General features: G+C 40.5%; 2 protein-coding genes and 2 long non-coding RNA genes across 6 annotated transcripts; 2 read left to right on the top strand and 2 right to left on the bottom strand.

The window, feature by feature from the left end:
- Window positions 1-31756: 31756 nt before the first annotated feature.
- Window positions 31757-110607, bottom strand: LOC144585776 (uncharacterized). The gene is made up of 2 exons (XR_013540321.1): window positions 110348-110607; window positions 31757-32332 (listed from the first exon to the last, which is right to left on the bottom strand). It is a non-coding gene; the product is annotated as an uncharacterized LOC144585776 (long non-coding RNA).
- Window positions 42171-132888, top strand: LPGAT1 (lysophosphatidylglycerol acyltransferase 1). 3 transcript variants are annotated; one of them, XM_020794662.3, is made up of 9 exons: window positions 42171-42741; window positions 44804-45033; window positions 46215-46482; window positions 91980-92098; window positions 94377-94472; window positions 99513-99786; window positions 115703-115829; window positions 122187-122293; window positions 125371-132888. In XM_020794662.3, the coding sequence occupies exons 3-9, from the start codon at window positions 46245-46247 to the stop codon at window positions 125520-125522; spliced, it is 1113 nt and encodes a 370-aa protein (XP_020650321.1). In that variant the 5' UTR covers window positions 42171-42741; window positions 44804-45033; window positions 46215-46244; the 3' UTR covers window positions 125523-132888. The 3 variants fall into 3 exon arrangements, with proteins under 3 accessions (XP_020650321.1, XP_072846135.2, XP_078239064.1); XM_078382938.1 differs by lacking the exon at window positions 42171-42741 and adding an exon at window positions 44380-44397; XM_072990034.2 differs by lacking the exon at window positions 44804-45033 and having other exon boundaries at window positions 42494-42741.
- LOC144585779 (uncharacterized) lies at window positions 132377-146825 on the bottom strand. Its single transcript, XR_013540325.1, has 2 exons — window positions 146699-146825; window positions 132377-141953 (listed from the first exon to the last, which is right to left on the bottom strand). It is a non-coding gene; the product is annotated as an uncharacterized LOC144585779 (long non-coding RNA).
- A 2286-nt stretch (window positions 146826-149111) lies between these two features.
- NEK2 (NIMA related kinase 2) lies at window positions 149112-164751 on the top strand. The gene is made up of 9 exons (XM_020794660.3): window positions 149112-149393; window positions 151175-151392; window positions 153333-153573; window positions 155606-155688; window positions 155885-156011; window positions 156446-156656; window positions 157200-157254; window positions 157674-157744; window positions 163088-164751. The coding sequence occupies exons 1-9, from the start codon at window positions 149298-149300 to the stop codon at window positions 163315-163317; spliced, it is 1332 nt and encodes a 443-aa protein (XP_020650319.2). The 5' UTR covers window positions 149112-149297; the 3' UTR covers window positions 163318-164751.
- Window positions 164752-205535: the final 40784 nt, after the last annotated feature.

Raw genomic sequence — 205535 nt, 5'->3', positions numbered from 1 at the left:
CAGGAGCAAAAGGCGGACGCCACTCTCCAAAAGTGTTTTGAACAGGTGACTGACGCCCAGCTAACACCTGAAACCCCAGTGAAATTTCTGGAGAAAAAGGGGATTTTATATAGAGAAACCCTGAGGAATATCTCAAAAGGGGGAGATGGGATCAGAAGTCAGCTGGTGGTACCTGAAAAGTATCGCCCCATGATCTTACAAAGGGGGCACTCTGACATGTTTGCTGCACACTTAGGAGTGAACAAAACACAGCAGAGAATCACACAGAATTTCTACTGGCCTGACATAGGGAAGCAGATCAGGGAGTTCTGTAAACACTGTGATGTATGTCAAAGGCAGGGGAATAACCGCGACAGGACCAAAGCAAAGTTGTGCCCTTTGCCTGTGATTGACACTCCGTTCAAATGCATAGGGGTGGATATTGTGGGACCTTTGCCCAAGGCCACAAAGAGGGGGAACAGGTTCATTCTAACCATTGTGGACCATGCCACAAGGTATCCTGAAGCCATACCCTTGACTAACATTGAAACTAACACAGTGGCCGATGCTTTGGTGGGGTATATGTCCAGGATGGGATTTGCCTCAGAGATAATCACAGATTTGGGCGCATCGTTCACGTCAAAGCTCATGAAACGCTTATGGCAAATCTGTGGAATTAAGCACAAGGAAACCACTGCCTATCATCCGGAAAGTAATGGGTTAACTGAGAAGTTCAATGGGACTCTAATGCGCATGATTAGGGCTTACTTGGCAGAGAATCCAAACAATTGGGACCAGAAGCTGCAATCCCTTTTGTTTGCTTATCGATCAGTGCCACCAGCCAGCACTGGGTTTAGTCCATTTGAACTTTTATTTGGGAGGAGGGTGAAAGGGCCCCTTGATTTGATCAAACAAAATTGGGAGCAGATCACCCAGGATGACCCACAAGACGTTGTGACTTATATAGACACCTTGATGAATGACCTAAGGAGAAATCTAGAGCTGGCAGCAGAAAACCTGCAAGCTCAGAAGGTCAGACAGAAAACATGGTATGACCACAAAGCTAGAGAGAGGCACTTTGACCCAGGGGAGGAAGTGCTTTGGCTTAGGCCCTGCAGAGAGAATAAACTGCAGCTCAAATGGGCAGGACCATATAGGGTCATTTCCAAGATGTCAGACCTGAACTACCTTATAGAGCAGGAGGAGAACCAAGCAAGGAGGGTGGTTCATGTGAATGCCCTAAAACCCTACTACAGAGGGGAACAGAGGGTTCTATTTGCTATAAAAGCAGCTGAGAGTGAGGAAGCTGAATTACCTTTCTGGGAGGGTAGAGGGGAAGTAAAATACAACCCAGAGGAGGTAAAGATCAGTCCTGCACTCACCCAAGACCAGCAGCAAGAACTAAAAATGCTGCTTAGTAAATATCAACAGGTGTTTTCCAACAAGCCAGGGATAGTGAAGGGATTGATGCATCGGATCCACACAGGGGATGCACCCCCGCAGGCAGTATCCCCATACCGAGTAACGGGACCCTATAGGGACAAGGTGCGGAAGGAGCTGGACGAAATGCTGAGGGAGAACATAATCGTCCCCTCTTCTAGTCCTTGGTCCTCTCCGATAGTCCTTGTGGACAAGCCTGATGGGAGCATTAGGTTTTGTGTCGATTACAGGAAATTAAACCGTGTAACCACTCCTGATGCCTACCCAATGCCCAGGCTAGACAACCTGATTGAAACCATAGGGGGTTGTCGGTTCATCTCATCATTGGACCTGGTAAAGGGATATTGGCAATTAAGAATTGATCCCAGGGATCAAGAAAAGACTGCCTTTTGCAGCCCTTTTGGTCTCTATGAGTTTCGAGTCCTGAGCTTTGGTCTCAGAAATGCACCAGCCACATTCCAAAGGCTGATGGACCAGACCTTGGCAGGGCTCAGTGACTTTACAGTGGCCTACATTGACGACATAGGGATCTTCAGTAATACCTGGGAAGATCACCTGATACACCTGGAGTTAGTGCTGCAGAGGTTAAGTGCAGCAGGGCTAACAGTAAAGGCCAGCAAGTGTCAGCTGGGTAGCCCAGAAATAAAATACTTGGGTCACATGGTAGGGGGAGGAATGATAAAACCCCTGGAGGCCAAAATAGAAGCTGTTCGTGATTGGCCTAGACCCAACACCAAGAAAAAGGTCAAATCATTTCTTGGGTTGGTGGGCTACTACAGAAAGTTCATCCCGAGGTTTAGCGAGATTGCGGCTCCGCTGACCGATCTGACGAGGAAGAAGACTGATGACCGCATCCCGTGGACCAGCGACTGTGAGGAGGCGTTCCAGAGGTTGAAGCAGGCGCTAATCAACTATCCTGTGCTGCGTGCTCCAGACTTCGACCGGGAGTTCATCATCTACACCGATGCGTCTAACAGCGGGGTAGGAGCAGTTCTGTGCCAGGAGGATGAGAATGGTGACCAGCATCCAGTGTCCTACCTGAGTAGGAAACTCCAAAAAGGTGAGAGACATTTGGCAACCGTGGAGAAGGAGTGTTTGGCCATAGTCTACGCGATCCAGAAGGCCAAGCCTTACATCTGGGGAAGACATTTTATTCTGTGTACTGACCATTCACCATTGCAATGGTTAAAGACAATGAAAACCCACAATAGCAAACTTATGAGGTGGGCTTTAAACCTACAGGACTATGACTTTGAAGTGAAGGTGGTCAGAGGGTCAGTGAACTGTGTTGCTGACGCCTTATCAAGAAGACCTGAAGAATGAAGACGGCGAAAGAACATGGACTATATGTGTATATAATGATGACAAAAAGTAAATGTACCTGGTTTTGAATTTGGTTTGTATGAATAAAGGTAAATTGATGTAATATATATGGTAAATGTTTAAATGCCTATTTGCTATGGTTTAACTTAGAATGTAAGTATATGTAAGTATTATATGGTATGTATAAATGTTGTTGTGTGTTTTATTCAGGTTGTTTTTTGGTGAAAAGCACTTTTAGCTTTCCCCCTACAAAACAACTTTTAAAGAGGGGAGGTGTTACATACAGCACTGATGTTACCTGTCTGTCATGGGTTTGGAGGGAAAGTTCCATCCTATGGGGAGTGGAAGGCGGGACATCAGGAGGAGGGGCTGTACTGTATAAATATGTGAAGCGGGTGTGGAGAGTTAGGGGAGATGCTGAGAGACACTGGGTTGTGACGAAGCAGCAGCTGGGAAGAAGAAGCTGTTGTGGGAGTCTGTGTGTCAGACAGGGTACTACTGTGTGTCAGAGTACCAACCTGATAGGTTCAGGTGTCTGTTGGTTAGCCAGAACTGATGGGTTCAGGGTCTGTGCTTTAAGTTAAGGTTCTGTGTGAACCAAACTGTATGCTTGTATGAGTGAGAATAAGCCACGTTACTTTATTTTATTCACCTGATTGTTTATTTTTCCCTGTGTGCATTTAAAATAAACCTTATTCTTTTTATTGTTTAAAAATCCATCCCTGGTCTGTGTGACTTATTAGAGGGAATGGTTGGTGGCAGCTTAGTGTAACTGTGTGACAGATCCCAGTAGGTCTGGGTTTGTCACAGCATCATCTCAGGAGTGATGGCTAGAACCTCCTGATTGGTGTTCCATTCCCATCCTTGCATAACATAATATTTTGGAACACAGACCATGAATGCAAGTTTCTTTTTCCTCAAAGGTGATCCTAAAAGATCACAGAGTAAAAGGAAGTCAGGTCATTGTGCACGGCAGAACTTGTGTATGCTAGGATTCCTTTACTGCCAACTAAATAAATGATTCCTTGATGACTCAGGAACTTATTTGCTTGTTTCTTAGCTGTGTGTGAGTTGCAGCTGTGTGTGAGTTGGCTAGATGGTTCTGGTTTACAGGAAAAGTATTTCCACGCTTGCTAAAGTTTTAAAAAAGAAACCATCTGATGCATCCAAAATAAAAAGCTTGAGGCGGTCAAGCTACAGATATTGTTATCGTGTGTCTTTGTGTCAGTTGGCAATTTCTAGAGCACGGAAGAGTTGCTCTTGCTACATCTGTGAATCCAGACCAGCCTTTTTGAGTTGGCACTTCTTCATATTTTTATTTTTACAAATCAGCTTAGTTCAAGAACTGTGTCTGTAAGAAGCTTGGCTTTTTTTTCTACTGGTAGGCTCACTTCCAAGCCTTCTGATCCCAGGGCATAGCTTGGCACAGTTTCTGGGAGATGACAGCTCCCGGAACTCCTTGGCCAGTATAGCCACTAAGCATGCTGACTGCAACATTTTGGGAGTTGTAGTACCGAGAAGAAAGTGTTCCAAGCTCTGTTCCAGAAAATCATCTGGGTTAGCCCATCTGGCAAGGAAACTTTACAGATTTGCCAATTGAGATATCCTCATACAGTGCAGAACCGAAGAACATGTTGTAGTTTGGGCCAATGGTTGTTGCTTTGGCTTGATCACTGTACCAGATGGCGACTTACACACTGCCAAACAAAAGGATAAAAGAAGGATGCAGATTTGCAGGCATCTATTCATCTGTATAGTTGCAAATGCAGAAATAAGTAATCGAGGCAGAAATGGAATACATCTCATTGTAATAGGCAAGACTGAGATTAGGTGATCCACCAAATAGTAGTTCAATTTGCTGTGCAAGAGCAAGCAAGGATTCAATTAAATGTTAGAAACATTACTTTTTTGCAGTACTGGGAGCTGGTCTGCCCCACCAAAAGATGTAACATTTCCAAACTCTAGATTCAACCTTGATTGGATGTGATCACTCTCCCGTTGAAGACACAAGCCTGCACCTTGGATCCACTCCTGAATCCAGTCCTCAGTCTGGATGCCCAATTTTAGTAATGGCCTGGAGTGTATTTGTACTATTAAGGAGAGTGTGCTACTGTCACCTGTGTCCACTAGATCAAGTGTTTACTAGTTTGAATCTGTTGGTCTAGGTCCTACTCTTTGAAGCAGCAGAAACCAAGCTTGCTCCACCCTCCATATAAAAGCCCTTCAAGTATCTGCATATAGCTCTTGTATCACTGAGAGCCAGTGTGATGTAATGGATACAGTGATGGACTACCAGACAAGGATGTGACAGGACAGCTTATAGCTACCACATGGTATTCTAAACTACTTCAGGATGTTGCTCAAATTAGAAGTAGTATTGGTATTTTCCAAATAAATACATTAGTAGTCATGCTGTAAGGAAGCCTATGTTCTTCAGAGCACAGTTGGAAAACTAACATACTAAAATAAAGCTGAAGATGTCTAGCAGCAACAGAACCAGTCAGCCTAATGAATGGGGAATACTTTATTAGCAGATCATGCTGATCATTCTATCTGTGATGCTTTTCATGTGTTTATTGAAGTAAGGGTTAGCCGGGTGGTCCAAACAAAATAAAATACAAATGCAAAAATAGGCAACACCTTTACAGACTACTAAAAAATCATCATATAATTCCATGTATTTATTTATTTTTATCCCCCACCTTTTTTTTTTTGTCTGTGATAGTTCTAGACTTCAGCTCTGAAGGAATGAGAGGGTGAGGGAAGAGGAGAGAGAGAAGTGAAGTTAGAATAGACTCAAATCCTGAAATCAGCAAGTTGATTTACTTAAATCCTAAGCTTAGCGGGGAACAATGAACACTGATTGAGCAAGTAAGTCCTTTGGATGCGCTTTTGGAAGGGAGATGAATGCACAGATAGATACTCAGTTTGATTGCAAATAAGTAGAAGGGACAAATACATTTTGGGAATTTTTAATTTCTTTGTAGTAAATTTCTCTGACTCGTTTATTTTAGTGTCCCCTTACGACCTCTGCTTGGATCCAGTATTAGGTCTGAAATATGTGTTCCTCGAGGCATAAACTGCTGCAAACAATTTCCTGTTTGAGAAAAGCTGCTCTGGAATCATAAGGAGAGCAGGCTGACCTGGCCCTTCAATCCTACTTTCAATTCTGCTGTCAAATGCTAAGCTAGCAAGTGTGCAAGGGAGTCAACAGCAAGCCCAGATCAAACCCGGAGTAGCTTGAGCCAAGTTTCAAGGAATGTGTAAGATTCTGAGAGAAGAGCCAGCAGTCAAACCCTAATGCAAAGGCCAGCCCAACAGGGCCAAGAAGAGGGAACAAAGAGGAAGAGAGCTGCAACAGACAAATTGACAGGCAGGAATTCAGGCCAACACAACACAAAGAAGACTGGGGCAGGATGCAAGTTTGCCCTGAGACCCTTCCCTTTGTCACCTGATTAGTTATTTACTGCAAATGCCTGACCTTGCGAGTGCCCAGGCTACCTTGATTGTCTTCTCTGTTTTAACACCTTAATACAGAACCTCCAGGGTGAGGAGGTTCTGTATTCATCAAGCTGTCATCATCTCCTGGAGGAACTGGGCCCACACCTTCTCCAACTCCTGTGTTCCTTGGAGAGGGTGGCTAGCGGGGAGGCCTTGAGATGCTCCCTAGCTCTAGTGTCCTCCTCCTAAGGCCACACATCCTCTGAAGAGGACTCAGCTAAAGTGGTCCAGCTTGATGTTTGGTGTCTGCGCACCAGCGTTATGTGTAGTTCCCCCCGCCCCCGCCTGAGGCACCCACCCCATTCTTCCTCATCATTCATTTGGCTTAGTTTTCACTTTCTCAACAACCGGTTGGCATAATTTATTTTTAGTTTAGGACAGGATACGTGGCTGTGCCAGGGACCATGGAAAAACTTATTTAGTCATTTCCTTGATTGTGTAAGTGTTCAAAAGGAAAGTTGAAATACACATTAATGACACACACATTCAAGCATATATTTGCATGCCAAAGGCCTAGGAGTCAGGTTAAAAAAAAAAGAGGCCACTATCCACAGGAGAGTCCTCAGTTCGGTGATGTCCCCAACTTGATTAGTTGTCCAGCCAACATCTGGTTTAGAGATAAGGCATGATAAAATGGAAGAGCAGGGGCCTTGGTTTTGCCTGTCAACAGGTAGTGTCTGGACAGCAGATTAGGGAGGCACACAGATCACCAGATCAGAGAATTCCTCAATCTGAAGAGACTGTGGGTTCTTCTAGGCAGGAGAAAAGTTCAATATCCCTTCCTCCCAGTTTCTCTAGGTTTGCTCAGAAAATGACAAAGTTTATCAGCACCCATGTGCAGACTCTACCTTAGAAGTAACTTCTTAGAAGACTTCTTCTCTTTGGGAAATCTTAGCAATCCTTTAATATCTGCATAAGAAATTCATTTCCTCGTTAGAGCTTCTCTTCTGGAACTATTTGTGTGTTTGCATTCTAAATTGGATGCAAATTATAAACTTCTGATCTCAAAGTTTAGTAGTTTCTAGGTACTGTATTAACCACGCAGAACAGGCTAATTATTCCTTTCTTCTGGTCATCCTCCAGGACTTTACAGCATGCCCAAGGCTACATAGGCTGGCACTCTTCTCAGGAGGCACATGGAGAATTAAGCTTCCAACCTCCGGCTCTGCAGCCAGATGAGTTTATTCACTGATATATCCAGCCAAGCAAACAGCCAACTTGCCTGCACACAAACAATAACATACATGTAGGAGCTGAAATGGCCACAAGAACTATCATAAATACACGAGAGGGTGCAAATCTTCTGAGACTACAAACAAATTCCTTGCCAGTTGTATATAAAACACAAATCTATAAGTCTCTCATAGGGAGTCAGTATAAGACGGGAGCCCTGTGAAGACATTCAGATATTCCTCTGTGAAATTTGACTCCTTGCCAGAACAAATCAAAACACAGCCAAACCATACCATGCAGGAGGGACACACACAAAAAGCATAGAATATCAATCTAAATGTTTTTCTACTAAGACTTCTGTTAAAACTATAGTAATTTTCTAAATTGACATTTATACAAATAAGTTAGCCTATGCCCTGTCTGCATCATCTATCCTCTTTCTTTCTCTTCCCCTCTCTTTTTGGAAAAGAGGCCTTTATTTTTTATTTTATTTTTTACTATGTGCAATTGCATGTCTTATCTGTGGAGGAAGACCCCCTAAAGGTCCCTCTCTTTCCTGTACCTGTGCTGTGGATAAAGGAATTATATGTTAACTCTGACCTCCATTGTTGCACTTAGGCCAGGAACAGCAGGCCTCAGGTTTCTACATTTGGCTCTTTTCTTCCGACAGAGTTTATGTACTCAGCTCAGTTGCTAGTACATTCTCTCTTACTGACAGGTAATTTGTCAAACCCAGCAGCTAGAGCAGATACAAAAGATTGGGAATAGTGTCACATTTCCAGGTGATCAATTCCCTCTTGCAGAGTTCATATCAGGGAAAAGGATATGTCTGTTCCTCTGTTTGTGCTATGATGACAAAACAGTGGGATGATGAATGCCAAAACCCAGTTCCTTTGTTTTGCTTCATAATTCCTCCCAGTCAAGTACATAATTCATGCCCTAAGGACAGACATAGGACTCAGAGTCATGACTCATTTGTACCACTATGCAATATTAAAGCCTCCAAAAGACATCAGTGACAAACCTGGTGTACAGGTTACAGGAATCTGAGATGCTCAACAGCAACACAAGCAGTGCTAAAGGAAACCAGAGGAACTAGTTGATTGTATACACTGGTCATATAACAGCAGTATCATCTAAGGCTAAAGAGACAACTGTTCTGATGTATAGTCAGTCACACTTCTGGATCTCATGCAGAGCTTGGAAATGTTACTGTCTCTTTTTACTATAATACTCATAGTTCTCCAGTCACTATGGCCTCATTCCTAATAAATAGCATAAGTTAGACTGAATAAAGAGCAGCAAGCTATGTAAAAAAAATTGTGTGTCATTTAAAAAAATGTAATGAGTAATGGTAACAAATTCCTTCTGATAAGTAATATTTAAGGTGTTGGCTTTTGGTAGGATTCGCCAAGATTTAGCTCATTTTCCTATATTTACAGATAAAAGTAGAGTTCCTCTCACTATTGCTACCATGTTGCCACCACTACAATGGCCTTTGCTGCAGCAGATATTCCAAGACATGTGCAAAGGACATAAGCACCTTGTGAAAGGTGTCTGTTGAGGTTGTCACAATGATACCACTGCAGCAGTGGTATAACACAATTACCCCTGGAGCAGTGATTCCCAGCTTTGGGTCTTGAGATTTCTTGGACTGAAACTCCCAGAAACATTTGCTACTAGCTGTGCTGATGAGGACCTCTGGGAGGTGCAGTCCCAAAACATCAGGAGACCCAGGGTTGGGAACCACTGCCCTAGAGAAATCTGGCAGAATCCAGTATTCTTGTGTGCATGCAGTGTGGGATCTAACACACTTACAGACTCCTTGTTGGCTGATTTTCCATTGGTAATAAGATCAACTGATCTGCAGAGACCAAGTCAATATTATTTATTTATTTATTAATATACTCATATCCCGCCCATCTAGTCGTTGACTACTCTGGGCGGCTTACAACAAGTAGAATAAAACAGTTAAAACTTAACAACAGTTTACAGCAATAAACAATCATTCAAGATGGAAGGAAAAAAGAAAACATAGATCAAGTGATGCTCAGAGCGAAGGCCTGCCTAAATAGCCAGGCCTTCTCTCCAAGGAAAAATATCCAATGAAGGGGCCATGCGGATCTCTAAGGGGAGGTTATTCCAAAGACAAGGAGCCACTGCTGAGAAGGCCCGGTTTCTTGTTTATTCCTTCCGGGCCTCCCTCGCCATTAGGCTCCTCAACCGCACCTCCTGGCTAGATCAAGTGATACAGGCAGATCTAGGTGGGAGGAGGCATTCCGCCAGATGTCAAGGTCCTAAACTGTTTAGGGCTTTATATGTAATCATTAAGACTTTTAAATAAATGTGGAAATGAATGGGCAAACAATGCAATGCAGCCAGGGTGCCCCACTAAGAAGTCTGGCCGCCACGTTCTGCACCATTTGAAGCTTCCGCATCAATCTCAAAGGTAGCCCCACATAAAGTGCATTACAGTGGTCTAATCTCGAGATTACAAGTGCATGTACCAAAGTGGTGAGCGCCCCAACGTCAAGACAGGGATGCAGCTGGGCAATCTGCCAAAGATGGAAGTAGGCAGGGCGGACCACTGACGCCACCTGGGTTTCCATGGTGAATGCTGGGTTGAGATGGATCTGCAAGTTGCAAACCTCACTCTTCACAGTGAGAGTTACCCCCCTCCCAAATGAGAGGGAGTTTCCCAAACCGCTGATGGTGGGGCCACCCACCCTCAGGACCGTCTTGTCCGGGTTCAGCCTCAGCCTATTTTCCTGCATCCATTGCACTACAGTCTCCAAACAGCGCTGAAGGGACAGAATGGCATCCACTGTGGTTGGAGAAAAGGAGATGTAGAGCTGAGTGTCATCAGCATACTGATGGTACGATGCCCCACACCTCCTGTGTCAATCCATTTCATGTGCAGTCTTCCTCTTTTCCTACTGCTTTGCACTTTTTCTTGCATTGCTGCCGTTTCCAGTGAGCTTGTCTTCTTATGATGGTAGTACAGCACCCTTTGTTTGGTTATTTTAGCTTGTAGTGAAAGTCCACACTTAATTTGCTTTACTTATCTTTCTGACAAGTCATGCTATCTGTAAAACTCTTTTCCAACACTACATTTCAAATAAGTGAAATGTATGTATATACTTTGTGTAGTGTATAAAATGTGTATTTAAAGTCTGCACTCCTATATATAGCTGCTTTCTGAGGGTGGTTTATTTTGGAGGTAACAAGTCCAGAATTTCAATGTACTTAATAAGCTTTATAAATGTTTTTGTTTAGTCGTTAAGTCATGTCCGACTCTTTGTGACCCCATGGATCAGAGCACGCCAGGCCCTCCTATCTTCCACCGCCTCCCGGAATTGTGTCAAATTCATGTTGGTCGCTTCGATGACACTGTCCAACCATCTCATCCTCGGTCGTCCCCTTCTCCTCTTGCCTTCACACTTTCCCAACATCAAGGTCTTTTCCAAGGAGTCTTCTCTTCTCATGAGATGGCCAAAGTACTGGAGCCTCAGCTTCAGGATCTGTCCTTCCAATGAGCACTCGCGGTTGAGTTCCTTTAGAATTGATAGGTTTGTTCTCTTTGCAGTCCAGGGAACTGTCAAGAGTCTCCTTCAGCACCACAATTCAAAGGCATCAATTCCTCGGTGGTCAGCCGCCTTTCACTTCCATACATCTCTACTGGAAAAGCCATAGCTTTGACTATGTGTACCTTTGTCGGCAAGGTGATGTCTCTGCTTTTGAAGATGCTGTCTAGGTTTGTCATCGCTTTCCTCCCAAGAAGCAGGCGTTTTTTAATTTCGTGGCTGCTGTCACCATCTGCAGTGATCATGGAGCCCAAGAAAGTGAAATCTGTCACTGCCTCCATATCTTCCCCTTCGATTTGGCAGGAGGTGATGGGACCAGTGGCCATGATCTTAGTTTTTTTGATGTTGAGCTTTAGACCATTTTTGGTGCTCTCCTCTTTCACCCTCATTAAGAGGTTCTTTAATTCCTCCTCATCAGACTGGTATCATCTGCATATCGGAGGTTGTTGATATTTCTTCCGGCAATCTTAATTCCTGCTTGGGATTCATCCAGTCCTGCCTTTCACATGATGTATTCTGCATATAATGTTAAATAAGGTGGGGGATAATATACAGCCTTGTCGTACTCCTTTCCCAATTTTGAACCAATCAGTTGTTCCATCTCCAGTTCTAACTATTGCTTCCTGTCCCATGTATAGATTTCTCAGGCGATAGATAAGGTGGTCAGGCATTCCCATTTGTTTAAGAACTTGCCATACTTTGCTGTAGTCGATATAGTCAAAGGCTTTTGCATAGTCAATGAAGCAGAAGTAGATGTTTTTCTGGAACTCTCTGGCTTTCTCCATAATCCAGCGCATGTTCGCAATTTGGTATCTAGTTCCTTTGCCCGTTCAAAATCCAGCTTGTACTTCTGGGAGTTCTCAGTCCACGTTCTCAGTCTGAAGCCTACGTTGTAGGATTTTGAGCATAACCTTGCTAGAGTGTGAAATGAGTGGAATTGTAGTTGGAGCATTCTTTGGCACTGCCTTTCTTTGGGATTGGGATGTAGATTGATCTTTTCCAGTCCTCTGGCCACGGCTGAGTTTTCCAAACTTGCTTGCATATTGAGTGTAGCACCCTAACAGCGTCATCTTCTAAGATTTTAAATAGTTCAACTGGAATTCCATCACCTCCACTGGCCTTGTTTTAGCCAAGCTTTCTAAGGCCCACTTGACTTCACTCTCCAGGGTGTCTGGCTCAAGGTCAGCAGCCACATTATCTGGGTTGTCTGGGTGCTGCATGTGTTGCTCTCAAACTAGCAGCGTATGGGCCAAGGTTTGACAAATTATCAGCATGCATACAACATAAAAAAATCACGTTGTGCAAAAGCATGCCAACTTGAGTATCCCTTATCAAAAATCCATGCATATAATTATTTTAAAAGTTTGTATAAATTACCAGGCTTGTATTACTTTAATATTTGTTTCCATTTACTAGAGTTAATGGTTATTTTTGAATAAAAAAGAGTTTGTATCCTTGAAACTTTTGTTAGATTTTGAAGACAAAAGGTGATGATTAATTCAGACAACTGTACTGACTAAAACATTAGTATTCAGATTTAATTGCAGTGTTGGCACTTCAAAAGAAATAATTTGGTTTTTTGTGTTGCTGTTTGGGCACTCGGGCTCAAAAAGGTTAGCCATCACTGACCTAGGCCAATTCCGAATAGGTCACGGACTATACGGAAAAGTTCCGCCTGCTGATCTGAAGCTTCGCTTATCCGGTCAGTGAAGTGTGCTTGGCTAGCAGCCTTTGCCTTAGCACAGCTTTGTGGAACTGAATGTATTTAGTGGAAATCCCTGATGAACAAATAACATTTACATTTCATTTTTGCTGCAGGATGGAACCAGAGGCTGGATTTCTGAATAAGAGGTTTCATGTTTGCAACCAATGTATCTGGTGGTGAGTAATGATGACTTCACTGGGAACAGCCAACATTAAAGTGACTTTTTAAGTTCCAATTAGTTCAATGAAGAGTTGAACACATCATTAACATTCTCTTGTTGAAACCAATGGAGCTTACATGTGCTTAACTTTGACCAGACTGTGCCCAATGTCATTGCGACTCTCAAATAATCCACTATCAAGTTCTAAGATGAGCAATTATCACGCTGAGGAGAAAGCAGTAATTTATATTGATAGCTACTGCACTTGGATATATGTAATTAAGTCCCTGATTAGCTTGGACATGTGCCTCCAGCTTGAACATCTACCAAATGAAGGTTATATTTTCAACAATGTTTCTGTCTCTTTTTTTGGTTGTTATCTTACTTGTTTCTCAGCAGGAATATAATATCCCACGAAGAGTGTCACACACTGAGTTATTTCATATGGGGCAAAAATTCTGTCAAAATTGGCCATGGTTTATTTTGAAAGAGAACAGGGCTTACAGGGATCCATCGCCAAATTGCACTATAAAAATCCACATCTCTTAAAATAATTTCACTTCAGCTGTGCTTTGGTAACTCCCCCACAACACACCCGCAAACACACATCTTTGGCAAGATTCAGCCCCTGAGCTGCTGGACAAACTGGGATTTGTCCAATAGGTCCCCTTGCTATCGACCAACATAGACCCAGAGGTTGTCCATGTATGGTCAGCAACAGGCAGACATGCCACCTGTTTATAGTCTGCCCCACAAGAGTGTGATGCATCCTAATTCTGTTTAAATTATTAAAATAATTTCTAATTTTGCCCTTTGCATATAAATTAACATAAGCCATTTTATGCAAATAATTCCTCTCTTTTGTCCTTCTATTTGTGGGGAGGAGGAGATGTCATCCTTTTGGTGATATCTGTCGTGCTCTGCCTCTAATCCTTCAGGCTGCTCTTCCTACATATACTAGGACCGAAGGATGATTCCCTCCCCGAGTGAACCTGTTCCTTTGGGGGGCTGACGGCACATGTTTCAAAATGAAGCAGAAGGTCTCAACTGCTCAGTGTTTTCTAAGGGTGACTCTGGGGCACCATGTTAGGGACACCAGGGAGGCCTACAGGAAGGTTCAGGAATGGAGCAAACCTCTGGTTCAAAATGAGCTCTCGTAGCTGTAAACCTCCAGCAACAGTTGCCCCAAGGGACGTCATTACAGATCATCACTGCCTCTTATCATCTCCCAGGGCACTTGCTTGAGATTCTCAGGAAAGGAAAGTGACTGTATGGACCTTAGGGTATTTTAGGTTCAATATCCCTGAGGGATTTTGACTTTGAAGTCAGCTGTACATAATTAAGTAAAACTTAACATAAGAGGCTTTTCAGCATAAATTATATGCTAAACAATTCATTTCTAAAGTAAAGCAAGTCTTGCTAACCGCATAGAAGAGATCAGATCAATAATCCTTCTAGTACAGACCTCCACAGCCATTCAGATTACAACTCCCATAAGCCCCAGTTAGTATGGCTAACATCCATGCTGGCTTGGGCTGACGAGAGTTGTTGCTTCACATCTGGATGGCAGCAGGTTAAAAGGACGTTACCTTAATATTATGCCTTATACTATAAAAACCAAATCTTCCCTTTTCCCACCGAAAATGTTCAGTGGTTGAGACAGAATGCATAAAGCCTGAAGTGACTGGGGGTATGACTATACAACAATATGCTATGCTGTTTGTGTTGGGGTTGGCATGATTAAATTGGACTCCACCCCCCCCACACACACACACACTAAGTGCATGTAAAGGTAACCACAAGTATTTCTGATCCTTTTTCATAGTCCTCATCAGAAGGGGAGAAAAGAAGGGTAAGGGTCAGGAACAGAGCAGAAATGCTACCGTGGGAGGCTGTGATCCTGGTGAAAATGTTGTGCAGTGTGGGCTCTTGCAATGGTATAATTTCCTGTGTAGACAACTACAGACATTTTCAGCAGCAGATAATAATAACAATAATCGTAATAGTAATCATCATTATCATGTCCTGTGAAGTCAATTCTGACTTATGGGAACTCTTGAAGGTTTTTTTTAATGCATAAAATACCCATAGATGGTTTAGCAGTCCCACTCCGGGACTCTGCAGCTTGTCCAGGAACACGCAGGTGGCAGGGCACCACACATGGTCTCAATGATCTTGGCAGGCTACCCTAATAGTTACTGCTGAATGAGGAGTCAGAAAATTCAGTTTGTAGCAACAAGAGAACTCCTGCCTAAAACTAGCCTAAGTTAAAAGGGAAATGAAAAAGAAGGAGAATAACAACTAACACATAAGAGATAAAAAGTGTGCAACACAAAGGATGTGCTACATTGCTTACCAGACTGTCCATGTTCTAGGATTTTCATCCTTCTCAGGTAGTGCTACACTGAGTCTTCATTACAAGAAGAATTAAGTATGTGTGAGAACGTGGGATGGATCACTGATTCTCTTGTGAAGGTATTGATGATTCAAGAGGTCAAAGCAGGGCTAGAGATTTTTTTTCTCTTACCTATTTTCTTTCGCTTATCTATTCTCCTTCACTCCTATTGTTTTCCTTTTCCTTTTTTCTTTCTTTCTTTTTTTTAATTTAGCACCTGCTGCTGGCTTTTATTTACTTAACCATATTTGTCCTCACTGTGGGTAACTGAGTTTTATGTTCCTGATTTGGGCTAGGCAGTGGACATACTTGGCCAAGCCAGAACATTAGAGACACTAAAAGATATCTTCCATACATCCAAATGCATTTTTCTGCTGTCCTTCTCCTCGCTTGCCCTTTACGGTTCGGTTGACTGCAAGAGTGTCACAGAAGACACCTCTGCCTGAGTGGAAAGGAGTAATACAGTAGGACCCCCATATCCACTGGAGATTGGTTTCAAGACACACCACTGATACTGAAAAACACAGATAACAGCAAAACTAACTGTGTGGCCCAAAAACACCATTTCCCATAGGAATGCATTGGAAACCGGTTAATCCGTTCCAATTGGAACGGATTGCCGTTGTTAAGTGAAAAAACCCATAGGAAACATCGCTAAGCGAAACAATGTATCCTCCATTGGAATGTATTGAAGCTGACTCAATACATTTTAATGGCTTTGCGAAGTCAATTTTTGCAAAATTAAGTGTGTCATAAAAGGGTCAAAAATGGTTTTAAATGCTTGGATTAGCTTCTGCACCCTCTAAAACGGATGCAAAAGTTAATTTGGCTTTGATCTGACTTTTCATTAATTTATGGTGATTTTTTCCCCCCCAACTTTTGACAGCTGTCAAAATCTGACAGCTCCATTATTTCCTATGGGGGAAGAAAAAAATCACAAAAAATTAGTGAAGACTCAGCAACTGTTCTAAATTCTTGGGTTCGTTAGAGGACCCCCTAAGTTGTGTGCAAACCTGATTTGGCTTTCATCTGAACTTTCGTTAATTTTTTGTAAATTGTTTTCTCCCCCATAGGAAAGCATGGAGCTGTCAGATTTTGACAGGTCCATTGGTTCCTATGGGCCAAAAAAAAAATTCACAAAAATTAACGAAAAGTCAGATCAAAGCCAAATCAGGTTTGCACATGACTTAAGGGGTCCTCTAACGAATCCAAGCATTTAGAACTGTTTTTGACCCTTCTAAGACACTTTTTTAATTGGAACAAAAACATCGTTAAGTGAAGCAGGGGACCTAAAATAGCATTCGTTATGCGAAGCATGGTCCCAAACTTCGCTAAGCAAAAATCGCCCATAGGAAACATCGTTATGCGATGCATATTATTTTCTAAAAAAACACATCGTTATGCGAATTCATTGCTAAACGAGGCAATCGTTAAGCGAGGCACCACTGTGTGTGTGTGTATATATATATATATATATATATATATATATATATATATATATATATATATATATATATATATATATATATATATATATATATGTATATATGTATATATGTATATATGTATGTATATACTGTATATACTGTATATACTCTGTGTGTGTGTGTGTGTATGTGTGTGTATATATATATATAGCAATGGTAAAAGGGGTGGAGGAACAGAAAAATTATTTTCACATGTATTACCAGAACTGGCCACTAGAGGGTTTCTTCATTAACAAGTATTAATAACACGGTCTCTGGCTCTTAATGTTTTCAGACGGTGGACAAGTGAAATCGCAGATACTGATCCCACAAATACAGGCGTCATACTGGCCTTTTTTCTCTGTGCCACGGAACAGCCTTTCCAAATGCCTTCTTATCAGAAGCTTTCCTTTCAGAGGATCAAGCGATGAGTACCAGTGGGGCCATGGTGCCCAAATGATGATGAGGGAATACGTGAAAAGGACAAGGAATAAATTCCATGGTTACTGGGAGAGGTAAGGAGGAAGGAAGGAAACTGATAGCATTACCTAAATAATGCTCCTGAAGGTCCATCAAGTTCAAAAAATATGTGTGGCTGCGTAGTCTCCTCAACCCGGGTCATAACCCCCCTCCCATTCATGGTCTCCCCTGAGTCTGGAAATATACAAATACTTTCATGCATCAAATTTAAAAGATGTTCAGGCCACCTTCAAACCAGTTCCGGATGGGTTGGCTGCAATTTGCATAGCAAATATAGATACAGATCAAATCAGCTGTCATTCACACACCCCTACTCACTTGTATACAAAAAATATCCTTCAGATACAAGTTGTTACATGTTTATTTTCATCAGAACAAAAAATATATATACAATATTTTGTCCTTTCTCAGAATAACAAAACATTTTAAAAAATGTCATTGTAGCTAAGATTGGTCACAATCCCGCTGGTTGTCTCTCAAAAGAATCTAGGTCGGCCCTTCGCCCATCACGCCTGTGTTTTGCAATTGTTTAAAAACAGGCCTACAAATTAATAACAGCCACAGGCCTCTTAATCTGTACAGGAACAGGTACTCTTTTTGTGCAGCTGCAGGGACACATCCAGAAGCCCCTACCCCAGCCTGGGAATGTTACCTAAGGTGCCTGTTCGAACAGGTGACTTGGAGAAGAGAAAGGAGAAGGAAGGATGACTACATCCTGTGCTTAATGACTGCAGCATAGCAGGCCAAAAATAAAAATAAGGAAGACGAAAACATTGTGACACCTTAAAAACTAACTGCTGTTTTTCAATACAAGCTTTCATGGATTAAGTCCACTTCCTTAGACATAAGTGGGACTACATGGCAAATATTTTTACTTTCATTGTTGTTTGTTGTTTAGTCATTAAGTCATGTCCAACTCTTTGTGACCCCATTGACCAGAGCATGCCAGGCCCTCCTGTCTTCCACTGCCTCCCGGCGTCGTCCTCTGTCATCCCCTTCTCCTCTTGCCTTCACACTTTCCCAACATCAGAGTCTTTTCCAGGGAGTCTTCTCTTCTCATGAGATGGCCAAAGTATTGGAGCCTCAGCTTCAGGATCTGTCCTTCCAGTGAGCACTCAGGGTTGATTTCCTTTAGAATGGATAGGTTTGTTCTCCTTGTAGTCCAGGGGACTCTCAAGAGCCTCCTCCAGCACCACAATTCAAAGGCATCAATTCTTCGGTGGTCAGCTTTCTTTATGGTCCAGCTATCACTTCCACTTTACTTTCATGCGTGGCCCAAAAACAAAGAGACAGTTTATTTCCTGGGTGCAAATTGTTTGTTCAGAGTGCAGCATTTCACACCTGGCAAGTATGCAGATCCTTGTTGATATTTGTTTCCCTTCCCAGGAAGCATTGTTCTGTAAACAATGACAATGATTGGTGGCTAAATTAATTCCAGGCTATAGACAGCCAACAGGAACAACATGGTAATGAATATCTCAAATCACCAGTCGGGCTTCTGAGTAGCTCTGGTAAGTTAGGAATGCTATACAGCTTGGATATACAGCAGAGACAACATAATTAATGACTGCAGGCATGCCGAAGTATTTCCCTTTTTAATGCCAAGGGTATTACAACTTGTCATAGCAATATAGATTACATACAGTTCACATTCCACGTGGGATGCTTACATGCAAATTTGAAATTCCTTATACTATATGTGGTGAACTGTTCTCATCAAAATGGAGGCTCATCAGAGACAGACAGCACCAGTTGTACACCTGTTTGCCTGTGGCTACTTTTCTCCTTATGCTCGGCCTATTGCGGTTTCTACCTGGACCTTGACTTTCAAATTAAACTAAGTATTTGGATTCCTTTGTTTGGTAGCCTGCCTGGTGAAATAATCTCCACAGATTGTAAAAGTTACTCTTTTGGAATACAACTCCTAAAATCCCCTCACCAGCATGCTGGCTAGGAGATCCTGGGGGCTGTTGTTCAAAAAAGTAACTTTCCTCAGCCATACACCCAAATATGGTGTGTGGAAGAATAGTCCTTGATATTATTTGTAGGCTCTGGCTCGAGGGCCAGATGTTATGGATGGGCTAACTCTTTTTTTAGAAGGTAAGACCAGAGGTTTGTTTCTTGAAACATACCAACATTAATAAGCGATGCAGGCCATTTTGGATTCCTTGCGATCGGTAGCTGCATGAAGAATATGCCTTGGCTATCCATAAAATAATTTTCTTCTTTCTGCATCCCACAACCACTACTATTATCAAATTCTACTTAACCATTGCACATAATGGTTTAGTAATAACCATATATATGCACATAATAAGCTGGGGAAAACAAAACTAAACATGGCAAAAGTACATTTACCATTCAGCTATCTAGCCAATGAACTGAGGAATGAGTCATCATCCAGAGGAATCCAGCTACATTTATCCAAACGGTTGTGGTGAGTGAGTCCTTGCAACAATATGCTGCAATGTGATAAGCATATGCTCAGAATCCTAGCCACTCTCTTTTCCCCCCTTCCTCACAGTATGAATCAAGACATGATCTATGCAAACAATGTGAAGGCTCTGTCAGCTTAGATCTCTGGGAGTTTTCATTCCCTCCCTTGTCCACTTGCTGTGTTCTAGTCTCTCTCCCATACAATTTCATGGTTTTTTCCAGCCACTTCAATCTCTACTCTCCCCCATCTAGCTATTTATGGGATTTTTTCCCTTGTCTATGCTGTTGAGTTATAATTAGCTGCTTTTCATGGTGTGTATGTTAGTTCAGGCTTTTTAAAAAAATCTTGTTTTGTACTTATGCTGTCCTCAGGGCTCTTCCCACATCAGTCTTGTCAGATATACTTTTCTCCTTGTGCATAATGTTTTGGCCCAGCAATCAGGCATGGTGAAGTGGTTGCCGCAGGCACCACTGTATTAGAGATGTGTGGAGGTGGCATAGCTACCACGGCTTCCAGTCTCTGTTGCCTGAGCTAACCACTGCCTCTTCTCTAACTGCCACCGCCTGCCCTTCTCCACAGCATGGCTGTGCCTCAGCTAGCCAGGCACACAGGGCCTGTGCCATGTGGCTCCTTTAGCTATCCCTTCCCATAATGCCTTGGACCCTCAAGGCCGCAGAGATTAGCGCATTTGTGATGTGCCACTCCGTGTCCCCAGGTTATTCCATGAGCCTGAGGCCCACGAGCTGCTACCAGTTGACCTCTGTCAACAACCTTTAATTAGAAAGAGTGAGGTCCATGCTGAGACTAACATTGAACAAAACAGGTTTATTGGTTACAGATCACATAAACAGGTTCTTCAAAGACTTAAAGTATTCGGTAGTTTAATAATAACTTATTTCACTCTTAACCCTCTTTAACGCTTAACTCTGCCCCTCTCTCTAACTCTCACAGACAAACTTCTACTTCAGACTCTCATCTCTGACTCTAACTAGCTGACTTATCATGTCAGATTCTCTCACAATCTTTCTCTAACTGTCCCCCTGACTAACTCCTTACTGCTCTTCTCTGACTCACCCCTCCCTTCTGGTTTCTCTGGCTCCACCTCCCAACAGCTCTCATTGGTATATGAAAATAACCGACTACTTGAGCCAAAGCAGGGTGATCGCCACAGCATTGTTGGTGAGAAGTGGCTGCACTGCAGAGGCAGGGGGGCAGCTGGGAGAAAGGAAGTGTCAATAAAACTGCCACTCACCTCCTTGTCATTGTCTATTGACAAGGAGTGTGTAGGTGTGGCACCATGACAGCATGTAAGGGTGTGAGCAGCAGCGATGCTTTGCTTCCCATCTCAGATAGCTAGAGTGCTTGCTCCAGCATTGTTAATATTAGAAGCAGTGATGCCAGTGAGAGTGACTAATGGCTAGGAAGCAAACGATCCTCAAAACCACCTATCCACTACTGAATAGTCAGCCTTGGAATGTTTAAATTTGAAGTCTGTGAGAGTGGGCAGAACAGCCAGACGAAAGGAACCACTGCAGCCACGGCTCAGTGTGGGAAATTCAGGGAAGCACCGGATATTGTTGTTGCTGGAATCCCTGTGAACAAATTGGTTTGGTCCAATAGGTGGGGAATACTTAAGGAAGGTTGTTTGCTCTTTTAGAAAGAAAAAAAAAGAGTTCCAGGAATGAGGCCTGGACCTTAGAGAGAGGTTTGAGAGATCCTTCAAGCAGCTCCTGAACTTGGGCTTTTTTGGTGTATTGTACTCAAGGGACATGTTCTTAAAAATACAAACCCTTGCAAACTAATTGCATTTGCAGTATTCACTTTGAAGTTAGCGATATAGAATGCGAGACAATCAAGCCTTCCAAACTTCCCAGACCGTACTGTGGTGAGGATCAGCAGGGGATCCACAGAATGCACCAGCCAATTTACCAGGAAGACCTTTGTTATGCCTGCAATTGCATTTTCACATTTTATAATCTTGTAAACCACCATGTGGGGATAGCATGCCCTGGAAGGCTGGTTTTAAAATATGTTTAAACAAATCAATAGAAAGTAGGCTGTATCTTGAGGTGGTGGAAGATCACTCTGGTTCAGTTTTTAGATCCATAAGTTTTTCTTGAAGATGAACATAAATGAGAGGGGTTAGACGCAGGGGTTATTGAAAGACAGCAGACTGAACATGGAGATTAAAGAGCTCACTGATATTTTAAAAGCATTATTAAGCACCTAGCAGGATAACCATATTCAGGTGTGTTGCTCCAGATGGTATTGTTTTGGATAAGGATCGTGCCCTCAGGCTTCTTCCAAGTAGTTGTTATTACTGTGTCAGAGGAGGAAAAGCCACTGAGAAACTTACAATACATTGCATAGGATCACTCATTTGTCCTTTGCTTTTAAGATCTTGCCTGATGAACAGATGCAGTAATATTCTCAAAAGCAAGATATAAAATCTCTACACATTTTTTGTGCTTTTTGGTTAATCTATAAAGATATCATCTCAGCACTGACTTTGGAACTACTCACTTTTTGCCAAGACAGCTACCACTGTTTTTATTGGCAAAAACAACACTTAATGCATCCTGTTTCACATAGATTATGATGATTACTTAATGTGCTTCCTGGCCTGAAGGCACGTAGTGCAGCAACCATGACTGAGGCTAAGTACTCTGGTGATTATCTGGATGGGGCACCTCATAGGGATACAATGGATGCCACTTACCTGAAAGAAGTTCTTACCTGAAAGTTCTTACCTGAAAGAAAAGAACATAGACAAGGAATCACATAATAAATTAATCAAAGAAGGCGGCAGAATATTCTGGCTTCTGCAATCTTCAGCAGTTTTTCCTTAAATTTCAACAGGATTTCCTTGGTGTCTAGGCAAGGGTAAGCAATGAGTTTGTCAGGAGATTAAACAAATCTATGGTCTATAAAAATCTGCAACAATATTCCTTAAACCAAATTCTTTTATACTTCCAATAACAACGGTGAGTGCTTGAAAGCTTTCTTGTTCACTTGACTGGAAGGGATCTCCAAAGAGCCTGCCTGAAGCCTGTAGAACTGCCCTTTCCCGCAGAGTAAGGGCATGCAGAGCAGTTGGCAGGTGGCAGGGAGTCACAGAGTAGCAGCCACAGCGTTGATGCAGGTGGCCGACGCCTCTATTCAAACATCATGACAATGACTGAAACCCAGTAGTAAGTCTCAACTAGAGTAGGCCCATTGAATCAATTGAGGTTATGAAGGAGCTGACTCACCAAATCCCTGTTGATTCAATGGATCTACTCTAGTTGGAACTTGCTACTAGGTTTCAGCCAATGTGTATCTTATTCAGGCTGCCATTTCTTAAAGGTTTTTTCTATTTTTTATTCTTTGCATACCTATTTTAATCAGAATATTGAGGTGCTTCCCTCTATGTTAGATTCTGCCAAGGAAGAGCTTATTAGTGTTTTACCAAGCAAACGTACAAGGTGGTGTAAGCAAGCAGTGGCAGGAAAAACAACAACAGGGCTGTGCTATCACCCAGCCTGTAACCTTTTCTTTCAATCTTAAGTCTTTGGAAGAAAAAAGGAATCTCACTCTGGCTGGCACATTCCACCCCCCACCCCCACTGCCTTTCAAGGATCTAGTCCTGAAAGGAGAAATACTGGATTGCACAGCTTTAAATTAGCTATACTGTACTTTCCTTTCTCCCATATGCTTCTGACCCTTGACACACCACAGTCCTATTACCATCAGGGCCTGAAGGCATTAGGTGAGGGAAGATGCATTCAGTGCAGCTGTCTGCACTGGCACTGCTTTGTTCAAACATAATTTTAAAAAGTGCCTGGCATCAGCATGAAAGGATCCAGACAATTGCTGGGTGCTGCTGCTGTTGCTGCCAGACATACAGTATTTGCCATTTTGGCAGAGGTAAAAGGGAAGCAGGATCATAGCAACTCTATACCCTCACGAAACAATTGACTTTAAAAAGAAGTCCAAAGGAGACTTCATCTCTAAAGTTTGCCAGGATTCTGCAAATTAATTATAATTTTTGTTTGTTTGTTTTTATTTTGCATCAAGTAGCTCTGAACCCTTGGTGCTTAGGCATCCTGCTGACTAATCTTCTCTATTAATTACAGTGTCTGCTTGAAACAGAAGATGTGGAACCCCTATAAATTTAAGAGCTGCATAGAAATGAATTGCAATGTCACGCCATGATTTATTTTTAAATTATACACTGGTTTTATTTTTAACTTTGATATATTTTAATTGTAACATACTTTCCATTTTTAAAGAAAAGTGTAAGTATATAAATGATTATGATAACGAACAATAATCTGTTTTAATAGATGAACTGATTTTGTATTTTGATTGTGTTCTTTTAAAATTTCTACTTTGAGCCACTGCAGTACATGAACAGTAGCTTACTGTTCATGTACTGCATGTTTCCCTCCTCTGTGTGGACACTTGGCACGGCTTCCCTCTCAGAGAAGGTATAGAAAGAGAGTGATTAATTTGTAATCCCAAGCATTACAATATTGATGGTTGTTGTAGGTCTTTTGGTCTGTTTGGTCATGTTCTTCAGGTTTTTCTTCCTAACGTTTTGCCAGTCTCTAGCATCTTCAGAGGACAGGAGTTAGAACTCTGTCTGTGTTCTGGTGTAGTATGTGAGATAGTAGAGAATTTATAGCTGTGGGATCAGCTTTTTGTCCTTTTCAGAAGATTGAGTGATTATGGTGATCAGGGTCTTTTTTGTTATAGGTGTATTGTTGTGATAAGGGGGGGGGAGATGATCTGTCACTGTGATTGATGGGTGTCGTTAGTCTTTTGTGTGCTTTCTGGTTGTTTCTAAAAACAGACCCTGACCCTTTGCACCCACAGTCTGGTTCCAATATGTGGATGACACCTTTGTGGTTCACGGTGAAGAAGAACTGCAAGAATTTCTAAACCATCTCAATAGTATCCACCCAATTATACAATTCAACATGGAAAAGAAATAAGAGGGCCAAATCCCTTTCTTAGATGTCATGGTGATATGCAAAGCTGACCTCCTATTGGGACACAAGGTCTACAGAAAACTCACGCACACAGACCAGTATCTACACATAAACTCCAACCAACACCCATGACAAAAAGGAAGCATAATCAAAACACTGGTAGACCGTGTCAATTGGAGCTGTGAAGCTCAATTTCTCAGCACCAAATTCAACCATCTGAATTGTCCCCTACAGGCAAATGGCTATTCTAAGAATGAAACCACAAGAGCCATCAAACCAAGAAAACAACACCAAACTGAAGAGGAAAAACAGCCACCCACAAATAAAGCATTTCTGCCATACATCAAAGGGGTCACTGACCACATGGGGAAACTTTTGAAAAAACACAACCTACAAACAGTATTCAGGTCAACCACAAAAATACAACAAATGTTACGGTCAGCAAAGGACAAAAGGGACCCCCTCACCACTGCTGGAGTATACTGGATGCCTTGCAGTTGTGGCCAGGTATACATTGGGACCACAAAATGCAGCATCCACACCAGAATCAAAGAACATGAGAGACACTGCAGACTAAAACAACTGGAAAAATCTGCAGTAGCCGAACATGCCCTGAAACAAGCTGGACATGAAATTCTATTTCAAAATACTGAAGTACTGGAACTGGACAACACCAGTAATCATTATGTTAGACTACACAGGGAAGCCACTGAAATCCACAAACACCAGCAGAGCTTCAAGAAGAAAGTCCAAAACTCAACAAAGCCTGGCTCCCAGCAATGGAAAATACAGCTTGCAAAAGGTCAACAAACTAACCAGCCACAAGGACAGTGATCACTGCACACAAAAGACTAGCTAACAACACCCATCAATCACAGTGACAGATCATCTCCCCCCCCTTATCACAACAATACACCTATAACAAAAAAGACCCTGATCACCATAATCACTCAATCTTCTGAAAAGGACAAAAAGCTGATCCCACAGCTATAAATTCTCTACTATCTCACATACTACACCAGAACACAGACAGAGTTCTAACTCCTGTCCTCTGAAGATGCCAGAGACTGGCAAAATGTTAGGAAGAAAAACCTGAAGAACATGACCAAACAGACCAAAAGACCTACAACAACCATCAATATTCAACTATCTCACACACTACACCAGAACACAAACAGAGTTCTAACTCCTGTCCTCTGAAGATGCCAGCCACAGAGACTGGCAAAACGTTAGGAAGAAAAACCTTCAGAACATAGCCAGACAGTCCAAAGCACCTATAACAACCATCGGATCCCAGCTATGAAAGCCTTAGAGAATACATTACAATATTCTTTTGTTCTTCCAAAGAATGTGTTCCAACTTTGCATAGTTTGTTTCTTTTTGTTGTGGAAGGGCTCGCACTCAGGGGTGCAGAGAGTATAAGGCCAGCGGTTCTGATGCTCCACCAAGGGCACCACTTCTTAAGGTGGCTCAAAGGTCAGTTCATGTTTTTTTTCTAGGTGGTGGTGCTCTCTGTGCTCATTCAGAGTATCCTCCACAGTTAAGAGTTGGGAGGAGAAATCCACCAATTGCTACCTGGAGTGGAGTTCGAAATCACAATTCACAAAATCCACAATTCACAAAATCTTGGTGCACAGATTGAAGAAGATAGATTAATATAAAAAGCTAGCTGTTTGTTTCATTTTTTTTTACAGGTCTAATAAAAGTATACCCTGTTCTTACATTTGAATAGTCCACACAGTCATATTTATATTGTTTCCAAGGAAATAGCCTATATATTTCACTGAAAACAAGCCTAAGAATATGGTCATCCCATCTAGCAAAAAACCTGGATATGGTCCTGTTCCTGGGTAGCTTGTGGAGCAAGCAGGGTTGGCATTTCTTCTTCTTCTTTTAATTTATTTTTTATTTTTAACAACTTCAGATAAGGTAAGGAGTATAAAATATAGAGGGGGATATGGGGGAACAAAAGAGGGGGAAGGAGAACACAAAATGTACTGTCATCCAATCTCTTCATGTTGCGATATCAAGTCGACTTTTTGCCTTTCTACAATTTGATTGCCCTCCAGGTTTCAACTTACAGTTATATCTTTGTTTAATGATATGTTATTCAAGCACTATCTGGTGCTTATTTAAAAATTATTATGAGTTAAGATCCAAAGAAGAGTTAGAAACACAAAACATATATCTAGACTGGTGGTCCAGAGCACAAGTAGAATCTGGGTATAGAAAAGATAAAATAGACGGCTTTTACACAGAACAAACGATATTCGATAAACTTCTGCTGGGCTCAAATGATAAAGTAATTAAGAAAATGTATGATTATTTGCTTGAAACTAAAATGCAAGATGAGATGGTAAAATAATGTATGATTAGGTGGGCACAAAATATAGGACATAATATTGATATTGATCAATGGTTGCAAATACTGTACGGAAAAATAACATAAAGCTCACAAAATCAGTAAATTTTAAGGAAAACATATATAAGATGTTTTATAGGTGGCATATGACTCCGAAAAAATGATTTATACAGAGGTGTCAAATGTTTGTTGGAAGTGCGAAGCACAAGAGGGAAACTTTTACTATATGTAGTGGACTTGTAGAATAGCAGTTCTGGGGTTAGTGGAACATTGCAAAGCAGTACATACTCTGTTGCAAAAAAATAAAAAAATACTGCTTTGCAATGTTCCACTAACCCCAGAATTGTTTTTACTGAGCATTATACCAAGACAATATAGATAAGACAAAGAACTACCTAGTTATATATATAGTCACTACAGCCAGTATTCTTTATGCTAAGAACTGGAAGAAATTGTAGATACTGAAACAAGATGAACTCATTGAGAAGATATGGGAAGCAGCAGAAACGGATATTCTATCAGAAGTGTTGAAAGACTGTCCAATACAAAAAGCAACTGAACGCTGGGATTTATTATATAAATGGCTTGAGTCACCAGATAAAGCAGGGGTGGCACTTCAACACAAAATTAGGGGGCATCTCCCTGTTCGGGTCATAAGGTACCCGTGGCCCTGCTTCTGGAAATCTTGGGACTATCATAAACAGCCAGCAGGTTTATTCACAACCTTATTATGATTTCAGATGAATAATCTTGGTATCAATACTGCACACATCTTGCCATTGCTGTGCTACGGATGATGAGAGTTGCAGTTCAAATATACCTGAATGACTTCTTTGCAAAAGCCTTTGACGCTGCAGGTTTTCAGTACCCTGACCTTGGTCTGACTTTGATGTTATTTTACTCATGGAAGTTCACATTGTTTTCAGTAGTAGATATTGATTTTACTGTATGCTGCTTTGGGACTAAACTGAAAGGAGGGGGGGGACAACATGGCAGTACATAAATAATAATCTAACAATTATCTCCAGATCAATATTTTTCACATGATAACACTGGATAATAATTAACAGACTTGTGATAAATCCTGATGCCTTTTTCTTAATCTCTAACAGGCCTCCACTACCCAGCAGATAGCCATGATTATGAGTCTTCCATAAGATGCATATGAGGTTTGGATTTAATCTGCATACAAAAGAGCGCTGTTTCATCATGCTCTGTTCTCTCTCTCTCTCTCTCTTGCTTTCTTTTTTAAATAGATTAGCGAGCTGGAGCTTGTACTTCAGCAGCTGTACAATTAACTGGCAGTAAACACATCTGATAATTGTTTTGTACTTGTGTCTTGGTAACCGCAGAAAATTGATTGTCTCCTGAATGCTTAGTGCAGGCTTTGAGCCAAATTTCATTGATATCAGTGAGTATCTTTCATATTATTTCATAGTCGTTCATTGGTGAGTTGAGACACACACATCTGATGCATCTGATTGTGACCTTCTAACTATCGATTGACTGATGCATGCATTCATATACTAAAAGGCTTTTAAGTGCTTCCTTATCTTTCCTTTGTTTCCATAGCCAACTAAAGATGTATACATTTAATACAAATTTACTACTGTTTATGTCTCATATCGCTTTCCCCTAATCTCTCCTGTACTGTGCAGTCACCAAATTCTTGCCCTATCATCCTCACATCATGCATTTCCTCCTCAGACACACTTCACGGCCAAAGATCTGCAACTGGGGCAGAGAAACAAACACTGTGATATTATGAGCTTTCATTTTATTTTTTATATTGCCAGGCAAAGGTGTGATGCCATGAATGAAGGACTTTGAGATCAGAAGTCCAAAGGTCTACTCATCAGAATAAACCAAAGAGCTGCAGTTATGACACAGTTCAGATTAATACATACTAAAATTCAAAGAGGTTCCCTCTGTAAAACATAAACTCCAGAGTCTTGAATTGCCTAATTGCACCACTAGACAGAAAAGGGGGAACTTGACAAATGTTTAACTCCTTTTTTGCAGATAGAGATCTGGGACTGATAGAAAGAAGAGCTTGATCAAGGTCCCACAGGAGTTCGTAACAGCATCTGGACTTTGCACTTTCACAGTCTAATTTTCATTCGCTGCCCGATATTGGTCATGCATTCACAGCAAAACAAAGTACTGGTTCTTCAGTATCACTGAAGAAAATCAGTGCTTTACAGCAGTGGTCCCCAACCTTGGGCCTCCAGATATTCTTGGACTACAACTCCCAGAAGCCTTCACCACCACTTCTGCTGGCCAGGATTTCTGGGACTTGAAGTCCAAGAACATCTGGAGGCCCAAGGTTGAGGATCACTGCTTTACAGGAAAGTTCTTAGAAAGTATGCTATAATGTATTTTTTTAAAAATGTGGTCAGGGTGATATGGGAAGAATGGAAAGAACTGTCTAACTGTCTTGTGAGAATGAACAGGTACGTATTTAGACAAAGATGGAAACACATTTGTGATCACGGTGCTTCTAGTACATTTGTTAAAAGTTCTGGGCAAGAAAGACAGAGAGTTCCAGCCATTTCTTTACCCCCATGCCGGCCATCTGTCAGGTCAGTACCAACACAATTAATATAGGACATATTTGGATATATTAATATAAAGGATTTTTTTTTCCTGGAGTGGGCCGCAAGAGAGAAGAGAAAGGATTAAATATTTCTCTCCCAAGTCATTAATTTCACACACAATATTTAGTCTGGCTCTGAGACACAAACAAAACACCAGGTAAAAGGTAAGTTAAACATTAATGGACAAATACTGACCCAAAATAGAATTAACAGACAAATATTTAGAGAGGAGGTAGCAATCTGATGCTGGAACAGATCTTAGAAGTAGAGGTCCTTCTTTATCATATTTCATGAAACACAAAAAGAACTAACAGGACACCTTGTAAGATAGGAACCAGGAAGTTTTTGCCTTGGAATCCAGAACGTACCAGTTGTGTGAAAATCTTGGCTGCAACTTAAAAACGGGACTGAATATAAGCACACATACATTAAGTACACAAGCTTTATTAAAAAATTGGTGTTGTGTGACTTAATGATGAAGCCTAAGTCTCTAATCCAAAATAGTTATTTATGTAAGCTAACCACATTATTAATCTGCAGTTAAAAGTTTATTTCAAGTCTTACCTGCAGTATTTTCCACTGCTGAACCAAGCCTCTTTTTAATACAGTAGTAGCTTGTCCCTTAGAAAGCTGTCATATAACAAAGTCAAGATCACTGGGCTATCTAGGTCAGTACGTATTCCCTGGCTGTGATTCTCTAGGGTTGCAGTCAAGAAACTTCCTTGACTGAGTCCTACTTACTAAGTAAGCCACATAAATACGACCAAGAAAGAGGAAACATATCACAGAAGAAACAGGTGTCAATTTGCACAAAATCGGCACATTCTGATTTATGCTTATAAATGCAAATCGAGATACCTAGTGTAATAAGAATTAAATATATCTCACATGAGATCTAATGATTCTGTGTGCCTTTCTCCTGTCTTATTTTGTCCTTCCTTCCTCTTTCTTCATGACAGATGCACCACAGTAAAATGTATAAACATATCAAATTATTATTATTCTTTTGCCCCAGTAACAGGCAACACCAAGAACATTTGAGGCAACTGATGCCAAATCTTCTGTGGTATATACTGAGGGGTGTAGAGTGTGCTGTCATATGTGTGAAATTGCTTGTTCTTCTCCGCATGCACAATGAACTGTCTTAGTGAAAGAAAAAGAAAAAAACACCACCAACAACCTCACCCTATTTTCTTAGGTTCATTTTAGCTCTGTTAGCCCTGGTCTCTACCCCATCGACTTCCAGATAACTCCGTTCTCTCGGTAACTGAGGGCTTGACTTTCCTGAGGCTCAATCCATTTTAAGCAAGAGGTAATTCTTTCTCTCCATATTACGATAGTCCTGGCATTCTCTGCTGTTTCTTCAAGATTCACAAAGGTTCTGCAAAGGCTTTTCCATGATTTTAACCTTGGATGGGTGGGATAGTAGATGAACAGTGGATGTGCATTGGATGTAGATACTTTGACTCTTTCACTGTGGGCTGCTACCCATCTTTACCCATCTCTAGCCTCCTAGAGTGGTCTGGTAGTTCAGATAGGTGGGGTATATAAATAAATAACAAATAAAATAAATAAATCTCTGTACGTCACTGGTTACAATGCCTGATAGGTAACAGCTTTTATCAGTAAGAGCTGCCGTCAGGCATCCAGTAATGATTCTACAACTTTCACTGAGTGTTATACCTACCTGTTTTGCATGGGCTGAACTGTGCCACATGAGGCAGGTGTATTTGTCTGTGGAGCAGCATAGGAGCAAGTTATAGTTTTGTGGTTGTGTGCCTCAAGTAGTTCCTGGCAGCTCTGAAAGAGTATTGTTCCTCCTGGAGACCTTTTGCTTTGTGTTTTGGCAATGTTTCCTATAGGTCAGCACATGATCCAAATTACGTAACACATAACTATTTGGGGGCAAAATACTAATCTCATTCAATCCAGGTAACCTGAAATTTCCAAGATGAGTACTTGTTTCTCAGATGAAAGAGGGATTGGTTGTTCTGAGTTTTTCAGGCTCTTTGGCCGTGTTCTGAAGTTTGTTCTTCCTAACATTTCGCCAGTCTCTGTGGCCGGCATCTTCAGAGGACAGCAACCTGTGCTCTGGTGTAGTTGGCTTGGGACTGCAGTATTTATGGCTGTGAGATAGGCTTTTGTCTTTTTTTGTAGATGGGTGATTCGTGTCTATTGTTCTGGGTGTATTGAAGTGGAGAGAGTTGATAGTTTTAAATTTCTGGGCACTTACATCTCAGAGGACCTCTCATGGACTATAAATGCCAACATGCTAATAAAGAAGGCACAGAAGAGGCTGTATTTCCTGAGAATGCTCGGAAAGTTAAATTTATCACAGCATTTACTTCTGTCCTACTATCGTAGCACCATTGAGAGTGTCCTAACCCAGTGGTTCTTAACCTTTTTGAAAGAAACGCCCCCTTGAGCCATTGAGGAAGTTATCATCGCCCCCCCTCCCTGCGGTGATGATTTATTTATTTATTTATTTATTTATTTATTTATTTATTTATTTATTTATTTATTTATTTATTTATTTATTTACGACACTTAAATCCAATGACCCCTGAAAACAAAATTAAATTCCAAGAAAATGAAATGCCCCCCAAAAAGTAACATTTAATGATGTAGTGGCAACTTACTTTTAAGACGCAAAAAGAAATATAAAAAGGGCATAAAAACAAATGCAGGAACTAAAAGTTTCAAGACAAAAAGTCTGAAACTAAATTAAAATGGGAGGAAAATATATATTCATGCACACTGTAAAAAGGCTGCAGTCATCTTCACAGGTTTGGCTTGCTCCAGCGCCCCCCTACCGCCCCCTTCTGCTCCAGTGCCTCCACACCGCCCCTTTTCGTTCTACCACCCCTCTGAAAAATGAAATCGCCCCCTGGGGGGCATTATCGCCCACGTTAAGAACCACTGTCCTAACCTATGGCATTCTGGCATGGTTTGGGAGTAGCTCTGTAGCGGACAAAAAAGCTCTACAGAGAACCATTAAAATTGCCCAGAATATCATCGGGCTCCAGCTACCAACCCTGGATGACATCTTCACATCCCGCTGTCTGAGGAAGTCACATAGCATCCTGAGAGACTCTTCCCATCCTGCTTATAACTTTTTTGAACTGTTACCGTCTGGCAGAAGATATAGAACAATTAAGACTCGGACCACACGTTTTCTAAATAGTTTTTATCCTAGAGCTATAATTGCAATTAATAAAGAGCTTAAAGACCACCAGTAGTGAATAATTAGTTGGACTGTGTTACTTGGCCTGAGGTGTAGAAGTTTGTATTTTTAGTGGGGGACTTCTAGTGGGTGGGGAGTGTTTGGGGAATGTTATGTGTGTGCATGTGTCTGGTCTCTGGGTGTCTGTGAATTTCGTTGTATGGGTATATATACTTACAATGACAATACATTATTATTATTATTATTATTATTATTGTTGTTGTTGTTGTTGTTGTTGTTGTTGTTGTTGTTGTTGTTGTTGTTGTTGTTGTTGTTGTGCTAAGGAGAAGAGATTATCTGTTCCTGTGGTTGATGGGTGTCATTAGCTGGTCTTTTGTGTGTAGTGATCCCCTGTCCTTGTGGCTGGGTAGAGTTCGTTGGCCTTTTGCACGTTGTATTTTTGAGAGCTGGGAGGGATTATTTGAGTCATAGTAGGGGTGAGCATAAATTGGTTTTTATCACAACATGCACCAAGTTCTTCTAATGCAGGGGTCTCAAACATGTGGCCTGGGGGCCATTTGTGGCCCGTCAGACGATAGTTTGTGGCCCCCGCCTTCCCTGCCCCCCTGAAGCGCCCATACATCCTCTGCTGTCAAGAGTAAAAAAAAAAGCCTCGCCTCGCTCGCCGGCTCTCTCCCAAGACAGTGCCTCCTGCACCCTCCATCTGGAACTGCAGCCTGCCAGCCAGCCCGCCTGTCTGCCAGCTGGTAGGCTGCAGTTCTGGATGGAGGGTGCAAGAGGCACTGTCTTGGGGGAGAGCCGGCGAGCGAGGCATGGTGCTGGCCCTTTTCCCCAAGCACCCGACCTGCCGCTGAGTGATGCCTGAGAGTGGAGCTCGCTCCTGGCCCGTCCTCAGAGAGCGCCTCCGAGCCGCCAACAGCAGCTGCCACCACCACTTCTTCCAGGGAAGCGGCTCTCTGGCTCTCTTTCTCTCTCGGCACCCCCAGCACCAGCCCAGCCAGCAGTTGCCTCAGCGCCCTGCGGCGCTTCCTCCTCCTCCTCTTTGTCCTGCTTCAGCCATCTCGGCTCTGGAGGCTGCCTGGGCTTGCCTTGCAAAGTTTACTCCTCTGTCATGGTGGAGGTAGCTGCTGCTGCTGAGTGTGCCTTTTTTTGAGGGGGGCCCTCAGAGGAAAGTTGCTGCATCTCCATGTGTGTGTGTGTTTGTGTGTGTGCATGCGCGCGCACCTGTAGGGGCCCCTGCCCCATTCTGTTTAATTTTGCAGGTACTGGTGGGGGCTTTTCTCCTTTGGCAAGGCGAATTCTGTGAGGGTTTTTTTTAATTTTATGTCGTGTCCTCCTCCTCCTGGCTAGGCGGTCACTGGCGCTCCCTCCTCTGCTTCTTCGTCCTGCTGCTGCTGGTAGTAGTGAAGGAGCTGGAGGGGGTCAGGGCCGGCGACAAGGGCTTGCGCCCCCCTCCTCCTTGGAGCCCCAGCTGGGCTAAGGAAACTCCTGGGTGGCTTCCTCAGGCTCTTGCTCTGCTTGGCGGAAAATCTGATGCGGCCCAGCTTCATCCAGACTCTGCCTCCAGCGGCCCCCAGGTAAATTGAGTTTGAGACCCCTGTTCTAATGCATCTGTTACAAAATGTTCTACCATCCCAAAGCTGTTAACTGAACAGCAACTGCAAGATTCTCAGCATAAATAGAACTTCTGGTGCATTGAGGAAGTAGTTGGTTATTGGTGTAGAAAGTAAACAAAAAGGAGCCAGTACAGTGTGCTTGGGTAGACCATTTTTTAGAGCTCCCATTGTCAGCTATCTTCAATATGTTATGTTAAATTTAGGATTTGAGTTGTATAATTCCTCTGAAGTCTAAATGCAGTCTAGATGAAGCTGGGCGATCCGCCGAAGATGTAAATGGGCAGAGTGAACCATGGACGTTACCTGGGTCTCCATGGTAAGCGCCGGGTCACGATGGACCCCCAGACTGCGAACCGAATTCTTTGTGGTGAGAGTCACCCACCCAAAAGAGAGGGAGTTCCCCAAACCACTGACATCAGGGCCACCCACCCGCAGGACCTCCATCTTGTCCAGGTTCAACCTTAGTCTGTATGATTCCATCCATTGCAGAATGGCCTCCAGGCAGCGCTCAAGGGACGGAATCGCTTCCAGGGCAGATGGAAAAAAGGAGATGTAGAGCTGGGTGTCATCAGCATATTGGTGACATGAAGGTCCACATCCCCGGATGACCTCCCAAATGGCCTCATATAGATGTTAAACAGCATTGGGAGATGATCAAACCCTGCGGAACCCTACAACTGAAGGGACCACAGGGCCGATACATTCTTCCCAAGCTGCACTCTCTGAGAATGGCCCTCCAAAAAGGACCGGAGTCAAGTGAGAGCAAGGCCACCAATCCCCAACTCAGAGAGCCTCTCCAGGAGGATACCGTGGTCGACGGTATCAAAGGCGGCTGAGATATCAAAGAGTACAAGCAAGGACATTCAGTTCCTGCCAGCCTCCCTAGGTAGGTCATCCAGCAGGGCAAGCAATGCTGTTTCCATGCCGTGGTGTGACCTAAAGCCCAAATTAAATGGATCCAGGCCATTGGATTCATCCAAGAGAGCCAGAAGCTGGTCCGTCACCACCCTCTCAACTACGACAAAGTAGTGAGATCAGCCTGAAGTTCTTTTTTAGATTTGTGGGTTCTGTACCAGGTTTCAAAGTACCAGTCATTCTTGCTTTTGCCCACATTTTTGGACTATTAAGGAGAGTCAAATGATTATTAAAGACATTAAGGAGCTACTTTTTAGTTATTGTGCCAAAATGTTTTATCTGATCTATGCAGATGTTATCTACAATTGCTGCCTTGCGAATTCTGCAGGTACGAATAACTTTTTCCAGTTCGTTTAAGCTGAACTGTCTTGTAAGGTGTTTGGTCACCAGTTGCTGGTTTCTTTCAAATGTAGGTTCTGATTTCATATAGTGATGTACAGGCCTGAGAAATTATTTGGCTATTTGATTTGCTGAAACGTTTATGTGACTAAGGCCTTTAGTTGGGACATTGTTAAACTACTTTAATCTCCAGGCCTTTTAACTTTTTTTAAAAAGTACTTATTTTTTCTATGAATTTTGTCAATAATCCCGTTTTAACTTATTGAGACAGAATAATTATTTCTTCCCATAAGTGATTTTGTTCAAATAGCAAAAATAAAACATTATTCATGTTGGCCACTATTTCTGGAGTTAGTTGGTTCTGCATCCTTGGGACGTGGACAATCAGGATGATCTTTCATTCCCCTGGACAAACTGGTCACTGGCCTCTAAGACAATGGATGGTACAGTTTAGGGTTGAAGTGCTGCCATAAGTTGGCACATTATGAGCTGATGCTGTTTGTTCAGAACTGGGGTACAGACTGACTTTTCATACCATTAGGCTTTAAGCTCACTAGCAGAAATCAAGCACTAACTGCTGATGAGCATTCTCCAGGACCCCTCTTTCCTTTTCATTACATGCCATCAAGGTATTTCTGATTTATCATAATAACCCTAATAGGATTACTGAGGGGCCTTACGCTGAGAGAGGCCAGGAAAGAAAGAACAAGAAACCGGGCCTTCTCGGCAGTGGCCCCTTGGCTGTGGAATACTATACCAACTGAAATCTGCCTGGCTCCTTCGCTGGGTGTTTTTAAAAGCCATTTAAAAACTTGGCTCTTTAGGCAGGCCTTCCCTCCAGGTAATTAACTGTTTCGTTTCTTTAATTTCCCATCTTGATAATGTATATATCTACTAGTTAGTTGTTGTATTATTAGGTTTTAGTAACTATATTATTCTATTGTATTTTATCATTTTTCTAACCCGCCCCAAGTAGACTTTGGCAGGGTATAAGTCTAAATAAAGTAAAAAGTAAAGTACTGAAGTATGTAAAATCTTCAAGGAAGTTTCCCATTGCCAAGTGAGGATTAGCATGCAGGTCTCCTGAGATCTATGCCAACACTCTAAACACTACTTCACACTGGTGCTCCTCTGCTTTCTTAGGGTTTTTAGAATCTTTAGACCAAAACTTAGACTGGGCATATCTCAAACAGAGGAAGATTTCAAATAGGTGACTCTGTCCTCTGCAGAGAAAGGCAACTACCACCCTATCTGGAAATGCCAAGAATTGGCTTTTGCATCCAACACAGTGCACTGAGCTGTGGTGGCTAAGCTGTACATGGTTCCATTTTGGTAATTAATTTGTCTTATGGTTGATATTTCTAGCTTCCTAAAACTAATTAGGAAAAAAGAGGAATAATCATAGGCTGATAGACTTGGTGCAGTTAGTTTTCTTCCCTTCAATCACTCTCTGCCATTCTTTCCCTTTTGTCATTTCTCCCCCAAAACTTCTATATTACAAGCTGTGTACTGAGCTATATTTCCCCCAATTTCAAAGCCAGTCTACAATCTCCAGGACCTCATTTTCTGCTTTGCAACGGTAAAGTTCCTCTTATGATACCCTCTTCTGAACGGCAACCACAAGTAAAATCACAATTGTAGGGCTCAGGAGCCACTGTTCACACTACCCATTCTTTAGATAGATTGAGACCCAAAAAAACCATCTATAGCCCAGCAGCTGTATGTTGTGCTCTACCTGTTATTTGATGCTTTTTCACCTACTTTTGCATGTCAGATAGGTAGCAATCTTCAAGCCTGTGGCAGGCTGTATTTCATCTGGTTGGCTAAGGTAAATTTGATCTAGATTTCACTATAAACCATCTCTCCCCCTCCCCCATTTTTTTATTTTATCCAAAGTGTAGCAGTCCACCTTATGTATGGTGTTTCTTCTTTGCATTGTGACTACAGGAGGATTTTTTTTCTTTAAGTGACAGGAGTGCTTGATCCTTTATTATAATCAATTGCTCCACTTAATGTTTTGGCAAGCGTTGTGTGCTAATAAACACTTCAATGTCATGTCTGTTTTAATGCATCTGTAACTGACCATCTGGCTTGTGTAGTGGTATAGCCATCAGTTTGCAGCAGACAGAGCATAACAAAGTATGCAATTGTTAGTTCTAATGAGAAATTTAATATCTTGTTATCCTAAATAATTCAGCTACCACCACTGGTATATGAAAAACCTTCACATCAGATACAATGGATTGCTTTTGGAAATGATGGGTGGATGCTCTATATACCTCTCCTGCTGCTATTCTAACAATGAAGTAGAAGAAAAAAGCTGAAAGATACTTTAAATGTCTCTCATCTGAGTTATATGGTATAAAATAAACTGTTGTTTACTTCGGCTATAACCATACTGATCCTGAAATTGGGATTATAAAGCTACACATGGATTAAAAATAATCCATAAAAACAGCTCTCTGAAGTGTGTGTACATACTATGATGCTTTTGATGCTGGTAACTTTAAAGGAACATTAAACAAATCCATAGGACACAAAGCTATCAATGGGCACTAATCCTGATGGCTAGATGTTATCTTCAAAAATGCCTCTGCATGTTATTTTCTGGGGAACTACCGGAGGAGGAGACTACCTCCTTTGTGTCACTTGTGGGCTTTCTGTGGACACCTAATTGGCCACTGAGGCATCAGCACTTGGAATTTTGTGTTTATAAAGTGTTAAAATGATTAAAGGGGGAGTGCATGCAGGGGTGGGTGGGAGATTTGTCTCTGTGGCCCAGGCCGGCCCAGGCCATAGACTGACACCAGGCTGCGGGTTGGAGACCCCAATATAGAGAACAAAGCAGTTTTGGAGGTATGCAAGGCCCTAGTTTTTTTTAAAGCTTCACATGCTGAACCATAAATTATGTCTTGGATACTGTGAAAAACTACTATAGAGGTTGAAGTGGTTACCATGGTCACTTTCAAGAGGCAGACAATAAACTTTTGCCTTACCTAAATTTTATTTTGTTACATCGGTGTCTCACCTTTTCTTCAAGAAGCTTGAGGCAGTTCACATAGTCCTTCTCTCTTTTTTATTGGAACAGCCCTGTGACATGATGAGATAGTGACTCGTTCAAGACCACTCCGAGGCCAAGTGGGATTTGAGCCCAGGCCTTTTCAATCCTGATCACTACAAGCAAATCACGACAAGGAAACCACATGAGTCAACACTTGAGGCTACCAGGTCATAGCAGTTTATGGTACTGCCCAAATCACAACTGCCGTGAATATGAAAATGCAGTTTGTAGAAAGCAGACCTGGCAAGCAGTTGCAGAACCCATGCTTATCATATTGAACTCACTGACAGTAGCGGTTGGATCAGTTTTCAGGTTTTCTACATTAACTGAACACTTTCCATTTTCACTTGTCTTGAGATTCTGGGATATGTTCTAGGCACACACCACTGTACCTTAAATGTGGCAAAACCTATTGAATCTCTTTTGTCCCATTCAAACTGAGTAATAACCTACAGTCCCAACTGAACAGGCCCACACTGAAAGGTCAAAATCAAACTCTTAAGCATGGTTGTTGTTGTTTAGTCATGTCCGACTCTTCATGACCCCATGGACCAGAGACACGCCAGGCCCTCCTGTCTTCCACTGCCTCCTGGAGTCGGGTCAAATTCATGTTGGTAGCTTCAATGACACTGTCCAACCATCTCATCCTCTGTAGTCCCCTTCTCCTCCTGCCTTAAGCACAGTAGATAATGCTAATAATTTTTAGTGTAGCTTTATTAGACACAAATTAAATCTAGACAAATTCATCCAACACAGCTTATCTAAAACCGGTCTACTTGTAATAATTTTTCCACAGTACATACCTATGTCACACACAGAATAATAAGTGTATTCTAGGTCTCAGTATTATGCCATCAAAGATGTTGCTTAACTGTTGCTCCTTTATGTGATGCTTCTTCAGCACTAGTTGTATTTATCTCTGACTTCACTATTTCCATCTCCAAAGCAGAAATGGGGAACATATGGCTCTCCGGGTATTTCTGGGAGTGTTTCAGCATTGCCCAAAGTGAGGGATGAGGAGAAGGTGTAATTTTCTACCACTGCTACAAAAGAAAAATACAAATGCAAATCCATGTATTAAAAATGCTTATTTCCATCTATTTAAGATTTCTAGACATGTTTTCTCAGGAAAAAGTTCCACTGAACTCAGTGAGCTTATTCTTAGTACTGTAAGTGTATTTATTATTGTACCTGTAATCAAGGAACAAGTGTCTAGAACTAGACAGGACAAAACAGCAGTAGCTTCTGGCCTGTATCAATGCACTTGTCTAAGTGAACAACTGATCCTTATTTAGTCTATATTTCTTGAATATAATAATAAATCTCTTTTATCACTCTTCTGTTTCATAATGACCTGATTCCATGCTTTTTAACCCTTGGAGTCTATATTCTGATATTACTGTGGTATATAAGGCGAGAACAAATGAATTACACAAGACAATTCAGACTGATTCCTATATAGCTCTTTTACTCAGAAGTACCGGTAATTTCTATTAAGTTTGGTGCACCTTACTCTTTGTTAAGAAGGTATAGGATTGGAATTGTAGTTTTTTTCTCTGTTGTCTACTTTTTAGATCTTTGTTTTAAAGGTAGGAATGAGAAAAGCTCACATCTTTGCTACAGAGTGAAAGTATTAATTAAGAATAGGAATTCAGCAATACCAACTTTAAAGAGACATTCCTATATGTATTCGCGAAGGCTTTCACAGCCGGGATCTAATGGTTGTTGTGGGTTTTTCGGGCTCTTTGGCTGCATGGCCAGAGTTCATACTCCAGTCCTCTGAAGATGCCAGCCACAGAGACTGGCGAACGTCAGGAAGAACAACCTTCAGAACACGGCCAAAGAGCCCGAAAAACCCACAACAACCATTAAACATTCCTATAATTATTCTTAGTGTTGGCAGACAAGGCAACATGCAATTAAAAATCTCTCATTTTACCAAAGGTTTGTATAAACATAGCATATTCATCTCTGTAAACTTAACAATAATTATAAACCTTTTAGACAAGAGAATCTCATGTGTTATTTGCCATCAATATATAAAACCAAAGGCACCTACATAAGATTCCTTAGAGAAAGTGGAACCTGTAACTGCCAGTTAGCATTCAAAGGCCACTAGCCATGCTCAGTCCTAAATTAATTGCTTTAGGACCCCGTTACACCTTTCCTAAGATTTTTTAAAAAACGTTTTGAATTTTTGAGATTCCTCCATGCCTGCTAATATTTCACTTTTGTGCATGGATATGTGTCTGATTACATAAGAACTAGCAGTTCAAGACCTGAGATTGTTTTTAGCATGAATGTCTACAGACCGAGAAGAGTGCTCTCTCCAACAAGTTTTGGGTGAGATCCTGTTTGCTTAATGATGGGCTGTAGTACCCATATATGTGACTCAGAACAACAGAAGGATAACTTATCTAAAGAGCTTGTTCATCACTGTAAGTAGTATACAGTATACTGTAATGTTGTTCTGTGCTGTCAAGTCAGAACTGACTTACAGCAACCCTAATAGGTTTTTTCAAAGTAAAGTGAGGTATTTAAGGAGCGGTTTCACTAGTTCCACCTCCTTGTAAGTTTCCATGGCGGTGTTATGGAAATGAACCCATGTCTCCTGAATCCTGGTCCACGATTCTACCCACTACACCACACTGGGTACCCCACTAGTATATATTAATACATTATATAATTATTACATAATGTACTCTAATTCCTGAAGATTCAGGCAGGGTATGTCCATGATTTGCGGTGGAGAGGGCTCCTGAGAGGGTGAGTGGAGGCAACTCCCACATTAGATTAGTTTAGGAGCAAAGGGCAAGAAAACAGTCTTGAGTTCTTACAGGTGGTACCCTACACATACATATACAGTACTGAAAATATGAAAATCAGTTTAAATACATTTCACACGTCTACAGAGGCTCCAGATGGCTTTTACGTGACAATGAGATCCACTGTACGTATTTTCTTGGACCCAGCGGTGCCCTCAAGTGACTTCTATCCATTATTTCCCTTAAATAGGTTTTCTCCCCAGCCTCCCCACCTTGTTGGGCCTACTTCCCTTCCCTCAAAAGCCTGCTTCCACACTCCTCTCCTGCCTTTCGCATTTCCTTCACGCATCTGCCTTCTGCGAGATCCTGGCTCTCCTTCGCCACAGTTTCCCAACCCTCAGCCTTCTTCGCCGCCTGCACGCCTCAGCTTCTTCCCCCTTCTCCTTGCCCCCAAAGTACAACTGGTTGCTCTCTGCAGGCCGCAGGTGAGGTTTCGGCTTCAGTTTTCCCCGGGCTCCTGTCTCCTGCCCCCGGCGTGTCCTTCCTCCCATTCCCGGAAGATTAGGGAGCGCACCCAAGAGGAACGGCGAGCCCCTTGGAGCGCCCTTAGGTGCCGCTTCGTGCAAAGGGCGGCGCTCCTCGCACCACACCCCGCCTCAGGCACATGTGTCGCGGTCTGCTTTTATATTCAGCCAAGGCTGGGAGGGGGAGGAGGAGGGGGGAGCCTGCCAACTCTCATTACAGTTTTCAGGGCCTCTGTTCCTCCCCTGGCATTTCCTTTGCAAGAAAAAGAGCGTGCATTCTCCCGACATTTGAGCCATTCTAATTTGCTCTTTAGAGGAAAGGACGACTCCAGCCCTCCTTGCCCCTTCCGGGAGGGGAGCGCATGAGACAAGGAGGCGGCCTGGTGAAGCCCTGCCCGCCGGGGGTTTGGCTTACTGGCGGGCGGAGTGACGGACGACGCCTGCCTTTGCCTCGGCTCGTTAGAGGGAGCTGTGGGCCGGAGGGAGCGGCGCTTGCTGCAGTAGGGGGACCCGCTCCTGTTTCTCGCCGCCTCCGCCGCCGCGTCCCCCCCCCCACTCCTCGGGAGCAGGAGAGACTCGCCGAGGGAGCAGCCCGAGAAAGAGGCGGCGACGAGGAGCGGTCACGGCGCAACCTCTTCCCGTCACTGGGAGAGGGTGGGCGAAGGCTCGCAGGGCCCTGGGAGCCCCGGTCGCCACTGCTGCCGCCATGAATCCTGCACACGCCTTAGGACCGGCCCGAGAAAGCAAGCCGGCCGGCCGGAGGTACGGAATATGCCTGCTTGTCCTTCCTGCCCGGGTAGCGCGCACCGGGGAGAAAGGGCGCGCGGGGGAATCCGGAGAGGGAGGAAAGCGGGAGGCAGGCGCCTTTTGGCCACCGCGGGCGACGCTCTCTCCGGCTCTTTGGAGAAGCAGCGAGCTCCCTTCCTTTGGAGGGGAAAAGGAAGGCAGGCAGCTTCTCGCTCTCTTTGGCGCCCTTGAGAGGATCCCCCCCCTCGCAGCCTGCGAGGAGGTCGGGGCGCCTCGTTCCCATTGGCGCTTCCTTGAGGTCCTCCCCCTTCTGCTGGTGATGGTGATTATGATGATGGAGGACGGAGAGAAACGCGTTTTAGGGTCTCCCCACTCGCCCTTGAGAAGGTTTGCTGTGTAGCCCGAGGCTGAAAGGGAACCAGAGTCTCCCTTCTCCCCGCTGCTTCCCTGTATCCAGTTGAGGCGAAAAGATGGGGGGTTGTTAATGCCCTCTCCTGCCCTGATTGAAGATGGACACCGGTCCTAAAGGGTTTCACTCCGAATCGAATTGGGAATGGGGGAGACGTCACCCCATTAGTGCCCTTGAGAATCCAGTCCTTGTAGGCGCTAGTGCTGTTTTTGAAAGCCCCCCCCCCCAGGTTCGGACTTCAGAAGCACGCCGCGGTATTCCTTAAGAGAAGCCCCGAATTGGAAGGTGGGAGTTAGAAGGACGGATATGCGTTTCTCGGAAGTACTTTGATGTATCGTTATCAGGGGCGGATCTACTATGAAACTAATGAAGCTTAAGCTTCAGGGCCCCTGACTCTCGTGAGACCCCGGAGGCGACTTTCGTCCACGTTTAAAAAAAAGTGATATGTCGTGGAACAGATTGAAGATAACAGTGGGTTACCCCAGACCTCGTTGCTGGTTGTGAAGGGCTTCTCATAACAATTAGTGCTCCAGGGGCCCCCAAAACTGCAGGTCCGCTACTATATCGTCTATATATTTACCATTGTATAGGATCAAAGATGAATTGAGCCCTTGGTCCAGAGAAAGTCCGTTTTGCGTTTGAATGCATTCGCCCCTTTTTAATGCTGTCGAGGTGACCGGGGTACTTGTGGAGGCGCTAGTCGCCTCTTCCCAGACAGCCGTAGGTGAAAAGTGGACATTGGAGTGGCACACCTTGAATCAAGGGTGTCCCCCTCTTGCTGTCTTGGCGAAGAAATGCCCCTCTCCTTGACCTGTTCCCAGGAAGATTATCCTCTCCCCCCCCCCCCACTTTGAAAACTACGGCTTGGCCGTTCCTCCTCCTCCTCCTCCTCCTCCCAAGGGCGCTTCTTTGCTCCAGTGCCCTCAAATGGGGGGAAGAGATGCGAAAGAGAAGCAAATGGCGAACTCTTGTCGGTGTGTTTTCTCCCTCTGAGTGGGGGAGCCGGCGAAGCTTCCCCTTTTCGTAGCTGCCTTTGCAGGCTTCTCGGTGCCTTTTTCAGGAAGGCAGAGGCTGCCTTGTGTAGCGGGGAAAGAGAAAGAAAGAGAACCAGAGCGCCCTCCCCCTCTTTATTACCCCTGTTCCCGAAATAGGCTGCCGGGCGGAGAGGAAGGCTGGCTAGCGTGACTGTGGCGCTGAGGCGACTGACTTCCCCCCCGCCTCCTGCTTTTCTCCCAGTCGCGGGCTTCGGGACCCCCCAACAGGTGCGGGAGTCTCCGTCGCGCTGGCGGGGTTGGAGGGGCGGGCTGGCCGGCACGCTCTCGGGGCAGCCCAGCGGGCTCGCCTCCCTCCCTCCCTCGCCCACCTTACAGAAGGGCGTGAGGGGAAGGGCGCGCACCCGCGGAGCCGGAGAAGGGCCGCGGGGGGGGGGGGTAGAGCCTGGCGGCCGAGTTCAGCCCCTCTTTTCCTGGGGGCCAAAGCGAAGGAAAGGGCGCGATAGGCCCTGAAAGCCGGGATTGGAGGCGGCGGCGAGTGGTTTTCGTCGCAGCCCCGGGGATATAAATCCTCGTGACGGCGCCTTCGGCTCGTAGCCCTGGAATGCGTGGCGGCAGCGGTGGCTTCTCTTCCCATTCAGTCGCTTCACCTCGCCGCGGGTCTTTCTTCCCTCAGGGAGCTGCTGAGGGAATAGGGAGCGGGCGCTGAGTGCTCCCAGCCCGTTACGTTGGAGTCAGGCCAGCCACCTCCGTGTCCATGAGCCCGCCGCCTTCCCGTCAGAGCTGCCGCCCCCGCCGCCGCCTTCACCTGCAGCCACCAGCCGGGGCGCACGCTTCTCCTGTTGCCGCCGCCGGCGGGTTCAGGTCCCTGGGCCCCCCTGCGTCCTTTCCTCTGCGTAGCAGAAGGTGAGTGATCCAGTGAGCCTTAGCCTTCTGAGCTAAGCTTTCTGAGTTGTCAGCAGCCCTATCTATCTATCTATCTATCTATCTATCTATCTATCTATCTATCTATCTATCTATCTATCTATCTATCTATCTATCTATCTATCTATCTATCTATCTATCTATCTATCTATCTATCTATCTAATCTGATTTATATAGGGCCCCATTCGTGCAATGCTCCTGGTGACTTTTCCTTCCACAGGCTTTTCATATTTGATATCCCTTTTCCCATCATCTCTTATAGAGCAATTAGATATGTAGAATACATGTTTACTGAAAAACAAGTGACGCTGAGCTCAGTGTGACTTCCTTCCAAGTATGTGTGGCACAGTAGTCTGTCTTTCTCTTTTGCTTTGCATTTGCTGCCAAGAAATGTAAATGTACCACATTTCTTCCCCTCCCTCATTTATCCCTACTTTTCTTGCTGCTGATTATTACCTAATATATTTTATTTCAATCTTTACCCCTTATTATTTGAAGGTTAGACAGACAGTTTCAGTTATTCTGATGCTTAGTTTTCCATCACCTTTTGTCATAAGCACAGTTCTGTCAGTACAACTGGCTCCCATTATTTACTGAAGAAAAGTTAAACATCTATCTGCATTTAGTGTGTAAGCTAAAATACTCTTCCTCAAACATCTTTCAATGTACTGTAATTACGTTCATTTGTCTTCTTATAACACAAAAGGTTATTTTATTTGCATGCCTGCAGTGACCTTACAAGAATGAATGATGATTTATTCAGGATATTGTTAACAGAATATAATTAAAATATGTTTTTTGTGATAATGAGGGAGGATTTTATGAGGTTCTTTCTAGCCCTCATAAATACATACTACCATTTAGTTAATACCTATGTTTGTTGTGTATAGTTTTTAGAAGTAAGATTAGCACTTACACAGTCTGTATAGCAGATCCAGACCTTCTACAACTCATCTATGTTGTACAGTATCTGGATTGAAAAGATATATGATTTCATGGAGGGATATACATGAAAGGAGGCCATATAGATAGAAATTGTAAGCTAAAATGACCCAACAGTTGCTAAGTGTGGAGTTGTTTATTTGAGGTATTTGTCAACAGCTGTTAAAATAAGAAGTTGTGTTTTATGTGTTGAATACTGTTTCTCTTTCTTATTCCGTAGGAAAAGACAACAGACTGCAGTGTGAAGAGAATGGCTGTGACCATAGAACAGGCCCAAAGGGCGGGCTATATATTTCTGAAAGCACTCTTAAGATTTGGCTTCATGGTTGCTAATAACCTTGTTGCTATTCCGTCCTACGTTCTATATTTAATAGTACTGCAACCTCTCCGATTGTTGGATAGTAAAAGATTCTGGTATATTGAAGGAGTATTATTTAAATGGCTTCTGGCGATGGTAGCATCCTGGGGCTGGTGGGCAGGATATACAGGTAAGAACAATTTACAATTTCTTATCAAACATACATTTGTGAAAGAATAAAGCTGTGTGTTGAAAATTCAAAGTTAGACAATACCATTATTATCAGGTAAATTACACAAAATGTACAAGCTTTCCAGTTCTCCAGAACAGTCTGTCGAAACATCGATATGAGACATGTCACTTGTGTTTGTGACATAACACAACTATCTAAGCCCACATATCTGCTCATGTATTTGAACATTATTTAAAATAACTCTGAAAACATTTCAGAGCAGTCAACACAATCAGCTCCAAAGAACAAGCTTTCAAAATAATGAAAAATATGGAAAAAAAAGATAGCCAATACTGTATATTTTAAATATTTAACGTAGGAATTTACATTTATGTAGCACTCCAGTTGCAAAAGCTGCCTTGTCAATCTGAAATCAGAGAATCGGAGGAATTGGTCAGGTTTCCTTCACATCTATACTGTCTCTAAGTTCAGTGATTTGCTTTTCTCTGTGAGATTAAATTGTATTCCATACATACAGAGGAAAAAAAAGGATGTGCCTGCTGTTTGATATTTTTAGTCTCTGTTAGTAGAGCTAGGACCCTGTTCAGATCAAACAGTTTGTACATCAATTATAGTGCAAGCGGTTTGGCAATTACAGAATGTACACAAAGAAATATCCAGAACCTCCTTATATGAATGGAACTTGGCTGTTCAGAATGGGAATCACTGCTTGTGCAAGGGCATCTTTCATGTAAGAAGAAAAACCCACGTTACTGGCTGGCTGGATTTTATGATATGCTGGCACTGAACAGGATACCAGACCAGCTTGTGTTCTGAGTTGCAGCCAACTGTTTGTTTGTTTGCAGTTAACTCTGGTAGAATATGGGACCCAGTTCTTTGGTGTGTGTTATAGTGAATGCCTATGAGCTTTGGCAGATGCAGATATATTTTATAAATAGCAGTATATGAATTTCTGCAGATCTTCCATTCCAGATTTCAGATACTGACTAAAAGTCCCTTCAGACAGTGGCTGAAATCCTGTTTGCAGAAGGATAGTAATGTAACTGGCAGGGGATGTTTTCCCTTCTCTATTATGGCTTATCTGACTTGTGAGTAATGGTCCCCACATGGAAGCAGTGGGAGTCATGGGGACAGAAGAAGGAAATATTTAATTACCAAAAGTCTATTGCTGGTAATGTTGTCTGACTGTGTCAATTTTTGGTAATTTGAGACGTCCTCCTTTTGTCCTACATAAAAATTTGAAGATATACTAGTCAGTGTTGACAGTTAGCAGTTACCTGTGTATATCTGTAAAATGGGAACGTATTTTCTCAACGTAGTTCATAAATGCATCAGTTGCATAGTTGCTAATTGAAATGTAACCATGGCAAGTATATAAATACTTTTATGGAGCAGCTCACTTCTATTTGTAGTGGTTTCAGCACGCTGTTGCAACAGGCTTGATTCAAAAACTGCAGTTCCTTGTAACTTATTTTGTTCTTGGGCAATAAATAAGGTTTGTTTAGAGGCATACACTAAAGAGCAAGACTTTCCTTACAGCTCCTTTGTATGCTGAAATATTCATTGTTTTTATGATGAAGACTTGTTTTTCCTAGTCCTAGTTTCTTCTTAATAATAGTAGTTTGTTGAATTGTTCATTTTCCAAGCTGCGGATTTGTATGGATGTTAAAATTCCCATCTTAGGTGTTTTGGGGGTGGAAGGTATATGTGAGGAGGAGGTAACATAGTTACTATACATGTCAGAAGTTTATATAAACCTAAACGGTTTAGGGCCTCGATACTTGGCGGAACGCTTACTCCCACCAAGATCTACCCATGTCACTCGTGCGAGCCAGGAGGTGAGGCTGAGGAGCCTAACGCTGAGGGAGGCCCGCAGGAAAAGACAAGAAATCGGGCCTTCTCGGCGGTGGCTCCTCGCCTCTGGAATAACCTACCCCCTGGCATTCGCGCGGCTCCCTCGCTGGGTATTTTAAAAAATCAACTAAAAACATTGATGTTTCGGCAGGCCTTCCCTTCAGCCAACTCCTGATCCTCCCTTTCTTTCCTTTCCCTAGTGTTTGTCCCATCTTGCTGTAAGTTTCTCCCTTATGTAAATTGTTTTTTTTTTATGATAATCGTTGTATTTCTTGTTGTAAGCCGCCTAGAGTGGTCTTAACCGACTAGATAGGCGGGATATAAATAAAATAAATAAATAAATATATAAGAATCTGGAATGAGAGAGAGTCAGTGCTTGGGTCTGGAAAAGGTACTTTGTAGAATGTGGTGTGATAGTATTCTGCATCAAACCATGTTTATCTATACCAGGGGTCTCCAAACTTTTCAGTATGAGGGCCACATCATATATTTTACACATTTTTGAGGGCCAGAGAGGGGGAAGACAGTTTTATAATGAATGAATAAGTTTTATTTGGGTCAACAAGCTTTTACTTGTATACTGCAATATTAATGGCGCAGTGGTTAAAACGCTGTACTGCAGCTAAAACTGTGCTCACGACCTAGGGTTCAAATCCCAGGTAGCCGGCTCAAGGTTGACTCAGCCTTCCATCCTTCCGAGGTCGGTAAAATGAGTACCCAGCTTGCTGGGGGGGGCAATGTGTAGCCTTTATAATTAAAATTGTAAACCGCCCGGAGAGTGCTTGTAGCGCTATGGGGCGGTATATAAGTCCAATAAATAAATAAATAAATAAATAAATAAATAAATAAATAAATAAATAAATAAATAAATAAATAATTAATTAATTAATTAATTAATTAATTAATTAATTAATTAATTAATTAATGGGAATGATGGAACTGCTTACTTAATTTCAGAACATTGCTAAACTGAGGTTTCAAGCTTGAGGAGCCAATTATTAGAATGGATTGAAGATGCTCATCAGATAAACTTGCCTGATAGTTGGACGTGACATACTTCAATGGATTTGTGCTGACCAAAACATTCCTAACGGAAGAAATGGCCAGAGGTAGTGGTAGTCTGCTCTAGCAAAAACAATTCAGGTTCCTGTAGTATCTACCTTTGAGCCTAGTCATTTTTATCTGGCATGAACTTTCCTCAGCTGTGGCACATGCACAGAACACAGTCTCGGGAGTGGGACATTTATACCCAGGCGGACGTGGGAAAGAAATGTGAAAAGTACAGGAACAGAAAGACAAAAATGTCCCGCATGATCTGAAGGGTGGTCATTACAGGGTCAACGACATTCATAATGTCTGCTAGAGTGCAAGAAAAACAATAGGTTTAAGAAGACAGGCATGATTGATGAGTCAGAGTGGGGACATTGTAGACAGCAGTTGGGCTCATTAAACATTTACCTTGCAAAAAGAAATCACTAGAAAGGAAAGCCTACAAATTAATAGAGGAAAAGCAAACAGGTCGCTGAATGGCCATGGAGCAGCTAACGCACTGCATGGAGGGTAGTTAACCCTCAGTGCACATGTATGCCGCACATCCTGCGACTATTGGGAGCCTGGTTTTGTTGCTGTTTTTGCTGATTGGCGTGTGATGCCTCTCACCCTCCTTCCTCCCATTGCCATGTCTTTGCAAGCACTTAATGTGACACATCTGCCCACCATTGCCGTGCCTTCCCAGTGACTTGACATCCTGCCTACCTGGTGCTCAAGCCCTCTAATTTCCCTCCTCAGCTTCTGATTGGAAGCCACTCTCCTGGTTGGCCATTAGCTGCGGCCTGATGATAATCATAAGGTGCCATGGGGGTTGCTGGTGTGAGGAACCACCACCACTGCCTGCAGTCACCTGTTCCCCTTCTCCTCCTGCCGGTCGCCCGCTCACTGGCGGAGCTGCCAAGCCAGTGCCCCCCAAGCAGTTGGGGAAAGAGGGGAGGCTGCCAGTGCATGCAGGGATTTTCTCTGGGGCAAGAGGGGGAGTAGAGTTTGTCACTTCTGCCCAGAAGGAGACGCAGAAAGGCTGTGGGATGGAGCAGATGGATGAGAAGAGAGTGCAATGGGACAAGATGTTCACTGATTCTGGGAGCAAGGGAGGGTGGGATGGGAATGCCCGTTGCCCTGAAGGAGGGAAAAGAAGGGCCCAGGAGGGGCTTCGAAACCCGTCAGGCCCCCGGGGCCATGGAGCAAATGACTGGGAAGGGTCAATCGTGGCATCCTTCACTTCCCCGTCTGCTCTGACCTGCCTTGGTAGCCATCTGAGGGGTGGCCCCTCTTGAGCTATGACACTTCCCACTCCCACTGCAGATTTGATGGTTATGCCTGGGGAAGGCCGGGAGCTTCGTTGTTTTCCCTCAGCAGATAGGCTGAAACACACACAGAGAGACTGTTAGAGCAGGGGACAAGTGTGAAACCAATCCTGTTGCCAGGCTCTGTTAAGGAAGGCAGGGAGGTGGGGGTATGATGGGAAAGGTCCTAGAATCTGGACCAGGCTGGATAAAAAGGCAAGGCGGGCCGGATGTGGCCCGTAGGCTGTAGTTTGGAGACCCCTGATCTGTAGATCTAACACATGATACAGGCATGCATTGGTGAAACTAAAAGAAAGAGTCATGCTGGTCCTTGAGGAGAAGGCAAATCCCAGATTCACAACTGGGGAGTATCCTTATTAAGACCAACCAAAAGATTGTACAAGATACCGTGTCCAAGGGGTATTGGAGAGGATGGGAGTAGAGACCAATAAAAAATTCCAAAATTAGGCCACATGTTGTAGCTACATGGTTTCAAGACGAGATTGCATACTGAATGCATTAGTGACTGGTAGGTATGGCAGGTATCAGATGATACCTGGCATTGTGGAACAGAGAAATGATGAGTGAGTCAGATTAATGATGATGGGAAGGTCAGTTTTATTTCAGATTTGTATGTTGCTGCTTCTTAAACATACTGGTTCTTGGGTAAGCAGAGGGCAAAATTAAAGAGAAACACAATCATACGTCTGTATTAGCAAAGCTGTATATTAATGTCAGGTGGTGTGCTATAAGTTCAAGATGGAATGAAACAACAGCGCATAGTTTTACATAACAGGTGGGGATCATGGAACCTTCTTTGGGTGGCAGAGAAATATCCCTGTGGTGGTAGAATCAGCCCTAAATGGTTCCCCTTGAGCTGGGGGAAACTGCTAAAGATAATAAGATTCTACAGAAGCATTCCCCTCCATGGCTGTAAAAGACTTTGTCGTTGTCATTGAGTCGTTTAGTCATGTCCGACTCTTCGTGGCCCCATGGACCAGAGGACGCCAGGCCCTCCTATCTTCCACTGCTTCCCGTAGTTGTGTCAATTTCATGTTGGTAGCTTCAATGACACTGTCCAGCCATCTCCTCCTCTGTCGTCCCCTTCTCCTCTTGCCGTCACACTTTCCTAACATCAAGGTCTTTTCCAGGGAGTCTTCTCACCAGATGGCCAAAGTGTTGGAGCCTCAGCTTCAGGATCTGTCCTTCCAGTGAGCACTCAGGGTTGATTTCCTTTAGAAATGATAGGTTTGTTCTCCTTGCAGTCCAGGGGACTCTCAAGAGACTTACTTGACACTTATCCAGCACTTACCTGTTCTTCTACTTATTCATTCCCTCAAGCCAACAGCCAACTTAATAATAATCATGTACTATCAAATGGATTCCAACTTCTGGCAACTTTTTTCAGGGTTTTCTAGGTAGAGAGTGCTCAGAAGTAGTTTACCATTCCCTTCTACTTTTGGGGGCATCCTGGGACTGCAGCTTGCCCAAGGCCACGCAACTTGGCGCTTCTCTACTTCACAGTGGGGAATTGGAAGTCTCAACCTCTGACTTTGCAGCCAGGTACTTAACTCACTGAGCTATCCAGCTAGCTTAGTATCTTTATCAGGAAACACACACAGACCCAAATGCTGTAAAAGAATATGCAAATTTTGGAGTTTTTCAGAAATTTTTGTCAGGCTGAATGATTAAAAAAAAACACAACAAGGAACCTGTTATAAGTACTGTATGTTTACAAGGAAATGTTGCATTAAGTTTGGTGAGTCTTGCTTCCTCTCCTGTATGCTCTGAGTTTTAGTTCTTCTCAATTCAGCTCCAGAAGCCTCGTAGAACTCAATAATTCCTCAGCAAATCAGATTTCACAAGTAGTTGTGCTTCTAAATAATGTGTCATTTTGTACATTATTTGCTTTTGTAAAAATAACCACTTTTTAAGTGGATGCTTTTAAGATTATATTCTAGTGAGACAGTTCTTATTCCTATCTGTCCTCTGTGATGTTTTCGTGCAAAACTTTAATGAGTCTGTGAAGTGAAGTTAAAATATAAATTGTCACGTGACTTTACTTTTTCTTTGACCCTTTGTTCCACATGAGCAAGAAGTCACAAAATAGCTTGAGAGTGCTCAAATGTGCACTGAACAACTCTAGTCCATTTGGCTTCCGTAGGAATGAAATGTTTTAGAAATGTCCTCCCTCTTACCATTGAGCTTATTCAGATACACCTATTTCTTGAATTGAGCAGCATGGTTCTGGTTTACACAGACTTTTTTCAATAAATAAATAAAAATTTCAACACATAAATATGTATGAGCCCTGTGGCGCAGTGGTTAAAACGCTGTACTGCAGCTAAAACTGTGCTCACGACCTGGGGTTCAAGTCCCAGGTAGCCGGCTCAAGGTTGACTCAGCCTTCCATCCTTCCGAGGTCGATAAAATGAGTACCCAGCTTGCTGGGGGGGCAATGTGTAGCCTGTATAATTAAAAAATTGTAAACCGCCCGGAGAGTGCTTGTAGCGCTATGGGGCGGTATATAAGTCCAATAAATAAATAAATAAATATAAAATAAATACTATGCTGCTGTTTGTCTCCAAGATGTCTGGAGGGGTCCTAGATTTTCTGAGGCCCCTGTTGTAAGCAGTGTAGTAGTTCTTGGTTGGATGGCAGTGGCCTACCTGGTTCCATCTCCTGCCATGGAGGCTCCACATGGCAACTGGGAAGGGTACTGGGGCATATCGGGAGGTTGATGCAGGTCGAGAGAGGTCTCTTTCTTTCTATGTGTTAATCAGTTGTTTATGCTTTGTAGTTACATTTTGGAGGGCATAAGAGTTAGGCATGGATTTTGAACTACACAGGGCTCCAGCGGCCCTAACCCCAGTGTTGTTGAAGGGAAAAGCATATTCTTATTTCTCTTCAAGTTGTAATTTTGAATATGTCAATTTGAAAATGGTCCACATAGTATTTACAAGGTGCGTGTCCATTTGAAGTCACACATAATAAGTGGGACATTATTCCAGCAAAGAAAGAAGATTTTTTATGCTCTATTCTGTAAGATATATCTGTAAAATAACTTTACTGGAAGAATATTGAAGTTAATGCTCCTATTCGTGACACTGGGGATCTAATGTGCTGATAAAAAAATGCTACTTAAAATTCAAACCTACTGTTCCATGATGAAGTATAGTTGCTAATGGTTTATTTGGAGTTCATTTCTTCTGACTGCAATACAGTGCTGTTTCTCTTGCCTATTATTTGAAATTTGTCCTTCTCTTGAGCTGTATTGATAGAATGTCTTTAAAATTGCTACAGACCAGTGAGCATTGCATTGCAGCTATCCTGTTTGTTTTATAGTTTACGAATTCTTCATGATGTGCATATAGATCAGTTGATCTAACAGTAGAACTCATGCAGAATATTCACAGAAAAATGCTAGCATCCTGTTTATACAATGAGTAGAAACATGTAATGCGAAAGAAGGTGTAATAGGTATCACAGCAACAAATATAATACTTTTAATTCAGTTCTTTGGCCAAAGAAAGCTAAAAGTACAGGTTTGCTTCTCTTCTGTTGTTAATCACTATAGTACTGTGGGGATTTTGTATACTAAATGGTTTTTTCATGTTGAGAAGACAATTAATTATTTGATTAAGATTATGTATTCCAGAAATCAAGCATTGGTTCTCTGAAGCACAATGCTGTTTCTGTTATTTTAGAAAGAATCCCCCAAATGTAAATTGATCCATAATTTCCCCCTTTACATTTGTATGATATGTGTCACAGTCATGTCATTGATAATTTATGAAGCATTTGACTACTTCCACAGGTGTCAATATTTATTTGGAATCAAGTGCTAAAACACATTGGGACTATGATACAGTACAGTATAGAGTTTAGGTATTTTCTCTCTCACCTCAGTTTTCCATCTATAGTGACAAAATGGTTTTGCCACATGTGAGTGAGGCCCTAGGGATAACTGCATGACCTAATACTTAGCAGATTTCTGTCTTAGTGGAAATCTGTTTTTAAAAGTTGTTGTCCTTTCAGACTTATAGAGACACTAGAAACTAATGACCTCCAAAAGATCCTATTACTTTATCTTCTAAGCTAAAGGCTTATGGCTTCCATTGTTGAGTTCACGGTCCTCTTCTTCTACTGCCTTCAACTTTTCTTATCATTATTGTCTTTACCAGTGAGTTTTATCTTTCCATGATATGTAAAAAGTACAATAGCATCATTTTAGTAATTTTCATAGCATTCATTATGAAAGTTCAGGCTTGATTTGATCAGTTGTTACTAGGTGTCAGGTTTATGGCTGAGTCTGAGGAGCCCCACAAACCACTCAACTACCCTGCCCCAAATTTTCTGGGTGTGGGTGATTTTCAGAGAGGCCAGATCTGCTGATGCGTGGGGAAAATCTTCCTGCCTGGTACCCTTCCCAGCACTTTGAGTCATTTTAACTGCTCATTGCTCTGGGAAGTGCCAACATTTCACAAGATATAGTACTTTAGTTTCTATGCCAGTCCTACCAACTAGGGATAACAAAATAAACACAAAATGTGAAGTATCCAGTTGCTGATTGAGTCAGGGCCTTTCTTTAGTACCATTAACCCTCTTTTCTCCCTAAATAACCAAATTGGTGTAAAAAATTATTTTATTGAAGACGTTGAAAAAGACATCAAAAAGAATAAAGTTATAAACAGTTTTTAAAAAATACCAAAAGCAGTCAAAAAGTTGTGGAGCACATAAGCATTCAAAAGATCTTGAGGCAAGGGCAATTCTAGAACAGGCCCCACAAGAAAATAAGATATAGTGGTGCCTCGCTTAGCGATTGCCTCGTTTAACGATATATTCGCTTAGCGATGAGGTTTTTGGAGCGATTTTGTGCTCCATTTAGTGATGTTTCCTATGGGGAAATTTCGCATAGTGATGTTTGGGACCTTGCCTCGCTTAGCGATGACAGTTTAGGTCCCCCTGTTTCGCTTAGCGATGTCGTTTTCACTATTTTAAGTGTGTCTTAAAATGTACAAAAACTGTTTTAAATGCTTGGGATTGTTAGTGCACCTTGTAAAACCTTTGCAAACTTAATTTGGCTTTGTTCTGACTCTTTGTTAATTTTTGGTGATTTCCGCCCCCCCCCATTGGAATGCATTGAACTGTAGGTTTGACAGCCTTCTTCATTTGAATCTAATCCAGCTTTCCATATGAAATGTTTTGCATAAAAATTGAATAGACAGGGAAATAAAATGCATCCTTATCTGACTGTTCGCCAGTTGGAAACCATTCTTTTCCTCTATATTCTGTACTAACAGGAAATTCTTGTCCTGATTACACTTCAGTACAAACAAACATTGCAGATCACCAATTATTTTAGAATGTTCTATAGCTTTTCAAGATCCACACAGTCAAAGATCAGCATAGACTGATCTTCTGAAATTCTTTGGTACATAATGTTCTAGTAGCAAATATTTATTTACACTTTGTTCTTCTGTTTTTTTTCTTCTTCTTTTCTGAATTCATCTTGAATATCTGGCATTTTTCGCTCTGTATATGGTAAGAGTTTCTGTTGTAGAATGTTGACTGGCAGTTTGCTTGCATGGGAGATTAATGCAGTGGCCCCTATAGTTCTTGCAGTACTTGGCATCTACTTTTATTTGCAGTTGGAACTAATATTTGACCACTGTTTTGTCTCCATATTTGTTGGCATATTTCTGGTTAGAACTGTGATAGATTGAGTTTCTGCAGCTTGAAATTAGGGTTCTGTATAGTCTTTGGATAAATATGTAAATATGGATCTAATAGAGGTATTTTTTAGAGCAACTGCAGGTGGGAGCAGAGAGCCTAGATTCATCAACAGAGCAGATAAGCTCCCCCATAGGTCCCTTGTGTTAACTCTTGGATTCACAGGTTGTGATAAGCCATGGGGAAGCAGAAATTAAAGGAAAGTGGAATGGTGGCAAAGGAGAAGTAGAACCTCAAAAATGATATTTTCTTGCCTTTTCTGTTACAAAGTCATTGATTAAATTACTGAAATCTGTGACCATTGATTTCACATCTAGGGAACTAGAAAACAGGAGGAAGAAAGGATAAAAGATGTAGAACCTGTGTCACAGTTTTACGAGAGAATCAGAGACAGCTGTATCCATTATATTATCAAAAGTCCATATTCTCTTTCTGGGGCTTTCTTAGGGCAGCTAGAAAAAAAGGGAGAAAATAAAAATGAAATAGAGTGCCCAGCTTGGCAGACTTCCAAACTGCCTGGGCCATCTAATCTGTGAACTAGCCTTACTGTTTGAATTTTCCAATTCATAGGAGTGGGGTCTTAAGAAAACCTGAAATGCACAAATGCATAAAACTGGACAAGGATTCGGTCAGAGCATCACCAAAAGGGCAGAGGATGGGTCAAACTCAAGATGTCCTTTATTTGGGCACAGACTGGATGTCAGGACTGTGTACTTTCCTACTTGAAATAATGTTTTGGCAGCTATTTACTTCTGATGATTTTTCTCCAAGTGCTGTGACAGCAGCACTTGCTTCTCTTTCTAAAATTGCATATGGTTTGTCGAAAGATTCTTCTTTGAGAGAACCTATCACCCTTGCCTCTTTTTTATATACTGTATATACTCGAGTATAAGCCTAGTTTTTCAGCACATTTTTTTTTGCTGAAAAAGCCCCCCCTCGGCTTTTACTCGAGTCAGTATCAAAATTACATGTTCTCACCTGCATTGCGGGTGTTCTTCTGACTCCCCTGCTCATCTACGGGCACCTGCAGCCTCTGTGGTTGGTCCGATGACCCAGGTTAAGTACACTGCATTTCCACTTCCAGGACACTCCCATCCGCCTCCTTCCTCATATTCTATGTACCCATCTTACACCTCCCTCCATCTTGTTATGCAGCAGTAGAGCTGTAGATAAACGCATCATCCGGTATGAGTCCTCCCTCCACAGGCAGTGAAGTGTGTCTCGGAGCTCAGAAGGTCTTCAAAAACATTTAACCTACTGATGCCTCAATGTAATTTTATTGGTATCTATTTTTATTTTTGAAATTTACTAGTAGCTGCTGCATTTTCCTCCCTCGGCTTATACTTGAGTCAATAGGTTCTCCCAGTTTTTTGTGGTAAAATTGGGTGCCTCGGCTTATATTTGGGTTGGCTTGTACTCAAGTATATACAGTAGTTCTCTGGTATATAGTTTGATCTTTTCTCTATTTTACCCTGGTCCATTAATACAGACTTTTGCTGACCTTTCACCATCCTTAATCTAGATATAAAATTACATTTGATTTCTTGCATCTTATAGAAGAGACCTCTTGTTTTTGCTTTTTATTGTTCTTTTTGCAATGATTATTATCATAATTGTTCCCATGTGCAAGTTGCTGAAAAATTACATTTAGGATTCTGCCCCTATTTCATCAATATTAAAATGTTATTTCTTTTTTGTTGTTAACAGTTTTATGCATTTCTTTAGTTACTCATCTCTACTTATTGAGGACCTTCTAACCCTTCTCCATTTGCATTGCTTTATCATGTTATGTCCTGTATTGTTTCATCATAAGAGTTTTTGAGGTTTAAATATTAGAAGCTTGCCATTTGGATTTTTTGAACTTCAGAATGGAACATTCTGGGAATTCCACCCAACCGACCCAGACTTACAGGCCCCTATATGTGGCTCACCTAGAGAAAGTTCTAGCTGGAATCTCCCAGTAAAGCACCTGGGCAGCTTTCTTTTTGAACAGGAAGCTAGGCCCTGAAACCTTCTCATATTGTATCTTAATATCTTAGAATAATATTGTCTTAGAACTCCAGAGCTGGAAGGAACCATATGGATCCTGGAGTCCAGCCCTGAACAACGAGGCACAGTGGAGAATTGAACTCCCGACCTCTGGCTCCGGAGCCAAATAGCTAAACCACCGAGCAGTCTTAGCTTTGGCCATTTTAACCTAGGGTGACATGAATCTCAACATGAAGTTGAGAGTCTTCATGGTGCCCTTCTGACAGTATTGCTTTCAGTTTCCCTAACATAGTTGAACCTATCATATTAAGATGTGGATCCAGAGGCTGGGAAGGGGGAGGAGAATTTATAATTGTCGGTTAATATGTTTAGTCTTTCATACCTCTGCCATTAACTGATTCTAAATATGTACTCTTGAATACTGTATTACCTTTATGAAAATACATATGTTATTATTAGGGAGAGGATTTCTATGACATTTTACATTTTCTCTGCAACCTACATTTGAACTCATAAGTAAGTTCAAACATGTTGATGAGTAAACTGGCCTTTCACAACGATTGCTCATAAACATGTTCAAACGGCCACCCATAAACTCAAACATAAGTAGCAGAAAAAATATGACATGTCATAGAAATCCTTCCCCTAGTAATTATCAACAGATGATTTATTTTATGGATTTTTTTTAAAAAAAATACAAACACAAAAGGTGGCAGACTTGGGTCCATTCCTTTTCTTATCTCTCATTTGCCATAGGTGTTTTTCTCCCAGCATTGGTTACTTCTGGTGCTGGATGAGGGCAAAAGGGAGGTATGGGCATAAGCTCATGTGTAGGGAAAGAAAACGGAGATTTGGCTCAACTGTCTTGTTTTTATCTGACATTTTTATGGGAAAACACACATATGTTGAAATTTGACTCTTGCATTTATGTTGAAATATTTCATTAATTGGTTGATGTAATTTAACTTGTATGCATGGGAGTGGAAAAAGATTTTGATCTGGGATCCTCGCCTATCTTTCCTCTCCTAAGGTTGTTGGCGCTTTTTGAGCTATAATTTATTTATCTATGTATATGTATACAGGCAGGCGTATGTATATGTATACTTTCTGAAACTTATCGTTTCTTACATACAAATAGTGATCACAATTATCAGAATTCATATGCTGAATGGAGTTATTAGCATACTTAGCAGAAGCTTTAAGAACGCTTTCATAGAAAACCTTCACCTTAAATTGGAAAAAGCCAAAATGGTCACTTCCTTATAGCCCAGTGAGGAATGAGCATTTTATGTGGATACAAAATGCTGACTGGCTGTTTGTGCATGATTAAAAACCACTCGAAATACGTATTGAAGAGAAGCTAACCCTATTAGTTGCAACTAAACCAGATATAGTTGCATGTGTAGAGGGGAATGGTCCAGCCCTGCTTCTCTCTTTTGGGTTTCTTGCTGTCCTATATGTGAAGAATGACAGGTCTAGCAATATTCAGTCATTACCTAATCCAGGGTCATCAGCACAGATTAGCAGTTAGGTTCCCCCATTATATTCTTCATGCAAGTAGGTATGAATCTGAAGAAAAAAGTTTCTACCCGCAAACCCTGTTTATTTTTATGCACCTGAAGAACTAGGCTACAGTCCATGAAAGCTAATGCCAAATAAAATGTGTTAGCTTTCAAGGTGCCACAGGACTCCTTGTTGTTTCTGCTGTAATAGATTGACACAGCTGCCTTCCTGAACATTTATTTTTAGTAGAGAAACAAAAACAAAAGTATTTTGTCAGCTTTATCACATTTATTTCGGTGTAAGAGTTTGTTATAATCTTTTTGTTCAGACTTATTTATCTGAAGAAGTCTGAAGAAAAAGATTATAACCCACAAAAACTTACACTTTTCTTTATCTGAAGTACATGGTAATCCACATTAACTTTCTAGTATTGAAGGTATCATACAAGGGTTTTTTAATTTTGATTTTGTTTAAACATACTTATATGGCATTCAGCCTGGAGGCAGGCGGTGCATCATGGCCTCTCGCATTTTGAAGAGACCCTTGTCCAGCAGACCAAGGCAAAGAGGCAGTCCCGAAACCAGCAAAATCAGGGAGCTAGACAGGGGGCAGACTGTATTTGTCTTCAGTATGGAAGGAATTGTCACTCTCAAATTGGCCTTCTCGGCCACACTAGGCGCTGTTCCAAGTCCTCTATTCTGAGCACGCTACCATAGTCTCTCGAGACTGAATGATGCCTAGTCTAACTTATATGGCTGCCTGTCTAAAAACTTCAATGTGATTGCCTTTAGTAAAAATTTCATTCTTTAAAAAAAGAACACGGAGATACATGATGCTGTTTTGTGAATATTCATCCGGTTAAGGACAGTACATTGAGGGAAAGGACAAAAGCTAAATCTGAAGTATTGGGTGGTCGTTTAGTCGTTTCCGACTCTTCGTGACCCCACGGACCAGAGCATGCCAGGCCCTCCTATCTTCCACTGCCTCCCTGAGATGCGTCGAATTCATTCTGGTAGCTTCGATGACACTGTCCAACCATCTCATTCTCCGTCGTCCCCTTCTCCTCTTGCCTTCACACTTTCCTAACATCAAGGTCTTTTCCAAGGAGTCTTCTCATGAGATGGCCAAAGTATTGGAGCCTCAGCTTCACGATCTGTCCTTCCAATGAGCACTCAGGGTTGATTTCCTTTAGAATGGATTGGTTTGTTCTCCTTGCAGTCCAAGGGACTCTCAAGAGCCTCCTCCAGCACCACAATTCAAAAGCATCAATTCTTTGGCGGTCAGCTTTCTTTATGGTCCAGCTCTCGCTTCCATACATCACTGCAGGGAAAACCATAGCTTTGACTATGCGGACTTTTGTTGGCAAGGTGATGTCTCTGCTTTTTAGGATGCTGTCAAGGTTTGTCATAGCTTTCCTCCCAAGAAGCAAGCGTCTTTTAATTTCGTGGCTGCTGTCTCCATCTGCAGTGATCATGGAGCCCAAGAAAGTGAAATCTGTCACTGCCTCCATATCTTCCCCTTCTATTTCCCAGGAGGTCATGGGACCAGTGGCCGTGATCTTAGTTTTTTTGATGTTCAGCTTCAGACCGTTTTTTGCACTCTCCTCTTTCACCCTCATTACAAGGTTCCTTAATTCCTCCTCAATTTCTGCCATCAGAGTGGTATCATCTGCATATTGGAGGTTGTTGATAATTCTTCCGGCAATCTTAATTCCGGCTTGGGATTCCTCTAGTCCAGCCTTTTGCATGATGTATTCTGCATATAAGTTGAATAAGCAGGGGGACAATATACAGCCTTGTCGTACTCCTTTCCCAATTTTGAACCAATCAGTTGTTCCATATCCAGTTCTAACTGTTGCTTCCTGTCCCACGTATAGGTTTCTCAGGAGATAGATAAGATGGTGATGCACTCCCATTTCTTTAAGGACTTGCCATAATTTGCTGTGGTCCACACCTTCAAAGGCTTTTGCATAGTCAATGAAGCAGAGGTAGATGTTTTTCTGGAACTCTCTGGCTTTCTCTATAATCCATCGCATGTTTGCAATTTGGTCTCTAGTTCCTCTGCCCCTTCGGAATCCAGCTTGTACTTCTGGGAGTTCACGGTCCACATACTGCTGAAGCCTACCTTGTAAGATTTTGAGCATAACCTTGCTAGCATGTGAAATGAGTGCAATTGTATGGTAGTTGGAGCATTCTTTGGCACTGCCCTTCTTGGGACTGGGATGAAGACTGATCTTTTCCAGTCCTCTGGCCACTGTTGAGTTTTCCAAACTTGCTGGCATATTGAGTGTAGCACCTTAACAGTGTCATCTTTTAAGATTTTAAATAGTTCAACTGGAATGCCATCACCTCCATTGGCCTTGTTGTTAGCCAAGCTTTCTAAGGCCCACTTGACTTCACTCTCCAGGATGTCTGGCTGTAGGTCAGCAACCACATTATCTGGGTTGTCCGGGATATCCAAATCTTTCTGGTATAATTCCTCTGTGTATTCTTGTCACCTCTTCTTGATGTCTTCTGCTTCTGTTAGGTCCCTCCCATTTTTGTCTTTTATCATGTCCATCTTTGCACAAAATGTTCCTCTAATACCTCCAATTTTCCTGAACAGATCTCTGGTTTTTCCTTTTCTATTATTTTCCTCTATTTCTTTGCATTGTTCATTTAAAAAGGCCCTCTTATCTCTCCTTGCTATTCTTTGGAAGTCTGCATTCAATTTTCTGTAACTTTCCCTATCTCCCTTGCATTTTGTTTCCCTTCTCCTCTCTGCTATTTCTAAGGCCTCGTTGGACAGCCACTTTGCTTTCTTGCATTTCCTTTTCTTTGGGATGGTTTTTGTTGCTGCCTCCTGTACAATGTTACGAGCCTCTATCCAAAGTTCTTCAGGCACTCTGTCCACCAAATCTAGTTCCTTAAATCTGTTATTCACTTCCACTGTGTATTCATAAGGGATGTGGTTTAGATTATACCTGACTAGCCCCATGGTTTTTCCTACTTTCTTCAGTTTAAGCTTGAATTTTGCTATGAGAAGCTGATGATCAGAGCCACAATCAGCTCCAGGTCTTGTTTTTGCTGACTGTATTGAGCTTCTCCATCTTTGACTGCAGATAATATAATCAATCTGATTTCGGTATTGCCCATCTGGTGATTTCCATGTGTAGAGTCGCCTTTTGTCTTGCTGGAAGAGAGTGTTTGTGATGACCAGCTTGTTCTCTTGGCAAAACTCTATTAGCCTTTGCCCTGCTTCATTTTGAACTCCAAGGCCAAACTTCCCTGTTGTTCCTTTTATCTCTTGACTCCCTACCTTAGCATTCCTATCCCCTAGAATGAGAAGAACATCTTTCTTTGGTGACAGTTCTAGAAGGTGTTGTAAGTCTTTATAAAATTGGTCAATTTCAGTCTCCTCAGCATTGGTGGTTGATGCATAAACTTGGATTACTGTGATATTGAAAGGTCTGCCTTGGATTCGTATTGACATCATTCTATCATTTTTGAGATTATATCCCATTACAGCTTTTCCCACTCTTTTGTTGACTATGAGGGCTACTCCATTCCTTCTGCGGGATTCTTGCCCACAATAGTAGATATGATAATCATCTGAATGGAATTCGCCCATTCCCATCCATTTGAGTTCACTGACACCCAGGATATCAATGTTTATTCTTGCCATATCCTGTTTGACCACATCCAGCTTCCCAAGGTTCATAAATCTTACATTCCAGGTTCCTATGCAGTATTTTTCTTTGCAGCATCGGACTTTCCTTTCACTTCCAGGCACGTCCACAGCTGATCATCCTTTCAGCTTTGGCCCAACCACTTCATTAGCTCTGGAGCTACTTGTACATGTTCTCCGCTCTTCTTCAGTAGAATGTTGGACGCCTTTTGACCTGAGGGTCCCATCTTCCAGCGTCATATCTTTCAGCCTTTTGTTTCTGTTCATGGGGTATTCTTGGCAAAGATACTGGAGTGGCATTGCCAATTCCTACTCCAGGTGGATTGCGTTTAGTCGGAACTCTCCATTATGACCTGTCCATCTTGGGTGTCCCTGCACAGCATAGCCCTTTGCTTCCCTCAGTTACTAAAGCCCCTTCGCCAAGGCAGCAATCCGTGAAGGTATTGGGTACTATCAGTCATTGTCACAGTGCTCAGATTTGTGATACCAATGGGTGTTGCTAATTTGTTAATATGATTACTTGGGACAGATCTTTCTGAAAGGATATGAAACATAAGATTGGTCTACAGAACAATTGAGATAAGGTACTCAGGAAGTGAGATCGGAGCTTTTTCAGAAAAGAGGTTTGTTGATTATGCCAAGTTAAAAGCTGTATCTGAGTGGGTGGAAGGTGAAAGAAGCAGTGGCAAGCCAAAGACAGCTGCATGGTGATTCTTCAATTGAGAGAAAATTCAGCTGTAAGCGGGAGAAGGGTAAAGATGTAATTGGGACAAGAAAAAAGGTGGGAGTTACAGAGGGAAAAAAGAGACAACCTGTTCTTGCATTGTGATCCTTCAGAAGCATATTATAGGGACAGGTAGCAGAGAACCTCAATAGCAGAGTGAATCCAGAAGGGTGGAACTCATATTCCTAGCTCATGGCAAAGCTTTACTGGGTAGGATCGCAGGATGAGATGTCAGTAGGCACTGAATTAGAGCTTCGAGAAGTGACCTGTGCACTTTGTTGCCTGCAGGATCACTTCCTTTGAAACACTCGGTCTAAAAATAAAGATGCAGTAGATGAGTGAGTTCAGGGGCTTCAATGTCCACAAATTGACATCAAGCTGGAACCAGTCGGACAGAATATTTCGTAGCAAGATCGCTAAAATCAAATGGAGGTCAGGGTTCCTGACTACTTAAAGTCTCAGGAGGAAAACTCCAGGATAGTGACAGAATGGAATTTCTTGGTGAACAAAAAGTTAGGGTGACTCTCAGAGTTCATGGTGTTTGATGCTAGATGTGTTTTGATACTTAAAACCTGTGGCTTTGGTTGTTAGCTAATCCTCAATGTATTAAGATATAGTGACAGGACAGAGCTAATCAAAAGGGCACCTCTTTGGATGGATGTTAACTTCTGCCATTCTTCACCATTGGCTATGCTGGCTAGAGCTGATGGAAGTTGCATTCCGACAACATCTGGAGGGCTGCACTTTTCCCATCTCTTAACGTATGCTATTTTATACCCAGGAGGCCCTTGGTGTTTTGAAAGACCCTTTTCTGTGTCACTAGAGAGTGGCTGTTGAGTTTGCAGACACACTGTCCTGGATGGTAACCAAGAGTTCAAGAGTTAGAAAATGTTCTGGAATCATCACTTCTTCACCTGTCTGCCACAAATGTCTAATAGGGGCATTTGGGAGTAGAGCAAGTTGTTTCTGTCCTTTTCATTGGCAGTTTCTCAGCCTTCTTATTGCCTCAAACAAAGGAAAAGTTCTTCCATTTCCTCTCTCTCTTAGCCAATCTTCTTTTTCAGCCTGTTAATATCTTTCTTGAGAGTGCATATGTTCCTCCCTGTGTCTTCCTCATACCATGTGCTCCAGTCTTAACAGATAACCAGCTATCTAAATTGGGAATCAGGCTTTCCTAACAATGTGGTTTTTTAAACATTAATTTTGGTAATTACCTTTAGTTTAAGCTTAGCCTCAGCCTGGCTTTGCTGTTCAGAGAAGAGAGATGTAGAGTGGGTTCAAATGCTTGGAGGAAACACAACTGCAGCTACTCTGCTAACTCAAAGGGATTCCTAACTGGGGTCTCCTACAAATCAAGCTAATACAAGTGAGCGTGGATATGAAATAAAATGAACAGCTGCTCTTTTGTTAGCAGATGTTATTGGGTAGAATAACCTGACCAGTTTGCAGCCTTTTTAAAATCTAAAGTAGAGGCCATCCGACGGGACCTCTCTCCTTTTTTGAACACAGTGAGTCGAGCAGAGATGTCCAGCGCTCCGTCTTGCCCGGTAACCCTTGACTCCTTTCAGCCTGTCACGCCTGATTCTGTGGCCAGAGTGCTTGACCGCTGTCGAGCCACCACCTCCTCTTTGGACCCTTGCCCGGCCTGGCTAATCAAAGCAGCCAGGCCGATAACAACAGAATGGGCCACTGCAATAATAAATGGGTCTTTCCTTGAGGGCAGGTTTCCCTCTGCCCTCAAGGAGACACTCATTAGGCCCATAAGAAAGAAACCTAATTTGGGCGGCGGACGAAATTGGCAATTATAGGCCCGTCGCCAATATTTCTTTCATGAGCAAAGTGGTCGAGAGGGTAGTGGCTGACCAGCTTCAGGCACATATGGATGAAACAGATGCCCTGGATCCTTTTCAGTCGGGCTTCAGACCATGCCACGGTACAGAGATGGCATTGGTCGTCCTGTACGATGACTTGTTGAGGGAGGCGGACAGCGGTAAAATATCTTTGTTGGTCCTCCTTGACATCTCGGCGGCCTTCGATACCGTCGACCACGGTATCCTCCTGGGGAGGCTCTCTGAGTTGGGTATCGGTGGTTTGGCTCTGGCCTGGTTCCGTTCCTTCTTGGAGGACCGCCCACAGAGAGTGCAGCTTGGGGAGAGTATTTCGGCCCCGTGGAGTCTCAGTTGTGGGGTTCCACAGGGGTCGATCATTTCCCCAATGTTGTTTAACATCTATATGAGGCCGCTGGGTGGGGTCATCAGGGGGTGTGGAGCATCATGTCATCAATATGCTGATGACACCCAGCTCTACATTTCCTTTTCACCAACTGCAGGTGATGCCATCCTGTCCCTCCAGCGCTGCCTGGGGGCCATACAGAAATGGATGCAGGAGAACGGACTGAAGCTGAACCCGGACAAGACGGAAGTTCTGAGGGTGGGTGACCCTGTGGATGGTGGTGGCTTGGGAAACTCCCTCATGTTTGGGGGGGTGACCCTTGCCGTGAAGAGTGGGGTCCGCAGCCTGGGGGTACACCTGGACCCAATGCTCATCATGGAAACGCAGGTGGCATCGGTAGTCCGCATCGCCTTTTTCCACCTTTGGCGGATTGCCCGGCTGCGACCTTACCTAGACACGGGGGCGTTCACTACCTTAGTACATGCTCTCGAAATGTTTCTAGATTAGACTATTGTAACGCGCTCTACGTGGGGCTTCCTTTGAAGCTGATGCGGAAACTTCAAGTGGTGCAGAATGTGGCGGCCAGACTCCTTACTGGAATGAGAAAATATCAACATATCTCTCCTACTCTGGCCATGCTGCACTGGCTGCCCATCCGTTTCCGCATTGACTTCAAAGTGTTAATGCTTACATATAAAGCCCTAAACAGTTTAGGACCTCGATACTTGGCGGAACGCTTACTCCCAACTAGCTCTACCCATGTCACCCGCGCGAGCCAGGAGGTGAGGCTGAGGAGCCTGACGCCGAGGGAGGCCCGGAAGGAAAGAACTAGAAACCGGGCCTTCTCGGCGGTGGCTCCTCGCCTCTGGAATAACCTACCTCCGGAGATTCGCGCTGCACCCTTGCTGGGTACTTTTAAGAACCAACTAAAAACGTGGATGTATAGGCAGGCCTTCCCTTCCAGTTAATTCGTGTCCTCTTTCCTTTTTTTCTCTTTATTTGATTTATTTTGTATTTTTTCAATTGCAAAATCATTTAATTAATTAATTGTTATAAATTTTTCTTGAACTTATGTTTTATGTTGTAAGCCGCCTAGAGTGGTTGAAATGACTAGATAGGCGAGGTATAAATACAAATAATAATAATAATAATAATAATAATAATAATAATAATAATAATAATAATAATAATAATAATAATAATAATAATAATAATAATAATAATAATAATAATAATAATAATAGTTTAGCGCAGTCTGGAGTAGTAGTATAATTTTCTATCATTTTGGTTTGAGTAGAAAGGGCCTTAGAGTGAATGGACCCCTGATCAATTTTGAAATGGCGAAGGAAGAATGCAGTTTGAGAAATTGAATTTATTTGTACAGTACTTATTTTTCATTTCAGAGCCCTCTGTGCATTTTTGAACCAGAGCTGTTGACATGGAATGAAAAGAACATTTTTTTTCATTAATAAAATTATCAGATTCTCAGAATTCTTAAAATAACCTGTGTAGCATAGCTTGTAAAAGTGCCTTGGGAGAACATGCTGATTGCCTACACTGTTGAAGAGCCTTCAAGGGAACTTTCCATTACTGACATCATGGGTAGCAGGTGGGCCTCAAGAACTAATGGGAAATGGTGCAATTGTATACGCAAGGTTCTCTGTGTTTCATTCTACAGGTCTTTCATTGTTATCTAAATAGCTTCTGATTAATTATTGTGGGTGGGAAATGTTACAGTTGGAAAAAGTATAAATTATGTGTGGCTTTCTTCTGTCTCTTAGAACAATTCATACAAGAAAAGATATTGCTGTGGTTGTGGTCTGTTCAGAATATGTCATCATGGTAATCTGGGCCTTTTCTCAGAATTTCACCTACAGTTAACATCCTACACACTACAAGGTAAAGTTTATTACAGAGTAGTTGGAAAGGAAAAGAGCAGAGAGAGAAGTGCAGAAATGTATTTATGATTTATTTACAGTATTGTAGTCCTGGCTGCAACACTGTGATCTGAAAATGGAATGTTGCTATCTTCAGATTGCCTGTTTCTGAAGACAGACTGTTTCTTTTACTAAACTTATTTAAAGGGAGCCAGTGTGGTACAGTGGATAGAGTGATGGACTAGAATTCAGGATACCTGGGTTCAAATCCCTGCTTGGCCATGGAAGCTCACTGGGGAGGTGGAAATGGTACTGCCACTCCTTAAACATGTCACATACCTGAAGGTTTGCCTAAATGGAATTGGATGCTACTTGATGGCACATAACACATTTAATAATAAACTACCTAAGGGTTTTTCCTTGTGTGTTGTAATTATTATAGCATTGAATGGAGTTATAGATAACATAATAGCTGTTATACTTGTCATGGGAAAGAAGGCCTAAATGAGGGCAGGGTTTGAAAATGGCTGAAATGACCAGACACACAGCCTGGAAAGGCATTCTTGGGTCATTTTGGGTCAAAAATATTTGGGACGTGATGGGAAGGTACTTAATGGAGGAGGCCCTGTGGAGCATATTTGCCTCCTTGACGGGCTGGACGCGATGACCGATAGGGTCCCTTCCAGCTCTGCAGTTTTAAGATGAAGATGACGGTATTATTTAAAGCATTTGTTTATTAGAAATATAACTACAAGCTAGAACTTGAAAAACCTCCATTAAAAATTTAATTCCAGAAGTTATATAATTCTTAACAGTATGCTGTGATAATATAAATGTGTGCAAACTGTCATTTTTGTAATTTACATTTTTCTCTTTAATAATGCTTGAATCATTGGATGTAATGATGCAATTCCTGTTTCTCAGTTTTTCTTGCACAGTGAGAATGACGTCATTGGTGACAACAGATTGCAGTTGATTAAAAGTGTCCTTTTGTAATTTGGTAGTGTGCACATTAACAATGTGAAGAAATTGCAAGCACCTTGAAATCACAAGAAGACATTAATCAGTAGCAGTCTGCTGCTATCAGTGAGTGTCATTCCCTTTGGAAGGTAGAGCCTGCCCAACAGAATTTGGCCACTAGAATAAATAATTTAATTATTGGTGTTTTGAATATTTTATAGTTTGACTGTTCAGATCAGCTTTTGTTTTCTTTGAAGCAGTCTTGTCTTTGTGGAATATCGCAGCTTCATGGGCCACTGATTGTTGCCTGAACATCCTTGCATAAAATATATTTATGAAAGAAGTCCCAAGTTTTAGTTACATGTTATAGACTTTGGGTTGCATCAATTAAAGGAGTAAACATTTTGTTTGGCAAGAAAAAGAACATAAGTTCTTACATTGATTTTGGATGTGCATGACATTAAATAATGTTGGCTGTCAACAATCATTCTTCTTTTAAATTTGTTGCAAAAGTTAATATAAATAAGGGTATGAAAATAGGTCAAATTCTATTTGAGACAGGCATAGCAAGGCAGTCTATATGGAAATCAGAGCCATCTGCCCAGATATCTCAGAAGGATTGCAAAATCTGTACACCAAGCGCATTATAGGTTTTTAGAACCCAGCCCAATGTGATCCCTCAGGACTGTGGCTGGTAAGAGAAAGAGGCCTGCAGGTAAGGTGTGAGTGAAACAGAAGAAGGAAGAAATGGTAATGTTAGTTGCATTATCCTACTCTCTGTACTGAGCAGCAGCCAAGGGGGGCTTTCCCCTTTTGAGCTGAGGAGATAGAGGGAACAGGATGCAGTAGAGGGAGATGTTACCTGGTTGGAGCATGGAGTTGTGAGGGGAAGGAGTAGAGAGAACGGTGCCACTGCTGAACTCAACTCTTTTCCAGGTATTCTAATACAGCTTTGAAAATGGCACATATTCTTTGCAGTCAATTATTTAATTACTTACATAATTCTACCACCTCATATTGAGGAGAAAAAAACTGAGCAGTTTTGTTGTCATGCAAGGACAAATCAAGCCAGGATTTACAGTTGTTATGTGCTATCAAGTCACCTCCAACTTATGATGACCTTATGAATGAGTGGCCTCCAGTACTATGTCCTGTTCTCAGCAGCCCTGCACGCCGCTCACGCCTGTGGCTCCTTTAGGGAGTAATTCATATAATATTTGGTCTTCCTCTTCTCCTGGTGTCTTCAGCTTTTCCCACTATTACTGTCTTTTTCCAGTAAATCTTGCCTTCTCATGATGTGCCTAAAATATGAGAGCTTCGGTTTTGTCATTTTTTACCTCCAGAGATAGTTCAGACTTGATTTGCTCTGGGACCACTTGTTCATCTTTCTGGCAATCTTAATGATATACTCCTAATAAAGAAAATATTTTTAAAACTATAAGGCCGAGAGAGGTATTATGTTCGCCATCAGTGTGTTGTTGCAGGGTTCCTTTATAATTGTTTGTGCTATTCTTTGAATCCTGTACACCAGGATTCTCAGAAGAACACGAGAAGAGACCTGCTGAATCATACCAAAGCCCTCTGTAATTCAACGTTTAGTTCCCAGAACAGCTTCTACCATTGGAAATCTACAAGCTGAACAAGAGTATAACAGCAACCACCTGTTTCTCTTCCCCAACAGTTGATTCTGAGAGGTATCATGCCTCTAATACTGGAGGTAATATATAGGCAATCAAGGCTATTAGCTATTAATAACCTTATCCTCCATGAATTCATTTAATCTCCTTTTTTGTTGACTCATTTAATCTCCTTTTATGTCCTGTGGAAATCATAGTTTAATTGCACACTGTCTGAAGTATTTATTTTTTATCTTTCCTAAATCTTCCATTATTCAGTTCCATTGATTAGAGTTTCCCTTCCTAATATTATGAGAGGAGGAGAAAAACTGTCACTGTCTTCTTTCATACTTTTATACTTTTTTACAACTTTATCATGCCCTCCTTGCTGTGTTCTTTCTACGCCAGAAAGCTTCTAACATTGCAACTGCTGTCCAGGATTGAATACTAATTTCTCACTGGTTAGTGCAGTATGGTTATATGCTTGGTCTTTGGTAAGATACTTAGATGCAAGTGATTCATATTGATATTTGTATGGCAGTTCCCTGTTTTGAAGGGCCCTCGTGTAAACGCATGTACTGCAGCTTGTTGATCCAGAGCCACCTTGAGTTCAGTAATGTTTGCAGTTCCTCCCACATTTGGGCAGTGTAATTTTCCCTTTCTGCTGTTAATGAATTAAATTGGATGACACATTCCTTTCAGTTTGGTAAAGGTTCAGTCATTTATCCTTATGAAGTTCCCATTCATCATTGCATATTGAACTGGGTTCTGGTAAAAATTTAAGTTTTTTTAATGTTACAGAACTAAGTTTCTGAAATAGCCATTGCTCCTGGGAAATACAATCAGCAGGCAGAGAATATGAGGAGTATTATATACAAAAAGCCATAGAACTTAAACAAAAACAAATGGAGACTGTAAAGCCTTCTTTTTAGTTGAGCTGTTGCTGCGGAGGCTTATGATTAACTGTTATTATTATTAATGTTGGCTAATAAAGTAAAATAGAATTTTAAATACAGGCATTCCAAAACCCTCATTCAAGTGAAATACCAATACTCTGATTTCCAGCTCCAAAGTCTGTGCACTGAAATTTAAATCAATATGAAAACCTGAGGTTCTCTAGTAGTCTTGAAGGGATATGCTATGTTGGTTAGTAAGTGCCTAGAACAGCCTTTGTTTATGTATGTGATGCATGTCTTTTTCTTCATTTTTTACTTATTCTCTGTGCACGGTAAACACTGCGCCTTTGATTATAGGGATCCACAGAATTAAATGTATGTAACCTAGGGGGATCTTTGCTTGATCTCTCAGTGTCAATTTTTTTCAAAGGAAGATGTAGCTCAGGGACTGCAAATTGGATTTTAGCTGTGAATAAAGAAATGCTTAGTGTTTTCTTGGAAGCTGTTTTCATGATCAAAGTTGTATCTCCAAATCACATCATGTGTTTTCATACGTCTGTTGGAAAGCATCCTGGGAGCATTTTGAATACAACATAATTTATAGGGAGAGTTTCCCCCACTCCATCAGCAGCAGTTCAAAATTTTTTTTCCTCCATGAAAAACATAAAACCTAACCTAAACAGATAGCTATGTAGTTTTATCTACGTCATGCAGACTGTGCACTGAAAAACTGCATTCCAGTCTCATTGCAATTACAGTGTTTTCAGATGTGCATCACCATGTGTATGGTCCATGTGCCTTTTCCTACCCTGTGCTTCCTGTTGTGAAATCATGTTTCACTTGCTTCACACTAGGGAGCTAAATACTGGCACAGTATGTTTCTCCCACTCCAGAGAGCACATTTTAGTTATCCAGAGGTATGTTTTAATACTGAATGAGTAGTATATCCCTGAATGTCTCCTTGGGCTGTGTGTTACTCGTTTTGCTGTACTTTCAAAGTTCTGGTGGGTACCTTTTTCTTTAAATATTTGTGAAGAAGAATGTTTAAACTGTAGTTCCATCTACAGTTTACGTGCTTTACTGTCTATTTCACTGGACATTCCTTTGTCTTGCATCCACGTTGTAGTTAATATATTTGTCCTGTCACAGTGTTGATTTTTAATGAATAGAATGCATATCTCTTCCTCGTTATTGTAGGAGAAGGAGCAGGCACTATCTCCATCAGTGCCTTGGAGAAAATATGTAAAGATACTTCTCAGAGCAGTGACTTTAGTTCTCAACTCAACTTGCTCTTCACTTCCATGTATCTTTGTGTTACATTGGTTACAGCAGTGACTAGAGATGGGGGCTTCGTATTTATATACTAATACGAAGACCCCCAACACAGGTGGCCATCCTGATTGTATCCCACCCCCAGACCCCACCGGACCACTTACCACACAGTGCATTGCACATTGCCAGCGTCGTCATCACCATGCCAATTGGGGCAGTAGCCCAGCTCCTGCATCCTTCTCACCCAGACACTAGCAAGAGGGCGAGAAGACTACTCTTCCCTGCTCAGCTGTGGAGTGGCTAGGCAAGCAGGAAGGCAGGGTCTGGGCTGCCGCTGCAATTGGTGCTGTAATGATGATGCCGGCGACACACGCTGCACAGTAAGTGGTCTGACGGGGTCTGGGGTGGGAAATAAACGAATACAAAGCCTCCATCTCTAGCAGTGACCATTAGAAAATGGAGGAGATAGCAGTGGGGAAAAATGTATGTTTAAGGTCCATTTTTGTATCTTTAAAAATACAAGTACAAGAAATAGAACCAGGTGAGCAGAACAAATATTTGAAAATGGCACTGGGAACTGGATTATGGATTAGAATATGAAAGTAGGGGTAGGAAATTTTGCTAGGCAGCAAACTCTGGGTGCTTGGGTGGAGATAAGGATCTGGACATTGCAAGTTGTAAGTCAGTGGTTCTTAACGTGGGCAATAATGCCCCCCAGGGGGCGATTTCATTTTTCAGGGGGGCGATAGAACAAAAAGGGGCGGTGTGGGGGGGGGCTGGAGCAGAAGGGGGGCGGTAGGGGGGCGCTGGAGCAAGCCAAACCTGTGAAGATGGCTGCAGCCTTTTTACAGTGTGCATGTATATTTTCCTCCAATCTTAATTTAGTTTCAGAGTTTTTGTCTTGAAATTTTTAGTTCCTGCATTGTGGTTTGTTTTTATGCCCTTTTTATATTTCTTTTTGCGTCTTAAAATTTGCTTGCAACTAAATCATTAAATGTTTTGGGGGCATTTCATTTTCTTAGAATTGAATTTTGTTTTCAGGGGTCATTGGATTTAAGTGTCATAAATAAATAAATAAATAAATAAATAAATAAATAAATAAATAAATAAATAAGATATCATCCCCGCGGGGAGGGGGGCGGTGATAACTTCCTCAATGGCTCAAGGGGGCGTTTCTTTCAAAAAGGTTAAAAACCACTGTTGTAAGTAATGATAGGGAAATTACGTGATACCAAAGTAAAACTGGAAATTTGCTTCCATGAATGTTGTACCTCTATAGAGAAAGGCATTGTATGTTTAAAGATGATTGTGTGCCATTTCCTGTCTCAATAATATGTCCTCTTTGTTTGTGGAGATATTTATAGGTTTTTATAAAAATCATCTGCTTTTAATAGGCAGGCTTAAAAAGTACAGTAAGTTGATGTATTCCAAGTTGAAAAATCAGTATCTGTTTTAATGGAAACTTTTTTTTTCTTTAAGGATATGTAGAATATGTAAGGGACGTGGTGGTGCTGCAGGCTAAACCGCAGAAGCCTGTGCTGCAGGGTCAGAAAACCAAGCAGTCATAAGATCGAATCCACGGGACGGAGTGAGCTCCCGTTGCTTGTCCCAGCTCCCGCCAACCTAGCGGTTCGAAAGCATGCAAATGCAAGTAGATAAATAGGGACCACTTCGGTGGGAAGGTAACAGCATTCCGTGTCTAAGTCGCACTGGCCACGTGACCACGGAAGATTGTCTTCGGACAAATACTGGCTCTACGGCTTGGAAACGGGGATGAGCACCGCCCCCTAGAGTCGAACACGACTGGACAAAAAAAAATTGTCAAGGGGAACCTTTACCTTTTATGTAGAATATACAGTATTGCCATCCATTTATTTAGTTACTGTACACAGAGAACACTTTTTCAACAAGTTGACCCATAGGAAGAACAGTGATGCCTTGACTTACGACCATAATCCATTCCATAAGATGGACGTAACTCAAAATGGTTGTAAGTTGAAGCATTCCCATAGGAATGCATTTAAATGCAATTAATCCGTTCCGGCCAAAGGAAAAAAAATCCCCCCCAAAAAATCACTGCAAGACTCATTGGAAACGCGATTAATCCCTTCCAGCCGAAGGGGGGGGGGGAGAAAAGCAATAAAGCGCGCAAGACCCATTGGAAATGCACAGAAAACAAATGGAGCACATTGGAAATGCACAGAGAACAAGGGGGCAGGTCAGAAATGCAAAGAAAACAAAGGGAAAAGCTAGGGAAGCATACAGGACCCATCAGAAATGGGGGAAACCCCCCAAAAAGCAATCAAACTCCCAAGACCCATCGGAAATGAGGGGGAGCCAAAAAACAAACAACCTCCCCATACCCATCAGAAATGGGAAAACCCCCCAAAAGCAACCAAACCAAAGACCCATCGGAAATGGGGAAAAAAACAACCAACAAAGAAACCCCCCAAGACCCATCGGAAATGGGGAAAGAACACTCCAAAAAGCAACAACTCCCCAAGACCCATCGGAAATGGGGGGGACAAACAACTCCCCAAGACCCATCACAGCACAGAAACATAACCTCTCCAGCCCAAAACCACGTTGCAAAAACACCCAGAACAGTTTTTAAAAAGCAGAAAACAGCACCTTACCTTACCAGGCAGCCCAAAGCCTCCCTGCAAACACACACACACACACTCTCAGAAGCAGAAGGAGACAGTCCCAAGTTTCCTCAGATGCACACACTCTTAACTGCTGGGGCGAAAGAACTACAAAGAAGCAGCCTGGTCGCCACCTACACTTAGCAATTTGAATTTCCCGCCTTTTTTCCCTGCCTTTTTCTGTTCCTAAATGGAAGCTCCAGTCGCAAGTAGGAGCAAAACTTTGCGCCCGGAGCTGGTCGTAACTTGAGGGACATTCATAAGTCGAGGCATCACTGAATATCAGAATTTCAGCTATTGATTTTGGTTTTTGCTGGCAGGAGCCAGCAACTTAAATTTGCTAGAATGCTTTTCTGTTTTTGTGTATGGATTGCAGCCTGAAGAAATGATAATTGAGTTCATGGTGACAGTTCAAAAGTGTAGCCTCACAAAGATAAAGAAGATATATTTCAAAATGATTTAGATTGTACAGAATGGGCACCTGACTACAAAAGGTTTGGGAGAGGTGTCAGGGAAGCTGTGTTTGATGAGTTAAAGATCTATATTGAGACAAGTGGCAATTTCAAAGATATGCTGATATTCTACGCCTATACTTGGTCTTACTTAAAATATGTTCTTTTTAGAATTAGATGTAGCAAAGAAGTGGGCAACTTCATTGCATCTCTGGCAACTGCCAAGAGCCACTACTTAGTAGTTCATCTCTAAAATTCAGCAGTAATCGAGTACTAAATTCAGCAGTAAAGCAGTAAAACCTGTACAAATTTATTTTTATTGTTTCACCAGCTTTTGTTATGGCTCTAAAGGAAAAAAATTAGTGATCTTAATTTTTGCTAATGTCATAGAATTTAGAATTGCATTAAGAATATCTGAAGTAATATCTCTGGAATAATACAACACCTGTGTCTTCATGTATATTTCTATATTACATAGTTTCAGTGCTACACTAGTTGTACTCATTCATATTCACTTGATTAGGAGGGCATGACTATTTTTTTTGTTCAGCAGTATTATGGAACACTTATTTGTGATAGGACTATTCAGCCCAGGATAAAAAATAGTTTAGGTAGTATTTATGTGACGGCATTCCGTGTCTAGTCGCACTGACCATGTGACCATGGAAACTGTCTTCGGACAAACACTAGCTGAATGGTTTGGAAACGGGGATGAGCACCGCGCCCTAGAGTCGGACACGACTGGACTAAATGTCAAGGGGAACCTTTACCTTTACCTAGGTGCTTAAAAGGCTTAAAAAGCTGCTTTAATCAGTGTAAATTCTGAAATTAGTCTGATACCAGCAGTTTTTCAAATGGAGGAATTGTTAGCATTGCTTTTAACTTCCACTGGTAGGCAGATGATGTGGATTTTTCTGTACTTTATTTTTGTGGCTGCACAAAAATGAAGTACATTGTCATTTTCCAAGAACGAGATATTTTGAGTATCTCTGGAGATTCAAAGTGCCTTGCTTCAAAGCTAGTTTACAGAAGATATTAATGTTCTTTCAACACAGCTGCCTTTGAGATCACAGAACTGTTAATAATATAACTCTTAATGAATTTTAACAATAAATCAATTACATGAGTATTTAGTGATAAATGTGGTAGTTTTGAGAAAGTCAAATATAACTTTGGTTTGATTTTGAGGGCATTGATGAAAGCATTTTTTGAGCACAGTTCTACTCAGAATGCACTCAGTAGGGGAGTGATGGTATTAACTGATGCCTGTTCCCTTTGCTTTCTAGTGTTACCTTCTCCATTTTCTTTCATTGCATCAGTAGAAATTCTCCACTGGATTGAAATCTCCTCCTTCTTGTCTCTGTTACACGCTGTCAATACAGTATTCTTCTGATTTACATTGGCCTTGTATAATAATAATCTCTGAAAAATCCAATAGTTGACAACCCTCCTTAGGTTTAGATAGTTAAAGGCTGTAGCTTTATCATGTCAGTCCATCTAATTTTCCTAGCACTGATGTGTGTGTGTGAATGCACATGCTTGCACACTATAAATCTTGTCTTTTTACAATGTGTCTAAAGTACAACACTCTCCATTTAGTCATTTTAGCTTCCAAAAGAGTTCAGGCTGGATTTGATTTACAACCCACTTTCTTGGTTTTCTCACAGTCTGTGCTATTTGTAATATAGATAATTTGTCTTTCCAGTGGCATCCATAAAGTCAGCCTCTAATCCAAAGTACTATAGTCTTGAGCATGAGACAAAACATATCATTGTTATATCTTTGTTGTTGTGTGCCTTTAGGTTGCTTCTAACTTATAGCTTGATCCCACTGACAAAAAAAACCCTTTTTAAAACCAGATTTGGCTAAAAATCTTTGTCTTTCTCACAGTACATGGTTTTGATAAAACTTTTTCAATGCCACATTTCAAACAAGTCAGTTTTTTTCTGTCAGCTGTCTTCATTGCTCAGCTTTCACATCTATAACAGTAATTGAAAACGGCATGGAAAGGATTATTGTTGGTTTTGATGTCCAGCAATTTATCTTTATACTTGAGAATGTTTCTAGTTCTTTCATAGCTGCCTTTCTGAACATCAGTCTTCCAATTTTTTGGCTGCAGCCTGCACGTGAACTGATGATTGAAATAAGTTTCACAGAAAATCATTTTAAAAATTCAATTTCTTCATTGTCGACATGAAACTTATTTACTGTGTAGTTCTTTTGTAGTCAGAGTGGATCTTTTTAAAATCACTGCAGTGTGGATAAAATCAATGATTTTTTTTTAAAAAGATTAGAATATCAGACTAAATAAAATAATCTAATTTAAATGTCAAAAACTCAGTTTTAAAAATATAATTGAGTTTTATCAAACCTCCAGCGATTTAAAGTGAGATTTAAATCAATTTGCCTTAAATCAAATTCAGTCTGCTTGCAATAATAATTTGTTCTTAATGTTCACTGCAATTCTGCTTTTTATATTTTCTTTTAACATTCATCAACAGTCATTTTGAATAAATGCTGTTTTTTGGCAATAATGTGATGTCACCTGATGTTCCGTCTACCATTTTTTTGCTCCTCCTTCATCAGAATCTAATCCACTTTTCTGTATGATCTGTTTATAAATCAAACCGATCTCTAGGCTTCAATTACGATAAGAAATAAAGCTTAGGACCTTAGCTTACTGATATAATTGTTATGCTGTAGATTGACTTTTAAATATCTGATCAGTATTTCTGTGCAGCTGGGCAGGTTCACCATAAGAGAACTTAGGAAAGTTTTGTCTCGTTACTTTATATAAAAGAGGCATTTTTGACCGTTAGTGTAATCTTCATTGGGGGCATCTTGTAAATGTCATGTTGTAAGCCACCCAGAGTGGTAGAATATACCAGATGGGCGGTATATAAATCGAATAAATAAATAAATAAATAAAATAAATGTTGTAAAGAAGCAGAAAACCATTTTATGCTAAGGTAACCAATTCACATGTCTTTCCTTGATATGAGATTCATGGAGAGTCTTCATTATATATGTTTTTGCAGCTGTTCACAATAATTCAGATTCAGAGAGGATACAAATTAAGTGACAGGAATGGATGCAGCGAGAACCACAACCCCAGGATTCTCATTTCCAAGGTTCTTGATACGTGAGACATAAGATTTTTCACCTGTCATCTGGTTTGAGGCATGCTTTACTTTTAGGGTACAGGTAGATCAAAGGCCAGGAATCCCTGGTCCACCAGATGTTGCTTAGTAACAATTTCCATCAGCCTCAACAAAATCCACACTTACCCTGTACTTATCATCTCTTCTGGCATGTTCAGAGAAAACTTCATTCTTCTGAAAGAGTTGGGGCACAGTGCTCATTAGCTAGAGCTTGTTATCCTAATGGAGCCACTGCCCCCTGCTTTGTTATTTTTGAATTCAAAGATAGTTTTAAAAAAAGAGCTGAATGAATATTCAAACAAGCTCACATGGTGCCTTGGAAAGAAGAAAGAGGCAAAACATGTTAGGGAAGGAACTGAAAATGTTAAGTCAGCTTTAGTGACAAGTATGTTCATTATATCTCATGAGAAGAGAAGACTCCCTGGAAAAGCCCCTGATGTTGGGAAAGTGTGAAGGCAGGAGGAGAGGGGGGAGACAGAGGACGAGATGGATGGACAGTGTCATCGAATCGACCAACATGAATTTGACCCAACTCTGGGAGGCAGTGGAAGGCAGAAGGGCCTGGTCCATGGGGTCACGAAGAGTTGGACACGACTTAACAACTAAACAACAACAACAATGTTCATTATATGAGGAGTGAAAGTTTAAGGAAAGTTTAAGTCATCAAGGGAGGACTACCATACCCGGTTTTAGGTACTGTACTGTATGTGTGTAAAATTTTGTATTTCTTCTTCATTAGCTCACACAGTATTGGTCCAGTAATGAAGGGACTCCAGGTTGGTCTTATCTCTTAATACCTTATCTTCAACTTTCCCCAGTTAGTCAGGACTCAAGAATTAAGTTGTACTTTCTAGGTGGAAAAATGATACTTTTGGGATCCTCCCGCATGTGTCATTTACAGCAAAGATTGTGCAGTACGTAAGTCAGGGAAAGGAAGTCCCCAGAAGACTGTAGATTGTCCACTGTGTTTGTTGGGCCTTGGAGATAATCTGTTTTTGTAAACCTGCACTCCCATCTACCCACAATTTTTATTCTCACAGAAATGTTCTTTTATCTGGAAAAGCCTGCCATCCCCTCTGGTGATCAATTAAAAATAGGATTGACAGTGTCAGGGATCTTCTCAAAACATGGCAAAATTGCCCTCAAAAGGCACAACATTTGGAACACAAAATTCGAAACATTAAATTGGAGGTGTGGGGAATTTTTGGAGAATCCATTGGGTACAGAAGGTGTGCATGCGGCTTGTGGGCTGTGTGTGAAGATCCTGACTTTGGCTAGTGGTTCCTTCTGTTAGGGGGCTGCTCTGGGTCATTCCCATGGTGGAACGAGAAGAAGCATGTTGCTGCATTAATGCTTGCAGTCCTGTGGTACAGTATTTTGAAAATGGAGATTTAACTTTTCAGGCCACATGACTTTATCTATTTCAGCATGTTTGGGAAAACTTTAGAAGTCACTTTTTCATAGTACTGTAGTCTTCCCTGTATTACAGTACTGTAAGTTGAAATATGCCTTTTAGTACAGAGACACTTCCAGTTGATGATATTGGATGAGAAGAGTTTATCCCAATGCAAACAATATTTCAGGCTTGCACATTTTTGAGCTGGGTTTTGCGTAATGACTGAAAAAACTAGTTGCCAGGGATATGAGAAGTTTAGAGGTTTTTTTTCCCCTTGCTTTATTTACATCAAGGAGTTACTGCAGTCCTTCATTATACCTTAAAATATTTTGTTCCTCAGGAAACCCCACACTCTTGAACCTGCACAGAACCATGCTTGGCACAGTTTAGAGCTAAGAAGCTTTTGCTCTCACGCCCATATGTTCGGTGGCATTTCCCATAGCTTCTCCTCAGTCCCCAGCCAAGGAAAATGCTCACAGATGGGAACGTGGTTTCAAATTAATTGAGATTGAAGGATGGTTATGCATATAGGGACAAACTAAACAAAATAATATTTTCCCTCTTTTATCCAGCTCCTGCCAAAGAGGTACAGTGAGGAATTGAACTCCCAACTTCTAGCTCCACAGCTAGATACCTAAACCACTGAGCTAGCCATATATGTTGACATAGGTTGCTGTAGTTAGAAGAAAGTGCTTTGATTCTGGATTGTCTGGAACTGAAATGTACTGTGTTTCATTATTTTTCTGCCTTTTATTTTTCATCCCTTTACTATTTCTCACCAAGTTTTGAGTCTCAGAATGTCAGATGAACTGTATGCATATTGTCATCTGTGGTTTCTTTATTTCATTTATTGAGAAAATACTTGAGATGTTTTGCAGCAGTTCAGTAAAAATATAGTTCAGACTTAGAAGCTTCTTCTCTATGTTAGTGAATATTTGAGTAATTTAATTCTAAATAACATATTGTATTTGGAGGCTGACACAGGTAGTAACTTGAATAAATTTCCTAATCCTTCCGATCAGTTGGTTTTTTTATAGATAAATAAATCAGTTTGTCTGGGTTCTTCTTCATTATGGAGTTCTTAGCAATCTCAGCACACTAGGTATTGAATTCAGCAGCTTTCTCATTTCCTTTTATCACCAGCTCTTGGTTATTTTTATAATAGTTTATTGTGGAGCAGTACTATGTGCAGCACTTGTTATCTTCTGTTGTTGTCTTCATTGACAAAAAGATAATTTCTTGGACTCTGCTTCTTAAGCCCTGTCATACAGAACAAAAATTACTCAACAGCGTTATATTGAAAATCTGAAAATAGCTTCTAAAGGCAATGTTTGGTAACCGGACTAAACATGACAGTGGCAGAAACTTTTGTTTAAAGCAGTTCTGCTGTGATCTCATGTAAAGCGGGAGATGGAGGAAGATTAATGGAAGAAAACAGCCACAGCTGAGCAGAACTGAATCCTCCTTGTGCTCTCCAATTACCACTACCAACCCCTGAATAGCTAAGGATTTTTTACTTAGTCAGGATTGCTTCCAGGTGGGAAGTTTGGCTGAGAGGTATCTTAGTCCAGTAGACTGATTATGATGAGTCAAGCCACAGGTGAAGCCAGGGTATAGTCCTCTGCTCTGAAAATGAAACCTGCTGGTCCTGCTTTGCATGTTATTAGGGGTAAAAAAAAAGGTCAGACAAACTTCTCTGCTTCTGTTGGTTTGCATGTTGTTGAACTGCCTGACATATAGGATACCTACAGTCTGTTAGAGAGGAATTTTTAAGGGTAGATTCTTATTTTTTATGTTTCATGTTGTAATTAGGTTTGTCCATTTATGTTACTTTTTTGTAGCTGCCCATAGTAATGGCTTGCCGCTAGATAAGCAGGGTATAAATCCAATCAAACAAAAAATCAGTTAATTGACTTAACATAATCCATCCCACCCTTTTTTTTAGACAAATGGACCTTCCCACATCATTTGGAGTTTAGGACCAGCACTTGCTCCCCCACATTGAAATCATGGTGCCTTGTTTTGCAACATAAGTTTTTTGTTTGTGTTGTGTATTTCCCAGGTTCTTTCTAGCCACTTCTTGGGCATATTTCAATTTCTGCTGTTGTTGATTCACAAACTGACCCATGGCGATGGAACTTTTAGCAATCTTTCCCTCCCTTTATTTACTGCAAAAAAGAGGAAAGTTGCTGCAGTCCACTGAATGATGGCCAGGAGAAAAGGTTAGGAAAGGGAGTGTCATTAACTGAAAGGAGGGAAATTGGGTTGATCTAAATACCTGTCTGGACTAGGGATGGGCACGACTTAAGTTGTGTTGCATCGTACAACTCATGCCATGTGGTGCCACAGCTGTCACATGTTCCGTCCAACCACCCCTGTCTGACTGCCCCACTCACAACCCTCCGTGTGCCAGCTGGGTCAACTTCTGTCTCCAGCTGCCAACTCAGGGAAGGAGTTTGGGCTGCCCTTCCCTGCCTCCTCGGAAGCGAACCACTCTGGCAAGGAGGCAGGATGGGGAGTCTCTCTGCAAAGCCGTTGAGTGGTCGGCTGTCAGAGGAGGCAGGGAAAGGCAGTCTGAGTACCTTCCTGGACTGGGCAATGGAGGACAACCTGGCTGACGCATGAAGGTTTGCGAGTGGGGCAGCCAGCCAGGGTATGGTTGGAGGAAATACATGGCAGCTGTGGTACCATGTGGCACAAACTATGATGTGGCACAACTTAAGTCTTGCCCTTCTCTAGTCTGGACTCTTTTCAGAGGAGAAAAAATGTCAATCAGAGTGAACAGAAGGATCACTCAAGTGAGAGATAAAATAGATCACACTGAAGAGATGAACCTTTTAAGCATGAAACAGACCTCTGTAGCTCTTTGTTTGGATGCACCTTCAGTCATACATCACATAAGTTGAGAGAGTAATATTCACACATCTCTCTGAATGTTTTGGGACTTTCAAAGCACAGAAATCCCTTTCAATATGTCCAGTTGTAGGGATTTTGAGGGGAAGTCAAAAGTGTCTGGAAAGCGAATGCTTGAAAGCTGTTGAGTTGAAATGATCACATTATTGAAAAGAAATCATAATCAGTGAATGATATAAGGTTTATAGTCGGTTCATTTCATTTCAAATATACTGTATGTACACTTCCGCATGTGTAAAATAATCGTTCTGAAGTTGAAGTATATGTTGTTGTTGAAGGATCTTTTTTATGGTGTATGTATGTATCACCTTAGAAGAGCCATTCCCTCCTACCTTAATGAAAAAAGGCAAGATCATCGTAAACAATACTTATAAAAGACGGATATAGTATTTTACAGAGAAAACAAGCTCTCTGATTAATTGGGGTAATATTTTAAGAGGATTTAAGTAGGATTGATTGATTGATTGACTGATTAAACATTGAAGTCCTGTTCTAAAGTTATTTGAGAAACAAGAACCACAAAATTTGTGCTTTTTCTAGGGATGTAGTGGCCACCTATATCCACACAACAGAGGAAGCGCCTTGTATGGTTTCTTTTGGTGAGGAAAAATCATTCCAAACAAGAAGGTGATTCTTAAGAGATTATTTACTATATACATTAAGAGTGTACTGTAGACATGGTTGTAAAGATTGCATTGGTGGCTCACACAGAAGCTGGGTTAAAGTAAATGACAAGTTGGTGGTTGAGCCAGCAAGGAAGATTATGAATTGTGCAACACCTGAGTACAATTCTGGTGGCAAAACGGTGTGAAATGCAGTAGAACTGGACAGGTGAAAAGCAAGAATAGGATATGCTGGAGGGGATTAGACCCTGAAATAAGAAGATATACAGCGGGCCTAAATTTTTGAAGGAGAAATGGTCAAAGTTGAAAGCTTAGTGGTCAATAAGAAAATGATTATCCTTTTGGTTGGATATTGTTATTTGTGAATTTGAGCACCTTGGGTTTAAGGCCCAGACCCCCTGAAAAGATTATATGTACAGTATTTTCTTGATAGATTGTGGTATGTAAAGAACTTTTCTTTTTGAGTGATATGTTTGTGTCTTATGGCTGGTGCCTTCAGGCTTTTTAGCTGTATGTTAAATACTTTTCTGCCTGTCTGTATTTTATGGTTGCCATATGTAAGATCTGTATATATCGGACTATTTTACGTAGTTGGTAAAATAAAAATGTATTTGAGCGAGAGTCCTTTTTCCTACTTTTAATGTAACTATTTACTTAGATTTTTATTCTTTGTATCTGTAAAGTCTAGATTTGCTGTTCTGTTAAAGGGCTTAAAGAGCACTTAGATCTTTAGTTTATTTAAGCCATAATTTTGGCTGGTTGACATGTCTTCAATTTCACAAGTGTAGTTTTCTGAGTAGGCTTTTTTTAAAGAAGAATTCTAATAAAACTTTACAACATTATTCAGATAGTGTTGTACAAATTATAGTATCTTTAGCTCACTAGATGATTAGGCCTTCTGATCTCCTTTGCTGTTGTATTTCCCAAAATAGAGTACAGAAGGATGGAACAGTCAATGCAACATCATAGCTAGCATGTAATCAGCTTTTGGGCCAGTGTGTAATCTACTCTCTTGTTATCTCTTCTAGCAAAATGGTCATTCCCACAAACATCTACATATCTACTGCCTCCTAGGCTAGGGCAAATCTGTGTCCATGTTTTGACTGCAGTCATCTCAGACCATTCTGTACTTGTGCTGTAACAGTAGTACAGTATATGTCTTTTGAAGAAGTAATAAAATACTGTATTGTACTGTACTTTTAAGTATTTTAGTATCATGTTTTCAGGCAAGTGCTAATATAATTGCACATGTATGTTTCTTAGCTAGCATGAAGTCATCAAAAAATCTCCATTGTACAAATTAAGAGATGCAGATATGTAGATATGTAGACGGGCAGATGAGTCCTTTACACATGAGGTAGGTAACATGCAGCAGTTGACATGTCCTTCAGTCTATGGAAACCAGTATCTTTCTGCAGTTTTCCTATTTCGAAGCACATATCGTTCTGGTAAAAAGTTGCTCAACTGAGTAGCTTCAGAATTAAGGTAGTAACATAAGTCAACAATCAGAAAAGAACTGTGACTTCTAATTCTTGTGGTAAAGTTTCACAGTGTATATGCTCAGATGTTGACATTGACCACAATAGACAACTGAGTTTGGTTTGGGTTCCCTTTAAACACACTTATCATGTATTCTTTTTCTCTGACTTGCTTCTGTAGCATGTGATGTTAGTCCATATTTTGAGTCATCTGGAGATCTGTTGCTAATTTTGCATTTGTCTGCAGGCATTGCTAGCCTCATCCCAGTTTCTCTCATACACTACACTAACATGCCATGCTGTGACTCAAGTTCAGAGAAACAAAATATTACTTGAGTGGACGTGGTTGAATGAAATAATTTCTCCCATTCTTTTTTCCTGTGATAGAAACAGTAAAAGACCCTATGTACTATTTCACTATGTTCTGATCTGTTGATAAATCTTCGTGTTGATTTATATTGTTTATTATGTTCGTTATAAAAGTAGCATGCAGAAGGTGGTTCTACAGAAATATACAATATTAAATTATTTTAAAATAAATGGGATGAGGTGTAATAATGTACAGAATGCACAATATATTTGCTAATGATTATGCTGCTACTTGATTCTTTATTGTTCCTGAAGAGCTGTGGCCTTAGATCTGGAACTGAGAATGTTTGGTCTTTCAGATGTTGTTGGGCTGCAATTCTCATCAGCCTGCAAGTAGCAATGAATCTTTATGGGAGAAACGATCCAACATAATCTCAAGGACCGTGTGTGTCTACCATCCCTGTCTTTGATTTCACTGTTAGTAGTAGCTTTGGTTTCTAACCTATGCTGTGCAGTCAGATTTGAAAAGAGTGGCCAGAATCTTATTGTGCAGCTTTATACCATGTAATTAGTATGTTATCATCTGCAGCCATTTTGGGGAAACAAAGGTTCCTTATACCCTTCCCGCCTGCTTCTAGGGATCCCTAAGGATTCTTTTCATCCTAGGGAAGACTTTGGGAGCCACAGAATGGGAGGAGAGTACTTTAGTGTTGGAAAATTGCTGCCAGAGTGAGGATAGCAAAGTTCTGATTTCCCCAAAATCCCATGGATGATTGTATTGTCTGAGTTGTGTGGCATAAAATTGTTCGGCAGGGTTCCATCCTCTGTGTGTGTGCGTATGTGCGTGTACACACACACACACCCACACACCTAATATATATGGACTACTGTTGACATGTTTAGTTTCTTATGTAGTATTGTATTGAGAAGAGAGTACGCACATCACAAGTTTCCAGTCAGTTACTGTTCTGAGAAATTCCTCTGAAACCTTTAGCTTATATTTGTGATTAAATGTTGAACTTTACTCATGCATCTTAAAGGTGGGACAAAGGATGAAAGGCCAGGTAGACAGAAATAACATAAAAATTGCCCAAGACAGAGTGATTAACCTTTATAGCATGAAGTGGTAAACTAGGTTTCCATTGTTATTGTTTCTGATAAAGACTAGAGTTTGTCCTGCTGAACATTCTTATCCTCAACTCTGGCATCTTTAAAAGATTCAAGTCTAAGCTGAGTGACATGGCAAGATTATGTGACCATCTTGAGATACGCAGTACGGTGTGGTGCATAGAGCAGTGTTTCCCAACATTTTTTGAGTCGCGATTCCCTTTTATAAACAGCCAAGTAACCTGCGCCCCCCCATCATGTTTGCATAAAAAGACACTTTTAATGGGGGGAAGTCATCTCTTGTCAGAAAGTAGAGGCTTCTTTCTCCTTCAAAGGGCTTGTTTCTCATATATGCACATGCACACTAAGTTTATTATCCAAAAGGTGAGGAAATAAATTATTTAACAAGAGCTACAATACATATAGGTTGACCAAACAACCTCCCAGAAAAACACTTTGAGACCCACTTGGGGAGTCACAACTCTTAGACTGGGAAACATTGGGATAGGGTGATAACCTGGGTTCAAATCTCTGCTCGACTATGAAAATGAATGGGGGAGTGGGGTAGAACTGGAAAAACCATATCTTAAATTTCTTGTTTATCTGGGAAACCCTGTTAAAAGTGACTATAAGTTGGTTCTGACTTGATGACACATAACAACAGCAGCAAAATACTAGGGGGATGATGATGATTGATTGATTGATTTAACCTTTATGCTGCCTATAAAATAGAAAAGAAGAAAAGGGAAGGTGATTAATCACCAACCCTTTTCTCTTTATACAACCTCTTCTGCAAATGCTGTTTAAAGAGTGCTAAAATATGTAAGAGCATTCCAGGATAATGTTTAAAAAACAGTAGAGGTACAGCCCCTCTTCCCGTCCACATAGCATTTAAGAAACCTGAAATCTGGAGATAATATGTTTTTAAAAAATAACCCAAAACTTAAAATTGAAGATAGTTAAGCGAAGACTAAATAACCAAGGGTCAAGGATGCTGCAGTTCAGAGGTAGATTGTACATGGCACACAGGGTACAAGTGACCAGCACCCATTTTGCAGCCCACTGAGCCTGTTGTCACCCATAAATTTTTTTTGTTTGTTTGTTAAATATCTCCTTAAGAGAAGTTCATTTCTTCTTAAAGCTAAGGAGAACCATGTGTATTTGTTTTATTTGCCTTTTTTTAATGGTGAAAAGGGTGGGATCAAACCAGACATAAACTTCTGGCAACATCCAGTTTTATTAAGAGGGGATGGTGTAGCTACTGTTGGTCAGGGGAAGAGTTGGCCCTTGCAACCCACTAAAGTTGCTCACCAATGTCGTAATTTATCCTGCTTTACAGAGCTTGTTTTTAAGGAAGGAATTGACTGAGATGCCTTCCAAATTGTATTCCAGCTGTTATGATTTAATGGAAATATATTGCCATTGTAGGACATAAAGAGGGACTCCATATTACTCCATTAGCCACTTGATTGCTCTGTCTTTGTATGGTTGCCAGTTCACACAAACTCTGCCCTGTCTTCCTATTTCTTCTGGGAATTTCTGCCCATGGGCATACACAGAGCAGACTCTTCTATTTTCCCATGTACTTTCCCATTGATGAGAGGGAGACATGCACCTGGCTTGATTCAGTGGGGAGTTGTTCTGTCCTCTTCAATGTACAATTTCCTCACAAAGTTTTGGGGTGGAGGAGATAGATGCTTTGCATCTACCCAGACAGATTAGATTCTTTAAAGAGAGGCAGTGTGGGCTACATTGGGGTATTCAGTATTTTAACTTTAGGGGAGAACGCAGAAGCACAAAAACATCTCCTAAATCATGTTTATTTTTCTTGCCATAGGGACACTATGAACTTGGAATCCAGACAAATTTAAATGTACAGTAATTCATGTGTTTTCATATACAGTGGACCCTCGACTTACAGACGGCTCGACTTACAGACTTTTTGAGTTACAGACTTCTCTGGCCACAAAATTTAGGTTCAACTTGCAGCTGGAGAATCGACCTACAGACTGGGAAAAAAATGGAACAAAAAATAGCCGGTTACAGATTAATCAGTTTTCAGTGCATTGTAGGTCAATGGAACCTCGACCTACAGACTTTTCGACCTGCAGCCACCGTTCCAATATGGATTAATTCTGTGAGTCAAGGGTCCACTGTAGTGTAGTACAGTAATTATTGCTGATGAGGGTCCCCATTGGATCTGATGAAGTAGAATCCAGTCCACAAAAATTCACTCTATAAATATCTGAGATTATATAATATATAATTATCTCCAGATTTCAGGTTTCTTGAGACTCCATTTGATTCTACTGTTTTTGTTACAACAGACTGATACTTGTTTTGTTGTGTGTGTGTGTGTGTGTGTGTGTGTGTGTGTGTGTGTGTGTGTGTATGTATGTATGTATGTATGTATGTATATGTGGGGCAGTTATATCAGAACAGAACACCAATGTTATTTAAAAATGCTGTCTGAACTATCTTACATAGTTACATTTCAGGAAATAAAATAGTCATCAATTCCTCATAATTGAAAAAAGTCAGAGGTAAAACCAAAACTCTCAATAAAAGTTATTCTACCCTCCCAGAGTTAGCATTGCCTGATCCTATTCCCAGCTTCAGATTCTTTCACAAAGAGTTATCAGGTTTTTTTTTCTCTGACTGTGGTAAGAATAGACAGATGCTTCTTATTTGATTTGCTGAGAAACAGTGTTCCTAGGCAATGAAGGAGATTGAAACCAGTATTGAGTTAGGCACAGATGTAAAGCATCTATATTTGCTGCTGTATAGCAAGAGGGTAGTGCCAGGGGAACCCTGGTCATTGGTCTGTGGTGTCCCTCAAGGTTGTTTTTTTGTCCCCTGTGCTATTTAACATCTACATGAAAGCACTGGGAGAGGATGTCCAAAGTTTTGGGGTTTCATGTCACCAGTATGCGGATGACACTGAGCTCTGTCTCTTCTTGCCATCTAAATCCAAGGAAGCTGTTTCTGTTCTAGAACAATGTCTGGCATCAATAATGGAGTGGATGAAGGCAAATACTGTAAACTGAAACTTAATCTCTGAGCCTGGATGCCCAGGTTTCGGTGGTGGCTAGGAATGCAACTTAAAAACAAAATACATATATTTGGGGAAAAGTTTTTGTGCACTACAGCCCACAAAAGCTTATGGCAGTTAAACCTTTTTTAGTTTTTTTAGGTACTGCTAGACTCATTGTTTGTTTTGCATACAACGGACAAACATGGTTATCCCCTTAAAATGTGTGAAAAAAAGTGATCTGTTCTTTTGTCAGGAAAGCTTAATTAAAGCACCCCAAAAGTGTAGTCATTACCTATTATTGCAGCCAGCACTGCAGCATTATTAATTCTATAACATCATATAATAAAATGTTGGAGTTCTGCCCATTCTTCCTGCTGAATCACTCTTATTGTTCATGAAATCAAGAATTTTAATGCTTCTGATTTTCTTTCGCCAGTGAGTTTAAACTCTAGAGCCAGTATTCTGTGCGGAGTTTACATATATCAACTGTAGAAGCTACTGCCATGATTTGATGAGATGCTGGTTGTGTGACCCAGCAGATGATAGACACTATTAGATCACCAAGGCTGCTTCTGCAGTTGGAGCACCACTGATGTAAATATTGCACAGGATACTGGCCTAAGCCTTTAGTTCAGAATATTTATTTATTTAATATGCCACCCACTCTACCCAAAGGTCTCTGGGCAGCTTACAACAATTAAAATACAATTAAAATAAAATATGTTATCACAGCATTAGCATTGTAAAATGCTCCTCAGTTCTGTAGCCAATTTTTTTTTCTCTCTCCAGTAGTAGTTGTTCTCCCCAAAGAGCCTTACCTGTGCCAGTGACCTTTTTTCTCAAGCATTTTAGGTTTTTTGGTACTACAGTATTTACTGTACTTATTTTCCTATTCTTTTCTATTGCATTGTCCACAGAACTTTTTTTATTAGGTGGATTAAAATGATAATAGATAATTATAATTTATTTAGTATTATTATTAAGATTGTCAATTCTACCATCATCTGTTATTTTAATCCCTCTCGCTTAAGTGGCAGCTTCTGTTTTCACCTGCTGTTGCTTATGCTTAGAGCATGCTCCCAGACCTCTTTCATGTATATTTCTTCTCCTTTCCTTCTTGTAACTAAGGAAGCCCTTGTTTTAATGCTTTGTACTTTAATTGTGAGCTGAATGAGGTACATTAACTACATTTGTTCATATTCATCTAGCTCAGTGGTTTAGTTTCCTGGCTGCAGAGCTAGAGGTTGCTAGTTTGATTCTGCCCTGTGCCTCCTTGACTTGTGGCTGGACTCAATGATCCATAAGATTCCTTTCAACTCTGCAGTTCTGAGATTATTGTTATTGTTATTCTAAGATTATTCTATACTCTTGCTTCACTTTCTTTCTGGTCTCCACTGATCACCATGTCTCCATACAGGTTAAATAATTAAAATGTTAATAAAGTTCAAATTAAATATCAGCTTAATAAATTCAATGTTTTTGTATGCATTATCCTTACAGTCCCTACATTTGAAAGTAGCCACAATTGAATGTTGGTTGAAGGATGAAATAAGAGGGATATAAATTTGATTCTTTGTAAGCAAGTTGAGCAAGAGAGATTGAGAATGTTCCAAGTTAATAGCAATTCTAGCTGTTGCTAGCTCTTCTAAATGTACAAATGAATTTGGCCCACTGGCCCTTCTTTTGGATGTTAACGGGTTATGATTGAAAATGAGACTATTTCCATTGTGTTTAAGGAAATTTTGCTTAAGTGGTTTCTTTCTTTCTTTTTAAAATAGTTGTGGAATGGGGAGATGATGTTAAAACAATCTCAGAAGACGAAGCTGTGATGCTGGTGAACCATCAATCAACAGGGGATGTTTGCACTCTAATGATGTGCCTTCAGGACAAAGGCACGGTATGCTGTATTAGTGTATACTATTGTTAATACTATTGTTTAAATTGAAAATTGTATACCAAATAGTACTCAGTAACAGAGCAAAATGTGTTAGTCATTCAAGTACATCAGTCATTCTTGCTTTTGCTTTTATTTACTGGTGATTGGTGGCTGACAAATTGAACACATTCCATTGCCCTATATTCATTATAAAGTTATCTTAATCTGACCTTAAATCTGATGTTAGAACCACTCTTATGTCTGAAAAAGTGGACTTGTCCACAAAAGTTCACATTAAAATATAGCAGTTAGTCCTTAAGTTAGTCCTTTTCTTTCTGTTTCACTTCTTTCTGTAGTTGACAAGAAGGAGGTGGTGCACTTCCCATTGTCTTCAATTTTGATCATGAAATCTGGTCAGCAGACAATACTGTACTCCCAGTGGGTCTTACTCCTGAGGATATTTCTAACTGAAGATTGATTTGACCTTAAAACCTGGGAACACTAGATTTCATTCTTATTTTTTTAACTAAGGCCATACTTTTGCATATCTATTTAAAAAGAAGTGTGAACTTTTTAAAAATATAATACTAATGGCAGGAAAATCAATATTAAAATGATATTTTATGTACTATATAATGCTGGTGCATTTATAATTATTTGTAGATATACTGGGATGAAACAGCTTAATAGATTTCTTGAATAATAATTTAAAACTGGATGCTCACTCTGTAAATTTGTTTTTGGCCTGATATTTTAGCACAGACTAACACAGTTACCTCTTCTCAAACTACAGTCATTGAAACATACACTAATGTGGTCTTCATGCTTTTAATGATCTGACAGTGCTTCTAGGGACGAAATTAGTGACCAGAATCTGGTGGGGATTATAGTTAGGCCTAACCCAAGTGGTGTCATTTCTGGAGACGTGTTGCCTCAAAGTAAAAAATCATAGTAGTAGGTGACATGCATTATGTAATGTCTATGGTGATTTCTTAATTTTAGACAATGCACCTCCAGAAGTTACTCCCTTTTTGTTATGCCTGCAGTTGTAACTAACAGCATTTTGCCTGGTATGTTCAAAGTTGCTGCAAACATGATATAAAATCTGAAAATACAGATTGAGGCAGTATAATGGAAGAAAAATGAGGGAAGTGTTTAGCTTTTATTTTATTTTACCCTTTTTCAGAATTTTAATATTCCAGAAGTCCCTGCCAGTAGTGTACGTCTTTGCAAGTTCTTTAAAATTAAATCTAAGTTGAACACCTACTTCTTCTAAAGCAGCACAATTTATTTATTTTATTAGATTTCTACCTCACCCATCTAGACCAAAAGTCTACTCTGGGCGGCAATTGTAAACAAGAATACAATTAACATATATTTGTTGGGGGAAGTCAGTTTTCTCTTTAGTTTCCCCCTTTTTATGCTAGCTGCCTCTCTTACAAGAAAGGAAGCATGAACTCAAGAAAATATTCCACTGGTAAAAAAAAAAGGACTCCATAAATACATAAACCAGAACCGTATTCACTTATGTGATTAAGAAAAGCAGCCTTGTTTCTTCCACCCTCTTCACATGCCCAGTTTCACACTGGTTGTGAAAGCAAATGTGTTGCACAAGTCATCTGATAGGGCCTGCTTGTTGGGAACAATCACAGCATGATTGGCCTTACACTTGCAGAGAGCATCAAGAGAAAGTGGGTTGTTGCAGTTAAAAACATTTAGATTTTTTTAAAAAAAATTAAAAAGTTGTGAAGATCTCGGTTGTGGGGTGGAAATAATATGTGCTCCTGAAAATGAACACTTGATAAAAGCTGAGATAAAGTAGTTAATGTGATTTAGTGGATAGGGTAACGGATTACGACTCAGGAGACCTGGGTTCAACTCCCTGTTTGACCATGTGAATTTCGTTGTATGTGTATATACTTACAATGACAATAAATTATTATTATTATTATTATTATGGAAAACTCACCAGGGTGGTTGTGGTAATGGTAAAAACACTTCTTAAATGTCTCACCATGAGACCACTATTAGGGTAGCTATAGATTGCTTGTGACTTGATGGCACATAATGCAAAAGTTGGTAGGCTCTTAGTGGTAACATTTGTGTACAATATTTTTAAACAATAGCATTTATATTCAATGTTTTCCTTAGTAAGAAATGGATTTCTGCCCACTTGTGTACATTTGTTGTGAAACATTCACACACACAAATTATAACATTAAATAAAGCAACCTGCCTCTGAAATTGTTTTTCTTTGTATGCAGAATGAACTGACAGGTTCTTATCTGAACTTTTCCAGGTTGTTCGACAGATGATGTGGCTGATGGATCATATTTTTAAATATACTAACTTTGGAATAGTATCTCTAATTCATGGAGATTTCTTTATAAGACAGGTAATAGTTGAAATGTACTAGTGACTTAATCAGTTTTTCATGTTTAGTTGTGTGATTTCCTATAATTGGTAGCCTTAGTTTATAAAAAAACTTCTACAGAGGACTTCAGCAGTGAGCAAATTGTTTGTCATTTGAACTATTGTTTGAAGATTATGGAGTATGAAAAGGAGAATTGGAGAGAGGGACACATGGGGAGCAAGACAAGAGCTATGGTGACACTGGTGGAACAATCTACTGGTTGAGGTTCTTGTAGAAATGTACAGTTTGTACAATGTTTCATTGTACAATAAACTTTATATACTGTATATTTATAATTTTCCTTTGTGGAGTAGTGAAATAGGCAGATTCTCAGGTCTGACAGTTTCAGTAGTTTCTGAATCTTTTATGGTAAATGACTTCATCTAATTACTAGATCAGCAACTTATGGAGTACAGGGTTACAGAACTAGTCACATTTTTTAAATACAGTGGGGTCTTGACTTGAGAACTTAATCCGTATTGGAAGGCGGTTCTCAAGTCAAAAAGTTTGCAGGTCAAATCTGCATTTCCCATAGGAATGCATTGAAAACCATTTGATCTGTATCTGCTCTTTTCCGTCCATAGAAACTAATGGGAAGCTGCTATTCTGCCTTTGACCACTAGAGGGGGATATTTTGTTTCTTTTTTTCTTAGGTCAGGAAAGGTTCAGGGAAGGCAGGGAAAATACAGTCCAGGCAGTCCAGTTCCAGGCAGTCTGAAGACTGTCTCCCAATCCACTCTCTAAACGCTGGGAGGAGTGAGGAAGCAGACAGGCACCCTTTTCACTGGCCAACAGTTAACTGAAAGTTCACATTTTGCACTTTCCCTGCCTCCCACGTGGGTTTTTTTCAGTTCTTAACTCAAATCTAAGTACTTAAGTCAAGTCAATATTTTCCTATGAGAGTGGTTCTTAAGTCAAAATGTTCTTAACTCGAGCCGTTCTTAAGTCATGACCCCACTGTATTTGGATATAATTCCCTCTTTTGACTATTCAGAGATAAATGCTGTTGTTTATGTAGCTGAAATAAAGACACTTTGATTCACATGAATGGATTGTCCTGTGCCTGCACAGATGTCCTTAGAATCTTCCAGAGTCTGGGGAAAATTTGTTAGCCCTACCCTGTCAATTAGCACATGCTCTTCCACCTAACGTTTAACTCCATGGGCAGACATTTCAAGTGCCTCTGCGTCAGAGAAAGTCATCAGGCACAGTCCAGCCAATTTTATAAGAAATTTACAAAAGTTGCAATAAAAGAGACTTCAGTCGTAACTCTGGAAATATCTCCGTCTGTGATTGACACTATCTCAAAAGAGCCCATGAAACCATCAGCATCAATGTGCAAACCCCCCACAACATCCACTCTTATAGAGCCTACGTAGACTGATACAATTTTGAATTTCCAAGAGGAGTTGGTTGTGCAGGCATTTGGAGAGTCACCTTCACCTTCAAAAGACACAGCTTTGACACTATCCATGTGAAAACTGACATTGGCCATCAGTATTAAAGAAAAGGAAGAGACCTCTCGCAGAAAAGATGCAACTAAAAAAGACGAAGGGTGCAAGCAAATAAGGAAGACACCTTGCATTGGTCATGATCCGTCCTCTGACTCCACAGCCCTTAACCTCACAGCTAAAAGAAAAGGAAGAATTTGTCTATCAGAGAAGCTCTGTCTTTCTCCCAGTGCCTTTCCACCTCTTACACATTCACCACCACGGAATAAAATATCAGGGAGTGATCCTGCACCTCAAAGCTGACTCAAAAGCATCCAACACCAAAGGCACCTTAACATTGACAGTCAAAGTTGAGGAATACAGATACAGACAATGCCAGGGCCTCTAGCACACAGTACTCAGCCCCAAAAATCTTCTCAGTGTCGAGACTCCATTCCAAGTATCTCTGTAACCAAATTAAGAGAAATGCAAACACCACTTACCTGTTTGATTGAGTTCTTCATCTTCAACAGTGGCAGTATCTCAGGAACTGGACTCATCCGCACAGGAGTCCTGATTTTCGCTCTCTGAAAAAAAAAACCGAACTGTTGACCATGCTCTACAGACCAGTTCAAAAACACATCAAACAGAACAAAAAACAAACAAACAGGGAAAACATTTAAAACTAGAGATTACTTGCCTGTCCTGGAAATGGGTGTTCATTTGAAACCAAAATCTAAACCTACAAAAGAAAAAAAAATACAACACAATTCCACAGACACAGAAGATGAAAATATATCTTTTCCAGAATCACTGTGACTTCCAGAAATATCACAGGAATCAGACATTGGGATGGGATGCACACAGCAAAGGGACACAGATCCAAAGTCTTTGGACCACTTATCCGAAGAGAGGTGGTACAAAGAGCCATGGATAACTCTACAGCAGTGTTTTATGTAAGCGAGGAAGCATACAGTTGTTGACTCTCCTGTACTTTTCTGTGTTGTGGGAGTGATGTGTTGAGAGGTGTATATATATATCCAATTTCTATCCATATTGTGGGAGAAGACAAGCAGATAGTGGACTTGATGAGCTGATGAACTGCAAAGATGTACAAGTAGGAATTAGCCCCTTGAATATTCCAAAGCATATGCAGCTGCTGGGGCCAAACCCAAACAGGACATCCAAGAAATATGAAATGTCCAAAATTTGGATTCTGAGCAGATCACGGGGAAAAAAATCTCTGGGAGATGCTTCCACAGTTTCATGGACCAAAAAGTTAGTTTACCTCTTCCCTCCCTTTCCAGTGCTTTGCAGAGTGATTGTGAAGCTGCCTCAGAATAAGGTGAATGTAATAATCCTAACCCAATGGTGGGGTTTGATTGCCGTGTTTCCTTCTACACCTGAAAGAAAAGGGACTGTCTCACTCTTCACTAAGGGTCTTTCTCTTACAAATCAAAAACAAGATTCACTGGCATTACAGTTTTCAAAAATGAAACATTAAAAAGATTCCTAAAAGGCTTATGGATCTCTACCCGGACATTAGAGCTCCATTACCTTCATAGTCTCTGCCTTTGGTTCTTTCTCCGTTGACTAAAACTCTGTTTGAACTGATGGCAACTTCTGATCTATGACTCTTAACATACAAAACAACTTTTTTGTTTGCTATTACATTGGCCAGTGGGTGAGTGAGCTGGGGGTGTTATGCTGCAATCCTCCCTCTCTACAATTCTTCAGAGATAAGGTGGTTCTTACAACAGATGTGCCTTTTCTTCCTAAGATCATAACTGATTTTCACACCATTCAACCTCTGGTGTTGCTGACTTTTTTTTTTTTCCAAACTCTACTATCAACTTAGAAAGATTATTGCATATGCTAGATGTTCATAGAGCTCCAGCTTTCTATGTGTTGAGAACCAAAGCTTTTGGAAAAAAATAATAAGCTGTTTGCCTACTACCAAAGGAATTGGCAAGGCATCATGCATGTTTCCTCACAGAGGATGTCCCAGTGGCTCGTAAATCATATAACTTTGTCTTACTAGTTGGGAAGAGAACCTGTGTTACATTCCTTAAAGGGACACTCTGCTAGGGTGCTTGCTGTCTTTATAGTCTCTTTAAAAGGGAGTTCAGATAAATGATAGCTATATGGCAGCCATATGGTCTCCACCCCTGACTTTCATCAAGCAGTGGACATAAAACTAGGTGCTTCCTTTGGTCAAGCAGTGATCTCATCAGTATTGACATGAGATCCTGCTGGCTGGTGAATGAGCTTGTTAGTCATCAATTAGTATGAATCACAGAGACCACAAAGAGAGGCAGGTTACTTTTAAATAGTTCTTTGGTAATCTGTGAATTCACACAACCCATTCCACTGCCCTTCTGTTTGTCATTCATGGAGTCTGATACAGCAGTAGATATGGGAACTGGAGTTAACTGTTAGATAGAAGAGCATGTGTTAAGTGATAAGGTAAAGGTAAAGGTTCCCCTTGACATTTTAGTCAGTCGTGTTCGACTCAAGGGGGCGGTGCTCATCCCCGTTTCCAAGCTCTAGAGCCAGCGTTTGTCTGAAAACAGTTTCCATTGTCACATGGCCAGTGTGGCTATACACAGAACACAGTTTACCTTCCCACTGAGATGGTACCTATTTATCTACTTGCATTTACATGCTTTCGAACTGCTAGGTTGGCGAGGAGCTGGGGCAAAGCGACGGGAGCTCACTCCGTCGCGTGGATTTGATCTTACGACTGCTGGTCTTCTGACCCTGCAGCACACAAAGGCTTCTGCAGTTTAGCCCGCAGCACCACCACGTCCCTTGTGTTAAGTGATCGTCGTCGTCTAGTCGTTTAGTCATGTCCGACTTTTCGTGACCCCATGGACCAAAGCACGCCAGGCCCTCCTATCTTCCACTGCCTCCCATAGTGTTAAGTGATAGGGTGGGGCTAATAACTTTTTTCCTAGGCTCTGGAAGATTCCATGGATGTCTGTGCAGGTACAGAACTGACCATTCATATGAATTCACAGATGCCCACTCAAAGCACTGCAATCATGTGTAAGTAATCTGTTCTTTCTTTTTTCCCCAGTCAAGTTCAGCAAGATAATCTGCTTTGGAAATTTCTGTTTAAAAAAATAAAATTGACTCGAATTTTTGAAAGCAAAAGCAAAGCAGTTTCATCTCAGCAAAAGTTTCACCTCAGTGCTTGAACAGGTTTTCAGTTAGGTGGCCATTTTTTAAAACAAGAAAGTGTGAAAGATACGGGAATTGCAATTAGCACTTTATTAAGGCAGTTTCTGCTGCTGGGAGCAGAGTGTAAGCTGAGCTATCTGCCTCTGCCCCTGCTCATACCTGCAAACCAGACAGTTACAGTGAATTCACCTGAGAGAACACGATTTCCATAGGTATGAATCACAATGGATCAACTCCTATTTTTCCCACTGTGTAGTTGCATCAGCTGTAGATTTTCTTCTTTGCAAGTGACTGTGCTTGACAACTCTTTGGGTCCTTCACAGCTATATAATTGTATATACATAGCATCCACTGTGATGCTATAATTCTAGGCAAACTTACTTAAGTATCTCTGTTATTTTCATTTTAGGGAAAAGCTTTTCGTGACCAGCAACTTGTGCTTCTCCAGGAACATCTAGAAAAATATTACAGGAGCCGTGGTCGCAAGTGGATTGTATTGTTTCCAGAAGGAGGTTTTCTTCGAAAAAGAAGAGAAACAAGTCAGGCATTTGCCAAGAAAAACAATTTGCCATTTCTCACACATGTTACATTGCCAAGACTTGGGGCCACACAAGTTATACTGAAAAACCTTGTAGCTCAGCAAGAAAATGGAACTCTGGCAGGCGGAGATGCTCCAGAAGCAGGTATAGAGAATTGTAAATATTATGAATCAAGTACCGTCCAGCTGGAATCTTAAAATGAGCGTCATGTTTTGTATATTTCATAGACCATGCTTCATATGCCAACTTATTTGCAAATTAGAGTTGCACTCCTTTAGAAATATGACAGTCACACAAACTTCTGCAGCACTGCTATGTTATAGGATATTCACATACCTTTCTGGCCTTTTCCAAATCAGTAAATGCTTGTTGTTATGTTATAATATGAATTAACAGATTGCTCTTGAGTCATCTAACTGCTTCAGTTTAACAGTTCTGGGATCACAGAATATAGATTACGTACATTGATTTAAGAGGAAATATTGTGAGGGAGGTTTTCAGTAGACAATAATGTAGAAATTATTACATCTGTATCTTTTGATTCTTTCCCTATTGTACATGTGTTACAAATTTTATGGCCAGAAAGATAATATATAGCTTTCTTACCAACTGTGTTACATAATTCCATGCTATTTACTGTTGGTTACTTTTAAAATCATTTTAATGAAGACATTTTCTTCTTCTAGTTCAACTTAATGATACCCAATATGGTGCCTGTGAGCTGGAAAATACAAACCTCTGGCTTAATGCCATGGAAATTAGTTCTTTTAAAATGTTTATGTCTATTTCTCTCCTTAGAAGAAAGTGATTGCTGTTATTGGTTTCCCGGACCCTTGCACCATAGTTTGTCCATAGTTTGTACTTAATAGCATTTTAGATGTGCTGTCTGCAGCTCTGGGGAGGTTCTTTATATCAACAAATTACTTCTAAGTATAACACTTGACGAGCAAAGACTGCTTGGTGCAGAAAAAGATGTTCAGAAATGCTCCTCTGTTGTTTCGAATAATTATAATTTTGAAGCAAAAAAAGAATATTTGCACAAACAAAAAGGAAAAGGAAAAGCGGGGGAAGAAATGCAGCTAGGCATAATAATGGAAAGTGTGATTTTATGAAAATCTAAAATGTTGGGAGCATAATGGGAGTTTTTAGAGACAATACTGAGGCTTGGTGTGATTGAAAGAGTATCCTGTCTTGCCACCACTGTCCGTGTGGTGCTTATCTAACCTTCCTGTCCACCTTAATTAGACAGAAGTCCTCTTTTTATCTGAAAGTCTGGCAAGAAGTGAGCACCAGGAGGATCATGGCAGCAGAGGTGACAGCCTTAAATGGGTCAAGAATCTCATGACATTTCCCTTAACTTCAGCTCTTGTGGCCAGAAGGAATGCTTATTGACATGTGATTTAGCTCTTTGATAGAATGCCAGAAGAGAGAGACAGACCATAGGTTTTATATTTTAGCTTTTACATAACAAATTTTCTTTGTGCTCCTTCTTAAACCTTATTCAGGTTTAATGCACTGAGATCAGAATTCGAGTTTTGTTGTTGTTGTTGTTTTTGCTTCTATAATTTTTGGTGATATTTGTTGGATGATATTTGCATATTTCAGGTTGGCCCTTCTTCCTGTTTTGAGCATTGTTTAGTTACTTTTCTGTGTCCTGTTGAGGGAAGTTTTTTTCATCTGGAGGAGGCTTCTGTCAGCAGCCTTCAGAGGCACTGGTTAGGATAGCTCTGTTGACCAACAACACATTCCTCTCTGCTCCAGTGAGAGAAGACTGAATATCCACTAGATGCAGCAGATCATTTGCTTTCTTTTGTTCCTTTTTCTGTTCCTTCTTTTGATCCCTTTCTCTGTTAGTAGCTCCCATGGTTTTATTGGGTGAATTGAGTATATCGCTCTGAAGAACGGTCTCTGCCATATCGTTAGCAATTTCTGATGATCTTCCTCTTATTTCTTTGCACTGTCTTCTGTACAGCATAAGACTGTTCCTCTGCACAATCTTTTTCTGCCTTGGACTTTTATTTTTTGAGATGGGGGTGTACTGTCTGTTAAATTCTGTTCTCTCCTTGTTTGCTTTTCTTTTGGTAGCTTCATGTACTGCTTTCTGTTCTCTGTGGCTCACATGTTCTGTGTCTCCACAGAGCACAGTTTAGAACACTAAAGCTGAGCAGACGTCTGGTGGGGGGCCTGTCCTCTCCCACTTAGTGTCTGCTCAGAAGGTGTTACAGCAAAAGACGATTGCTAAATTTTGCAAAGTCTCTAAAAATCCTTGGTTGTTTTCTGTGTTGTGTACTGAGCCAGCTTCCACCATTCCTTTTAGTCTACTGCAGCAGAATTTTAAATATTAATTGTTCACAGGTATTTTCTTCAGTGTTTGGAGGCTTGCTAATCACTTGGTTGTCTTATTTTATTTTCCCCTTTTTCTTTCCTTCTTCTCTAGAATAAATGATTAGAAGTAACAGTATTGCCCATACCCATAATGTCTTACAGTCTGAGCAACAGCATCACCAGTGTCATTACTCTTATAAAGTAACATAACAACTTGTAACATCATGTAAGTTTTTTGTATATGTTGACTCACAGCTTGTGTTTTATTTCAGTACTTTTGTGCCACTCATTAGTGATGCAGCATATATGGAGCTTGAATGCTATTGGGATAATGCTGTAGTGTCTATGGAGTGTGTGCAAGGGTTTAGATACAGGAAGGGTGTACCAGTGTGCCCATATCTGAGTTAAAAGGTCTTTTTTTGTTATTAAGGAGATACACAGCAAATGAAATTATTTCCTTATAGTATAAGATGGGTGAACTTAGATCTCGTCTGCAGAAGTATGAAGGTATGAGGAATGAGCCTTACTCAGTCAATTTGCCAAAAAACTATTTTGTTTTCTGGTCACTTCCAATCATGTCATAAGGTTTCTTGCATGAAACTGTGACACTGATATCCAAGGGTGACCCCATTATGTGACTGAAGTTACTGCAATTGCTTGGTAGTTTTATTAGTCTTATCATTAGTTCCAAAGACCTTTGTTCTGTGACTTTGTTGCTTCATAAATCTGTACAGATCACTCACTGTTGTCCTTTCGTGTTTCACATCTTACTAAGAGCATACTGCATAGGCAGCAAATTCTTGATGTTGTTCAAGGGGAGAGTTTTCCATTTTGTCAGCTGGGCAACTTATACAAAGTCAAGCTTCTTGTTTTAAATCCTGGTTTTCACACTGCTTCAAGATTTTGTCTTGTTTGATGAAATTCACGGTCTTCATTGTTTTTATACATCAAACATACTGGTAATCCAGTTGAATAAAATCATATTCAGGAACCTTCTAAACTGAAGTATTTTTGATGGGAAGCCTACCTCCTCACATGTAATGCACATGTTGTGTGATCCTGTGTTACTATCCTAACATGACTTCCAATCCAGAAGACGCTGAATAGTATATGGGCAATTACTGTAGTTTGAAGGTGAACCCCACTAAACATATTGGGGGTTAATAATAATAATAATAATAATAATAATAATAATAATAATAATAATAATAATAATAATAATAATAATAATAATAATAATAATAATAATAATTTATTGTCATTGTAAGTATATACACAGTATACCCATACAACGAAATTCACTGTCAGTTACTATCAGTTCTCTGGAAAAGTATTTCATGTAACTGCTAAGGCAAGTTAGTGTCATGGGTAGAAGATGTCAACTGGTTCTCCAGTCTAAACTGCATTAATTATTTTGGTCTGTAAGTAGCAGCAAATTGCTGTTTGCAGTACAGTGGTGCCTCGCTTAACGTTTGCTTCGTTTAACGTTTTTTTCGCTTAACGTTTATTTTTTCAGAGGCAGATTGTGCTTCGTATAACGTTTTTCCCTATGGGCGATTTTCGCATAGCGTTTTTGGGACCATGCTTCGCTTAACGTTTTTGGTTTTAGGTCCCCTGCTTCGCTTAACGTTTTTTTTGTTTTCAATTTAAAAAGTGTCTTAGAAGGGTCCAAAACGGTTCTAAATGCTTGGATTCGTTAGAGGACCCCTTAAGTCATGTGCAAACCTGATTTGGCTTTGATCTGACGTTTCGTTAATTTTTTGTGAATTTTTGTTTTTTGGCCCATAGGAACCAATGGACCTGTCAAAATCTGACAGCTCCATGCTTTCCTATGGGGGAGAAAACAATTTACAAAAAATTAACGAAAGTTCAGATCAAAGCCAAATCAGGTTTGCACACAACTTAGGGGGTCCTCTAACGGACCCAAGAATTTAGAACAGTTGCTGAGGCACTCCACGTGTCGATAGGGGCCAGGGATGGAATTGGGATTTTGCTGGGCTACCGTGCTCCCTGCGGCCCAGCCACTTCCCTTCCGGAGCTGGCTGACTTTGTCTCCGCGGCATTGTTGGGATCCCCGAGGCTTCTGGTCTTGGGCGATTTCAATGTGCATGCGGAGGCAGAGGTTACTGGGCCAGCTCTTGAGTTCTTGGAAACCATGGCTTCCTTGAACATGTCCCAACATGTCAACGGCCCCACCCACGTGGGTGGCCATACGCTAGACCTGGTTTTTTCCTCCAATTGGGGCGAGAGTGGTCTGATGGTGACGGACCTTGTGTCTATCCCCTTGTCATGGTCAGATCACCACCTGATAAAATCTAACCTCACAGTGGCTCTCTCCCCCCGCAGGGAGCAGGGGCCTATTTCTATGGTCCGCCCTCGAAGACTACTGGATCCGATCGGTTTCCAGGAGGCCATGAGAGGGATTACGGCTGACCTGGCTAGCGCTCCTGTTGACGTCCTGGTGGACAGCTGGTCCATCGCTGCCACCCGGGCAGTCGACACGATCGCGCCCAAACGCCCTCTCCGGCGCAGAACTCGTCCGGCGCCCTGGTTCAACCTGGAGCTCCGGGCGATGAAGCGAATTAGGAGAAGGCTAGAGCGTAGATGGAGGAAGAACCCGACGGACAACAACTGGATAGCTGTCAAGGTCGCAACTAACCTTTACCTGAATAAGGTGAAGGCTGCATGTAGATCATTCTTCGCTAACCGGATAAGCGAAGCGTCCAACCAGCAGGCGGAGCTTTTCCGTATAGTGCGCGACCTATCCGGAGTTGGTCCGGGTGATGGGCCTCCCCCTAGTTTTTCACCTGACCAATTTGCGGCATTTTTTAAATCTAAACTGGAGGCCATCCGCCGGGAGCTCTCTCCTTTTTTAAATGCAGTGAATCGAGCTGAGATGTCCAGCGCTCCGTCTTGCCCGGTTATTTTCGACTCTTTCCAGCCAGTAACGCCTGATTCTGTGGCCAGGGTGCTTGACCGCTGTCGGGCCACCACCTCCTCCTTGGACCCTTGCCCGGCCTGGCTAATCAAAGCAGCCAGGCCGAAAACAACTGAATGGGCCACAGCAATAATAAATGGGTCTTTCCTTGAGGGCAGATTCCCATCTGCCCTCAAGGAGACACTCATTAGGCCCATACGAAAGAAATCTAGTTTGGCGGCGGACGAAATTGGCAATTACAGGCCCGTCGCCAATATTTCTTTCATGAGCAAAGTGGTGGAGAGGGTGGTGGCAGACCAGCTTCAGGCACTCCTGGATGAAACAGATGCCCTGGATCCATTCCAGTCGGGCTTCAGGCCGCGCCACGGGACAGAGACGGCATTGGTCGCCCTGTATGATGACCTTCTGAGGGAGGCCGACAGGGGCAAAACGTCTCTGCTGGTCCTCCTCGATATTTCGGCGGCCTTTGATACCGTCGACCACGGTATCCTCCTGGGGAGGCTCTCCGAGTTGGGAATCGGTGGCCTGGCGTTAGCCTGGCTCCGTTCCTTCTTGGAGGACCGTCCCCAGAGAGTTCAGCTTGGGGAGAGTGTCTCGGCCCCGTGGAACTCCAACTGTGGGGTTCCACAGGGGTCGATTATCTCCCCAATGCTATTTAACATCTATATGAGGCCACTAGCGGGGGTCATCAGGGGGTGTGGAGCGCTGTGTCATCAGTATGCTGATGACACCCAGCTCTACATCTCCTTTTTACCAACAGCAGGTGATGCCGTCCTGTCCCTTCAACGCTGCCTGGGGACTGTACTGGAATGGATGCAGGAAAATGGCCTGCGGCTGAACCCGGACAAGACGGAAGTCCTGAGGGTGGGCCCCCCCCGTGGTTGGTGGCTTGGTTGGCTCTCTCTCGTTTGGGGGGGCCACCCTGGCTCCGGTGAGTGGGGTCCGCAGCTTGGGCATACATTTGGACCCGACGCTCACCATGGAAACACAGGTGGCGTCGGTTGTCCGCTCCGCCTTTTTCCACCTTTGGCGGATTGCCCGGCTGCGGCCCTATCTTGACTCGGGGGCGCTCACCACCTTAGTACACGCGCTCGTAATCTCAAGATTAGATCACTGCAACGCGCTCTACGTGGGGCTACCTTTGAGGCTGATACGGAAACTCCAGATGGTGCAGAATGCAGCAGCCAGACTCCTTACCGGAGGGAGAAAATTCCATCACATTTCTCCTACCCTGGCTAGACTGCATTGGCTGCCCATTCGTTTCCGTATTGACTTCAAAGTTTTAATGCTCACTTATAAGGCCCTAAACGGTTTGGGACCTCGATACTTGGCGGAACGCCTTCACCCACCAAGCTCTACCCGGACCACCCGCGCGACCCAGGAGGTGAGGCTGAGGAGCCTGACGCCGAGGGAGGCCCGGAGGGAGAAGACACGAAACCGGGCCTTCTCGGCGGTGGCTCCTCGCCTTTGGAACAATCTCCCTCCTGAGATTCGCGCAGCCCCTACGCTGGGTACATTCAAAACTCAACTGAAAACATGGCTGTATGTCAAGGCCTTCCCTCCTGCCAGCACCTAATCTAACTTAATTTATTTTTCTCTCCTTTATCTATTTATTATTTGCAATTATCTATGATTTTTGTCATTTTCTGTTAATTGATTTTTAATTTATTTTATTATAATTGTATATATGTTCTTGTTAGCCGCTCAGAGTGGTATAGATTTACCAGATGAGCGGGATATAAATCAAATAAATAAATAAATAATAAATGAGTCTTCATTAATTTTTTGTGAATTTTTTCTTCTCCCATAGGAAATAATGGAGCTGTCAGATTTTGACAGCTGTCAAAAGTTGGGGGAAAAAAATTCACCATTAATTAACGAAAAGTCAGATCAAAGCCAAATTAACTTTTGCATCCGTTTTAGAGGGTGCAGAAGCTAATCCAAGCATTTAAAACCATTTTTGACCCTTTTATGACACACTTAATTTTGCAAAAATTGACTTCGCAAAGCCATTGAAACCTATTGAGTCAGCTACAATACATTCCAATGGAGGATACATTGTATCGTTTAACGATGTTTCCTATGGGTTTTTTCGCTTAAGGACGGCAATCCGTGCCTATTGGAACGGATTAACCGGTTTCCAATGCATCTCTATGGGAAATGGTGTTTCGCATAAAGTTTTTTTCGCATAAGGTTTTTTTTTTTGAACCAATTAAAAACGTTATGCGAGGCACCACTGTATCTTCTACAATTAAATTTAGGCAATATTCCGTTAGTCATTGTTGCACTGCTTCCTGTGAAATCCAATTCCACTACAATGTTGGGTTATAGGCTAAATACTTTTGGCTTTTCTTGATAAGCTAAATAAATATTAGATAATTTACAAATGTATCTAAATGCATTAATTTAATGTTTATTGCATGCCTGCAATTCTGAATAAATTACATTTTGTAATTCTCATTACAATGCTATCTCAGGGGTGTGTGTCATGTTCAGTTTGAGTGGAAGTAAAATGTGTTTTTCATTTGAGTTTTCTTTCTTTGCAATGTGTTGGTTAATAACTAGCTAAATTTGTCCTAATATCACACACAACCGACACTGTTTCAAAATGTGAGTCTTTGGGCCAACTCCTGTTGCAAAAAACCTATGCTGCGATATCCAATTCCATTATTATTTAATTCAAACTAATTGAAAGTTTTCAATTCCCCCCCCCCCCATCAAATTCTGAGGCTCCCTAGGTGTCCTTTGCCTTTGGGAACCTTGGGATGGGAAGAGGCGAACCTTTAATAAGCAAAAAAAATTACTACCAGATCAACAGTGGTGCTCCTGATCCCAGCAGCAGTGATCAAGTAGCTATTTTTTATTATTTTTTATTATTAAAGATCACCACCATATCCCAAGTCACCCAGAGACTTCTCCAGGGCAAAAGGGTGGCCTAGGGAGCATAGGGAGCATATTTTAATTAATTCAAATTCAGTATTAACAATACTGAATTACAGTACAGTATTACCAATTCAGTATTAACAATACAGATCCAGTTTCCGTGGTATAACTTTACACCAAACCAGATTTTGTCATTATATTTTGTCATTTGTTATATTATCATCCTGTAGAACAAGCAGCAGATGGCTAAATGAGACTATACTATTTATCTTGACCAATTGTTTTTCCACATTTTGAATCCTGTCTGCCAGATTTGGATATTTAATTGCTTGCTCTCAAGTCGGTTTTGGAGGGTTTTCTAGGTACTGTATAGAGGACGCAGAGATATATTCGCGAAGGCGATGGTTTACTCCGAGATGGTTCACCATTCCCTTTTTTTGGATGTGCCCTGGAATTGTGCAGCTTGTCCAAGGCTACATAGGCTGGTCCTGCAACTAGGTAACAAACTGATTAAGTTATCCAGCCAGCCTGAATATTCATAGGGCAAAACAATTTAAGAATATATGAACTGTGTGGGATCAGACCCAGAGTCCTGTAGTCTTATTTCCAAATCTTGGCTACACATTTATTGATTGATTTTGTTAAAACATGTCTTTACTGTTTCTTGCTCATTTGGTTTTAGGAGGCTGTAGCCACTACACCACACTGGCCTCCATACGCATCAGTTTGGTTCAGGGAGAAAAGCAATATTTCTGTTGTATTTAATGCCTAGTACACTTTTTTTCTTCTTCTGCCTTCCAGAGACTGAAAAATGGCCAAATAATATAGGGTAATACACAGATGTCTTGAAAGTTTGTGTGTGTACATTTTCTGTACTTATTCATGTACAAAATTTGTGCAGCTCATAATGTTATTCTTCAATGGATTAATATCAACAAAACAATTCTCTTTTTTTTCTGCTTCTCTGAATGCTTTGAGACTTCAGAGAATTTGTGTTAGTACTTTATGAAAGTTTCCCTACTAAGGAATATATTGAACAGTATTGGGCCTTGGTAGCCCCTGGCTGCAAGAGAACCAGAGTGAAAGAACGCCCTGTAGAGCAGTGGTCCCCAACTCTTTTGACACCAGGGACCAGTTTCAATTGAACACCATTCTCCGGGTGGGTAGGGGGAGAGACTTGTTATGCAGTAGGAGTAGGTTGTTGGAGGACAGGTTTGAATCCAACTCATTACATGTATTGTGCTGGGACAGATGAGCGGAGCAGGAGGTGAGCTGAAATTGAAGCTCTGCCTCCTGATAGATCAGCGGTGACTTAGTACCTAATAGGAACGCACTGCTAGGAGGCAGCACTTTGCTTGTCACTCACCACCTGCTCGCTGCTCATGTGCCCTGGTAGCCTAGTCCTTCCAAGGCCATGGACTGATACCAGTCTGCACCTTGGGGGTTGGGGACCTCTGCAATTTGCAGAGTTTCCTCTCTCGGTTCTCTGTGGACTAATTTACGTGGTTCAGAGGAAGTAAAAAAATTAGGAGGATTCTCAAGAGTAACAGCAACGAAGATGATAAAAACTCTTCCAAAGTACAATCTCTGAAGTGTATACAGAATTGTGTTATTTCAAGTAGCTCAACTGATATTTTCAAAAATTGTAATCTCTGATCGCTAGTATTTATTCTGATGCAACTGTCTGAAAAGTGGATGAAATACCTACTGATAGCAACTGTGGTATCTGGATGGTGTGCAACACTTGGAGAGCTACATACATAAATGAAGCGTCTTGTGTGTCCTTTGGATAAAGTGTCATGTGGCCTAATTTCTGCTTCTTAATGAGGTTTGAGGATAAAATGGATAACCACCATCATGAGTTCATAGTAAGAGAAATTAAAACAGATATGAAAAATAATGCAAGTTTTTAGTTCAGTGCCTCCCAAAAATATTTTTGTTATTTTGTTTGCTCTCCCAGCTTTCATTCACAATATATTTGTATGTAATTACTAAAATTCTGTTGCACTGCTGTGCATACGCAGTGAGGGGATGATATCATCATCTCCAGCAAATCACCACCATTGATTAAAAGCAAATTGTCATAAAGATGATTTCAAGGTGTACACAGTTTATACACTGTGCTGTAAAGTTGTGTGCACTCTGAAATCACCGAAGAGGGTCAATCAGCAGTAATTTGCTGCTGGTGACATCAACACAGTTGTGCATGGAGAGCTGTGGAACAGGATTTTAGACAGTGCATATAGTAAAATCCTTGTGCCTCTGAATCTATGCCACTTCTTTGCTTTCCCAGTTTTCTGGAATTGGTTGCCACTGGTGAAAATTATCTGAATAGATAGAGGTTGTTGTTTTATTCCTAGCTATCCACTTGTTTCCTAGTGAATTCTTCAATTGGCAAGTCAAGACATTCTGTGTACTAGGCCAGTGGTTCTTAACGTGGGCGATAATGCCCCCCAGGGGGCAATTTCATTTTTCAGGGGGGCGGTAGAACGAAAAGGGGTGGCGTGGGGGCGCGGGAGCAGAAGGGGGGCGGTAGGGGGGCGCTGGAGCAAGCCAAACCTGTGAAGATGGCTGCAGCCTTTTTACAGTGTGCATGAATATATATTTTCCTCCAATTTTAATTTAGTTTCAGACTTTTTGTCTTGAAATTTTTAATTCCTGCATTTGTTTTTATGCCCTTTTTATATTTCTTTTTGCGTCTTAAAATTCACTTGCAACTAAATCATTAAATGTTACTTTTGGGGGGGCATTTCATTTTCTTGTAATTGAATTTTGTTTTCAGGGGTCATTGGATTTAAGTGTCTTAAATAAATAAACAAACAAACAAACAAACAAATAAATAAGCTATCATCACCGCGGGGAGGGGGCGATAACTGACCAGCTCTGTTCATATCCTACAGAGGATGTCCATCACTCTTAAAATTCCTCTCTTACCTTGCCTGATTGAGTCCACCCCATTTTCTGTCATTCCCTTTAGGGCAGTGGTCCCCAGCCTTGGGCCTCCAGATGTTCTTGGACTTCAACTCCCAGAAGTCCTGGCCAGCAGGGGTGGTGGTGAAGGCTTCTGGGAATTGTAGTTTAAAAACATCTGGAGGCCCAAGGTTGGGGACCACTGCTTTAGGGAACTCTGGACATCTTCTCCAGAAAACCAAAAAGGCATTTAATTCTGAGCATTTAATAGGGTCAGGAATATGATGCTGTTATCTAATTCATTGTCCCAAAATGTTATTAGATGAAGATCCAGAGCATTTAATAGGGTCAGGAATATGATGCTGTTATCTAATTCATTGTCCCAAAATGTTATTAGATGAAGATCCAGAGCATTTAATAGGGTCAGGAATATGATGCTGTTATCTAATTCATTGTCCCAAAATGTTATTAGATCAAGATCCAGAAGTGCAATCTGATCTGAAACTGGCAAATTTGATATTGGGTAATAGGGAAAGAGGTTGAAAATAAAACTCACTGTCATCATGCTCATATGCAAATGTATGCTGTAACCACATTTGAAATACTACAGTGGGGTCTCTACTTAAGAACTTAATCCGTATTGGAAGGTGGTTCTCAAGTGGAAAAGTTCTTATGTAGAATCTGCATTTCCCATAGGAATGCATTGAAAACCATTTAATCCGTATCTGCTCTTTTCCGTCCATAGAAACTAATAGGAAGCTGCTATTCCTCCTTCTACCACTAGAGGGGGATTTTTTCTCTTTTTTCCCTTAGGTCAGGGAACAGTGTTAAAACCACTTCTGAGGAAGCTAATTTTGAAGCAATGGACTGAAAACCAATTAATCTGTTCTGGCTGTTTTTTTTATGTAGAGGTGCGTTCGTACATTGAAGCATTAGTTCCCATACGAACTAATGCAAAGCTGGTTAATACGTACTCGACCACTAGGGGAGAACTTTTTTTTAACCTAAGATGACCTAAGGTTAAAAAAAGAGCAGGAAAGTTTTTTTTCCTGTTCTTATCTGGATTTTTGTTCTCAAGTAGAAGCAAAATTTAGCAAATGGAGCTGTTCTTAAGTGGAATTGTTCTTAAGTAGGGACGTTCTTAAGTAGAGACCCCACTGTATGTATATTTTGCTGCACATCAAACAAGATGATATTATTTTAGAGCTGAAACAGCTCACATCAGAAAATCTTACAGTCTCTGTGGCTTTTGTAGCCTTGAAGAATAGTGAATAATTAAACACATAATGGAAATGTATATACATACATATGAGATGAAGAAAATGGATAGGGAAGAATTATAATACTGGAAGCTGTGTCATCCAATGATGGAAAATTGGAGTTCATGAACTTAATTGCCATGAAATCTCTGCATAGAAAGGTATAAGATTCTGAATGATGGCTGGCAAACTGAATAAGGAAAAATTCCTCTGGATTGCTTTTGAATCCAGTGAACCCTTTGCTATTTGAAAATAAAATTCAAGTGTCTTTTAAAAATAGTTTTTTAAAAAAAAAAATAGCTTGGTTGCCAGAGATAATGTTAGTTGTAGTAGGTAAGCCAGGAGAGTGCAAGGAGGTACCTGAGAGCTGTTTCTGTTCTTTCTCTACGTAATATCTCTTGGCAGGACCACACTACTCTGTATAGGTAAAAATGCTGAGTATGACTTGATAGATTCCTAGTTTGGTTAGCTTTCTTGGATCCTGACTGTGCTGTCAGGTGAAATGAATATTTTTATGCAGAGTGTCAGAGAGGGAACCACATTGTTATCATCACTGGCTTATGCCTAGAGGCATCATACGTTGCTTGCATATGTTGCTTCCCTCTGGGAAATCCTCATATGAGAGAAACTGATCTTGCCCAAACACAAAAGGCAAGATCAGTTTCTCTCATATGAGGATTTACCAGAGGGAATCATAAACATTGATCAAGCTGTTTTAAAATCACAGTATTTGCTTTCCAGTCAGTTCTTCTGTTTCGGTTATTTCCCTTCTTTCATTTATTTTGTGTCGTGCTTTCCAGCCAATATATAGTAAATCCCTTTTATTTTCTATTATCCTGTTCCCTTTACCTGGAATGATTTTTCCCATCTACCTATGAAGCCTACTTCCTTCCATTTGTCAACCCCTTTTTGCTAAAGCCCCTCTTATAAAAATACATTGATGTGCCTAGTAATGCTGTTTAAAGTATTTCATAGTAGTGTTGACAACTGCTGGAGCCATACTAATTGCTGCTATTGGGAGTTAGGCCAGGATGATTATGGTAATTATTCTATTACACACCATTTCTTTCAAGATAATGATGGTAGTTTCTTGGATTTTACACTGTGGTTGATGAGCAATGTCGGACACGACTGGACAAAATTGTCAAGGGGAACCTTTACCTTTTCACTCATTTTCATCCAGTTAATTTGAGTAGCTATCAAACATCCTTCACTTTATTTCAGTACAGTATGTACTTTGTCTCTAGGTTGTGAGTATACCTCTTGAATCATAAAATAATGTGTCATAAATTAGTGCAGTTATGTATTTGTGAACTTATGACAAACATATTTATCTGTGCAGTGATGCTGATGGGGTGTTTTCTCTTTACCATTGAAATGTAATTTGTCATAAAGATTTATTTATTGATTGATTGATTGATTGATTGATTTATTTATTTATTTATTTATTTATTTATTTATTTATTTATTTATTTATTTATTTATTTATTTATTTATTTATTTATTTATTTATTTATTTATTTATTTAACTTATATGCCGCCCACACTACCCGAAGGTACCATAAGACTAGTTTGGAGGAAAGACACATGTATTCTGTTATTCAGTGACTGAAATCCTGGTGCTTTAATTTAACGCTGTGTGAGTCCAGCGATGCCATCCGCCACAATGGTTTTTTAGAAATTAAAAATATCCAGTTATCTCCTCCAAAGGTTCCAGAGCTGCCATGGGATCTGTAGCAGGCCCCTCTCAAGCCTTTACCCATCCAGGCCTCCAAGAGTGCTCACTACCTTTCACCAAAACTGTTGCCACCAACCTATCCTTAAAATCAAAAGGACAAGTGTTTCTTTCAAACAAATAAAAAATTTTATTGATTACATAAAAATAAAAAGGGTAAATCACTGGTATTAAATCAATTAGTCAATCACTGTTTCTCAGACACTAGCTCACACAGACTTTTCCCTCACTGACAGGCTCTTTCTCACTCTCTATCAATCTCTCTAATCACTCATCTCTCAATCTGATCTCCCCTCACACATCACACACACCTTATATCAGTGGTTCTTAACCTTTTTGAAAGAAACGCCCCCTTGAGCCATTGAAGAAGTTAGGATCGCCCCCCTCCCCACGGCGATATCTTATTTATTTGTTTGTTTGTTTGTTTACTTATTTATTTATGACACTTAAATCCAATGACCACTGAAAACAAAATTCAATTCCAAGAAAATGAAATGCTCCCAAAAAGTAACATTTAATGATTTAGTTGTAAGCGAATTTTAAGATGCAAAAAGAAATATAAAAAGGGCATAAAAACAAACCGCAATGCAGGAACTAAAAATTTCAAGACAAAAACTCTGAAACTAAATTAAAATTGGAGGTTGCAGCCATCTTCACAGGTTTAGCTTGCTCCAGCGCCCCCCTACCGCCCCCCTTGTGCTCCAGTGCCCCCACACCGCCCCTTTTCATTCTACTGCCCCCCTGAAAAATGAAATTGCCCCCTGGGGGGCATTATCGCCCACGTTAAGAACCACTGCCTTATATAACCCAGCTCCTCCCACCTCTGCACCACCCTCCGTCCTCTCATTGGCTGAGGCTCCCCTGCCCAGCTATGACGGACAGGTGAGAGCAGAGCTGAACGCCACAGGATCCCTTTTATTGTAGGGAAGGTTTTGGGAGCTGTGGAACAGGGGAAGTCTTGCATTTCTGAAAGTGGGGAGATTTTACAAGTGGCAGCAATGATTTTTGAAAATTAAAGACTCCTTCCCCATCTCACGGCCCGTAAAAGCTTCTCTGTGACAGAAGGGATCTTTAAGGGAGCCTCTGAACCTTCAGGAGAGGCCACTCTGCCTATTCTGAGTATGTCACATATAACATAGCACTTAGCTAAAGAATTAAACATTGGGTTAAGTCTTTGGATTAATTAGCCAAATAAATATTTTAGAGAATAGATAGAAAGCCAAATATTTATTTGTTGTGGCACTTTGAAGCCTCTGTGAACAGAGAAATGTCAAGATATTTGGATAACAATTAAATGTCAACAGTGGTGCTAATTCCCCTTACATTATCCTATACTAAGGCTATAAGAGGGGAATGGACATACTGTGTATGACAGAGTGGAATGGAGAATATTTTATTATAATATAATAATCGTTGAACTGCAGCTGGAAGGAACCCTATGGATTATCAAGTCCAGCCCTTCTCAAGGAGGCACAGTGAGGAATTGAACTCTCAGCCTCCTGCTCCACAGCCAGACGCCTAAACCACTGAGCTATCCAGCAGTTCTTGGGTATCCAGAATTTGAATACTGGAGATGAGTAAAAGTCTGATCAAGTATAGCCATTTATGTAAGCAGTGATTTGGAACTTAAGAGAATTCTCCAGATGAAGAAGAAATAACTCATGTGTACTTTTTGTTATTTTTGCATACGGATCCACTGAGAGCTCAGGTGAGGTCTGGGCCATTTCACATTGTGACCCTTTCTCATGGTTTGGGAAGAGGGATAAAAAAAATATTTTAATATAAAGAATGCTAAAAGTTTCTCAAGTGGAGGAAAATACACCCTTAACTGAGGCTCCCCATGAGGTAAGGTTTGAGTCAGTCTTGCTTTGGTTTTCTGTTGTGGAGCCTGTCTGTATATCATGATATACGATGAAACAGAATGTAATGAAACAGAATAGTAGAACAGAGTATTACAAAAGATCTAATTTTGCTGTTTCATTCCTTTTCTCCTATAATTCTCTCTCATAGAAAGTAAACCAAAAGGTCTTCAGTGGGTGATAGATACAACGGTTGCCTATCCCAAAGCTGAACCCATAGACATCCAGACTTGGATTCTCGGCTATAGACGACCAACAGTTACCCATGTACATTACAGGTAGGAAAGAAAATACCTTAAATTACTTTAAATTAAAGCCTATAAAATGGAAATAAAATACTACTAATCTGAAATAAAATACTTTGATCACTTCACTTTGAAAAACCATATTTTCCTTGTAATATGAGTATTTGTAAACAGTGGCCAATATTTTCCAGCTCAGTAAACCAGTGGCAAAATCTGTGGTGAATCCAAATCAGGAACAGACTTTGAATTCAAAGTAGTACTCCAGTTATGCTCGAATTCATCATTTAAGATCTGGAGGAGGTTGTCCTGCCTTGGTTAAGGATTGGCCATGAAGTCCCTACTTGCCATTTCTCTCTCTCTCTCTCTCTCTCTCTCTCTCTCTTTCACATTCCGAATCTAGCTTCAATTCTGGATTACAGTGCTGATCTGAAATCCTTGCTGGGGTTCCTAGGCTCCATTGACCCTGTATTTAAAGGGGATTGGTGTTGATGGAACTGTTCATTCACATGTGCAAAAAGATAGGTATGGGCAGATAATGTTCTGAGTGCCACTGTGCCTTATCTAGTGACCTAGCTAGCAGGACTATGGTAATTTTTCTGATGTCTTCAAATTAAATCTTATTATAACATGCTTCATGTGGAGCTGCCCTAGTAGTGTTACTCAGTGCAAAATACTGCAGCTGAATGTGGACTAGTACAAAACAGATTGAACAAACGTCTGATGGAACGATGTCAGTTATTTCTAAACTCAATTCAAAGCTCTGGTTTTGATAGATCCCATAGTCCTAAACCATGTGACAAAACAATGGTTACTTGAAGTAGAAACTCTTAGTGACACCCATCCTGTGGGAGACTGTCCCAGATGGGACCTAGCACATCCTGTTGTATTCTTTCAGATTTTTCACTAAAACCTTGTATCTGGCATCCATTATTTCTAAATTTTTAGTCTGATAAATATTATTATTCCTTTACTGTTTTTTGTAGGGATGGGATTTTCAGATTTACAATCCTGTAGCAATTCTCTTTCTTTCTTTTTCTTTTTTCTTTTTTTAAGGCTTCCCTCACAAAGGCTTCCCAAGGACAAAAAATGCTTCTAGCACAAAGTTATGCAACTCGATTTTGCCCAGTGTTTAATATATGTGTGCTTATAATTGCATTTGTGAATCCAGGAGAAAACTAGGTTCACTCAGTAGTTTGAATGACAACTAAGCAGAGGACATGCCAGAGGGGAAAGTATATATATTTTAGTAGAATTTATATCTTGAGCTTCTTAACCCTATCCCAATGCATCCCAATTTCTGTTGAAAAGCTGTGTACTATAAAAGATAGTACACTTGGCTGTAGCTTTTGCCTTCGTCGTTACCTATAAAGTTACCTGATAACTTTACAGTTTAATGAACTATAGTTTAATTAGCGCTTAACAATCTCCAAAAGGTGATGAAAACATAACAGCAAAAAAGGGCAAATGCAAGGTACAGTAGCTAACTGAACATGATTTTGAGAAATGTTTACTTCTGACTGCCTTTTGAATGCTAACCTCAGCTAGCTATTTTGCGCCTTTAACCAGAAGTCCAGTGCACAGCAGCCTTACATAAGAGAAGCCAAAAGGCATTTACTTGGGAGAGTTCACTAATGAGAATGGAGAGCAGCTACTTTTGTAACCCTTCAACATCTTCCAGGCATGTTGAGACTAAAATGTCATTGCAAGGTCTTGGGGAAAAGGAGGCAGCAATGATGTAAATAGAAAATAGTTGGTGAAATAAGTAAGATTACACAACATGTGTGGGAATATTCTCATTCAGTAGATCATTTCTTTGTCATCTTGCAGCTACTGTCCTCTAACCAACCATCTGTCCTATTAAGACAATGTGTAAAGAAGGTTTGGATCTATATGTGGTGTTTCTTTAAGAATTTTAAAAAAGAAAAATCGATGTGTCACATTCCCCCCTGCCCCTTGGTTGTTTCACCAAACAAAGGCACAAGCTACATGTCATTCAGCTGCCACCAGTTGATTACATCAACATGATTCACTACTAAAGACAGTGGTCCAGTCAATGTATCATTTAAAAATCAAGTAGAAATTGTTTATTGTTACCTGAAGTAAAAGTTCAGTCAGTTTCGTTAACTCTCAGCTAAAACAACATTCCTTTCTATTCTCTACCGCCTCCTCAAACTCTCTCTCAACTCCAAACTCCCCAAACTCAAACTCCCTCTCTCCTCTTCTAATTCCCCTCATTTTTCTTCTCATCTCCTTATCTGCACCTCCCACCAACTCCCATCGGTGCATGCAAATATCAACATGAATATTAATGAACAGGGTGAACGCTACATGATGCAGTACTGTATGTATAGAATGACGAAGGCAAAAGGTTCAGCACTACAAAGTGACAACACAAAGGGGTGCATTTCCCTTCCACTTGGCTTTGATGACTGATTTCGCCTGTTGTGGCAGGAAGGCTGTTGCAGCAGCATTGGGGAAAAGTCCTGCTTAGTGCAAAAGTGCCTCAGAATGGTCAAGAAAATAAATGAGTATTGAGAATCTGGACCAGGTACTTGGTATTTAATGCTACCGTTTCCAGGAGGTAAGTGGCAGGCACTTGGTAAATCAGAGTTGGAATTCTGTGCTGGAATTCTAGCACATGAGTAAACATGGACACAATGCATATACTGATTATTGCTGCTGAGTATGTTGCTGTTTTCTTACTTGTTTCTACTTTCTAGCTGCTTTGAGAAAAATGTCTATAATGTGAAGTTTCATGTTGTCTGATTCTAGATGGTTCTGCCATTTCCAGTGAGGGCCTTACTTAAGTATTTGTATCTGACTAAGAGACCCAAAGGCCATAAGCTGAGTCCTTGTTAATTAACTAACTGTCTTCGCTTACATTCACTTGGGAATGAACACTTTTTCACTAAGTAGCTTGGCTCATCTACTTAGTGAAAAAAATGACACCTCAGGATGAGATTGGCTCATTAAATTTGCCTTGGCTGCAGAGGGTTATAGGTGAAAGAGGAGGCACAGAACCTGCTCATTGTCTCATAGTTTTGATTCATTGTTGTCTCAGTTCTCTCATGTTGCTCTACTTTGTGTTAACTTTGGTTCTGGGTTCGCTTTGCTTGATTCTCGTACTTCAGTATCCAGCTAAAGGCATCAGTTGTTCTTGATTATTTTATTTATGTAGATCCATCTCTGCACTAATATTTTATTTTATTTATATGCCGCCCACTCTACCCAGAGGTCTCTGGGCGGCTTACAACAATTAAAATTCAATTAAGATACAATAAAAGATAAAATGATTAAAATACAATTAAAATTGCCATCAGGACCCACAGTTGATGTTACTTCAATTAAAAGCCTTCTGGAACAGGAAAGTTTTGATCTGGCACCGAAATGTCATCAACGTCGGCGCCAGACGAATTTCAGTCGGGAGGGCATTCCATAGTCTGGGGGCAGCTGCCGAAAAGACCCAATATAAACCTACTCCTCTAGAAACACTTTGTGTGCTGGTTATTCTAATAAATATCAATTTAAAAAATCCAGTACCTTGCTGATCTCTTGGCTTAGTGTAACTCTGTAAAAGTTTTGGCTGAGACAGTGGGAACAATAAAAGCAGTTTGCCTCCTTTGATCTCAGGGATGTCCTATAAGATCTGAAAGTCCCAGGTCAGTTGGTTGGTAGGTAAATGAGTAGAACTGGAGTCAAATGATTCTGGGTTATTTCAGATATGTATTTGAAGTATACTGTAGGAATATTTGGAAGAGTGTAGCTATATTAATCCAAAAACAACAATCCTGTGGCATCTTGAAAACTAACATTTCATTCAGAATATGCTTTCAAGGAATGCAGCCTGCTTCAGATATATGCATGTTCATTTTGAGACCCCTGCAGTAAAGTGGGCCACAACCCATAAAACCAAGGCCAAGTAAAACACACCAGATAAGAAAGCTGTTCACCCACGTCTAGGCAAATACAAAGCAGAACTTGCATTAAGAGACTTCTGGGTTGTTTTCTGACCCCATGGGAATATTCCCATATACGCAAAGCATAACAAATGCACCATTTCTGGCTTTACAAACAGAGTATTCCAGGGAACCTGTATTCATGTGAACTCAAACATCTACTTTAAATAGTTGTCAGATCTTCTTGTGCATTCCCCAATAGAATTTCTGAGTCTTAAACATACTGTTAATGTTGTTTCCAATTCAAAGCAATAAAACTTTGTTTTGTCAGGAAACAAACATAAGCCGTGTAGGACAAGTGATGTTATTTTCTATTTCCAGGAAGACTTAGTGTTAATGTTACCATGAAACAAGTTTCTGCCCGAAAACAAAATTGTCTCTGCTGAGGGAAATGTCCCTCAGTGGCCATTTTACGGACAAGCAGAGCAAATTACTTTGGCGCTGCAAGGCATGTTCTGGTTTAGACCTCTTCAGGTTATCGTATCAAAAATGTGTATCTTGTAGATCTAGATTAGGGTGGCTTCTGCAGCAAAATAGACCTCATGAAATACTAAAATGTTCCATCTGCCTCGATGAGGGTTAATTTGTCAGAAGACTTGTTTTTAGTGGGATATGTACTAAAACCTTGATAGTTAAAAAAAAATTCTCTTCTCAACTTAACCCTCATTGAAGCAGATGCGACATTTTAGTTCCCCAGGTGTACTGTTCTGTTCTGGAAGTCAACCAGAATTAGATTGACAAGGTAAAAGCAATCTGCTGCAGTTATATGCCAGGTAGCTCAGAGGTTCAGGCATCTGGCTGCAGAGCCAGGGGTTGGGAGTTTGATTCCCCCACTGTGTCTCCTTAACAGGAGATGGATTTAATCATCTATATGGTCCCTTCCAGCTCTGCAGTTCTGAGATGATGATGATGATGATGATGATGATTATATTCAATACAACTGTTGTTGTTATTATTATCATTATCATTATTATTATAAATGTTTTATTACAGTCATTGACCAGCAAAAATAAACAACATTATTTAAATTAGGAAACATAAAATCAATCTAAAAACACCTATATACACACACATATATAAAACTACATTCATACATCTTATTAGATACCTCCTGTGTCCCTATTATAGGGTTTTTCTATGGGCTATTGTAGCTTGCATAGAATGACAGAATTGTTACTTTGAAGCTCATAGAGCCCGTGTGATCATTAAGGTCTCTACATGTATATACCAATTTACAGATACAGTGGGGTCTCGACTTACGAATGTCCCTACTTAGGAAAATTTCGAGTTACGAAAAGCTCTGACTGCAAAATTTTGCTTCGACTTGTGGCCAGAGCTTCCAGTTACGAACAGAAAAAAGGTGGGGAATTCAAACTGTTGGTGGCAAAGAGGCTGCTTCTTTGCCCCAGCGGTTAGGAAAAGGGAGGATCAGCCTCCTGGGCTTCCAACACTGCCCCGACTGCCCTGCTGGGTACCAGTGCTTTGGAAGCCCAGGAAGCCAGCACCCATCATGGAGGTTGGAGCAGCTTTTGGCTTCCCGGGCTTCCAAAGCTGCCCCTGCTGCCTTCTGTCTTCTGTCCCCACTGGGACGGAAGACAGAGGGCAACGCGGACGGGAGGCAGAGGGCAGCAGAGGGGGTTTGGACACCTGGGAAGCCAGCACTCAGCGCGGAGGTCAGGGCAGCTTTCGGCTTCCCGGGCTTCCAAAGCTGCACCCGCTGCCCTCTGCCTCCTGTCCCCGTGGGGATGGGAGGCAGAGGCCAGCGGGTGCAGCTTTGGACGCCCAGGATTTTTTTTCTTTGGCCGGAACAAATTAATTGATTTTCAATGCATTCCTATGGGAAATGGTGCTTCGACTTACGAAATTTTTTTGTTACGGCCACCGGTCCAATACGGATTAATTTCATTAGTCGAGGCACCACTGTACTATAGCTGCACTTTGGGTGGAACCTTTCCTTCATGGATTTTGATTGCAGCAGCAGAGAATTTAGCTACTTTTGTCAGCATATCTGAATTTTGGTTTAGCCCAGTAAATCTGCATCTCCCTGTCAGCAAAAGCAGTGTGTAATGTGCCTCTGATCGTTCAATTGGTTGAAAGGTTAGTTTTAGCCAAAAGTTTTAAATAGCCAGCCAAGCTTTGGCTTCAACGTTCAGGTAGCCCACTTCCTTAAGTTCAGACTTCTTACTGAATTTCAGCCTTTGAGTACACCTGTTTTTGAAAGAATGTTGCCGGGGGGGGGGGGAGGGATTAAACAGAAAAAAAATGTTCTTGAGTAATATTTGGTTCTTCTAAAACTGAAACAAATACTACGGCAATATATATGCTAGATCCAGATCCAGTTTTCAAAATGGAAAGAAACTTATTAGATTCACTTTTAAAATGATGAATTATTTAATACATCTAATTAACAGTTCTGTTCTTCTTTAAAATGTAGGATTTTTCCAATTAAAGATGTACCTGTTGAGCCCGAAGCCCTCACTGTCTGGTTATATCAGCGGTTCATTGAAAAAGAGGATCTCTTGTCACACTTTTACAAAACAGGTAAAATATTTTCTAAATGAACAGTAATGTCTCCCCCCCCCCCCCCCGCTGCCACTGCCAAAGTTCCTCGTATTGCAAGCATAACACAGCTGTGTGCTCCATTCCTCTGATCTTTGCCAGCAAAGTACAGTTATCACACTGTGAAAGAATGGCTTCATATTTAGGCACAGTCATCTGACTCAGCTTTTTGTGTGTGCATGTGCGTGTGTGTGTGTTCTCTTTCTTCACACCACTATCACCAGCTAATGTTTTTTCAACATGTTTATTAGCAGTACTGTTCTTTTTCACTGTCAAGTTAGCTAGAACAGTAATTCCCAGCCTTTTTCAAATCGTGGCCCCTTTTATAATAGGCAAGTAGCCTGTAAACTCCCCCCTCCATGTTAACATAAAAAGGCATTTTTAATGAGATAAAATTATCCCTTCTCAGAAAGTGGAGGCTTCTTTCTCCCCGCAAAGGACCTGTTTCTCATACATACAGATACATGCTAATATCCTGCTCTGAAAGGTCAAGAAATTATTTAACAAGGGTTAGAACACATATAAGCTGACCTGTGACCTTCTCAGAAGGCACTTTTTGACCTCCCCCTTGGGCATCACAACCCCCAGATCGAGAAGCACTGAGCTAGAACATCCAGGTAGTCAAAAGTCTCATGTTTCTAATATCAAATAATATTAATTTATCTGGTCCAATTCCTTTGTATAAATAATAAAAGTAATAGTCTGTCTTTTTCAGAGATTTCAGGACTCCTGATCAGGTACCACAAAACAGGCTTTTAATACAATAGTAACACAAGGCCTTGTGAGACTGTTTTTTTAATGTTTTCAATTTATTTAAGAATAAAAAGACTGTTAAAGACTCATCCATCATCAGGGCTCACAGAACATGTTTCTCAAAACATAAACTATTAGTTGTATACCTAGTATTTCTCCAGGCATGTCTACACATTGCTGAGCCATGTGAGATGCATGAGAATTATCTTGGAGGAGCAAATAGGACTACAACCTTAAAGTGTTTTCTAGTCTCTGTCCTGCTGATGATTGGTATGTGTGCCGGACAGAAGTAGAGTTTTAAATGTGTTTGAATCAGCATATGCAAATGGATTTTCTTGAGTAATTTTTTTAAAATCAGAGAAAGGCATTGAGGGTTTGAAGGTGGGTGCTGCCCCCCCCAAGGTTCATGTGTGGACTTGCACAGCCGCTGGACTTCTACAAGTCACCCAGATAGTAAATGATAAAGAGGGTTACAAAAGGGTTGGTGAGGCGTTCAAGTAATGCAAAACTTGAAGTGGAACATGGTCATATGAATTCAGAGTGTGAAAAGTTGCCTTTTGGGGGGCTAGAGCTTACAGGGAAGGGTAATGTGGGAAGCATTGACATTTAAAGGGAGAGAAATATAGCTTGTGAAAAGTGGTAATACTTAACATGGGCAGAGATTCTTCAGTGATCATTGAAATATATTAAAATTCATATTCCCAGCTTCTGTTCCACCTTAAATAATTTGCAGACCCTTCTTTGATATCTTACCAAATTTGCTCTAGGAAACTAAAGTGGTAACAGAGAAAGTGATTTCTTCATGCAGGGCAACCTGATTTATAATCAGTAAAGGAACAGACATATTTCTAATTATCTGTCCCAGTCTGTTGCTCTTATATTTGAACTCTGTAATGTTGTTTTCAATATATCTGATGTAATGAACAAAGGCTGATAATGTGTTTGGGGAAGCAATTTGCAAATCCAAATAGCAGCCAGTGTGTGGAAGAACACCTGGATTTGTTCTGTTTCAGCTACTTTGAGAGAACATGGGCTTAAAATAATTAATAGATGGTATATGACCCCTCTGAAACTAGGTTGTTTCGGTAATGGTATTGCTTCTGGGTGTTGGAGGTAGACTGTACATGCAATTATGGTGGTATCACCCTAAAATCCACTCCTTTGGGGTCCTAGTATTCTCAGAAATTGAAATTATAACTGACACTAGCAGTGGCTTACAGTTATTTAAGGTCTCCAATTCAGCACTAAACATGTTAGCAGTTGCTGTTAATTGGAAATCGGGAGATCAATTCACAGTTTCTCTTTCTTTCTTTCTTTCTTTATTTTTTATTATTTATTTATTTATTTATTTATTAGCTTTTTGCCCCGCCCCTCTAGACAATGTCTACTTGGGGCGGCTTACATAGATAAAAACAAGACAATATGGCATGTATAAAATCATAAAAATTACAATTATAACAATTAATTTAAAGAAAATATTGCCAAGATGGCATGACTCAAAAAGAAAGAGAAATAAGAATCACTTAATTGACTGGAGGGAAGGCCTGCTTGAATGGTCAAGTTTTTAGCTGGCTTTTTAAAACACCCAGCGAGGGTGCCAGCCGAATTTTGGTTGGGAGGGTGTTCCACAGCCGAGAAGGCCCAGTTTCTTGTTTTTTCCTTCCGGGCCTCCCTCGGCGTCAGGCCCCTCAGCCGTCCCTGCTGGCTGTGTCGGGTGATTCGGGTAGATCTATGTGGTTATTAAGAATTTGGCAGTTAGAGTAAAGGGAAAAATTAATTCTTCACGTTTGCTCCTTAATATCTATGCAAACCTATAGTGCCGTACCTGGTTTCCTTTTATTTTGCATGCATCTTTGTTGGATTATTCTGTGCCTCCAGCAATGACAGATCCTTTGCAATAATATATTAAAGAGAGCACTTAGATCAATAATTTTTAGAATCTTGCACCTTATGGTCATAGGTTTATTTTCTTAATACACGAATATACATGAATATGTATTTTCATATATGCACAATTATCTGTTTATATTAAATGTCTAGGTTTTATTTAAATCCAAGTAATGCATCATCCAGATGTGTTTTATCTCTGCAATTTGTTTACTTGGTTATTTTTATAATACTGCTGTGTGAAATAATAAAAACCATTGGAATTTTTAAAAAAATCATCATTGATGGTTCTATAAAGAGTTTATTTTATTAGTTATCAGAAGTGGAGAGCCATCTGAATACTTGTTATAACTATAGTTTGAGAAAACTCCCTGAAGTAATTTGAATGTGCAACTAAAATATTGTTATTTCTCTTTCAGGAGCGTTCCCTCCCCTTCAGGGACAGACAGAAGTTATTTCCCGGGAAATGACCCTTAGCAATTTGTGGCTAGTTCTTGTACAGTGCTTTGCATTTCTGTCAGGTGGTATGTGGTACTGTGTTCTTCAGTATTTTTATCAATGCCTATTTTAAAAGGTGAATGGATGGCACCTGAATACATGATGAGAAACTTGATACTTTACAGAATGCATCACGTTATATGTGCAAATGTGAATATACAAGGTGAAAGGAGTATACTGGATAGACTTTCTTCCCTTTTGGGGGATTTTAAACTCTGGTAGAAGAGAGGATCAGTAATATAGTGACCTAATGATGTACTTTAAGAACTCTATATTTTTGGAAAGTATGTCTCCCCACACAACTACATCAGCAAATTCAACATTTGAGCAGGAGATACAATGATACAACCATCACAGGTAACCATCTGTAGCAAGAATGCATTCTCGACAGGTAGTGTTTGGCATTGTAGTTAAAACGTGGAATCTTCAACAACTTTCTCTTCAGTAGTCTGTACTGCAAGTCTTGTAGTAGAGATCCCTCATCTGCACAAACATGGGTTCTGTTGTAATCAATCAAACTGGATCTGTTTCACATACTCTGCAGACCTGGTTATGATATTGTGACCGCCCCATGTTACTTGTTTAGTAGAGACATTTTAAAAAGTATCTTATCTCAGTGAAATCTTATATTGGAAACCTAGAAAAAGAAAACTATTCTGTGACAATGCATTACAGTGTCATGAAGTATTGAAAGAATTGTGCATACCTCATAGACCCTTCTATTTTTACCATGTTTTCTGTCCTTAAATCTCTAGTGAGTTTTCTCTTGTAAGGCTGGTTCAAAAATGGCATATGACTTACATTTGCTTCCCATTTGGGTTTTGGAAGGCATTTCAAACGGATTAACACACAGAGAGAGGTCTTTCTGAAAAATGCACTTTTGAAAATGCAGTACAGCGATAGCCAGGAACACAGTATGAAAGAAGTATAGGTGTTGTTCCTAATGGATTGAATTCTTCAGAGCTATTAGTTTAGAACAGTCTGTGGATTTTCATTTCAAAATCGTGAGTTGCCATGGTCAAGCCAATTTATAGGGGCCTTCATTTCCATTGGATACAACAGCACTTAGAACATCTGTGAGAGGGTTTGTGTACATATTTGCCAAGCACCTCAATGCTTTGCTTATAGGAAAAATAAGGGGAAGTTAGCATAGTCATAGAACAGTATACCTAGTCATTGGGTGAAACAAATAGGAAACTGCTTTACAATCTTGAGCTGTTGCAACAAATCTCTAAACCATGAAGGGCATTACTACGTCTGTCATCTTGCTGAAAAATATCACTGTTATAGAAAGGGAATTCAAGAGGCAGACTGGCACTATAGCAGATTTTTAGTTGATAGCACTATAGTTTTATAATGGTGTTGAAGGAAAGGTTTCTTTGTTTCTTAATTATCACTCTTTGAATGTTTGGTATCATGTCTGTATGACTGGCTACTATATATACGTAAAAGAATCATTCCTAGAAGACGGTTTTTAATTTACACATACAGGCCTGTAGACGACATTTTATTGACAGAATGTTGTCTTCTATGCCTCTTTTGTTTTGTACAAGCAAAGCCAAGATTAGTTGTCTGCTGAGTTTGGGGTATATGTTTTCCGGAATTTTTACCCCAGATCACATGAGAACCAGTTTTGATGAATAGTATACAAAATAAAAACATAAAGCTACAGGAATATATTTTGCTCCCCTTTTGTTTTCAGAGGGTAAAAAGTCTGGGCAAAGAAGTGGCACCCCCCCCCAATTTATATCCATAAAATATCATCTAATTAAATATTTTAAGTGTGAAATACATTTCAGCATGGATGTTAGCATCCAGTATCCATTGTGGAAGATTCACTGCTATAGATCATTGATATAATTACATCACAGATACAGGTTGTATGTCATTCAACCTTGAGTGCAAAATGTCATGTCCAAATCTTTTGTTGTTGTTGACACATGGGTTGTTGAATACTAATAAAGGGGGGAAATTCCATCTTAATGCAAAAGGATACTATTAAAATTCAGATTTCTTTTATTTTTAAACTGGCTTGCCTTGTTGACTAGGAATTATAGCAAGAAGCATGTTTCATTTACTGCATAGGAGGAAGTTGTTTCACAAGTTTATTTCTGGTCACTTGAAATCTGTGGCTATAAATCAGCTCCTGTCAAATTACAAATCTCTTGGAGTGGGATACAAAGCAGCAGCTGCTATAGTGTTCAGTTTATTTGAATGTATGGTCTGCTTTGTGAATACTAAGTTTGTTCCAAAAACGAAGACTTCAGTATAACTATAGATAGTAATTTTTTTTACTTATGTCCTAAAAAGTTAGCCATACATCTGAGTAGCGCTGTTCCCTACAGACATCATTCAGTGTGATATAAACTATACTGTAATTCCTGCTTAATGAAACAGCAGTGATAGCCATAGCTGTTAGTGTTACTTGACCACTTACTTCAGTTTGTTTGTGTTCACTTTTTTTAAAAAAATCATTTTTAAGGTACAGATAGCTATTTGAATGATTCCAGCTAAATTGGAAGAAATTAATTTTGTCACTCTGTTTTCAAAATTTGTTTTCATTGATTTCAGCATTCATTAATTTCAGTTAGACTCACTTCCATAGAATGTGTTTGCTTGTAAGTTGTGTTCCTTGTGCTCCTCTCTTGTTTCTGACCTGGCATGTGTCTACAAGATTAGGTAATTGTGTCTCTTTTATGGCTGACCAGGAGAAACTGTGAAAATGCTGTTTTTAGGAACTTATAAATAAAAACATCTTGTTGTTCTCAACTTTGAGTATAATTTTCAAATCAGAAGACCAAATCCAGATTATATTCTTAGAAACACAGAAATAAAAAGTAAGTTAGTTAACTTTTCTCCTGCCATGGAGTGAATGTGTATGAAGAGCTGCAATTCTGCAGCTGGCTGGTCTACAGTATAGCATTATACCTTTTGGCAAAACATCAAACTCCTTGGCAGTAAACTGACTTCACTTTGGGGGGGGGGGTTTGTCAGATATTTAGTAGCTACCAATTAGCCCTACATTCAATGTAGTATTTCTTGGTCAAAGATGATAGACATTGTCCTGGATCCCCTGACTCTTCACAGTTGTTATGGTACTATAAATCTCTGACAAGCTGATCTTGAAAATAGGTTTTGAGTAAAACTCCCAGAATCCACCTGCCAGCATGGCCGACAGCTATGCTGAATGAGGAATTCAGGGTGCTGTACAGTTGAGGAGGGGAGAGGAAAATTAGGACGTCCTGAAATATAATGAATTGTTTTAACATTCTTTGCATCACCTAATGCCACTTGAATGGTAACATAATACCTTTATTTCTTAATCCAGATAGGCAATGCTGTTTTCCAACTTGCCGTTATTATACATATTTGACCATAAGCATATTGCATATCTCTTACCAATTGCAAGGGATGATGAGTATAAGAACAAGCCTTTTACAGTCATGGTCCAGCAATAATTGAAGGCAAGAACGCGGTAGATAATCTGTGTTAAATTATTTTTACTGTGTAGCTCCTTTTTCCATTGAAAAAATACATTGTAGTACCAACTTCTGTCCTTCCTTCAGTCCACTAAATCATTAAAAGAGGGTTGGAGAACACATGTTTTTTCAGATGCTGTTGGACTGCAGATCCTGACTCCTAATGGTGAGGAATCATGGATGTTGCAGTCCATCATCAGAACAACCTCTCAAGAAGATTTTTAAAATATCTGAAGACTGAGTTATTTATGAACAAGAAATTGGTATAGTCTTTAACAATACAGATTTACTGCCATCCAAGTGATGTAAGCCATCATCCAAATCCCGTCCACCTCCCTGATATTAACCACTTCTTCTCTGTAGGTTTATTTGTAACATTACACCTTGTACTGTTTGAGCAAGCACTTCTCTTGTGGCTGCAAATCTTCAGCATTTTTGACTGTATCAAAACTTCTGCCAGGTTTTAACAGACCTGCTTAAGTCTGTTTTAAAACTACTGTTCAACATGAGTTTTTGTAATTGTTATCATGACCCCAAAGTATTGTTGAATTGGACTCCAATTTAAGTTCCATATTGAGCTATCTGGAAGCCCAGAGGGAAAAAACAGAAGAGAAAGTTAAGAAGAATATTAATGTGTAGAATACATAATAGATAATAGGAGATGTCTGATGTACCACAGTAGCCTGATAAGGTTTGTTCACTTTTAAAGAATGCTACAAATAAGAAATCAGTGTTGCAAGACTGCAGTCTAAACATCCCTTAGTTTAAAATTTTCTTTAGAGGTCTAGTGCAGACATGTAGTCCTTTTTATCATTACAACATGAGAATATGCAGATTATTTTTTCAAACTAACCAAAACAGAAACAAAAGCTACTCCAGTATCCTAACAGTAATATTACCATTTTATAAATGGTTTTTATGATGCAGACAAAACACTTAAGATTTTGCATAGCCTGTTTTTGGGAAAGTGCTGGAGATAGACTGAATCTCAATATGCTTAGATGTTTGCTACTTGTAGTTTCTCATTTATTTCCACAAAGGTAAAACAGTTTTTTATAACTTAGTAATTTAAATGTAATTTGTTGGTGAATTTTTTTGAATAAACAAAAGGGGGAGAGATGAAGAATTACCATAATTCTTGAGAAATACAGAATATGAAGTGGTTTGGCTTTGCTAAAAATAAGTTATTTTTGCAAATACAGTATTTCAAATAGATGCTACAGTCCACAGCAGGTCAGTTAGCATAGGAAGGTGAAAATGGGCTCACATGCATGTGTGTGACAAAATCACTCAATAATTGATTACTTATAAATATTTGGGATGCCTTTATGGAAAAGTGCTGCATTTTCAGGTGATATGAAGCATCTTGCTGGTGTTTCAATGAACTGAGCCAGTTCAAAGCAATTTGGGGGAACAGGGAAGACATACGTAATGCATTGGCCTCAACATTGTGCAGTCTGTGGAAATAATCCCATATATCCTACTGAAATGAGGTATATTTTATATGTTTTACAGAAATGAGTGGTTTTTGCTTTTCAACTTTGCTTCGTTGTTAGTGGCTCAAAGTTTGACCATCTTTATCCTAAATATTCCGGGCACTAGCTCACTCCATCTGCCTGTAGGAAATCATCAGCACCCAGAACAGTTTTGGGCACTCACTAGGCATTATGAATTAGCTCGTGGACAAAATATTACACATTCTTGGGACCAAAGCTTCAGAAAGTTTATCACCTACAGATTAATATGACAGAAATGATTTTGAGTGAGATGCTTGACAATTTGTATTGTTTTTTATTTTCAATCAAATCCACACAATAAAGTCAGGATGATCAGTGTGTATTTGTGGATGTTTCCCAGCCCAGCTAGTTGTAAAGGATGCTGGGTTTGTAGTCCAACAGCATTTGAAGGGCCATAAATGTCCAGTCTCTGCAATAAAGAAAATGTGAAGCTGCACATGTAATTACTATACCAGAATAGGAAAAGAGCCAGAAAGAAGTGCAGTTAGTCTCAGTGAAGGAAGGTTGAAAAGGGAAAATTAACACCCTTGCAATAGTTATCAAGACTATTTGTGAATTATTTTCATTTCTTTTGTGCAAAACTTGTATTGCACAGACTCTGTCCATAAAATGCTAAAAACTGTTGAGGTGGTGTTGGTGTTTGGTCTATGCATCTTACTCTTTATATTTCTTAGATTTCCAGTACAACTATGTATTGAAGGACTGTTGTGTTGGAATTAATTTGCTGTATACTATGAAGTTGCTGTTGGGGTTTTAGATGTCGTATTCTTTAATTAGATCTTTCAACTTACCTGTTTTCCTTTCTCTCTCTCCCTTCAGCCACTTTCATTTTATGCAATGTATGAACAGAATTAATGCAGACATCATAATGTGATTCTGTTGAAGGGCTGACCACATTTGGGTTTGTGTTTCTTTCATATTTGTTTGCCCATCAGTATAAATAAATTGTTAACATTCTTGTCCTTAAGAGTTCAAAATGTTTTCCCCTGCCCAGAAAATAAATGGTATCTTTTATTTCATCATTTTTATTTAGTGTTTTCATATTTCTGTGTTCATGTTACAATTATAAATTCAATGTTTGACAGGGACAATATTGTACTCATTTTATTTTGCTTATTATAAGACATCAAATGAATTCTTGCTGAACTTTTATGTCTAAATTGGTTGATTATGTGGCTTGTTTGTATTACTTCCAGTACATTGTTAAATATATAGTTCTATTTGTAGTGCTCAAAAATAATATAGAGCAGCCTTCACCAACATGCTGCCCTCCAGATGTTTTTGACTCCTCCTCTTGTCATTCCTGACCATTGAGTATGCATACTGATGTTAGAATCTGAAACACCAGGCTGGGGAAGGCTGGCATAGAGATGTTTCTGGATGAGAAGGGATTGGATTGCTTTCTCTTTTAGCACAATGTTACTGTAATAACTCAACAGGCTTTTTTTCTGAAAGCAATATTACAAAAGATTCAGATATGCTTAAGAGATAAAAGATACAGATTTCCAAGATAGGTTTCAATATGGAAAAATTTTGACAGCAAGCTCTTTCTTAAATAGGATGCCATGATGCATTTTCTGCTGCTGACCGAAACAGTTTTTAACTAAAAGAATGAATGACAGGATGCCATTCATTCAATGGGCCTACAACAGAGTTGTCTCTAGTAACTCTAAAATCTAGTCCAGATTAACAACAAATCCACAATCACTGTGGCTTTGTGGCCCAGCAGGATTTGTGTGGAGGTACCAGTTCACAACAGCCAGCATCACCATTGTGTTTTGCACAACTGTGTGGCCTGTTCTCTTGAAATTGTAGCAGCTGTGTAGTAGCTCCCAAGTGGGTATACCAGTTCACAGGAACACCACCAGAAGGTCAGCACTGCCAAGCAGCAAATCTGGTATCACCGCAAACCCTCTGAAGGTGCTTGCACAGGGCCACCGTTAGTCAAGAGTTGTTCTAGTCTTGTAGGTGCTTTAACACGGGACTAAGTAAACAGAAGCAAATGGAACTCTTAGAAGCAGACGGAAGCACCTTGCACAACCCTCGAGAACTGTGCAGTGGTTAATGTCTACCTCTTTGTTTCCTGTCTGGTCTCTGTTTGGCTTTAAATTTATGTTCTTTGTGTTAACAAAAAAATCTTATATCTTCTTTTTTTCCAAAGTTTAAAAAAAAGGGTGGGGAAACCTGAAAGCTGAAGATTAAGGCGCTAAAGAGATCCAGTGCTGAGCAGCCCTGTTCTGCACATATTTGATAAAAGCCATTGTTCTTAATTCCTGATATAAACAATGTTTGTTTGTAAAGTTTCTTCCTGCTGGGAAAATATGTATTTTTAAAAGGAAAAAAAATCCCTCTTGGCTATAAGAATGTCAGCTGTATGAGCAGGTGTGACCATATCATAACATGCTGATTGGATATAAATCAATAAAATTTATACCTCTCAGGACTCTTTATGCTTGGTCTTTCAAAGAATGATTAGCATGTCCTGTAAATTCTGTGACTCACATTTGTTGAATTTCTCAATAGATACAGCAACAAACAGATTATTTTAATGCCCACACAGTAGGAATGTGACGTATTTAAACATGTGAAATTATGCAACAAACTTTGACCAGAAACTGACACATACGTTCCAGACCCCATGTTGGACTGAATACCAGAATGGCGTTGTTTGAAGTCAACTTTGCAACTTTGCAACTTTTGTGCCTTCTGAAGGCACAGGACATCAGTTGAAAAGCATTTGACATAAAGTTTATAAGCTAACTGATCTGTATTTCTGAGCCCTTCAAAACTGGAGTGGCTATCCTATTTAGACAATCTTTTTAAGGTTATGTGTCTCAGTTCACTAAGATTTACTTCTAAATCCTCCCTCTATGCTCTTCCCACCAACAACAAATTCACAGACATATAAAAGCATCATTTCATTCCCTGAGAAAGGGGCATACATTTACTGCATTTAATCATGATGCTAAAACTTTAAGAGAAATGTGTTAGTAGAGAAAATTCAGATCCCAGTTTGAGATCCTAGTTAATATCTAGTGCTTGCACAAACTACCTTTATAACAGAATAGTGGAGTTGGAAAGGCCCTATAAGGCCATCAAGTCCAACCCCCTGCTCAGTGCAAGAATACATACAGTAGTCATTGTTATGTTACTACTAATAACGGACCAACATCCAGCAAACCACCTGAAACATGTCAGTGGTGTATCTGATTTCAAAATTATTTAGCATGTGGTGTTTATATAAAAATGAAATACAAATACAGTAAATGAGCTAAAGTGAATGAGCTAAAGCGGAATTCTTCCACTATAAACCACGGTAACCTGTGATTTGCTAGAAATTGAAATCAGGAGCTTAAAATGTTCTCCTTTCATGTGAAATAGAGAAAGACAGGATGTGCAAACCTGAGTCTCACTGTAGCACAGTGGTTCCAACCTTGGGTCCCCAGATGTTCTTGGACTCCAACTCCCAGAAATCTTGGCCAGCATAATTATTGGTGAAGGTTTCTGAGAGTTTTAGTCCAAGAACATCAAAATTGGGAACCACATCTTTAGTGCATTCTTTTCATACTGATCCTCCATATTACCTTACCCGGGCTTCATGCTCTGGTGAGGACACTCCTCGATTCAGAGCATGTTACCATAGTCTCTCGAGACTAAAGGATGCCTATGCGAACTGTCTAACATGTTAACTGGAGTCACATACTTAGAGAAAAAGATACAGAATGGATGATCAAGTAACATGCTGCATGCCGCCTTCTGGGAGTTACAGCAGAATAGAAAGCTTGAGAGAAAAACACAGAGCTTTGAGGACAGGTTGCTGGTTGTCTAAACCAGATTTTTTTTAAAAGAATAACTATTCCATCTGAATGAGTCTACCAGGGGGACAGTGTCCATATAAAAAGAAAACGAAATACTTTATATAAAAGCATAATAAACAACATAATCATACCATTGGCATTAATAAAGCTAAATAAACATAAAAAGGCAAGAAGCAGTTGTCAGAAATTTCTCTGAAGCAAATTACATTCTGAGTTCTCTTTGTCACATATCTCAACAATCCAAGGGCCACCATGGAGAAAACCATGTTCTATGTATCCACACATTGCATATCCAACAGCATGCAAATATGTTACAAGGCTTCCAGAAAGTATCTAAATGAGCATTGTGTAAATCATAACCCCACAGATAAATGTGAGGAGGTTCAAAAGGGGGAATTCTATGTTAGGTGTGAATGTTACCTCATGAACAAGGTCAGCTGAAGCTGCATTCTATGTTAGGTGTGAATCTGAATTCATTGGCTTAAAGAGACTTTCAGACAAATGACTGTTCCCATCTCCTTTATTATTTACAGACCACATTATATCCCCCCTTTGGCCAAAAATGGTCCAATAACAAGTTCTAATAACAGATCAGTACAAGCAAGTTCCAAACAGTAGCCATGCTAGTTTGTTGCAGGAAAAACAAGCAAGAGCTTTATGGCAACTGAAAGACGGACACGTTTTATTTGTTGTATGCTGTCTTGGACTTTGTCAAGGATAATTTCACACTGAGGCAGAACAAGGCCTATGATAATCAGCAACAGACTTTAGGTGACTTCAGAAGCATAGAAGCTTAAAGCCTCAGTAGATAGATACTGCCAGGTTACAATCTACAACAGCTTATGTAAAATAAAACTATAGGGTTGCACAAGACTATTGTTTTTGCCATGAAAGTGAGTAAGGCCTTCCTGACATGTTCACAGTATAAATGACATGGAATGAAAGTAATGAAACGGGGGAAACAAGCAGTTCTTCACTGTGGTCTCTATGAGAGTCACAAATGGGTTCTGCATCTTTGCAGAAGCCATCCATGGAAAGCTTCAGAGCGACTAGCCTCCCAAGTCTTTCTGCTAGTCTCCCAAGCCTCTGCATAGACTGCACATGCTCCTTTCTCTTCCGTCTCTCTGTGGCGTGACAGAAATTAAAATAGGAAAACAAGCAGATACTGAGACTGGTTCTTAAATATATATACAGTGCAAACATAATCATTCAAGGAGAGGAATCTGAGGGAAATCGTTTTCCAACAAAGTCAATGAAGTGGCCCTACGACTTCAATTGTTATGATGAACTGGCGGAGTGGCAATTTTCTTCAATGCTTTTCATAGCCACCAGTATCTTTTCTAGCAAATGTGTGTGTCATATGTTTACGTACTGACTTTTGTACTGCTTCCTTGAAATGCCTGAAAATGCCTGACATCTTTCCCAAAGAAGTAAACCAGTCTGCTGGTTTCACATATTGACAGGTGTATTGCAGGAAACACCTGAGAGATTAAAGAAAGGTTCTCGCACCACTATTGTTCCGTGGATGCTCTCCCATTCCTTCCTGGTGACAGAGCAACTGTCCTATTAGCTACAGAAATTGTAAACAGCAGTTTAATCCAGTGGAACATGTCAGGTTACTTCAAATAGTGAAAATGCTAAATCTTTAGCTTTCAGCCTGTCTTTTCTCTCAGTATTTTTGTTGTGATAGCAAGTGCATAATGCAGACCCTGTGTGTTTGTTAAAGGTTCATATGGCAAGGTGGAAGGACCAGTTGCATTCATTAAGCTTGACACTGATTTACAGAAACAGGCACATGCTTCTGAGTAATGATACAAATAGTGTATTAAGGGAGCTAGGCAGTGCATTTGTATTTTTAGAACACCTGTTCTTTTATTTGAAGGGTAAATGAGAAACTGCTCCTAGTAAAAGCCACGTTTTTGGCAGGCAAGAAAGCTACTGGTGGCTTAGTTTGCACAGGCAGCTGGGGATCCTTTCCCCTCAATCTGTGTGGGAAATCCCATGATGCAGATGATGCATATTGAAGAGAATGCAAGAGTTATTATCCCATGCATTTTCTCCCATGAGCTTCAGCTGACCTTGTTCATGAGGTAACATTAAAAATGCCTGCCTTCAAGCCTTCTCCTGTGCATGAACAGAGGAGGGGAAAATAAGTAGCACGCCCAGATTCAACAAGGAGATTTAACATGGAGAAATAGTTCATAATAATACTAGGTATGCCTTCGAAGACTTAAGAGTCATTTTGTTCCCAATGCTCTCTCTTTTGATCGGTCTCTCTTGCAATTTATTTATTTATTGGATTTCTATCCCACCCATCTAGACCAAAAGTCTACTCTTATTATGTTTCCAGTCATTCATGTTCTTCTAAGAAAATTAGCATGGCACCATTAAACAACAGGGAATCAGGGGCATTTTAAAGAATAAAAAAATGTACAGTGGATATGAGGTAAATGTTTATAATGAAGAGTTGGTCAACTTCTCAGAGATGGGGGAGGGCTGTATTGGACCCTTCCAACCCCCTATGAACTACTCCCTGCCCTTTTCACTGGTAAAGTTATAATCACACAACTATCCACAGAGACCGTCAGAAAACTGCTGAAAATTGTGCCAGTCAAATGCTCCCCTTGCCTCAATTTTAAGATGTAAAAAAAATCCAAAAGGAAGAGTTCCCCATTGTAGAAGCAGGAGCGTGCAGATTAAGTTCCTCTTTATGTAGTCTGTTCATGACAAAATGTATAATCCAGTAGGAATATTACTTGCATATAATGAACTGAAATTAACAGATGCCTCTTCTGTCGAAATGAACTATTTGAATCCTGATGCTCAGCTAATAAGGACTCTCAGAACAGATTATATTGTAAGACACTCTGCTCTCTAAAAGATGACACAAAAGGAAGACACTGGAAAGTGATGGAAAGGAAACAAATTCAGATACCAGTCCTTCATTTTAAAAATTCAGCAGGTAAATAATACAGCAGCTTGTGGATCTAAGCATGTTGGGAGTGTGGCTTCTGATGAAATTAGTGACTGGAGAGAGGTGTTATTCTGAGGTAATTCTCAAGCTCTATCCAGACAAGATGGAAGGTGCCTGGCTCCTGAGGGTGGTCATTTTTCTCCCTTCAAATAGAGGCCTGCTCTGACAACTGTTCAGTGGACAGTCCTGTCTGAATGACTGCCAAAGAGTGGGCTATTTGAACTGCTACCAGGTGAAAAGGACACTGAGCAACAAGACCCAGATCACCTTGTCACAGTCTTGCCTGCTATGGTACGCTAAATGAATGTAATTATGTATACATCTGTAGATACATGTACAGTATCTTATGAAACCCAGTGTGGTATAATTGATAAAAGTGTCAAAATAGGACATCTTGGTTCAAATACCTGCTCAGCCATGGAAACCATAAGGTGAGGGGGTGGGGTGACAATAGTAAACCACTCCCTGAGTATCTCATATACCTCAAAAGCCTTATTAGGAGTGCCAACTCAACAGGGGCAACTTGATGGCACAAAGCAATGTTTAAATCAGTATATGTCAGTATAATAAATACCTGTGTCCTTTGTCTTTCCCCTGTTTCGCTGGCTACACTTTCTAATGTTGCAGTTGTAGCAGGAGGAATGAGCAATACAAGGGGGACCTACACAATATCTGTCAGGTGTTTTAAAAATTGTGGTTGCTTGGTGTATGTCTGCTGGTATTTTAATCCTGAGAAGTGGGGCCACCACTTATTATCAGCAGAACTACAAGAATGTTCAAAGCAGCAGAACTAATATCAGAAGCTCCTATGTCCTCTGCCTCATTGGTAAGAACATTTGGATCTTATAAACATGGCTTCCAGATGGCTTCAGGACACAGAAGCTCTCTGACCTTTCATTTTGTGAAGATTGTAATGCTACATGTGTTACTTGTGAAGGACTTAGAGGCAGAAAATGGAATAGCTGTGCCTCCAATATGACAAGGACTTTTAAACAAATGTAGGGAACATTACGTGTTTACCAGAGATAACAGGATGAGGATAATAAATTCGGCAAAATCAGTGAAGATTAATGTGAGCAAATGCAGTTGGTCTTAGATGTGCAATTCAGAGATGGGCACAAACTGCTGAACTTGGTTCAGTGCTTCTCAGCCCCACCTCTTCCAGTAAGCATCCACTCAGAGGCAGCACCCCCACTTCCTTATCCCACCCCCTCTGGGTGCTCCTTCTGAATGGGCACCCACTGGAGGAGGCGGGGCTGGGAAGCGATGAATACCTGTTTGGCCAAAAGATGAACCGGCATGAATTGCTATTTTGGCAGTTCATGCCCATCTCCAATGTGCATTGTTTCAATCTGAAGGACCAAGCATCAGGTATTACATGTGATGTCAAGGGGCTAAATCCTATTATTAGTCACAACTAGGGAAGACTCACTGAAATTCTGTTGCACAATGATACAAATGATGTAACTTTTGGAATTGAATTGCTATTAAAAATCTCCATACACATCTGTTTCACACTGAATTCTACAACTTGGTATGCAACAAATAAGGTCTCTAGAAATTTCTTACCCTATGGCAATTCACCTCTAAAAGGTATGCTATTTGCCTAATTGCACAACAGGATTTTAGCCATTATAGCATAAGAACATAACGTAAAAACGTAAGACAAGCCCTGCTGGATCAGGCCAAGGGCCCATCTAGTCCAGCTTCCTGGATCTCAGTGTGGCCTCACCAAATGCCTCTGGGAGCACATGAGACAACTAGATACCTGTCTCCTGATACCCCTCCCCTGCATCTGTCATTTTGAGGTACCGTCCTTTTAAACCTGGAGATTATGCATCCCTATATCATGGCCTGTAACCTGTGATGGACCTTTCCTCCAGGAAACTGTCCAATCCCCTTTTAAAGGGATCTAGGCCTTTAAAGCAATGGGACATTTATTTTAAATGGTACATTTATTTTATTTTTATTTATTTAAAATGTTTATACCCTGCCCTACATCACAAGATCATCAATACCTTACTTCCTAACAGGTGACAATGATGTTGGCCACTTTGGAGTGGTACAGTAGGATGGAGTCTTCTTTGGTGACTATTTTTAAGCAGAGGTAGGATGGCCAACTGTCAGTTGGTGGATTTCCTGCATTGGCAGGGGGCTGGATATGATGACCTTTGGAGTCTACAGTTCTATAATTCCATGAGAGAGTAAACATACACAGCAGCCCAACCATTGCAGAAGAGGAATTATCCCTTCCAAACATCTATTAATACTTAACAGCTTTCAGAGGCAAGTCATCTGTTCTGTTCCCCCTCAACAAAGCCTGTGACTTACAGCATAATTCTGTTGAGGCCTACATAGAAGTACACTCAACTGCATTCAGTAATATTTATTTCAAGGTAATCCAAGTACAGAATTGCATCCTATACAGTATACCTGTGAACCAAGGCCATGTTATCGTACATGTCCTTTTGCAATAACATAAAAATTAACATTAAAAAAATTAAATATTTGTGTTTTTGACAAATACTGGTAACCCCAAACATTTTGCTAAAAATTCTGGTCTGCAAAAACCAACAAAACCATCAACAAAACCAACACATTTGTCTGCTCTCAGATCTGCAGACAAAGGGCAGACTATTACGGCCTCAAGCCATGCCTCATTTGACACAAGCTGTGTTCCCTTCCTGGATTTTACATACACTTGGTGATGTGTTCCTTACAATCTTAGCTGTCTAAGAGGGTCAAGAGACAGTTGAATTGACATTAGTCCCGATTAAATTCTGCCACATTAGGGATATAGGAAATTGATTCAAACTTACCTTGCTGAAGACCGGTGTTGGGTCAGTAACTGTGGATGTGTTCGTGGGATAGTGAAGGACTGGATGTGAAGTAACAGCTCCTTCCTAACCTGTGCCTTTTTCAATACATTTTCATCTACCAGGAGATCTTAGCCAGTAAGGTAGTGCTTCCAGCAGAAGAGTATTTTTGCCCACTGAAGGGACTCGAGCATAATTCCAATTTGCCATAACCTATGAATCTTTGCTTTGGGATTGCACTGCTCATTGGAATACAATTCTTCATTGCTTCTCGAGTATCAGAGTGCAGACACAGATATTCTTGCTATTTCTCTTGACTTCAGAAGGTGCACTGTAACATAATGCACCTCTGGTTGTTGTAGGCCAGAACACGGCCAAACAGCTTGAAAAACCTACAACAACCATCATATCCCAGCTGTGAAAGCGTTCAAGAATACATAATACACCTCCTTTATAGACATGTCACACGGAGATAGAATTCTAGGTGAGGGTTCTTCCAGATAGAGCATTTGTTCCACCTTCAGTTTTTATTGGAATTTTTTCTGTGATTCAAATAGCAACTTCTTATCTCTTGTTGTACTACTTCCTTTCCTGTGTTTCCTAAACTTTTTTCCCCTCCTAAAACCCCTGGGCCAATTAAGCAGAATGCAGAGCAGAAGGACAATCAGGTAAGTGCTCCCCATCCCACTCTAGCAAGTTCCCCATCACATGAGCAGTCACATGACTAATATCTTAAGTAGTTCAAGAATGGACATGTGACAGGGAGCCTTGTTAAAGCCAGGAGGGGGGACAATTTTGGGAGCAATAGGATACTGTTGCACATTTAGTCAACAGGATAGTGGCCCTGGTTTATTATTTGTACTGCTTATTGAAGGGGGCAAAGTTTAGGTTTTTTATAAGAATGGTGCACAAATTTATTTTTGTTAATTGGGTCACTTGATTCTTAAGCTGCTCAAGAAATACAAAAAGCAAATGCATATTTACTTCCCATCTCCAAGGAACTATCTGTCTTGCAGAATGTGATGAAGATGCTGCCTGGTTTCCAAGGATCTCCTAGGTATTGAATTCCTAATGCTCAGGAGTATGGAAAGTCCCTAGCTGATCAGCTGCGCCTAGTATTCATTAATTCAATTTCTTCTATGCAATCTGTTAATCCTGATATTTTGAGAGGTCGGGCAACTAATATGCTCTTCTACTAAGGATGGTGGTGATTAAATTAATTAGCCATACTCCATACAGGGTGGAATTGGCTGAATAATTCATTAACTCAAAATAGCAACACTGTCTTTGAGTTTTAGTTTTATATGGAACAGGAGACAAGCAACACTTCTGACACTTCAGATTTTGCAGTACAGTTACTGACAATGTTGACCCAAGACAATATGCTGCCCGAGGCCAAATAGTTAGCTAAAGTAGTCGCATTGGCAACAAGATAGGTTCAGAGTGGAATAGCTGGGGAGTTCAGGAGGATAGCCAGCAATCTGCTGTGCCCCTTTTAATATCTGCCACCTGCGGTCATAGTCTCATGCTGCCCAATGATAGGGTAGGCCCTGGCCACAGAGGACTATGACTGAAACCAAGAAAATATGCTGTAGCAGGCGGGCAGATTCTTGTCATAACTTTCCTGCCTGTGCTCTAGAAATATACAGACAATGAAACTATTAAGCTTAACCTTCTGATCTTGTTCAGTCTTATGATTCTATTATTACTATCGCTGTCCATTGCTATGCTCTCATTAGGAGAAAATAAAGTAGCAGATGGAAGTAATCTGCAATTCTATGCAGGCTAATAGGAACTTATTTCTAACTAACAGCACAGTGCTGTTCAATCTGTTTCATACCATCCCAGGACTGTGGTTGCCGTTGGCTTGTCTCTCCAGCTTGCTAGCTTGAAATAGGACCTGGCGAAAGGGGAAGGGGAGAAATAGGAAAAGTAAGCAGTGGTTTTCTTATCTATGGGACAATTAGTGGCTAAAGCAACCAACAATGTCAAAGTTCAATTCCCCACTATAACCTCCTGTGAATAGAGCAAGCCCATGCGGCCTTGGGCAAGCCGCACAGTCCCAAGATGCCCCTCTCCAGAAGAAGGGAATGTTAAACTACTTCTGACTAGTCTCTACCTGGAATATTCTGAAAAGGGAGGTGATTCAAGGAAGAATGAGCAGATATTACCTTCCCAGGTAGAGAGGTGGGCATGTGTAGACTTCAAAAACTTGGAGGCTGCTCACCTCTGCTCTACAGGTAGCAAAAAGGCTTGATCCTACCACCATTTCAAGATGTGCATGCAATACTCACCATATCCTCGACTTTAAAAGGGTCAGCATTATCCTTTACTAATAATTTGCAACAAGTAAGTCCTCCTGTTATTCTAATTTTTTTGTTTTGTGTGTGTGCCATGAGGGGATATCTGGAATCATCTTAGATTCTGTTAATTAATCTGACTTTATTTGCCTGCCATTTCTTATAATGATTGTCACAGAAATATTATGATTAAAGTCTGCTTCAGGGTGGAGGTCAATCTAATCCAATTATGTCTTTTCCTTGTGGCCTCCCAAATTAACAAGACCGAAAAAAGCTGACTACCTCATTGGTTTTTGTGTGGTGTGTTTACATGAATCAGCTTGGTTGTTTTGCTTCCCTTCTTCATTTCTGTAAATTCCTCATTTTTATGTTAATTTAAGTCCAGAGGCAGACATAATGCTTTATGATCAAGTAGAGCTGACAGCTCTTTACCCATTTAGTCATCTGTTGCACCATCGCTTGGTAATTAGGATGCTGTTTTCTGTGAGATTGTCAGTGGATTACAGTTTGCTCAGAATGTCAGCAATATCCCTTATGTAACTTGGAGCATTGGTGGAATAGAGTTTGAGGTTTCTTTCCTGAATTCCAAGTTGGCCAAACATATTTTTAAAACCAAACACATAACATTTTAATTGGGATTACTAGTACCGTAGTTATTGATTATGATAACAATGATGACTACAGCAACATGTTGATTGGAATTATTTTGGAAAGAGGATTAGATGTTGCTTCATACTGACATGTCAATCATTGATCTAGCTCATTAATGTCTATACGAGGGCTGGAGAAGTTGTGTGTCCTCTAGAAGTTGTTGCAGTGTAACTCCTACCAGCCTTAACCAGCATAACTAACTGTGAGCCATGATGGGAGCTGATGATCATCAACCTCTGGAGAGGCATATGTTCCCTATCCCTGATCTATGCTGACTGCCAGTAGCTGTTCAGGATTTTGATAGGAATCTTTCCCAGCTATATCTCCACCGGACAGGACCTGCTCTTGGAATCTATTGCATAGAAAGCACAGGTTAAATCTCTGACATGCAGTCCTTCTGTTATGCCTCATCATGTCAGTCCTGGCTTACAGAGACCTAATAAAGGTTGCGGGGTATGTGATGTTCAAGGACTGATTTACCACCAGTGAAGTTCTATGACCCAGCAGAATCCAGCTTCCTATCCATTACACCACACTGGCTCTCATGGTGATTTGAGCCTCCTGAGAGAGGGAGAGTGGATGTAACTGAATCTCAACATGTGCATCTTGCGAAACAAATCTTTAAGAAATTGGACCACAATGTTCCAATCAAGGCATGAATTGTAAACAAGTCTTGGCTTAATTCTTCTTTGGTAGTGCAAGGGAGAACCAAATTCTGCAGGTTTAGCTGTGATTGGGTTACTGTGTGTAGATTTTGGATGAGATAAACTGATGCGAAAGGTGAGAGTTTTGTACCTGAAGTCAATAAAAGACATGGAAAAAAATACTTATCAGATAATAAATACAAAACCTGCATTTAAATCACGAGAAAAAGCACTTGTTTTCTTTCCACTCTAGGTCTTCTAATTTTTCCCTTATGCAATTTCTGAAGACTATTTTGTTTCGTTCTTGCATATTAGTTTTTCTTTATCTTTTTCCCATTGAAGTTGGAAAAATCAAGCTTCAAAAGACTCTGGAAGATAGTTTTCATATCTCAATCACTAGCTGAAAGGACAATACATTTCCTGGGCTGTGATTTCTTTTTGGTTTTTTGTGCCAGATCAAGTATTCTCCACTAGTGCTTGAAAAGCTAGTGTAAACACCTGTTCGGCTAGCTTATACAGCATACATTTGCAGTACAGTATAATATTTTCTTACACATATGAAAATATTTTTTAGAAATGTTATTTAATTTACTATGACCATCCGTACAAGAGATGTGTTAACCAGGGGTGGAGGTAGGTGTTTGGAGTGAAACAGTGCCTTTAATAGCAACATTATAAGGCATGGTGCTTCGGTCCAAGCTGTGAAATGTCCTGCATAATGAAATTTCTGCATATCAAGCTGTTAAAGGCACACAATCAGGCTGGGCTTTTTTCTGCCAAGTAACAACCTATTTCTACCTCAACAAACTCATATAAAAACATTTCTGCACAGGTGAAACTTTTCACAGCATAGAAATAATGTCATCACTTGCTAGTTATCAAGCTCTCTCACCAAGCTGTCCTTCAAAGCACAGTCACAACAGCTATTTTGCAAGTTGGCAATCCTACTGAACACAATTCTGCAGTCTTAAGAAAACAAGTTGGGGGAATTGTAATGGTCTAATTTTGCTATTTTTAGCTGTAAGGTTACTATAACCAGAACTGCTGGTGATTCATTTTTTTGTCCTCTGCTATGCAGCTGCATAACACACCCAAACACCTTTTAAGTTCTTACGTCTGTTGCTTTGAATAGGTGCAAAAACAGCCTGGACTTTGTATTTCACTTTATTGTGAAATACTTTATCACTTTATTAACTCTGATTTTTAAAAGAAAATTATCTTTACCTGAGCATAGTTAAGGCCTGGACAAATTGTTACCAGCATCCTCTGTGTCTCTGTGCAATTATTGCTTCAGCATACAATCTTGTCTTCCATTGTAAGTGTATTTTGGATTTCTTCCCCAAGCCCTTTAACCTCCAGTTTGGAAAACCTTTGTCTTAAAGTTCTCACATAAGATGATGATGATTCATATTGTAAAACCATCTGTATATCCATGTCTCTTTTTGTTTTCATATATACTCATAGTTAGCACAAAAGCCTCTTGGTCCATAAAAGCCTTGATCCAATAAGAACTTTACTTGCAAGCAAATACACTTAGGATCACAGCTTTAGTAAATTAACAAAGACACAAGAAATAGCTCACTGCTATGTAGGAATACTTACATAGTATTTAAAGGTGCATTGCATACAAGGATGTTTGCTTCCACATGCCTGTGGAAAAAACTGCAGCTCTCCTTTCATGGTGAGCCTTGCATGTGTAAGAAGAACAAGGCAAGAGCATATGGCCCTACAGATGTTTTGACCTAAATCCCCCATCACCCCTAAGCACCACAACCAACAGGGAAAGGAATTACCTCAAAACACCTGAAGATCCACATTTGCTTTCCTTAGCAATACTTATGGCTTAGCATAATAGAAACCACATTCTGAAGGAGACTTGTTAATGAGCAAGTCTTATTATATCCATTGTTAGGTACTTTTTCTTCTGGATTCTGGCTGGAGGATAAGCATAAACCACAATTTGCTAGGCATTTGTTTTACTTTGCATCATAGCAACAAATTAGGGTGAAGGCTACATAGGAACTGTCCACATGTGCACAAGCCTCAGATCTAGAAAATCATCTGAATTTGGAGTGCCAATTATAGGGCTACATTTCACAAATATTTTCATACAGTTTATGTGAAAGCTGTAAATGGGAGCTTTACAAACCACAGACAAAAAGAATAAAGGACACCCAGCTTACATTGTTTGGTTGATTTCTCCTCATCCACTAACAATAAACTGTGAAGGTGTCATATGTAAACTTCATCTTGTGCAATAGACAATTTCCAGAGCAACTGCTATGCTGCTCCACGGCAGCACAAGTAGTATTGTGTTGGGGCATTTTAAAAGACCATCAGATTAAAAGAACACCGTGTGTGTGTAGATTCCGTGATGGAAAAACCCTCACATCTAAAGACCTATTGTCTCAGTAGGACCTGGGAAGAGGCTAGGGAGGTTTATTATGATTTTTCTTTTTCTTCCTTATTTATTTATTTGCAATATCTGACTGAGATATGTCTTGCAACAAGATTAAAAGCAGGTGCAAATGAAATCAGACAAAAGGTTACTATGTAAAACAGCTGGAACAATTGTGTCAAAACAATAGTTAATTTAAAAAAACAACATATTACAACAGTTATCCAATAATACTTTTTCACAGCAGCCAGTCAGTTACCCAAGGCAGGAAAAAAAAGAGAGTGAATTTTCTAGACCACTAAAATTTCAAAATCAGGTGAGTTTCCCAGACATATATGATTAAGCCCTAGAAAACTCCAGGTGTGTTATAGCAACAAACAATTACAGTAAATCTACATTTCTGTATGATGAATGGGAATAACAACAAAAACCCAACCACAAAACCACAGACAACAATAATGATTGATTATATTTCCTAATTAGCAATGGTGTGCTAAAACCACTAAAGGTTGAATATTAACAGAGCAGAGTTAAAAAGAGAGGCCAATGGCTACTGTTGTGAATGGGTCTCTGTGCTCTTGTACACGTTTACTTTTTCTACAGAAAAGTCACGGCTATCTTTCCCTCTGAGTATTTCTGTCCTGTTACATACCTTATAGTACCCATGATGTGTGTGTTGTATATGGCCAGTTGAAGACATCATGATGTATCTACCAGACATGAAAATGAATCTGTAAGGATTTAAGTTGCCAGAAAAGCTGGTTCTCTGGTGAGCACTGAAAAATAGATGACAACATACCACCTTGTGGAAAGTTTATATCATTGCATCTAAAGTCAGCAAAAGCTTTATTTTTAAAGAGAGAAGAAGTAATTGACACCTTCATGAGCTAAGGGCATTGCATATGGCCCAATTTTTGACCTATTTACCTTAATTCCAGGTTTTATAACATCCCTGCTGGATCTAGTGATCCAGTAAAGGCATTGCCTAATTTGGATTTTGATCAGTTGTTCTTATGTCTGTACTTTTAAAAGAAATGTTAGGATTAATTTACTAACACACTCTGATTCAGATACTAATGCAGGGCAGGTTATTCCAGAATAAATAAATAAAAATCTACAGTAGGTAGACATTTAAAAAAGTATTGAAAACTGGTGGCAAGATTGGTTAATAGTTCCCAGCACAGTATTCAAAACAGAGCTACATCACCAATCTGAATAAAGAAATTATATTTATTTGTGTTTGCACTTCAAAATGCCTGTTAGGTTACATTGTGTCAGACATCTCAATTACTAAGAGACTGTTTCCTCTGAGACATTGTCTCTGTCAAAACAAGTTTTTTTTCATAATATTCTTTAAAAGGGTGATAAGCTGAGGTAACCTTACAAATAAAGGAGTAGAGGATTTTTCACCCTCCAAATTAAGATATAAGACACTCTCTCAAGGAATGCAAAGAAGGCCACAGGGCCACACATGCAAACCCCATTCCTAACATTCCTGTCACTATGTAGGGGTCTTCAGACCTTTGCACTTAAGAGAAGCAGCTCCGAAATCAGTTCAGCTCAACCTGCTTAGAGGCCTCTGCAAGATCAGAAACCCTGCATTATCCGTTTCCGATCACAAAAAGGCTTCTTAGCATTGTCTGGACATTCCTGAAATGGAGACGGGAGTGGTAACGCATGCTGCCCTGCCTCTCAATTCACATTTATTTTGAACACTTGAAGGGAATAAAAAAACTGTAAATGAATTAGGATCCAAGGGAAGTTCTTGACATTTAGGCAAGCGGCTACAAGTCAACGGTTCAGATTTGCTCTAGAGTGCATGGACAGCTGTGCAATTTCTATGGAAGCACTTCCTTACATAAATTATTTAAAATTAATTTCAGGACATTTTAAAGAACAGAAGCCTACTAGCTTTATTATATGTCACTAAATAAATCTTATCAGGAGACTTAAAATATACTTAATCGTAACCATTAAAAACCCTCCCCCCAGAACTGTACACTTAGGAGGCACTCCTCTCCTTCTTGTCTCAGCAGCATTTATTGTAGTGCTGGTATTTTATTGCTATTGATACTCATGCCTGTTTTATGCATTTCTTACACTCTGTGAAAGACAAGGCATCTTATGAAGCCCTGGAGCTAATGAGCCCCTCCCTCCCCGCCCGCCAGTCCACTCTGCGTAGATAAACACTGTATTCACGCTATAGGTAAAAACAATTACAATAAATAAATAAATAAATAAATAAATAAATAAATAAATAAATAAATAAATAAATAAATAGAGAGAAAAGTTATGGCACCTTAAAGGCTGCTATATTTTAATGTGAGCTTTCGTGGGCAAGTCCACTTCCTCAGACGTAAGAGATATAACATGGCAAACATTTATGCAGGGATCAAAATTCAGAGATCGTGTCGGGGTTGAACAGTAGGTGTTCAGCACTGAGGTAACAGTGTCTTTGATGTGCAGGCATTTCATGGAAGTTTGTGCTGTAAGGATGTGAGAACGTCTGACACGAAATAATAATGGAAGGATAATGTGAATGTTAATTATATCGAGGAGACTGGCTTTTTACACACTCAGTCTTTTAAAGCAGTGGTTCTTAACCTTGGGTTACTCAGGTGTTTTTGGACTGCAACTCCCAGAAGCCTTCACCACCAGCTGTGCTGGCTGGGGTTTCTGGGAGTTGCAGTTCAAAAACACCTGAGTAACCCAAGGTTAAGAATCACTGTTTTAAAGAATACAGTAAGCCTCCCTAGGTTGATCACAAGAACCGCCGAGGCGGCCGAAAACACTCCACAGCCACCCTTCCGCCTCCGTAGGCGATTGAGAACAACCGGCGGCTAGAGAGGCCTACGCAAAATACTACGTTAGAAGCGAAAACAACGTAACTGTTATTAAAAAAAAACCCTCTTTTCTTCCCGCCCCCTGCCCTATGACGTTTTTTGACTGGCAGTTCAGAATCGATGCCCGATTGGGTGCCGGGAGCGGGGCGTGGGCAGGAAATCCGAAAGCGAGACCTTCTCGCGCTGCCTTGGACCGCCGCTGGCTGTGGTTGCCAAGCGGCTGGCTCAAACAGCCGTTACGCGGCGCGTGGGTTTCGTAGGCGCCGAGAGCCAATCGGAGAGCGGACGGGTTAACGTGGGCGGGTTCCGCCACGGCCCACCAATGGGCACCAGGCGCGGCGTGTTTTAAACGTCCGGGGTGGCGAAAAGCGGCGTGTTGCGGGTGTTTGGAGGAGAGTCGGGCGCAGGATGCCGAGCCGCCCCGAGGACTACGAGGTGCTCCTCACTATCGGTGCTGGTTCTTACGGCCGGTGCCAGAAAGTGCGGCGGAAGGCGGACGGCATGGTGAGCGGGAGCGGGCCTTGTAAGGGCCGCCTCTGGGCTTCTCTTCGCGGAGAGTCGGTGGTGCGCGCCCTTGGGACGAGGAAGGGGACCCTTTAGTAGTGCGTGGAGCTGCTCGGCGCTGGCACAGCCTGCCTCTTTTTTTCTCCACGTCGGTCATGCATGGCCAGAGCCAGTCCCGAGGCGTCTTCAAAGGCGAATTACGAGCGGCTCAGGCAGAACTTCATTTGTATTCTGCCTTCCTCCCAGCTCAGGGAGGTTGAGGAAACGGAGACGAGGTTAATGCAGATGTGTAAGCTTAACATGTGATTAACCCTATGAGAGGAAAAGACCATGCCCCTGAAGCAGTTTTTAAGACATGAAAAATCGAAATGCACACATGCAACAAAGGGTTTTAAGAACTGTGCAGCCTAATTGAAAACTCCTTCCTTTACAGCCCCTTCAGGTCACTGATGGTCCTTCTGCTGGCATTGAGGTGGGTTATGTCCACCAAAGCAAGAGAAACAGTGCTCATCTAAGTAACCCAACTAAAACGGCCCCTGTGGACTGGCTAAATATACTGGATACTGTAAAGAATTCATATTCCGCCAGTCTGCCCGGGTGGTTTTGTTTACTGGGACTGGAATGGGTGGCATGAGTGTCTGGTCTAATGCAATGCTTGTGTCCAAAGTTTTGTAGGTGACCATTTGTGCTCCTCAGGCATGCTATCCTGTGGTTTTACCTACAGTGCTTCTTAGTAATTATGCATGTGCCCACGAGTCTGAAAAGGTTGGGGAGCTCTGCCCAGGATTTTAGAGAAAACCCAAGTTCATTTTATCCCTGTTCTTGAATCCTGGTCCAGAAATGGCTCATTGCAACTTGGGGTATGGGGGATCTACATGTATAGGCGTCTAGCTGATTCTACCACATGTTGTGATTCTTCCTACTTTCTAAGGAATTTCTATTAGGTTGGGTTCTTATTTCTGTAGTTGTCTACTACTATACTTGGATGTAGTGAAATAATACCAGGAGAGCTGGTTCCTCCTGCCCAGGTCTTTGTGGCTTAACAAAGTTCACACACTGTTAACAATAATCCTGTGCCATTAAAATAAATTCTGACCTACGCCAACCCTTTCTAGGATTTTCTAGGTAAACAGTACTCATGGTTTACCATTCCTTTCTTCTGGGAGCATCTTGGGACTATCCAGTTTGTCCAAGGAACCACAGGCTGCTTCTCCTGGGATGTACAGTGGGAATCGAACTCCCAACCTCTGGCTGCACAGCCAGATACCTAACTCACTGAGCTATTACAAAGTAGTAATAACCAAATTTCACTAATACCTCTTAGGAATCTATAGATTGTATATGCTTGTGTGCTTATCTGGGATACGTTCAGAATGAGACAGATCTTTGATAATTCTCACATTTGTCATCATTGTATTAATAAAGTGAGGTGTGAAACGTAAGTGTTTAAGCAGAAGATTCATGAGACTGGGTTTGCTGCAGGTAGGAGATGACATAGTTTGACCATACGTAGGCTAAAATGAGATGTTAATCGTCATAGCAAGGTTTTCCCCTCAGATATAACAACCAACTTGCCATTTAAGTCCATGTGTGTGCTCGTATGCAGACACAGTTGGGTAATATATATTGTCTAAAAATTTTAATTTAGACAAGTACCTGGCAGATATCCTTTGATTTTTATTCCTGCATTGAGCAGGAGGCTGGACTTGATAGCCTTACAAGTTCCTTCCAACTTAATTGTTCTATGATTTTATGAAAAATTGTTTATTTAACTTTTTCAGGTTTTGGTCTGGAAGGAGCTAGACTATGGATCTATGACAGAATCTGAGAAACAGATGCTTTGTTCAGAAGTGAACCTGCTTCGTGAGCTGAAACATCCTAATATTGTCCGTTATTATGATCGTATAATTGACAGGACAAATACAACGCTTTATATTGTGATGGAATATTGTGAAGGTGGAGACTTGGCTACTATAATTGCAAAATGTACAAAAGAAAGGTATGTGAAAGTTCTCTTGATTTATTGTGGAAAAAGTTCCTATTGAGGCTGAAGCAGTGACTTTATAAACATTAATGCATGAATGCAATGCTATCACCCCAGTCAAATTTGGAATTGTGATAGCTTTAATTCAGAAGATGCAAGAACAGAGATGACAGTTTTTCCCAAATATTTGTGTATGTCTGAGAAGTCTAATGAACTTGTAGTGTGATCTTACAGTAACACTGCCCTTTAGTGATAATAATTATCATTATTAATTTTGGATTAGGAAATGTAAAGCATTTTTGCCCTTTTCTTTAGTTAAAAAAACTCCCAAAGGTGCTTAAGTAAATTGATAATAAGCCCATTCTTATCCTTAGTTTAGAGCAGTCTAAAAAACAACACAAAAAGGTAAAGGGAATGGGGGGGAGAGGGAAAAAGAGAAGCTCATGTCTTTGTTCTTAGTTATGAAGGCAGAATCAGAAACTTAAGAATTAGTCAGGTTCCTTTCCACAGCTTGTGACATATTTTTAAGAACTAAAATGCATATTTTGTGCTGAACTTTTTTTTTGGTTCTCCACATTCTCTGTATTGAAAATGAACTTGAGATGGAATTAGACTTGCAAGCTTTGATGTAATAGTGCCACCTTTTCCAGAATTAGGAGATCCTTGCTACTGAATGGGAGGCATTGGGTTTTTAAGGACAGTTGTTGGGACACTAGAGAAAATGGGATGAGAGCTACTTGCCATGTGCAACTGCATTCATCAGCATATCAGAATGAATAATATTGACCGTCTCCAAGGTGGCGAACTCCCCACCAGCATGGGGAGCAGCATGTGATAATTCCAGAAAGGAAGACATCAGATATTTTCCTTATCCAGACTACATTGCTAATGCTTCAAATAACGCCTATTTTTCCAAAGCCGCTCTGCTTGCTGTAAAACCTAGAGCAACCAGTTGTGCCTGGACTATGGATAATAATGGAAAAGCTGCAGCTGATAATAATCTTTTTACATACTGCTGCACCACTGAGACAAGAGATTTTCTCACTTGTGTCGGTTGTCTGAATAAGATAACCGGGGGGAACATCTTGTGTAATTATCTTGTTGTAATCTCCATGCCACTAAGTCAGGACTCTGCCTTTCCTAAGGCTTTAGCATGTGCTGAACCATTTTAAGAGAAGACAGAATTTCCCTTTAAATTGTGGGACATTTTGGAGAAGATTAGAAACAAGTATTTGCTCTTCTAGCCCAACTGAGAAAAGAAAATCTGCCTCTTCCATGTCCAGGAGGCAAAAGGTTACTTAGCTTATTTGTCAAAGGTCTGTTGTCCTAAGTCAATGTTAGTTACAATTTAACTTTTTTTTGTACCTTAGAGACACAGGTGGAATCTATACAGAACCAAGCCAGAACTAGTTTGCAGTACTATGCATCTTTCTGTGCATGTATAAAGTGCAGCCCACCATAGGGTGCCTATTTATATAGGCAGGCCAGCCAGTATCCAGAGTAGATGGTAGCTTTTACTGATGCCATGACTGTCTCTGTATCGGCTGTGTCTTATCTTCTAAGTCTGAACATCAGCCATTCAGCCTTTATGGGAGAAATTAAGATATACTGTACTTGGGGCTAGTTGTAGCATGGAATAAAAATATGTTTCCTCCCACAATGGACTACTAAGAATAGAGCTTGTCCTCTCTGCAGAATCCAGTGCTGGGTTTCATTTTTCGTTAAACTACAGCTCTGTCCCCATCCTGATGCCATCTTAATAGATGTATTGTATTTCATCTTCCAGAACCTTCCTCCCAAAAAACGAGAAGTGAAATATTAAAAACTAATATATTTTATTTTGTGTACACTTCCACAAACTACAGCTTGTGATTGAGGAAGTGGGTTACATCATGTATCTTAAGATATTTAGCCTAAAGGTCCATCAAATAACCGACCTCTTTCTCTTTTGAAAGGCATTATCTGGATGAGAGCTTTGTGCTTAGAGTCCTTACTCAGTTGAGCTTGGCTTTGAAGGAGTGTCACAGACGGAGTGATGGAGGTCATACAGTGCTTCATCGAGACCTGAAGCCAGCAAATATCTTCCTTGATGGCAAGAAGAATGTGAAGCTTGGTGACTTTGGCTTGGCAAGAATTCTTCACCATGACACCAGTTTTGCAAAAACATTTGTTGGTACACCATATTACATGTCTCCAGTAAGTGTCAAGAATGCTGCATCTTCTGAGCATTTTCTAGCACCTTAAATGAATTCAGGTCTAAATGAACATATGTGCAGTTTGTCAATGAATCTAAAGTACAGTGGTGCCTCGCTTAACGAGCGCACCGCATAACGATGAAATCGCATAGCGATCCATTTTTTCGGATCGCTAATGCGATCGCTTAACGTTTTTCCTATAGAGCACAATTCGCTTTGCGAAGACCGGTAAGCGTTTCGCTTACCGATCTTCGCAAAACGAAGCCTGCCGATCAGCTGTTCGGTGGCCAAAATGGCCACCGGAAGCCCGGAAATGGCCCAAAAAGGCCGCGCGCAGCGTTTTCGCGCCCTCGTTAAGCGAGGCGAGGGCGCGAAAATGGCTGCCGGCCATTACGAAGCTTCGTTGAACGGTGAGTATTTGGCCCATTTGGAACGCATTAAACGATGTTTAATGCGTTCCAATTGGTTTTTTTGATCCGTTCAACGATGCTTCAGCATAGCGAAGGTTAATCCGGAACGGATTAACCTCGCTATGCGAGGCACCACCTTATCTGTGTTAACTTACAAATAATGAACTATATTTCATATATTATATAAACTGAGCTGAAATGTTTAGGAATAACTCAATAACATCTCTAGGAGTACTGTATAAAAGTTGTCTTTGTAAGTTTGTATCTGATTAATTCCTCCTATTGATGGAGTTGTTTCTGTCAATGGAATGAAAAAGGAGGGCATCTTCCCTGTGTGTTAATCAAGTCTGGCAATTTGGAAGAGAGGAAGCAAAAGTCCACATATGCAATTGGAAGTCTACTCATGTGATCCATTTTGCTGAAAGTTTTGCTTGAAATTTATTTCTGCTGTAATCTGTGTAAATGTCTGGGTTGCTTCCCCAAGAGAGGCAAAGAAAATTTATTACCAGAAACTGTGCCTTCTGAAGCGTGGCTCTTATTGTGGGCTCCTGGTAGAAATTTTTCAGGCCTCCCCCATCCCATTGTTTGAGGATGCTAGAGACAGTATTGTTCCAAGGAGCATTTTATTTTATTTATTTATTTATTTGGTTTATATCCCGCCCATCTGGTCTGGTTGACCACTCTGGGACATTGTCTCTTAAGTGAGTTCTTATTTGTGTTTCCTGGAGTCTGCCATCATTTGGGATCAGGTGTATTAATTGTATGTGTTTATTTGGGGATGTCTGTTGTTGGTTTGTTGGGGTTTCTGTTTCATTGTCCTGTTATAAACTGCTTGAAGTAATGCTTTGCACTAAGTAATATACTGTATAAATACATGAAATAAATATATATCAATATTACACTGCGAACCACTTTCTTCACATTGTGAAGTGTTATGAATAAATGGAAGTTGTGGAAATAATATGTTTGCATGCATTTAAACTTGCTAAAGATAGTGTAAACCTTTTCCCCCAACATTAAACTGTCCCAGTTTATCAGGGATTTTATCTATATGGAGGTTCCCAATGCTATAAAACAATGAATTTTAAGAAACAGAAAAATACTGCATTGGAAGACATTCCTTTCAGCCTTTTTAAGAAAGCCACTCGGTCCTCTTAAAAAGGTAACTAAATAATTCCTTTACTGGAATTCCAAGAAGGCTTTCTTCTTCCCTTATAAATTTGCCAAAGGCAAGCGGAGTAGAGGTCCCATGATATAATGAACAGCAGGCCTGAGCTGACAGATACTTATGCCATTAAAAAGCTGCTTATTATTATTAGTTTTATTTATATGCCACATTTCTCCCAACAAGGGACCCAAAGCAGCTAATGCATTGGAACCACCCTTTTTCTAATCAGAATAGCCACACTGAAATCTGTTTGATGGGCATTAGTAATTTCTTTCAGTGGGTCTACTATGATTTGAGTTTCAATCCAACTGTATGCATTACTGAATGTTTCATGTTCTATTAAGAACTGCTTTAAAAGAAATAGTTCACAGTATGCATGTTCCTTACTATCAGATAAGTTTTTAATTGACATAAGTAGTACATTCTAAATTTAAATTGTGTTTTTTTTTTTTTAGGAGCAAATAAATCGTATGTCCTACAATGAAAAATCTGACATCTGGTCTCTAGGATGTCTGCTATATGAGTTGTGTGCATTGTCGTAAGTATAATGCTCCGAAAAAGTTTACAGGTAGCCATTTTGAAGTAGCAATAAGTCATTTATTAGTATAATCTTGTTTTCAGAACCAAGCAATTAGAATTGGCTACCAGTCAAGCACCATAACTTTCTAGAAGTGTAAAATATCTTTCAAGTGGATGCTACAATCAAAAAACATGTTTTTTCACTATTTCCCTAGGCCTCCATTTACAGCCTTTAACCAAAAAGAGTTAGCAGAAAAGATAAGGGAAGGAAAGTTCAGACGAATTCCATATCGTTATTCAGACCAGCTGAATGAACTTATCACAAAGATGCTAAATAGAAAGGTAAGGGTGGCTTCTCATAGACAGAAAAGGTGGCAGCTGTGAATCTGTGCAAGGGAGCCACCATCCTTTTTCTACTGCCCCCAAGCTGTTCCAGAAGAATGTTCGTGTGATGACCCCTGATTAATCTTCAATGTAGCTCAAGTGATTGCAATCAAACAAAAGCCAATTAATTGGTCTGGGTTGGTGGCAGTGTACATCTATCTTTGTTCTTGTTAAGTCGTGTCCAACTCTTCGTGACCCCATGGGCCAGAGCACGCCAGGCCCTCCTGTCTTCCACTGCCTCCTGGAGTTGGGTCAAATTCATGTTGGTAGCTTTGATGACACTGTCCAACCAACATCTATCTTACTGGATCCTAAAATATCTTTTTCTTTCCCACATCACATGACTCCTTAACTGTGACCCACTGAATATTCTGCATCTTCTTGGTTTCAAGGATTATTGTCGGCCTTCAGTTGAAGAAATTCTACAGAATCCTTTGGTAGTTGACTTGGTGTCTAAAGAGCAAGGGAGAATCCTGGAGATGAAAGGGCGACGATCAGGAGAGCAAGAGAAAGTAGGAACTCCATTGAATGAGCTGAAACTGAAAGAGCAACAGCTACAAGAGAGAGAAAAAGCCATAAAAGACAGAGAACACAGACTAGAGCGTAAGAACTTGTGTCACATAGTGGTATGTTGAGGGGATACCAGTCCATGCCATAACAGTGCCTTCTAGGGATGAAATATATTTCCTTAGGTACAACAACCTTGAACTTTAACCACATCTTCTGGGAAATGTATAATGTGATCACATACAGTAAGTCTAAATTGGGTTGTTTGGATTGATAGAGACCAAAAAAAAAAAATAATGCATATGAAGAATATCTGCAACTAGCGTTGGTTTGCTAAAAATTTGTTTGATGTTCCTTGACAGCAGTCATAGTATTTAGAATTGAATACAATACATGCTAACACCTCATGGGCTTGTATATATTTTTCATGAAAGATACATTTCCTTAATTTATGCCAGATCTGACAAATGAGATTAGATTACCATCCTTAACATCAAAAGGACAGGACACTTTATGCACTTACATGCAATTTCCCCCATGAATTTAGTAACCAGTTACAGGCAGAATGAAAAACTTTTGTCCCTTAGCCAAGGAAAATGTCATCAGTAGCATGATAATATATTTTTTCTTTTGTTCCAGAGAGAGAGCGTGAGCTTTGTGTTCGAGAGCGACTGGCAGAAGACAAACTTGCTAGGTTTGTTCTTAAATGCCAAAACATCTTATTTCGATACATTTTGTGGCACCTTAAAGATCGTGGCACCTTATGCTCCTTGACTTTTATGTACTAAAGTTTATTTCCTCGGATGCATGGGCCATGGTTCTTAGTTGCGGATCTATATGATACAAAACTTGCTGCTAAATGCATTCTATAGCTATTTACGTTTAACATATTTTCTTTGCACCGTGTGTATATATGTCCCTAGGAACTGGAAATCGCATCCCAGTCTGCTGAAATAGTGGGCTGTAGTCCACAAAATCTTACTGCATAATAAAAACTGTTAGTCCTTAAGGTGCCACAAGAGCCTGTTTTGCTTCAGCCAACTAACAAGGTGATTCCTCTGGAAATATTTGATAGAAGTATTGCTCTTTGCTAACTGATTCCTTTCTAAACAGGGCTGAGAACTTGATGAAGAATTACAACTTATTCAAGGACAAGAGACTATTGATGCCAGCCAGTAGCCCAGGTAGGAGACGATATGGGAGGCTCCTACTGGACTATTAAATCAGGACAGTGGTTGCCCTGAGCCTTATCACTGGTGACTATGTTTGTGGTAGATGTCCATACAGGTCCTCTGTCATTCCAGGATATTAAATATCAGCAGCAACCTGGAATCAACTTTGATATGTAAGCTATATAGAAGCCAAATCACATGTAGAATGAAGATGCTCATTGTGATGACATCTGTGCAATCTAGTAGTAAATATTGGATACCTTAAGGATGATAATGCTCCTCGCTTGCATAGCACTTCATGACATGGAAAAAATATTTTGCCCTTCAGCATAGTGGAATGAAGATTTGGCTCCATTCAGATTTTGTTTGCTTGTACTCCTTGGTTTAGATTGCACTGACACCTAGCTGAGAGACTTAAGTGAATGTGTTTTGCTACTCATTTATCCTATTCCAATACCGGACTTGTGTGTGTACACTTTTACTTCAGTCTCTTTACATGTTTAAAATGTTGAGCAATTTTTGATTTTTACTTTTGTGAAGGCTAAAATGAGCACATAATAAAATATATTTTACTATTTATTTTTAAAATGTGATTTAGGACCTCTGTGATGGTGTCTTAATAATCATTATATCTTCACCCCTGAAATTCTTTAGAATGTGCTCCTGCCTTGTTTGGTGCTTATCTAAACCATGAAGTTTTTTTTAACAAAGTCTGCACAAAAGGAAGCTAAAGCTTAACAGCTTTACTAAGATCACATACAATCATCCCAGAGTGCAGGACACACAACAGTGGGCTCGTTACAGGAAGTTAAATTTTGTTTGAATATCAGAAAAAACTTCCTAACTGTTAGAGCAGTATAACAGTACAACGAATTACCTTGAGAGCTGGCGAGTGCTCCAACCCAGGAGGCATTAAACAAAAACAACCACCTGGCAGATATCCTTTGATTTGTATTCCTGCATCAAGCAGGGGGTTGGAGTTGATGGTCTTATAGGCCTCTTCCAACTTCACTATTCTATGATATATCTTGTGGTTTGCTACAGTCCTTCGCCAGAGGGTTTTCATGGCCAAATGGGAGTATAAACCCGAGTCTAATCCAACATGTAAGGGACGTGGTGGCGCTGTGGGCTAAACCGCAGAAGCCTGTGCTGCAGGGTCAGAAGATCCGGCAGTCGTAAGATCGAACCCACGCAACGGAATGAGCACCCGTCGCTTGTCCCAGCTCCTGCCAACCTAGCGGTTCGAAAGCATGCAAATGCGAGTAGATAAATAGGGACCACCTCGGTGGGAAGGTAAACAGCGTTCCGTGTCTAAATCACACTGGCCATGTGACCACGGAAAGATTGTCTTCGGACAAAACGCTGGCTCTATGGCTTGAAGAGCGGGATGAGCGCCGCCCCCTAGAGTCGGACACGACTGGACAAAAAATTGTCAAGGGGAACCTTTACCTTTACCTTTAATCCAACATTGTATCCGCTGCACCACACTGGCATTTATATGCTACTATGCCTTGCTTTAAAACATTGCAGTACAACTACTTGCCAAGTTGAGATACTTTGACCAAGATGCTATTGTCAATTTACACTTAAATAAGGGAAATTGTTAAGTCTTGGCAGCAATGGCTGGTCATCAACAAAGTGTTGTTTGTATTCTTTGGTATGAGCCCGGCCAGGAACTCAACCAGCACCTCATTAATTTGCTTGCAAGGTTTATGTTGTTTTCTTTACTCTGGTATAAATTGGCAGTAAGATTCTTACAAAAATGGTTGCATTTAGATTCTGTTCAGTGTTCTAGCCAATGGAACTTCCAAATTATAGAGTGCTAGTATTGTAGAAGTTAATGGTGCTCAACCTTTGGTCCTTCTGGTGTTTTCAACTTCAGCTCCCAGTATCCCTAATGCAAACTGGAGTTTCTAGATGAAGTTGAAACCAGCAGGAAAACCTGAGGTGGATAACTGTATATCAGGGATTTATATTTATGCTTAATAAGAATATAAGAAGCTGCTTTATATCAGGTCATATGGTCAATCTGTCTAGTCCATTATTATCAATTTAGCCTAGCAATAACTCTTCAAGATTTCAGGCTGGAATTTTTCCAACCCTGCATGGAGATATCAAGACTTATACTGAAGACTTTCTGCAGATGTAGTAATAAATTTAGACATCGGGTGCTCATCATGATGGTTTTACTGGCCACCATGCCCTCACCCCACAAGGAGAGTCCAAAAATGCAAGCACTTAGGTCAGTCCATATCAATGAGTGAGGAGCACCTCTTGTAAAGTTAAGATTCGTCATTGCCCTTTTAAGATAAAACTGGTCTCAAATATATTAAGAAAGGAACAACTTGCCCCCTGAGATTCGCGCGGCTCCCTCGCTGGGCATTTTTAAGAAACAACTAAAAACATTGATGTATAGGCAGGCCTTCCCAACAGAAAACCCTTGACGATCTTTCTCTTATTCTGTTCTTTATTTTCATTTATGCTTCTGCTGTAAAGTTTTAAAATTATATTGTTTTTTACTGTAAGCCGCCTAGAGTGGTCTAATATGATCAGATAGGCGGGATAGAAATTAAATAAATAAATAAATAAATAAAATAAAAGCTACTGTGAGAATTCTATCTCAGGAGGATGGCAGATCACATTATAGTTCCTGCTACTCAGAATGTGCCAAGGCTTTGGCCTTGCAAGCCCCCGGCTTTCTTGAACTTCTACCTTCATATATCATGTGTTTTGCCACTGAACTCTACAGCCTAACAAATGGTGAAACAGCATAGAAGCTGCTACATTAGAAGCAGTTTGTGAAAGTGAACTTCTCCACTCTTTAGAGCAGAATGAAATTTCTCCTAACATTTTATTTCACAGCTTTACTAACAAGATGTTTTAGATATATTGGTTACTTATACCTGCTGAATTATCAGTGTAAATCTTAGCTATCAATTAATGTAGAGGTTTGCTGTTGCACACCAGCCTTACGTCTTAGTGTGCAACAGAAAATACCTATGCTGACTTCGTGATGTGTTTTCAGCTGGAATTTATGCTGATAGACATATCCTGGTATGCATGGGGTTTAAAGACTATGGGAAAATTATCTTCTGCACCTGCTGTGGGTTCCAAACTTTTGAATAGAAATCTAGGTCAGTAGATAATAAGGTGCCTTATATTAAATTGAACCATCATGTAGCTCAGTCCTGTTAGCTTTGATAGACAGCAGTGCTCCAGGCACTCATGTAGCATAACTTCTCATCTGGAGATGATACGAGTTGAACCAAGGACTCTGCTCCAACACAAAGTTCTGGCTCCTTTCAGGTATAGCACTCCATATTTCTCCTGAACGTTCATGAAAGTACTAAGCTCACTTGACCCAGATTAGCTTTCAAAATCAATCTATTTAGGGTGGAATGCTGGTCACCTGCATTGTATGGCCTTCCCACAACCAAAGCTTGGGGGCTGTCTTTTATTTCTGAATTTCATTTGTCTTCTCCCCTTGCCTCTTTCTCATTTCTTCTCCCTTCTTGCCTTTCAAAATATGATCAAAGAAACAACACTGGTGGTATAGCTACAGCACCATCTTTCAGATTACATCCCATCAACTGACAAACAGCAATAATGTTGACTCTTAATTTAGGTGTGCCTTTTAGTCAGAGGCTATCAGTGGTCTAGCTGTTGTGCACCTGCTCCCATTTCCTTCTCATTAGTAATCACTGCAGATTTGCGTCTTTCCTTGGGCTTAATCTATACCATTTTCCAGAGGGAGACAACAAGGCACATGGTGACCTCTCTTCTTTCTCATGGCTTGCTTAAGTAAGAACGGCAGGTGAGCAGGCAGTATCACTACACCATCCCCTTGGCATGGGCTGTGGCCTATACGTGCCAGTTCTGCTGTCTATCAGTGGTTGTGGCCCACATGCAATAAAGCTGCTTCCAAAGACATCTGTTGATGAGATGCTGTATTCCTGCATCTAAGGATTGTCTTTTACAAGTACTTGTTCTGAAGCCTGATTTCACCTACTGGGCAGTAGACGGGGGAACAGATTTCTGTCTTACGTTACATGGACTGTTGGTTAATAAAGTCAATGTTAACTCCAAGCAGTACTGTTCTTAATGTGTAGGAGAGAGACTGAGTCCTGGAGATTCCTGGATTTTGAACAGAGGTTCCAAAAATGGAACAGCATCTAGACTTCCACAGGTTGGGAAACACTGCTAGTGAGTTTGACTTCAGCCAACGAGACTTAAGTTCAGATATATGTTGAGGCACAGAATGTGCTGGGCAATGGTTAATGGCTCATCACCATCTCTCCACTCAGTCTGCCCCACAGAATGATTGTGAAGATGAAGAGGGTTATGCACATGCACACATCCTGAATTTGTTGCGAGGAAGGGTAAAAGTGTAGGCAGGCAGTCTCTTGACCATTTATTGACCTGCCAGGGCATGATAGCTCCACTTTCTGTGAACACCACTGTTATACAGTCTCCAGCCTCTATGAAGAACACACACACACACAACTTTCCCAGTGGCAAACCTGCTCCGCTGGCAGGTCTTTTCATTCAGTAGAAACCCAGTCCCTTCCTTCCTTCTATTACAATGTACTTTCTGGGCATTGGATAATGCTTTAGTTTTTACAGCATGACCAATTAGATAATGCTGTGATTTTTAAACATTAGCTGATTAGTATACAGTTTAAAATAGCAAAAGCAACAAGAAAGCTCAAGCTACTACTGTATCTCTTGACCTAGTGCAGTTTATCAGATGTGCACACTTGCCAGTGTCCCGTGCGTAATCCATTACCATACCATGGTCTTAGCTACTTTATATTCATATGTATATGTTACACTCTTTTGGCACTGGGTATGAACTGAGTGCTCTCAGGTTAATTTAGTTTTGCAACATTTGAACAGTACAGAAGCTATATTCTCCCACATAAGCCCAAACTGTTCATGTGAATTCAGCTTGGTAGGTGTGCTTACCCCAGCTATGCCATGAGAGGAAACGAATGGGAAGATTACATTTCCATGAACAATTTCTTATAAGGAGCATAAGAGTCATGGGGACTTCCACATAATTTTCAGGATATTCTTCTGAAGGAATGAAAATGTGCAACCTATCCCGGAGACCAGGTTCGAATCCCCACTTGGCCATGGAAACTCACGGGGGGGAGTGAGCTGGTAAAACCACTCCTTAACTACCACCCTTACCTTGAAAGACCGATTAGGGTTGCTATAAGTCAGTTCTAAGCTGACGGCACAGAACAACAGTGCTATAAACCAGAATGTAAAACAAGTGGGGGAGAGGAAAATACACTAATTTTTAGAGAGACAGAAACAGTATTTGAATTTTATTTTATTTTTCTTTTTAAGATGATGACATGCTGCCAGCCTTTCCTACAAGAAAAAAGAAGGTCCAGTTTGGTGATGAAAGTAAAGAAAATGCTCACTCTGTAGACAGCCTGGAGGATTTTCCCCTCATGAAAGAAAAAGACTGTAACCTGAAGAAGCGCCTCTATGCTGCTAACCTGCGTGCTCAAGCCCTGTCTGAACTAGAAAAGCATTATCAACTTAAAAGCCGGCAGCTCCTTGGCATGCGTTGAAAGCATGCACATTCTGTATATAGATGTTTTTATACTGTCAGTTTAGGTTGTTTCTTCTAATGTTTATAGAGAAAGGCTGTGTGGGGCGTTTTTAAGCAATGTGCTAAAATATTTTAAACTTTGTGTGAAAAAAATAGTTTGATAGTAGATATTTGGCTGTATTCTCGAGAAGTTTGTATTTCCTGTTTGGCTTGCTAGTGCTGTACAGACAAACGAAAGTTGTTGAAATACTCAACATTCATGAAGAAAGTGGATGGATGTATAAATTTTTATGATGATGATGTTTTAACAGAGAAAATAGTAAGACACATAATGTTTATAAAGTAACTACAAAAAAAGTGTTTGTTTAAATATTTGGAAAACAACAACACCCATCATCCCTGACAGTGGGCCATGCTCATTGAGCTGACTTTAGGGTATACAGGTTTTCCATCCCAGCTCTATGTGCATATTATTGGACCTAGTACTATATTTATCCCTTCCCTATGAATCATTACAGAATGTGGATTGTGCCCATTAGCAGTTCACTGAAAAATTTATGCATTGATTAATAGAAAAAAATGAACATGTAGAATAGGATTTGAATTGAAATTATCTTTAATGTGTTCTTAGACAATGTCCTCTGCCCCAGTTTAATTTGATTGTGTTTTATCAAAAATTAAAAACTGGTTGAAAAAAGATGCGGGAAATTATTTTCAGGCAGCTTGTATTTAAGGGTGATTTCTCATCAGAAACTGTGTACATTATATAAAAACTGAAGTCACCGTTCAAAGGTGACTGTGTGAATGGTTATGTGTATGTAAATTCTCACATCTGAAAGAAGCCCATAAATGTTCCCTTCATGGAGATAAATTAACTTCAGGAGTATATATTTGCACTGTTTACATGGAGCACTGTTTCACAGTATATGGTAAATTTATGAAGCCGTTCTTATACTGAATGAGTTTTTGTCTTTCAAATCCAGAGCTTTGGTTAGAGGTTACACAGCTATGATGTCTATTCTTGTTCTTTGCATCTCCTAATTCTCCAGTGGCCTGAAGATGGTGCACCTGTTCTGTCAGTCTGATGAAACAGCTACTACAGACAGGCAATATTCAGGAATTTGGAGCTGACTTCTCAGTACCAAACACATTTACTGTACTTCTATCAAGTCTGCTGTTAAATAATTTGGTACAGTCGTTCTTTAAACTATAGACTTCTCTTACATTTTTATGGAATCATGGCTTTGTTACAAATGCTACTTAACTACCTGACTTGTACCATTCTGACTTGTGGCAACCCCTTCCAGGGTTTTCTAGGTATAGTGCACTCAGAAGTGGTTTTTTGTTTTCAAGGCATCCTGGGATTGTACAGCTTGCCCAAGTCCACACAGGCTGGCTCTTCGACCTCCACAAAATAAATAAATCTGAATAAGTAAGCTACATACTGTCACAATTCCAGGTGGTCCCTGATTATTTCACCAAACTAGGAGCTTATGCTACGTGCCTCTCAGCTGCCACGAGTTGATTTAATCAACAATACCTATTAATAATAGATGTCCAGACCATATGCCATTTTAAAAGAACCAGATAGAAATTGTTTATTGATATAGGTGTTGACAGCAATGTGGTTAACTCTTAAACAAACATTCTTCTTTAGCCACCCTCAACCACCATTTTCCCGCCGGAACTACACAACTGTCTAACTCAAAGGTCCCCAGCCCCTGGTCCGCGACCCACCAGCGGTCCATGACCTATGCAGGATTGGACCATGGACACAGATTTCCTAACCCCCTGCAAGCGCCCTCACACACATGTGCATGAGCGCATTCCACCCCCTGCAAGCGTGCTGTCTGCATGTGTGCAAGTGCCCCCCACAAATGTGACATGTGCGTGAGCTAGCTCCGCCCCCTGCGGGCATGCCACGCACCCCCCAACTGGTCTGCGGTTGGGAAAAGGTTGGGGACCACTGCTCTAACTAACACTAAAACTCCATCTCAAAACCCTATCTCTATAAACTCCTACTGCTGAATCTCTTATACCTTGTGACTCCGCCCCTCCAGCACTCCCATTGGTCTATGCAAATAGCATATGAATACTGTATTCCTGACCTGGGCGAAGGCCACACATAGCGTGAAAACTTTTGCCAAATAAAATGTTTTAGTTGTTAAGGTGCCACACAAATTTGTCGGGTTTTCTATTTGTGTTTTTCCAAAAGATTAACATAAATGTCTCACATATTTTTGCAAGACAAGGAAGGTAGGCATAGAAAACATTCTTTCTCAGAATCAACAGGACTGTGCCTTCCAGAATACTCCTGCCAGCACAACCAGTGGTTATTTCTAGTAAACGTTTTGCAGTTTTGTCCAAAGCATCCGGAACATGCTAGCACTTGAGGTATATGTGTAGGTCGTTTCAAAAGCTATTTGTTGTGATGCAGATTATTCAGAATCAATTTAATTTCTAACAAAGAAAGGGCAACATATAAAATTGAGTATTAAAGAACATTGATAAAACAATGGTGGTCTTAATTGACTAGATAGGCGGGATATAAAATAAATAAATAAATAAATAAATAAAAACAAAACTCAACTCCTAAGGACAGTGATTTGTCTTTCTGTTCCTCTTCCACCAGTGACACTCAACCTGCAGCAAAGTAAGCACAACAGTCACATGCCAGTCATAGCTTCCCATTTATTGTACACAGTACTGAGAAACCATGATTATTTTTTCCTCACATGCCCCCTGAAAATGCCTGTTCTATTGATATTTTCCATAGTACTGTTGTTCTGGGTACAGTTGTTTCAACTGGCGAGTTCAAATGCATGTTTAGCTTTTTTGCTGAAAAGGATCAGTTTTGTTTTGTGTGAGTGTGTGTGTGTCACCCTTTCCTACAAAGGACCTCATCTGGTGGACAGCAAAGTAAAATACTGTACATAATCACAATTAACTCACAGGACTAGATTATACCCACAAAACCTGAGTGAACAAATACGTTTTTAATTGTCTAATGCCACAGAGACCAGCCACAATGTTCCAGGGAGGGGCCGTAGGCCTCTTTCTCTCTGAAGTAGCAAAAGTGCCATTTCAGAATTGTGAATACAGTATATTAAATAAAAATGACAACCGAAGTGAAACTTGATGTCAGAGGTCAAGCTAAATGATACATATTTTTAAAGAAGGCTTCCCCAGGTAATGAAGGATATCTGCCTATCACCCCATAAAATTTTATTTACTTATGTATCTTCCACTTAGCATGTTTTGTTTCATGGCTTATCTTTCATGGCTTATTTAACAGTGGCTAACTGTTTAACAGTGCATAGATCCCACTGTGGCAGAGAAAACATTAATCTTTGACACTACACACTAGGTACCCCTAGTTTGACCCAGAGAAAAGGCTTCTCTCTTAGCTGCTCCACTTATTTGCTAATTTTTTCCCTAAAAATAATTTAGTGAAATCATTTCTAGGAATAGCAGACCACCATCATTTTCCAGTCACCTTTTCCCTCATACTCTGTCATTGCTTTTTATGTCTGAAATGTAATCTCACAGGTGTTAATGATGACTAAGGGTGTGATTTATACCTATCTATTCAGAAGGAAGTCTTACAGGATTTAACTGGGTAAAATGCAAATTTTGGGGCCACATCTCACAGCAAGGGATTCTGAGAGCTGGGTTCCAAAAAATAATCTTACTAAATTCTCAGAAAGTGAGTATAGGACTGTCTAAATCCTGTAAATTTAAACCTAATCCTGGGTAAACTTGCATGTAAATGCCATTGTACTGAATGATGTGTATATCTGAGTAACCTTTCAGTGCGGTGTAGAGGTGATGGACTAGGACTCAGGAGACCTGAGTTTGAATTGTCACTCAGCCATGGAAACTGTCTGCATGGTGGTGGTAGCGGTATTGGTAAAACTACTCCCTATATCTCATTTTCCTTGAAAGCTCCCTTAGGATTGTTATATGTCAGTTCTGGCTTGATAGCCCAAACCATGCAACCTTCACAGGACTTGGAGGCGCTGATTTCAGAAGGACCTGATGCTCTGCATGTTTATGATTTATATCAAAGTAAGTTCCGAAGTCTTCTCTTCTCAAATGGGTATACAATGGATTGCAACTTTCCCCCCCCCCCCCCGGTGAACATTTCCTTGAGTGTCTCCTTTGCACACAATTTGTTTTAAAGCATTGAAATGTCTAATTCATCCCCAGAAGGAAATGCAGACCTGGCTTGCCGTTAAAATGTAACTGCTAAATGCAACCCCATCTTAATAAAAGTAAAAACTTTTATTTATCAATCATACAATCCTATTGTATGTGTACTACAAAGTTGCGGGGGGGGGAGGGAGGGAGAGACCACTCTCACAAGCAGTCATGCGCAAGCCAGCCTACCTGCGCTAGATGGAAAATGTGCATTTTTGTCATTGTCTTAGGATGGAATCAGCTCCACGGGGTGATGGCAGCGGCCCTTGGCATATCTACATTGCAAGCTAGCGGGTGTACAGTGGACCCTTGACTTACGGAATTAATCCATATTGGAACGGTGGCTGCAGGTCAAAAAGTCTGTAGGTCAAGTCTCCATTGACCTACAGTGCATTGAAAACCGATTAATCCCGTAACAGGCCGTTTTTGTTCCATTTTGGGTTTTTTCTGGTCTGTAAGTCAATTCTCAGGCTGCAAGTCAAACCTAAATTTTGTGGCCAGAAAAGTCTGTAACTCAAAAAGTCTGTAAGTCAAGCCATCTGTAAGTCAAGGGTCCACTGTACTCAGCTTCCTCACGTCAGGGAAGCAGTTGCTTAACAGACAGGAAGCCACAAGGGGAAAGTCATTTCACAGCTGCCTTATGCATGTAGTTTTTGGGCACTGTGTTTAATGGGGCTTTTTTTGTTATGTGCTGCCAAGCCAGAACTGATACCATATAGCAGTCCTTATATAGAGCTTTCAAGTGGTTTTGTTTAGGTATCTGGCTGTGGAGCCAGAGATTGGGGTTCAAATCCCCACTGTGTGTCCCAGAGGAAGAGCCAGCCTGAGTAGCCTTGGGCAAGCTGCACAGTCCCAAGGCACCTCTGGAAAAACAGAATTGCGAACTCCTTCTGAGTAGTCTATACCTGGAAAACCCTGAATAGGTTTGCCCTAAGCCAAAATCAACTGGATAACACATAATGATTATATTTCTCAGTTCCACCCTCCCAGTGAATTTTGATGGCTGTGTTGGGATTTAAACCCAGGTCTTTACAATTCTGGACTATCAACTCTATCCATTACATGAGACTGGGTATCTTAATATTACTGGGACTTTACCCTGGGACAACATAGTCACACAGGAAGGAGAACTTACAGCAGTTCTATGCATATTACTTCCAGATCGGCAATTCCTAGCCCTACCAATTAAAAAAATAATTGCGTATCTCTTCTATGGCCCCTCTACAAAAGATTTGTGTGTGTGCACATGCATGTGCATGTGAATAAAATAATAATTTGTGGGAAAATATGAAGTTACAAATGGAAGAAAATATTGAGCCCTTTCTACAATTATCTCTCTGAGACAGGGCAATTATACAGTCAAAGTGCCTTCTTGGAGGTCCTTTAATTGTACTCTGTTCTATACAGTCATTTGCTCCAATATTAGTTTTGTGACAACATCTCCCATTATTCTTTATCACTGACTGTGCTGGCTGTGGCTGATGGGAGATGTAATTTAGCTACAGCTGGAAGACTACAAACTGCCAATTTGGTTCAGGTCACTTAAAGATACTGTCAGGGATTAAATATTATTTTTTATAACTGCACAACAGCTGATAGATTTATGTTAATCCTGCACTCACACCATATATCATCTATGCTGCTTTGTCATTTAATCTTTTTTGCTCAAGAAGTTACTCTGATAATGACCAAGTCTTGCCTGTGTCTGACACAGTATGGTGCAGAAGGATAAAGGGCACCCCTGAGAATTTCTTTGACTTAATCCTGGTTATGATCTCCGCAGAGCCGTTCTCTGTAACCATCAGCAACAGGTTCATGTCACAAAAATATGGATCCAAGTTTGAAGAGGGTGGAATTTGGAGTGCTCGTGATTTCAGGGTTGCCCCAGTGGCTGTTTGTAGCTGCACAAAGCTACACTAAGTCAGCAGCACGCTTCCCTATCAGCACCCAATGAAACTGAATGAACACTGATTTATAAGCCTAGCACTGACTGGGCTCTTCCCATAATTCTTGCTGTTCTTGCACATTCATTGATTACTGCACAAGATTAACTCTCGGCCCTCAAGGAATTTAGCACGCAGCAACCTTAAGGTGTTCAGCATCATTCAGAGGAAATTCATTTGATGGCTGCTGATTCCAAATATAGTAATTGGAATATTATTTTGTAATTATTTTGTAGCTAGATTAATGGAGTGGACATATTTTCCATATATTTTCCACTTTAAAATATATACATAGAGAAGTGCTCATATATCTAAAAATCTAATTTGTTGATTAAGTAGGCTTAAGTGAAGTTTATTTGTTTGTTTGTTTGTGTGATCTGCTCCAATCAGCCTCTTCTGGACAGGGCTTCCCCTCTAGGTGCTACAGAGTATTCGTTAAGATGTGCAGTCATAATCTATTTTAAGTACTGCGGGTGGGGTAGATCTATAGATAACCACAGTGGTTTTGATATCTTCTCCATCTTGACTTTTGTCATTGATCACTTCCTCCTTTAGTTCCTCCACCTTTCTTCAAGGAAATCTCTCTCTCTCTCTCTCTCTCTCTCTCTCTCTCTGTGTGTGTGTGTGTGTGTGTGTTGAGTTGTTCTCCCTTCTGTGAGTTGCTTCTGTGTTTGGCTTTCAGCATGTTGCATACGTGGAAAGCAGTTCTCGGTGCTTCTATAGTCAGTTGTAGCTTTTATCTGTTTTTATCCTGTTTAGAAAAGAAACATAGCTTTTTCCTTTTACCTTACTGTGAGCATCCTGAGCGATTATTCCTAACTCATAGACATGAATACTGACTGTATTAGTTGGCTCTGCACTCTCACAACACAACAAACACAAACTGCTACAAGGCTGATTTTATTTGCCTCCAATTTAAATCCTGAAACGGACTGCCATAAATCAAAACTGACTTGACAACACATAATTATTACATTTCCCATTTAATGCTGTAGGTTTTGATCTTGATCTGTTCACCAGCACTGCCCTTCAATAACAGGAGCAGACAGAAAGATTTTTACCAGGTCCTTCTTTAATCTGGTAGAAGCCACTGGATTTGAGACAAGGATCTTTCCCAACCCTAACTGGCAGTAAGACAAACTGAAACTGCAGCCTTTACATCCAAAGCTTGCCCTCTAACACTAAGCTATGGCCTCCTCCCCAGAAGGCTATTAAGGAGTCCCCATAAGGCAAGAGGTTTGATAAGAAAATGTGAGGAGGCTTTATACTGAATTTAGCCATTGGTTCATTGGGCTCAGCAGGCCTGATCCCAGCAGCCAACACAGAAGGGCCCACCTCAGGGCCTATGGAGCCCCAAGGGCCTCCTGTGGCTGATCGTTGCTCCGCTGAGCCTAGGCCTACAGTGTTTGGGCCTCTTGAGTCTAGAGAGAAAAGGCGCCTGAGGGGGGACATGACTGAGATGTATAAAATTATGGAGGGGATGGATAAAATGGATAGAGGGAAGCTCTTTTCCCTCTCACACAATACCAAAACCAGGGGACATCCACTCCAATTGAGTGTTGGGAGAGTGAGAACAGACAAAAGAAAGTATTTCTTTCCCCAGCGTGTTATTAGTCTGTGGAACCTCTTGCCACAGGATGTGGTGATGGCACCTAGCCTTGATGCCTTTAAAAGGGGATTGGATGGATTCCTGGAGGAAAAGTCCATTGCAAGTTATAAACCGTGATGGGGATGTATAATCTCCAGGCTTAAAAGGAATATACCTCCAAAATGCCAGATGCAGGGAAGGGATATCAGGAGATAGGTATCTAGTTGTCTTGTGTGCTCCCAGTGGGGCCACTGAGAGATACAGGAAGCTGGACTAGATGGGCCCTTGGCCTGATCCAGCAGGGCTCTTCTTATGTTCTTATGGATTGCCAACACTGATTGGCAGCACCAAGACAAGAGTTCAGGTAGAGTTCTTCCACAGATTGAACCTAGAAGTAACATGGGTTGAACCACAGACCTTTTGGTATGCCACATGTGTTCACCATTGCTGAGCTGCACTGCCCGTGAACTAAGATGCCAAACTATGCAGGACTGATTTCCTACGGCTTACACTGGGTTTTTTTTGGGGGGGGGGCAGGAAAAGGAAAAGAAGGCACTGCTGACATTTCAGAACCTTCTTTGTCAGACCATAAAGAATGCTCTTATTCACAGCTAAACAGACTAGAGCTCACTGACCCTTAAAGGCCCTTCATAAATTATTTGTGAGCCTCCCTTGTTACCACCTCCCTGTTTGACATAAGGCTTAAAGGAACGTTCCTAGGTTTAATCCAACCCTGGCTTCCTCTGAGGTTGCAACACAACTTCCAGTGAAACCACTGGAGTTAATTATATCCCAAATGATTTCCAAGAAAAGAGCTTGTTTGTTTATTTGTTTACAAGATTTCAGGTTAACTAGATAAGCAGAAACCCCAGTTTATCATAGCTCTTTAGAAAGAGCTTCTCATATATAAGATTTTTTTGGGGGGGTCAGGAGCTATTTAATGGAAACTGTAGCACAAAAAAGAGGGTCCGATCCAATGAAGCATTGGTTTTTTTTAAAAGACCATGATAATTAGGGTTCTGCCTTTTTCTTTCTCCATGGGGAAAAGGTGGCCAGCCCTCTCGGTCAGCAGTTTTCCATATGTGGCCCCCTCACCTTCACTCTTGTCATTGTTTGATGGAGCCAGCATGCATTACCTCATGGCCCGGAATGCTTGTAATGTCATTTATAGTTGCTCATCATCAAGGACCCGAAACTGCAGGTGCGCCGTCACCACTGGCATTTAAATAACTGGTTTTGGCACACACAGGTTGCTAACCCTCCCTCCAGGTTTGCTGCTGTATGTAAGGCTTGTCCTGTCCACTTCCTCCTTTTTTTACTTCCCTCTTCTAACAACAGGTAGGAGCCACTTGATGGAAGGAGGTTCCATAGCCATCTCAAGTAATGGTTCATAATGTATGTGCAGACGGCATGGGATTAGATGCTGAAATCATGTTAACGTTGCAGAGAGGTGATTCTGGGAGACCCTTCAGCCTAAGTGAGCATTGTTGCAGAAGAACTGGGTTTACTCATGTTTGTCACCCAGCAAGAACAATTCAATTCTTCAAAAACCTCCAGTTTATGAATGTGGGATACTGTGCTTTTGGATCCATGATTCAAAACTCCAGGAAACAGCCCAGTATTACTGCACAATACCATGCCCGCGTTGCCAGCGGGAAAAAGGATGCCAAGCTTTACATAGCAAAGGACAGCTGGAATGTTGACAACTCCATTGGCAGCAGCCAAGATGGTCTACAGGATACCCTCTTCTGCTCACTACCATTCACACATGTTGAAAAACAGCCCTGACAATTGCTTTGTCTTTGGGAGAGAAGCAGTTAATTGACAAAAAGAGGAGTGATTTTCTGGGATTTTCCCTTGCGTAGTGTCACTTTGTGAATGGTAGAGGTGCTGAGGTACTCCTGTACAACGTATTGGCCATTAGCCTGTGGAGTGTCTCTGGGTTCCATGGTTTCCCCATACTATTTCACATATACATGAAAAACCTGAAAGAGGCTGTCCAGAATTTTGGGTCCTGATACCACCAGTCTATTGATGACACCCAACTCCATCCTTTTTAAGATTTTCCAGGAGGCCCTTCTCTCTGTCCCTCTGGCCCCTTTATGTGGGTCACTCAGCCTCCCCCCCCAGCCCATTTCATGATTATTATGGGCAAAGCTTTTGAGGAATGGAGCCCTTCACCAGAACTTAGCAGGTTGTGTATGTTTATACATAATGAGGAATTATAAACGGAAGAAAATGAAATGCAAAGAGTTCAGGACGATGTTATTACAATAAAAGTTAAGTGACCCAAGAATTATATAGAGAGAGTTCACAAATATCTTGGCATTGGTAAACTGGTTAATTAACCCCTGTAGTGAGATAAACACCCATTATCTCAATTTTGGCTACAAATGATATAATTGAATGTACATCTCAGCCTCTCCTCTTCAAAGCTGGTTTCTATAACGTTGATCTAGTTCTTTAGTTTTGGAAAATAATTTTCACCACGCCTATTATCATCCTGCTTATGATCTCAAAACACTTTATAGATATTATTGAAAGATATTATATACTGCCCTGTAGCACTTAAATCACTCTCTGGGTGGTTTACAAATTAATTATGCAGGCTACACATCCCCTCTCCCAGTGAGCTGAGTACTAATTTTATGACCTCAGAAAGCTAGAAGGCTGATTGAACCTTGATCTGGCTACCTGGGATTGAACCCTGGATCATGAGCACAGTTTTGGCTGCAGTACAGCAGTTTAACTACTTGCCATGAGACTGACTTGCAAAACAGGTAGTTACAAATGTAGTTTCAAGTGTAACAAATAACTTAGAATTAGCCACTAGAAGGGATCAAAGAATCCTCCTCTGTAGTTTCTCGACCCACTGGCTGTGACAGTACAACACATTAAAAACATGTAATGCAGCAAATTACTTGCACAGTTGAAGCAACAACAGTAGGAACCTGGCTGCCAGGAAGTAAAGTGTGACACAATGAACTCATTTTAAAAAGTAATTTCTAAGTGCTGGATTTTAGTGCCTCCAAAATCTATGCTGCTACTTTACATATGGCTGTTCTCATTTACTTTTACCACATAAGAGCCATGTCTTGAAAGTACATTTAGCAAGCCTAACCAAGACATTTTTCTGCCTCAGGTGAAGGACGAGGTGTTCCTCCAAAATCCAGTTCTACATACTGAAGCCAGCAGGTATATGGCTGTTCTATAGAACCAATACTGGCAATGGCCTCTACTATCCAAAGGATAGTGAGCTAGTGTGGGACGCACAAGATAGGCTACATGACCAACACTGTGCCTTTCTTCAAGATCTTAACGTTAGTCGCTCTCTCTCGGCATCTTTAGCCACTTGCATCTTTGAAACTCTTATCTAGAACTTTGAATCACACTGAATGTGGGTACAATCAAGATAGTGGAACTTCTCATTCATCATCATCAGGCTCAGCTGCTTCCGAATTAAGACAGATGTGACATTCTTACAGTGGTGGTGTCAATCTAGAAGTACCTTGTGCCATTCAGTCAAAACCTAGCTTTCTTCTTTAGGATTTAATAGTTTATCCTTCGTTTTCAAACAAGACCCTCTCTATTAGATTCAGAGTCACTCTCTAAGGAAGAAAAGAAGAAGAAATGAGCAGTTATAAGTTGAACAGTGGCCCTTTGGTGGACATGCAGGTGGTTAACCAGTCCAATAAATCCTGAAAAATACAAAAACACTGAGGAAAGGTTTCTCTAAGATAAGTATTCTGGGGCGCTGGTGGTGAAACTGTTCTGAATAGCTCAAAATTGTGAGTCTCCAGCACTGATGCGCTTGCTTCAGTGACATCATGGAGTATTGACAATTCCCTGTGCAACTCCTTCCTGGAGTTTTCAAAAACCTGTAAAGTGAATGTTGAAAAAATGAGGTCAGTACCCTATTGCATTACATCACTGGTTCTTAACCTTGGGTTACTCAGGAGTTTTGGACTGCAACTCCCAGAAGCCTTCACCACCAGCTGTCCTGACTGGGGTTTCTGGGAGTTGCAGTTCAAAAGCATCCCAGTAACAAAGGTTAAGAACCACTGCATTACATGATCATAAAAGAACGAATTGCATACGAATTTCCCCCCTTCTGACAGACTTTCTCTTTGCATGCTCAGTGTCACACTGTTTTATGAGGTTGGGTACACAAGTGATTGTTAGGGAAAAGACGCCATTACCCTTATAGTCCAAAAAGGATGCTGACTTGAGTGGAGAATGAACTGTATCTGAAGTTGTGGTCGAAGGGAAACTAAAGCAGGAGCTTAAAATTTGTCTCCTGAGGTGAGGGGGTGGCAGTTGGGGTGGTTGGTGATCATGAGAATTTGGTCATTTGATTGCTGAAAGAGTGAAAGGAAAGAAGCTAAAGTATAGAGGAGATTTACCTGGGTGGGAAGGAATTCAGGAGATTACTAGTTCTAATCTCATTCACCCCAGAGTTTAGTTTACTGTGAATTTCCTTTCATGGTATCTAAATTCAATGAATTTAGCACTAAGATAAAGCACAATGTCTGTTATTATTCACTGGTAATGAAGCCCACACATGAAGGTTCTGAACTCACATACTAACACCAAAGTTCAGAAAGTTACTTTCTTGACAAAAAAAAGTATGATAATTCCCTACTTTAGTTATCATGCTGGATGGGGTGGTAAGATACTGAGAAATGTAGTTCAAAGGCAAGTTTTCCAAGCACTAAATGAATAAGCACATTAATCTGTTCTTGATCATCCCAGAGTGCAGCACATACAACAATGGGCTCAAGTTATAGGAAGCCAGATTTCAACTGAATATCAAGAAAAACTTTCTAACTGTTAGAGCAGTATGACAATAGAACCCATTTCCTCAGTATGTGTTGAGTGCTCCAATGCTGGAGGCATTCAAGAGAAAATTGGACGACCGACCGTCTGTCAGATCTGCTTTATCTGGATTCCTGCATTGAGCAGGGGATAGGACTCGATGGCCTTATAGACTCCTTCCAACTTCATTGTCCTATGATTTATTGTGATGCTTTACAATACTGTAAATACAGGTATGCATTTGAGTTAAAATATGGGTTAAGTGCCAAGAGAGATGGCTGGAGTAGTGTTTGATTCCTTGGCGTGCACTTCTGTTATTTTAGTGTCAAATTCCAAAGGCCAAGCTAGAAACCTATGGTGGCTCTTTATTTATTTTTAATTGCATGCATTTTAATTGTTCCTATTTGGGTAGGGGTTCCCCCCCCCCAATAAGAAATTCTTTCCAAGCACCTGAAAGTAAGTAGGGCGTTTCAGTCTGGCATTCATCAGCTGACTTGGTGCTTGTCCTATGCTAACTGGTGCCCTAAATCACTTAATTGTGCCCCTGAATATTTGGACAATTTGGATTCAGGAGAGCTAATTGCTGCTAAAAGAGATGCCAGTAATAATATAAACAAAGCGACAGATTGCTGCACACGAATGGGAGATCATTAGACATAACAACTTCCTGGGTGTCAGAATAAAGTCATAAAAAGGTGATACCTGGATAATGAGCTGGGCTGGAGATAAATGTCAAGTGTTTCCCTCATACTTTTATAATTTGTTGAACTGCATTCATGTAGAGCAGTGGTCCCCAACCTTGGGCCTCCAGATGTTCTTGGACTTCAACTCCCAGAAATCCTGGCCAGCTGAGGTGGTGCTGAAGGCTTCTGGGAGTTGTAGTTCAAGAACATCTGGAGGCCCAAGGTTGGGGACCACTGATGTAGAGGACCAAGGCAGTACAGTATACCGGTTTCAGTAAATGTCAAGGAGAAGAGAGTAATGGAGCTCCTTAACAAAAGTCTAAAGTTGTCTAAATTTTTAGGGTTACTGTCCCATCTTCCCAATCAGTGTGAGAATATTATTTCCTTGTAAACAAGAGAACAACTCTTTCCCTGATTATTTAAATACTGTACTACTGAAAGAGGTAGGTAGTATAATTCTCATGTGCCTTCAGCAGTGCCTCAGGATGCTTTTTTCTAATTGCATCACTATGAATGCCACACTGGTTGCATTCTCTTGTTTCTGTCTTGAAGGAGCTTCTAACCCTATAGGGCTACAAAATGGAAGGACTACAACAGCACATTTTTTTCAGCCTTTAAGATAAAAAAGTGAAAATCATTTGCCAAAATAATCTGTTCCCCTAAAGGAATGTTAACCTGACTCACAAAACTGTGTCACCAAAGACCAGAGCTTGAGCAATTAACAAATTACACAAATGTTAGTAATTTGAAATCTGCGGATTAAAATAAACCAATTACAATGGCAACAGAAAATCCAACTATCATCATTAAATGTCCACATTATCATTAATACATGAAAAAATATCTATATTGGAAACAGTACTATTATCACTGGTATATCAAACATTGCTCTCCTGAGTACACAAAATTTAAGATGTAAATTAAACTGAGTCAAACAATTTAAGAGTCTCCATTATAAATCTTTCACCATTAAGGTCATATCAATTTCAGTTTACTAAGAGACTGAATGCACAGTTATGCATCCCATGTGCAAAACTGGCAATGTAGCAAAATAAAGAAAAGTATAGATATGCTACATTTGCTGTACTAAACAGATTTTCCACTATCACATCAAAGGAGATTTTGATGCATCGCCTCGGATGTTGTTTCTAAACTGGCTAATCCCAGGTCCGGAGTGATACTCAGCTCCTGAGTTCTGTGGCATTATTCATAGGAATCCTATGCATACGACCCCTTCCTTCAACCTCCTTCCCCCCACTTCATGCCTTCAATTTGTCCTGTACCACTGTTGGGCTGGAGGGGATACATCATGATGACTAGATTCAGAGACCAGAATGTCCTACAGTTAATAGACAGTACAATGGATGTATTCTCAGGAGAATTTAATAAAGCAAAGATAAAAGAAGATAAGTTAATCCTGGCTCAAAAATTGAAAAAGCTAAAGATTAATCTGCTAAATAGTTATAAAAAAAAAAAACCCAAAAGGATCAGATTTCCTCAAAGGTTGTTGCGATGATGGCCAACACCTATTGCATCTTTTAATTTAAAATATCCTCTCTGTTTCTGAGTCACCTTAATCTGTGATTCACTCTGCTTCCTCATGTTTTAATACTTGTGCATATGAATATGGTGAGTGTCAAAGCCGGAACAAGAGACAGGACCGCCCAAATGCAGCTTCTGAACAGTTACAATCACTGGGAAAGGCTGAATTTTAAATCAACTTTGTACTTTGCTCTCCTGCTTACCAACACTTTCTGCCTGTTCTTCTCAGGCATCCAAGTAGTACAGCAAGGGAAAGGGGCTCATAGCACAGAAGCTGGGCAAGAATCAGATGGAGCTGACAGCATTGTTTAATCAACAGTTAATGTCAGAGGGAGAGTGTGAAGTTCATATTTAGCACTATTTGGCAACAGATAAGTTCATGTTGCATCAGATAGCAGAACTGCACACAATGATTGTTACCTTTAGTAGGCTGTGTGCTGCCATTGACTGTCCATTGAACAACATGTTTCTTTACTCCCCCCCCCCCAGCTTGCCCTTTCTTGCATAAAGACAACTTGTCTTGGCTGATTAAAAGATTAACCAAGAACAAACATAGGGTGAGACTGAGACCATAACTAAAGCACTGGAAAGAGCTGCCTCGGTTATCCTGAAAGATATTCCCAACATTTTGTTGATATGAATTACTTATTTCTTTCCTTCAGTAAGAATGGCAAAACTGCTGACCCACCTTTACCAAAGAATACCACAGTGCAGTAACTTTGTGCCCTATAGAAGATGTATGCATCTGCCTGCATTCCATTAAACAAAACTTCCAAGAGATTTATGGTCTAAAATTTAGAAAAAAAATGTTGGGTGGATTGTCTAAGACCAAGACCTTTCTGTTTTGTTATGAGCACTAATATGCCCACAGGTAGAATATGAATATCCCAGACCCAGGTGGCCAGCAAGCCCAGTCCTACCTCCTTGAACCGATCCGTCCACTTACAGGGTGCCGCACGGCACACACGGCTGGCATCCTGCTTGGTGCGCCAAGTTCAGACGTAGCCTGGCTGGTGCGTCTCTGCCTCCCTGCACTGCTGTCCACTCCAGACAAAGGGCAGGTTGAGGAGTCTCCCCGCTCAGCTGCTGAATGGCCAGCAGTGCAGGGAGGTGGAGATGTGCTAGCCGGGTTACATCCAAAATTGGCGTGACTAGCAGGATGCCGGTTGTGTGTGCCACAAAGCGACCCATAAGTAGACAGGTCAGTTCAGGGAGGCAGGACTGTGCCTCCCAGCCACCTGGGTCCAGGATATTTTTATACAATACAAATATTGCATCTCTACTCACAGTTTAAAGGTGGTGCATGTCTTCTCATGGGCAGTGGCTTGTGCTGTGACGCCCACAGTCTGCTCAACTGCTATTGGTTTAGCTATTCTGATATTTGCAAGAATGGGCAACCCAGTTTGTCATCTCCACACTTAAAAGAATGGGAAACTAACAGCCTTTAAAACATTATTGGCTATAAACTGAGGTTTTTTTGTATGTGTGCGTGTGTGTGTGTGTGTTTCAGTACAATGAGGCCATTTTAGAGACATTAAATAGAAAGCAGCTGGCCTCATCACTTTGCTGCTTATATCATGCCAATGATTAGAACTAGGTGTAGGTTCATTGACCCAAGGAAGGATGTTAATGATGGGATGTTTTGGAGATCACTTATTTGCATGGTCAATGTAAGTCAGAGATGGCTTGATGGTACATAATAATAGCAAGAGCAGCAATACAGGTTCAATAGTCTTTCAAAGAACGGGAATTTGAAAGCTCAGACAAAGGGCATACATAACCTTGCTACTGTCTCTTAAGGAAACATACCTTCTTGCTTGAAGGCTAGTGAAGTTCATTTAACTTGAATGCTGAGGGCCTTCTTTTCTGTGTTATCCATCGTATAGCACAACCTCCCCACTCAGATTTAGTCAGTTTATCAATGGGAAGGGCTTTATTTATTTGTTCACCCAGGTGTTTTCCTGTCTTTTAATATTTTCAACCAACTATGGTGGTTTGAGAGAGAGAGAGAGAGAGAGTACTTCCCCATAATGCATAAAGCACTCTTAGGGAGGTTTACTTTTTTTAAAAAAATTTATAGGCTACACATCAACCCCACCCCAGCAAGCTGGACACTCACTTTACTGACCTTGGAAGAATGGAAGGCTGAGTCAGCCTTGAGTTGACTCTCAGATTTGTTGGTTTCAAACACTAACTGTGAGCAGAATTTTGGCTGCAGTACTACAGTTTAGGTAAAGGTAAAGGTTCCCCTTGACAATTTTTGTCCAGTCGTGTTCGACTCTAGGGGGCGGTGCTCATCCCCGTTTCCAAGCCATAGAGCCAGCGTTTGTCCGAAGACAATCTTCCGTGGTCACATGGCCAGTGCGACTTAGACACGGAACGCCGTTACCTTCCCGCCGAAGTGGTCCCTATTTATCTACTTGCATTTGCATGCTTTCAAACCGCTAGGTTGGCGGGAGCTGGGACAAGCGACAGGAGCTCACTCCGTCACGTGGATTCGATCTTACGACTGCTTGGTCTTCTGACCCTGCAGCACAAGCTTCTGCGATTTAGCCCGCAGTGCCACCACGTCCCTTACTACAGTTTAAACTCTGCACAATAAGAACATCTTACTGTTCAGTCATTGTTTACTTATTTGTTTTATTGAATGTTGTTTGTTTTTGTTATTATAAGTTACTAAGAGATTCTTTTTAAAAAAAGAGTTGTATAACTAAATAAAATAAACAGTCCAATTTCCACCTATGAGAAAGTTACTTCCTTGGACTATAATTCTAGAGTCCCCCAGCCAAAATGGAATTCGGGAAGTTATAGTAAAAAAAAAAAAAGTACATTTCAGAGATCACTGTCTATGTGTATAAAAAGCCCATGATTGATTTCCTAATTAAATGAAGAATTCATGGAATGTACATGCAAATAGAATTGATTGAGTCTGTTCCATCCATGGGGCCAGATAGTCATCTTAGCTGGTCCACAGTCTTGGTTCGAAGATGGATAGGAATAATAATTTTGTCCATTAAAAATATAGCTGCAGCGGAAGGCACCCAACGTAACCATAGTCTTTCCTACCTTTTCAATCTGAAATGAAGCTTTATCAGCCATCAGGATTGTGTCACAGTCTGGCAATATAGCCATTGTTCCAAACAAAAGACTTTGTTAATAGCATGATTGTTTCTGGGTTAATCAGTGGCTGGCAGTTCCTTCTGAACCAAATACTGTACACTTATTAAACTGAGCAGAGATACAGAAACTGGAAGGGCTGCATCTACTTTGAGAAACAAGAGGGAAAATGAGAACTCCAAATACTTTTGATCAATTTATTTGACTCTTGACAGGAAGCTAACAAACAACTAGTTACAACATTTTAAAATCTTTGGACCAAATCTTGGAAAAGCTAATTTTATGAACTTCCACTTCTGTTATCATCCGTCCAGTAAATTTTCCATGTTCTGCTTTGGACCTAAGTATTCAGACCCTGAGAGTCAACATGGTGTAGTAGTGGACATCTGGGTTCAAATCTCCACTTGGCCATGGAAAGTTATGGCTGGGGAGGGGAATGATGGTAAAACCACTCCTCAAATGTCTCACATATCCTGAGAATCCTATTCAAGTTGCCATGAGACAGAGGTGACTTGATAGGATATACGAGCAACAAATTAAAGCTTCAAAGACTCCATGGTTGCTAATATCTGTTGGTATGAGCAGTGGGCAGAGGAAAATCTAAACATGAGAATCTGCCTTGCTGGGTGACACTTCCAGTCCTGCTCTTACTACTCTTAGTAGCTGTGACTCATCTCCTGGGTTTCAGGTAGAAGTTTTTCCCAGCCTTGGAACTGGCAGGTGTGGGAAACTGGAACCTTGCTTTAAAAACACAGGAACAGTGATTCTTGATCAAACAAAAGAGCTGCCTAGTCCTACTGCTTGTGCAGTGAGAAACTAGAAGTACAGATGGTTACAGACGAGCATTCCAGGCAAAATAAATGGGGACAGACATGCAGAAAGGTGAAGAACTTATCAGGTAAAGAATGTGGGAGACTGGTTTGGGGGGATCACAACATCACTGTGTGGAATGGAATCTAAGGTCGAGATAGCCCTGGTGCTGTCTATCCTCTACTAGAAAAGGAAGAAGGAAAGTGCTAGGTATGGAAAAGGCAATTTGAATTCTCCAAGGAGATAATGACGAAATGTGCCCTTGCTGGGCAACAGTGTCTGCCCTAGTATTATACGTAATTTTCACTATTGGTTCTATAGTTTCTGACATACTCGTCAACAGCTGACATAATGATGATGTGTTAAAAATGTCCACACCCTAATGAACTCAGTAACAATTAATGAAACACGCTGAGCGTTTTCTAGTAACATTCCAGCCTCTACCTTAAGGCACTAATGGAAGCACTGAGTTTCAGTAACACACACCCTATGTTTGGGCATAAGTTATGGGTTTCCAGGGAAAAAAAACCAAATAGTTCCAAAAATACTAGGGAACTGCAGCTTGCTAATGTAGATGGTGACTAGACAGACCATAAAACATGGCAGCTCCTTCAGTACTGAAGAAATGCTCTGCTTCAAACAGAATGTGTGCCCTGGTATATATAAGGTCTCAGGTTTCATCCCTCACTGCTCCACTTAAAGATTTAAATCACACGGCTTGAAAAAAAAATCATGCTTGAGATATTAGACTGTTGCTGCTAACTCTATGTAAATCTTTGTAACACATGGAATGTTGTTGTTGTTTAGTCGTTTAGTCATGTCTGACTCTTCGTGGCCCCATGGACAAGAGCATACCAAGCCCTCCTGTCTTCCACTGTCTCCCGGAGTTGGGTCAAATTCATTTTGGACGATAACACTGTCCAACCATCTCATCCTCTGTCGTCCCCTTCTCCTCTTGCCTTCACACTTTCCCAGCATCTGGGTCTTTTCCAGGGAGTCTTCTCTTCTCTTTTGTCGGCATGGAGTGTACCTGTCCTGTATAGGACGTAGCAGCTCCTGGAAAAGTTACCAACAGATCCCTAAATCCATGCTGACTAAAGGTTTTGGTTCAAAAACATAAAGTTTCCAAGCTCTGCTTCGTAAAGCTAAATGAAACATTCAAGGTCAGCTCCGTTGTCATCTCTACTTTTTGGCGTACATGAAAACAGAAATTAGAATGTGAACAAAACCAATAGAAACTGAGATAGTTGAAGGGTGTGTCAAGACAGGAGAGGTCAAGAGAGAACCTCAAGAATCTTTCTCTTGTATATTGGCTGGTATGTCAGAAATAAAATGAAGAGGTGTGTAAGGTGTGGTGGTACACTCACTTCTTTGCTCCTGCCTCAGGCCTCCTACTGGCCTAGTAGTGTACTATAATGTAGCAGAAACTGTTAATTACCTCAGCACACTTGCTGACCTTCAGTATGACCTAATTAGACTTCAGCAGATCACATTTCAAAATCTCTTGAGATGTCCTGGATTCACCACTACTAAATTCTGAATTCCCCATGGCGTTTAATCCAGATTCATCACCCATGTGGGTTTGAAACCCCCCCCCCCAAATAACTAGTTCTTAAATACGCATATGTAAGAGCCCTGGTTTTAAGGAGGGATGGGATTTTTAACCTTCAGCCTGGGGGTCCCTGCCAAATGATGGTATTGGGAGTTGATTAATTCTAAAGCTCCCAGCCTTTGCTGTGAGTACTAATTCAATAGTCACAACAAATTAAAAAAGCAAAAAATAAATGGCTTAAGAGAGGATCCCCTAACCACTATCTCATATTCTGATTCTTGTGAGTCGTTCATTCTTGTTATACATCTTGCAATCTCTGCTCCAATTTCACACTGTAATTCTGATTTTTCAGTTTTATTGCACCTCCACCTCGTGATCCACAGTCACACACTTCATAGTCCCATCTGGCATGGGTTTAAGAGTGACTGTCCTGGTGCTTCTTTAATGATTTGATCAGTACATCTTTGCTGAGAGGATGTGTCTGCCATAAAAATACATGGAAGTGGTTTGCTTTTTGTTTTGATGTTGGGTGCATCTGCTTGCATCCCATGTGGACAATGGGGCCTTTTCCCCCCAACAGAAGATTTAAAAACATAGATATATAGCACAATGCACATTTAAACAGTAAACATAAAGTGTAAGAATCTCTAACCATTGAACAATAAACAAAGATAATCTAAATGTAAAAAAGAAAAAAAAAGCCTATGGCTCAACATAGAAGCAATCTTGTATATTGGAATAATTCTTCTTTTGTGTTCTATTTGCCAGGAGGTGATGGGACCAGTGGCCATGATCTTAGTTCAGACTATATTACACAATTACACAATCTAGTCTGGATCAGACTAGATCACACAATTAACACATCATTAAAAACGGAGCTTCCTTAACTGCGGAAAAGATGTATGTTTGTCCTAGTGTGTGCTCTGTGTCTCACATTCTGATAAACAAATGTTTTGTTTGTAAGTTTGTATGCCAACCTTGTATCTCTGAGGAAATCACATTGTGAGAGTTCAAAAACAGGTTACTGACAGATTAAACACCTTTTCCTGAATGTTTGGTTTAACTTTAAGTCTCCACATAACTAATGGAAAAGGTCCTGTTTTTGTGGAACTTGAGCAGATCAACCTCTGTGCCAAAAGATCTCAGTGCTCTTAAGTGTTATAGTTATTGTACAAAAATAATTTCTGGCTTGACATTTTCTTTATTTTCTAAGCCACTGCAATACCTGGGAAAGAAAAATACAAACTTCAATGTACACCGGACTGTGACTGTTTACCAATGTGTTCTTAAAGGAACCTCAGTGCATTGTGTTCATGTTTACAAATTATGCAGAAAGTCCTTAGACCCTCATTTCATGTTCATAACATATGGCCTGTTGTATCCTTTTTATTCCAGACCACCAGATTCTGATAGGAAGCCTATTGTTTGAGACTTGCCATCTGCCAAGTTGTATATGGCAGGTGTACACATGCAAATACTGGACTTCAGAAGTTGCTACTTGAAAGTCAGGCTGAAGTAACATTCATTTCCAGTCTCTCTCTCACTGTTCCTCTTCTGTTATGAGGCAGAGTTTCTCATAGCAGCTTGCTTAAAATGATTTAGTAAAATTCAAAATGCAAACTATATTATTAGTTCATCATGCATGCCAAAGTAAGCTTTCATTTACTGTATTCTTACCTACATTCCTTAAACAATGGCAATTTCTTATTGAAATAATTTTATGTCAATCTAGGTCTATTATTTTCAAAATTAAAACTTAACTTTCTTCCTTGAGCTGCTGACATATGGGTTCTCCACTTAATTTTATACCAGAAATTGGTGGTGAAGTATCAGGATTGAACCTCACCACTCTGTTAATACTGGTGCTGCAAATCAAAACAAAGCAAATTTTTTCATGTTGGAAAATTAAGTGTCTTGTCAGAGACATTGAGGGCATCCAGAATAACTATTGTTGCCTATAAGGATGGGCTCATCTTTTAATATGCTTCTGCCTAAGCATAATCTTTGTAGTGAGAGGGGTACATTAGAATTTATTCCTGATGTATCCCTTAATCCCTTGCATCATGGGCCAGAGTTCTGGTCACATCACAGTGGTTGAAGTTGGATCAGTAGATGGAATGGGTTTCAATTTGTGATTTTGCCTCATTTCACATAATAAGTAGATTCTATCTAACAATCATCTTTTCTCCCCAGTTTACTAGCACTCCCAAACAAGTGGAAAAACAGTAAACATTCTATCTTGGCACAAACACATTAGAATGATTTGGATCAGCCGTCTCCAACCTTTTAAGACCTCAGACTAACCTTTAACCCAAACACACTTTGGGGGATTTTTTTTTAAAAAAAACATGTAGGAGGGAATAACAAACTTCAAGTTTGCAGGACCTACTTGGTCAAAACAGATCCCCAAGGCCCTCAAATGGCACCAAGGGCAAAAGGCAGACATACAGAATTGAACATGTGGGATCTTTGGGCTTTGTCTCTTGAGTAGAACCAGAACTGCCCTGAGTTCACAGGCCTGTCACTCATTTTGTTTTGGAATAATTTTGTTGTTGTATATATATATATACACACATACACACACTATACATATGTACATATACATGTACATACACACAGAGTATATGTATATGCGTGTATATGCGTGTATGTGTGTGTACTGTGTATGTGTGTATACACAATATATACATAGTATATATACATAGTATATACTGTATACATCGTATATATATGTATACATCGTATATATGTGTGTGTGTATACACACACACACATACACATACATACATACATACATACAGAGAGTATACACACATATATACATATATACTCTCTCTATATATATAGTTATATATAGATATACTGTAGAAAGATGTAAACACATACATACATACACATACACACACACACACACACACACACATACAGAGAGAGAGAGAGAGAAAGAGAGAGAGAGAGTATTTGTGGATATTTTTTGTGTTTATACATGCTTTATTTGTCAGTTCATAAAACAATATTTTCCCCACAGATATTTGTTGTTTATATGAGCAGCATTATGTAAAAGCTCAGGTTTAATGATTAGCCTCTTTGATGTCATAAAAGGTTCAACAGGCTGTCCATGGACTCTTAGAGATAGCATAGGCCCGGCACACCCAAAGGCTGCATATAAAGATATCCACTACAATGGGAAAAGGGTCCCTTGATTGAAGAATGTGTCTCAAAGAGATAAAATGAAAGGTTGGGGGAGAGTGCCTTTCAGATAGCTTTTCTTTCCTAGCTTTGAGAATCACATTGTTCCTTTCTTCATTTTATCCTCTATTTTGAAAAGATCCAACCTTGTTGGAAACATACTTTTATGTTTTACTTTAGCATACAATTCAAGATGTAACATAATATGAACTCCTAACTGAACCAACATCTTGGCTGTACATCAAATGAGAGACCAGGTCTCAGGATGTAGAAAGATGTAAACAATCTTTATTCTGATTTTAAAACTCTTAATGTGTTTCAGTTCATGACCTTCTTCAGGAGTTCCTTTAGCTTCTGTACATCATATGGGACATGTCAGTATCGGAGAACACTGATGCAGCAATTTTTGGAATGCAAAGCCAGAGATGTGTTGGTAGATTTATTATTATGGTAGGTGTGTGAGTTTCATGGTATGTGCTGTCTTATTAGATAGAGAGAGAGAGAGAGAGAGAGGGCCCAAACAGATGTCTACCCATAATAATGTGCTGTTACTTAAATAACAGGGTGTTCAAGTAATCCTCATTAGTTTTTACCACAATTCTAATAAAATGTCCTCATTGTATTAGCGTCTTATTATTTGCATTGGTTGTGTCCTGGTTTCCTGGGCTCAGCATTTCTTGTTCTAAAGGCCTCTTGCAAGATTCCAGTTTTCTTATAATTGCATATATCTACTATATGTTCAGATTCCAGTTTGATCTTGTGATTTCATGTGCCTCCCTTCAGCAAAACCTGAAAAATACATCTTTCATTTTACTATGCCTGTGACCCTATACTAGGAGGATTCTGGGTATTGTAGTGCATCTCCCACCACCACAGCTTTGGAAAACATTCAGTGTACCTTGTAAGTAAACATTTGGCTTTTCTGTCTGTCCAAATCATCTTGTATTCTCAGTTGATATCACCCTATGTATCTGAAGGCTTAAATTCTTATTCTGTTTTTTTTTTCTGGCACAAACTATGCATACCAATTACACGGATGTTGGCAAGTCTTTGGTTCTTTGGTCCACGTCTCTGGTACCAAGACCTGAGTCTAAGCCTTTGGTGCCAAGTCCCGAATCCCAAGCCCCAAAACCTGAGTTCCTATTAAAAACAAGCTTAAAAGAGAGGGGGTGAGTGGGTTTTGACTTGCGAGTAAAGTCCGGGTCATTGTTGGGGAAAAGCACGAATCAAGTCACTGGTATGATGTATTCTCAAAGGCTTTGGTATGACTTAAGTCTGACTTGACAACGGAGTCCTGCACCTCAAGTCCTCATCCCTGTCCAATAACCTGTCGTTAGAGCTGAATTTTTTTCCCTTCAGTATTTCAGGGATTTGATGTAGCCTGACTTCGGTAATTGAGAAATCGGACTTGCAAACGAAGCCTGCCTTAGCTTCCAAAGACCAATCACAAAACAAAGCAAATTACTTTGCAAACTGTGGAAGGTGAGAGAAGTTCCTGCTGAGGCAACCACACTGATTCAAAAGCTAAGAAGTCCTTTGTTAGATAGTGGCTAATTTGTAACATCTTGTTTGGCCTTCAGAATTCCCATCCTCCACCCAACATTCAAATTTATAATGTTGCTAAGTGAGTAACATCTTCCTTCTTTGTTGGTTAATATTCTCATCCAAGCAGGGCAAATGAATGGACTTTTGTTCTCCTTGCTGGCCTATGCCCTCTGTTTTAAACCAAACTATCCATATCACCTAGAATCAATCCAGGGATGTCTCGTGTCTATGATCTACTGGAGTACAGCTAGCTGCTCAATGAGCATGAAGAGCATCAACTCTGATACTCTTACTGTGGAAAACAGAGAGAAAGAAATGTATGGACTCAGTGTCTTTCCAAGAATGATTTTCTAGATGGGACAATGACTATCATTTGTTCAGTCCTATGTGCAGAATCCCAGCCCAGCATTAGAATCAGCTTACAGTATTACATGCCTGAAAGCCATGAACACTGCATCATTTGGTTTATATTATTCTAAGGCACAAGAAGGGACGTGCATAAGGATTATCCTAGCTGTATTCTCGAAGGCTTTTCATGGCCGGGATCCAATGGTTGTTGTAGGTTTTTCGGGCTGTTTGGCCATGTTCTGGAGATTTTTTTTCCTAATGTTTCACCAGTCTCTGTGGCTGGCATCTCTGGAGGACAGGAGTTAGAACTCTATCTGTGTTCTATTGTAAAGTGTGAGATAGTAGAGCAGAACACAGTTGGCTGTTTTTTCCCCCCAACACTGATGAAAATATAACATCTTCCATTGTACCCAAAGGTGGCTAGCTTACAAGATCCAAAGAAAATGACATGCCACAAGATTCCCTCCTCCAATGCACTGCTGCTATCTCTCAGCATCAGACACCTCAAAAAACTGCCACACTCTGCCAAGAACTTGGAAATACAGTAATGCATTAGAAAAAATAACTTTTGGTATTGATTTGGAGGGCATAACTGTGTTTATTTTGAAAATAATATAATGACTGGTAACACAATTGCTTTTTCATGTGTAATAAGAAACGTTTTGCTGTTGCATGATATTAGTTTTGGACAGTAAAATGTTTCCTGTAGGCATTTTGAGGGGACTTTCCTTTTCTTCATTTTTAAGGTGGGTTTTCCCTTTAAAAATTAATGTGGAATGGAAAGAGCTACTGTACTGTAAAAACCATACTATGACAATGGTAACTAGTTAATCTCTAGACATTGTAATTAGTTGTGCAACATGTTCCTATTTTAAAAGTAATTATCTGAGCTTTGACTCTGTCCAGTTCAGCAATGACAACTGGTCTGTTGCTATGGAAAAGTAAAGTTTCACTAGAGATGGCTTTGATCTGACACAGTAGGTTTTTTTATATGTTGTTATGCTGCCATATATATCATCCTGCATGGCTTCACCCAGCCTGCCAGCTTAAACATCACCTTCATGCTGACAACATGCTAACACTACCCTATTGCACAACCCTTCCTGTTGTTTATACATTGTGCCAATTTGGAAACTGGCCGCTCACTGGCAATGCTTGTTAATTTAAATGGAATGGGCAAGAGGTAACAGCTACTACCGGGAGGTCAGGCTCTTTTCCCTGTTGAGAGCATTGCTTCCTAGCCTGGAAGGCAGTGCATTGATTCACGCAGAAATGTGCCAGAAGCATCATAGCCTGCTCTGAGGACTCCACAGGATTTCCTAGGCCTGCTAGATCCAGAGCTTGGAAAAGTTACTTTTCAAAAACATGGTTCCCAGAATTCCCAGCTAGATTTGCCACAGGCTTTCTTGGCTTTGCCTTGGGTTTATGATTAACAATTCTGGATTAAGAAATAAAAGCAAGCATGGGTGGAGGCTGCTGGTGGATAGGGGGTAGAGCCCAACAAAAACAATCAGTTATTTTTTCTTTTACCCTTAAAATGTGAGATACGACTGGAGTTCTCACCAGTTGTGCCTGGAAGATGACCCAGACCTTCATAGCTACTGCATCTATGCATGAAACAGCAGGAAAGGGGTGGAATTTTCTTCCATCTGGGAGAGCCCAAAGTAGCACAGATTCTCCCCTGGCACCTGCCTTATGTTATAGGATTTTTTTTCCTAAACTTCATTACCAGGGTTGGCCATTTGAGAATCAGATTGCAACAAGAAACTTGTGTTTACTGCTAGAGATGGAAAGAAGAGTGTAAGGGATTTTCACCTGCTGTGCTAAAGTAGCTTGGTTGGCTTTGGGTGCAGTTTCGTTTTTTATTTGGGTGCGTTCTGTGGGTCATGCCCTTTGCTGTCCATCTCTGACAAATGTGGTTTTCGAATCCAAAAATGTCAACTTTGCACTTAAAGGTCCACTCACAGAATAATAGCCACTTTTTCCGATCACCGTCTTTGGAAGTGCTGTGTGAAGAGTTTTGATCCCCTATATAATAATTCAGCACCACATGAATATGAGTGTTCTATTCTGCACCCGTTTCACAGTGCATAAAGTCATCCATCATTCAGAACCCAAAGTGATGCATGATTCATGTTGTGGAAAGGAGACTTGGCAGATCTAGTTAACACTCATAATTATTAGACAGTTTAGCATAAGCAAAGAAAACAGATAGACAGCAAATAACATTATTCAGCAGAGGATGAACTAAGTAAGATACAGCCCAAGTCAACTGTCTGCTTGAGGCAGAACAGCAAATGGCACCCTCTTCATCACTCAAGTTAAATACCTAGCCCCAGCCGAATCCAAAACACTTTAACTAGACCACTAAAGTATCATTAAAATGGTGTGTGTGTGTGTGTGTGTGTGTGTGTGTGTGTGTGTGTGTGTGTGTGTGTGTGTGTGTGTGTGTGTGTGTGTGTGTGTGTGTGTGTGTGTGTGTGTGTGTGTGTGTGTGTGTGTGTGTGTGTGTGTGTGTGTGTGTGTGTGTGTGTGGACATAACAAAACTTGGAGGTGGACAGAATAGTTTGGAAAAAAAATCATCCTGGCTAGATGTTGAAGCCTTAGAATCTTAAATTAAACCAAAATTCTAAGAGAGAGAAATAAACTTGAAGACTGGAGATACAATCAGATGGGGAAATAACTCACATTTTGGACCATTTATGGCAGAGTCCAACACAAGCAAATGAATTCCAAAACAACTCTAATCCATGCCCAAGCTGGATCTTTTTTATCCAATAGAAGGCTGTTCTTTATTGGAGCTAGACTGAACTGACAGATGGAAGGGTCACTTTAATGGAGTTCACTCCTGGCAAAGTGACGGCTATCCAATCCAATCAGAGATTGTCCTTATCTGATCACAACTCGACGTATGGTGGTATCATGTTTTACCTCAAGGGAGGTGGAATCTTTAGATACCATCTTGCCTTTCTCAGTTTCACCTCAAGGAAGGCAGAATGAGGTTTGTTTCTCTATCCCTACAGGCAAAAGGCTCCCAGTAACTCAGTGAATTCTCCGTTTGCAGTATCAGCACATGAGACAGAAGATCCCACAAAACAACTTCTTCTTGTCCCTGACAGTAAAAAGGTAGAGTAATAGCAAGATAAATTGTTTCATGACTCCCCAGAGCTGTTGTCTGAGGCAGCTGCTTTGTGGGGTGAGGCAAAAGGTTATGGGAGGGATGGAGGGAAAACCTTTTCTGGTGATGGTGCCCTAACCTTGGAATGCTCTCCTCAGAGAGGCTAACCTGGCCTCTATTCTGCTGTCATGAAAAAGCTTTTTCATTTTCCCCGGACTATACTTTCTTGGGTTTTCATGCTGTATTATATATACACAATGTTGTGGGCTTTTAAAACTGTATCTTAAATTTTAAGTTGCTGTGCACTGTTTTGTGGGCTGCCTTGTGAACTTTGCAGAAGGATGCCTTAAGTCCTAAATACCCACCTAGAGTGGTCGCAATGACCAGATAGGCGGGGTATACTGTATATATATATAAATGATAGTACTGTAATAAGGAAGAAGCCAGCATCAGAATGAGGAGAGCAAGAATGTACCTGAATATAAAGATAATAATCCATAATTGGAGTGAGACAGTCATTTTAATAAAGCAGCAGGTAACTGAGGAAGAAGAAAAAGAAACTAGGGTAAGAGGCTGAAAAGGAGGCCAAAGAATGGGACCAAACAGCAGATACCAGGGCCTGTTTTTCAGCAGGAAGTATGGCAGCTGTGATCATCCAGGCTGCCCATAAACACAGCCAGAGAGGAAAGGTCATGGGGTGATCACCTGAGCGTAACACTTTGCACTGGAAAAGGTTTCCTAGCTAAGGCAATGTTGGCACCATTGGAAAGAGCTGGAAGTAGTGTCAGCCTGAGATTGTAGTGCATTACATAACGTCACCTTAATCAGAATGCAAAGTATAGTATTTAATGCCAGTGCATTACAGTATTTTTTTTAAGTGTCAGAGTTTTGGAGCAATTCTAGATAGGTGTTGCTGATTTTATTTATTTAGTTCCGATAAGATCCTTCGGTCCCTAGGAAAATGTCCCAGTGGCCATACATAGCACAGATTAGTTTTCTTCCTGTGCATATAGCTCATTTTTCTCTTATTGGTGTCAATGGGAGAAAAGGAGTTCAGGGAAGAAAGGGGAGAACAGAAACTGTGGAGGCAAAAGGGCTGTTCTTAGTTTTTTCTGCTTGTCCGGTTTGGGCTCCTTGAATATCTTGGACTCCCTAATTCAGTGGCTTTGGATTTCTCTGTCCAAACAGATAGGGTTACTCTGTCCATAATTTTGGTTTCAATTATTTTTCATTCTCTTCATAGGAAATGGCTAGCAAGCGAGGAAAGGTTGAGGAAGCTTAATTCACGCCTAAATTTCCATTTATATGGGTATTGTTTTCCTACTTCTCCACATCCTCCTGTATTCACAAAATTCTCTACACTAAATTAATTTAATCATTGCAACCACTTCGATCCTATTGCTTGGAGTAACTTTCTGGGAAAAGCATTTTTATAGAGCTATTGCTTGGATTACCTTTCTGGGAAAAGCATTTTTATATGTCACAACTACCTATAATTATAATGGGTTTACCCAAGTGACTCTTGCGACTGGCTGCAAATACAAGATAATTAATCTTTTTCTACTAACACACATTTCCTCATGTTCTATTTTATTAAGTGCTGTTTTATAACCACAGGCTACAATTAACATGGATTTCATAGTCAGATGAGAAAGAAAAACATTTTCATAAAATGCAGCCAGGCATTCTTGCTGTTCATTCAATGATAAATGCAGTTAATAGCAAAAGATAGTTTAGATTCAGATGGAGAGATTCAAAATTATGCCAGCCAACTTCTAATGAAGATTCAGGAAACTATAATATGATTGCGATAACTCAAAACATAGCTCTTACAACAGAATTATTGATATACAAAAAAGTCCACTCTTATATTTCCAGTTGTTCTTCTGAAGTGTTTTTTGCAGTGCATTTTCCTGCGGCTGGAAAATTCATTGAGAGGAGGAAATCCTGGCATTTTTGGTCAATTGGGATAAGTTTAAATATTAATTAATATGAACAAGTAGGAGCCATAATAAGAAACTGCAGGGTTGAGTTTTCTTGTTCAATATGAGAAATTTCAGCCGTTCACTTTGGTACCATTTTATTTCTCCTGCCCAGAATTCCCATTTTTCCTTCCACAACAGCCAGGGTTCTGCAAATACTGAATATGCTTGAGTACCCATTAGCTATTTGGGTTTTTACCTATTACATTTTCTATTCCTCCCCCCCCCCAAGTTATGGTTTCCCCCATACCTGCAGTTTGTGGACTCCCCATTTTGGCTGCATGGGGATCCGAGAATTCAGAGAACTGAGTTCATAGTTAATTACAATAATTAATATAATAATATAATTTATATTATAAAGCAAATAAATGATTTATTTATAATATGCATTAAAGTGAACAAATAAGTAAATAATGAATTTTAATTCATTATGGTGAAAAAATCTGCTAGAAGGACATTGTTAGAAAAAAGATGACATATAATTTTAGTGAAGAAATGGCCGGGATCCTATTATAGATTTATGTTGGCATTAATTTAATAGCCGTGATCATGGCCATGAGGCGCTGCTAATTCACGAGTTATCAATTGCATTATTGATCACATGACTTGGCACATTACTAGGAATGTGAGTGGTAATTCATTGATTACTAGCAATTTGCCGCCTCAATTTACACCATGACATTTATAATCTATAATGCAACTCTATGAAGTGAATTAGGCTGAGAGAGATTGGTCTAGATCTAGTAAAGTGCTTGCAGAAGGCTCTTTCTACTACTGACAGTGCATTTTCAAAGTTAGTCCAGGGGTGATTTCCAACATCATTTTTGTCATGCAAGCAGTTGTGGAACTGATGACACACTCTTTTGTGTAATGATGTGATCCAGTGCTATGAAAATCTGTTCTTTGGATTTAGCATATATTTTGTTAAACTTTGGATTTAGACTAAGATGATTTCTTGATTACAGGACATAGAATTTGGTCCTTGGTCTGGCTTGTCTTTGTCCTACACTGTAGAAACTGCATCACCTTCTTCCTCTCCACCAAGCTGCTAGACTGGTAAAGGCATTAGCTTCTGTACAACCACACAAATTAGATGTGATGAGAAGAATATCTTGTACTTCATGTGCAGGTTTTAAAAAGTGTAAATAGCTTCAGATGGAGAATGTGATGATTTTCAGAATACTAGCTGATGTGAATAGGGAATTAACCCTTTGCTTAAAACTTCAGGAAAATTGTGGAAACTGCACTAAGGGTAGAGTTTCCACTGGTGCGGACAATGACAATCTAGGAAACTGATCCCATGTCCTATGGATGAGTGAAGCCTGGCACCATTATGAAAGGAACCGATACATCCACTGAAATATTAGGTCAAAGGAAGGGAAGTCTGTAGTCCCAGGATATAGAAAATATAATGCTCTTTCAGTGTGAAGAGTATATTTCAGTATAAAATGCCCAACACATTTCAGCCTATCGGCCTTCTCCAAGGGCTGCGTAACATAAAGAAATACAGTAAAAAAAATTATGGATGTGTTGTGGTACTATAGATGTATGAATTTATTGATGTGATGTTATCCTCAGAAGATTATAATGGTGTAATTGATTTACTTTTTATGTCATAAAGCCTTTGTAGAAAGCTGATAGGCCAAAACACGTCAGGCATTTTATACCGGAATAAAGGGCAGAATATTTTTAACATCCTGGGACTATAGTCTTCCCTTACTATGACCCATCATGAAAGGGAAAAGACCACTGTTCAGGCTACTTCCTGCCTGGATAAATGCCTGGCCAGTTTTACAATAATTGTTACTTCTTTGTCAGAAAATACTGGAATGTTTTCCCACTGATTTCACAGCATCTCGGCCTTTGCTTTAGGGAAATATTCTGTGGAAGTTGAAATGTTGCATGTTCACCAAACAATACATGTTTGAATCTGTAAATTGTTCTAGTCACCAACTTCTTAATGGCTAGTGAATGTAAATGAATAATTTGAAAATGAAACACAGAAGTAAATATTTGGTCATCAGCATTGATTTGGCAACTCTGTTTGGGTATCTTTGATGTCACAGGCTCTGACCCACTTTTTTATGCAAGAAAAATTATTTCCTCTTGCAGTTTGTTAATCTGGCATTCACAGAGCAATTACTGTAATTATAAGAGATGAAAAGATGATTGTTGCCCCCCACCTTGGAGGAATTCATTATTTTTAGAAATTTTCCTTCCGCTGAATCATTATCACTTGCTCTCCAAAGCGCAGATGATTCTGTGGAAAGATAAAAATAAAGATAATTTATGGCTGTTAGCCAAAGCTGTTCCACTCCTTGCTATGAGTACTGGAATTAGGGATGTGAACCATATTTGGCTCAATATTATAACACTAACCATATCAGAGCCACTGTTGTATCTCCCTGACAATTGTGTAAGCCGCCCCGAGTAGACATGGTCTAGAGGGGCGGGGTAAAAATCAAATAAATAAATAAATAAATCCACAGGGGCTCACAAGGCATAATATCATTCTTCCTCCAGATCTCTCATTCTGGCATCGATGGGATGAAAAATGTTAAGTTTTTAAAAGAAGACACAATACAGTTAAAAATTAGGAGGAGAAAACTAAAAGTAAAGTAAGTTATGAACAGGTGACAAAGGGTGAGGGAAAATGGACAGCTCCCCCCCCCTTCGCAATGAAGCCCAAGGCATCGCCTGTACGTAAACTCCAATTACTGGAGTGCTGGGGAGGGTCCTTGACCGAGGACATCATGTTATAGTCATGTGCATTCCTGTGAAATGCAATGCAAAGGGAGGGAATTCTTTCAATGTACCATACATTATCCCAGCTTTGCCTTTTCCTCTTCTTTTGTAAAAGTTTAGGACCAAGCATGTGCAGTGCATACAGATGAAGGCCTGCAACCCTGTGGCAAGGGCAGAATATAACTTAAGCTCATTAAGGACTATCTTTCTCCCCCACCACCTTTGGTTTCTCATATCTTGTTGGTGAGGTGGTCATCTTAGAACTGCAGAGTTGGAAGGGACCCTATGGGTGGTGTCATGGCTCAAGACAGGCACAAGCCTGGAAAATGGTGGTTTGTGATGCTTCGTGGTTGGCCATGAACCACAAACCCCTGTGAACCAACCAGAAAACTGAACCATGAACTGTTTGCAGGTGCCCAACCCCGGCTGATTTTCCTGATCAGCTGATAGGTGGTACATTGGCAGAGAAAGCAGGTCTGGCTCCTTGAATCTGTCACAGTTAGATACCTGAGGCATCAAATATGTAAATAAATCCATGCTATCTCCCAACTGGTCAAATGCAAAACAGAAACAAGCTAATTTGCTAAATATGGACTGAAGCAAAGACCTTTTAGAGGAAGAAGTCTTTTCTATGTAAGGATCAATTGCTTCTAAATATGGAGCTGCCACCTGATCTAGTAGGACCCTGGGTTGATTTCTAATGATACTTAGAAAACAATCATCGAGAATTTCCAGTGTTCAAACATGATGGAAAGCAAAGGTTAATTTACATCTGAAAGCAAAAGCAACAGAGCCCCTGTCCCAGAATCAAATGAGTAAAATAAAAAAAGGGAATTTTCCAGTTCAGAGTTCAGAAAAGTTAATTTATGGACTATAGTTCCTAGCATCTCTGCCCCCTGGAGGGTACTATATTCAAAAAAAGTAATTTTCCAAGCTGTTCTTCCCATTATGTCTGAAAGAAACTAAGCCCATATGCTTTAACAATGCTGTGCATGAGTATTACATCAGTTCAAAAATAATTGCACCCTTAATTTTCATCATATCATCTTAGAACTGCAGAGCTGGAAGGGGTCCTATGGATCATCGAATAATTTTATCTTTCTTTACTACTTAAACTCTAGGATTTGCATTTAATCCTGTTAAATGCAACAGGCCAAAATCCTGCTGTTTACTATGATAATTAATTCAGAGTAGGCCCATGGGGATTTAGTGAATCTATGATTGCATACGTTCCATTGATTAATCAGCCTGCTCTGACTACAGCTTCCTATGGTAAAGTAAGTCAGAGTTAGAGTAGGCCCATCTGATTTAATGGAGGAATTGACTCACCAAGTCTCCATTGATTCAATGGCCCTTTGTTGTTGTTGTTTAGTCGTTAAGTCGCATCCGACTCTTTGTGACCCCATGGACGAGAGCCCCCCAGGCCCTCCTGTCTTCCACTGCCTCTGGGAGTTTGGTCAAATTCAATGGCCTTACTCTGGAGTAATTGGCTACAATAAGCAACAATAGCCAATAAGATTTTGGCTACTGTCATTTTGTTTGAGAAAGCAGTGGCTCAGGCAGAGTGAGTTCAAAGAATTATTGTAATAAAATGCTGAAGTGGAATTCTTTAATATGTGCAGCCGTATTACTCACAATGTGAACAAAGATTTATGATAGCTCTGCAATATTAATTGTTTATAAACCTCCTTGTTTATACAGTTATCTTTATGAGATGATTAGGAATCAGGGTGTGTTATGCAGTGTTTTTATCTTCAGTTCTTGCTTGAATGGCACCTCATCAGATGTAGATGTACATCTAGAGTGTCTACAGCAGCTTATAGTTTCCCATATTGTCCTGAAAGGAAATCTCAGTTACTATGTCTTCTGTATCTTGTTTCCTCTAAAGACTTTCCCCTATGACACACAGCAAGGGTGAGGAAGCGGACCTGGGGCCATCTGGGTCTTGCTGCTGTACAACTCAGATAATGCCTGATCTTTAGCCTTGGGCTCATGGGATTTGGAGTACAGCAATATTTGGGAGCTCCAGGTTTTGCCAATCAAGTGCAGAGGTATTTGTTTGTCCATAGATAGAGGATGTTCAAGTAGACAGACTCTTGATTTAATAGAATGGGGCTCATCATATATTTTTTTTTCACCAATGAAGCTGCCAATAGAAGTATGGATTGCTGTTTCGTCACCTGTGATTGTCAAGTGCTGTTAAATCGCCTCCTACTTATAGCAACCCTATGAATGAGCAATCTTCAGAATGTCCTATCATTAACTGCCCTGTTCAGCTTTTGCAAACTCAAGGCTGTTGCTTCCTTTATAGAAGCAATCTTTCTTGTATTTGGCTTTCCTCTTTTTCTGGCCTTTAAATTTTCCTGGCATTATCTTTTCCAGTAAAGATATGTCTTTAGTGAACAAATTCTGTCTTTTCATGAGGTGGCCAAAGTATGATGGTCTCAATTTCATCATTTTCTTTTTGCTTCCAGGGAGAGTTTAGACTTGATTTAATCTAGAACCTATGGATTTGTGCTTCTGAAAATCTCTTCTCCAGCACCATCTTTTGAACAAATCAATCTTTTTCCTTGTGGACTTTCTTGGCTGTCCATTTTTCACAGCCATAATGCAAAATATAATAATAATGGGAAATATATTACAGTAGTGTTGATTATGTTGGCTTTGATCGCCAAAGATGTATCTTTACACTTGATTATCTTTTTCACCTAACTAATTTAAATGTATGTAAAAGTGTCACAATGAGTAGCATGGGTCCTCACTTCCTTTCATGATGGGAATTCCCTTTTTTGTTGCTTTTTTCACCTACTTATTTCTGAAATTAATGCTAACATTTTCCCCTGCTCTTTATTTACAAAAGTTCCATCTGATTTTTTAAATGTTCCTGCCGCATACTGTTTATCTTTCAATCAAGCTGCAGGCAAATGCCAGAATACAACACCTACAGACCATCTGCCATTTATAAGATCAGCTACAAATTATAAGTGTTCTTTTACGGGAGCTGTAATTTATTTTGAACTGTCCAGGGCTTTCTTCCCCAGGCATTATGCAGCCATTTATGAACTCTGGAATCTTACATATGTCCCCAGAACCTGAAATAAGTTTTATTGATTTCTTTAGAGGATCATACTACAGCCCGATTATACCAAACCATTCACGATAGTGTGACCATGAAATGGGAATTGAAAATTGGACATATATGAACTATAGTTGTACATGTTTAAAGTAACTAATATGAAAGGGTTTGCCAGGATTTAATGACAGGTCAGCAGGGGTAACAAAGCCTGTCTTATACATTGAGATATATAGCTAGATATATAGCTATAGATATCTCAGCATATAAGACAGGCTTTGTTATTCCTGCTGGCTTGTCATTAAATCCTGGCAAACCTTTTACAGTGGACCCTCTACGTATGGAATTAATCCATATTGGAATGGTGGCTGCAGGTCGAAAAGTCTGTACGTCGAGGCTCCATTGACCTACAATGCATTGAAAACTGATTAATCCATAACCAGCCATTTTTGTTCTGTTTTTGTTCCATTTCGATTTTTTTCCCGGTCTGTAGGTTGATTCTCCGGCTGCAAGTCAAACCTAAATTATGTGGCCAGAGAAGTCTGTAACTCGAAAAGTCTGTAAGTCGAGCCGTCTGTAAGTTGAGAGTCCACTGTAATATCAGTTACTTTAAACACATACAGCTATACTTTGCACATTTCCAATTTTCAGTCCCTGTTTCAAATCCATGCTGGGTCTCTCCCAAATCAGGCAACATCAAGGGAGGGAAAGAGTCAAAGTTTAGAGACAGACAAATAATGGGAAGGAATGTGGAAAGACGGGAATAAGAGGAAGGGAAGGGATGCTGAAACTCTACGTTCAAGGAAAGCCGACTACATGTATGAAAACTTAGAGTGAATCAGTTAGGATCAATGGGAGGAAAGGACCACTGTTCCATCCCCAAGTGGTCCAAGCAACACACTTTGTCTGGATGGGCTTTTACCTTATGTTTTTGGTTTGTATTACAATACTTTAGAAGAGCTGGGAAATGTATGAAGCAAGGACAGCAGGAACTATGCCAGGCTGCAGCAAGGATATTGGCAAGGCACAAATGAAATAACAGGGGACAGATTTGCTCAAAGGAGAACAGTTCTATGTGTACTAAGAACTTTAATTAGTTCAAAACCCACACTAGAAGAGCAAGAGAGAGTACAATTCCACATTTAGGTATCATCTGCCACGAATTTGCTAGTCTGTCATAAGCAAATAAGTTTTTCTTCAACTTTGGATCATTATCTGAAACACTAGGAGTAATTCTATTGCACAATTCACCATTACTTTTTTTAAAGAAATATTTTCTGTGGCTGTTTCTCCAGCAAAAGAAGGATATGAAAATGGCCTGAAGATTGGATGTATTTGTCATCAGCCTCTGTAGTGAGGCAATCCACATGTTTAATAACTCATATGTAATTGGTACAACTCATTATGTATAAAACGTACTCAAAACTTAACTTGATGTAGGTAGGATTCAAAATAAAGTTTTTAATAGACAGATACTATCTGATTATTACAGAGCAATGCTTTTGAATGCAAGTAATTACTAATGCAAGTAAAATGCAAGTAAAACCCTAACTCTACAGGTACTATATGTACATAGATCTGTAGAATTGCACTGTTCGCACTGATGTAGAGCAAATCAAGCCTGAACAATCTCTGGAGGCAAAAAAAGGTTGAAGCTGAAGCTGTCCTACCTTTGGGCACATCATGAGTAGGCAAGTGTCACACACACCCAGTTCCCCTGTTTCTTCTTCCACTCAACCCAGGTTCACTTTCGGGTATGACATTTACTTTTCAACCCTTTTCGCTGCCACCAGAGGACTTATTCCTCACTCTATTAAATATGACTCTTAAATCTCAGTTATCCAATATAACAATGTTTATTTATGTGTTTATAAGTAAATCATATAAAGTGAATCATGGATGGTCTTATTTTATTCATTCAATACATTGTGCTTTGGTAACATTTATATTTGCTTAGATAGAATCATTTTAATCAAGGTATTTATTCATTTCTTATCACTTCTAACTCTTTCCAATCATAACCATAAACTATACAGGACTTGTACTTTCCTTGTCTTATTCTCTATCTCTCTATTACTCTTCTCTAACACCAGGCTGGTCCTAACTGCCCAAACTGCTTCTCTCTAACTGCTATCCCTAACTGAAGTCCCTAAATCTAACTTCTAACTGATCTTTAACTGTCTTCCATTCTTCTTATATTTTTTTAGTTCTGCCCCTACTGTTCAACCATTGGTTGTTAAATCAGGGTTCCAATGTGATGGACAGGAGTGGTTACTGACCTGTCCATCACAGCAAGATTATCTGGAAAAGAAAATACTGCTGGGAAAGGTTGAAGGCAGCAGGAAGAGAGGAAGATCAGATCCAGGATAGATTGACTCCATCTTATAGGAAGCCACAGGCTTGAGTTTATAAGAGCTGAGCAGGAGGACAGGACATTTTGGAGATTGCTCATTCATAGGTTTGCCATAAGTCAGAGCTGATTTGATGGCTCACAAGAGGAAGAAGAAGGTTTTTTTCCATATGCTACTAAGAAGAAGATGATTATCACATAAAATGATGGCATATTATTACAAGAAAAAGGACTAGTGGGGGTGGCAAACATTACGTTTATGGCAGAGTTTATTTTTTTATAACTGTGAGATTCACCAATCAGCGCCTGCTGCAAAGACATACACTGCAAATGACAACTCCATGCCCTGTCTTTGGTAGCAGAACTGAATGGAGCTTCTTCTTCTTCTTACACACATATATCCACTCCTGCTTACACTAAGCTTTCTTCATTTCTGCCCTGTCATTTAAGGCAGCAGGGAGTCATTTTCTTATGATCATATAAGTACAGTGGGGTCTCCACTTAAGAACTTAATCCGTATTGGAAGGTGGTTCTCAAGTGGAAAAGTTCTTATGTAGAATCTGCATTTCCCATAGGAATGCATTGAAAACCATTTAATCCGTATCTGCTCTTTTCCGTCCATAGAAACTAATGGGAAGCTGCTATTCCGCCTTCTGCCACTAGAGGGGGATATTTTTTCTTTTTTTTTTTTCTTAGGTCAGGGAACAGTGTTAAAAGCACTTCTGAGGAAGCTAATTTTGAAGCAATGGACTGAAAACCAATTAATCTGTTCTGGCTGTTTTTTTGTTATGTAGAGGTGCATTCGTTCATTGAAGCATTAGTTCCCATAGGAACTCTACCACTAGGGGGAGAATTTTTTTTAACCTAAGATGACCTAAGGTTAAAAAAAGAGCAGGAAAGGTTTTTTTTTCCTGTTCTTATCTAGGATTTCTGTTCTCAAGTAGAAGCAAAATTTAGCAAACGGAGCTGTTCTTAAGTAGCCATACTCTCTTTGTGAGTCTAGAGAACATGGGAGCTGCTTTGCCAATACATTTATCCAGCTTGACATCTAGAGAGTGTGTGTCAGAGATCATTGAGCCAAGGTACACAAATTCATGAACAACCTCCAATTCTTGTGTGGAGATGGTATGGAGGGAGGTGAGTCCATGCCCTGGCCCATGACTTGTGTTTTCTTCAGGCTGATTGTTAGTCCAAAGTCTTGGCAGACCTTGCTAAAACGATTCATGAGTTGTTGGAGGTCTTCAGCAGAGTGGGCAACAATGGCTGCATCTTCTGCGAAGAGGAATTCCCATATGCATTTCAGTTGGACTTTGGTCCTCGCTCTCAGTCTAGAGAGATGAAAGAGCTTTCCGTCTAATCTAGTCTGAGCCTCTTGGCGCAGTGTTTAAACTGCAGCCAAAACTGTGCTCACGACCTGGGGTTCAAATCCCAGGTAGCCGGCTCAAGGTTGACTCAGCCTTCCATCCTTCCGAGGTCGGTAAAATGAGTACCCAGCCTGCTGGGGGGGCAATGTGTAGCCTTTATAATTAAAATTGTAAACCGCCCGGAGAGTGCTTGTAGCGCTATGGGGCGGTATATAAGTCCAATAAATAAATAAATAAATAAATAAATAAATAAATTGTTCTTAAGTAGGGACATTCTTAAGTAGAGACCCCACTGTAGAGATGAAAAAACTTTTGCCAATCTACAGCAAACTGCTTAGAAATCTGCCAGTAGATCCAAAGCTGCCTTCTTCCCATTGCTGGCGTAAATTAGTGTACTCCATCCTCATGTTCTCCAGATGGCTGCTTACTAACTAATGGCTGCATTATCTGGGGCTCATGGGAATTGTAGTCCCACACATTTGAAGGGCATCAGCCTGGGGAAAGTTGGGATAAACAGTTTTCATGGGAGTTTCACATTGGGTAGGAGGGGAAACCAATCAGCTTGTCACATAGCTGAAGATTATGGAATCAGTCACTTCTATTACACACATCAGGCCTCTACAAACAAACCAGAGACCCTTAGATTAAACAGTACTTTCAATTTGTGTACCCCAAGCCTATGTACCGTCGGTGGAGTTTATATCCACTGTCTTCACTGGAGCTTTACTGTCAGATAACTCTATGCATTGGATTTTGATCTTTTTTTTTTAAAATGTTCTTTTTGAAATCCCACAATTTACCTATCCAGTGAGAAAGAACTGAATTCACATCTGAAAACACAGCAAAACATGTTTGGTAGAAGAGTAGGATGTAGATGTTTAAAAATAATATAATCATTTTTACACTATACACATTAAAGAATATAAGATTCAAATATGGCAAACCTGTGTTTACTAAAAAGATTATTCGGATACATTCCCATGACATTTTGCAATGGCTTGAACTCCAAATCAGTCTTTATGCATAGCAATATGATAATTGTGGATTGCAAAGCAATATGATTTTATAATTGTAGATTGTGTAAAGAGGCCCAGAATAGGCATTTGTAGAACCTGGAGTCAGGAGTTCAATTCTCCACTAAACCTTCCAATAAAAGAGCCAACCTGAGAAGACTGGGGCAAGCTGCACGGTCCCGGAGCGCCCCCAGGAGAATGGAATGTAAACTGTCCCTGATTACTCTGTACCTAGGAAACTACAGAAAGGGTTCACCACAGAATGGACACAACAGCACATGATTATTATTATTTTTCATAGCTATCCCCTGTTAGCTATGAAGCCACATGGGTTCCAAATGCAAACTACGGATCTTCTAATTCAATAGATAACATGCTCAGACTAGAACTACTCTGTGGAAGGGAGAAGACGCTACAGTGTCTTTTTGTTGAAAATAATCATAACTTATTTTGTTGTATAAATAGTCAGAAACTTCAGATAATTGCAGAACAGTTGGTCTCAGGACCTATATAAAGGCAAGCTTTGATGCCAAGGTACAGAAACAGTTTACTCTGGAATAATTCAATTAAAGTCAGTGAGGCAACTCATGAGTAATATATTTTAAAGGTTCTAGCCATTGTACATTCTCTTTCCTCTCAAAGGCTGTTTTTCAATACTATTTGAGTATTTAAAGAACACTCAATTATTAAAAGAATGTTTTTCTGCCGCAGTTTGTGCGTATATCAGTTATTGGGAAGATCTGATCTGACAAACCTGTCGAAGGAGAAAGGATTTTCAGAAATAGACAGCTGATAAACTATGAAAATATGATGGAGCTGGAGGCTGAAGCACAGGCAGCTCAAACAAGCAGTCTGCAATTTGATTATTGGCTGTCCTGTCTAATGGAAAATAGTCTTGAGTCATTCCTCTGGCAGGTGAACCACATATAATTTTTTTAATAAATCAATTACTTTTCCTTCCCAAATCACCACAGCCATGAAAGTTATTTTCAAATTTTAAAAACTCCAAAATAATAATAAGATACGATTTTTAAAAACAGCATCTTGCAATAATGCTGACAGAGATGCCTTATACAGCATAAAAAACTATTAGATTCCTGTTTGAGATTGATGATTAAGATTAATTAAAATGACAAATATGTTGAAATAAGAGATTGCTAACAACAATCTTTTTTTTTTTACCTTCCACTACGTATAATCAAACTAGTAAAGCTAAGTTGTAGTGGTTTCAAACTATGCTGTCAGAAATTTCTTGCCGG

This window comes from Pogona vitticeps, chromosome 1, assembly GCF_051106095.1.
Source record: "Pogona vitticeps strain Pit_001003342236 chromosome 1, PviZW2.1, whole genome shotgun sequence".
NCBI classification, from domain to species: domain Eukaryota; kingdom Metazoa; phylum Chordata; class Lepidosauria; order Squamata; family Agamidae; genus Pogona; species Pogona vitticeps.
This window is presented reverse-complemented; position numbering and strand designations above follow the sequence as displayed.

What these genes read in the sequence shown, in the direction of transcription:
- LPGAT1 (XM_020794662.3), top strand. Translation starts at nt 46,245, where the DNA reads ATGGCTGTGACCATAGAACAGGCCCAAAGGGCGGGCTATATATTTCTG. An exon ending in GCCTTCAGGACAAAGGCACG is followed by an intron (nt 92,099 to 94,376) that starts GTATGCTGTATT and finishes GAACTTTTCCAG; the next exon opens with GTTGTTCGACAGATGATGTG. An exon ending in GAGATTTCTTTATAAGACAG is followed by an intron (nt 94,473 to 99,512) that starts GTAATAGTTGAA and finishes TTTTCATTTTAG; the next exon opens with GGAAAAGCTTTTCGTGACCA.
- NEK2 (XM_020794660.3), top strand. Translation starts at nt 149,298, where the DNA reads ATGCCGAGCCGCCCCGAGGACTACGAGGTGCTCCTCACTATCGGTGCT. An exon ending in CACCATATTACATGTCTCCA is followed by an intron (nt 153,574 to 155,605) that starts GTAAGTGTCAAG and finishes TTTTTTTTTTAG; the next exon opens with GAGCAAATAAATCGTATGTC. An exon ending in CAAAGATGCTAAATAGAAAG is followed by an intron (nt 156,012 to 156,445) that starts GTAAGGGTGGCT and finishes CTTGGTTTCAAG; the next exon opens with GATTATTGTCGGCCTTCAGT.